The sequence below is a fragment of the Pinus tabuliformis genome, chromosome 7, assembly GCF_031772625.1.
Source record: "Pinus tabuliformis cultivar Carrire ecotype Pingquan chromosome 7, CPIR1, whole genome shotgun sequence".
NCBI lineage: Eukaryota > Viridiplantae > Streptophyta > Pinopsida > Pinales > Pinaceae > Pinus > Pinus tabuliformis.
This window is the reverse complement of record NC_142293.1, coordinates 58861803-59139635: the sequence shown is the minus strand read 5'-3', so window position 1 is coordinate 59139635 and position 277833 is coordinate 58861803. Positions and strand designations below refer to the sequence as shown.

The 277833-nt window shown below is 39.6% G+C and overlaps 1 protein-coding gene and 1 pseudogene across 1 annotated transcript; one reads left to right on the top strand and one right to left on the bottom strand.

Moving 5' to 3' along the window:
• The first annotated feature begins 52032 nt into the window (after positions 1-52032).
• Positions 52033-158577, top strand: LOC149245181 (exocyst complex component EXO84C-like). The gene is made up of 8 exons (XM_089457697.1): positions 52033-52334; positions 84427-84524; positions 91833-92916; positions 156081-156605; positions 156726-156914; positions 157112-157248; positions 157361-157750; positions 157845-158577. The coding sequence occupies exons 1-7, from the start codon at positions 52236-52238 to the stop codon at positions 157707-157709; spliced, it is 2481 nt and encodes an 826-aa protein (XP_089313823.1). The 5' UTR covers positions 52033-52235; the 3' UTR covers positions 157710-157750; positions 157845-158577.
• Positions 57015-59081, bottom strand: LOC149245182 (F-box protein SKIP31-like; annotated as a pseudogene).
• Positions 158578-277833: the final 119256 nt, after the last annotated feature.

Below are 277833 nucleotides of genomic sequence, written 5' to 3'. Positions count from 1 at the left end.
TGTCGAAATTTATTGATGGCATGAACAACAACTAAAAACTCTTTTTATGTTACCATGTAATTAAACTTTGCAGAAAACAACTCTTGAAGTTGTATCAGAAGCATCAATTGAAATGTGAAAAGGAAGAGACCAATTAGGTCCCATTAAGATTAGTGCTCCAATAACTCAAATGCTTTCTGATCGTTAGAATTCTAGAACAATATTTTGTAAGAAGTTTAAATAGTGGAGAAGCTATTTTTGTGAAGTTTTCTATGAATCTTCTATAATATCCTCTAAAATTGAGAAAACTTCTAACATCTCTTTGACAAGTAGGAACTAAAATTTTAGAAATTACCTCCACTTTAGATGCATCCACCTTAATCTTGTCACCTGAAATGTGGTGGCCTAAAACAATCCACTAATTAAACATCATAAACATTTCTCATGACTTAATAAAATATTTGCTTCTTTGCATCTAATGAGTACTTTTTCTAATTTTTCAAGAGCTTCTTCAAAAGTGTTTCCATAAACAATGAAATCACCCATATAAACTTCTACACAATCATGAATCAAGTCAGAGAATATACCTAGAACCGCTCTTTGAAATGTTGAAGGTGCATAACATAATCCAAAAGGAAGTACCCTATAAGCATATGTACCCCATGGACATGTAAAAGTTGTTTTGTCTTGATCTTTTGGTTCTAATTGGATTTGGTTATACCCATTGAAACCATCTAAAAATGAAAAATATTTCTTCCCTGCTAAAGTATCTAGGACTTGATCAATGAAAGGTAGAGGAAAGTGATATTTTAAAGTAACCTTATTTAGTTCCCTATAATCAATGCACAATCTCCACTTTCCATTCATCTTAGGAACAATCAATAAAGGTGAAACCCACTCACTATTTGATATCAGATAAATAAAATTCACATTAAACAATTTTTGTAATTCCTCCTTGACAATTTCTCTGAGATTGAGATTCATCATTCTCTGAGGAGTCTAATTGGTTTGGCATTTTCTTAGATGTAAATATGATGCATACATGTGTTAGGATCGATTCCCTTCATATCCATCTATTCCCATGCATATGTAGAAGAATGTTTTTGTATCATCTTTATCGATTTCCTCTTTTGGAATTCTTCCAGGTTACTATTAATGTTTAATGTTTTACCTAGAAAAATTTATACTAAAGAATTAACAAACATTTCCACATAATGTAAAGGTACTTTAGATTGACGAGTTGATAAATATTCAATATTGAAATATTCTTGAAACTTTGATCTTGTTCACAATATGAAGAAGAATCATTATTATTCATTCAATTTATTAATTGGTCCTCTTCATCAATTTGTGAAAGAGTAAATACAAACTGGATATATTCAAAGTCTTCATTATCATCATCAATCCAAACTTCACTTTCTACTTGGGTTATTGTTTTTGAAAGTGGATACGATGTGAATTTCTTAGTAGAGCTACCATTAGAAATGTTCATATCACTAGATCTACAACTTATGAATGCATCAACTATAGCTAGCCAAGGTTTACCAAGGATCAATGGATGGCCTCCTAAATTATTCTTGGAAGTTAAAATCATAAAATCGACAGGATACTCCCATGAATCTAAAGACATAGATACATATTCTAATATACCATCAGGTTTGATAACAGATATATCCGCTAAGTGTAACAAAGTTGGAGTATATTGAAGACTTTGAAGCTTTGATTGATCCATAGTTTGTTTACTCGTGATATTAATGGCTGCTCCTAAATCAATCAAAGTGTTTGGAATTTCAATACCATTGATGTTGATTTTTACAATGGGGCTACCTAGATCTAAATATTTTTTAACTATTAGTTTCCCCTTCATAATATCTACAATCTTTCCTACCAATTGAATATTTTTAACATCTTTCCTTTTTCTCCCTGGTTTTTCAATGCACAACTCCTTTATTGTCTTTGCAAATATAGGTATTTCCTTTATAGCTTTAAATAAAGAAATTCTGATGCAAATGTTCTTCAATTCATCTAGCATACCATAATCATGTAAAATGATTTTCCTTTATGTTCCCTTATCAATTTGGAGCCTTTCTGGAAAAGGGGGATTCTGTAAGGAGATAGAAGGTTGTTCTATTAGAGCAATTGTGGGAGTTGATTTTATTTTGTTGTCACCTATTTGAGTAGGAACATCTTCCTTTGGAGGAGTATTTTCTTGATCAAGAGGTGTCTCTTTTTTAGGAACCTTGTCCTCTTTAAATTCTTGGATGACAACTGGTGGTGACTTTTCCAGCAAAACCCTACCAAATCTAAGTTGGACATCATTCATACTTAAGGAGCTATCATGCTAGCTTGAAAATTTTGACCCTCAACATTGTAATTAGGTTGTTGAGGAGTTTTATTGTTTGGATTCTAAACTGGTTGAGCAAGTAGTTGATTAGACTTTTGAGGAAATGGAGCAGATGGAAGAGCAAGTGGTTGATTGGACAATTAGGGTCTAAATTGTGGTTAAGAAGGTTGTGAAGGATGAGGGGGATAATATTGGGGTTGGTATTGAGGATATGATTGTTGGAATTGAGGATACTAAGGATTCCTACCATAATATTTTTGCCAACCTTATGCCCAAGATGGATTTTGGGGTTGATTTGGATAGGTTTGCCAAGGCATGGGTGCATTCCAATTTCTTTGTGGTTGGGAATATGATTGATATTGAGCATTGGGACATTGTGTCATACTTGCTTGTTAAGGTTGCCAAGCACTCTTAGCAATAAAGCAAAGTGATTAAACTTAACTTGTTCCAGCTTCATCTTAGAAGATAGCCTTAAGCCCAAGTATTGAAGGATGTTCTTTTGTATCATGGTTTTCAACACATATGACACATATCTCAACACTATCAAGATGAAATTTTCGTAGAGGATGTTTTTTCCTACACCTGGGACAAAATATAGATAATGTAGCATTATTGAATTTTTGCTTGTTTTGTATATTTAAAGTATCTAATTGTTCACTAATATTTCCAAGGATATCTATTTTGAAATTGTCAAGCGAATTTCCTAATTATGCTCTACTCATTGTTCCAAATGCAAATTTGCTTACTCTTGACATGACTGGATCTCTTGAATTTTACCACATCTTGGCCTCCCTCTTGAAATGTGTTTGCACAATTCACAGATTTCATCAAATGACAATTGGGAGACATCTTCTTTTCCCATTAAATTAAGAGTATCAATCCACTCATCCCTTATAGTTTTTAGCAAAAGATTTCTTAGTCTCTTCATCTAAGTTGTGCATATTAGCCCTTTTGATATTGTAAGCAAATCTCTCCACCAAATCTTCAAGGTTTTCATCCTCCCTTTGAACCATCTTAAAGACCTCATCCTTAAGGTAACGATGCATATAATAGTCCTTGTATTTTTCTAGGAATATCCTTTTCATTTCATCCCATGTTCTAATAGGATGTGTTTATAGGCCCATAAACAATTTAAGAGTTGCATCTTTTAGAGTGGCTGGAAACAATTTCAATTTTTGAGTATCAACTAAATAAAGATATGATCTATATTGTACCTCAAACTCAAAAAGAAATGTTTTGGAATCCTTAGTTCATAAGCCATGGAAATTATGAAGGATAGAAGATGAGATAATTTTCATGGTGGTTGTGGTATCCTCATATAAGATGGGGAATCCATAAGGATATTCATCAACACCTTTGTCACCTTGACCTCCTCTATCACCTCTTCCCATACCAGTCCTAGGTTCACCATCTCCATTATGTACTTCTCCTCCCCCTTCTCCTACCATTATAGATTCTTCAAAGCTAATGTGAGGTTCAACAATAGGATTGTCTACTTTTTCCTTTGGCTCTTCTACTAGGGGTATGCCAGAAAAAAATTGTCTGCTCCTCTTCATTAGGCACTTCCAACTCCTATCCTATGATTTGTTCACATTTTGAAGAGAGAAATATGACTCCTTCAGTAGGGTATGTAGTTTCTTCGACTACAACTCCTGTAGATGAGGTTGGTGAATCCCTAGGCTAAATTTCAAATCTATGTACTTTAGGAAGTCTATGTCTACCTAATATGGATGGAATGCAAGTGTCAGTGGATGGTGTAGCGCTACGTCATATAGCGGGGGTGGTTGGTGATGTTGGTATTGAACTGCGTCCTCTACCGCTACTTACAAATCTACCCCTAGAATCTTGTTCTCTATACATGCATTCTAAATTATTTTAACTATGCATCTAGAAAATGAATGCATCTAATATGATATGCAAATCAAAATAAAACCCTATATGCACTTTCCTATTATATTGTTGTGCTAAGATCCTCCTCAGATTATAAACAAAATGCTTTCATTGTGCTTAAGGATTCATGAATTTTTGCGAGTGAAAAATGAGTTTTTATGTTAATTTATGAGAAATTAAACATAAATAAAAGACTGAACAACAACATAAACATGTACATAACATCATAAAAAATACATTTGCAACAGGAACATGATAAAGAAGTTCACCCCTCCTAAGCTACGTCTCCTTGGTCCAGCTTCCAATGGCTTGGGCCTCTCTATTATGCTCAAAAGTGTAAAAAGATGTGTTCACAATGCTCAAATGCTTCTGAAACCTGCTCCAATGAGTCTAGAATACTCAAAAAAGTCTACATATCCTCTTTTTGCATTCAATTTGGTCCAAAACTGAAGAAGTTATGACCTCTCCTAGTTAGGCCACTATTAGCTCAACAAATTGCACCAAATCCAGCATGATCCTACAATTTCGCCCTAAAAAGCGCTAAATGGGCGAAAATTTCGCCGCGTGGCAAGCGAATTTCTAGGATGGTTAATTTAGCCTCCTAGGCCTTAGAACCAAAACTTGGTTCATATGGGGACCATGCGCCCAAGGGCTAGCCCCCGATGCTAACCCCCCTCCCTCCGACGGTCACGGTGAATGCCACGGTTTAAGTGCAAGGTGGTCACATGGGCCGCTTGGGTCACAGTTGGTGCTGGAGAATTCCATAACTATTGCAGCTATGAACGAGGTGGTCACATGGAAGGGCGTCTGACGGTTACGTTGGCGGTCTCCCCCCACCCCAACCTGGTGGTTAATGAAATTTAAATACAACCCGCCGCCTATGATAGTTAAGTCACAAGCTGCGGGCTCAACGGTAAACCTTGCCATTATTAGATGGGAGGTCATGGGATCGATTCAAACCTTCGACCTGCCTTTCTAACCAATATTTAACATGCCTTTTGGAGGACTCGTGGCGGCCTTCAGCTTAGCCATGTGTCACCTCCTGATTGGCCCAAAAATGACACGCGAACCAATTAAAAACCCCAACACTTGTCACCTTCCGATTCGCCAGCTGCAAGGAATATTCTAAGGATATTCCATAGAATATTCCAAGGAATATTCTTTTTGTTGATTGGGTTGTACGAATGCCTAGTCAACATTTTTTGTCAGCTCCTGCACCAAATTTACCTATTTGAGAAAATGAAAAGATCATGTTTCTGGGAGCATACGGTGTCCATTTCATGCGAAACGAGTTGCAATGGATTCAAGATGACGAGCACTACACAGTCATTTAGGTTCCACATCATTCTGACAACTTTGATTTTTGAGCATAATTTTGAGCACCTGATCACTCCTCTCCACTGAAAGCCTTTTAGACCTCAAAATATTACTTTCAATTGTCCAACAAGTGAGGGTACAATTCCCTCACCTTTCACCCCTCTATCCATTTGGCACTGACTTGGTGCTTGTGATCTACACGATGTTTGTCGTGCCTTTCTTTGTACTTTCCTTTTCCCTTTTCAATCTGATCTTGCATTGTTTGATGTACCATTTGGAGTCGTTTAATGAACTCTTTGGCTTTGTCCATGTTACTATTAGTAGCAACATCCTTCTTACCAAGATGATACAACACATTATGATGCAAATGGTAAACAAATTCCTCTACTTGATTCCTTTGACTCAAGCTTGAATATACATCTTGAAAGTATGTATTTTGTTGAACATAACTTTCATGTAAAACAAAATGATGCTTGAGGAAAGTAATTATACAAACTATATGCCTAGAAAGTACATCAACAAATTTATCGCTTATGCCTTTCTCATACCTTTTGACCAAGTGGAATAGTAGAAGAAAACCCATCCAATGAAAGTGCCTTTGTCGCTGCAATTTAAACACTGCACCATTGAAAATTTCTGAATGAAATGAAATGGGCTTACCATATTGCATAAAGATTGTGCCCATGGCATAGTCGCATACATCAACCTGAACCTCAGATGACATTTTCAAGTTTAGAAGAGCAAGTATAGAGGCTGAACTGATCTTCTGTTTTAAAGCATCAAATGCCTCTTGTTGTTTTCCTCCCTATTGGAAGACCTTTTGCACAAGTGCCAAAGAATGCAAATGAGCTACAATAGAAGAAAATTTAACAAAATCTTTCCTCCAACATTGGGCTACTCCCAAAAAACCTCTTATCCAAATGACTATCTTGAGCATTGACCAATCCATAATGGCATCAATCTTAGAGAGGTCTAACTTCAACTCACCTTCTCCGATCTCATGGCCCAAGTACATCAAAGAAGTTTTATCCAACATATACTTTGACATCTTCAATAACAAATGTTCTTGACATAAGACATCAAGTATTTCTTTCTCATACATGACATGTTCATAATGAAATTTCCTGAAAATGAAAATGTCATCCAAGTAGACTATCATGTCTAGAAATGGCTTCAAAACATCTTGCTTCATATGCATGAAAGTAGTGGGAGCATGGAAAAGACCAAAAAACATAACAAGCCATTCAAACAAACCATGCTTGGTTTTGAATGTCATCTTCCATATGTCTCCTTCAACAACTCTACTTTGATTAAAACCATTTCTTGAATCCCATTCAATGAAATGCTTACCATTCTTCTTGGGCGCTAAAACAAGAGGTGCACCACATGGTAAAGGAGAAGGTCGAATGATCCTTTTGTTCAACAATCCGTGGATTTGTTTTGTTATTTCTGCAGTTTCCCTTCTTAACAACATGTGCATGTCAATGTTAGGGAGAAGACACTTTTGTTGCAATGGTATTTCATGTTAGATTCTCCACTTGGAAGGAAATCCTTTTGCTTTTTGAAACACCTCATCATCATGGTTAACTACATGAACCAAATCAGTTTTCAATTTTGAATTACAGCCATCATGATCCAGGTGGATATTGGTGGCCACCTGCCAAGTCCACCTGGACCCCCACCATTGTCTTTCTCAGCATTTTCAGTTTCCTTAATTGTAGCACAACTTACTATTTTTAGCAGTTTTTCGGGTCCTGAACTTCCGGAGCCATTTTGAGGCCCTAAACGACGTTTTTTGGGAAATCTGGGGGCAACATGGGTCCATGGACCGATGTTGCCCTTCCCAAAGTGGTAGTGCTCGGATAGATCTTTCTAACGAGCTATTGTACGCGTCAAACGGAGATCGTATGCCAAAGTTACGACCCCGGGAAGTTGATGTACCAATTTACCCAAACGGGGCCCACAGTTTGGCGTTTCATCTCCTAGGGTTAGGTTTTGGAATGTTAAGGGTTGTCCATTGTTTCTCAACAATAAATAGGCCTTCGAGCCTCATTGTAACACAGTTCAGAGGCATGTAGCCATCACATCTCTTCTCAGAGATAAGCTACCATCGCCCTAGATAGTTTATTGCCATTTCTGTTTGTAAGCATATTTCAGTATTTTCCATTAATGAAATGAAGTATTATTTCCGCTGCATCTTTGTGTATATGGTTATCTCTGTAATTTGTTGCGTTCCTGTTTAAATCCGGATCAGTGGTATCAGAGCGGTCTGCTTTTTCTCTGTTTTTCTTTGCATGTCCCCAACAAGGTCAGGATATAAGGAGTTAGGGCTTGAACTGGTTGAACCTTTGCAAGACCAGCCTCGCAAATCCCGACGGCCTCCCATGGCGGACGAGAAGAAAGACGAGGGGGCAGGAGATCCCATAAAAATCTTGCTCGAAGAAGCGCTTGAGCGACAACGGAACGCGATGATGGACAGCTTTGCGCAGATCCTTCAGCGGCTACCCCGAAGCGGCGCATCGGCTTCCAGTAGCTCCTCTGGAAATGCCACACCCTTTAAGGTACAAGTTAATTTTGAAATCCCCATATTCGAGGGTCAGATAGACGCTGATGCCGTAGATAAATGGTTAAATCTGCTAGAGGGTTATTTTTCTGTTCATGAATTTTCGAGTCGGGAAAAGATTGTTTTTGCTCTTCTCAAAGCAGCCCCCCACGTCAAGGACTGGTGGGAAACCTACTGCGAGCAGAAGGATGAAAGTACTGGCTCACTATTTTTAGCCGCACCCACCTGGGATTCGTTCCGGGATGCCATCAAGGAGCAGTACTACCCTGTCGGAAGCTATGAGGATGAATACATAAAGTGGACCACGCTGCGGCAGGGAAGGGACCAAGACGTGCCAGAGTTCACCAATCTTTTCCATACCCTTCGCACAAAGTTGGGTATCAAGGATTCAGAGCAACATTTGATACTCAAATACCGTGGTTGCCTGCACAAGTACATCCAGGAAGAAATACAGTTCTTAAACATCCCCTCGCTCGGCGCAACATACCGGTATGCCGTCAAGGTCGAGCAGAAGTTTAAACAAAAGAAGCGAGACTTTGGATCTGCGAATCCAAAGCAGGGGAAAGGTGCCCCTAAACCACAGAACAAAGGACAAAGCCAAGGTGGGACAGCCCAAGACAACCAACCGAAGCTGCAAGCAAAGAGCAACGCCGCGAAGCCGAGAAAGGACACGGGAAAATGGTGCGAGTTCCATAAGAGCTCTACTCACAACACAAGTGAGTGTCGGGCCAAGCAGTCACTGGTGGCTGAGCTAAAGGTTTCAGAATCAGATGCATGTTCCGACTCTGAGTCAGAACCCGATAAGGGGTATGAAAAAGGGAAGCAGATCATTGATGCGGATCCCAGCGCCACTGTTGCTACCGCAAAGATCCAGAAAAATGAACCCGAAGATCCAGAGGAGGAGGAGCGTCTCTTCCACTCCCAGATGTGGGTAAAGGGCTCCCCGATACAGTTCATTGTTGATAGCGGGAGTCAAAAGAACCTCATTTCGGCAGAGGTCGTGAAGCCGTTGGGCTTACCGACCACAGCACATCCACAACCATACACCATTGGGTGGCTTCACCAAGGGCGAGATCTTCGCGTGAGCCAGCAATGTCGCCTTCCATACAACATCAAGCCCTTCACGGATGAGGTATTGTGTGACATTGCTCCCCTTGAAGTTTGTGATGTATTACTAGGACAACCATACTTGTGGAAGCGACATGCTGTGTATGAATCAAGGCCCCGTGCTGTTATTATTACATTGGGAAATAAGTTGTTCAGGATACCAGAGGTAGCACCACCTGCCGCCATCTCTTTGATTACTGCAAAACAATGCAGTAAGATCATTTCCAAAACCAGGAAATTTGTTTTCCTGATGATACGCCCTCAAGGGAAGAAGAAGACAGTGGCCGCGGCCTCCAAACGGGGTTCCTCTGCACGGCAGCTACAGATGGACAAGATTGTGGAGGAGTACAAAGACATCTTCACCTCCCCGGCAGGGGTTCCTCTGCACTGTCAAGTCAAGCACTCCATCGATCTGACCCCAGGTACGCCGCTACCCAATGGACCAATTTATCGGCGCTCCGTTCTGGAGAACAATGAAATCAAGAGACAGATTCAGGAGCTCCTGCAGAAAGGTCACATCCGTCCGAGTTCTTCGCCCTGTGGGAGCCCGATAGTGTTGGTACAGAAGAAGGATGGGACGTGGAGACTCTGTATTGACTATCGGGCGCTGAACAAGATCACTGTCCGTAATAGGTACCCGATCCCGTGGATTGATGACCTCCTAGACCAACTAAAGGGGGCGAAATATTTCAGCAAGATCGATCTGAAGTTAGGATATCACCAAGTACCAATTGAACCCTCAGATGTGTGGAAGACTGCCTTCAAATCCAAGGAGGGCCTCTTCGAATGGTTGGTCATGCCTTTCGGATTGACGAATGCTCCTGCAACCTTTATGAGGCTAATGGATGACATCTTGCGGCCATTCACCAACTCCTTTGTAGTAGTATACTTGCATGACATTCTGATCTTCAGCCAGAGTTGGGAAGAGCACCTCCACCACATCCGACAGGTTCTCCAAACACTGCGGCAACACAAGCTATGTGCCAATTTGGAGAAATGCACTTTTGGCATGACCAAGGTTCAGTATCTGGGATACATCATTGATGAACAGGGGGTGCATGTCGATCCAGCCAAGGTCCAAGTCATTCGGGATTGGCCCTCTCCAACCACTCTAACAGAGCTCCGCAGCTTTCTAGGTCTTGCCAACTTCTACCGCAGGTTTGTGTTGGGATTTTCTCATATTTCTTGGCCCTTGAGTCAAGTCACCAAGGGCGGGGCGAAAGCAAAATTCTTTTGGTCTGAATCTCAACAGAAGTCATTCAGGGAGTTGAAGGATCGCCTCTGCACGGCACCAGTGCTCGCGTTACCAGATTTACAACAACCATTTGAGGTCGAGACAGATGCCTCTGACTATGCTATTGGGGCAGTCCTTACTCAACATGGACATCCAGTGGCATATCACAGTGAAACACTTTCAGACACAGTCCGGAAGTACCCCACTTATGATAAAGAGATGTATTCCATTGTACAGGCCTGCCGACAATGGAAGCATTACATTTTGGGGAAGGAAACGGTCATCCACACAGACCACCGACCTCTGCAGTTCATACAGACCCAAGGGAAATTGCAGAATGATCGCCATCAGAAGTGGTCTACATACCTGCAACAGTTTCACTTGAATATCAAGTATAAAAAGGGCAGCACCAATAATGTTGCAGATTGCCTCAGTCGACCACCGATCATGGCGCTAACCACCGTGCTCAACTCTTGCGGGCACGAGACTTCTGATTGGCCACTTCTCTACAAAAGCGACCCAGAATTCGGCCACACATACCAGACACTCTTGGAGGGTCGGCAGGTTGCAGATTTTCACCTCTAGGATGCCCTATTATGCCACCTCGGTCACCTCTGTGTTCCTTCAAGCGAGCGTGCCAAGATGATTTGGGAAGCACACTACAGTCGGGCTGCTGGGCATTTCGGGGTCGAGAAAACAATGGCAGTACTGCAAAACTATTTCTATTGGCCGAATCTTCGACAGGATGTTGGGAAGTACATCCGATCATGTACTGCCTGTGCCATTGCCAAACCGACCATTAAGAAGCAAGGCCTCTATACCCCGTTGCCTACCCCTAGTCGACCTTGGGAATCCATCTCCATGGATTACATGTCAGGCCTTCCTTCCACTAAGCATGGAAATGACTGTGTTTTTGTGGTCGTCGACAGGTTCTCAAAGATGGCCATTATGATGGCCTGTAAGAAGAATATCACAGCAGAAGCCACTGCTAAACTCTTCTTTGAACGAGTGTGGGTGCACTTTGGGATCCCACAGTCTATCATCTCAGATCGGGACAGTCGGTTTCTCAGCACCTTTTGGTCCAGTCTCTGGTCAATGCTGGACACCAAACTCACGAAGTCCACAGCCTTCCATCCTCAAACTGATGGCCAGATGGAGGTTGTCAATAGGATGATTGTGCACATTCTGCGCATGTATAACTCAAAGCATCCACGCACATGGGACGAGAGCCTCCCCTACGTTCAGCACAGCTACAACTGAGCTCTTCACAGCTCCACTGGCCATAGCCCTTTTCAGGTGGGTTTGGGATTCCAGCCACTATGCCCCATTGATGTGGCCATGCCACTTGCAGCTACTCACATGAATTCAGCTCATGTCCAGTCCGAAACAGATAAGGCCACCAGCTTCATTGAGCGAATCCAACATATTCGCCAGCAGGTCCATGACATTCTTGAGAAGTCAAATGCCAAGTACAAGCAGCGACATGATCAACATCGGGTGCCACACAAGTTTCAGGTGGGCGACAAAGTCTGGTTGCATTTGCAAAAGGAACGCCTTACTGGAGCCTATCGGAAATTGAGACCACTCCGATATGGTCCTTACACCATTACTAAGGCTATGGGAGACAATGCATTTGAGCTCAGCATTCCCCCATTCCTTGGCCTGCACCCAGTATTTAATGTGGACCGCCTTCGGCCATACTTTCCACCATTGCTAGACACATCCGACATTGCAGAACAGCTCAAACCCACAGAATTAAATCCAGATTGCATGGAACAAGCTGCAACTGATCGGATCATGGACACACAGATCAAGAACACTCGCCAACAGAATATCCAACTGTATCGAGTTGTCAAAGCGGGCCAACTCCTTCAGCAGGGCAAGTGGCTCACCAGGGAACAAGTTCAGCAGAAGTTTCCTCATCTCATGGAGGAGCTCAACGCAATGGGGACCATTGCTTCCTAAGGGGGGAGGAATGATCCAGGTGGATATTGGTGGCCACCTGCCAAGTCCACCTGGACCCCCACCATTGTCTTTCTCAGCATTTTCAGTTTCCTTAATTGTAGCACAACTTATTATTTTTAGCAGTTTTTCGGGTCCTGAACTTCCGGAGCCGTTTTGAGGCCCTAAACGACGTTTTTTGGGAAATCTGGGGGCCCCTTCCCAAAGTGGTAGTGCTCGGATAGATCTTTCTAACGAGCTATTGTACGCGTCAAACGGAGATCGTATGCCAAAGTTACGACCCCGGGAAGTTGATGTACCAATTTACCCAAACGGGGCCCACAGTTTGGCGTTTCATCTCCTAGGGTTAGGTTTTGGAATGTTAAGGGTTGTCCATTGTTTCTCAACAATAAATAGGCCTTCGAGCCTCATTGTAACACAGTTCAGAGGCATGTAGCCATCACATCTCTTCTCAGAGATAAGCTACCATCGCCCTAGATAGTTTATTGCCATTTCTGTTTGTAAGCATATTTCAGTATTTTCCATTAATGAAATGAAGTATTATTTCCGCTGCATCTTTGTGTATATGGTTATCTCTGTAATTTGTTGCGTTCCTGTTTAAATCTGGATCACATCAAATGCTTCATAATTGATGACCCTGAACTCTGATCGCACTCTTCTTATTATTGCAAGCAATGGCTGTCAGTATACAAAACAAATAAATCATGTTGGCTTCTAAAATGCCAAAATGCCGAAATAGCAATCCTGTTACAAACTAAAACACAGGAACTGAACTCCTCTCTTTATTCGTACAGGGCACAACCATACAATTCTTTTAAAACCATATACAGAGACAAACCACTGTTTAAAAAAAAAACATTTGCGGCATACATATGTTGCATTCGCAACCATTGACAAATAACAACAAGTCCTTTTATGTCTACGTTAACACGCTCTTATACCATATATCAACGCCCAGAAATTTTGACGTGACAGTGAATCCAATTGCAACCTGTGGAATTTCTGTATATCATAAGAGATCTGCGTTTTTTCCTTTTTTTACTGATCTTGGACGCGATATCCCACTATCACCGCTCACCAATGCTTTTTCTGTCCATAACACCAATGCACGCACTATTTGGGATCGCAGATTCACTAGAGTGACATGTCATTCATCGCCGATGCGATAATTTTGGAATTGCGTTCATTTAAAACTGAATGTAATCTTACTTCCGGTTTTATTGCAATAGGATGGGACATGTTGTTACTTTCGCTCTGATGTCAATTACGCCGAACCATTACAACTAACACGATATATCTTCCCTTGATTGTTGTCGGTTTACACAACGCCAATACAGACTTTCTCGCTGATTCAATTCAGAACTGAACTTAACTCAACTCCGGGTTCATGTATTAACGTCTTTCGATCTCACCAAGTTCAACAGCGCTGAAAGTGAAATAAAACACAGAATCTACAACAGAAACACCATCCTTTATTCCCTCTGAGCTTTCGCTCTACAAATCACACACTAAAAAAATTCTCCCCACACAGAAAAATCTCTCTGTTTATTACCCACTTTTTTCCTTAACTCTACTAACAAATCGATACATAATCTTCTAATTTTAAAACTTCTAACAAATAAAACTCCTATCTATTAGCGCTCACACACACTTGTTATAACAAACCTTATCAATCAGATAGACACACTTATTACAATAATAACTAATTATTTGTGAAATCGACCTCCTTAGCAAACTGGATTTTAACACACAACAATGAATTTCACCCTATTAAGCCACAACATGTGGAAAATTTTCCACATTGCTGGCCAGTTCCGATGCTCCTGCATCAGACTCCCAGAGAAGAAAAGATTGGTTCTTTAAACTTTCAGGATTTATGTCGTATTTCTACAATTCAATTGTTGTCAACCAACTGGAATCTTCCATTGGCTGCTCTTTCCACTTGACAAGATACTGAAAATATGTCTGTCCTCGAGTTTTCTTGGATATCCTTTGATCTAAAATAGCTTCAACTTCTTTCTTGGATGTTTTTGGTACCTGTTCTTCCCAATCCACAGTTTGAACCTCATCACCTGTAGCTTCAGTCTGCAATTCTATTTCTGCCTCTTTAAATGGATATAAGTCTACAATATTAAAAATTGGGGATATTCCAATCCCTTCCGGCAACTCAATTTCATATGCATTGGCTGAAAATTTCCTTTTGATTTTACAGGGTCCTTCAGTTTCAGCTTATTATAAGTCTTTGTAGGAAATCTCTCTTTCCTCAAATATGCCATGACCAAATCTCCTACCTGAAAGTCTTTTTCTCTCCTTCTCAAATCTGCTCTCTGCTTGTATCTCTTGTTGCTTTCCTGTAGTTTACCTTTAACCTCTTCCTGTAGCTTCTGCATTTGTTCAACAAAATCTTCAGCACTTGCACTTCTGGCTTCTTGTTTCCCCAAGTCCCTTAGCTCATATACTCCTCTTGGATGCATTCCAAAGACGATCTGGAATGGACTCATTCCTGTGCTTCGATTTGGTGTGTCATTGTAAGCAAATTCAGCTTGAGCTAATGCCAAATCCCACTGTTTGGGATTCTGATGTACCAGACTTCTTAGTATATTTCCCAAGCTTCTGTTCACAACTTCAGTTTGTCCATCCGTCTGAGGATGGTAGGCTGAACTAAAACTGAGTTTAGTTCCCAGCTTCTTCCAAAGTGTCCTCCAGAAATGCCCTACAAATTTAGTATCTCGATCTGATACAATGCTCACAGGTAAACCATGCAATCTTACAATCTCAGAAAAGAATAAATTGGCTATGTGTGTGGCATCATTAGTCTTCTTACAAGCAATAAAATGGGCCATTTTTGAAAATCTGTCTACAAAAACATAAATAAAATCATTTCCTCTCTGAGTTTTTGGTAAACCCAGAACAAAGTCCATACTCACTGCATCCCATGGTCGATTTGGTATGGGCAATGGCTGATATAGACCTGTATTCTGAGTCCTTCCTTTTGCATACTGACATACCCTGCATTTCTCAACAAACTTTTTAATATCAGTTTGCATTTTAGGCCAATAATAAAAAGCATTCACCTGAGCGAAAGTTTTGTCTTGTCCAAAATGCCCAGACAATCCTCCACTGTGCTTCTCTTTAATGATGTTTTCTCTCATTGAACATTTAGGAATACATAATTTGTTGCTTTTAAATAACAGGCCTCCTTGAATAAGGTAATCCATCCATTGACTTCTGGCTCACCGGATTCTGCACTATAGTGTAGATGTCTTTAAAATCCTCATCATCCTTGTACATTTCTATCATTTCATCAAAACCTACAACACCCACTTCAAATTCTTGCAAAAGAAAACTTACCCTGCTTAATGCATCCGCCACTTTATTAGACTTACCACTTTTATGCTTTACAACAAAAGTGAAACTTTGCAGAAATTCCACCCACTTAGTGTGCTTCTGATTTAGCTTTGGCTAATTATTAATAAACTGCAAAGTGTGGTTGTCTGAATATAAGATGAACTCCTTCGGCAACAAGTAATGCCTCCACTTTTTCAATGCCTGCACAATAGCGTAAAATTCTTTGTCATAGGAAGAGTATTTTTTCTTTGCATCATTTAACTTCTCGCTGAAATATGCTATCGGCCTTTGCTCTTGGCTTAGCACTGCACCAACTGCTTCTCCACTTGCATCAGTTTCCACTTGAAAGACTTTCTCAAAATTTGGCAATGCTAGAATAGGCTTTTCCGTTATCTTCTTTTTTAGCAAATTAAAATTCCTATCAGCTGCTTCTGCCCATTGAAATGGTTGATTGGCCTCCTTGATTGTCTCAAGGATTGGTGCACAAGCTTGACTAAATCCCTTTATAAATTTTCGGTAGAAACTAGCAAGTCCATGGAAACTTCTTACCTTGAATACACTCCTGGGAGTAGGCCAGTTTGTGATTGCTTGTACCTTCTCCGGATCCATTTTCAAACCATCTCTGGAAATCACAAATCCCAAATATACCAGCTCCTCTTTCATGAAACTACATTTCTTCAGATTGATTAGTAGTTTTTCTTTTTGTAGAGTTTTCAAAACTACCTTCAAGTGTTCCAAATGCTCCTCTTTACTTTTGCTGAAAACTAGAATATCATCAAGGTAAACAACAACAAATTTACCTGTATATTCTTTCAGAACCTCGTTCATTAGTCTCATGAATGTGTTGGGCGCATTAGTGAGCCCAAAAGGCATCACTAACCACTCATACAGTCCACTGTTGGTTTTGAAAGTTGTTTTCCACTCATCGCCTTCCCGAATTTTGATCTGATGATACCCGCTTTTTAGATCTATCTTAGTAAAGTACCTGGATCCACTTAAACAATCAATTAAATCATCCATCCTTGGCAAAGGAAATCTATACCTGATTGTTATCTTGTTGATAGCTCTGGAATCGGTGCACATGCGCCATTCTCCTCCCTTTTTCGGACTAAGCACCGTTGGCACAGCACACGGACTCAGACTTTCTCGAATCAGTCCCTTGTCCATCAACTCTTGAACCTGTCTTGCAACTTCTGCGTTTTCCTGAGGAGTTAATCTATATGCAGCTTTATTAGGTAGACTTGCTCCTGGTATTAAGTCGATATTGTGACTTATACTTCTAACCGGTGGTAATTCATTCGGCAATTCATCCACAATGATATCCATGTAACTATTTAACACAGATTGAATTTCTTTAGGCAAATCATTTAAATTTGTGGAGGTTAAAATTACCTTTGGCCTTCCCACGATAGCGAAATGCACCTCTTCGCTTTTATCAACCTCCTGTAGCAGTTCCTTACCACTCACCAACATAATACTATTTTCAGGCAGCTCTTTATCAGCATCATTCTTCACTGGCAGCAACGTATGCTTAACTCCATCCTTTTCTATGGTGTATGTATTTCTTCTTCCATCATGAATCGCCTTTCAGTCAAATTGCCATGGTCTCCCCAATAACAGGTGACATACATCCATGGGCATTATGTCACATAAAATCACATCTCTGTATGTGCCAATCTGCATTTCCACATTACACTGTTCTGTCACGATAACTTGATGACCCTTCTGAAGCCAAGATAATTTGTAAGGTGCACGATGTGCTTTCCTTGTTAAACCAAGCTTTTCCACCATCTCTGTAGACACAAGATTGTCAGTACTCCCGCTATCAATTATAACCTTACAGCACTTACCCTTTGATTTGCATGTAGTCCTGAACAAGTTCTTTCTTTGCGCAGGTTCTCCAATCTCCTTTTCTGATCTCAGCAAAATTCTTCTGAACAACAATGATTCACCTTCTTCCGGTGGTTCTTCCTTCTCTACAAGTCGAGGTGGTTCCAGCTCCGCCTCAGCCACATTTGCACCCCTCTGGCTTGCTGATTTGTTATGAGGACAGTCCCGCGACATATGTCCCCATTCTCCACAAGTATAACACCTAACATCTCTTCCTCGCCCTCTTCCTCTGGGCGCGAATCTCCCTCTACTAGATTCACCCATCTGTGGTGATCTGATGCTTGAACTTCCTGCTTCAAACTGATGCTGTGTTCCTCTAGATCTGGCTGATCCTCTACCTCTTGCTGAGCTCTTTCCTCTATTTCTTTGACTCTGTTTCCGCAGTATTTTCTCCTCTGCTTTCAAACTTGCTTGATAGGCATCCTCTCTTCCTCGCCCTCTTCCTCTGGGCGTGAATCTCCCTCTACTAGATTCACCCATCTGTGGTGATCTGCTGCTTGAACTTCCTGCTTCAAACTGATGTTGTGTTCCTCTGGATCTGGCTGATCCTCTACCTCTTGCTGAGCTCTTTCCTCTATTTCTTTGACTCTGTTTCCGCAATATTTTCTCCTCTGCTTTCAAACTTGCTTGGTAGGCATCCTCAACAGTTTTCAAACTTAACAGACCAATCTCGTCTTGGATCTCATACCTTAGCCCATTAACATATCTGGCTACTTTCTCCAAATCATCTTCTACATGCCCTGTTCTGATGCTTAACCTGTAAAATTCTTCAGTATATTCTTTAACAGACATTCCTTTCTGCTTCAAATTTTGCATCTGCTTAAAGAGATTCAAATGATAGTCTTTAGTCAAAAACTTGGCTTTCAGTTTGCTTACCATTTTATCCCACTGCTTGATCTTAGATTTCCCCTTTCTCGTTCTTGATGTCTGTAACTCGTCCCACCAGATGGTTGCATGACCTCTCAATCTAGTGACTGCAAATTTTACCCTTTTATTTTCTTCAATCTCTTCATAATCAAAGTACTGATCTATGGATATGATCCAATCCATGAGCTCCTCGGCATTCAGACTCCCTTCATACATAGGAATCTCCATTTTGGGTTTGCTTCCAACCTTTGCCAACATCTTGATGATTTTGACATTGTCATTCTCTGAGAGATTGAATTCGAATAATCCACAGTGTTCATCTTCTTTTTTGTCGACGTTTCGAGCCTAGAGCAAGACTCATCATCAGGACTTGATATACTGAGAAGAGAAAAAGGATTTTGAGATAAATACGGTGAATGATGCTAGCTTAGGACGCTGAGCCGACTGTTTGATTAATACTTTGCCTAACTGTTATTTTATTATTTTGATCTATTTAATAATGTGAATGCCTTAACCTAGTCTAAACTTAACGCTGCACCAATGTTATGATAGTTTCAGTTTGGTTTTATTAAATCTCACTGACTTGATAACTTACGTCTCACCTTATTATTTTTACTGTGCTAAATGGCTAAGGTATATAATATTAAGATATTATGTATAGCTTAATTAACCTAGTTTAATATTGATTTGAACTAGGTTAATTAAGCTATACATAATATCTTAATATTATATACCTTAGCCATTTAGCACAGTAAAAATAATAAGGTGAGACGTAAGTTATCAAGTCAGTGAGATTTAATAAAACCAAACTGAAACTATCATAACATTGGTGCAGCGTTAAGTTTAGACTAGGTTAAAGCATTCACATTATTAAATAGATCAAAATAATAAAATAACAGTTAGGCAAAGTATTAATCAAACAGTCGGCTCAGTGTCCTAAGCTAGCATCATTCACCGTATTTATCTCAAAATCCTTTTTCTCTTCTCAGTATATCAAGTCCTGATGATGAGTCTTGCTCTAGGCTCGAAACGTCGACAAAAAAGAAGATGAACACTGTGGATTATCCGAATTCAATCTCTCAAAAACCACTCCACAGAAACCTGCAATCCAAAATTGTCATTCTCTTCTTCTGCTTCCACATCTGCATCGGATTCTTCTGAAGAACTCTCAACTCCCTTGTCAGGCACTCTTCTTTGGGTTGTCTCTATTGTCTCCATTCGTTCACGCAATCTCCGCACTTCTTCTATCAAAACTGCATTTGGTTCTGGTCTCCCTCGACCAATTCCTCTCCTTGGCGGCATCTTTGCTGCAACCACCTGTCTAACTTGGCTCTGATACCAAAATGATGACCCTGAACTCCGTTCGCACTCTTCTTATTATTATAAGCAATGGCTGTCAGTATACAAAACAAATAAATCGTGTTGGCTTCTAAAATGCCAGAATGCCGAAATAGCAATCCTGTTACAAACTAAAACACAGGAACTGAACTCCTCTCTTTATTCATATAGGGCGCAGCCATACAATTCTTTTAAAACCATATACAGAGACAAACCATTGTTTTAAAAAAAATCATTTGCGGCATACATATGTTGCATTCGTAGCCATTGACAAATAACAACAAGTCCTTTTATGTCTGCGTTAACACCTTCTTATACCATATATCAACGCCCAAAAATTTTGACGTGACATTGAATCCAATTGCAACCTGTGGAATTTCTGTATATCATAAGAGATCTGCGTTTTTTCCTTTTTTTTTACTGATCTTAGACGCGATATCCCGTTATCACCACTCACCAATGCCTTTTCTGTCCATAACACCAATGCACGCACTATTTGGGATCGCAGATTCACTAGAGTGACATGTCATTCATCGCCGATGCGATAATTTTGGAATTGCATTCATTTAAAACTGAATGTAATCTTACTTCCAGTTTTATTGCAATAGGATGGAACATGTTGTTACTTCCGCTCTGATGTCAATTACGCCGAACCATTACAACTAACATGATATATCTTCCCTTGATTGCTGCCGGTTTACACAACGCCAATATAGACTTTCTCGCCGATTCAATTCAAAACTGAACTTAACTCAACTCCAGGTTCCTGTATTAACGTCTTTCGATCTCACCAAGTTCAACAGCGCTGAAAGTGAAATAAAACACAGAATCTACAACAGAAACACCATCCTTTATTCCCTCTGAGCTTTCGCTCTACAAATCACACACTAAAAAAATTCTCCCCACACAGAAAAATCTCTCTGTTTATTACCACTTTTTTTTCCTTAACTCTACTAACAAATCGATACATAATCTTCTAATTTTAAAAATTCTAACAAATAAAACTCCTATCTATTAGTGCTCACACACACCTGTTATAACAAACCTTATCAATAAGATAGACACACTTATTACAATAATAACTAATTATTTGTGAAATCGACCTCCTTAGCAAACTGGATTTTAACACACAGCAATGAATTTCACCCTGTCAAGCCACAACATGTGGACAATTTTCCACATTGCTGGCCAATTCCGATGCTCCTGCATCAATAATCAATATCAACATTGGGTTTGATCATAAGAAGCACTAAATTCTTGCTTGAATTCACTAGTCTTTTTATTTTACTTGCATTAACTAATGAAATATTTATTTTCTTGCAATGAGCTCTCATAATATACTCCACACCATCCTTAAACAAGTGGTACTTGTTTTCATGACAATAGAAGATTTCTTTTCTATCATAGAGGTAAGGACTACCCAAAACAATTCCTGATATATCAAGCAGTACACCATTTAATTCAACTTCGTCAATGAAGTTTGTTGTGATTGCAAACCGAAGAATACATTGCTTGTAACCTGTAAGTTTGTTTCCTTGCATATCCAACCCAATGGATATGGCTTGAGATGTAAAATGGTTTCAAGATTAAGTTGTTTGACGAAGTCATCATATATCAAGTTGGCTTGAGACCCACTGTCAAAAAGTGTGTCAATTTTTGTATGTTTTGAGATTACCCTCACATGAAATAATTCAATCCTTGTTTCTTCATTTGGAGCACTAGTGTGACAATTTGATATACTAGTTCTAGCAATGGATTCTTTTCCTTTTATACCCATGGTTGTAATTTTAGTTTCATCTCTCGTATTGGATCCCAAATCCTCTTGAATGACAACAACTATCTTTTCTTTTCCTTTGTTGTTGGATTTCTTTGGTTTCATTTTGGGATGAAGCTTCTAACAATGAGCTTCATCGTGACCTTCCCTTGAACAATGTTTACATATTGTTTTCTCTCCTTCCTTTTTAATGGATGCATTTTTCTTTCCCTTGAAACCCTTTTCTTTCTCTTTACCCTTAAATGGCTTTTTACTACCTTCTTTTGGGGTGTTTTTCCCTCTTGCAACTGCTTATATCCTTTCATTAATTGATCCCCTTTGCATCATGCCTAACCATGGATTGAGCTATGGATAATTCAATCAGTGACAAAAATGTTACAATTAAGTGGCCAAAGAGACATTTCAGTCAACTTCATAAAGAAAATCTATATTATGGGAAATAAATGATTTGGTACCTTTTGTTATATCTGAAATGGCATTAATGACCTTATGACCTATAAAGATATACCAAAATATATATGGGATGGATGGAAAAGAAGGAAAAATGATGTCAAAGTTGAGGATAATTTGAGAGTCCAACACCAATTGAGCCTTTTCACAATGAATTTATTACCCTTTTTGAAATTTATCCATGTGGGAACTTATCTGACTAGTTCTACTTCTACCGGCTTATAAGACCCCAAAATATGTCTAACGAAATCCTCCAACTCATCATTTCTAAGCTAAAAGCATCACACTTCCCTTAAGGATAACATGAAATTTAAATCCTAGCCAATTATAATATCATTGCCTTCCAAGACCTAAGACTCCATGAAAGAATCCCAATAGGGCATTTGATCACTATACGTCCCATAAATGTTGTAAACCTTTCAATTACTATATAACTCCCTAACTTTGAAAACCACTAACAAAGTACAGGGAAGAATTCCAAATGAAACTACCTCCAAAAATGGGTCACATGCAATGAGCAATCTTGTCGATAAGCCTTCAGTATCTAGTGGAAAAAAAAAAACAACCCTTAAGATAAGCTTCAACTATTGCTCTCACCTTTGTACATGAACTTAATTTATTGAATCATAATTATGTCTTGACAAGTTTCATTGGCCAACATTTTGAGAGCTAAAACTTTATGGCCCCCCAAACCCTGTTATACAACCGACTCAAAAATAGATAGAACAATGACTTAAAAATTACCCTCTTCGAGGGGGAAACCTCCTTTACATTACATAAATGAACAATTCTTGGATGATACAAATGACAAGGCCTCCTTTGTATATATAGGAGTTTAAGGGGTCACAATACAATCAAAGCCTACATAACAATAATAATGTAAGGGCACAACTGTTGGCATTATGATACAAGTGTTGTCCTTGATGGCAACTCACTCAAAGGTATGATACAGGTGATGGTAACTCAATCAAAGGACATATCTCAGTACAACAGGTCAAGAGAAAGATATACGTAGGTTCATCATGACCAAGCTGCGTATACACACGGGTTAGACGTTCCAAAGACGTGTATGCGTATACACGCACTTTCACCCAAGGAAAAGCGCGTACATGTGGGAAAGCTTATTTTTGGGCCCGTGGTATTTAGACCTATGGTTTTGGTCCTTGGTATTGCGTCCAAAGTGTTGAACCCAGGTATTGGGTCCCTAGTATTGTTTCTACATGGTTTTGGACCATGGTATTGAGAGAAGCCTAAACCTATATAAGGAGAAGATCATTAGGCAAAGGGGAAGGTGCAAGGAATGGATGTCTGACAAAGTGTGAAGATCTAGTATACTGGTTATGGGTTTGTGATTTGGAAATGGCATCAAAGGTATAAGTAATTATCTTTAGATCTGTACGCGGGTTGTCTCTGGTGAAAGCACGTATACATGCGGTTTTGATATAGTCAAGTAGCTTATACATTATGAGATTTGGTGTTTCAGGTTGCTGTTTGTTCTAGTGGTTGTTGCAGAGTTCTGGGCTCTGGTCTGTGTTCTGGTAACTATGTTTTGATGATAGTGTTTCAGTGATTCAATATTGGGTGATTTAGAGATTTATGATGCAGGTATAAGTTGATGATTGTATTGCAACAGTGATTGTTTTGTGTTTATGGATCCAGTCTGAAAATTGATGAAACATGATCCCTGGAAGAAAAAGAAGGTTGTAGCCTTATGTAGGTCAGCACCTACGTATTAGTATTTCAGCTAGTACAAGAGCTAAGGGGGTTGTAGCTCCCTTCCAGAAGAAGCTGGAGAACGAGAGAGGGTTGTAGCCCTCTGCAGGTTGTAGACTGCGTGCTGGTAAAGGACTGCACTGTAAAAGAAGTTTCTTATTAAAGGAAGATAGAAACAAATTGCAGCAGGTGGTTTTCACCCACATTGGGTTTCCACCTTATATCATGGTGTTCATGTGTGCTCTTTATGTGTGATGATCTGTTCTGTTTACTGTTCATATGGTTAATAACGTTCGGATGCATTCACTGAAGATGAACTAACTAAATCATAAAGTTATTGGATGTACGCTAGTTGCATTTAACACAGTTGCGTATATATGTGAGTATCCTTAACTGAAGTAGCGTATATGAATCTGAGTATGAAAATGAAAAAGTATCTGATTTGCTAATACTGATTCACCCCCCCCCCCTCTCAGTATTATTTCCAACAATTGGTATCAGAGCAGGTCCTTTAGAAGAAGCTTGATTGCTTGAAGGAAAGATCCATCAGAATGGCTAATCAAGAAAGAGAGGCATCCATCAAGCCACCAATCTTTGACGGGAGCAACTTTACCCACTGGAAGATAAGAACCACGGCATATCTACAATCGCTTGGAACGGATGTTTGGGGAATCGTGGAAGGAGGATACACATACCCATCAACAATTCCTACAGATCCAGCAGAGAGAAAGCAATATGAACTCAATGCCAAAGCTGTTACTGTCTTATTGGGAAGTTTGTCACAATCAGAATTTATGAAGGTCATGCATTTCAAATCAGCCAAGGAAATATGGGACAAAATCATTCTAAGCTACGAAGGAGATGAATAGGTAAAAAGAGCAAAGCTTCAAACTCTCAGAATCCGGTATGAAAATCTTAAGATGCATAGTAATGAAAGCATAGCTAATTACTTCCTGCGTATAGATGAGATTGTAAATTGTATGAGGAATCTGGGTGAAGAATTTAAGGAAGTTGTCTTAGTTGAAAAGGTTTTGAGATCCCTGTCTGCTAAATTTGATTCCAAAGTGTCTACCATAGAAGAAAAGGAGGATCTGCAGAAAATCACCATGACACAGCTTCACAGAATCTTAACTGCTTTTGAGATGAGAAAAGAGGGACCATCAGAAGCCGCATTCGAAGCATCAGGATACATGTCAGAAGAAGAAGATGAGGTAAATTTTGTCAAGAATCTTGAACGGGGAACTGGACGGTTCAAAGGTAAGCTACCTTTCAAATGCTTTTCATGTGGTAGAGTTGGTCACTACGCTGCTAGATGCCCTCATAACAAAGGAAAGATGTCTGAAGAAGGTAATAGAAGCTATTATACCCATGTTAAAAGTAATGACTCATTCAATGGTAGTGAAGACATTAGAAGTCTCATGGCATATGAAAAGAAGGATGTAGAAACAGAAGAAGTTACCAGATTAAATGAACAATTGGAGTCAGTAACCAGAGTAAGGGAGCAATTGCAGGATATAGTAAAAGATCAGAGCATAACAATTCAGAGACTTGAATCGAAGATCCTCTCTCTAAAAGAAGATCTTGAAAAATCAAAGAAGCAGAATAGAGAAGCTCTTGAAGAACAAGAACATGAAGTGATCAAATTAAAGCAGCAAGTGGAAGAAGGAAGAAAAGCTGAAGAAAACATAAGGAAACAACATCAGGTTGAGGTAAATATCTTAAAAAGTAAATTAGAAGAATAGGAAAGAAGGAGTTACAGTTTAAACAAAATTCCTCCTTGATCCTGCCTTTTGGGCTTTTAAAAACCAAAGACCAAAGGTAAATCCTAACAAACTGCAGTAATAGATAACAACATTTACAAAGCATAATCAATCTATATTAATGTGGCTGATGTGCCGAGCAGTGGACTCTTCAGGTTTGTCGTCGGCGCCGACTTGCTTCAAGCTTGACGAACTTGTTGGAGCTGTGTTTTTCTTTTCCATCATGTATTTCAAAATGTCGATAGATTCTTCCGCATGACTACACCTGTTGGAGAGCTGGTTGAATTGTTCATGCAGAGAAGAGATTCTATGGTAGAGCAAGTTGATGTCGGCTACGTATTTCTCATTAACAATACGATGTTGACTGTCGGTCTTATCTTCCAAAGCCTTTAGATGGGCTCGGACCTGCTCCAGCTCCGCTTGGAGATCTGAACAGTGAAGACAATCCTCGTTGCGCGCCATGAGATGAGATGAAGCTATTGAGAAGGGATCCAGGAACCAAGGCAGATGCGCTGCGCCTGTGAGTGGACAGAGTAAAGGGAGGCCGAGTCGACTGAGATCGACAGAAGAATAAAACAGCGGGAGGAAGGCTCTGGAACCAGAGAAAAAGACCTCAAACCTGAGAACAGAATGAGAAAGGGAAGGGAGGAAAGCAAATAAAAAGGAAGGGAGGCACGGGAGGGAGACAACAAATGTGGTACTGGAGTCATGAAGTGAGATAATCCGGCGGGTCTCATGATTGCAAAAAAGGGAGATGGATTTTCTGTAAGAAGGCGGATCTCGAAGCAGATAGAGTCTTGGACATGGATCATGAGAATCTTGAACCAGTTCCATGTGTTAGGGATTTCTGATTTGAGGACTTGGAAAGGACAGAGGTGGTTCGGTGTCATGGCAGATATTGATGAGATTCCTCATTATTGCAACGTAGGCTGCCCATTGCTCTGTTACATGCCTTGTTGGTGAGAAGGTCAGCATCCTTGTTGAATGTGTGAAGGATGTGGTGGAAGGTCAGAGTGATGAAGGACTGGCTCAAAATTTTGCACCTGTTGATGCACTGTTGAAGAAGGACATTGGGCGAATCTCTGTTTTGGGCCATATGGCCGATGACCACTGCTGAATCTCCAAAGATGAAAGCTATGTCTATACCGAATTTACTAAGCTGAATGAGGCCTTGATACAGGGCTAAAGCCTCAGCCTATTATTGGAAAGATGCCCAAGCCCCCTGTTACACTAAAAAATGTCACCATGGCTATTTACAGTCAGTATGGCTCAATCAACAGTCATACTACCCTTTTTGAGCAAGTCTTATGCCTCTGCTATTCATGTCAAAATCCAAGAAAGAGAGAAAGTCCTTATAAAATATGTTTATCTCTGGGTACGCAGGTTCTCTCAAGCCTTGCCTCCGTGTACGCACCTTTTGTTCACAAGGTCTGCGTCCAAGGACGCTCTGTATCTAAAGGGGCAGGTGCGTCCCTCTGAAAAGGTTAAAATGCGCGAGTTTCATCTTCAAAAACTTACTTGTTGTCACTTCTAGAGCTTTCTAGAAGGTTCTTGGATGAATATTGAGCGCCTCCAGATGGTTCATGCACTCCTATCAAAGAGGAACTTATCCCATCAATAAGGGAGTGATCCCATCCAAAGAGGGGACTATCCCATTGATGGTGGACCTAATTAACTTCCTCTTGAGCACTATAAAAAGAGGCATTGAGCCAGAAGGAAGAAGGTTGAAAGCTATAGATTTCTAAGGGTAAATGCTGCAGGAATTAGGACTCCCATTTAGAAGTTTGTGAGGAGAGATTGTCACCCTTACTTGTTCTATTTGGAAGTGGGTGAGCTTTGTCAAAGTAGAGGAAGACTCTTGTGGACCCTGGAAGGAGCTTGCACAACACCAAGGCTCAGGTTGTAATGGTTCCTTTTGATTACCTTTAATGCAAATTGGTCCATTCTTCTCAATAGCTTGTTGTTAATGGGTTATTTCATGTACTCCTTGGTCTATATGTTGAATATGCTTTGTTTTATGTTATAATCAGGTGTTATTTAATTGTTTGACTGTTGGTGATTGCAGGTTTTGGAGAACGGGAGGAGCTCATCCGGATCAACAAAGCTTGGACTTCTACAACAGCGTTTGGACAGAGGTAAGAACGAAACACTTGATTTCTCATATCATAATGTATGTTTAGAGAAGGATAGCTCCAGTTTGTTTTGTTTGTCATTAGAATGTCTTAGACTTCTAGGAAGGTCAGCTGTGTCCGCACCCTTGACTGATTCCGTGTGACAAATTGGCGACTCCACTGGGGATAGTTTCCATTAATGAAAAGAGTCCTTTCTTTTGTTTGAACTTTGCTTTGAGAAAATTGATTTCTTTTTCTGGTTTTGGCTCTGTGATCTTGTCTCTGGGTGGGTTAGCTTAGGATTAGTTTTATTTTTTGTTCTCTTGAGTTTTTCAGTAGGACGCACCCTCTGAGTGCTGCAAAGTGCGTCCCTGGACGCACTTTTGCTGTGTGCACAGAGCGGGCCCGCACCTGTGCTAACGGGTTGCCTGCGTCCCCTGCCAAAATTTAAGAAAATTCCATTTTTTGCCTTTTTTGCTCTTAGTTTTTGTTTTTTCTTAGTTTTTTCTGCCCAGATTCATCAGTCCCTTGTCCAGAATCTTCACCTGAACTGGTTTCATTAGCATTAAGTGTTTTAGTGGATTTCATCGAAGTGTAAGCCCTAGGGTTTGATTTTGAGTAGGTCTTGTAGTGACTTTAGCGGTAGGAATTGTCAAGCCTTAGATATCTCTGGTTTTGTCAACTTTCTAAGAAGTCAGACCTGTTCTAAAAGTCTACCTATAGAAGTAACTTACCATCAAGTTGTCTTTTGGGCCATTTTCGAAGTGCTTGTTATTTAAGTCTTGAATTCCATTTTACGAAAAGAACAAAAAGATTTGAGTTTTGTTTTGGTTGGTCTTTTGATTCTGCATTAGCTAGCCCTTGATTTGTTTTTGATCAAGTAAAACATCCTAGAATCGCCTTTATGAGCTTTTGCCTTGTTAGGTTTACTTAGAGTAATCTCTCTTTTGGTTTGCTTGTGAGTCAAAATTTCATAGTTTTATAGCTTTTGAGATTGTTTTTGTTAAAAGTAGGTTTACATGCTTTATTGAAAAAGAAAATACAAAAATATCTCCTTTGAAAAGTTTTGTTTCAAGTAGTTTTAAAAGTTTTTGAAAGAAAAAGAGCTTTTCGTGCAAGTAAAGAGTGGTTATGTTTGTGTGCTCAAAAAGAAAAAGAGAATTGTTTCTTTGATTGTCTTTTCTAAAGAAGTTGTTTTCTCTAAAAATTGCATTCTCTCAACTCTTTTAGTTAAAGATTTTCATTGAAAAAGCAAAAGTAGTCTAGATCATCTTAGGTGCATCTTTATAGTGGTTGGAGTCGAGTCTATACACCATTGGTTTCACTTCCATCACCTTGTGACTTTAAAGAACAACCTTAAAAGTAACGCTTAAAGTAAAATTGAACTAGTAACTTTTATTTTCTAGGGCTCTAAAGCACCAACTTAGCTTAGGCTAGTGTCTTGGAGTAGGTGAGTACTTAACTCTCCAAGGCAGTAAAACAAACAAGTAGTCGATCTTGTGATAGAATCAAATCCAATTGTTATATTTACACTCTGGGAAAGCTCCTCTTAAAGGAGAAGCACGAGCTCGTGTCCGAACCAGTGAGGGGATCATTCCCCCCTCGTTGGGAACGACGCCAGGCAGTACGTATTACAAACGGTAAACCTCGGATTAACCATTGTCGAGGAGCCAGGGGTCACTTATCGGTAAACCTTGGATTACTGTCAAGGAGCCGGTAAGGGGATTGAGCTTGCTACTCTGCCCTTGCGTGCTATCAGAGTTTAGACTGTTCCCCCAGGTGTACTTGTGGCCGTTGGTAACCTTAGTGACCATAATCTCTAGGATTCTACCCAAGGTGACGGTGGAGGGAAGGTCCCACTGTACCTGGAGGAGACGTCGGCTATACTCACTTGGATTTTCTGGGGGGTTCACTTCACTTCGAGACGGTTAAAGTGGAGGAACTTGGTCCAGTCTATTCATTAAGCAGGTTGTCGGCGTAACTGTTCCACCCGCCATTTCTGTACTGAATCCTGCGAGGTTGGACCTAATCACCAACTAGCGCTTTTGGTCCGGAAGATACTGTTTGTGTTTGGTTTGACGCCCTAGATTCTTTAGGCGTGTGATTCAAATTTGTTTGGCTCTTTAGAGACTTTAGGTGGTTTGATTTGAAATTTTATTTTGTTTTCGTGTGTAGTAGTTAAAAGTTTTTAGCTGTGGCGGAATTACCGAGACAGTCCCGTAGAATTCGGGGCCAGTCTCCTGAAGTTGTTTCTGTGGCCGAATTGTTGAGAAGATCCCGTAGACTTAGGGGTGAACCTCCTCGAGACGACCCCAGTAATTTAGAAGGTTTAAAGGTCCTTGTAACTCCTCCTAGTGGCAGTAGAGTAGGTTCACCTGAAGAAGGAGAATCTTCCTTGGTAGTCCATCCAGATTACCAAAGTTTAGAGACAGGTTATAATCCCGAAGCTGTTACAGTTTCTGAACTTGTTGGTAGTTTTTCGTCTGCTAGCGATACAGGCGAAGAACCAGAAATATCCGAACCTGTTACTCCGACTCCTAGTGTTCCTGATTCACCGAGAATAGAAAGAATTATCACCGAAAATCTTCCTGTTGGTTTGATTGCTATAGAAGAACTTGTTCCAGAGGAAGAAATAGGCGTCTCTGATCCTGAAGATCAAATTACCCTTGATCTAAGGGAGCGTGAATCCATCTTTTACAGTCCTCCTAGAAGTACCACTTGGTACCTTTCGTTAACCAATTATTTAGACAACTTTGGGCTAGGTTTTTCTACACCTCGTACTCCTTTTCCACCTGGAGGAATTCATACTCCTGTAAATATGTCTGGTCAGTCATCTGTGTTTACACAAAGTCCTGAATCTTTTTTACATGGCGGTCCTTCTGTTCCTACTGGGTATCAATCTCTTTCTGGTACCTTTGCGAGAGCATCTCCTCAACCCATTGATCATGGGTTATTAGTTGGAAACAGTGGTAATGTACCATTGAGTGTAGGAGACATTTACATGATGTCAGGTTCAGTTCCCGTTACCCAACCTCAAGGTGGCCAATTACCGCCTGGGGGGCAGCCTTCGTTAATGCCTGGGGGGCAACCTCAAGGTACTTCATTCGTGTCTGGGGGGCAACCTCAAGGTCAGTACGCTCCTATGGGGCAATACATACCTCAAGGTCAACCCCAGCCTCAATATGTACCCCAAAGTCAACCTCAGTATCAATATCAACCTCAAGGATGGCAACCTCAAGGATGGCAACCCCAAGGGTATCAACCCCAAGGGTATCAACCTCAAGGATACCAACCTCAAGGTCAAGGTCAACCCCAGTACCCGTATTTACCTCAAGGTTATCAACCTCAGGGTCAATACTCAGGTCAAAGTTATCAACCACCTCAAGGGCAATCATATGGGACTGCACCTTACAATTATCAACCCTATCCTCAATCCGGCTATGGATCTCAGTACCCTCAACCTGTTATGGGTCAATACCCTGGAATGTTAGTGTGGGATCCGTCACAGGGTCAACAGATGTTGCAACCAAGTATACAGTCGGTACCTCAAGCAGGACAACCTGTAGTTCCTGGTCCACCCCAGCAACCGCAACCTGTCCAGTCAAGTGTTCAAACCCCTGTAACTTCGGTAGTTACTCAGCCGCCAATTGCACCTAGTACTCCATCTCAAACGGCTGCAGCAACTACCGCCACATCTACCATACTTACTTCTGGAGTATCGACGGCTCCGGTTTCTACTGTCCCTGTAACCACTCCTCAGACATCTGTACCGTTGTCTGGATCTACGATTCAAACCACAGTCCAGATGCCTGTAGGCCAACCTGGTATAAGTACGGTTGTTACTACTCAACCTCAATTTGTTCAACCTCCGTACCAGGGACAGTATCAACCTGGGCAAGCTGTCCAACAACCGGTTTACCAGTATCAACCGTATCCTGGGTACACTTATCAACAACCTCAGCAACCCCAGTACGGTCCGGTTAATCCTGGTTTTCCAGGAGGATATAATATCCCAAATGCGACTCCTGTTCCTAGTTATCCTGGATATCCTCCTCCTGGGGCCGGTATTGTGACCCAGAGTTTTAGAGATCCTAACCGGCAGTTACCGTTTATCGCAACTTTGGATTTACCAGACTTGACGCGCCTAACGAACGATCCAATTCAATATCTTCCGTTCTGGCCGTCAATGCCAAATAAGTTGCCCAGCGATATACCCAAGTTCGAAGGTAAGTCTGGAGAGGATCCGTCCAATCACGTGATGACTTACCACCTCTGGTGTGCTTCAAATTCCATCTCGGATGATTCGATCCGTTTACGTCTTTTTCAGCGTACACTCATTGGTCTCGCGGCCAAGTGGTACATTGAGTTACCACGGGCCTCTTTTTACAATTTTAGCCAGTTAGCTACTTCGTTCTTAACTCATTTTCAGTTACCAGTCAGATACGATAACGGTACAAAGTTATTAACTTCACTAAAACAATCAACCTCCACGTATATTTCAGATCACATTCATGAGTGGAGACGTCGAAGAAGGCTAGTGAAAGTTTTTATCCCGGACCAAATCTTAGCTGAATGGTTTGTTAAATCATTATTACCAAGAATTACTGAAGATGTAGCTAAGGCCGGAGTAGTTACTGAGGAGCAAGTCATTGCTCAGGCACAATACCTTGACTTAGTTTACACGCAGTCGGGTACATTACACGAGAAGATTCCGGATCTTCCAAAGTCGAACCAAATCGCTGCTGCTCCTTCGGGATCTCATGCCGCTGATGGTATGATTGGTATCGTGACTACAAAGAGCAAGAAGAAGTCTTCCAAGGCTTCAACTACTCCTATTATCACTTTGCCCGATTCCCCGACAGGAGAGTCTTCTCCTGAACTTACCGCCGATATTCACGCTGTAGAGTCATCTACGGCCAAATCAAAAAACGGTGGAAAGAAGAAAGGAAAGAAGAAGGCTAAAGCAGACAAGGCTCCAAAGGAGAAAACTGAAAAGTCGGAAACCAATGACGAAAAGCGCAAACCTCGATATCCTTGTCTTATTTGTGAAGAGGATCATTTTACGAGAGATTGCCCTCATCGGGCCGAGGTAGTGAAAATAGTCAAAGGTTCTCCCACTCCTGCTGTGTTAAAAAATCCATTTCCGGAGCAGGAGAATAAGATGATAGGTTCTTCCTCGAATGCCAGTGAAGAACCCATTTTGATGATGTCTCATGTGAGGATTGCGACTCGATCGCAAGATTATGGTAGTAAGAATCCTGTTGATGGTAAGGAAGCAGAATCTTCTCACTCTAACCCATCAACCTCAGCTCCTGGTTCCGATCCACTACAGATCGAGAAACCTAACCCAGACTTAGTAATTAAACCGCCCGCCAAGGGTGTACTTCGAAGGTCTGCTTTCAATCCACATGCGAGAGCGGCCCAGAATTACAACATTGTTGAGGACTTAGCTGTTTCACCCTCAGCAATGTCGGCGTTAGAAGTGCTGCAATCATGTCCAGCACAACGAAAATTGCTTTTGTCGGCTATAGGAGCTGTTGACGTTCAGGATCCGAATCTAATGATCTTCGATCTAGAAAATAGTACACCACGACTCCCCCATCAAATGGCTTTCCAAATTCCAGTGATAGTAAAAAACAGGCCTATTCATCGCACTGTGATTGATGAGGGAGCTTCTACGTGTATTATGTCCATTCAATGTTGGAGATCCCTTGGTTCTCCTTCGTTGAACCAATCCCCCACCATCCTTAAGGCCTTTGATGGCCGTGGGTTCCGTCCGTTTGGTATTCTACAGGAATTGCCTATAGGGGTAGAAGGTAAAACCGTTAGTCTGGATGTGGAAGTGGTTGATGCCCCTCTAGACTACAACCTTCTTTTGGGTCGAAGTTGGTCATATGCTATGACAGCGGTCGTTTCATCGGTCTTCAGAGTAATTAAATTTCCACACAACGGTAAGATCGTGACAATTGATCAGCTGACATACTTTTCATCCGACCCAGCCTCTTCAGAGAGTATCCAGCATGTCGGTAAGACGACAATCCCTTATAGGGACGTTGGTGTAGGTTTAGTTAAGGATTTCGGTTTACTGGGAACTTTTCCTCTCCCTCCACTCAGCGTAGAACCTTCGTTTGCAACAATTCATATGATCACGTCAGAAAACATTATTTATGATGATCCTTGGTATGTTCCATCTGACTCTGAGTTAGACTCATTCGGTGATGTTATGCCGTTGAGTCCCTATGAAATTGCTTATGAAGCTCTTATGTCTTTTACCGACTTTCATTCAACCGAAGTCGACCAAATGAATGTGGTCAGTGAAGAATCACTTTTCACCCCAACCTTAGAACGGATAGCGTTTCCCGAAGTCGTGTCATCTGACGAACAACTTCGCGAAATCCTAAGTGTAGACAATCTACCATGGGAGGATCTCCATCACAGATCTTCGTTTTTACCTAAGGATGATGCATTTGAAAATGATTTTTCATCTATCTTTACCGCTGAATATGTCAAAGACGCTCAGGATCCAACGAAACATTCTGATTCAGAGTTGAATTTAGGGAATATTTCTCGTACTATTCCCATTGATATTTCAGTAACACCCGGAATTGAGGAGAACATTCATATAGGTGCCTCATGTACAGAAGAAGAAATCCAAACTTACAAGGCCCTATTCCAAGAATTCCCCGATGTGTTTGCATGGTCTTACGAGGAAATGCCAGGAATCGATCCTGCCATTGTTGTTCATGAAATCAAAACCTACCCGGATGCTAAACCCATTCGGCAACGGTTGCGTCAGATTCACCCTCGAAAAGCGGCTGCGATTAAAGCAGAAGTCGAAAAGCTGTTGAAAGCAGGTTTCATTTATCCGATCCCGTTAACGGATTGGGTATCGAATATTGTTCCCGTCAACAAGAAACAAGGAACAATAAGAATCTGTATCGACTATAGGGATATCAATCGAGCTTGTCCAAAAGACAACTATCCTACGCCTTATATCGATCAAATTATTGATGATTGTGCCGGAAGTGAAATGTTTTCCTTCATGGATGGTTTTTCGGGCTATAATCAAATCAATATTCTACCTGCCGACCAACCAAAAACGGCATTCATTTGTCCATGGGGAACATTTGCTTATTGCAAATTACCTTTTGGGCTTAAGAATGCCGGAGCCACTTTTCAACGGGCGATGTCTTACGCATTTCACGACATCAAGCACATTGTGCAACCGTATCTCGATGATTTGCCTGCTCATTCTTTACGACGAGCTGATCACCTTGACCACCTACGAGCAATCTTTATGAGGTGTAGGCATTATCGAATTCGGTTGAATCCCCACAAGTGTGTTTTCTGTATAGAAACAGGTCGATTGCTGGGATTTGTTGTTTCAAAAGCCGGCATTCGCGTCGATCCCTCGAAAGTCGAAGCAATCATCAAATTGCCTCCTCCTTCGAGTTTGCGCCAACTCCAAAGTTTGCAAGGGAAAGCGAACTTTTTACGTCGATTCATCCCAAACTACGCCGAGGTCACTAAAGGTTTTACACGGTTGTTGAAACAGAACGTTCAATTCTTTTGGGACGAGATTGCCCAACAATCTTTTGATGCACTTAAACACGCGTTGACCCATGCACCGTTATTGCATCCTCCCAACTACAACCAGGACTACTTCTTATACCTCGCAGCTTCACATTCCACCATTGGGATGGTGTTAGTTCAAGAAGATGAATTCGGAGCTGAACATGTGATATATTATCTTAGTCAAACCTTAAATCCCACTGAGTTAAAATATTCACATGTGGAGAAATTGGCCCTGGCAGCCGTTCAAGCTGTCCAGCGTTTTCGTCACTACATTCTTCTCCGTAAAACTACAGTCATTTCGGATTGCAACCCTATGATTTACATTTTGACAAAACAATTGCTAGGGGGCAAGTACTCTAAATGGATCGTTATCCTGCAAGAGTTCGACTTGGAGTTCGAGAAGTCCAAGTCTAAGAAATCTTTAGTTTTTGCGGAATTGATGTGTGATTTCCCGCGTACTGACACAGAGACTGTGGCAGAAGAGTCCATTGCGGACGAATCTTTGTTTCTTATCAGTACTTTAGATCCGTGGTTTGGGGATATAATCATCTATCTCCAAACCCAAACCTTTCGGCCTGAAGCTTCCAAAGAGGAACGGCGGAAAATTAGGTTTCAATCCCAGCAATACAAAATTATTGGAGATACACTTTATCGCCGGGGGGCAGACTTAGTTTTTCGACGTTGTCTAACTCACGAAGAGGCTGAGAGAGTTTTGAATGATTGTCACTCTGGAGCATGTGGCGGTCATATGTCTGGGTATGCCACAGCTCAGAAGGTGTTGCGCGCTGGTTACTTCTGGCCATCTATGTTTAAAGATTGTATCATTGCAGTCCGGAAGTGCCACAACTGCCAAGTGTTTGATCGAAAGATGCGCGCACCACCTGCTCCTCTCCACCCTATAATTGCCGTTGGTCCATTCGCCAAATGGGGTATCGACTTTATTACTTGTAACCCTCACTCGGCCGGGGGGCATGCGTATATCATCCTCGCGGTTGATTATTTCACTAAATGGGCCGAGGCGATGCCTACATTCGACGCAAGCGGCAAAACAGCTGCAGTTTTCATATTCAATCATATAATAACTAGGTTTGGTGTCCCACAAGCAATTATTACTGACCATGGAAGCCATTTTCGAAACACCATGATGACTGAACTTACAAGCCAGCTTGGTTTGCGCCATGACAGCTCTACTCCTTATTATCCGCAAGCCAACGGTTTAGTTGAGTCTATCAACAAAGTTCTGGTTATCATGATCCGACGAACCATTGGTATTCATCGGTCGAATTGGCACAACATGTTATTTTCGGCGCTATGGGCATACCGAACCTCAGTGAAAACCTCAACAGGGTTCACTCCTTTCCAGCTAGTTTATGGCTTAGAAGCAGTGTTACCCATTGAATGTGAAATCCCATCACTTCAAATGGCTGTCGAATTACTTCCAGCTACTTCCGAAGAGGAGAAACGTTTATTGTACTTAGCTAAATTAGATGAGACTCGACGTGACGCTACATTGGCAATCGAGACTCACGCGAAGCGAATGAAAGCTCAGTATGATAGAAATGTGACCCCTCGAAGTTTTTCGGAGGGAGACCTAGTGCTCTTATATGATCAAGCTAACGATAAGCTAGGTGCTGGAAAATTCGTTCCTATGTGGCATGGACCCTATATTGTAAAGCGAAAGCTAGCAAAAGGGGCTTATGAGATAGTAGATTTTGATGGGGACTCTTTGGATAAACCCAGAAATGGGCTTTACCTAAAGAGGTATTATGCTTAAATGGTGGGTATGGAGATTTTTTAGTTAGGTTAGGTTTTCTTTCTAGCTAGTTTGATTGTTAGTTAGTCAGTGTGCTTAGCTTAGTGAGTGTGTTTTTCGTCGGTATTCTAGCTTATCTTGGTTTTGCTCTTGATATTGTAGATGTCGACGCCCCTCCAAACATACATTGGATTCGCTGATGGTGCTTGTCGTAGTACACGGAATATCTCTTCCGCAGCTTGGGTTATCTATTCACCCTCTGACGAGTTAGTTTCTATGCATGGGGTAAGCCTCGGTCAAACAACGAATAACATTGCAGAATACAGTGCAGTGGTTGAATTATTATCCGAATCTATTTCATTTGGAATTCGACGTTTGATAGTGAGGTTAGATTCTGAACTTGTTGTATTACAGCTTAATAGAATTTATGCCATTAGAAATCCTGTGTTATTAAGGTTGTTTTTGAGAGTGCGTCTCTTGGAACGTGAATTTGATTACATTGAATATCAACATATTCCAAGGTCCTTGAATACATTAGCAGATGCAATTGCTTCTCGAGTGTTGGACAGACATTTACGATAATCATGCAAGTAAATTTAAAAAACATTTCACCATACATGTTAAACAAGATAAGCCGGTAATAGTGATATATATATAGGTAGAAGTGTGTCAAAAAATATACATCGTCTTCGATCATAGGTTGAAAAACACCTTATGATCGGCAAAATGATAAGTACAAAAAGTCAAAATGTCACATGTGTCCACAAGTGACTAGCTAATCACTGGTGGTGCTCCCTGTACGACACCACTGCACGAGCTACTTTGCGCAAAAATCTCCTCAACGGTCCAGGGACCGCGACTACGTAGCGCTGCAGTCTGATAGGAATATCATCCATAGATGTCTCTGGTATATCTGCCGTCAGACGCTGTAGATCATGCTCCAACTCAGTCAGTACCTCCGCAGCCGCCGCGTCCTGTGGGGCCGGTAGCGGTGCAACTGGATGTCGCCTCTCGAAAAGCCGGAGGTTGGCTGGACGCTGTGGACCAACATCTGCATTTTGAAAACTTTACTGTCAGTTTGAGACGATATATATAAAAAACAAAAAAAAATACATAATTTGAAAACTCGTGAAAAATAAAGTACCTCTGTCATCCCATTGTTCTCCCTGTGGAAGAACCATGTCCGGATCACCTCGAAAATCTATTTCGGCATACGGAAAATCCTGGATCGCAAACACCTGGTCCTCTAACCAGTGAAAATAACTGTCAGTGAATCGAACAACTGCCGCACCCTCGTCCGGATGCCGAGCCATCACAGCAACCCATCGTACCAGCTTTGGCTCCTGAGGACCCGAAATATCAACAGTGAGATGCTGAGGGATCAGCATTGGTATCCTCTCTAAGGCAAAGCTCACGACTATAGGCCCATATCCAAAGGTCTTTAGTCTGCCGGTCTTTGCCTTGGTCAGTTGGACTTTCAAGTTAGCCAACAGTGCATCACACCAGTTGAAAATGGTGCCTTGGAGACAATCAATTGCCATCCGAAATTGAGACCCAGTAGCAATATGTAAAGTGGCTGAGCCACAAATTCTGGTCACAGTGAAAGCCAAGACCATGAGTTCACGTTGAGAGACATATTTGATCTCTATGCCTTTCTTGTGCTCTCGATCAGGTAGGCACCAATCTGCTCAGAGACTATCAAGGGATTGGCCACCCGGCCTAGTCCCAGCCAGATTGAGTTGCTCACCTCTGTTCGGCAAGCCAGTAAGAAAGTAAATGTCAGCAGGCTCTATCTCGAGTTTTTGCCCGCCGATATAAAAGCATTGTTCTTGAACGTTCCACCTCTCGACCAGCCATTCCAAGAACCTTACCTGAGCTCTCATACCAGGAATGGACCAGTATTTGTATAAACCACATCCTCTTAGGGCATCGAGGGAGGGTTGATGATTGATTGCAGCTTCATCAACCTCCTCATGCTCTCTTTCTCTCCAATCCAGCATGATAAGTGCCCTACACATGATTACACAGGCATTAAAATTAGTTTTGAGAAATTTCATTGGTTGGTTTGGGAGTTTGGGGTTTCAAAACCCGCGTTTTGTGGAGGAGGCACCCCGCGTTTGGCACACAGTGCGCCGGGACGCAGGTGGCCTGAAGGCAACCTGCGTCCCCAGACCTTTTCCCTGTGTAGGAAAAAGTCGGGGGACGCAGGTCAGCCTTTAGGAAAGCTGCGTCCCCCGCAGGGCGGTTTCCAAAACCCAAAACCCCCTAAAAATCAAAAATGAAACTTAAAACAAAATTCTAAACGGATGAAATTGACAAGGAGGATGTTGTGAAATACCTGGAAGAGACGGCGTTCGATTCTAACGGTCGGATTTTCCGCAGCGACCACGGGAAGTTTCTTGTCAAAAGCTCCTTTTTCAACCTCAACAGTCAAACGGTAAAAATGACATGGTAAAAAGTCTTTTTATAGGTTTTTTGGATGAATTTGTTCATTTTTCACCATGAAAAGATGTTTTTCAATGAATTTTTGCCTATCTTAAACAGGTATGAGTAATGTGTCGCTTTTGTGCAGGACAAAGGGACTTAGGGGGAAAATTGTAATTTTTCACAAACAAAATATCAGAGTCATCTTTTAAGCCCTTTTCTGACTCCTAAAACATGAAAAGATTGCCGAGCGTTTCTTTTACACTCGTTAAAACGGAATTAAAAGACGGTCCCCTTATAGCTCTTTTCTGACCGTAAAATCAGGAAAAGATTGCCGTGTTTTTGTCGTTTCAAACTCGATACGGAAATAAAACGACGTGTCCTTGATCGCTTTTTACTTTTCAGGTCAATGACTCTAACTATGAAAGTACTCCTTGGTCGTAAGATCAAGCGGTTCCCCCAGGTATTATTTTATACTTTTTCGGGCTTGAGGGACACAAATTTACGAAAAAGTTCAACTTGGAGTTTCCTTAAGTTTTTCAGACTCTCTAAAATTGAAAAACGCCGAGTTTCTCCTATACTGGGCTCGTTAAACATTCCACAGTAAAGGACCTGTTCAATTACAAACAGGAACGAACCACTCCTTCCTAGGGTTCGAATCAAAACTAGGTTGGACTCGTCCGAAGGATGAGCTTATAATCAAGCATATGTTATCCTCCTCAAGCTTGTTAAAAATAAAGAGGTACTTGCCAGAAATGGCGGGGGAAAAGAGAGAAGAATGAGCCTATTTGTTACCTTTTGTCTCAAAAGAAACTTTATTACCACTCTTGGACACGACACTTTTCATTCACCTGGGTTGGGAAATCTTTTACCTCACAGTCAATCAAACCACTTTTGAAAGTCTTCAACCGGGTTCCGGGGATTAACTTTGAGTTATTTAGCACCAAACCATCTGTCGTGTCATTATGTGTTCAAGAGGTCTGCAAACAAAACTTTCATCTGCAAAATACTTGTCATCCATTTGACCATCCCTGAGTCAGTCCTTACAGCAATATTTCTTCAACTTGAACAATGATTTCGTGTTGTGGGCTTGCCTGCAACAAGTCTCTTTCTATCGACATCAGCACATTATCTAGAGAGATGACTTAGAAATCGTCAGTACCTTGAGGTCTGCATGCATCAATGGCAGGTTTCTCGCCTTTGACGTCAGTTTACATCATTGACTTTCGATCGAAGGATTCCGTGAAATGTTCGACACCAACTCATTCATTCACATCTCATGGATTGTACTGGGTACTTTGAGAACCATTGACATTATTGGTGGTCTCTCTCACGCTTGTTAACAGTTCACATCATCGACTGGTAATCAAGTGGTTTCTACCATGTTCGACATCAACTCATTTATTCGCATGGCTAGAATCGTACCAATTCGAGAAGTAGGAATGAAGACCCTGGATCAAATCTTTACCGTCCAGGCTGCGAGGAGTTTTGTATTCATTATCTAAGTAGACTAATCATAAACAGATGGTTGCGCCCATACTGTGTCTACAAAAGTCTATGATTATGATGTACTACACGATCATTTCTGTATCAGAGTAGTTTAGTCTGTTAGTTAAAGTTTTTATCTGAGTATGGGAATGCCTACCTCAGTGATAATATAATCTTATCCATGTATTTTGTGTTGAAAATTGCAGGTTCCAACCAGGTTCTCCACGAGATAATCCTCGAAATGATAAAGCGCTTCACCCTTCCTAGATAATACAAAACCCTAATCTATTCCAGGCTTCGCACTTTAGGGGGCAATCTGTTACACTAAAAAATGTCACCATGGCTATTTACAGTCAGTATGGCTCAATCAACAGTCATACTACCCTTTTTGAGCAAGTCTTATGCCTCTGCTATTCATGTCAAAATCCAAGAAAGAGAGAAAGTCCTTATAAAATATGTTTATCTCTGGGTACGCAGGTTCTCTCAAGCCTTGCCTGCGTGTACGCACCTTTTGTTCACAAGGTCTGCGTCCAAGGACGCTCTGTATCTAAAGGGGCAGGTGTGTCCCTCTGAAAAGGTTAAAATGCGCGAGTTTCATCTTCAAAAACTTACTTGTGGTCACTTCTAGAGCTTTCTAGAAGGTTCTTGGATGAATATTGAGCGCCTCCAGATGGTTCATGCACTCCTATCAAAGAGGAACTTATCCCATCAATAAGGGAGTGATCCCATCCAAAGAGGGGACTATCCCATTGATGGTGGACCTAATTAACTTCCTCTTGAGCACTATAAAAAGAGGCATTGAGCCAGAAGGAAGAAGGTTGAAAGCTATAGATTTCTAAGGGTAAATGCTGCAGGAATTAGGACTCCCATTTAGAAGTTTGTGAGGAGAGATTGTCACCCTTACTTGTTCTATTTGGAAGTGGGTGAGCTTTGTCAAAGTAGAGGAAGACTCTTGTGGACCCTGGAAGGAGCTTGCACAACACCAAGGCTCAGGTTGTAATGGTTCCTTTTGATTACCTTTAATGCAAATTGGTCCATTCTTCTCAATAGCTTGTTGTTAATGGGTTATTTCATGTACTCCTTGGTCTATATGTTGAATATGCTTTGTTTTATGTTATAATCAGGTGCTATTTAATTGTTTGACTGTTGGTGATTGCAGGTTTTGGAGAACGGGAGGAGCTCATCCGGATCAACAAAGCTTGGACTTCTACAACAGCGTTTGGACAGAGGTAAGAACGAAACACTTGATTTCTCATATCATAATGTATGTTTAGGGAAGGATAGCTCCAATTTGTTTTGTTTGTCATTAGAATGTCTTAGACTTCTAGGAAGGTCAGCTGTGTCCGCACCCTTGACTGATTCCGTGTGACACCCCCATTCATACGAGACCATACAATCTCCATTGGCATTGAAAATCACTCCACCTGCTCCAGCGATCTCGAGATTCGATTTCGAGGCACCGTCGAAAAAAAGATAATAAGTGTTGCAGTTTTTAAGCCATGTTGCAAATTCTTCCTCCTTGAGTCGGATTTTCCAATTGTAATACATTTTACTTTGCCTGCTGCTGGTGGTGGTATCAATCTGATTACTATTATTTCTGTCCAGTATATAGCCAATGAAAATTCGCTCTTCCACATTGAGATCAGTGATGTCTATGCTTCTGCAGTTTTTGACTGAAATAGTTTCCAAAGCAAGACTCCTTGCTTTGTTGCATAGATTTCTAGTGATTGAGTCCTTGTCCTTAAACACTTTACGGTTTCTGGCAAGCCAGATGGACCATAACATAGTGAGAGGTAGGGTGTCCCAGACCCTTTTTACTGTGTTGTGTTTTCTTTGTTTCCAAGGATAATTTTTCCTCCATTGATGAATAGCCTCTCCTACGGAGTCCTGATCACTCCAAGGAATGAGATTGTTATAGGATATACTTCTCCAGCAGGCCTTAGCAAAAGGACAGGCAATAAAAAGATGTTGTATAGATTCTTCGGTAGCTTGACAATTAGGACAACGTGAAGGACCAATAATACCCCGCTTCTGAAGGTTTTCAGCAGTAAGTATTTTCCCTTTCAGAAGGGTCCACAGGAAGAATTTAATTTTGGGCAAAGCTTCAGATTTCCAGACCATTTTCCAACGGTTCCAAATGGACATGGGGTGATGGCTGTTGCAAATGTACTGGTGAGCAAATTGGACAGTATAATTTGAGCCTGACGGGTCCCAACGAAATCCATCAGGTTCATTCTTTTTAATTGGAGCTATACTGTGAAGATGGGATTGAAGAGCTTGTAGACTGGCCATGAGATTAATGGGAATGGCTGGGAATGTCCATCCTAACCATAAATTGGAATGGATATCCCACAGAGAGATCTAGTCCAGGTGGTGAATTCCTATACTATTAAAATAGGTGAGAATGGGAATGACTCCAACTTGGCTGTTTAATGGCTGCCTGCCCATTATTTTATCTGATCCAATGTTGATATCAACACCTCCTTTGGGAACTTTGGAGATATTCTGGATCATGAGAGGAATTGCTCTTTTACATAGACGCCAAATTTTGGAAGAGTCTCTGATAGGGATATCTTGATCAAGGAGCCGCTGCCTTGGGAAATTTAGATATTTGACCTCCAACACTCATTTCCACCAAGTAGAGAGACCAGTGATAAGTCTCCAGACAATCTTGCCTCCAAAGGCAAGATTAAGAAATTTGGGGGATCTAATCCCAAGACCACCTCTGTCTTGAGATTGGATGACCTGCTTCCAGTTCACTAGATTGAATTTCTTTTTGTCATTTTTCCCTCCTTGCCAGAGGAATTGGTGGAGGATGACTTCCATTTTGTAATGGAAAGAGGCTGGAGCTTGAAGAAGAGAAAATTGATATAGAGGTAGGGAGGAAATACCTGATTTGAGGAGGATGAGGCGGCCAGCTGGGTTGAGCCAGATGGAACCCCAACACTACACCTTTCTCTTCATCTTGTCAATAATTGTGTCCCAAACTTCAGCCTTCAAGGGACCTACACTTATTGGCAGGCCCAGGTAAGTGAAATGAGACCATTCATAATTGCAAGAGACCCCAAGGATAGTGGCTATGCTGTGCAGAACTTGTGCTGAAGTGTTCCATCCATAAATACAACTTTTCTGCTGATTGACTTGACCACCCGAATACCTCATGTATTTTTCCAACAAAATCTTAAAGCGCCGAGCTATTATCGTGGAAGCTCCTCCAAGTAAAAGGGTGTCATCGGCGAATTGAGAGTGGTTAATGTTCTTTACACCATTCCCAAATTTTATTCCAGTAATGAGACCAACTCTCCGCTTGAAGTCTAGCGCTTTGCTGAAGGATTTAGCCATCAGAATGAAGAGGTAAGGTGAAAGAGGGCAACCTTGCCTAAGACCCCGTGATGATTGAAAAGCAGTTCTAGGTCGTCCATTAACAAGAGGAGAGATCCAGGGCCCGAAGATGCAAGCTTTGATGAGATTTAAAAAGGTTGCATCAAATCCCATCTTTTTTAAAATAGCTAAGAGGTAGGTGTGCCTTACTCTATCAAAGGCATTGGCTAAATCAAGTTTAAGGACAAATCCTTTCTCATTCCTAGTTTGGCTTGAATGAACAACTTCTTGGACAAGGAGGATAGAATCTGTAATTTGTCTATTAGCCAAAAAACCCCCTTGGTTTTCAGAAATGAGAGAAGGGAGAAAGGATTTGAGGCGAGAAGCAAGAATTTTGGTTAGAATCTTGTAGGACGAGTTGCAAAGGGAGATGGGTTGGAATCGACTAAAAGATGATGGTCGATTTTCTTTGGGAATGAGGGCTAAATGTGTGGCATTGGTGTAACCACCGATTTTGGCTTTCCTCTGGACCCATTTGAGCATTTTAATCAGATCTCTTTTTATAATTCCCCAAAAGGCGCGATAAAAGCAAATGGGGAAGCCATCAGGTCCTGGTGCTTTGTCCGGCTGGAGAGCCCAAATGGTTCTTCTAACCTCCTCCTCATCAATTTCCTTATTCAAGGTATCATTCATTTCCTTGTTGATGCTGTTGGGAAGGAATTGAAGCAGGTCAGCATAATCCTCTTCATCTGTTGTTTCAGTTAGAAGGTCCCGGTAGTGGTTTGTAGCAGCCTGTCTGATGGCTTCTTGGGTGATTTGAAGGTTACCTTCAGCGTCCAAGATTGAGCTTACAGTATTGCTTATTCTCCGCACTGTAGTCTGTTTGTGAAAAAATGTTGTATTCTGGTCCCCTCCTTGCAACCAGAGTTGCCTCGATTTAATCCTCCATTTAGATTCCTCCTCTATGTTTACACGGCAAAGTTGAGAATATAGGTCACTTTCTTGCTCTTTGTTCTCTTGGGTGAGGCCCTGCTCTTATATTTCCTTTTGGACGCTATTTAGTGTAATTTTGATCTCCTTTTTGATCCTTTCAGGCTCCTTATAACTGATTTTCGCCCATTCTTTTATCGCCTGTTTGGTGTTTCTCAGCTTGGATTCCCAAATGAATCCGGGAGATCCTTCAACACGCCGCCTCCACGATTTTTCCACAATGTCTTTAGCCGCTGTAATACAATTCCAAAGGGGGTTGTACTTAAACGGGATGGGTCCGAGAGGGCAATGCTTTTCCAGATTAAGAGAAATTGGATAATGGTCGGATGCTGAACAAGGAATAATATTAGCGTACCCAGCAGTGAAGGAAGAAAGAAGCATGACGTTGATTAGAATTATGTCTAATCTCTCCATAATGTTGCTTGTACCTAGCCTGCGGTTGCTCCAAGTATATCTCCTGTTTTTTGGAATGATATCGACTAGATCGTGGTCATGCATAATGTCTTCCAGCTGAGTTCTGAAGGGATTCGGGGAGAAAATACCTCCTCTTTTCTCATTAGCATGGAGAACAAGATTTAGATCTCCTCCTAATATGATATTGGTGTTCTCCTCTGCGTCCATGCTGACTTTGATTTCCTCCCAACAACGCTCCTTATCCCTGAAGTGATTAGGCGCATAAATGTTGTATATTACTATAATCTGCTGATTTATAGTTCCATATGTTTTGATTCCAGATTGTAGCGATTCCTTCGGAAGCTCCCCTGGATTCACTAATACTTCCATTGTACTGCTTGTTCTGTTCAACGATTTTAGTCATTTCCTGTAGGCTTTGCTTTGTTTCTTGTAACAAAAAGATCCCTGGTTTTTCATAATAAATAAGATCTTTCAGGGCTGCAACTTTGGAGGGGTGCCCTATACCCCTGTAATTCCAAGATAAGATTTTCATCATTGGGAATGTGGGGTGTGGAGAGGTGCTCGCCCCCCTTGATCCTTGTGTGTTTTGTCTTTATCATGCTATCCTAGGATGTAAGATTCAATTGGGCTTTGAGTGCCCATTGCTATGTCCTTTTGGGCATTCTCATCTCTATGTTGCTTTGCAGATTTTCTACCTGGGCCGGGTTTCTTAAGAGAGTTGCTAGAGGCTCCATGATCTTTGGATGAGCTCCTGGTGAGTCTGGAGAGGGGAGGTTTGAGGGAAGTCTGGGAAGGGATAACCAGAGGAGGGGAAGGATCAGAGGCAGCTGAAGGAATCAAGGGAAGGAGCGAGGGCTCCAAGGGAGGAGCATCAGAGGGGGATAAAACTGAAGGGATTGGAGGTAGAAGGGGGCAAGGGAGGGGAGAGAGAAGGAAGGGAAGATGAGGGAGGGGAGGATGAGGAGGGGCGGGCAATCTTTGAGGCAGGGGGTTCAAATTCTGGAGGGGCTTTAGATGAGGGAGCCGACTTCTTTTTTTTGACTGTTTCCCACTGTTCTTCTTGTGGGTCATTTTCAACATTAACAAGAGAGGGACAACGATTGGCAAAGTGGCCGTATTTGTGACATACCTTACATTTGAATGGTATTTGCTCGTAATCAAGCTGCTGAATATGGCTCCAATCATCCACTTTGAGCTTGATGGCTTCCGGTAGGCCTTTGCCAAGATCCACTTCCACACAAATATGCGCGCATGCTTGCATATTATCCTTTGGCTCGCTGCGATCTATGTACTTGCCAACAACGTTTCCAATTGCACGAACCGAATCATCTCCCCAACAGTGAAGAGGGAGATGAGGGAGTCTGACCCAGACAGGGACAACGTTGGGGACATCCAGTTCCGAATCAAAATCCGGGGTCCATTTGTTTAAGTACAGGCCTCTGGAGTCCATGAAATAAGGCCCATTCCTGAAGATTAAATCCTTATCTTCTTTAGATTCAAAGTGGAAGGTAAAGAACCCCTTTCCACAGAATCTAATGGAGATTTTACCTTGTATTTTGTTGGACCAATTCCTTTCAACCCATCGTTGCACAGTTCTTGGAGATGGCCAGAGGCCCGTGAACTGTCCAATGAGACCTTTTTCTGCAAGAGAGAGGGCTGCCATGCGAGGAATGGCTGGAGGTAGATTTACTTCTTGGAGAATGTGACTTTGATATTGCTGGGCGAGGCCGTTGTGGTGGGAGAGATTTGACGAGTGCAGAGAACGCATGCTGGGGATCGCCCCCCTTCGGTGAGCAGTCCGGAGGGGCCATGAGAGTCGAGGAAAGCCGAGAGAGCGCGCAACAGGGTTAGGGCGCGTAGCAGCAGGAGCGCGCAACCGTCCTATGCCAAAAGTCTGGAACCAATTAATAAATTCTTTAGGAGCTAGATATTGAAGCTGTTGTATTTCTGTAATTTCGAATCTTCAAGATCTAAAAATCCATCCTATAGTATCCCTATGAGTATTCTTTCCAACCAAATAATCCAGACCAATATTGGATTCTTCAAGAATGAGTTAAGCCCAATCTCCCACAATGACCTGATTATAGACTAGTTCAATAAAGCGAACTTGTACGAAATGCCACGTGTCACTGTTTTCAACCTTTGGCCTTGAAAATGATACCCCAAAAAACTACAGTCTGTCCTATTTCCGTCACTTTTTATGAAATTCAAATTTGATGCTTAGAGAGAAAGTTATGACAATTTTCCTTAGGTCGCCTGTTTGAGATGGAATTCTGGAGCCTGCAAAAACCCTGTCTTCCTTAGATCATATCTCCGAAAATATAGCGAGACAAGAACTGAAATTCGTACATGAATTTCATCACGATTTCGGCTCCATGTGGTTTCAATTTCAACTTCTGAAGCTTCGTAGAAAAAAGTTATAGCGAAAATGCCACGATGACCTGTTTGAAGCAGCGAAACCCTAGAATCCAAAGCTCCGATACCTAATGTTATGCAACCAACTCACAAATAGATATATCAACGACTTAAAAAGTATCCTCTTCGAGGGGGAAACCTCCTTTACATTACATAAATGAAAAATCCTTGGATGATACAAATGACAAGACCTCCTTTGTAAATATAAGAGTCTAATGGGTCACAATATAATCAGAGCCTACATAACAATAATAATGTAAGAGCACAACAATAATAATAGTGGGCTTCTATGGGGCACAACAATAACAATATGGGGGCTACATGGGAAAAACAATGACAATAACGGGGATACACTAGCATTATAGGGACCCAACAAACCCTCTTGCGTTGAAAGACAAACACATTGCGAGAGATCAACACATCATATTGACCTTGCTCTAAGGGCCCTGAGAATTGTATATTGCTTCACATTTTGAATATCCTCCACCATTTTCTGTTAGGCCTTAGACAAGAGAGATTTCCTTCCAACTAAAGGAGCCGGGACACATTATTTTTCCAAGCCTAGTTTCAAGGAGTCACCTCTTCCCCTCCTTGAATTGGACCATAGTTTGTAAAACTTCTTATAGACACAATTCACACTAAGAGCTAGAGAGGAAGAGGGAGGGACTTCTTTAAAATTTTACCCTCCTCGAAAACATAACAAACACATAGTTATTCTTGACTAAGCATCCTAGACTCGACCCTCACATCTAGAGAGGGAGTGCAAATCACAACACCCCCCCTAACAAAAAGAAAGGGCTAAGGGACCCCCCTGAGGAGGGGCAACACTTCGATTCTTTTTAGTCGTAGAGTTAATAACCTCTAGGGTGACAACATGCAAAACATGAACATCTAGAGAAATAAAAACAAGGGAAGAGGGAGGGAGATCATTCTCACTAGAAGAAGACACACTTTGGCGGCCTGAATCTGAACCATTGGCACTTCCTTTAATAGGTCAATTCAAGACTTTCGCATAATCGAACAACGCATCTTCAACCCCTTTTTCTGCAACTGGAGATGAAGAAGGGGGTTGAGACTCTTCTTTAGAAATATTGGACGACTTCTTTACCCAAACCTTTTTAGCACTATCCACATTCAAGATCTTACTACATGAACTTATAAAATGACCAATCTCATGGCACCCATGGCATTGAAAAGGAACCTTCCAATAATCAATTTTTTGAACCCAGGAGTGATCCCCATCTTTAATTTCAAATTCAACGAGTAATTCTTCCCTGAAATGTACTTCAACATGGATCTCTGCCCATCTTTTGTTTGCCTTTGTGGCCCAATTTTCTTCCAAATGTAAGAATCTCCCAATTTTACCACCTCTAACACATTTTCTTTCCAAAACAATAGAGCGAAGCCAAACATAATTGTCCACACCTTCTCCTTTGAGATAGGGTTTTTGATGGGGTTAAAATTGACCATCCATCATTGCAGGATGAGCCCGGAGGGACCCCAACACCAATCACTACTTAGAATTTTAACCACGTTTTTATTATATTAACTATTTGATATAATTTCTCTGGGTGCAACCCCACATTTGACTACCACGTCAAGGTGTCCCTATGGCTTCAAGTTAGGCTCTCATGAGAATTAAACCTTACCTAATTGTGAAACACTCCTTGCTTTTCACAATTAGATCCAACCCCTTTAGGCTTTTAAAAGTTGTTGTTGTTGTTTTAATATGCTAGAGGAATCGACAACTAGGCTGAGCTCATTCTCATGTGACACGAGGTCAATTCCAATCGCTACCACTTTAACCTCTAGTTATACTACTCAACCCTTGAGGATGACATGTAGCTTTGGTAATCAAGAGATTTAAACAAAGGACCTCATCACTCGCATAACTTTATATAACACAAACTTGCCAATTGAATTACTCGAGGAGGCTTTTGGGCATTTTAAACTTACATTGAAAAATAGCCGTTAGTCTTTTTAGCCGTTGGAGTCTCTGCTTGGACTATTTAACTCGCTATACTGGATCTGTATCTTCAACTTGTCCTGACGATGAACCACACTAGTTGGTTCGAAACACGTCGACAAATGATCAATTATGTGATTTCGCCAAAGATTTTTCTAAACAAACGTTATGGATCACAGAAGTCTAAATTCCTTGAAAACATATTCTTATTAATTTGTGATTTTAATATTGCAATTTATAACTTCTCTATTAATAATATGTTTTAAGTAGACAATGAATCACCCTAACTAACTATATAGATAAATAGTCTAATTTAATTAATTATATATTTTTTGTTTAATTTAATTAATTATATATATATTTCATGGTAACTAGTGAATTGATAAGAAGTACTGTATTAGGCGAGACCTAGGATCAAATTACAACAATTTTCATTATTCACCGATCAAATTATAACAATTTTCATTATTCACCTCAATATCAAGATATTCAATTTTTCTGGCCCCTTAGAGCTTATAGGAATTATAGGTCAATATTTTCAACTTGTTCAAATTTTTGCAATACAAACTAACATATCTCGAAAAATTAAACCATATAACTACCACTTGAACTATTGTCTTTTAACATTTAAATAATTAATTAATTATACTAATCTATATTACTAAATTTACTTAAAAAAATATTAAATACAATTAAAAAAATACACTTATAATAAATATATATATATTAATATATCAAACTAAATCATCACCATTATTATATTGAACTAATTTCTTTTATTATTATCGTTATATTTGATCAGAAAATCAAATATCACTTAATTATACATATTTTCCAAAAATTAGACATTATGTTTATTTAACTAGCTAAATCCACCATCATTGTATTTAATATTATAGGTTTATCTATCAAACTAAATCATCATATGTTATATTTACCTTATCTATTTATTTATTTAACTAAATCTTTTGTAGTTATCATTATATTTTATTAATAAATAAACATCATCATTATATTTTATTAATAAATCAAATATCATTTACTTAAATAAATACATATTTAAAAAATTAATCATTATTCTTATTTAACTAATTAAATTTATCATCATTATATTTATTGAGAAAGGTTTATTTTACAACCCAAGATGAAGGTGATGTGTAAGTATGTGCGTGTTCAATTTGGAGTTGACTAGTGTAATACAATTAAAATATTCTCTAAATAGAAAAGTAATGTTGGCTATAATAAATAAAATAGAATTACCATGCATATTTAATTAGTTGTCCTTATGGCCTAGTATAATTTCATGTAAAGTAATTAGAAGTAAAAAAAATATGTGAGTGAGATGTTTAAACCTTATACCTTTCAAATATATTTTAACACATTATTTAAATATTTATGTTAACTAACTTATGTTAACTTTATTTTGCACATGAAGAAATTTGATCTCTCCCCTCATGTGAGATCCACACTTAAGATGAATCTATGTTGGTTTAACTAAATTTTCGTCATTTTATTTATTTTAAGTATTTATCTATTAAATCCTCCATCATCATTGTCTATATTTACATTTTACGTTACATGCCCTTTTTTTTTAATCTAATTTATTTTAAAATGAAGCATGAATCCATTAAAATGACATGTTTGAGAGTTTTAAGTTTTTGATCTAATTTTTTTAAAATACAACATTCATTGAAATGACATATTTGATGAATAAACTTTTCACAATCTAAATGTCTTAAAGATATTTTTTAAAAACAACATAAATTCATTAAAATAACATATTTAACGAGTGAACTCTTCACAATCTAAATACCTAATTTATTTTTGGAACATATTTAAATCCAAACATTTTAAACACACTAACCAATACTAATGATTTTGCCGCAAAATTCATATCAGAAATCCCAAAAGACTCAGATTCCGATTAGAAATCCAAATCCGCCCGGAAAGACTAAACAACTCCTTTTATCGTTGCCTCGATAAACGTATAATTTACAAGGATTAAGCAGATTGTGTATTTGAATATCTCAATAGTCATAGCAGATAAAGGCCCTGGAATCTACCATTGCCAGCTCAGCTCAGATATACGCACCGTTGCCATCGAAACGTGCTGCTTAATCCTTCATAAAACATGACCGTGTGTACTTTTTGTCTCCTATGAAATCAAAATCCAGTTATCTGTCAATAAGAGGAATTAAGAAGTAAGGAACCCGAGCACAGCGCCAGGAAGACCGAGACACAGATGGGGCCTGCTCCTGCTGACGAAGATGACGACGATAGTATTCACTGGATCACTCCCCGGATCAATGTCGACTCTAACTATCAATCATTGACTGAGAAGGTACTCTCTCCTCTCTTCCATTCACAGGATTACTGCCACACAAACAACTGACCCTGTAATGCACACCAACTATTCCTTTTTCGCCGAGAAACCCTAACTACAGGAGAAATGCAGTGTTGTGTGAAATTTCTGTAAAGTAGAACTGCTATTCTTATTGATGCTGTTAACTTTGATCATAGAAGAGATGTTTCAGTGATCTCCAAATGTCCTTTTTACTGTCTGTGTTAGACACTATTTGTGCAGCATTTCGTGCAGCATCCTACACAACTTAAAGGTGTTCTGCAGGTTGTGTAGTTTGGTCATGTTATGAAATGGGCATAATCTATGCGGTATCAAATATTCCCAAAAAAAGAAAACAAACAAAAACCCTTTTCTGGTCGTCTAGAGATTGTATAGCGTTCCATTGGACTGAAAATACCAAGATTGAACTCCGCCTTATCCACAAGCAATTTTTTTCTTCTTTAAATCACTGAAATTGCGGCTGCTGTTACACAACCAGCACGATTACATTAATTTATGCCAACATTGTTCACAAGGGTACTAATGAGTATACAAACCAACATAGTTGGCCATTTGAAGCCACAGTTTGCAACATACCACCGAGGGAGGGAGCAAGCCGAACAGGACTTGAACCTAGATCTACGTCATCGTTACGCAACCATTCCATATATATGTGAGTATGTGGGGTTGGCTAAACCCCTTTCGACTGGAGAGGGTACATAACTCCTCTAATATCAGCTTTACAATTATAAGGGCTTTGGCTATGGCACCACAACAAAAGGGCATCTATTTTTACGTTGACGAGGGATTTTCTATATGAGAGCTATCTCTGTGATTAGATTTATGGTGTGCTCATAGCTGATAGCTGTACATATATGGTAAACGACGGTCGGTGTACCCATAGACGTCCATTCCGTCCTTCTATAAGGGAAACTGCTACTATCTGGACACGATGGTTTTTGCTTCCTTGCTTAATTGAACTTCATTTTCTTTGGGGATTTGAACTCCTGACCTCCTCTTGTTGTTGCTGCTGTTGGGGCTCAGCAGGAGAGATTGCAGGAGAGATTGAATAGAGCTAGGGATGTTGATGGTGGCCATGTCGTTTTTAATGTCGGACCTTAGCAGTGGGCGGGTTTAATCTGGCTGGCTAAATGTAGTGGCTTGCCAGCAGAATGTATTGTGTGGCCTGCATAGTGAGTCGTGACAATTGAATCAAATTTATGTTACTTTTAAACTTATAAATGGAAAGAAAATATATGCTGTTGATGCATTCAATATAGTGACAAAACAACACCTAATGGTTGTAGTAATGGCTACAATGTCAGCTGGATACAAGTGGTGGATAGTGGTCATCGATTTAATTGCCATGTAGGTTAACCTGACCTTTTCCATGGTGTTTTGGCATTGCCATGTGGGTAAAGTTTGAAAAAATATGGTCAGGAAAAATGAGCGAGCAAACATTGCCCCAGAACTCAGGTTTGATTCCAAGTGTTTAAAAATTCACAGCCCTCTTAAAAATATGAAGGTAATCGTGACTTGAAAGCTGATTTTCGGCTTTGAACCAGTTTTTCTGGTGCTTTTTATTTGTCTGTTATGATGTTTTAGGTTATTTTATACAATTAAGCACTATAATCTGCTGTTTTTTGAGACTTACATTCTGCTTCGTTGCAGTTTGCTCACCAATACAGTGATAATGTCAGGTTCTGCTACTGAAAACTGTGATCTCATGACATTCCTTGGGTTGTGACATCAAATTTTTATGTTTTCACCCTGAAATTTCTGTCATTGTTAAAGATTTGTGCTTCCAACGTTAAATTTGAAATTTTTGCTTCAAATTTGTCTTTCTTGTCTTTGATAAGGTAAAACTACTTTTAGTCTTAAATTCAGATTCATCTGTCTCAAATCCTTTATTTGTTCTCAATTTGGGCTACTTCTTGGCATGTTATACTATTGAATCTTCTGAACCTTGTTTATCCGTGCTAAAAATCAGTCTCCTTCTCATATGTTGAGTCTATTTATCGCTATACCCTGTTCGGTCCCTTTTTTTCTTTAGGGGTAAGCACTTTTTTATTTTTTCACATTGGAAAGGTGCACACTTGCCTCAGTGGGAGATGAAAAGCATTTGTTCAACTAGCTTCTCTTCATTTAATATGCTCTCCTATTGGGAAGGTACATGCTTCTAGCATGGACGTTGCTGGGTTGAGTTGAGTCAAGGGCACCCTCCTCATTCTTCTGGCTGTTCTCGATGTGTACATGAACATTGCCATGTTGTCTCTGATATTGTCATGGATATCACAAATGCTCATGGCCTTGATGTCTGAGCCGAGCCCAAGATTGAACCTTGTTGATTTTGACACAAACTCAACACTCTCATTGCTGTTGGACAAAGACTAAACTGACATTTGAGGATAGGGAATTCAACCTTTGAACAACCAGTTTCGTGGCTGTGTTCCAGTTTAGAAACAACAAAATATCTGACTTAAATTCGACTAGATAGAATTCAAATTCCTTGGTGGCATACTCTATGTAGAGAGGAGTTAGGACACCTCTAGCTTGGATGATGACCATGAACAAAACAATGAACTACAAGTAACCATGATCGGTCAAACCTTAGAGAAGCAATTTGAGTTGAGATCGCCATTAGTGACTAAGGACATGATCAATGGTTTGATGACAAGCTCTTATTCCAGTTGCAACTCTACATTCCTCCTTCCTATGGCACTGACGACAGCAGAAGCTCTTCTTGCCTTGTCTTATGTGCCCATTCCCTGACTCTCTTTGATGCTCTCCTTCTCCCATTTTGGGGGCATGCAGGTTTTGTGGAGCTCAAATTTGTCCGATAGTGATCCCTCAGATCCTCGAAAATCGACTCAATAGAGACAAGGCCAAATAATATTCAAAAGTTGTTGGAAAACTGAATTAACATTACAAGTTTTTCAAGGTTCTAATTAGTGCGATAGTGATCCTTCAGAGCCCTGGAAATCGATTCAACCAAGACAAAAACAAATATCATTCAAGAGAGATGCTGCTTTAAACTTGGAACTTACTTCCAATTCAGCTTCTATTGCTCAGTTGTAAGGCTACATTTCTGGTTTGAAGTTGTAGAAATGCCACAATTCAGCTTTCAGGAAATTATACATTCCTTTTCAAATTCACGGAAGGTTCAAGATCCTAAACAAATACAATCACACTCTTGTCAAACTGCTTGATTAAATATTCCAGCTACACTTGTATATCCAAAACACAACTTAGGCTACAACATTTTAATACTACACATTCCGTTGGAGTGCCATTGCAGCACTATGGGCAATTGTTAGTATTGAAGCCAACCAAGACTTATGCCTGGACTCCCCTCCAAAATTCACATTAGCATAAGGACTACAATGAACAGCACCTCCACTTCAGCATGAAACTTTTGTTTTGTCACATTGACATGACTTTACATCTCAAAAAGATTCTGTGAATGGCATTACTACAGGAAGCATGGCTGAAGGGTATTGAACTTTTGTCATCATCATGACAAGCACATCAACTTGCCACACTGCTTGACAGACTGAAGATAAATATATATTAGTTCAGTCATGTGCTGAGTCATCCAAAAAGAAACCTTTTTATGCTTCATTCCAATGGCTCTAATTCTAACTAAATAATTAAGTCTATTCTATATTCTAGCTGTAGTTTTGATGGCAAATCATGAAAATGTCGTTCTGCTCTTCTACAACTTCCTCCATCTCCTTTTCTTCAATATCAATGGTTTTGTTTGGATGGTGAATAACACTTTCTAGTTTATTCATCCATTCTTTTGGATGACATAAATTTTGTTAATAACAATTGAAATCACTGAAGGACTGCTTTCAAGGAGTCTTGGTTCAACTTAATACATAATGGTTGTGTTTATATCACTCAAAATCTTCAAAGGATTACTTTCATGCATGTGTAGTTGAGTTTGATACATTGCTGGTTTCAAATGTAATTTCTTTTTTTATTATATATGTACAAGGAGATATTGGTATCTAGAACACACTATCATCCGTGCCACCAGAGATTGTATTGTACTGCTGCCACTATAACCCCTTGGCCTGATATAATAGCCTGCAAATCATACTGGGCAGTTTAGCTAGGATTCGAACTGAGGTGGGTGGCATTAACACCATTAGTCCCAACTACTCGGGCTACCCCTGACGTGCAGTTTCAAATGTAAATTATTCTTAGCAAAGATTGGTATTTTATTGGGACACTAAGACACTGTCTACTTGATAGCGAGCTAAACCCGCCAAACCCAGAATCACACAAACCGATGCGTATAGAAAGCATCTCAGTATTTTCCCAAATCAAAATCTTAATACCTGGCAAAGTCACACTCAATATATGCCCTTTAAACGCAATCGAGATCGACATTCACAATTGCCACCAGCGCATATGGGATTATTAACCTTCAAGGTTTATTCAACATACAGTCTCTCTATTCAAAAGTCGACTTTTCCTTTTTTTTTTTTTTAATAAAGACCATATAAGCTGAAACCCATACCTGGCCTTTTCTTACTTCTGTGCTTCGGATTGAATAATCAATTACAATGTAATCGGTCTCAATTTCAACAGATCGCCTTCAATTATTGAGGCACCTCTACAGTTGCATTCGATTTTAAGAATCCTAAACAAACCAGAAATTAAAACTGTCAATTACTTACCTTCTCCATTATCACAGTTATATCCCAGCAAATATGCACGTGCAAAGCGATCTGACCCCATGAAGGGCTTTGCTTCATCTACTCCATTGCTAGCATCATCTTGTTGATCTCTTCCTCTTCTGAAGGTGAAAGCCATCTATCAAAACATCGCCCAGAGACTGTACAAACTAGAAGTCCACTGGATGTATCTAAAACAATTTCTCGGCATGTATCATCACATACACGCACTCATCGTGTCTTTTCACATAGGAAGGCATCACCAATTTGTGAGTAAGGGCATGTCCTTCCAGAGCATACATGCTCTGCTGTGAATTCATCAGGCAATCCTCGACTATGCTTCAAATGGGTTATTCGATCAGCAACTGTTGTATCAAGAAGGAGCATATCATCATTCACCTGTGAAGGAAGAGGAGTTTGACTTCGTTTGGAAGCCCGCATTTGAATGTAATACTCCCGAAACTCAGAAGGTGCAGTTCGAATCCATTACATTCATATCATCTTCATCCTGCTAGATATATAGTCATTTCCATGTAGAACAACGGGGCTTTCCCTCCAATTTTAATACAGCCGATGTGATACGAATCGACGATCGCTATTTGGAAATACTTTTATTATCACAATTGTCGACAACTCCCACGATGCTATGATACATATATCGTTTAACAACTGCTCCGATGCGATCTCAATCGGAAATCGCCGTTTCCCAGGATGAATGTCGTTCAATTATCGCCAGTTCCACAGCGCCGATGCGAAATCTCCGGACCTGATGCACTTCAAACCTGAGATGTATTTAATTCACTCCGCTCCGAGAGATCTGTAAAGTCTTTTAGACTGTTTCACTGAGTTAAAAACTTTCCCAATTCACTACTTTCGACAACGCCCAATTTGCAATAAACATCGAATTCTTATCATTTTAATAAAAACACAGATTGATGTCTCTGCGTTTTCCACAGATCGGACCATTCATCCACGTTCTGCCTCTGTGGTAAATACTTCTCGGTTTCTTCACAGTAGCGCCTTTTGCCTTTAGCTGTATAATGCATTCGATTTAATAATCGAACCACAGACCAATGCATTTACAACATCGATACTCATACCCAATTCAGCGTAATTGATATCGATTATTTAAAATGTGCCAAAGCAATGCTACAGCTCTTCAACCCATTACAACTGAATACCAGTATTAACAACATCAAACTTATGTGCAGAGTTCTGTTACAAAACTTATTCAACGTTTCCCTGCCAAACTCAAACATGGTAATGCCATATATATAATTGAAAATTCACATTCATTCACTCATACTCATAAAATCGATCTATACATATAACTTTGGAAAACGCTTTTATATAACCACACCAAAATCATTTACAGACTTTTGTCTTGGCCAGATATTCCAGATCGATGGCCTTTTTACAATCGCTCAAAGGCTCCCAAGAGGAAACCCTCACACTATATTCCCCCCTTCTTCACTCTCAATCTCACTAATCTATACCAATTGAATTGAACCAATTTTGGTTCATATCCCTTTAGTCACTCCACAAAATCCCCAAGTATCTCAACACCCCTATAATCTAGATTTTATCCCTAAAATTTTGAAACTAAATCTAACTTAGGCTCATAATTAATTCTTAAATATCCCAAGTCTAATTTCTCTCATGTTTTCCAATTATTTGGAAACATTACAAATCCTCTCAAAATCTCATAAATATTTACATAATATTAATAATTTCTCAAAAACATGAAACCCCTAGATTTAAATAAAATACAAAGTATTTTCCCGAGTCTATGCTCCTGCATCAGACTCCCAAGGTAGAAAATGATCATGATCTCCAGATCATGCATTTTAAATCTTTGTCTGCCTGGATCCCACATTTTGTTTTGCAAGTTATCATCAATTTTTGCTGTCGTATGCTGCTTTTCTCCAGGTCTCCATATCTTATGTTGTCTTGCTCCACTAGCTGCACTTTCACAACCTGTCTCCGTCTTCATTTTGCTGCTGCTGCTGCTGCTGCTTCTCCTCGTTCCTGCTGATGTCTTCTTCTGAGACACTTTCGACATGATTCTTCTGATTAATTCAATTTCCTTGTCCAATAAATCTTCAGGGTGCTGATTTTTTGCTGCCTGCTGAGCTAAGACGGCTTGCTCAGTTTTTACTCTCTCTATCTGTACTGTCAGTTGCTGACTTCTTGCTTCTATGCTTGTTTCTGTTCTGACTGCCACCCGATCATCCATGCCCTCTTGTCTTCTGGAACAGAAAACTTCTTCTTCCTTCATTTGACTGCTCAACTGAGTCAAATGTTCTGCAACAATACCTGCATTCACAAAACACTTATTAGAATAAAAATCAGAAGGCATCAGTGCCTTGTCCTCCTTTGCCAGCACTTCAGTATGCTGTTTCGAATTCTCCTCCATTATCAGCACATCAGTATGCTGATTCTCTTTGCCCAAAGAATCCTCTGAAGAATTCTCAAGACTGTCAACCAGTCTTTCTCTCACATCATCTGCTTCCATGATATCTTTCTGCACTCGTTCACTGTACTGAACTCTTTCTTCTGCCATCTCCCTGTCATACTCGGAATTTACCAACAAATATTCCAACAATGCAATTTCCCTATAGCATTGTTGAAGCATTTCACTATCACTTACAGTCCCTGCACTCACACACAAATCTTCAGTTTGAAAATCATAAAGTTCAACAGTCTCAACTGTTGGTTTATATACCAGCTCTTCACGCTGATCCTCTTCTTCATTCACAAGAACTCCCTCTTGTACTGCAACAGCTTCAAGTACAAACACATCGCTGCTTTCTTCTTCTGAGTATTTATCTCCTGAAAGAGTCTTTTCCATACTTGTGACAACTTCACAAGATTGCGCATCCTCCTCAGTAAAACCTGTAATCACATCACAATTGTCAGCTGTAAAAACACAAGAGTTCACATTATCCAGCTGATCTGGATCTACCCAATAGTTTAAGAAATCATCAATGATCTCCTCCTCTGTTTCATCAATGGAAATCTCCTCTTCCAACTCAGCTGCTCTGAGTTGCATACATCTCAATTGTACATCTATCATCTGCTCAAACTTCCTCTAGCAATACTTCACACAATTTTCCATACCTTCACCAGCTCTTGACCAATCATCAGCTGGTCCTTCTCTTTCTTCACCAATATTTCGATTAGACTCCTCTGTCTTCATTTCCTCCTGAGATCTTGCTATCTCAGCATTGATCTGAACAGTGTTCAGATTCAAATCTTCTTGAACAAACTCTAAAGCTTGTTCATCTCCCTGTACTGTACCTGCAAACGTACACAACTCATTAGTTTTAGAACTACAAGACTTTCCAGTCTTGACTGCTCCCTCCAGCACTTCCCTTTGAAAAAATCTGCGTGTGGAATTTTCAAATTCCAACTTTGGCTCAAGAACTCTAAGTCCTTTCTTTAATAAGGCAATCACACTTTGCCTCAACTTCACCTGCAATTGTCGCCAAATCACTCTCTTTCCCTTCAGTGGAAAGATCCATTTTCTATTCTGGTTTTCCTGCTCTTGCAGCCATTCTTCCAGTGCCTGCAATTGTACCTTTATTATTGCAATCTCTCTTTCTCGGACCTCATCAGTCATCTCACCTCTGTGGCATTCCTCTGAACCTCTTCTCTGATCCTCCATGATCTTCTTCTCCATGAGTTTCTCACTCACCATGAGTTGCACTAGCCTCTACGACAGCAATCTCCCTTGCTGCCCCTTACCTCACCAAGCTCTCCCCACTTAGTCTTTTGGTAAGTACTGGGCTGCTGCCTCTGGAACCTCTTGAGCACTCCTCTGCTCTCTCTAGGCTATCTCTTCAACTCGCTTCCTCTTCAGGACATTGCAACTGTCCTCCTTATCCAGCCTTTAACTGAATCTCAGGTTCACTGCCATCATCTTGTCTGCAACCATAAACTTCAATCATAAATTTCAAATCAAAAAATCATCTCACCTTTAAGATCTTGCACGATTTTGTCTCCATTCACTTCTGCCATCCTGTTCACTGCATTTGTGTGACTTGCATATCAAATTTAAAACTCTGATCTTCCTTTCAATCATTCGTCATACATTCAAAGAAACACACTTTAGTTTTCAGCAAAACCTTCTGTCTTCATTCAGAAAACAAACACCTTTTCAATTTCAACAGAGCCAGGCTCTGATACCAAAAATGATAGCGAGCTAAACCCGCCAAACCCAGAATCACACAAACCGATGCGTATAGAAAGCATCTCAGTATTTTCCCCAAATCAAAATCTTAATACCTGGCAAAGTCACACTCAATATATGCCCTTTAAACGTAATCGAGATTGACATTCACAATTGCCACCAGCGCATATGGGATTATTAACCTTCAAGGTTTATTCAACATACAGTTTCTCTATTCAAAAGTCGACTTTTCCTTTTTTTAAAAATAAAGACCATATAAGCTGAAACCCATACCTGGCCTTTTCTTACTTCTGTGCTTCGGATCGAATAATCAATTACAATGTAATCGGTCTCAATTTCAACAGATCGCCTTCAATTATTGTGGCACCTCTACGGTTTCATTCGATTTTAAGAATCCTCAACAAACCAGATATTAAAACTGTCAATTACTTACCTTCTCCATTATCACAGTTATATCCCAGCAAATACGCACGTGCAAAGCGACCTGACCCCATGAAGGGCTTTGCTTCATCTACTCCATTGCTAGCATCATCTTGTTGATCTCCCGATACAGTTCCTCTTCTGAAGGTGAAAGCCATCTATCAAAACATCGCCCAGAGACTGTACAAACTAGAAGTCCACTGGATGTATCTAAAACAATTTCTCGGCATGTATCATCACATACACGCACTCATCCTGTCTTTTCACATAGGAAGGCATCACCAATTTGTGAGTAAGTGCATGTCCTTCCAGAGCATACATGCTCTGCTGTGAATTCATCAGCAATCCTCGACTATGCTTCAAATGGGTTATTCGATCAGCAACTGTTGTATCAAGAAGGAGCATATCATCATTCACCTGTGAAGGAAGAGGAGTTTGACTTCGTTTGGAAGCCTGCATTTGAATGTAATACTCCCGAAACTCAGAAGGTGCAGTTCGAACCCATTCAATCATATCATCTTCATCCCGCTAGATATATAGTCGTTTCCATGCAGAACAACGGGGCTTTCCCTCCAATTTTAATACAGCCGATGTGATACCAATCGGCGATCGCTATTTGGAAATACTTTTATTATCACAATTGTCGACAACTCCCACGATGCTATGATATATATATCGTTTAACAACCGCTCCGATGCGATCTCAATCGGAAATCGCCGTTTCCCAGGATGAATGTCATTCAATTATCGCCAGTTCCACAGCGCCGATGCGAAATCTCCGGACCCGATGCACTTCAAACCTGAGATGTATTTAATTCACTCCGCTCCGAGAGATCTGTAAAGTCTTTTAGACTGTTTCACTGAGTTAAAAACTTTCCCAATTCACTACTTTCGACAACGCCCAATTTGCAATAAACATCGAATTCTTATCATTTTAATAAAAACACAGATTGATGTCTCTGCGTTTTCCATAGATCGGACCATTCATCCACGTTCTGTCTCTGTGGTAACTACTTCTCGGTTTCTTCACAGTAGCGCCTTTTGCCTTTAGCTGTATAATGCATTCGATTTAATAATCGAACCACAGACCAATGCATTTACAGCATCGATACTCATACCCAATTCAGCGTAATTGATATCGATTATTTAATCTGCGCCAAAGCAATGCTACAGCTCTTCAACCCATTACAACTGAATACCAGTATTAACAACATCAAACTTATGTGCAAAGTTCTGTTACAAAACTTATTCAACGTTTCCCTGCCAAACTCAGACATGGTAATGCCATATATATAATTGAAAATTCACATTCATTCACTCATACTCATAAAATCGATCTATACATATAACTTTGGAAAACGCTTTCATATAACCACACCAAAATCATTTACAGACTTTTGTCTTGGCCAGATATTCCAGATCGATGGCCTTTTTACAATCGCCCAAAGGCTCCCAAGAGGAAACCCTCACACTATATTCCCCCCTTCTTCACTCTCAATCTCACTAATCTATACCAATTGAATTGAACCAATTTTGGTTCATATCCCTTTAGTCACTCCACAAAATCCCCAAGTATCTCAACACCCCTATAATCTAGATTTTATCCCTAAAATTTTGAAACTAAATCTAACTTAGGCTCATAATTAATTCTTAAATATCCCAAGTCTAATTTCTCTCATGGTTTCCAATTATTTGGAAACATTACAAATCCTCTCAAAATCTCATAAATATTTACATAATATTAATAATTTCTCAAAAACATGAAACCCCTAGATTTAAATAAAATACAAAGTATTTTCCCGAGTCTATGCTCCTGCATCACTACTCAATTGTTACTGTATGAAGTTTGATCAAAAGTAGACATTCTCAAAAATATTGCACATTCCTTCAGAAACTCTTAACTTTCCATCTTCCACCAATTCTTAGAATTTGAAGGTTTCCTTTATACGGGGGTTTAAGCTTTTTCCAATTAACATACAACACAGTTGCATATGCTTCTTTTATTATTTTGATGGTAAATTGCTCTCTCTTCCTCTGGCCTGTTAGTTTAATAGTTCTGAAGCATGTAATTCCTGTAAGAGTAGACAACGATAGCCTTGTAACAACTTTTTCTACTTGTGCATTTATCTATTCACATCCGATCATTGTCTTCAACATTGTCTGATTCTTCATTGTTATCATGCAGTAGCAATGTTAAGTTTTTTTGGTTTTTTGAACATGTCTAATTGGTTTCCCATCTTTTTAGGCACCAATAACAGTATATATTTTGGGCTATAGTTATCTTAAGAATTATTCTGATCTTGTGATTTGTTTGGTGAGAGGTTATATTCTTCTAATTTCTATAATGGTCCTCATCAATCATATGTTTTTTTTAGCAGCTTTCCTTCTCCAAGGTGGTTGATACTTCCTTGTTGTAGGTGTTTTCTTTGTCTTATTTTGTAATTTTTTTCTTTTTGTGTGCATGCTGCTCTTATGGCCATGTGAAGATAAAAAACATGATGGATATTTACTTTTGATAGAATTAATTGTTCCAAACCATTTATATATAATGGAACATGGATAAGTTAGATTAACGGAATATTTATAATAAAGTAAAGATGAACATTAAAGATTATGCTAGTCCTCTATAGACCTAGACTTCCTAAAGTATAATGTTATAAGTTGAACCTTTTCATACTCTTCATAAAGATGAACATGTAAATATTATGCTGTAGTCCTCTATGGACTTGTTATCCCTCCTTTTGGAAGAGGGTAACCCTAGTGAATTTCTTCACTAGAACCTGTATGTTTGAGCATTGGACAACACATAGTTGTTTTCTTGGATATTGATGAGCAAGAGGGTTTGTGACATGTGGATGGACCGTATGATGTGGCATGATACTTCTTGGACATTTGACTTCACTCAGATTTTTAGGCATCTTGATGGTTCCCATGGAAATTCACATGTCTCAAGGCAGTTCATGTTTCCCAAAGCAGTGGTGAAAACCACTTTTGAGCTATTTTCTTGTACCAGGGCTTTTCATGCCATGCTGCTTCTAGAATTTGGAGTTCTCGCCTTGTTTGTTCATTTTGAGACATATGCCACATCACTTGGGTGGATGGCCACATTGGAGATATCACGGCGTTGATGTTTATAGCTTGTATAGGTGCGTCTACATAGGCTAGGTGTCAAGAATGCAGAAGATGTTCAAAATCCTCCTTAGGTGCTTGCTTATGAGGAGGAGCAAGTGATTAATATGATTTTTCCCATAAGTTTAACTTAGGAAAATCACATTGATTAATGTTGTCTATTGCGCTAAGTTTCTAAGAATAAATAATTTAATTATTTAAGTGAATTAGATCAAATCTCTACCATTGGTCTAAGTGGTTTAGGAATTATCTCAAGATGAAATTATAAACTAAGCCTACGGGAGAGGATGAAGACACATTGAATCATTTGAGAGAGTTATTTTTTCAAGAGAGTGAGAGACTCAAGACTGAAGAGAACAAAAAGGTGTCCAACCAGGTAATTTCGGGAGAAGGAAGAGGAGGCCGAGTTTGTGGAGAGAGAGAGAGGGCCAATATTTGGAGGAGGCTGAAATCTGTGAGGGGCTGAGATTTTACAGCTAGGCTTGTGTAGGGGTAAAAGAGAGATTTGCTCCAGTGTGCAAGGGGTCATACAAAGCAAGTTATTTGTGAAGTTAAAATACTAGTGTATTTATCTTAGGTAATTTCAGAAAAAGATTTTACTGGGTGAAATAATTTCTAGGTATAAAATAATTGTTGAGAAAAATAAATCAGACCTGTTGTTAAAACTTAACATGGAGGGCTCTAGTTTGCACATGTGGACTTACTAGCCCCCTCTCATGACTTGGCAGATGATTCACTTGATTTGAGTAAACTCTCCCTTGGAGGCATCTACATTGCTTCTGAAGTTGGTGTTGAGAGGTAATCCTCTATTTCATTGCTTGTTGATGCCTTGTCACCTTGGAGAATCATGCGCCCACATTGGAGGATCCTAATAGCCTTGCATGACACACTTGAAGAAAATTGTTATACTTTGTAACCCTCATGCATTACTTTGTAGCTGATTTGGAGGGCCATCCCTCTTGAAGGGCTTCACTCAAGATTTAGAGGAATGTTTCATCCTAGAGGCCCGTACATCCATAGTTGAAGGAGACCTAGGGTGGTCTACTTGCACGTTTGAGGATTTTGTGGATGGTCACGACTTTGAAGTCTTTTGAGTCTAGAAGTTGTACCTTGGAGCCACATTCCTCCTTTAGAAGAGACATTACTCTCTTTTGGGATTATTTCATATTGATCATTGTACGTGTGGTTTGGCCACTTTATTTTATTGTTGTTTTACACTAGTTAGTTGGAGTAGATTGTGTTTTACACCTCCATAGTCTAGATTTTATAATCTCTCATGAGATAATATTATTTTATTGTAAAGATGTACATCAATCTATAAATAGAGGTGCCCTTCCTCTATATGATTCATGGTTGGAATTTTGAAGCTTCCATTCCTTGGATCAAAATTGACATATCTTTCTTGGAGCATGTGGTTGTGTAAAGGGTTCTTTCTTTGTGGAAGGTTGTTATCAATTGTTGAAGCTTCTCTATCTTGGTTATAATGGTGGAATGCTCAAGTCTTCTACAAGCCTTCAAGATTGATCCATTTGAGGGCTAGGTCTATCACTTGGAAGGAAGATGTGCTAGGATTTTTCATTCCTTCTTCCTTTGTTAGTTTGGTGATTATTTGGTGTTGGAATATTCAACAATATTGAGAGGGGGGATGAATCAATATTAACAATTTTTAACTTCAAAAACTTGTAAATGCATTCATAGGTGTAAATCAAAGCACATAAAATCTACAAAACACAAATATTTTTACGTGAAAACCACATAGTGCTTTTCTTAATATATATAAAGAGTACATTCAAATTTATTAACACCAACTAAAAGGAAGCACCGACTCCATGGTTTATTAATGCCAGCTGAAGGGAAGCACCAACTCCTTGATTTATCAACACCAAAGCTTGTACAAGAGTCAATATTTGTTAAAAGAAAGTTTTCCCTTCTGACAGCTGCTCCTCTATCCTTCACATAGACACTTAGCTTCCTAAACATGACCTTCTTAGTAGTAGAAATTCCCTCAACAAATGATCCTTGAACTCGACCTCCTTATCAACAAAACTCGACTCTAGAACTCCGCCTCCTCCACAGGGTTTGGTCTCCTCAACAAAGAACAATGTTAGATCTTCAAAATAGACCTGAAACTCACCTTCAAACACACTAGGATTTAGCCCTCAAAATTGGCCTAACTTCAACCTTCTTTGTACTAGAACTTCGGTGCTAAAATTCAATATCAACAGGGATAGGTCTTTGCTCTTAGGATAGGTCGAAATTTAGCCTTACACATTGGAATTCGACCCTGTACACAAATTTGAAATTCAGCCTCCAAAGGGGACAAAATTTAGTTAGCAAGAACAAGTTTGCAATCAACATTCTAACCACGGCCAAAAACCTTCAGAAGGTGTGCCAAAAATCCTTCCAAAATATATCAAAAACCTTTCAAAAGTATGCCAAAAATCCTTCACAAAAATTCTCTCCAAATTAGCTCCCCTTCACTTCTGGTTCATGAGGTATGAACCTTAAAACTCCTTTTCTTTGCTTGTTTGAATAGATCCGAACTTGCTTGAGCGAATGACTTGAAATGCTCCTTCTCACACCTATTTATAACATATTTAGGGTCTAGACTGAGCTGACTTGTCCACTGGCTACATTGGTTTGTGCAACTGACAAAATGTATAGTGAATATTTGAAAAATCATTTCTCCTCAACCGTGAGGAGTTAGAGGGAGTGCCATATACCGTTGGAAAGGTCTCGGAATAAGCTTTCCAACCATATATGTTATGCTTCCATTTGAGCTAGGTAAATGGAGTAAAAATGCATTCAAGTATAGGGTATCCAAATGGGGCATGAAAACCAAAAAACAATATTTAGAAATATGCTGTTTGAATATATAACTTTTTCTTTCATTTGTATAGCCTTTGACGTCAATGACAACTTCTTTTAACATTTGGTGCTTTGCCTTTTTCTTCCTTTGTCGGTTTGTTGTTACTTGGAGAACATTTCTTCATGGACACAACTAAAGGAAATCAAAATATAAAGTACCTTCCAACCACCCCTCTAGCAAAGCCTTCCAAGTGTTGAGAAAAAAGGGTACCAAGGAAATGTTTCCTAGAGCTTTTGTCTTTTTGCCTAGGAAAACACATAAAAATACCTTTTTGGTAAATTACTTTGAGTTATTAAAGTCACATTATGAGGTACTTTAATACAATGTATTTTACATTATTAAAGTCACTTTATGTTTTTAAAGTGACTTTATGAGAAAAGGTACATGGTAACTTATATTATTAAAGTCACTTTGTGTTTTTAAAGTGACTTTATGTGAAAAAGGCACAAGGTACAAATTAAAGTTACAAAGTGACTAGGGAGACTCATTAATGAGGGTGGACACTTGAAAAAAGGGGTAAAGTGAGGAAAAGATCTCCATCATTCATCTAGAAGGCTGAGATCTAATCTCAACCCTTGATCAAAAGGGTTAGGGTTCTCTCATCTTAATGAGAACTAAAAAGGGAAAAAGACAAGAGAGAGGCTCATTCTTCAAGTGTAGAGTTGGAGAAGAGAAGAGGAGGCTGTAAGGGCTTCAAGAGGAAGCTGTGAGAGCTTCAAGAGGACGTTGAGATAGCGTCAAGAGAAGGCTGTGATAATTGAGGAGAAAGTGGGAGGCTGAGATAAGCTCCACTGGAGGAGAGATTGTACAAAAAGAGGAGGAGAGTTTGTTGAGAGGAGAGACCATTGCGCAGCAGGAGTAGAGACCTTACAACAAGATGATTTCCTAGCCCCAATGTGGCACGTAGATCAAGGAGAGACCGCAATTATCCCAACTCAAATTTCAAGGAAGTATAGGCTCAATTTTTGAGGAAATCAACAACACAAAAATTGAGGAGGCTGCATTATTTGCAAGTTGCTATAACAAATTTAAGCTGTTCTAGCGTCATTTTCAAGTAGGGACAACAACTCGAAATTTAAGTAACAACAACCCGAATTTCGAGGAAGAAGTTATAGGCAGAGGGTGTTGATTTCAAAGGTTAAATTGTTGAAATTCTGATGTTCTATGCTGTAACATTCACTTATTACAAAACTTCTTTATGACCGGTTATTAGTTTTCCTTATCACTCCATGCATTTAGTTTTAAATCCAAGCATGATAAAAAATTCTAAAATCTAGAAATGACAATATTTTTTGAAAACACAAATTTAGAGATTTCACAACTGCTGAAATTGTAGAAATAAAACACAACAAAATTATGATAGCCCCACACAGAAAATAACACGGTGATCTGGAAAAACCCCCTACAACTCTTGGGGAAAACCAGCTTGAGAGCTCTTAATTTTTGAAAATGCTTTTACAGAGAAACTGAAATACAGTAAAAATTCCAGCAACCGCAAATTACAACTTATCTCGATTTTTGTGCTTGAACTCCGCCTCGAAAATCGTGGCAACCAGCAAACAACCAAAACATAAATTTTCCAGCAATAAAACAACATTAAATGATGTACGACCTGCCTCGAAAAATGTGCCCTGAACTTGCTGTACGAACTGTACAGATTTTAGTAGTATGATTGCCTTGAAATTCGTTACCAAATTTGCCTCAAAATTCGTGCCCTTGCCACTGTCTCTCTTCCTTGATTTCTGTGTTGCCCCTCTTCCTCGATTTCTGTGCCTTTCTCCTGCGGTACAGTTTTGCCTTGGGATGCGTGCCAATAAATGCGGCTGTCCAGATTTACTGAAATGTATTCTTGTTGCTCTCCTTCACTTCCTCACAGCTAAGAAATTTTCTCCTTGCTCTCTCTTCTCTTTCTCTCAAATGCTCATGAAAGAATAAATTGATCTCTTCCTCTTCTCTTCTCCTTTTAACTCTCTAAATGACCTTTTGGGTTACCCTAAGATCTAATGGTTGAGATTCATTTAGATCTAGGGATGAGAATAAATGTGCATTTAATTCTCACTTTCTATTTTTTAACTGACCCACTTCAATAAAGACCCACTTAGCCTTTTATTTCCATAGTCACTTTTCCACTTTCTATTTCTTCATTGACTTTAATAAAGTCACCTTTAAATTAGAATGTAACTTTACCACTTATAAAGTCACTTTAGGAGAAAAGTAAAAATAAATTTGGACACTTTTCCCTTGGCCAAAGATCAAAGACTTAGGAAACCACTTGCCCTCTAGTATCCGAATTTTAACACTCCCTCTTACCGAGGAAAGTGTTCCTCACCACTCCCGTCTTTTCTAAAGTAGACATGCTTGCCCCGTGGTAAGGCTTTGGTGAAAATGTCCGCTACTTGCTCATTTGTGGAAATGTACTCAAGCTTGACAACTCCCTTTTGGACATAGTCTTTGATGAAGTGATACTTGATCTCAATAAGCTTTGACCTATCATGAAAAACTGGATTCTCCGTGAGTTTTATGCAACTCTGATTATCACATTAAATTACTGAAGGTCTCAATGCTTGACCAAATAGACCAAACAACATCTTGCGAAGCCATATGGCCTCACAACTAGTCAAACTAGCAGCCATATACTTTGCCTCAGCTGAGCTCAATGCAACTGACTGTTGTTTCTGGCTGATCCACGACACAACTGCCGAACCCAACCCAAAACAACACCCAGAAGTACTCTTCCTATCTGAAGCACAACCTGCCCAATCTGAATCTGTGTACCCTGCCAGTCTCACTCCATCACCCTGTCTATAATCTAGACCAAAATCCACAGTCCCCTGCAAGTAACGAAGAATGTGTTTTGTAGCCACCCAGTGCACTCTCCTGGGCTCACACATGAACTGACTCATAGTGTTAACTGCAAAACATATATCTGGTCGAGTGTTGATCAAATACATCAAACAACCTATCAACTGTCTGTATAGAGTAGCATCTGCCAACTCGGAATCAGAAGCGTGAAGCTTCTTCCATTTAGTGATCATAGGTGTAGACATGGGTTTGTAGTCCTCCATGTGAAATTTGATAAGAATATCCACAATGTACTTCCCTTGACCCAGGAAGAAATGCCCCTCCTTCTGCCACACCTCCAATCCCAGAAAATAATGCATCAAGACGATATCCTTCATTTCAAACTCTGAAGCATCTCTTGCAGTCCTCAATGAGTTTCTCTGCGTCAGTGATGATCAAGTCATCAACATACAACACCAGAATGAGAGGCTCCTCACCCACCACAATGAAGTATAGGTTCGGATCAGCCTCACTCTTTGTGAAACCCAACTGCTGCAAGTATGTATCAGTCCTAGAGTACCAAGCTCTAGGAGCTTGCTTCAGGCCATAGAGTGACTTTTTCAATCTGCATACATGGGACTCCTTCCCATACACCTCAAAGCCTTGTGGCTGCTCAATATAAACCTCCTCCTGAATGAAGCCATTGAGAAATGCGGTCTTCACATCCATCTGGTGGATCTTCCAATCCATCTCTGTTGCAATCGACATAATGGAGCGAATAGATGTATACCGAGCTACGGGAGCGAAGGTCTCCTCATAGTCAACTCCCTCTACCTGTGAGAACCCTCTTGCCACAAATCGAGCCTTGAACTTCTCGATGTTGCCATCTGTGACATGCTTTATCCTGTAGAGCCATCTGGAAGTAAAAGCTGATTTACCTTCAGGCCTCGGCACCACCTCCCAAACATCGTTCTTCATAATAGAAGAATACTCCTCCATCATGGCCTCTCTCCAGACCTGTTCGTTGGCTGCCTCCTCATAACTAGAAGGCTTAGAGTCAACAATGCTTGTTACCAATGTCATGTAACTACAAAATCGCTCAGGTGGTTTACTCTCTCTAACCTGTCTCTTTTGGCCAAGCAACTGATGTGGCCTTGTGCAATGTATCTTGAAGCCACTTGGGATTCCTCTTTCTTGAGCATACTTCTCCCACCGGAGTGAAAGAATCCTCGTCATCATCAGAAGCCTGAACTCCTGAAGGCCTGCCAACTAACCTCATGCCTGAAACTGTGCCTGTAGATGCTAAAGTACGGCATGAACTGTCCATTAGTGGACTACCTTGTGAATTGCACTGTGGACTGCCCTGCATGCTGCCCGAAGAACCACCCACCTGACTTTGAGAGCCACTACTCATTGATGGACTTGACGCTGTAATCGATGTACCTCCTAATCCTTGACCACTGACTGACTCAGCTACTCCTGAGGGTCTGGTGACTTTGGATACTCTAACTCCCGTGACCTCCTGAAAGCTCTCTCCTCGAACTTCACATCCAGCTTGACAACCACTTTCCTCTGTGTAGGAATATAAATCTGATAAGCTTTCGAGGTCTCGTTATAACCCACAAAGATGCCCTTGTTTGCAGTGGGCTCTAGTTTGGTCCTGTTCTCCTTGGGGACATAGGAATATGTAAGGTACAAAAGTGCCCAACATCAGGCTTCTTCCCAAAAAAAGCCTCCTCCAGAGTCACATTCCCCAAGGCACAATGTGGACTCTTGTTTTGCAAGTATACAACAATATTGCAGGCCTCTGCCTACAAAAATAAAGGTAACCCCTGATCATGAAGCATGGCTTTGGCAACAGCCCCTGCAATGGATTTGTTCTTCCTCTCTGCAACCCTATTCTGTTGGGGGTAGTAAGGAACTGTGAACTCCCTCCTAATGCCTGCCTCAACACAAAAATCAACAAACTCACCAAGGCTATACTCCCCTCCATTGTTCGACCTGAGGACCTTGATTTTCCTACCAGTCTGGGTCTCCACAAGAGCTTTGAACTCTTGAAACAGCTTGAAGACCTGACTCTTGGTCTTCAAGAAATAAATCCAGGTCTTCCTGGAGTGGTCATCAATGAACAAAACATGGTACTCATAGCCACTCAAGGATACATGAGACATCTGACCACTCACATTCGTATGAATCAAGTTAAGGATCCCGGTTGCTTCGCTGTCACTGCTGGGAAAAGGGGATCTGGCAAACTTCCCCGTAGCACATCCTCTGCATACATTAAGGTGATCAGAACTGAAATCTGGCACACCAGTGGTTATCTCCCGCAATGTACTCAAGGCCCCATGATACATGTGCCCCATCTTGCAGTGCCAAATCTCACACAACTCTGAACTACTAGATCTATTGTCGGTCCTGTCTTGGGCGCTGCTACTCAATGCCATCAGGGGCTGGAATGAGAACTTGTACACCTTGGCATGGCGCACACCAATCTCTCTAGCTAAAGAAGCTGGAGTTCCCCTAGGATATTTAAGCCCCTGCCCTCTCCTGAACAACACATCATACCCTCTGTCCTCAAGTGTTGAGACGGATATCAGGTTCTTCTTCATTCTAGGCACATATAGAACATCTAACACTTTCAAGGGAGGTTTGGGTCCCCTATCAAATGTCAATGTCTCCACACTGACTGCTCTAACAATGCTGTCATCACCAAGTACTACTTCCATATCAGTGTCACCCTCTGAAAGCTCTGAGAAGTACTCTCTGACTCTTGTCATGTGGCGGGAAGTGCCACTGTCAACATACCAAATGCTAGAAGATGCTCTGCTAGTAGCGGGGAATACACACTCCCTCTGAACCTGTATGGCAGGTGATCCTGCAGTAGTGGCCTCACAAGTTATGAACCCAAACTCCCGATCAAAGCTCTCTATCTCCGCAGAAGCTGCCATGGGTTTGTCTTTGTCTTTCTTGTTCTTCTTCTCTAGACACACAACAACATAGTGTCCCAACTTTTGACAATTCCAACATTTGACTTTGGAATAATCCTTCTCCTTGTTCTGCTGCTTGCCTTTACCTTTTCCTTTGCCTCCACTGTTGGAAGCTTGCTTCTTTGCTTTGACCTTCTTGCCTCTTGCTAACAATGCCACATTGTCATCCTCCTCCACATGTTCGGCTGCCCCAAGATGGTTCTTTTTGATCTCATTCTAAATGCAATCATCCCATAACCTCTCCCAATCTGGAAGGTTTTCTCGTGCAACAATGCCGTCCACAAAATTCTCCCAAGTCTTGGGAAGACCATTCAAAGCAATCCTCACCAACTCAGTGGGTGCAATGATCTCACCTACGACTGCCAACCCATCTCTCACTGAAGTGCTCTTTGTGAGGTATGCTGTAGCACTGTCAGTCTTAACCATTTTAATGGCCTTCAGTTTCTCCTTTATGACCATTTTTCTGTTTTCATTTGAGCTCTGGTAAACACTGGTCAAGGTTGTCCACATCTCATGTGCATAAGTCTTTCGTCTCACATGAGGAATGACATGGTCTTTGATTCCTTCTAGAACCAATTTTCTTGCCTTAGCATTATTTTTGTTAAACCCTGCCAATTGTACAGGGTCAGCAGGTACTACTACTAGGTTCTGTGTGGTATTTACCATAATGCCCCAAACTTCTGCTTCCTCAAAGATGCTCTGGATTCTCTCATTCCATGCACTGTAGTTGTTCTGCCCATCCAACCTATCTTCAACTCTCAAACCCAAAGACATGTTTCACTATCTTACCAAACTGAAATTTTCAAATCTGTGGTAAAGGTTTCTGTTTTCTGTGTAAAAATCAGCGTGCTGTAATTTTCACTTTGCTGTCCCAAACTGCACTTTTTAGCTAACCAAGCTCTGATACCATGAAGAAATTTCAACCCCCACTCCGATTATCAGTTTTCCTTATCACTCCATGCATTTAGTTTTAAATCCAAGCATGATAAAAAATTCTAAAATCTGGAAATGACAATATTTTTTGAAAACACAAATTTAGAAATTTTTCAATCGCTGAAATTGCAGAAATAAAACACAACCAAATTATGACAGCCACACACAGAAAATAACACAGTGAGCCACACACAGAAAATAACACAGTGATTTTTGGTCAATGTGACCCTGGAAAAACCCCTACAACTCTTGGGGAAAACCAATTTGAAAGCTCTTCTTTATTTCTGAAAATCCTTTTACAGAGAAACTGAAATACACTGTAAAAATTCCAGCGACCACAAATTACAACTTATCTCGACTTTCGTGCTTGAACTCCACCTCGAAAATTGTGCCAATCAGCAAATAGCCAAAACATAAATTTTTCCAGCAATAAAACAACATTAAATGCTGTATGACCTGCCTCAAAAAATGTGCCCAAAACTTGCTATACGGACTGTACAGATTTCAACAGTACAATTGCCTCGAAATTTGTGCCCAAATCTGCCTCAAAATTTGTGCCCTTGCTGTTGTTCCTCTTCCTTGATTTTTGTGTTGTCCCTCTTCCTCGATTTTTGTGTTGTCCCTCTTCCTTGATTTCTGTGCTGTCCCTCTTCCTCGATTTCTGTGCCTTTCTCTTGATGTACGACTTTGCCTTGGGATGCGTGCCAATAAATGCTGCTGTCCAGATTTGTTGAAATGTATTCTTGCTGCTCTCCTTCACTTCCTCACTGCTAAGAAATTTTCTCCTTGCTCTTTCTTCTCTTTCTCTCAAATGCTCATGAAAGAATGAATTGATCTCTTCCTCTTCTCTTCTCCTTTTAAATCTCTAAATGACCTCTTGGGTTACCCTAAAATCTAATGGTTGAGATTCATTTCGATCTAGGGATGAGAATAAATGTGCATTTAATTCTCAATTTCTATTTTTTAACTCACCCACTTAAATAAAGACCCACTTAGCCTTTTATTTCCATAGTCACTTTTCCACTTTCTAATTCTTCATTGACTTTAATAAAGTCACATTTAAATTAGAATGTAACTTTACCACTTATAAAGCCACTTTTAAATTAGAATGTAACTTTACCACTTATAAAGTCATTTTTAAATTAAATTGGCTTTACCACTTATAAAGTCACTTTAGGAGAAAAGTAAAAATAAACTTGGACACTTTTCCCTAGGGCAAAGATCAAAGCCTTAGGGAACCACTTGGTACCCAAATTTTAACAGATTTCCTAGCCCCAGTGTGGCACGTAGATCAAGGAGAGACTTCAATTATCCCAACTCAAATTTCAAGGAAGTATAGGCTCAATTTTTGAGGAAATTAACAACACAAAAATTGAGGAGGCTGCATTATTTGCAGGTCTGCTATAACACATTTAAGCTGTTTTAGCGTCATTTTCAAGTAGGGACAACAAATCGAAATTTAAGTAACAACAACCCAAATTTCGAGGAAGAAGTTCTAGGTAGAGGGTGTTGATTTCAAAAGTTAAATTGTTGAAATTTTGATGTTCTATGCTGTAACATTCACTTATTACAAAACTTCTTTATGCTGCAATATTAGTTAAGCAATTGTAGATATAACATAAACCATATAACCATATGCACAATAGAAGATAACCAAGAACACAATAAAACAAAGAATTTAGGTCCAATCACTAGGGAAAAGCTCACAAGGGGAAAACCCAACCAAATTCTTCTTCTATTAGATATCAGTAGTTCAACAAAGATACAAAGTACAATGAGAGATCAAGAGAATGAGAAAGTTCACCCAGATCTGAACAAGCTGTAGCATGAAGATCATTGGTAGTGGTAATTGAAGCAAACACATAATCAACCTTGGCTCACCAAGCTCTGATCTTACTCTCCAAGTCTCTCTCTCTCACAATCTCCTTCAAGTCTCTACAACTCTCTTTCAAGTTCGAATTCGCAATGCATAAGTAAAATGAGGTGAGATGATATGAGACACATATATATAGTGTTGAAGAATTTAGGGCAGTTAGCATTAGTAAGATTCTTCTAGACTTGATAACAATTTGTGAAGTGCTTTTACAATTTATCTTAGCTTGATATTCTTCTTATTATTAGTGTATGTTGAAAATAGCAACAAGAAATGCTAAATATAGAAATGCTAAAAATGGCATTGTTATAAATATCATTTTAGGATATATTCCAATTTTAGTTAGTCCCTGAATTGAAATTGAGAATTAAAATTTGAATTTGATCTTAGTAGCTGTTTGAAAAATAATTAATTAATTCATCTTGAGTTAATTAGTTGGAGAAAATCAAACATGAAGTCTATGTGAAGACATGCAACAGTTATCCCTTTGATTGAGGAAGTTATCCCTTAATTAAGGAGATCATGATGAATTGTACTTTGAGTTGTAATTAGTTAGCTCAGTTAACTGAGTTAAGTCCAGTTAGATTAGTTCCAACAGTTTGTGGAACTGATTGTGAGTTCAGTTAGTTAATGCATGCATGCATGTAATTAGTGTATTTCAGATAACTGAATATTCTCTCATAAATAATTCATGCATGTCAGTTCAGTCAGAGACCCAGTTGAGATCAGAGGAAGGGACAATTGACTATCAGTTGCAGGAATATTTCCATGAGGATATCTCTTGCATGCAAAAGGAATTCATTCCTTGAGGATTGCGCAATTTAGTCCGAGGACAGTGTTGTGTGTGAGAGGAGAATTCACACAGGTGGCAGCCAAAGGACCCAAGAGAAACTGCGCAAGGAAATAGGAGGCTTGGAGGACTGAAGGAAGGCATATGTGTTGTCTATTCTGTCTATGAGCAACAGTGAGGGATTGTACTGAGAGCTGGATAGTTTGTGAGCTAAAGCTTTGTGTAATCTTGAGATATTTCCAGTTGTATGATAATACAGATAGCGGGGTTTTTAGCTGAGGCTTTCCCCAGAGTATTCTTCTGTGTTCATGTGTGATTGTTTCTTTTTCATCTATTATATGTGTTTTATTTTATCTTGCTCAAAATCGATTAAGCTTCCGCAAGTTTGTTTGTAGAAGTAGATCAAGTATTTTGCTTTAGTATATTGCATTATTAGATGATGTACAATCACAATTTCTATAGTGTATGTGTTTACTTCATCAAACTGCTACTAAAAACAAAGAGACAAGAACTCAAGAAGTTGGCATTCTGCCAGGGCCAAAACCTCTCCCTTTTGGAGAGGAAAACCTGCACGTAATTCTTCTTATAGAAATTCCAATTGACAAACACCAAGATCATGACCCTTGACCTACTAGGCCACTCCAAGACCAAGACACCAATCCTCTTCTTTGTCACTGCTGCTTCACTGAGGTCATCATTACTGTACCTTCACTGAGATATTCATCATAACAATGAGATCATTGCTGCTGCACCATTGCCACACCTTGATTGAGATCTTTGCCTTGTAATTCTGTCTCCATCAAGATCATGAGTATACCGAGATCATAATTGTGTTCAGGATGAATGCCGAGACAGAGTGTGATGTCGTGGGATCACCGAGATCCTTGTCATCACTGCTACCCATCCGAATTTGCAGTCCTGTACCCATCTAAAATTCATTCCTGCACCCATCCGAAATTACAATCTTGCACCATGCGAAATTACAGTCCTGCACCATATGATATTACAGTCCTGCACCATACGAAATTACAGTGCTGCACCTCATATAAAATTTTAGAGATGTTCGAAATTCTGTTCTTCTGTGGTGACTTCAACTGCGTATATATAGTAAATAAGTCAACCTGTCACCATGAACTGTTGTGTCTCTGCATATGGGCCGACTTGTCATTTAAAAATATTTTGAGGCCGACATTGTTGCCTTTTTCATCGTTTAGTAGGTAGACTTCTTCAAGAGGATTGTGCTTGTCTTGGAGGGTTGTTCTAGACACTAGGTTGACTCATATATATTACATATATCCTCAATAAGAGCTCTTTACACATGATTTTGACTCTTTGACTTTACTAGACCTATGGAATGAATAAGAAACTCATTCATATAATTTATAAAAATAATATTTCTTTTTCTTGACAAGTACAAAGATCAAAATTACATTGACGAATACTGAACCTAGTTACACTTTTCTTCAACACTCCCTCTTAACTAGGGAGGTATTTACAATGGTACTTGGTTATTCTCAATCTGAAGAATTTCTCATAAGAAGAATCGGATTGGTAATCCCATCTGTATAGCATCATATCAACCATCATTGTCACAGTGCAAGGCCCTGACTAACAACTCCATCTCTCTATGAGACCTTGAGCTACAATGCTGGTGAGATGAATGATTTATAGACACCTTCATCATTGACTCTCAAGGTACATACCCACCCGGGTGTTCACTGAGTATGACCTTATAGGACTATTCTTATCTTGGGTTCCCAACTCTCAAAGAATATTAATCCTCTTGCTTACTCTTATCTTGGATCCCCTACACATCCTCAAAGAGTATCAGATGCCAGATGATTACCCAATCCTCCCATTCTTTCTTCCCAAGTGAAGACAAGAATGTTGTGTCTATCATGTGTTTACATTTCCATTCATGGCCTTCATCTAGACTTACGACTGTTAGTCCTGGTCTAGTGCATGACACATGAAATGGAAAAACACAATTGTCACTCCTTTGTAATTAGGGGTGATCTAATTCAAACTCCCTCTTGATTAGGGACTTGTCAGAGCTCCCTCTTAGCTAGGGACTCTTTTATACATCAACAACTTCTTCTTCATGGGTTCTTCAGCTGCTTGATCAACTTCTCTCCTTGATGTCATGAAATTTAGTTGAGCTTCTTCCTTGTAGGGCAACAACCATCGATCACTTTCCTTCTTATTCTGTCATGTCATTCCTTTCTTCATGGAAAGTGGCCTTCTTGGCATACATCTGGAACTTTCTTCATATGGCTACTTCTTTTCTCTCCATGCTTCTTTCAGGAGTTTCCATCCATCGCATGAATGTTGGTTGTACTTGTACTTACAAGTCTTGTTCTAGTAGCCCTACATGAACTCATCCAGATATTATTCAAGAAATCAAAACATCATATTAAATTAAATCATACCTTACGAGATGGCTCTTCATCATGACATCTTCTTGTAGGTATCATCATCTTGCATACATGTTGACACATCTCCCAAAGATATCTATTGTCAAGGGTCTTCATCTTTTTCAGACTTTCATCAGGGTCTTCATATTTTTCTAGGAGATTTCCTAGTCAAATTTTATTGGTCTTTTGGATGTTGATTGCCTTCATCATGGTTGCATATCTCACGATCTTTTCCTTCCTCACACATTCCATTTCCAGGAGCTTTCAATCAGAGTTTCTTAGTCAACTACCTCATACTTCATATGAGGACATTTTATGTTGATTTCATCTAGTGTGACTTATGCCTTCTCACATTCTTTCAGAGGAGAAGATCTCTTGATCATGCTTCTCAAGATAGAAGTAATGATTCATGTTACCTGCAACCATATGACATGACATTATAATATACAAGCATACATACCTCATTTTACCTTTAGGTCATCTAGGCTTCTTCCAGCAGCTCCCTTGATTGAAAAGATCTTCAATCCCTTGATCTGCTTCATGTCATCACACCATTATCCCATGAATTCCATAAGTTGGAGTTCTTGATGAAACACTTGCTCCCTCTCTAGATTAGTGAACCCTCCGATGAGGATTCCTTCAGAGAATCTTGAGGATCTTGCATATCCCTATTTGGCAGATGTTTCCTTTTTGCCTTAATGTATGATGAGCCTTGTCCTGGATGACATCTTTCTTTCCTTCAATGTTCAATGAGATTCCCAAGAGCTATATCCTTCATGTTTGACTGCCATGGATTTTGTTCCTTTTGTCCTTCATGATATCCATGGTGATGTCATGAGCTCTTGCTTCTAATGCTTTCATGATGCCATGATGCATCTTATTATCATTGTCATATCTTATAACACAAGATATAGGAGCTTATGATAGGATCCTTTTGTGAGGGATACTATCTTACTCATAGGAGAGATTTGATACTCCCTCTTTCCTTGGCCCTTTTCTTTAGCTTCCTCCATCTTTCAGTGATATGAACTTCCAAAATCTTTCTATAGCATTGAATCTTAACTATACTTATTTTTGTCTTTGCTTGAGGACCAACCTTGCCTTTCCTTTCTGCACATGGTTGAATTCTTTTATCCTTTAATACTATAGACTGCAACTTGTCTTTCTCTATCTAGCATAGAGACCACAAATTGTCGGGTGAGGTAACCTTCTTTGTTCATTGATATTTGTTATCTTGCTCATCAATGATGACTACCTTCTTATCATCTTTCCTAGATATTCATGAAGTTATTCCTTCATTCTTTGATACCTTTACTATTGTGTAGGTCTAAGTGACCTTCATTACTTTAATTTCTGAGAGTATATCTAGCATTTCATATATCTCTCTTTATGTTTCCTCTTTTGCTATTTAGGTATGACTGTATGAGAGTACTTTTGAGTGATATCATATGAATCCTATGAATCTCTCGATGGATTCAAATATTGCTTGACCTTCATAGACCTTTTCATAGATATCAATGATTTTTCTTTTCTATGAGGATTATGACAATCCTCCTTATTTTGTGCAAGGACTTTCAATTATCTAACCGATTTATAAATCCCCTTGCAATCATGAAATCATTTAACCAAATCTGATTATAAAATTGAAAGATACTTACTTGGTGTGTGAAAAGGAGATCTTCACCTTGATGTTTCTTTTGCTTGAGCTGCCCATCATTAGTATCCTTTTATCACGACTTCCTTGGAGACCTTTTAGCACCATGACAATAGTGGTCTTGACATCACTAAAACTGCTTCATGACCTTCCCAATTCATCTTTAAGGTATTTTTGACTTCAACATATTTTTGACATGCTAGTGAGACTATGTTCTGAACCGAGCATCATGCTATTGAGATCATATTCATAGACATAATTTGAATAATGACAAGTATATTGATATGGTACTGCACTGAGACAATGATGTCTATGTGCATAGAGTTGTGTAGAGATGCAATGTATAGAGAGCCCAAACTTGTCACTGAATAACATAACTAAATTGTGGGTGGCACTGTATAGAGAGTCTGTGTCATCACCAAAACTGTCTTGATGTAATAACTACACTGAGACAGTGATGTAATCATGGATTGTGAGAGGTATTCCTTGGATTACTTCTGCAATATATATATATATATATATATATATATATATATATACACCTGAGACTATCTTTTATGGTATGGAGAAAGTTTAGTGATCAAGAAGTGAGGATCATTGATATACTCCATCAAATTGAGCATGAGTTGAGTGCATGATTGTAATTACTGAAGTTGATACTCCATGATTGTTGTAGACCTGCTTGTTGTATACTTGCTCCTTTAATCCTTTCAACCTACTTTGATGTCCTTGAAGATAGATCATTGTATGTCTCTTTTGCTGCCCTTCATTTGACTTCAACACCTTAGCTCTGATACCATGTTGAAGAATCTAGGGCAGTTAGCATTAGTAAGATTCTTCTAGACTTGATAACAATTTGTGAAGTGCTTTTACAATTTATCTTAGCTTGATCTTCTTCTTATTATTAGTGTATGTGTTTACTTCATCAAACTGCTACCAAAAACAAAGAGACAAGAACTCAAGAAGTTGGCATTCTGCCAGGGCCAAAACCTCTCCCTCTTGGAGAGGAAAACCCGCACGTAATTCTTCTTATAGAGATTCCAATTGACGAACACCAAGACCATGACCCTTGACCTACTAGGCCACTCCAAGACCAAGACACCAATCCTCTTCTTTGTCACTGCTGAGATCATCATCATTGCTGCTTCAATGAGGTCATCATTACTGTACCTTCACTGAGATATTCATCATAACAACGAGATCATTGTTGTTGCACCATTGCCACACCTTTATTGAGATCTTCACCTTGTAATTCTGTCTCCATCAGGATCATGACTATACCAAGATCATAATTGTGTTCAGGATGAATGTCGAGATAGAGTGTGATACTGTGGGATCACCGAGATCCTTGTCATCACTGCTACCCATCCGAATTTACAGTCCTGTACCTATCCGAAATTCAGTCCTGCACCATACGAAATTATAGTCCTGCACCATACGAAATAGCAGTCCTGCACCTCATACGAAATTTCACAGATGTTCGAAATTCTGTTCTTCAACACCTTAGCTCTGATACCATGTTGAAGAATCTAGGGCAGTTAGCATTATTAAGATTCTTCTAGACTTGATAACAGTTTGTGAAGTGCTTTTACAATTTATCTTAGCTTGATCTTCTTCTTATTATTAATGTATGTGTTTACTTTATCAAACTGCTACCAAAAACAAAGAGACAAGAACTCAAGAAGTTGGCATTCTGCCAGGGCCAAAACCTCTCCCTCTTGGAGAGGAAAACCCGCACGTAATTCTTCTTATAGAGATTCCAATTGACGAACACCAAGATCATGACCCTTGACCTACTAGGCCACTCCAAGACCAAGACACCAATCCTCTTCTTTGTCACTGCTGAGATCATCATCATTGCTGCTTCAATGAGGTCATCATTACTGTACCTTCACTGAGATATTCATCATAACAACTAGATCATTGTTGTTGCACCATTGCCACACCTTAATTATCTTCACCTTGTAATTCTGTCTCCATCAGGATCATGACTATACCAAGATCATAATTGTGTTCAGGATGAATGTCGAGATAGAGTGTGATACTGTGGGATCACCGTGATCCTTGTCATCACTGCTACCCATCCGAATTTACAGTCCCGCACCCATCCGAAATTCAGTCCTGCACCATACGAAATTATAGTCCTGCACCATACGAAATAGCAGTCCTGCACCTCATACGAAATTTCACAGATGTTTGAAATTCTGTTCTTCTGTGGTGACTTCAGCTGCGTATATATAGTAGTTCTACCTCCATAAATAAGTCGACCTGTCACCATGAATTGTTGTGTCTCCACATATGAGCCGACTTGTCATTTAAATATATTTTGAGGCCAATATTGCTACCTTCTTCATCGTTTAGCAGGCAGACTTCTTCAAGAGGATTGTGCTTGTCTTGGAGGGTTGTTCTAGACACTAGGTTGACTCATATATATTACATATATCCTCAAGTAGAGCTCTTTACACAAGCTTTTGACTCTTTGACTTTCCTAGACCTATGGAATGAGCAACAAACTCATTCATATAATTTATAAAAATAATATTTCTTTTTCTTGACAAGTACAAAGATCAAAATTACAGTGACGAATACCGAACCTAGTAACACTTTTCTTCAACATATAGGAGGAGCAATGAAATTGGTACCTTCCCTAGGCGATTCTGGTAACTCCGAGGAGGAATTGTGATCCGGGCTTGTAACATTATTAGTTTATCCAAAGTGAGGAACTGTGTATGGATTTTGATCCTGTCTATCCTGGAAGCATGTTCTTGGAAGGTTCTGCTAATTTGCATTTTCCATCAACAAACCAGTTTTATAGCTTTCTAAATTTTTGGGGGTTGGTGTATGGTGCGAAGATTCGTCAGACCACACATGTAATGAGGCGCGCCCTCAAGTGTGTTTCAATATTGACAATTTTTAGTTTGCCACTGAATATTCCAGTATATTGTGATCTGTGCGAGATGTTCACCATGTCTTCTCCTATCAATTACTCACAGGCATTTTAAATGTTTATATATTGGATTTTGTAACTATTTACTATTTAAATGAATATCAAGAGTATGTTCTGACAAGCAGTAAAGAATTGGTGTGGAGATTGGTCATTCCCCTCATATCATGAGGCATGCCCTACAGTTCTATCCAATGTTAACAGTTTTTAGTTACTGGATGTTTCAGTGTATTGTGATCTGTTTGAGTATGCATCATGCCCTTCTCCTCTCAATGACTCACAAAAGTTTTAAATTCTATATTGATTTTTGTAACTATTTACTGTTTAAATGAATATCCAGAGTATCTTTCTGACAAACATTAAATAAATGCTGCCACCTTCATTATTTCTGTATTAATATTATAGGCATATTTTTTATGCAGGGAATAAGGCGACTTTGCTCACAGCTATTGGACATGAAAGCAGCATCTGATAATGAACTGCATTGTAATATGCGTTCTAATTACTCTGCATTTGTCAAGTTAGTTGCTTCAGCTATTCTACCCCCCTATTCTTTTTTATTGCAAAAATCTACTAATGGGATATACAGATAACATAAATTAATTTTTATTAATGTCCACAAATGACCAGGAAAGGTGCATTGGAACTGGAGATTACAATCAGTGGTCAATAGACCATGGGAGTGCGTAGAACACTCCTAGACCCTAAAATGTTAACAAAAGGAAGAGATATAAGTGACAATAAAAGAGAGTAGCAGGATCTAGGTAAACCAGAGGAGGGAAGCCCTATGAGGTGTTGGGCCCTAGCTGAACATCTATGTTATAGCTGTGAATGAAAGTAGAGGAAGGAGAGCGAGAAGATACATCCCTGTCTCTGTTTATCACCGAGGAGCCAAAGCAAAACCATGACGTTATCTGAAGAGTAACTGGGACTGATGGGGCTTGGTTGTACAATCCTGGTATGAACTCTGGGGCAAAGTGAACTGTCCCTCCTAACATCAGAGGCCAAGGGGAAAACCTCCTGATACAAGTATGGCTGCTGACCTGGGCCTGGCGTGAAGTACTCTGTATGGAGCAGGTCTGGGTCTGAGGTCTACTGGTGGTAGGAATCAGGTTGTCTGTTGGTCAGGTGGGAGGAAGGCCGCTGTCTCACTGATCTGCCACCAACAAGCTCCGGGAGTGAGGAGTTTGACCGGTGCTTATTCCCTCTGGCGGTTGAGATAGGCTGAATGAAAGAAGTAAGTGCCTGCAGCACTAGTTCTGGAGAGGCCATCCTAATCTTTTGTAAAGGGAGTTGCAATTCAAAAAATAGGTGCCTTGTAATAGTTTTGTCAGTGTTGGCCAGTTGGTTCAACTAAATGGTAGCATCCAACATGAAATATTCATGTCTCAAAAATTCAACACAATGCAAGGTTCTAGGTTGATCTAACTGGTTCATTAGACTACCTGTTTTGGAGTGTTTTGAGACTACCATCTTTTAATGGTTAACATACATTCTGTTTGTTAAGGAATTATCTGCTATTTGGTATATCTGTAGTAGCATTCAAGTTTGTATTGTATTCTGGGTGTGTACAACAGCTTGGGGAAAGACACTATAAATTGATTTAGAATTATGAAATCCTTTCACACACAAGCTTTATATTATTTGATTTCACACAAGATAAAGTAAATAAGTGAATAAACTTATAGAAAATATTCCACACAGTAAGCAAGGAATACACAAGATGATGAGATAAAGCTCATAAATGTGAATAGAAAATTGCTCATTTTCAAACTTATCTTCCAACAAATACAACTATTTTAGACTCTTTTCTCTACCAGCTTGTCTGTTTGGACGTATTTGGCACAGCTTACTATGACCACACTCTTATTTGATCCCATGTAGATGGCATTCCTGCTTTGGGTGTGAAACTTAATGCTTTGTTGGTTAACCTATCCCACCATGACCTTTTCCAAATGATTTATTTGTTTGAGTGAGAATTCATTGCTTGATACTTTAGGATGAAGGTACACAGTGTTTTAAAACCTGGTCTGAGTCAACTCGGACTCGCTGAGTTGACTGCTGACTGAATTAACTTGGCCATCTGCTTGGTTCAGAGGGCTGGTTTGGCACTGAACCAGCCAAGTCAAAACATGATTTCCCTACTTGGCTGAGTAGGTACTGGACCCCACCATGGCAGACTCAGCCTGCAAAATTCAATTAAAAAAAACTAAAAAACCTAACTTCTAGACCCTATCAAAATGCTATAAAGAGACCCAACTCTGCTATTTTCCTCGCACCTCTGTCATTGAGCATTGGTGAGCATTTGGAGCAGCTTTGAAGAGCAGTGATCTAGGTATGCCATATGTTGACAGTTTATTCATAAATGATAAATCTGTTCCTATGTTTTTCTCTTATTAAATTGTAGATCTGAATTCTGTCTTTGAAGTTTTGTACTTTCATCTTTCTACTAGTTTGAACTTTGAAGTATGAACTTTGCATATTAGGAATTAAGATGGGGTTTGCAATGTAGCATACATGAATTTGCAGGTTGGAATTTTACCATGGCTCCACGAGTTGGAGACCCTGCAAGGATACATGCTGATCTTATGAATTTTATGTTGGTTGGGGGGGAGGGGACGGTGGAATGTGTGGTGATTTGTAGGTTGAATGAACAGTTGGCTGGTATAAGAGGCCAAGTTGCCCCATGCAAGGCCCCATTACAGGAGATTGGACAAATTAGATTGGAGTTTCAAAATCAGCTTATGAAATTTGAAGAAGATAAGGCTAGGGCTAGGCAAAAAGAGATGGTTGTAGCATTTTTTTCAGAATTTAGAGTCTAGTGGCCATTTAGAGCCTCATTGATTATGTATTGCACTCAGTGCCATTTTGGATAGTTTTGATATATTTAGTCTTACATTTTATATGCATGAGAAGATTTTGCATTTTTTGTCTCCAATGGTTTGGAATTTTCAAAATATATTCTTTTATTAAAATGTAAATTATTTTATGTGTTTTTTAGTAAACCCAGTCTGAAATTACATCAGTCATCCTGAGTCTATGTTGAAGTCCAAGTTGACAACTTGAGCCTCAACTGATTCTGAGCTCAAGCCCGAGTTTTAAAACATGGGGTCCACAGAATGTCAGTTATTAGGAGTTGGACATGTGTATGATGCTTTCGTCATCAAAGTTCTGGAGGACAACTTTCTTAGAGTTAACATCAGGAGACATAGCATCTTACTGCTATGGTCCTTCAACCAAAATTAGTAATTATCAATCTTTGTTAATGATGTTTTCCCTGGATAGTTGTTAGGAGGGTTATCATTGGTGTTATCCTACAACCACTTTTTCAAATTGCATGATACTTACAAAGAGGATGGTCCATGCAATGTCATCAATTGAGATTCGTCAATGTGCATGATGAATTTGACATTAACATTTTGGAGAACAACTTTCTTAGAATTGACATTGGGGTCATAGGATCTTGGGACTGTTTTGGTCCTTTTATCAAAATTACAAATCTTTCTCAGTGGTCTTTTCGCTTGATGTTTGTTAGGAGATTGGGCAAATTAGTTTGGAATTTTAAAATCAGCTTGCAAAATTTGAAGAATACAAGGCTAGGCAAAAGGAGATGGTTGTAGCATTTTTTCAGACTCTAGAGTCTAGCAGCCATTTAGAGACTCATTGATTATTTATTTTGTTGCTGATATGTATTGCACTCGGTGCCATTGTGAACATTTTTGATATAGTCACCCTTACATGGTATATGCATGAGCAGATTTTGCATATTTTGTTTCTAATGGTTTGGAATCTTCAAAATATTTTTTTTATTAAATTCTAAATTATTTTATGTATTTTTTAGTAAACTTAGTCATTGAAATCACATCAGTGTGAGTCATCCCGAGTCTAAGTTGAAGTCCAAGTTGACACTCGACTGATTCTGAGCTCGAGTCTGAGTTTTTAAAACATGGGGTCCACACAATGTTAGTTATTAAGAGTGGGACATGTGCATGGTGCTTTTGTCATTGGGGTATTGGAGGGAAACTTTTTTAGATTGAACATCAGGAGACATCACATCTAACTGCTATGGTCCTTTAACCAAAATTAGTAATTATCAATCTTTGTCAATGGTGTTTTCCCTAGATAGTTGTTAGGAGGGTTGTCAATGGTGTTATCCTACCACCACTTTTTCCAAGTGTCTTATTTGTTTAAGAATACATTGCTTGATATTTACAAAGAGGATGATCCATGCAGTGTCATCAATTGAGATTTTTCAATGAGCATGATGAATTTGACATGGAAATTTTGGAGAACTTTCTTAGAATTGACATGAGGGGGGCACAGGATCTTGGGACTGTTACGGTCCTTTTATCAAAATTACCAATCTTTGTCAGTGGTCTTTGCCCTAGATGTTTGTTAGGAGGGTTTGTTGATCACATATTTGGGCTTTCTCTCAGTAATTTAATCCAAACTGGCAAGTTTCCTTGATAAATGTTGTATGGGTGGTTGGATTATGAAGGTGTGTGGGTTCATCGAGGAGAGGTATTAGATGATTAGAAATAGAAACCATGGAGAATTTCTTTGATCAGGATTCAGTATATACATGATGCAAACAAACAGAAATCCATAGTCCATGTCTTTCAGATGGTGATGGGTTATTCATGTTGGCCCGTGGTTTTTGTATACATGGCTTACTTACAATACAGCCTAAAATACCCCATACATGCGTTTGAATTGAATCTGTGCAATCTCAAAAATAAAATAGAACATCGATATACATGAAAGACATCTGTAACAAATTAACCTTCACCTATATCAGAGTTTTTTTTCACAGGTACAATGTCGTATATTCCATATGAGGAATATACATATACTTTCAATACTGTCAACATTTATTATGTCACTTGCGGGAATTGAACTTGGGTGAGGAGGATTCCATTCCTTCCTCCCAAACACCCGAGATAACCCCAATTGACTACACCTATATCAAAGTTAATACCACATCTTCAGTAAATATATAAATAATAATATAGGGATGTTTATAAGCGATTTCTTGGTAGCAAAGGTCTCAATCTTTACCTGAACATCTAAAACTATCAACTTTGAACAAATTTGTTCAGAGGGTAATCTTGAGTTTGAGGTAACTCAAAAATACCAACTTGCCTGGTTTTGGGGAAGCTTAAGACACTAAAGGATGTAAAGGTGAAGCACAATTGGCTACATGTTTCTAAATGGGAAAGTGCTCATATTTCAAAGGATGTTGTAACTCATTGCTTGGAATTGTGGCTAGGATTCTATTTATGAACTTGTGTAAATTAGTAGGTTTTTCATATGAAGAATTATTCCTAGGAGAGCCACTTATTTCTTGTTAGCTAGAGAAGTCAAGCAATCACACATATTGACTGAGGTTATCTTTGAAGCTTATAAAAAATGAGCAACTTTTAGATCATATTTTTGTAAATCTTCATCGTCACTAAATATTGATAACTCACAAATTATGCAATTTAATCCCTGTGAGTTTGTCTTCAAGAGCGTGGCACACTTCGGTTCTATTTCTCTGTGATGTTTTTGTATTGTATTCTTGGCCTTTATACTTCTCTTGTTGTAACTTTATATGGTCACACTTAGGGTGATAAGAATAGGATAACAAATATGATCATTGGTGATGATATAATGTTAAAATTTAGAACAGAAACAGCACAAGAAAGCAGTCTCCACACTTTTAGCTTTCGCAAATCATCACAGAAAGATCGGCACTGGAATTATTGTGGAGGAATGCTCACTGGTTAGAAAACTTCACTCTCAAACATTGCTTTATTCTTGTGTCAAATTGAGTTTTATGATGTGTAACACCTTGTGATTGCAATGAGGGTCAAGACCCCTTTAAATAGTTATTAACTCTAGGTCAACTGATGCATTAATTCAGGACACTAGGCCACCTTCTAACCACCACAACAATAAGGGGCCTCTAAGACCACCTAATTACCACATTAATATCTTACATCATTGGCACTTAATGTTGACCAAGTCAAGATTGCTTACACCTTAATTTCAACTAAGTCAAGATGGACCTACATATGTCCAATGCCCCCCACCTTAAGATTGATTTGGGGACAAAATTAAGGAAAGTTGGCATAAAGGATATCCGACCAATTAAAAATTACATCCCTATAAACCCCCCTAATTTTCACTCAAGAAAAATGTACAATAGAATTTGGCCAAATAAATATTACAAAACCCCACCTTAATATTTAGTTGAGCAGGGATACAAAAGTGACAAATGCTGGCAATAACAACTTTACCATGGTGATGTGAAAACAAGCTCGCAGTAGAAAGTCCTTTAGAATTGCAGCCGCTCAGAAACAAAAAAATTCTTCATATGGACCTCATTGAAACTGGTGATGCAGACAAAGGTTTCCATAAGGGAGCATGGGCAGAAGTGGTCAAGAGCTAGGAATCAAATCCCAGGGCATTGTCAAGGAACAGTTTCCAGAGATGACATATAAGATAACAAACCGCATGCTTAAGTTGAAAGGGATCTGATACAGTTTTATACAAGCATTGACAATCAACAAGAGTGCTCCAATCATGCAAATGAACAACAAGAGAGCTGTCCACACTTTTTTAGCTAGAGGGTCAAAAAACTCTGTAAATGCTCAACATAACACATGCTACAGTATGGTCTTCCCATTTAAAATTATCTTCCACCCGTACATGTGCAAAACAGGAAGAACAAGAAATTGCTGTGATCATGAAACTGTTGGTAGGGAACTTCTACCACTGTCTATCAATCAAAGAGAGCTGTGAGCACTGTACGACTATGCAATGGATGACACAAGTTGATAAGATGTGCTCAAACAAGAGCTCAAATGACAACATGACCAATTGTCAAGCCAACTACAATAGGCTTTAGTAATTGGTTCTGATCCAAGATTTTGCCTTTTATATCAGTCTCTAAAGATTTGTAAGCATTGTTAGCATACCAATAGGAAGTTCGATACCTGAATGGAGAGAGAGAATACCTTCAATCACAATGATTAGGGTGTTAATATAGCTGAAATGTGGATTGGGAAGACTCTGGTGCTCGCCGAATAGGTGGAAGAGTTGGCTCTTGGACATCGGTAGCAAATTCAAGTTTCAGGAGAGACAACTCATCAGATGATGCAACAGATGGTGCAAATTCTAGTTCCTGCAAAGTAGTTGTAGAAGAATTAGCACAACTTGCATCTGGTGATGAAGTCTCAAAATGTCTAAGACTGCTCTGTTTAGTCTGCTGGACATAAAACCTTAAAACAAATCATATCAAATTAAAGTTTTTTCTTTGATAAATGGCTTTGAATATTACCTGCAAATCATATCAAATTAAAGTTTCTTTTTTTGATAAATGGCTTTGAATATTACTTGCACAAATGCATGAATTTCAGATTTTAAGAAGTTATGCAGCCTATACTTTCAATTTTCAGGTGTGTTTATATTATGCACTCTTATATTTCATCTACTAGGACTTTTTCTTTTGGATCAACTACTCTGTTTTGTGATTCCCTTTTAAAACTTAAAGACCATATGTTCTACTTCGTAACTTATCTTACATGTTTATTTCTTTGCACATCATGTTTCAAATAATTGAATTCCGGTGTAACGATCGTAGTTCTAAAGTTTGAACCTTAACTTAGATTCAGAATACAATCAAGCACTTAGAATATGTATCAACTTTTATTGTTATTTAGTCTAAAATCATTTATACCATAACCTATCATAGAGGTTCAACGTTTACAATTATAAAAAATTGCAAAGATCGAAGGATTGGTGTAATTATAAATCTAAAGCTCTGAAGCTTCTGTCCATGCAGAATATCTGAAGAAATTTTAAAATTGGAGCACGAGGTGATACAATTGAAAAGGCATATTTCTACTCAAGGAGATCTTGTCCAAGAGCTAAAAGTGGGAGTTTATCTTGAGGCTTTATTAAATGAGACATGTACTGCTGTTTATCCTGAACCTGGAAACCTTGAAGCTGGTTCTTTGGCTAGTTATTCAAATTCTACCGAAGATCCTTCACTTAGCGAGTTAGAAAATCATGCAAATAATCTTTGTGAGGTTTTAGATGTTCTTCTGGCAGAGCGTAAAGTGGATGAAGCTTTGGCTATTATAGATGCAGAGGATGGAGCTCTCATTAAATACCAGAAAGAAGGAGACTCTTCATCATCAGAATTCTTGTTATATCAATCTGTTGTTAGTGAGCGTAAAGCCAGACTTGCTAAACAGTTTGCTGAAATTGCTGAACAGCCTGTAGTGCATGGCTCTGAGCTGCGGAAAGCATTGTCTGGTCTGCTCAGACTTGGTGATGGTCCTACGGCACTCACATTATTCTTACATTCTTATCATTCACGACTTGAGAGCGATATACAAAGTTTCTTGCCTTCCATTACATTCTACCCTGAAACTTATGCTACAAACCTAGCACAACTGGTTTTTTCAGTCATTTCACAAGCAGCAAAGAATTTTGCAGCAATTTTTGTCACTGCACCAGAATATTCTGCAGAATGTTTAAATTGGGCTCAGAAAGAAATCAAACGTTTTGTGAAGCTGGTGAAAAAATATACATCCTCCTCAAATCCAGAAGTAGGTTTTCGTGCTGCCACGATGTGTGTGCAGGCTTCTTTCTCGCTTTGCTCATTGTTGGAGAAGGAATGCTTGATATTATCTCCATATCTCTTAGAGCGCATTGAGCCGTATTGGGAATGGGCTTTAGAGGCAAACTTAAAGCAGGTTGAGGAAGATATCTGTGCTGTTACAGAAAGTGATGATTGGGTCCTCACTTCACCAGTTAATGATATCCTTATGAACCACACATCACAGATACAAAATGCTGCTGGCTTTGTTGGTCAAATTAAGCTGACTAATAGTGCATTCAAATTTATTTCAGTGGTACAGGTACTGTGTGATTTTCTGGTGATCTTCTGAATTTAGATGGTGACTTAGCAATGGAAAGAGTACTAACCTTACTGGTTGTACAATAGAGTATTCTTCTAATTACAAAGAGCAAGTTAGCACCAGTCTTTTGCTTCTAATTTTCTGGTTCCACATTTCACTTAAAGATCCTTTAGTTTCACCCTTAATACTTGTAATTTTATGTAGCCCACTCTGATCTTTGGTCTCGTTCAGCTGTAAGTTGAGTGCGTGAGAATTTCCTTGTTTATTATTTCTTGGTTTTGTCTTCATATCCTAAAGGTCACATATTTGTAGGCCTTTGTTTTCAAAACATGCCTCATAGATTACATTATAAATCATGATAGATGTGCATCGAGATTGTTACATCCTGAAGTGAAAGGGCATATAGAAAGATAGAAAGAAATTATATTAATGGCCACAAATGACTAAAATCAGTAAATGGGACTAGAAAGTACCATGTCATAGTGGCAATGAGCAATTCCTGAAGAGTCCCCTGCCTACATAAGCAAGGAGGGAAACCATACCTGCTTTGGTCCTGACCTGAATACCGTCTGTTTTTTTTCTAGAAAGGATAATCCTGGCCAATAACTGGATGGTCAGATTTGATTGAAAAGCCATCATTTTTACAAGCTGAACAAGTTATGCCAACTCGTGAAAAGTTGCTTAGCAACATTGTTTCGATAAAAAGGAGACAGGAAAATCGTTTTTTACATTTTCCTACTGGCCTACTAAATCATCCATATATGCTCAAATACTTGTAGATTCTAAAGATAGTACTGTCAAGATCTCATTATGAATTTAGCTTGCTGATCGTAATTGTCGTGAATAGATAACTCACAGTAATTCAGCAAGATATTAACATTACTTTGTTGCCACGCTTAAATTTCATTGCAGATGTATATTGTATTACTCTATGCTTCAATATTTAACCATTGAGAATTAGCACATAAGCTGTAATAGAATAGCTGTCACAAGGAACTGTACACACTCTCCTTTTTCTTAACTTGAGAAAACGCTTTAGGGGAAAAATTCCAGAATTATTATTCCTATAAAATACATGTGATTGCATACAACAATCGGTAATTGCTCTAGCTTTCTTAGTGCAGAATGGCTGATTCACTCTTTAGCTACTACTCTGCCACGGCTTGGGTAAATTAATCCAGATCCGATTATCATAAAATTTGTCATATATCTTGGTACTTTTTGGGTGGATAAATTGGAGGAATTGGCTTGCAAGGCCCATTTTAGTGGTAGGTTCCAATTTGGAGTACCAGGGTCTAGAACCTTTTAAAGTCATTTTGAGGCAGCAAGCATCATTTTTTGGGGTTACAATGTTTGGAGTCTGCATGTAGCCTCTCTACAATGATCTACACACTGAGACCTTTTCAATAGTGCGAAAGTCACCTCAATTGGAGTTTGTATGCAAAAGTTATACCTCCAACAAGTTGACCTGGCTTGTTGACTACGATGGTACGAGTGGAAGCCATGTCAGCCCCCATTATTCACACATGTGGGGCTAGCCACATGTAGACTTTCAAGAAGATTCTTGAAGGACCAAAACCTTATCACTAATTGAGGGTTGAGGAAGTCAAAACCCTAACCCTAGGTGGCTATTGGGTATTGTTAAATATCTGGCCACAAGGAGGACCCCTACATGTAGACTTCCAAGAAGATTCTTGAAGGACCAAAACCTTATCACTAATTGAGGGTTGATGAAGTCAAAACCCTAACCCTAGGTGGCTATTGGGTATTGTTAAATATCTGGCCACAAGGAGGAGAAACGGTTCTATTCTTTAGCATTGTACTTGTTCCATAGCTAAGCAAAAACATCTAGGCGTAGTATTTTGGAAGCATAATTAGAGGAGGGGGAGGATTATGTAGTAGATGTTTAGGCTATAATGTCAAAAGGTAACTCCATGGTGAGTTCCCATTCCTTTGTATGTACATTTTTATAGTTGAAGCAAAGAGAGAAGAGGATAGGCCTCACCTTCTATTTGGGTTTTCTCCTGTATTGGGTTTCTTAGGATAAATCTTGTGTACATTTATGTGGATGGTGTGTCCATGTGCCTATTCTTTCCATTTCTTATATCATTTATTTCTTAAATTCAAGAAAAGCTAGTAATTAATTGACTTGGGATCTAAGAAAAAATAGTTTGCATAGTCTAAGATTTCAGAATATTATAAGATCTGTTGTGACAAACTATTCTAGTGGAATATCCATGGCAATTTATAGATCATATACAAATGACACCATGGCCATCCTCGATTCTTATGCTCACTTTGCTAGCTTTCTAGATCTCACATCCAAACCAGAAAATTGTTCCCCTAAATCTGCTTATATCCATGTCTTTTAAGATTGTTGTGCATGGGCCAAGAAGCTATTAAACTAGGGATTCGTTGTGGGGTTGACTTTGTTAGATTTTGTAGCTTGGACAGGTGTTCTAGTCTCAGGAGGTGTCATTGAGGCTAGGAGCACAAGAGGATAAAATATCTCCAAGCCCAAGAAATTTTTCCAAGGAAAAATGTCTTAATTAGATTATTAACCAGTTGTTAAATATTTTCCTAAGTCTTAGTAAAACAAGTTACTTAACCGATATTAATTGAGACAAGTCTATTTCTCTCTAGTGACTTCTAGAAAGTATACTTGATAGGGTCAAGATGATCTTAGCCATCAATTGAGATTAGATCTTGGCCGTTGAATTCTCAACGAGAGATTATAAGAGGAAATCGATGGGCATCTTGGAGACAATTTGAGTTGAGGTGCAGTGATAGCGTGGGGTTTGACACCAATGAGGGTTTCAACAATGATTGAGCGAGAATAAATTTTCTAGAGCATATTCTTCATCTGAGATACTTCCAGCTTCTGAGTTTTGGAGGGAGGTTTTGCAAGGCTCAACTATTTTGCAGAGGGTCGAGTTTTCTCCAGTGGTGCGAATTGCCTGAGAGAGGTCGATTTTGTTAGGATATTCCGACACATAGGAAATAGTTAAGTACAACTTGGTCAAGTATAGAGTTAGGTAAAGTGTGTTTCTTTACTATGTACATTTTGTAACTTACAATCCCACGGTCACGATATGTAGTGATTCGACGGTTCATTCTCTCCTCGGTATTACCGACACTTGATCCGTGGCTTAACACCCGATTGGTCCATGATCTCTATTTAAAGAGCATGGAGGGTCATTTGTAGGGTAATCCGTCTATGAGAGAAGCATATGTAAATTTTCATTCTTTTATTAATAAATTGCCTGAAGTGGCCGCGTTGGCTCAGGCCGTGGACTGTTTCCCTCTTTGAGGGTTTTAACCACGTCAAAATACTGGTGTATTGATCTGTGATCTGTTTGTGAGCGGTGTCCTTTGGTGTTCTGTCTGAGGAACTTACCCTGTAAATTCCTACATGGTATCAGAGCTATTTGAGGGCCGCGTCCGTTGGTGATCCAAATCTGAAGCCGGTAGAACTGCATCCGACTACCGTTTCCTAGATCTACTGTTTCTGACTGCTTTCGGGCCGAGAGGACTGCTCTGTTGTGTTGGGAGCATCTGTTCCAGTGAGGAACCCCTTTCGTTTCACGCGAAAAGGTTTCCGATAGCCCTAGCTGCGTCATTTTTAAGATCTGGAGGTATACAATGTTTATTTGCAGTTTACAGTTATTTTCTCTCTGTTTATTTCGGTTTTCGGTTTATTTAGCTTTTTTTATTACTGGATCTATACCTTTCATTTCTGCGTATGCTCTTTGCCCTGCGACTCTGTGCGATCTGGGCAAATCAGAAACAAAAAGGAAGGATTTTTCTCATGCGTATGCTCTTTTCCGCTGCGCCTTAGTGTGATCTCGGAAAATCAGAAACATTGAGGAAAATATTTAGTTTCCGGCTAAAGCTAACTTCGAGCCGCAAGGTTCATTTTTGAAAATTTTTAGTTTTCGGCTAAAGCTAACTTCGAGCCGTAAGGTTCATTTTTTTTTTATATGTCCGTGTTGGGTTTTGTGTTTTTTGTTTTGTAGGGAAAAAGAGCTTTCTCAAAGCAAGCACGCAACCCAAAGCATCAACCCCCCCTCTCTCTCTCAAACTTTTTGTATAGCTCACTTGGTGCAAAGCTAATTTATGAGAGTAGAGGTCTTGGGTTCAAGTCTCCATTTTGTGGGGGCGGATTTTTCGTTTCCGCACATTCCCGCACTTCATCGGCGATTTCATCAAATTTTCTTCAAAAAGCCATATCTTCTTCATCCGGAAGCCGTTTTCAGAACCGTTTTTTTTGAAACAGCCTAATTTTTCGAGATCTTTCCATTGAAACACTTAGTTTCAACATCTATAGCTTCAGTTTTTTTTTAAAATGGAAAGTCCATGCCAAGTTATTCTTGATAGCACCAACTACTTCCAATGGTGGTCCTACATTGTGGATTTACTTAGAAGTAAAGGTCTTTACAGAATAGCCACAGGCCAAGAGACCAAACCGAAAAATGAAGACAAGGCAGCTAAATGGGAAAATAGGCAAGACCAAGCACGTGGGTTGATAGGGATGTCTATTTCTCCAGATCTTAGATTCCATATTGCAGAACTTGATACTCCTCATGAAGCAATGAAACAGATTACTAAAGTCTTTGGAATTAAAAATGAACTTAAAGCCCATCAACTTGAAAATGAATTGCTTACATTGGACCCCAATAATTTTTCTTGCATTGAAGATTTTTTGTCCAAGTTCAAGACCCTTAGACTTCTCTTGGAAGGTGTTAAGGTTAAGAAAGAAGATAGTAGCCTTATCTACTCCATTCTTACTAAGTTGGGACCAACCTATTCTGTGTTTGTTTCCACCTTCCATTCTACAAGAAAAGCCTTCATTTCTCAAGGACAAACCTACAAGTCCCCTTCCTTTGATTCCTTTTGTGATTCTTTAATAAGAGAACAAGAAAAACTCTTACACCTTGGTCTTCTTCATCTTGGAAACTCTTCTAAGAAAGCGTTAGCCGCCCAACAACAACCAAATCCAAAGAATCCTAAGAAGTTGTATCCTAAAAAGAATGGTCATAAACCAAACAAGGGTCCTAAGCAATTTCAGCCTCAAAATGAAAAATCATTTCAACAAAATGATAAGACAAATAAAAACAAAGGGAAGAAGACTGATAGACATTGCAACTTTTGTAATCGAGATGGCCACTTAGAATCCAAATGCTTTAAGAAGATGGAAGCCTTGGAAGCAACAATGAAGAAGCATAACATCCATTTGGAGCACTCTTCAATTTCAACTTCATCTTCAGGAATGGCACTTTCTGCATGTGGTTGTCAAGCATCTCAGTCTGGCTATGCACTAAATGTATCTTCTTCTTCTCATTCTCATGAGTGGCTCATTGATTCTGGAGCTTCTTATCACATGGCCAAAAACAAAGCCATGTTTTCTTCTTTAAATGATTTATCACCAAAAATATATATGTTGGTGATGATAGATCTCTTAGTGTTGTAGGGACTGGAACTGTTATCTAGACAATGGTCAGTTTAATGATGTATTATGTGTTCCAACCTTATCCTGCAACCTTCTATCTGTATATCAGATAACTCATTCAGGTGAAGGTAAAATCGTTGAATTTTCACCTCACGATGTTGTAATTAAGGACCTAAGAGATCTTAGACAGATTTTAGCTACTGGCATTGCTGATGATTCTACAAGGTTGTATAAGTTTCACAACTTTGGGTCATCAAATCTTCCCTCAGTATTTGTTGCTCATAATGACGAAGTGAGCAAAATTTGGCATGAGCGATTTGGTCACTTAAACTATCGCTCTCTTCAGAATCTATGTAAAGAAAATATGGTGACAGGTCTTCCAATGGTATCTTGCAGAATGGTGTTTGTTCCGGATGTGTTCTCGGAAAACATCATCGGGACAGTTTTGAAAAACGTGCCTCTTGGCACGCCTCAGCCCTTTACAGCTCGTGCATAGTGATTTATGTGGTCCACTTCCAGTTGCTTCATTCTCTGGCTACAAGTATTTCTTAACTTTCATTGATGATTTCTCCAGACGCACTTGGGTATACTTCTTAAAACTCAAGAGTGAAGTATTTAACATGTTCTTGGCCTTTAAGGCCTTTGTTGAAAAACAATCTGGACATCAAATTTTTAAGCTAAGATCTGATAATGGCGGAGAATATGTTAAAAACACATTCATCAACTTTTGCATTGAGAATGGAATTCAAATGCAACATACTGTTCCATATACTCCACAACAAAATGGTGTAGCTGAAAGGAAGAATCGCACCTTAAAGGAAATGGCTAATTGTATGCTTCAATCTAAAGGACTTAGTCTTAATTATTGGGCAGAAGCAATTAACTGTGCAAATTACATAATAAATCACACTCCTACTAAGGTTTTAAAGAATATCACTCCAGAAGAAGCATGGAGCTCAATCAAACTAGATGTAAGTCACTTTCGTGTTTTTGGAAGTGAAGCATGGGCCCATATTCCAGATGAGAAACATAAAGCTTTAGAACCTAAGAGTGAAAAATGTATTTTTATTGGATATTCTGAAGATGTCAAAGGATATAGACTTATTCCACTTAAGTCCAAAAATGTTATCATTAGAAGAGATGTAAAGTTTGCTGAAAATATATCGGCTTGCGAGCCTAGTTCGGCGGATGTGCCACCTCTCCCTATCTCTTCTACTTTTGAAAATATTTTTTCTTCAGATGATGAAAGTGAGGATGAAAATCCTCCCCCACCTTCTCAGGATCCTCCTTCAGCTCCTCAGCTTCCAAAATGGGTCCGTGCTACTCGGGATGCAGCAGGTGATCTTGCCGGTGATCCTAAAGATCAGCGACGTACACGTTCTCAGTTCGATAGAGCCTCTTCTTTACTGGCTCAAGCTTCAGTGAATTATGATCCTGAGGCCATCCAGATTGGGAAGCAGCTATGAATGAAGAATATCATTCATTATTGGCAAATGATACATGGGATCTTGTTCCTCTACCAAAGGGACGAAAACTTGTTAGATGCAAATGGGTTTACAGAACCAAGTATGGACCAGATGGGAAAGTTGATAAACATAAAGCTCGTCTTATTTCTAAGGGTTTTTCACAAGTTGAAGGCGTTGACTACACTGAAACCTTCTCCCCTGTTGCCAAAATGAACTCTATCCGCCTTGTTCTTTCCCTTGCTGATTCTTTCAAATGCGAAGTCCATCAGATGGATGTTAAATCCGCCTTCTTGCATGGGGACTTGCATGAAGAAATCTATATGGAACAACCTATTGGCTTTATACAAACAGACTCCAGCCTTGTATGTCGGCTTAAGAAATCCCTTTATGGTCTCAAGCAAGCTCCTCGAGCTTGGTATGCCAAAATGGATAACTTTCTTTTAGAATCTGGCTTCTCTAGGTGTCATTCTGACAATACTGTCTACACCAAGAAAGTGGGCAAGTCTTTTATCATTCTTGTTCTTTATGTTGATGATCTTATCTTGACTGGTAGTGATCCCAACCTTATAAACCATGTGAAGTCTAGCCTTAAAAGGAAGTTTGAAATGACAGACTTAGGACACTTACATTGTTTTCTCGGTCTTCAAGTCTTGCAATCCAAGGAAGGTATTTCCCTTTCTCAGTCCAAGTATGCCTGTGATATTCTACGCCATTTTCACATGGAAGACTGTAAGCCAGCCCCTTCTCCCTTTCAGTCTGGAGTCAAACTTTCAGTCACTTGTACTTCTCCTGAAGTTGATGCTACCTTATACCGTCAACTTGTAGGAAAACTTTTGTATCTAACCCATACTCGTCCTGACCTTTCGTTTGCCGTTGGCCTTGTTGCTCGGTTTATGTAAAACCCACATGAAAGTCATTGGAAAGCAGCTAAAAGAATACTTCGTTATGTTCGAGGTACAGTTCAGTTTGGGATTCATTACAGTGCTGAAGCAGCTCCTCTATTGGTTGGTTTCACTAATTCCGATTGGGCTGGTGACCCTGATGATCGGAAGTCTATTGCAGGTTATGTGTTCACTCTTTGTTCAAGACCTATTACATGGGCTTGCAAGAAACAAGGTGCCATTTCTCTTTCTTCACAGAAGTAGAGTATCGTGGTGCTGTAGAAGCTAGTAAGGAAGCCTTGTGGCTTCGTCAGATCCTGTCAGAGTTTGGCTTTCAGCAGCAGCATCCGACTACACTTTGGTGTGATAATCAAAGTGCCATTCAACTATGCAAAGATCCCATCCGACATCAGCGCAACAAACACATTGAACTGCACATGCACTTCATCAGAAAGCTCATTCATGACCATGTTCTTGAAGTGCAATATTGTTCAACAGATGATCAAGTTGCAGGCATCTTTACAAAGGCTCTCACCGAGGCGAAGTTCACTAAACTTCGATTTATGGTTGGAGTTCAGGAAGTTGTCACTAAGGGGGGATAGGCTCTAGTGCCTCCTTCCTTCTCCTATTGTGTCATATTTGTAAATCCTTCAATCCTATCCCAAGTTGTTCTTAAGGGGGGATGTTAGGATATTCCGACTCATAGGAAATAGTTAAATACAACTTGGTCTAGTATAGAGTTAGGTAAAGTGTGTTTCTTTACTATGTACATTTTGTAACTTACAATCCGACGACACGATATGTAGTGATCCGACGGTTCATTCTCTCCTCGGTATTACCGACACTTGATCTGTGGCTTAACACCCGATTGGTCCATGATCTCTATTTAAAGAGCATGGAGGGTCATTTGTAGGGTAATCCGTCTATGAGAGAAGCATATGTAAATTTTCATTCTTTTATTAATAAATTGCCTGAAGTGGCCGCGTTGGCTCAGGTCGTGGACTGTTTCCCTCTTTGAGGGTTTTAACCACGTCAAAATACTGGTGTATTGATCTGTGATCTGTTTGTGAGCGGTGTCCTTTGGTGTTCTGTCTGAGGAACTTACCCTGTAAATTCCTACAGATTTGCAGGGGGAAAGCCGAATGGCCAGAGGAGGTCGAGTTGTTTCTCCAGGAGTGTGAGTTGCTAGTGAAGGCTGAATTTCTCTAGGTTGCACGTGTAGGCCAAGTTTGTTCCGTACAGGAGGGCCGAATTGCTTCCAGAGGGCCGAGTTGCTTCCAGAGGGCCGAATTAACTTGCAAAAGTGAAGATCGATTTTGGCCGGAGTTTTTCCATTCTATGGCAAGCAACTGTCATATCTTTCAATTATAGATTCATTGAAGAAATAATAAAACCCTAATCTGCAGAATCGGTTTTCCCAACATTGGGGTTTTTCCAAGGACATTTGTCCAGAAACATCGGTGTCCATTTTTATGTGTGGGGTTTTCTCAATTCCTGTGAATTTTTAATTGGTGAATATTGCAGTAGTGTTTTTATTCAGTATTTGCAGTAAATATTTTTTGCCGAGACAAACAATCTTTAAAAGATAGGAGGATAATAACCAGATAATTGCAATAAGTCTAGATCAGTTTCAAATATGAAAATTTTTACATGGTATCAGAGTGGATTTGAAGCACAAAAGGTTTATTTGAGAAGCACAACGTTCGGTGCAAGAGAGGAAATCGAGGGTTTGTAAAACCCAAAATGATTTGTAAAACCTAAAATGATTTGTTCTATATTTACTTGGGGCTTACTTATTTTATTCCAAGGGTTTCAAACAAATGGCTTCAGTTGGTTTACGTGACCAGGACAAATTAGAGGGAGCATCTAACTTTGGCATATGGGAATTCATAATCCTATTGATCTTGGGGAATGGTCTAAAGGAGTATGCGACCAATGTTGTAGCCATACTGATAGATGCAACACAACTCCTCACCTACAAGAAGGAAGATGCCAAAACTAGGTGCATTATTCTGGATGAGGTCAAGGATCACATCGTGCCTCATATAACAGAAGAAGATACAAGGAAGAAGATGTGGGATGTAGTTTGTAAACTTTATCAATATTCCAATGTAAACATGAAATTGATCCTGAGGGAGAAACTTTGAAGCACGAAACAAAGCAAGGGTGAAAACGTTGTGTCTTACCTTACCGAGTGAAATGTGTCAAGGAAGTGGCAGGTGTTGGTGAGAAGATTGAGGATGATGAGCTTGTCAGGAGTCAGGACATCCCTTAGTGGATTTGTAAGCAGTGGGATGTCTTCGTACATGTTATTACAGGAAGGCAAGATCTTCCATCTTGGGAAAGACTATGGATAAATTTTACCCAGGAAGAGTTTAGGAGGAGTCTTGTTAGCAACACGACCAATAGTAGCAAGAAGGGTGAGGGAGAACAGTAAAATGTGGCTCTTGTAGGGAAGATCAAAGCAAAGAAGGGATCGAACAAAGGGTCCAACTCCAAGGGGGAAAAGAAGAAGGACCTATCAAAGGTCAAGTGCTATGGCTGTCACAAATTTGGCCACTATGTCAACAATTGCCCGCAAAGGAAGAAAGGTGACAAGAAGGGAAAGAAGCAGATGGCAGCTTCAAAAAATGCAAGGGAAATCTCTAACTTTACTTGTTGGAAACTTAGCGATTTGTCACTACTCACTTTTAGGTGCAGGACAAGTTTAAAATTGTGAATGGTAGATCAAACCACAAATTATGAACAAGCTTTAAATGAGTTATGTCATACGTGTACTTATTCATACTATGAAATTGTGCTTGGAAATTGAAACATGAAGTTTGTTCAATTGATCATGGAACATGAGATGCTAGCAAAGAGTGAAGTATGCATTCAATTGCACAAAACACTTCAAATTGGATCACAAAATCTGACCAATAGAGTAAACTGTTATGTCATTCATTCATCCTATCCACAAGCATTTAAGATTTAAGGGTCTTTGTTATTATCATCGAGATGCCCCTAGTTAAGAGATTATATCTAAGTGGCACAATATGGGGAAACAAGTACGAGTTTCCGAAACGGGTAAGGTTACGAAACGTGACCCCCCTAAATTTTCGAAACGGGGAAACACAATATATATAAGAAATACGTGCAATCATAAAGCATACATGATACATTCTAATTTATTAAATTATGATTAAATTGTCCAATGTCAATGCATAAACTATAAGTCTCTAAATTTACATCACATTTACTCATGAATGATCACATAATGAAAATAGAAATATCCAAAATCAGCCACAAGAAATTTCTAATTTCTTGTCTCGTGCTTGATTGGGAGTCTCCTCTTGCATAGTCGAACGACCTTAGTGCTCTTGATTAAATACAAGTTCCATACCCTAGTACCCTAGGTGCTCTTGATTATTGGGAGTCTCCCTTGCATAGAGGACTTGGTTCTCTTGATTAAATAAAAGTTACATACCCTAGTATATGACAAAATCCAATGGAAACATTGCAATCCCCCCAATCCTGAAATCTTGAAAAATAATAAAGTCTGCTGGATTTTGAGTGAGATCTAAAATTCTACTTTCTCCATATGAAATCCAATGAGAGCGAAACCACTCTCAAACATCCCGAGTCATTTCATGGTAATGTTAAAAATTTAAGTAAAATGATGAATTGCATATCAACACTAAGGCCATAGGCTTGAACATTAGGCTGCCCCACTCAAAAAAAATTGTTTCCAATCTTCAATAGCTCCCTCTATCACTCCTGAATTGGCAGGGAGCGAAAATAAAAAAATAAAAACGAAAAATCTAAAAAAAACTGAAAAAAGTCACTTTATCGCTGAAACGTGGCTGTACGACCTGGAAACACGTTTCAGGCCACACGTTGCCATGTTTCCCCACATGAAACGTGGCAGTACGGCTTGAAACACGTTTCAAGACCGTACCAAATGCGTTTCCGCGTTTCCGTTTCGTTTCAGCCCAGAAACGCCCTTAGGACCAGCTTTTCCTGCAACATAGGATTATATGCCAATAAAAATAACTCTTTTTAGGGACAGCAAAAGAATTATGACATGCATTTGATAAAAGTGCATTGACAAGCTGTGAAGTTACCAAGTCTCCCACTGTTATTAATGACAGAGAGGGCAGCAAACTTATGTAGTGGATGACACCTACTTATAGCATTCAAAGTACCATCCAACTGTCATTATTTAGAGCACGTGAATTAAAGAGTTTTTAACCAACAAGACAGTGATCCAAATGGTGTATATAAAACATTCCAAAGTTTGATATTATAACAAGTGAACAGTGAGCAATCCCATATATCCACAGTGCTTAGAAAGTCATGAAAGATTGACAACAATTAAGGAACAATAACCATGTACTCAGTGTTTACTTGGATACCTTACAAACATGAAAAGTTAGCTGTCCAAAGCATATGTCAGAGTATGCCAATATGGAAAACAGTGAAGAGTCCCAATGGTTAAAAGCAGAGTGTATACTTAGAAATTCGCACCAGCAATGAAGCTTCAACTCTTTGAATGCTTAAACGTCTGCCTTAGTGTGTGAGTTAACGATGTTTGCTATTTCAGATTAGGAAAAGGCCATACATATGCAGTAAACAAATATAAAAACCTCAACAGCAGTCTTACAAGCAGTGAGGCCTTTGCCTTAAAGGCTAGTTCATTCACCCAATTAATGCATCGATTTGCTTAAGGAGGGCACAAAGATCATAATTATTCTCAAACGTTGCTAGAAAGTGATATATTAAGATAATACATTGACCATTTATGTAACTTATGAACCCTTCTCACACGAGAGAGAGAGGTGAATTATCAAATTTGTTTTGCTTAGCATGCACTTGGGTGTTAGTGTAGGATGTTATTATGCCACATGGTTGCCAAATCCATCACAAGCAAGAAATGTAAGGTTGAAACCTTAGGTCTCTCACTTAAAGAGCAATTCCTTGCAATAAGTATGGCATCAATTTAATTATTTAGAGTGTATTGATCATGAAAAACACCAATGCTGCCATCTGAAACCATAAGCCCTTGTTTTTTTTAAAACAAGGATAAGTAGGCTTTTCATTAGGTCTGCACCCGGAACACAGCAAGAAAACCAGGAAATGTTTACATGCGGTACAGAGATGCTATCTGTTTTGAGTACATCTTTGATGGAGATTCAAAAATTTCTTCTACATGCCTACCTTGTTCATACATGAAACAAAAATTGCTGCAACTATAAATTCTACAAAATTGGCCACAGACCAGGACACATTTGCATTGCATAGATATGGATTAACTTGGCAGGTCGGTGGACATTTTTGTTGGAGGGCCCATCTGGCGCATTGCTGGCTGTGCTTCGTTCCTTCTCCACATTTCTCTGGGCTTGTAAATCTGTGAATTGGCAATGGAACCAATCCATTTCTTCTTCTAACTGAGTTAACTGTGCTTTCTGCTTCTGGAATTCTTTGTGGAGGAAGAGGATGTGCTCAGATTGCTGGCTCACCTGTGCTTGATTTCATTGATCTCTGCGTCACCATTAATTGGGGGATGAGGGCAAAGCGGGCATTGATATGGACCCCCAGAGGCTGAGGGAGGTGCTTCTCGATTCACCATCTCTTCCAAAAGAGCTGAAGACTGGTCCCATGATGCAGTAATCTCTGGTGGAAGAATTGGAGCAGAGAGAATATGCACAGAGGAGGACTGAAAGACTTGTTGCAGGGATGCGAGTATGTCACGCTTGAAGAGGCAGGCAGCTTGGCCAAAGAAGTCCCTTGATGTGTCGTTGTCTCTGTAAGAAGAAAACTGAAATAAATTGTATGCTGACGAGATTAAAGAGCCCGTCTTGTGCAGGCCTTTTTCAATCCAAGAGAGAGAGGGAATTATAGGCACGCCAAATTGGTTTTCTAAGCTGTTGACCACTTCTACTGCTACAAATGAGGACAACCCAATCGCCAATTTGAGAACCTGCTCACTCCATTCCTGGTTGTTGAAGAAGGTAGACACTGAACCATCAAACTGAGAGGGGTCGAGGTTGGCCCTCCTAGCTCAAACAAACCAACTTAGAGACTGAAAGAATTTAGGCTAAGGGAAACACTCAAACTCCAGTGCAACTATGATGACTTCTCTCCATTGTGATTGATTGATCTCAGTTTTTCTAGATTCTTGAAATTTCGATCTGACGGAGATCCATACCACCCATTCTTTCCGACCATGAATGCTTCATCCATGCAGGTCAAATCCCATGCTTTAGGATGTCTGTCATTCCTCGTTTTTATTTTCAATTTGTCTAGACACTTTCATAATAGAGGCCAAGGCATGGGAGGGGATCAAATTCTGGCCTAGATTTGTCCTTACCACTTGCATTACATTAGCTAGTGATATGTCAGGCTATTGACATTCATTCATCTTGCGTTGCGTTACGCAGTTTTGATGCCATCGACTGAAATTGATATTGATTAGGAGAGAGATGTAGGAATTTGATAGAGTTAGAGGAGGAGCAACAATGTTTATGTCAATTTGAACCTTATTCTTGTTTCCAAGTGACCCTTTAGGGAGGGTCTAGTGTGCATGCTTATGGTCTTCATGGAATAACTCACTATCCTATAGAGCTTAATATCTCCCATTGCCCTACTTCTAGTTGGCAAATCCATATTAGCTTGTGTGCATACCTCCTTATTTTGCCCTCTAAGGATGTGGAAATAAGATTTAGAAGAGAAGTCCTCCAACATGGTTCTAATTATGCAAAGGAGGGAGATTTGATTGTTTATCGGGTTAGAGATTTTGAGGAGGTGTTAGATGGTGATAAGAGAGTCACCAATAATTAATATAGAGGAAACAATCAATTTCTGAGCTATTTGTAGGCCGCAAAACAACCCATACATCTCTGCAAAACTGTTTGATTTATGGCCAACCCCCAAGCATACTTAATTTCCAGCTTTCCTTCAGGATTTAGAAGAATCCCTCCCCCTCCTGCCATTCGTGGGTTCCTTTTAGAGGCTCTGTAAAAAATAAGATCCACTTCTTTTGTTGAGAGATCCATTCTGCAAATTCCTCATCACGGAGTTTGAGTTTCCAATTCCTATTAACTATGTAGTATCTCTGAATTGACCAGGGAAGAGTGACTTGAGGGGTAGTGAGGAGATCTGTCCAATGCCTTTCTGTAGCATCTAAAGATGAGTCTCGATCCTTGAGCTTTGGATTATTGAATTTTAAACAGAACGAGAGGGCTTTCATGGAATTGGAATTGGAATTGGAAGAGATGTAGACATCTTTAAAATTACACTATTTCTAGATAGCTAGATTTGCCAGCAGATAAATTTCGAAAGAGAGGACTAGATCCATTTTAGACCAGAATTCCCTTCAAAGGACCCATAATAATGCTTTTTCTAGCTCTTAATGAAGGCTAAGAGTTTAGAAAGCTTTACTAGGCAGGAAGATAAGGGACCTGAGGCCAAACTCCACACTTGGGAAGAGTAAGGATTGGCTATCTAGCATCTGTAACACAAGTAGGGAAAACTTTTATGGAACTTGGTCTAGTTAGATATTTGAAGATGATCTCAGTTTGAAGTGTTATTATGCCCTTTCTAATTAAGTATGGTCCATTATGACACATCTATGGTCATTTTCCCTAATGATTTGTTCCTCTCACTTGATCTTGAGTTGGTTTCGCCAGTTGTTTTTTCGCATAGCAATAAAGGCCTTTGAGGGCACATTACGTCATTGCACTACACAATGTGCCTAGGCCATTTTGCATCTTCTAGAAAGGAGGGATGAGCTTGCAGATGCAATTTTGCCCCTTCAGAGTAGAGAGTTGGGAACTTTATGATTCTAGATGATGATTGACAGCTTAGAGCACCCCAGATGCTGAAATGTTGAGCTCCTCTTACTTGGTGTTGGATTTACTTGATATTGTACCTAGTGGACCTAGGATGCCCATTGGCTGGCTGATGGGCATTGCTTGGTTTGGAGTCCAGATGATGATGGTCATCCTCAAGATGACAAGGGAGGACTTGTACTCACTCTTGGAGCGCCAATGCTAAAGAGAGATAGTGCCACATCACCCATCTAGCCCTTGAGAGGGTGTCATAGGGCACCGAGAACATGGTTTTTGGTCATGGAGGCATATTGAGGTACTTTTGAGGTCTCCCCTCAAGATTTGGAGTTGATTATGATGATGGGGCATCTCCTTTGCCCATTGCACACTTTTTTGTGGAATTTAGTGCTAAAAAAGGAGATGATGTCATGCATTTGGAGGACATTGACCCACACTTGTGGGCATTGATGGAATTATTTTATAGTTTTGAGCTATGGGGTTGGCTTGTAACTTGTTGTCTTGTCAAACACTTAAAGTCAAATTTGTTTTAGGGCTTGCAGGGTTAATTTTTAGTACAATGGATAAATCTCATATAAATAGAGGATCCCTCCACTTCATCTAAACATCATCACACATGAATTCAGCCTCGTTGGAGAGTGGAAATTACCTTGTCTACTTTGCTACTTGGTAAAAATGTGATTTTTGTGGAGCATCTTGTTATTGGAGATTGATTTTTGCACTGGAAATATCATTTTGGGATTGAAAGAATGCTTTTCTTGGAAGAATTTGTAAGTTTATTACTGATTTTTCTATATTTTGCATGTGAATATATTTATGCTAGGGTTTCTAAATGTTCCATGACTAAATGCATATTGTTTATTGGAAATCTTGGTGAAATTTGCATGTTAAAATTGTTCTTCCTTGAAATTGATAGAAGAACTTCGATTGTGCAACTTCTATATTTAATTTCTCCCCTCACCAAAAAAAAGAGTTTGCGTTTTATAAGAGGAAAATAATATTTACCCCCTTACTCCAATTAATTTTCATCTTCCTTTAAGAATTTTCCCTAAAACTCCATTTGCCCAAGTAGGATTAGGCACTGGCCATGGTTGTGTTGATAAAAAAATATTTAAACTTGAACAATTTTATTTCTTTAATCTCTCACAAGCTTTTTAAGGCAAGCTGCTAAGGCTTTTCTAGAGCTAATTTGATTTTAGTGCTAGTTTGAGTAGATGCTTATGAATAAAATTCCATGATTTACCTCTATAAACCTTTTAAATGCAAAATTAACTTTAATTGTGGTAAGATCTCCCTAAGTAGGCCTGACGTCGTCCTTCCCAAACTCTTTTCTATCTTAATCCCTAATCCCTAATTCCTATTTGAAGGCTTTTCTTATTACTTTGTTGATTCAATCATTGAGGGAATACTTTCTTTGACTTCTACATGTCTAGATACTACCTTATTATATCAATAAGCCCTACCTTGTTGTAGTCCTTAGCTAGTCAGGGGTTAGATTACTTGCTCCTTTATAGAGAAGATTTGAGCTTTTTAGATCTTTAAGATATATTTCCATAACATAATTATATCACCTTGATCCCTGTAATTAGAATATCCTTATAGGTGAATAAAGGGAAGCCTTTGTTGAAAAATGTAACTAGTGTCGGTCTTCATAATTGTATTTGAGTCATAATGTAATGTATTTGTCAAAAGAAAGAAAAAAGAATTTTATTGTAAAAGAAATTGACTTATTAAAGCATGGGTTTCATGCTTGGGTCAATGATTTTTAGGTCAAAGCCTCCATTGTAGGCTTCTAGGGTTTGTGTCAAGAGTCCTTGTCCTTGTCATTATGTAAAAGACCCTTCTTGGGCTTCATCTATCAAGAAAGAAATTTATTTTGATGTAAATTAGGTCTTCTAGGTCTCCTCCACCAAGTCGGCCTCAAGAAGGACAAGTCGGCCTCATCAAGGGAATTCAACCTCACAGATTCACTATATAAAGGCAACAACTCGACCTCATTTGGAGCACACATAACACAAGTTTGATTTGTAGTTGCTGGAGGAAGAAAAGAGAGCGAAATATCTAAGGAGAAAAACCTAGCAGAGGAGAAGGAAGTCTTTGTCAAGCAAAAGAAGTCAAAATTTCTCTCTACTACCACACGTGTGAAGTTTCTCGGTCGCTGGAAGGGCCAAAATTGCAGAACTGAAGCTGGGTCAAAATTCTAAAGTAGTTGGGTTGAAGTTTTGTCTTTGATACAATATTGATGCAATATTTTTGCAGTTGATCTTTGGAGCTTGGAAGGATAGTTTGAGGGCTGACTTGGTGGAGTGAGAAGAGTCTTTTGGTCTAAGGTCTTGGTCTATCTCAATTTGATTTACTAGTGGAAGAGTTTGACTGGGTTTTCCCCTATAGAGGGGTTTTAGCCCTGGTTGAGTGCCTACATCTGGTGTTGTTGATCTTCATGTTTTGATTTGATGATTGCTTGATGAAAAGAAGATAAAAGAAGAACATAAAGAAAATTAATAAGACTACAAGAATATCACAAGTAATTATCAACATAAGAGAATCTTTCTGCCTTTCTGATTTTCTAACATGGTATCAGAGCTAAGGTGAAGGAGGAAAGAAAAAGGAAGCTAGAAGGTCTATTGAAAGAAGGGTTAAGAAGGAAGGAACAAATGAAGATCATTACAGAAAGGTTCATATAGGAAAAGAAAGGTCTACTACCTATATTAAGAAATGGGAGACATTATAAAGTTTATGGCAACCTCAATGAAGAAAAAAAAAAAAGCTAGAAGGAGCCTTCAACTACAGGGCATGGAAGAAGAGGACAAATCTTATTCTTGCTAAGCATAAAGTTTTGGATTTTGTTCAAGGAAAAGCTAAGAAACCTATAGATAATGTAGGAAAGGAAAAGTACAGGGACACTGACATCTTGGCCATGAATTTGATTGTAGATGGAGTAAAGGACAATCTAATCCCATACATATCCAATATAGATTCTGCACGAGAAATGTATGAAGCCCTCTCCAAGTTTACCATCAAGAACATTGGTCAGATAGCTAGTCTCAAGAATGAACTAAGAACAATAAAGATGCCAAAAGATGATATTGTGTCATCATATTTTGTAAGGATGATCTGGACTTATGTAGGAACGCAACAAAATATAGAAACACATATACATAGAGATGCAATAGAAATAAAACTTCATTTCATTAATATCAAAGAATTGAAATATGCTAACATATGAAAACAAAAATAAACTAGCTCGGGCGACGGTAGCTTATCTCTGAGAAGAGATGTGGCGGCTACATGCCTCTGAACTGTGTTACAATGAGGCTCAAAGGCCTATTTATTATTGAAAAACAATGGAAAATCTTAAACATCCAAAAACCTAACCCTAGGAGATGAAGTGCCAAAACTATGGGCCCCGTTTTGGTAAATTGGTACATCAACTTCTTGGGGTTGTAACTTTGGCATAAGATCTCCGTTTGACGCGCACAATGCCTCGTTAGAAAGATCTATTCAAGGACTACAACTTTTGATAGAATCATATTTGCGCGTTTTCCCCAAAAAACATCGTTTAGGGCCTCAAAACAGCTTCAGAAGTTCAGTACCCGAAAAACTGCCACAAATAGTAAATTGTGCTATAATTAAGGAAACTGAAAAACTGAAAGAAACAATGGTGGGGGTCCAAGTGGAATAGGCGGGTGGTCACCAATATCCACCTGGATCAGTCCTCCCACCTTAGGAAGCAATGGTCCCATTTGCTTTGAGTGCCTCCTTGAGATGGGGAAACTTCTGTTGAACTTGGTCCCTAGTGAGCGACTTGCCTTGGTGCAGGAGTTGGCCAACTTTGACAGCCCAATACAGTTGGATTTGCTATTGGCAAGTATTGTTGATCTGTGTGTCCATGATCCAATTAGTCGTGGCCTGTTCCATGCAGTTTGGGTTTAACTCTGTTGGTGTGAGTTGTTATGCAATGTCTGATGTGTCTAGTAATGGTTTAAAATATGGTCGAAGGCTGTCCACATTGAACATTGGGTGCAGGCCGAGGAATGGTGGAATGTTGAGATCGAAAGCATAGTCCCCTACAACGTTAGTGATGGTGTAAGGCCATATCGGAGCAGATGAAGCTTGAGCTCGAAAGCATTGTCGTCTACAATGTTAGTGATGGCGCAAGGCCCATACCAGAACGGGCAAAAGTTGCGGTGGGGCCCAGCAAGGCACTCCTACAAATGTAACGAAACTTTGTCACCCACCTGGAACTTGTGTGGCACCCGATGTTGATCATGACGCTGCTTGTACTTAGCATTGGCTCTGTCCAATATGTTGTGGACCTGCTGGCAGTGGTTTTGAATGCGCTCAATGAAGCTGTTAGCCCTGTCATCTTCAGAATGGACATGAGCTGAATCTTCTGGAGAAACTGCAAATGGTATGGCCACATCAATGGGACATAGTGGCTGGAATTCCAATCCCACCTGAAAAGGGATGTGGCCAGTTGAGCTATGGAGAGCTCTATTGTAGCTGTGCTAGGCATAGGGAAGGCTTTCATCCCTGGTGTGTGGATGCTTTGAGTTGTACATGCGCAAAATGTGTATGATCATCCTGTTGACGACCTTCGTTTGGCCTTCAGTTTGGTGGTGGAAAGCTGTGGACTTAGTTAGCTTTGTATCCAACATCGACCAGAGACTTGACCAAAATGTACTTAGAAACCTACTATCCCGATTTGAGATAATGGACAGTGGGATCCCAAAGTGTACCCACAACCGTTCAAAGAAGATCTTAGCCGTGGCTTCTGCTGTGATACTCTTCTTGCAAGCCGTCAGAATGGGCATCTTAGAGAATCTATCGACAACCACGAAAACGTAGTCGTTGTCATGCTTAGTAGAAGGAAGGCTCGACATGTAATCCATGGAGATGGATTCCCAAGATTGACTAGGAGTAGGCAGAGGAGTATATAGTCCTTGCTTCTTGATGGTCTGTTTGGCAATGACACAGGTAGTGCAGGGTTTGATGTACTTCCCAACATCCTGTCGAGGGTTCGACCAATAAAATTACTTCTGCAACACTGCCATTGTTTTCTCTACCCTGAAATGTCCAGCGACCCGACTGTAGTGCGCCTCCCAAATCATCCTGGCACGCTCGCGTGAAGGAACACAAAGGTGTCCCAGGTGGCATAACAATGGATCCTGGAGGTGAAAATTTGGAACTTGCCTAGCTTCCAGGAATGTCTGGTATGTGTTGTCGAATTCTATATCACTCTTGTAAAGATGCGGCCACTCCACTATATCACTCTTGTAAAGATGCAGCCACTCCACAATCTCGTGCCCACAAGTGTCGAGCACAGTGGTCAACGTCATGACCGACGGTCGGCTCAGGCAGTGTGCAACATTGTCGGTGCTGCCCTTCTTGTACTTAATGTTAAAATGGAACTATTGGAGGTATGTGGACCATTTCTGATGGTGATCGTTTTGCAACTTCCCTTGTGTCTGTATGAACTGCAGGGGTCGGTGGTTTGTGTGGATGACCGTTTCCTTCCCTAGAATGTAATGCTTCCATTGTCGGCGGGCCTGCACAATGGAATACATCTGTTTGTCATAGGTGGGATACTTTCGGACTATGTCTGAAAGTGTCTCACTGTGGTATGCCACTGGATGCCCATGCTGAGTAAGAACTACACCAATAGCATAGTTGGAGGCAACTGTCTTGATCTTGAATGGTTGCTGCAGGTCCAGTAATGTGAGCATTGGTGCAGAGCAGAGGTGATGCTTCCTGCACAATGGAATACATCTGTTTGTCATAGGTGGGATACTTTCGGACTATGTTTGAAAGTGTCTCACTGTGGTATGCCACTGGATGCCCCTGCTAAGTAAGAACTACACCAATAGCATAGTTGGAGGCAACTGTCTTGATCTCGAATGGTTGCTGCAGGTCCAGTAATGTGAGCATTGGTGCAGAGCAGAGGTGATGCTTCAACTCGACAAACGCCTTTTGTTGGAATTAAGACCAAAAGAACTTTGCTTTTGCTCCTCCCTTGGTGACTTGACTTAAAGGCCAAGTGATATGAGAGAAACCCAACAAAAACCTGTGATAGAAACTTGCAAGGACCAAAAAGTTGTGGAGCTCTGTTAGAGTGGTTGGGGTTGGCCAATCCCGAATGACTTGTATCTTGGCTGGGTCTACATGCACAACCTGCTCATTAATGATGTATCCAGATATTGAACCTGGGTCATACCAAAAGTGCATTTCTCCAAATTGGCACAGAACTTGTGTTGCTACGGGTTTTGGAGGGTCTGTTGAATATAGTGGAGGTGCTCTTCCCAACTTTGGTTGAAGATCAGAATGCCATCCAGATACACCACTACAAATGAGTTGGTGAAGGGTCGCAAGATGTCGTCCATTAGCGTCATGAAGGTTGCGGAGGCATTTGTCAATCCGAAAGTCATGACTAGCCATTCGAAAAGGCCTTCCTTGGATTTGAAGGCAGTCTTCCACACATCGGAGGGTTCGATTAGTACCTGGTGATAACCGGACTTAAAGTCAATCTTGTTGAAATATTTGGCCTCCTTAAGCCAATCCAGAAGGTCATCAATTCGTGGGATTGGATACTTGTTCCAGACAATGATATTGTTCAACGCCCAATAGTCAATACAAAGTCTCCAAGTCCCATCCTTCTACTGTACCAACATGATTGGGCTCCCATAGGGCGATGAACTTGGCTTGATGTGCCCTTTTTGCAACAACTCCTGAATCTGCATCTTGATTTCATTGTTCTCTAGAACAGAGCGTTGATAGATGGGTCCATTGGGTAGTGACGCGCCCAGGGTCAGATCGATGGAGTGCTTTACCTGACAGTGTAGAGGTACCCTTGTAGGTGAGGTGAAGATATCCCTTTTCTCCTCCACAACCTTGTCCATCTGTTGTTGTCGCTGTCGTGTGGAGGAGCCCTTGTCCATCTGTTGCTGTCGTGGCCACAATCTTTTTCTTGTCCTGAGGGCGAATCATAAGGAAAACAAATTTCTGGTCTGGGAAATGATCTTAATGCATTGCTTCATAGTGATCAAAGAAATGGCAGTTGGCAATGCTACCTCTGCTATCTTGTACAACTTATCACCCAAAGTAATAATAACAGTGAGGCCTAGACTCATACACAACATGCCTCTTCCACAAGCATAATTGGCCTAATAATACATCACAAACTTCAAGAGGAGAAAAATCACACAGTTGCTCATCCGTGAAAGGCTTGATGTTGTAGGGAAGGCGACACTGTTGGCCGACGTGGAGATCTTGCCCTTGGTGAAGCCACCTGATGGTGTACGACTGTAGGTGTGGTGTGGTCGTGTTAGGGTCCAACCCTAACCCCCTTATTTATGTAATAGGGTCGAGTCATAGTTATAGTTAAGTAAAGAGTCAATAAAGCCCATATTAATAATTGTAAGTGGTTGACCCGCATTTAATGAGGGGACCACAATTAGTTGCAAATGGGCCATGGTATTAGATAGGTGGTATTAATAAGAACCATGGTATTGACCCATGGTATTGCATGTATGAATCCTATATAAAGGATAGAGACTCTCCTTGAGGAGCATCGTGTATTATTTTGTAATTGAGCCCAGCTCTATTGGAGGTTGCCTCCTTGAAGAGGCAAGTGAACATTGCTTTCCTTTCTGAATAATAAAATACTTGCTGTTATTCCTTATTGTTCTGTGTTCTGGGTATATTTCTTCGCATATTTGGTATTCTGGTATCTTCTCATAGGTCAAGAGCATAATAAGTGGTATCAGAGCACTTTTCAGGGCCGGTGGGATCTCCATTTTTAGCAAATTTTTTTTTGGCTAGAGACGTGTTCCGGTGTCTTTAAACCATGGGATCTATCGTTGAGCGCATAAACCTGTGGATTTGGGGAGGCATGCACGCAGGAAATACAAGAGGTGGTCACGCTTGTTGGACTCCCTTGTAACCCCTGTGGGTACCCCTTCGAGTAGTAGCGCATTAGACAGAACCGCGCACAGACTGTCTTCCAAGTACCCTCTGGGTATATCGGAAGCCCCCTAGGCTCTCTTGAAACCTCGCCATAGATAAATCGTCGGCTGTCTTGCTGCTACAGTACACCGAGAACAGCACTTGGGGAGATTACTCGCGCGTACGATAGGGTAGTCGGGTTGTACGACTAAGGGTATGGTTGATCCTCCTTGGTTAGTGCCCTAAAAGATTGGGCCGAGTACTACTGTCAGACCCTTATGTATATTGCGATCTATAGCACCTGACACTCCTTGAGACCATAGTTCCCTTATCTCTCTCTAGATCACGCATCATCTTTGCCAGTTCAGATCTAGCAGCCGCAACAATCAGTTTCGCCATTCAGATCTATCAGATCCGCCAATCAAATCTATCAGATCCGCCATTCAGATCTAGCCGTTTGGGTTTTGTAGCAGTTGCCACAATCAGATCCGCCATTCAGATCTAGCAGCAGGGGTTCGATCATTGCCACATTCCTACTCATACTTTGCAGTTGAGGGTTAGCCGACAGATCTGACTATTTGTGTGGGCCCCTATACCTGGGTGTGATTCTCGCAGGACATTGGGCAGAATTTACTTTTCTGGGATTCGGCTACTGCAGTATTCCTAAGCGGGGAGTAAAACAACTTTAGGAGTAAAACAAAAAGTCTGAGATCCTCCTGAGACGCTTATAGGAGACTTAGCCCATAAGAATCAGGTCGACGAGCTAAGCAAGGTGGTACCATTCACTTGTTAGCATAAAAATTTCGGGTGGTCCCAAATTTTATTTTTCTCGCAGTACCGACAAGTGCACCGGATCGGTGCATGGTACAAACCAGAGCTCAAGCTATGGCCAATGAGAAGATTGACACCCTTGAACAAAAGTTGGACACATTACTGAAGACGATCCAGACCTTAGCTGACACAATGACAAAGGGCAAGTCGGGGGAACACTCGGAGGCATATGCTTTTAATGAAAACATTGAGGGTGAGTCTAGCCATTCTCTTCACCTCTTTGGAGACCACCAACAGTCCCAGCCGCGACCACCCAAGCTGGACATGTATAAATTTGATGGCTCTCATCCGGCCACATGGCTAGCACAAATGGAGCAATATTTCACATTGAATCACATTAGAGATGATGCGACTTAGCTAAGTGTGGGTAGCATGTACTTGGACCACGAAAGGTGGCAATGGTGGCAGTGGCATCAACGTTGCTATGGAAGGCCCGTGACTTGGCAGACATTCTCAAAAGCCCTGACGGATCACTTTGACCATGAATCTAACTTCTTGGGTCGTCTTACTAAGCTTCGACAGACAAGAATAGTGAACGAATATATTACAGCCTTTGAAGCCTTAGCCTTCCGCACAGGAGGTCTATACAATCAGTTTTACTTGGAATGTTTTGTCAGTGGTCTCAAAGAAGCCATACAAGCCCATGTCCGACTGCAACACCCAACCTCATGGCTGGATGCTTGCAAGATAGCTCGTGAAGTAGAACGTGTGTTAGCGGCCCAGTCCAATCGCCCAAATTTCATAGCCAAAGGTCGCCCCACCCAGGCTCAAAGCACTACCCAAACACTCAAGGTTCAAAAGGTATCACCTGCAGAAATGGCGGAAAGAAGAAAGCAAGGATTGTGTTACTACTGTGATGAGAAATACTCCCTGGGGCATCAATGCAAGGAGAGCCCAAATCCTTTCAAATTGATGCTACTGATCACAGTTCATCGAAGGAAGCCCCACCACTTGACGAACCAAAGGAGGAAGATGAGGACAACCAATCGGAAAATGTACCTAAAGAACCAGTTATCTCGCTTCATGCCTTGGTAGGGATTTCTTCTCCTCAAACTCTCAAAATCAGAGGTTTTATTAAGCATCGCCCTGTAGTAGTCTTGATTGATAGTGGCAGTACGCATAACTTTATCCATCAAAGAGTCGCGGAAGTAGTGCATTGTTTTGTCAGAGCAGTCTCTAACTTCTAGGTCCAAATTGTTGATGGGGGGACAATGAAATGTGAAGGTCGCGAAAATGTCAAACTTCAGATGGGGGATTATCAGCTAAAGACCCACATGTTTTCCATACACATGGGAGGGTGTGACATTGTCTTGGGTGCTGAATGGCTCCGCACACTCGGCCCAATCACAATGGATTTCCAGGAGTTATATATGAGCTTTAAGTAGAACAACCACACAATACCCTATGCGGACTCCAGGCGGGTGCTCCCTCTATCATCAGCTTGCATAGGATGGAAAAATTGTTAAGAAAGGGCCACCATGGAGTTATAGCCCAATTTTCGAACCCACTTCTCTTCATATTCATCTTGAGATGCAACGGATCTTAAGCAACCATCTACCGGTCTTTGACAAGCCCATGAGCTTCCACCCTCGAGAGGGGAACATGACCATAGCATTACTTTGGTCCCAGGGGCCCAACCACCAAATGTGCATCCATATAGATATCCGTTCGCCCAAAAGAATGAAATTAAAAAAATCATCAAGGAACTCCTGGAAGCAGGCGTCATTCGTCCTAGCATTAGTCCTTATTCATTGCCTGTGGTCATGGTGCTCAAGAAAGATGGGGAATGGCGTATGTGTCCAGACTTCAGGGCCCTCAACAAGCTGACGGTCAAAGATAAATTTCCCATCCCGGTTGTCAATGATTTGCTAGATGAACTAAATGGGGCTCAATTCTTTACTAAGCTCGACCTTCGCTCGGGCTATCACCAAATTTGCATGAAAGAAGTAGACATTCCAAAGACTGCTTTCCGAACTCATGAAGGCCATTATGAATTCCTGGTCATGCCATTTGGTCTTTGTAATGCCCCATCCACTTTTCAGAGCCTCATGAACCACCTGCTCAAACCATATCTCAGAAAATTTGTCCTTGTTTTCTTTGATGACATCCTCATCTACAGCCGCACCTGGGCCACACATCTTCAGCATGTAGATCTGCTCTTGCAACTGCTCCGGAAGCATAAATTGTTTGTCAAGATGTCCAAGTGCTCTTTTGGCATGGAAGAAGTTGAATATTTGGGCCACATTGTGGGGCGTGAAGGTTTTAGGATGGACCCTAAAAAGATCCAGGCAATGCAAGATTGGCCTCAACCAAAGACCTTGAAGAGCTTGAGAGGATTTTTGGGTCTCACAGGCTACTATCGCTAATTTGTCCGCAATTATGGTTGCATTGCTAGACCCCTCACTCACATTCTCAAGAAAAATTCATTTCTCTAGAATGATGAAACACAACAGGCATTAATAGCTCTCAAACAAGCCATGTGTTCCACTCTCGTATTAGTACTACCCGACTTCATCAAATCTTTTGTGATTGAATGTGATGCTTCAGGTACGGGCATTGGGGCGGTCTTAATGCAGGAAGGTTGACCCTTGGCCTTCACTAGCCAACAACTAAGTGGGACAAATCTGGGACAATCTACCTATGAGAAGGAGATGATGGCCATCTTACATGCAGTAGATACCTGGCGACCATACTTATTAGGGCGGTGTTTCCAAATCCGCACAGACCATCAAAGCCTTAAATATTTTTTGGAGCAATGCCTATCCTCCCTACAACAAAATAAATGGCTCGCCAAAATGTTGGGATATGATTATGAGATAATTTACAAGAAAGGGCGCGAAAATGTCGTAGTAGATGCTTTATCACGCCAATTTGAGGAGGAAAGCATATTGCTCGCAATCTCCCTTCCCATTCCAGAATGGATTGAAGAGGCTCGCAAGGAATGGTTTTCACATCCTTTGATCTCCCAACTCAGTAATAAATTGCAAGCAGATCCAAATTCCACAACAGGCTACTCTTGGCAGGATGAGATTCTTCGCTACAAGGACAAAGTCGTGATATCACCAACATCCATCCTCAAAAGTCGCATTTTGGCGGAGTTGCACTCATCTCCCACTGCAGGCCATTCAGGCTTTCAGAAGACTTATGCTCGCACTTGACGTTCATTCTTTTGGACAGGCATGAGAAAGGACATTCTTATGTTTGTAGCTGAGTGTGACATATGTCAGTGCCACAAAGGAGAAACAGTCAAATCCCCAGGCACATTACAACCATTGCCCATCTCGGCCTCAATCTGGACGGAGGTTTCTATGGACTTCATTACGGGTCTTCCGAAGTCAGGCAACAAGTCAGTCATCATGGTGGTTGTGGACAGACTTTCTAAGTATGCTCATTTTTGCGCCCTACCCCACCCTTTTACACCGGCTTTGGTGGCTCAATCTTTCATGGACCAGATCTTCAAATTGCATGGCATGCCCACTTCCATTGTGTCTGATCGTGACCCGATCTTCATGAGTAACTTTTGGCAGGAACTCTTCAGGCTACAAGGTACCCAACTACAACTCAGTACTTCCTATCATCCCCAAACTAATGGTCAAACTGAATCAGTCAATAAATGTCTAGAGACCTACCTTAGGTGTTTCACTTTAGAAAGGCAACATCTATGGGTACAGTGGTTACCTCTAGCAGAATGGTGGTATAACACTAACTATCATGCCACCACCAAAATGACTCCATATGAAGCAGTTTATGGTCAACTCCCTCCTTCACCTACTTATATCCAGGGATGCTCGAAGGTACAAGCAGTGGATCACCTCGTACAAAACTGCACAACCATGCTGGCCCACCTCAGAGAGAATCTCCATCAAGCTCAAAACCGCATGAAGCAACAGGCAGATCAACATCGTTCAGAATGCAAATTTCAAGAAGGGGATCAGGTATTTTTGAGGCTGCAACCATATAAGCAAACATCACTCAAAGACAATGGTTGTCAGAAATTATCTCCAAAATTCTACGGACTGTATCAAGTACTTCAGTGCATCGGAGAAGTAGCATACAATCTAGCTTTGCCACCCATGGCAAAAATCCATCCAGTCTTCCATGTCTCATGCCTCAGGAAAGTGATTGGGAACCATTGCCGAATTCAAACCAGTCTACCGGAATTGGATGAAGAAGTTTCAATCTGGCTCCAACCTGCACAGGTTCTGGACACACGAGAACAACACCTACGTGACCGCAAGATCAAGGAAGTCCTCGTCAAGTGGAAAGACACCTCTCTAGAAGATGCGACCTAGGAACCAGCCACTGTCCTTCAGCAGTTTCCGCAACTTTAGCCTTGAGGACAAGGCTATTTTTATGGGGGGGGGGGCATGTTAGGGTCCCAACCTAAACCCCTTATTTATGTAATAGGGTCGAGTCATAGTTATAGTTAAGTAAAGAGTCAATAAAGCCCATATTAATAATTGTAAGTGGTTGACCCGCATTTAATGAAGGGACCACAGTTAGTTGCAAATGGGCCATGGTATTAGATAGGTGGTATTAATAAGAACCATGGTATTGACCCATGGTATTGCATGTATGAATCCTATATAAAGGATAGAGACTCCCCTCGAGGAGCATCGTGTCTTATTTTGTAATTGAGCCCAGCTCTATTGGAGGTTGCTCCCTTGAAGAGGCAAGTGAACATTGCTTTCCTTTCTGAATAATAAAATACTTGCTGTTATTCCTTATTGTTCTGTGTTCTGGGTATATTTCTTTGCATATTTGGTATTTTGGTATCTTCTCGTAGATTAAGAGCATAACAAGTCGATAGGCGCATTCGTTTCATGACCTCTGCTAAAATGAGGTTCTTTTGGCACCCGCTGTCGACAATGAATTGCAGTGGGGAACCCTTCACCCACATTTGTGAGTGGAAGAGCCGCTCCCCTTCCTTTGGATCTTCGGGCTCATCCTTCTGGATCTTGGTGGTGGCAACAGTGGCATTGGGCTCTGCATCGGTAATCTGCTTCCATTTGTCATTCCCTTTGTCGGTTTCTGACTCAGAGTTAGAACATGCATCTGATTCAGAAGCCTTCAGCTCGGCCACCAGTGACTGCTTGGCTCGGTACTCACTTGTGTTGTGAGTGGGGCTCTTATGGAACTCACACCATTTCCCTGTGTCCTTCTTTGTCTTCGTGGTGTTGTTCTTCGCTTGCGGCTTCAGCGGGTTGTCCTGGGTCACCTTGCCTTGGCTTTGTCCTTTGTTCTTCAGCTTTGGGGCGCCTTTCCTGTGCTTCGGATTTGTAGATCCAAAGTTTCGCTTCTTCTGTTTAAATTTCTACTCTATCTTGACAGTGTGTCAATAGGCAGCACCAAGCGAGGAGATGTCCAGTAACTCCATCTCATCCTAGATGTACTAGTGTAGACAGCCGCGATACTTGAGTACCAAATGCCACTAAGAATCCTCCATACCCAACTTTGTGCGAAGGGTATGGAAAACATTTGTGAACTCCGACACATCTTGGTCTCTTCCTTGCCGCAGCGTGGTCCACTTCATGTATTTATCTTCATATCTCCTGACAGGGTAATATTGTTCCTTGATGGCGTCTCAGAAAGAATTCCAAGTGGGTGCAACTGAAAACAGTGAGGATTCCCTCTTGTCCTTTTGTTCATAGTAGGTTTCCCATTAGTTGTTGATGTGTGGGGTGACTTTGAGAAGTGCAAAAATATTTTTTTTCTCGATTGGAAAAGTCATGAACTGAAAAATATCCTTCCAACAAATTTAACCATCTATCTATGGTGTTTGCATCTATCAAGCCTTCAAGTTTGGGAATATCAAAGTTAACTTGTACCTTAAAAGGAGTGGCGCCTCTAGAGTAGCTGCTAGATGAAGATGCGTCGCCTATGAGTAGTTGCCGAAGGATCTGGGAAAATTTATCCATCATCGTGTTCCTCTGTCGCTCGAGGTCTTCCTTGAGCAATATTTTGAAAGGATCTCCTGTCCCCTCGTCTTTCTTTTCTTTCACCATGGGAGGCCGTTGGGGTTTGCGAGGCTAGTATTGCAAAGGTTCAACCAATTCGATCCCTAACTCCTTATACCATGACCTCGTTGGGGACATGCAAAGAAAAACAGAGAGAGCAGACCCCTTTGATACCGCTAATCCAGACTTATGTCAGAACACAACAAAATACAAAAATACACATACACAGAGATGCAACAGAAATATAACTTTATTTCATTAATATCAAAGAACTGAAATATGCTTATATTACGGAAATGGAAATAAACTAGCTCGGGCGATGGTAGCTTATCTTTGAGAAGAGATGATTCGACTACATGCCCATGAACTGTGTTACAATGAGGCTCGAAGGCCTATTTATTATTGAGAAACAATGGAAACTCCTAAACATCCAAAAACCTATCCCTAGGAGATGAAGCGCCAAAACTATGGGCCCTGTTTGGGTAAATTGTTATATCAACTTCTAGGGGTCGTAACTTTGGTAGATGATCTCTGTTTGACGTGCACAATACCTCCTTACAAAGATCTATTCGAGGACTACAAATTTCGATTGGAAACATAAGTTAAAGAAACATGTTACTCTTTTTCCCAAAAAACGTCATTTAGGGCCTCAAAACGGCTTTGGAAAGACCCGAAAAACTGCCAAAAATAGTAAACTATGCTACAATTAAAGAAACTGAAAAATTGAAAGAAATAGTGGTGGGGGTCCAAGTGGAATAGGTGGGTGGCCACCAATATTCATTTGGACCAAAGGATCTCTAGAATAAGAGATGAACTCCAAACTATTGATGAAATTGTACTAGAGAAAGAACTTGTGATTGTTGCACTATTAGGTCTACCAAAATGTTGGAGCTCTTTTGCATCAGGAATCAACAGTTGGAAAGGCACTCCAACCTTTGAACAAATGTGGAAAGCATGCAGTCAGGAAGAAACCTGTATCTCATTAGTAAGTGATAAAAAGGAGGATGAATAAAACAACACTTCTAATGCCTATCTAGCTCATCATAAGAAGAAGGGAGTATACAAGAAATTCAAAGGTCCAAATAAGAAGGTTGATCTATCAAAGATTGAATGCTACAATTGTCATAAGATGGGACACTACAAAAGTCAATGTCTTGAAAATCCAAGGAATATGAAGAAATTGTGTTACAATGAGGCTCGAAGACCTATTTATTATTGAGAAACAATGGAAAACCCTAAACATCCAAAAACCTAACCCTAGGAGATGAAGTGCCAAAACTATGGACCTCGTTTGGGTAAATTGGTACATCAACTTCCAGGGGTCGTAACTTTGGTAGATGATCTCCGTTTGACGTGCACAATACCTCGTTAGAAAGATCTATTTGAGGACTACAACTTTTGATTGGAAACATAAGTCAAAGAAATATGTTTACCTGTTTTCCCAAAAAATGTCGTTTAGGGCCTCAAAACAACTCTGGAAGTTCAGGACCCAAAAAATTGCCAAAAATAGTAAATTGTGCTACAATTGAAGAAATTGAAAAATTGAAAGAAACAGTGGTGGGGGTCCAAGTGGAATAGGTGGGTGGCCACCAATATTCATTTGGTCAAAGGATCTCTAGAATAAGAGATGAACTCCAAACTATTGATGAAATTGTACCAGAGAAAGAACTCATGATTGCTGCACTATTAGGTCTACCAAAATGTTGGAGCTCTTTTGCACCAGGGATCAACAGTTGGAAAGACACTCCAACCTTTGAACAAATGTGGAAAGCATGCAGTCAAGAAGAAGCCCGCATTTCATTAGTAAGTGATAAAAAGGAGGATGAAGAAAACAACACTTCTAATGCCTATCTAGCTCATCATAAGAAGAAGGGAGTATACAAGAAATTCAAAGGTCCAAAGAAGAAGGTTGATCTATCAAAGATTGAACGCTACAATTGTCATAAGATGGGACGCTACAAAAGAGAATATGAAGAGAGAAAGAGAACATGCAACTGCCGCAGATGAAGCTCCATCTAAGAAGAACAAGATTGAAGAATCTAAAGTCAAAGACTTATACTATTAATTCTTTCCTTACAAATCCTTCTAGATTATTGTTTTATGTTTTTTCTAAAGTTTGTCTTTTATATTTTGATCTAATATATCTTTTTAGAAGTTTTTGAATTGTTTTGATAAGTTGTAGATATCTCTCAAGAAGATTGGATTAAGAAGGAGCCTTCACCATTTTACCAAAAGATAAGTATATTGTTCTTTGTTTCGTTTTTCATGTTTGGTTTCCTCCTCACATCGAGATTTGTTTGTATTGTATACTAATAACCTTTTCTTTATATTTTCCTTGGTAGGAAAGCTTGCAGAATACACAAAGGTTATGGAGGAAACTTCAAAGGAAAGATTTGAATCATGAAAGAAGTTCTGTTGCAAAGGAAGCCCTTCAAGAATTGATGTCCTACAAGGTTTGTTAAAGAACAATTGAAGGTATGTCTTAGACTACAAGTTTTGTTACAAGGTTCTCATCATAAAAAAGGGTATGATCATTCTCTTTTTAAATTTGCTTTATATTACTGACATCTTTATGTCTAAGGTGTTGAATCTACCCTCGTTATATTGTCTCTTGTCATTTGATCATTCTTGTGAAACCCTAACCCTTAGGGTTCACTGTAAAACCCTAGCCTCTTGTTGCTAAGGGTATGTCAATGTTAATAATGAAACCCTATTCTACTCGGGGGTTGTTGATAAAGTCTAGAACATATAATGAAATCCTTTTCTTTTGAAGTTTAGGGAATTGATAATGTCATGGTAAAACCCTTAACCCTTTAGGGTTTGTTGTTAATGTCCAGGTTATATAATGAACCCCCAGATTTTAGGGTTTGGTGAATTAGGGTTTATGAACAAAACCCTTGTAATAACTAAAGTGAGATCTTAGGAATGAAACCCTAGGTATATATTCGTCTGTATGATCGAAACCCTAGCTTGGTCAAAATTGTTATCTAATTTTGGAATTTGATGTTTGCATCTAGGGTTTACAACATAAAAATAAATTGATATAAGGAATGAAACCCTAGAGATGAAATGTTGGCATTCATGTTTTAGAAATCTAAGGTTTGTAACAAAACCCTAGTAGAGATTGATATTCTAGGGCATGATAATGAAACCCTAGAAGTATATTGTTTTTGATTATTGATATGATTTAGTTTTGATGATAAAATCTAGGGTTTGCAACAAACCCTAGTAGAGTATGACATGTAATCTTGAAAGCACATTGTTGAAACTTTGATTGAGTTACTAATATCTAAAGCTTTATGTCTCAAAGATGGAGTCTAGGGTTTAATGCTAAACCGTAGCAATTTGTTGAAGTCTAGTATATATAAGATGTGACCCTTGCTAATGATGAACCTAACTAGGTTTAGGTATTTGATGTCTAAAGCTTGAATGTCTTGATGCTTCCATTGTAATAACATGATTTTGATATAATTGACTTCATGCTTCTGAATCTGTATATTTGTATTTGGTTGTACTTGGTACTAAAGTTTTGCAAATACATAATCTTTAAGATGTTGAAGATGTTCATAATTAAAGATGATAATAATGATGAGCATGATGAAGGAAGCTACAAGAATGATGATGGTCAAGATGACCTTGATGCCATGAGAAAGAATGAAGCCTTCAAAGGTTGAAGTTTTCTCTGATGTTATAAAAGAAGGTAGTTGTTGATCTCCCTAAGTTGAGAGGGAGCTTGAAGAAAGGGTATATCTTCCTAGTTAAGAGGGATGTCGTATTATGATAGTCATAAGTAAATACCTTGAAGAAAAGATGAAACCGAAGAATGAATGAAAGTACTACAATTGGATTTGCAAACAAAATTCTTGAGAAGTACTGAGGTTGTATATGGTGCTATTGAAGAAACGGAAGAAGAAGAAAGCTTCTGACAAGTTGTATTTGGATAACTTGATGATATAAGTAGCATTAGAATGATTGAGGACCCCAAATGTTTGTGTTTACTTGTATATATATTTGAAGGTTTATCACTGATTGGGGTTGTGATTGTGTAGGATCTCTCTTTAAAAAGGTTGAACGTTTGAAGCATGCTTGGATTGGTGGATATATATATATATATATATATATATATATATATATATATATATATGTATGATTAGGAGAGATAAAGCATCTTGTGGCAATTAGATGCTTGGGAGGACATCTGGAGAACCTATGTGTGATGTCTAAATCTCGAAGTAGGGAAGGTGGCGTTGGTCATGGAGCTCTGACCTTGGATACACACCCATATCCTTGGGTTGGTGTTCGAGCTTAAAAGCTTGGTGGTACCTAGAGTGGCTAAAGCTTGAGTACACCTTAGTCCCACTCGATTAGAGTACCCTGGTCAAGTATCTAATCTGTAGCACTGTGTGTGCTGTGACTCTTCATACATCATATCATTTTGAGATCTTCCATGTAGCTCTATATATATGTAATTATAAGTACCTCCCTAGTTAAGAGGGAGCATTGAAAAATGTAACTAGTGTCGGTCTTCATACTTGTATTTGAGTCATAATGTAATGTACTTGTCAAAAGAAAGAAGGAATTTTATTGTAAAATAAATTGACTTATTAATGCATGGGTTTCATGCTTGGGTCAATGATTTTTAGGTCAAAGCCTCCATTGTAGGCTTCTAGGGTTTGTGTCAACAGTCCTTGTCCTTGTCATTATGTAAAAGACCCTTCTCGGGCTTCATCTATCAAGAAAGAAATTTATTTTGATGAAAATAAGGTATTTTAGGTCTCCTCCACCAATTCGGCCTCAAGAAGGACAAGTTGGCCTAATCAAGGGAATTCAACCTCACAAATTAACTATATAAAGGCAACAACTCAACCTCATTTGGAGCACACATCACACAAGTTCGATATGCAGTAGATGGAGGAAGGAAAGAGAGCGAAATATCTAAGAAGAAAGAGGAAAACCTAGCAAAGGAGAAGGGAGTCTTTGTCAAGCAAAAGAAGTCGAAATTTCTCTCTATACTACCACATGTGTGAAGTTTCTGGGTTGTTGGAAGGGCCGAAATTGTAGAACTGACGCTGGGCTGAAATTTTGTTTTTGATGCAGTTGATCTTTGGAGTCTGGGAGGATAGTTTGAGGGCTGACTTGGTGGAGTGAGAAGAGTCTTTTGGTCTAAGGTCTTGGTCCATCTCAATTTGATTTACTGGTGGAAGAGTTTGACTGGGTTTTCCCCTATAGAGGTTTTAGCCCTAACTGAATGCCTACATCTAGTGTCGTTGATCTTCATGTTTTGATTTGATGATTGCTTGATGAAAAGAAGATAAAAGAACACAAAGAAAATTAATAAGACTACAAGAATATCACTCGTAATTATCAACATAAGAGAATATTTTTGCCTTTCTAATTTTCTAACAGCCTTCCTTGTGGTGAAATTCCAGTAAATTGTAGGAAGAAGATTGTTGAGGTGACAATGGCAATCCTTCCTCACTGTTGCCCGAAGGTTTGGCCCTCACCTTGTGAGTCCCCTCATAAGGCCTGCTAGATTTTGTGGCAACAATGCCATTTGATGATTTTCCTCAAGTATTGTAAATATTTTTTTAGTCTTCTCTATTGCTTGTACTTTAAAGTCTGGATTCATGTTACAAAAAGTATGAGATACTAAGAGCCAAATATTCAAGTGCCTTAAATGAGGAAATTTTAGTAGATGTGTGATAGGTGGTATTATATTGCCATTCTGCTAGAGGAAGCCACTTCATCCATTGAGATTGCCCACTTCATCCATTGGGATTGCTTGTTTAAAGAATAATACCGTAGATAACCCTCTAAACATTTGTTAAGTATTTCTATTTGACCATCTATTTGTGGATGATATGTTTAGCTCATAGCTAATGTTGTTCCATAATTGTTTCCAAAAATTTCTTATGAATTTTGGATCTCTGTCCCCAACTGTTACTTTAGGAAATCCATGAAGTTTATGAATTTCCTTTGTGAACACTTTTGGCACCTGTCTCACCAACTGTTACTTAAGGAAATCCATGAAGTTAATGAATTTGTAGAAATTTCTGTTTTCCCACCCCGGTTTTCAGTTTCACCTTATTTTTCCCATGTAGTTAAATGCCCTTTCCCATAACCATACATTTAACAAGCTGAAAAAAATAAATATTGCTGAAAACACAAATTCTAGAAATTTTACAAAATGCTGGAAATTGCAGAAATAAAAATCAGCAGTAATAAACAACCATTAAAACACATTTAAACACTGAGATTTTTGGTCAACTTGACCCTGGAAAAACCCCCTACAACTCTTGGGGAAAACCAATTTGAGAGCTCTTCTTTATTTATGAAAATTGCCTTTTTACAGTGAGAATTATTCAGCAAAAAAATCAGCAAGCAAATTTACAACTTATCTCTTTTCTCATGCCTCACAACAAACTAGAAATTACAACAAACATGACAGCAATAAACGCTGTACGGCCTCCTCGATTTTCGTGCCCACTTTCAGCATTAAATGCTGTTGCACGACCAACATTAAATGCACTGTACGGACTGCAATAAATGCGCTGTAGACCCTCGTTTTGCGTGCAGAAAAATCAGCAAACTGCTCCTCGATTTTTGTGCAAACCACTCGAAAATCGTGCCAAAATCTGCCTTTCACTGTGTGCTGAATCAGCTATACAAATCTGCTCAACTGCTGCCTTGGAATGTGTGCGAAGCTGCTGTCTCCTTCTCCTCCCTGCTCAGAAATCTCTCTTGCTCTTTTTCTCTCCTTCTCCCAATCTGCTCATGAAAGAATGAATGACCTTTTCCTCCTTTAATCTAACCCCAAGTGACTTTTGGGTGATCCAAGTGACTTTTCGGTGATCCCTAAATCCAATGGTTGAAATAGATTGAGATCTAAGGCTGAGATTAAATGCTCATTTAAATCTCACTTTTTATTTTTTAATTCACCCTATTTTAATAAAGACCCACTTAGTCATTTATTTCCAAAGTCACTTTTCCTTTCTAATTTTTCATTGACTTTATAAAAGTCATTTTAAAATTAGATTTAGTATCTTTATCATTTAAAGTCACTTTTAAATTAGATTTAACTTTATAAAAAAAATTACAAAGTCACTTTAGGAGAAAAATTAAATTCTTTTGGACACTTTTCCCTAGGCCAAAGATCAAAGCCTAAGGGAACCACTTGTCCTCCAGTACTAAATTTCAACACTCCCTCTTATCGAGGAAGGTGTTCCTCACCACACCCATCTTGTCTCTGAAGTAGACATGCTTGCCCCGTGGTAAGGCTTTGGTAAGAATATCTGCAACCTGCTCATCAGTGGAAATATACTCAAGCTTCACAGCTCCCTTCTGAACATAGTCTCTGATGAAATGATATCTGATCCCAATATGCTTTGACCTGTCATGAAATACTGGATTCTCCGTGAGTTTAATGCAACTCTGATTATCAAAGTAAATCACTGAAGGTCTCAACGGCTGACCAAATAAGCCAAACAACATCTTGTGAAGCCAGATGGCCTCACAACTAGCTAGACTGGCTGCCATATACTCTGCTTCCGCTGAACTCAGTGCTACTGACTACTGCTTCCGGCTGAACCATGACACTACTGCTGAACCCAACCCAAAACAGCACCCTGAAGTGCTCTTCCTATCAGAAGCACAACCTGCCCAATCAGAATCAGTGTATCCTGCCAATCTCACTCCATCTCCCTGCCTGTAGTCCAGACCATAATCCACTGTCCCCTGCAAGTACCGCAAAATGTGTTTTGCAGCCACCCAGTGAACTTTCCTAGGCTCGCACATAAACTGACTCATCGTGTTGACTGCAAAACAAATATCTGGTCTAGTGTTGACCAAATACATCAAGGAACCAATCAGCTGCCTATACAATGTGGGATCCACCAACTCGGAATCCGAAGCATGAAGCTTCTTCCAGTTGGTGATCATCGGTGTCGACATGGGTCTACAATCCTCCATGTGGAATCTGCTAAGGATGTCCACAATATACTTCCCATGCTCCAGGAAGAAATGCCCCTCCTCCTGCCACACCTCCAAACCCAAAAAGTAATGCATCAAGCCGATGTCCTTCATCTCAAACTCCGTCGCAAGATCTCTCTTGCAGTGCTCTATGAGTCTCTTTGCACCTGTAATGACCAAGTCATCCACATACAACACCAGAATGAGAGGCTCCAACCTATCACAATAAAGTAAAGGTTCGGATCTGCCTCACTCTTTGTGAAACCCATCCCCTGCAAGTATGTATCTATCCTGGAGTACCAAGCTCTGGGAGCTTGCTTCAGGCCATAAAGGGCCTTCTTCAGTCTGCACACATGGGACTCCTTCCCATGCACCTCAAAGCCTTGTGGCTGCTCAATGTACACCTCCTCTTGTATGAAGCCATTGAGAAATGCGGTCTTCACATCCATCTGGTGGATCTTCCAACCCATCTCTGCTGCTATCGATATAATGGAGCGGATCGAAGTATATCGAGCCACGGGAGCGAAGGTCTCCTCATAATCAACTCCCTCTACCTGGGAGAACCCTCTAGCCACAAACCTTGCTTTGAATTTCTCAATGCTACCATCTGCAACATGCTTTACCTTGTAAAGCCATTTGGAAGTAACCACGGATTTGCCCTCAGGCCTCGGCACCACCTCCCAAACAATCATTCTTCATGATAGAAGAATACTCCTCCTGCATGGCCTCTCTCCAGACCTGCTGGCTAGCTGCCTCCTCATAGCTAGAAGGCTCAGAGTCAAGGATGCTGGTAACCATCGCCATATAGCTACAAAACCTCTCAGGTGGTCTACTCTGTCTGACCGGCCTCTTCGGCTCAACAACGGATGAGGCATCTCTCAAGGTGTCCTGAAGCCACTTGGGCTTCCTCTTCCCTGAGCGCACTTCTCCCACCGGAGAATGAAACTCCTCCTCATCATCATCAGGAGCCTGAACTCCTGACTGTCTGTCTGCTGTCCTCCTGCCTGCACTTGAACCTGTAGAAGCTGAGGTACCGTGTGAACTGTCCATCAGTGGACTCCCTGGTGAACTGCTCTGTGAACTGCTCTGCATGCTGCCCGGAGCCCCACCACTCTGGCTCGGTGAGCCACTGCTCACTGACGGACCTGACATCCTCATAGATGTACCTCCTGATCCTCCTGATCCCTGCCCACTGGATCCCTGCGACTGACTCGACTACTGCTGAGGGTCTGGCTGATCCAGATACTCTTAACTCCTGTGACCTCCTAAAGGCCCTGTCCTCCTCGAACTTCACATCCCGTTTGACAACAACTCTCCTCTGTGCAGGAATGTAAAATCCGAAAGGCCTTTGAGGTCTCACTGTAGCCCACAAAGATACCCTTGTCTGCGGTGGGCTCTAGTTTGGTCCTCTTCTCCTTGGGTATATAGGAGTATGTAATGCATCCAAAGATATGAAGATGACCAATATCGGGCTTCTTCCCAGAGAAAGCCTCCTCCGGAGTCATGTGCCCCAAGGCACGATGCGGACTCCTGTTCTGCAAGTAAACAGCTGTGTTGTAGGCCTCTGCCCACAAGAACAATGGCAACCCCTGATCATGTAACATGGCTTTGGCAGCCCCTATGATGGATCTGTTCTTCCTCTCTGCAACCCCGTTCTGCTGGGGGTTGTAAGGAACAGTGAACTCAATCCTAATGCCTGCCTTCGCACAATAGTCAACAAACTCTCCAAGGGTGTACTCTCCTCCATTGTCCGACCTCAGGGACTTGATCTTTCGACCTGTCTGTGTCTCCATAAGAGCTCTGAACTCCTGAAACCGCTTGAAGACCTCACTCTTGGTCTTCAAAAAATAAATCCAGGTCCTCCTGGAGTGATCATCAATGAATAAAACATAGTACTCATATCCACTCAAGGAAACATGAGACATCCGACCGCTCACATTGGAATGAATCAAATCAAGTATCCCAGTCGCTCTGCTGTCACTGCTGGGAAAAGGGGATTTGGCAAACTTGTCCATCGCACAACCTCTGCAAGTATCAAAGTGATCAGTACTGAAATCTGGCACACCTGTAGTGATCTCCCGCAATGTCCTCAAGGCTCCATGATACATATGTCCCATCCTGCGATGCCAAATCTCACACAGCTCAGAACTGCTAGCTCTGCTGTCGGTACTACTGCTCAATGCCAAAAGGGGCTGAAATGCAAACTTGTACACCTTTGCATGGCATACACCTATCACTCTAGCTGAATCAGCTGGAGTGCCCCTGGGATACATCAACACCTGTCCTCCCCTGAACAATACCTCATATCCTCTGTCCTCCAAAGCTGAGACGGCTATGAGGTTCTTCCTCATCCCTGGCACATAAAGAACATCTGACACTTTCAAGGGAGGTTTGGACTCCCTCTGAAATGTCAGTGTCTCCACCTCGGCTGCTCTAACAACTCTGTCATCACCGAGTACTACCTCTATATCAGTGCCACTCTCTAAAAGCTCTGAGAAGTACTCACGGACTCCTGTCATGTGACGTGAAGCCCCACTGTCCACATACCAGATACCTGAAAATGCTCCGCTAATCGAGGGAAAAACATGCTCTCTCTGAACCTTTGTGGCAGGTGATCCTGCACTAGAGGACTCACACGTAGTGAACGCAAACTCCTGGTCAAAACGACCTGCAAAGTCCTCAATCTCTGCTGAAGCTGCCACGTCCTAGTCCTTCCCATTCTTCTTCTTCTTCTCCGGACACACAACTGCATAGTGTCCCATCTTTTGACAATTCCAACACTTCACCTTGGAATAGTCCTTCTGTGTGTTACCCTGTTTACCTTTACCTTTGCCTTTGCCCCCACCACTGCTTGTGGAAGCCTGCTTCTTCTCTTTGCTTTTCTTGCCTCTTGCCACCAGTGCTACATCCTCATCCTGCTCAACTGACTTGGCTGCCCCAAGCTGACCTTTCTTGATCTCTGTATGAATGCAATCACCCCAAAACCTCTTCCATGTGGGAAGGGTCTCACATGCACAAACCCCATCAGCAAAGTTCAACCATGAACGGGGGAGGCCATTCACTACAATCCGCACCAACTCAATGGGTGGAATGGCCTCTCCAATCGTTGCCAACTTCTCACATTAGTAATCTTTGTGAGATATCCAGCTGCACTATCATTACCCATCTTAATGTTCTTCAACTTCTCCTTCAGGACCATCTTCCGGTTCTCATTAGTACTCTGGTAGAGATTGGACAATGCTGTCCACATCTCATGGGCATTGCTCTTTCCTCTCACATGAAGAATGCAATGGTCTTTGATTCCGTCTAGAATCAACCTCTTATCCTTGTTGTTCTTTTTATTATAAGCTGTCAACTGAGTAGCATCAGTAGGCACAACAACAGGGTTCTGTGTGGTATGCACCATGATATCCCAGACTTCTGCCTCCCCAAAGATACTCTGCATTCTCTCCTTCCAAATGCTGTAATTTGTATGCCCATCCAATCTATCCTCCACCCTCAATCCCAATGACATCCTGCTGTCCTAAAACTGAAAATAGCACTGCTGTAGTAAAGATAAAATTGTTGTTTATGAAAAAATCAGCTTGTTGGAATTTTCTGAGTGAAAAATCAACAGCTGTAATTTTTCCTTTTGCTGTCCCAAACTGTCCTTCAGCACTCAAGCTCTGATACTATGTAGAAATTTCTGTTTTCCCACCCCGGTTTTCAGTTTCACCTTATTTCTCCCATGTAGTTAAATGCCCTTTCCCATAACCATACATTTAACAAGCTGAAAAAAATAAATATTGCTGGAAACACAAATTCTGGAAATTTTACAGAATGCTGGAAATTGCAGAAATAAAAATCAGCAGTAATAAACAACCATTAAAACACATTTAAACACTGAGATTTTTGGTCAACTTGACCCTAGAAAAACCCCCTACAACTCTTGGGGAAAACTAGTTTGAGAGCTCTTCTTTATTTATGAAAATTGCCTTTTTACAATGAGAATTATTCAGCAAAAAAATCAGCAAGCAAATTTACAACTTATCTCTTTTCCCATGCCTCACAGCAAACTGGAAATTACAACAAACAAGACAGCAATAAATGCTGTATGGCCTCCTCGATTTTTGTGCCCACTTTCAGCATTAAATGTTGCTGCACGACCAACATTAAATGCGTTGTACGGACTGCAATAAATGCGCTGTACGACCCTCGTTTTGCGTGCAGAAAAATCAACAAACTGCTCATTTTTTGTGCAAACCACTCCTTGAAAATCGTGCCAAAATTTGCCTTTCACTGTGTGCTGAATCAGCTGTACAAATCTGCTCAACTGCTGCTTTGGAATGTGTGCCAAGCTGCTGTCTCCTTCTCCTACTTGCTCAGAAATCTCTTTTTCTCTCTTTCTCCCAATCTGCTCATGAAAGAATGAATGACCTTTTCCTCCTGTACTCTAACCCCAAGTGACTTTTGGGTGATCCAAGTGACTTTTGGGTGATCCCTAAATCCAATGGCTGAAATAGATTGAGATCTAAGGCTGAGATTAAATGTTCATTTAAATCTCACTTTTTATTTTTTAATTCACCCCACTTTAATAAAGACCCACTTAGTCATTTATTTCCAAAGTCACTTTTCCTTTCTAATTTTTCATTGACTTTATAAAAGTCACTTTAAAATTAGACTTAGTAACTTTATCACTTAAAGTCACTTTTAAATTAGATTTAACTTTATAAAAAAAATTACAAAGTCACTTTAGGAGAAAAATTAAATTCTTTTGGACCCTTTTCCCTAGGCCAAAGATCAAAGCCTAAGGGAACCACCTGTCCTCTGGTACCAAATTTCAACAGAATTTCCTTCATGAATGCTTTTGGCACATGTCTTGCTGTATATGTACTTTGAATTCCACAAAAATGTGCATATTTCGAGTTGATTAATGACTATGAAAATGGTATCCTTATCTTCAGATTTTGATAAACTTGTAATGAGGTCCATTGATATATTTGCCGATATTTGATTAGGTATGTGTAATGGCTGAAGTGACCCTAAAGATTTTTCCGTCTCTCCTTGATTTCTTTGGAAAAACTGAAATTCTCTTACAAATTTCTGAATATATTTCATCATTTCTTATTGAAAAGAATATTTTTTTGATCTTTTGATATGTTTTAAGGAACTTTGAATGACCTACCGCCGGAGAGTCATGAGACTTCCTCAATATTTGAGGCTTCAACTTAGACTGAGGGCATAAAAATATTATACCCTCTTGCCAAAGTATATCTCTTTTCCATTTCCCAATGTTCCATAGAGTTCATCCGTTCCTTTTTACCTATGTTACCAAGATATGGATACAGATACGAATCCGGATCTGCCAGTTTTTTGAGAATCCAAAATCCAGATACGACAAGGATATGTCACGCATAATAATAGTAATAATAATAATATTTTTTAAATTTTAAAAAACACTTTAGAGCTATTAATTAAATAGTAGACAGTGGACACTCTATAATTATTGATTATATAACATATATCTATATACATGCTAGAGATGACAAATATCATAATATGAAATATAATTATTAATTATATAAGTTTATAACTTTATAAAAAATCATTATTAAAGATATATAATATATATTATATCTTTATATTATATAAGAGGGAACAATAAAATATATATTAATATTAAATAAAGAGAATACTAATATACTATTATTATAAATCTACTATTTGTTGTTATATAATATAATAATTATAATACTATTTGGCATTTGAATTTTGTAGGCCTTTCAAAACAAAATAAAAAAATCGACTATTTGGCATTTGCCTTTAAAAACAAAAACAAAAAAATTAAAATCGACCATTTAGCATGTAGGAATTTACAGGGTAAGTTCCTCAGACAGAACACCAAAGGACACCGCTTACAACCAGATCGCAGATCAATACACCAGTATTTTTGACGTGGTTAAAACCCTCAAAGAGGGAAACAGTCCACGGCCTGAGCCAACGTGGCCACTTCAGGCAATTTATTAATAAAAGAATGAAAATTTACATAAGCTTCTCTCATAGACAGATTACCCTACAAATGACCCTCTATGCGCTTTAAATAGAAATCATGGACCAATCGGGTGTCAAGCCACGGATCAAGTGTCGGTAATACCGAGGAGAGAATGAACCGTCGGATCACTACATATCGTGACTGTCGGATTGTAAGTTACAAAATGTACAAGGTAAAGAAACACACTTTACCTAACTCTATACCTAACTCTATAGTAGACCAAGTTGTACTTAACTATTTCCTATGTGTCGGAATATCCTAACATCCCCCCTTAAGAACAACTTGGGATAGGATTGAAGGATTTACAAATATGACACAATAGGAAAAGGAAGGAGGCACTAGAGCCTATCCCCCCTTAGTGACAACTTCCTGAACTCCAACCATAAATCGAAGTTTAGTGAACTTCGCCTCTGTGAGAGCCTTTGTGAAGATGTCTGCAACTTGATCATCTGTTGAATAATATTGCACTTCAAGAACATGGTCGTGAATGAGCTTTCTGATGAAGTGCATGTGCAGTTCAATGTGTTTGCTGCGCTGATGTTGGATTGGATCTTTGCATAGTTGAATGACACTTTGATTATCACACCAAAATGTAGTCGGCTGCTGCTGCTGAAAGCCAAACTTTGACAGGATCTGACGAAGCCACAAGGCTTCCTTACTAGCTTCTACGGCACCACAATACTCTGCTTCTGCTGATGAAAGATAAATGGCACCTTGTTTCTTGCAAGCCCATGTAATAGGTCCTGAACCAAGAGTGAACACATAACCGGCAGTAGACTTCCGATCATCAGGGTCACCAGCCCAATTGGAATCAGTGAAACCAACCAATAGAGGAGATGCTTCGGCACTGTAATGAATTCCAAACTGAACTGTACCTCAAACATAACGAAGTATTCTTTTAACTGCTTTCCAATGACTTTCACATGGGTTTTGCATAAACCGAGCAACAAGGCCAACGACAAAGGAAAGGTCAGGTCGAGTATGGGTTAGATACAGAAGTTTTCCTACAAGTTGACGGCATAAGGTAGCATCAACTTCAGGAAAAGTACAAGTGACTGAAAGTTTGACTCCAGACTGAAAGGGAGAAGGGGCTGGCTTGCAGTCTTCCATGTGAAAATGGCGTAGAATATCATAGGCATACTTGGATTGGGAAGGGAAATACCTTCCTTGGATTGCAAGACTTGAAGATCGAGAAAATAATGTAAGTGTCTTAAGTCTGTCATTTCAAACTTCCTTTTGAGGCTAGACTTCACATGGTTTATAAGGTTGGGATCACTACCGGTAAGGATAAGATCATCAACATAAAGAACAAGAATGATAAGAGACTTGCCCACTTTCTTGGTGTAGACAGTATTGTCAGAATGACACCTAGGAAAGCCAGATTCTAAAAGAAAGCTATCCATTTTGGCATACCAAGCTCGAGGAGCTTGCTTGAGACCATAAAGGGATTTCTTAAGCCGACATACAAGGCTGGAGTCTGTTTTTATGAAGCCAATAGGTTGTTCCATGTAGATTTCTTCATGCAAGTCCCCATGCAAGAAGGCAGATTTAACATCCATCTGATGGACTTCCCATTTGAACGAGGCAGCAAGGGAAAGAACAAGGCGGATAGAGTTCATTTTGGCAATAGGGGAGAAGGTTTCAGTGTAGTCAATGCCTTCAACCTATGAAAAACCTTTAGCAACAAGACGAGCTTTATGTTTATCAACTTTCCCATCTGGTCCATACCTGGTTTTGTAAACCCATTTGCATCTATCAAGTTTTCGTCCCTTTGGTAGAGGAACAAGATCCCATGTATCATTTGCCAATAATGAATGATATTCTTCATTCATAGCTGCTTCCCAATCTGGATGGCCTGAAGCTTCTGCAAAAGTGTCAGGATCATAATTTACTGGAGCTTGAGCCAGTAGAGAAGAGGCTTTGTCAAACTGAGAACGTGTGCGTCGCTGATCTGTAGGGTCACCGGCAAGATCACCTGCTGCATCTCGAGTAGCACGAACCCATTTTGGAAGCTGAGGAGCTGAAGGAGGATCCTGAGATGGAGGGGGAGGATTGTCATCCTCACTTTCATCATCTGAAGAAGAAATGTTTTCAAAAGTAGAAGAGATAGGGAGAGGTGGCACATCCGCCGAATTAGGCTCGCAGGCCGATATATTTTCATCAAATTTTACATCTCTTCTAATGATAACATTTTTGGACTTAAATGGAATAAGTCTATAGCCTTTGACATCTTCAGAATATCCAACAAAAGTACATTTTTCACTTTTAGGTTCTAAAGCTTTATGCTTTTCATCTGGAATATGTGCCCACGCTTCACTTCCAAAAACACGAAAGTGACTTACATCTGGTTTGATTGAGCTCCATGCTTCTTCTGGAGTGATATTCTTTAAAGCCTTAGTAGGAGTTGTTATTTATTATGTAATTTGCACAGTTAATTGCTTCTGCCCAAAAACTAAGACCAAGTCCTTTAGATTGTAGCATACAATTAGCCATTTCCTTTAAGGTGCGATTCTTCCTTTCAGCTACACCATTTTGTTGTGGAGTATATGGAACAATATGTTGCATTTGAATTCCATTCCCAGTGCAAAAGTTGATGAATGTGTTTTTAACATATTCTCCGCCATTATCAGATCTTAGCTTAAGAATTTGATGTCCAGATTGTTTTTCAACAAAGGCCTTGAAGGCCAAAAATGTGTCGAATACTTCACTCTTGAGTTTTAAGAAGTATACCCAAGTGCGTCTGGAGAAATCATCAATGAAAGTTAAGAAATACTTGCAGCCAAAGAAGGAAACAACTGGAAGTGGACCACATAAATCACTATGCACAAGCTGTAAAGGGGCTGAGGCGTGCCAAGAGGCACGTTTTTCAAAACTGTCCCGATGATGTTTTCCGAGTAGACATCCGGAACAAACACCATCTCTGCAAGATACCATAGGAAGACCAGTCACCATATCTTCTTTACATATATGCTGAAGGGAGCGATAGTTTAAGTGACCAAATCGCTCATGCCAAAGTTTGCTCACTTCATCGTTATGAGCAACAAATACTGAGGGAAGATTTGATGACCCAAAGTTGTGAAACTTATACAACCTTGTAGAATCATCAACAATGCCAGTAGCTAAAATCTGTTTAGGATCTCTTAGGTCCTTGATTACAACATCATGAGGTGAAAATTCAACGATTTTACCTTCACTTGAATGAGTTATCTGATATACAGATAGAAGGTTGCAGGATAAGGTTGGAACACATAATACATCATTAAACTGACCATTGTCTAGATGAACAGTTCCAGTCCCTACAACACTAAGAGGATCTATCATCACCAACATATATATTTTTGGTGTTACAATCATTTAAAGAAGAAAACATGGCTTTGTTTTTGGCCATGTGATAAGAAACTCCAGAATCAATGAGCCACTCATGAGAATGAGAAGAAGAAGATACATTTAGTGCATAGCCAGACCGAGATTGACAACCACATTCAGAAAGTGCCATTTCTGAAGATGAAGTTGAAGTTGAAGATTGCTCCAAATGGATGTTATGTTTCTTCATTGCTGCTTCCAAGGCTTCCATTTTCTTAAAGCATTTGGATTCTAAGTGGCCATCTCGGTTACAAAAGTTGCAATGTCTATCAGTCTTCTTCCATTTGTTTTTATTTGTCTTATCATTTTGTTGAAATGATTTTTCATTTTGAGGCTGAGATTGCTTAGGACCCTTGTTTGGTTTAGGACCATTCTTTTTAGGATATGACTTCTTAGGATTCTTTGAATTTGGTTGCTGCTGGCGGCTAACGCTTTCTTGGAAGAGTTTCCAAGATTAAGAAGACCAAGGTGTAAGAGTTTTTCTTGTTCTCTTATTAAAGAATCACAAAAAGAGTCAAAGGAAGGGGACTTGTAGTCTGTTCCTTGAGAAATGAAGGCTTCTCTTGTAGAATGGAAGGTGGAAACAAACATAGAGTAGGCTGGTCCCAACTTAGTAAGAATAGAATAGATAAGGTTACTATCTTCTTTCTTAACCTTAACACCTTCGAAGAGATATCTAAGGGTCTTGAACTTGGACAAGAAATCTTCAATGCAAGAAAAATTATTAGGGTCCAATGTAAGCAACTCATTTTCAAGTTGATGGGCTCTAAGTTCATTTTTAATCCCAAAAACTTTATTGATTTGTTTCATTGCTTCATCAGGAGTATCAAGTTATGCAATATGGAATCTAAGATATGGAGAATTAAACATCCCTATCAATCCACGTGCTTGATCTTGCCTATTTTCCCATTTAGCAGCCTTATCTTCATCCTTCGGTTTCTTTTCTTGGCCTGAGGCTATTCTGTAGAGACCTTTACTTCTAAGTAAATCCTCAATGTAGGACAACCATTGGAAGTAGTTGGTGCTGTCAAGGGTAACTTGGTATTGACTTTCCATTTCAATTGAAACTGAAGCTAAAGATGCTGAAGCTAAGTGTTCCAATGGATAGATCTCGAAAAATTAGGCCGGTTTAAAAAAAACGGCGCTGAAAACGGCTTCCGGATGAAGAAGTTATGGCTTTTTGAGAAAAAGTTGTTGAAGATGCCGATGAAGTGCGGGAATGTGCGGAAATGAAAAATCCGCCCTCACAAAAAGGAGATTTGAACCCAAAACCTCTACTCTCTTAGAATAGCTTTGAACCAATTGAGCTATACAAAAAATTTGAGAGAGAGAGAGAGAGAGAGAGAGAGAGGGGTTGATGCTTTGGGTTGCGTGCTTGCTTTGAGAAGGCTCTTTTTCCCTACAAAACAAAAAACACAAAACCCAACACGGACATGCAAAGAAAACGAACCTTACGGCTCGAAGTTAGCTTTAGCCGAAAAACTAAATATTTAAAAAAATGAACCTTGCGGCTCAAAGTTAGCTTTAGCCGGAAACTAAATATTTTCCTCAATGTTTTTGATTTTCCGAGATCACACTAAGGCGTAGGGAAAAGATCATACGCATGAGAAAAATCATTCCTTTCTGTTTCTGATTTGCCCAGATCGCACAGAGTCGCAGGGCAAAGAGCATACGCAGAAATGAAAGGTATAGATCCAGTAATAAAAAAAGGTAAATAAACCGAAACCGAAATAAACAGAGAGAAAATAACTGTAAACTGCAAATAAACACTGTATACCTCCAGATCTTAAAAATGACACAGCTAGGGCTACCGAAAACCTTTTCGCGTGAAACGAAAGGGGTTCCTCACTGGAACAGATGCTCCCAACACAACAGAGCAGTCCTCTCGGCCCGAAAGCAGTCAGAAACAGTAGATCTAGGAAACGGCAGTCGGATGCAGTTCTATCGGCGTCAGATTTGGATCACCAACGGACGCGGCCCTCAAATAGCTCCGATACCATGTAGGAATTTACAGGGTAAGTTTATCAGACAGAACACCAAAGGACACCGCTCACAACCAGATCGCAGATCAATACACCAGTATTTTTGACGTGGTTAAAACCCTCAAAGAGGGAAACAGTCCACGGCCTGAGCCAACGCGACCACTTCAGGCAATTTATTAATAAAAGAATGAAAATTTACATAAGCTTCTATCATAGACGGATTACCCTACAAATGACCCTCCATGCGCTTTAAATAGAAATCATGGACCAATCGGGTGTCAAGCCACGGATCAAGTGTCAGTAATACCGAGGAGAGAATGAACCGTCAGATCACTACATATCGTGACCGTCGGATTGTAAGTTACAAAATGTACAAGGTAAAAAAACACACTTTACCTAACTCTATACCTAACTCTATACTAGACCAAGTTGTACTTAACTATTGCCTATGTGTCGGAATATCCTAACATAGCATTTGCGACTATACAATCCACCATTTGGCATTTGCAGTGCTTTAAAAAAACAAAAAAACATACAATCGACCTTCCAAAAAAAATAAAAAATAAAAAGTGGACCATTTGTTGTGTATTTTATATGACATTTAAAATATAAAATTTTAACCTATCAGTTGAGCAACAACGGGCAGCAACAAGGCGGTGGCTGAGCACAGTGGCTAAGCGTTCCTGGCGGGGGCAACGACTGATTGACGGTAGTGTGGCGACAACGGTTGACTGACAACAGCATTCTTGGCTGGCGGCGACGGCTGACTGACGACGACTTCCTCGATGGCTTTGTCCCGACTAGCGACGGCTTGTTCGATGGCTATGTCGCTATGCTCACTGTTGCTGTATGGAGCAGGGCCCAGTTCAATATTCAACAATTGCTGGGTGGGATATTCAGTGTGAGTGCGGACAAAGGGGAGGGACCACGTTTATAAAACTAAAAGTAAAACCTAAAACCAAAAAACCGTAAACCAAAAGCGACAAACAGTCAGCCCAAAAGGTAAACTTAAAGCGACAAACAGTCACCCGTTTGGGCGGTTCCAACAACTTGACAAATTTGGCTCGGGATCCGTTTCCTCCGTCAATGAAACGTTTCTTAAATAACAAAATCTGCACCATACGTATTTTAGCCGTATTTTGGCAGATTTGAATCCGGATTCGTTTCAAATCCGTGGAACCGCCATTCTTCACCCTCTCGATGCCAGATCCGGTAACTTAGCTTTTTACATTGGATTTTCTATCTATTATTGTAGTTATTTTACCATTCATGGTGAGCTTCTTCCAACCACATAGAAATAGAAGATGTAATAGAATATAAACTCGAGGATTCTTCTATTATAAAAGAGCATTTGCTACCACATTGTCCTTTTCATTTTTTGTAGATTATGTCAAAACCAACTTGCTTTTTTGCTACCCATTTTTGTTGCACTTCTAAAGATAATCTTTGCACCAGAAATTACTTTAGGCTACCTTGGTCCGTGACAACCAATCTAACTCACCCATTGGATATCCAAAGCATTGAAATATTAAGAAATCCATTTCAGGATAAAATAGTATATATTGAATAAATATATGAGAAAATGATATTATTGGATTACAACTGAGGGTCCCTTATAAATACTTAAGTGAGAGTACCCTTTGATTAAGAGTCGTGTCCTTTAGTTGAGATATGTCTTTTCCTTAGGCCATGTCTCTTCACTAATCAATATATATATATATATATATATATCACATTTCCTTTAGAAAATCACATTTATGGAAGGGTTTGATGTCTTTTTCCTTGGTTTGTAATGTCTTTGCATCATAGTTGATGATACAATACCATGTGAACCTCTGAGTGCTGAGCAAAATTCTGGAATAAAATAATATTTTCTAAGCTAAAATCCCCTATTTTAGGCTAAGGAGGGGCAAAAGGCCCCTCTTGAGCAACTAATTAGACTAAATTGCATAATTTGAGGGGCACTCGTGCCACATGTACAAAAATTAAGCGGCATAAGCCCACAAAAGTGACCCTTATCCACAAATAAGGAGAAAGAAAGTGATGTTGGTTCCGCACCCGGCCTCCAAAGGCCCTTCAAAGCATGCAATCTTCAATCAACCTTGAAAACGGCCATCAAAACCTTCCAAAGTGGGCACACAAGCTCATACTCTCACAGCACCATCCAAGAGGGGCTTTTCCAAGTGACACTCAACCTCCAAAAGCTCCCAAAAGGGCTGGCTTCCTTCACACAATGTGGATATACGAACCCTGTAAGTACCATTGTCCAAATGTAACTCAAAACCATCTCACATTCCTCAATTGGGCTTCCGGCGGCACGAATGCTCTTAAATCTGTTGATTTTTAAGGTGCAATTAAGACAAGCATAATTTTCTGCCAGATAATTACTTCAGAAAATTTAAACCATAAATGCAGTAGGGCAGTAGAGATCACAGTAAAAATAAAGATGTACAAGAGACTCAAAAATTTATCTTGGGGAGATCCAAACCAGGGAAAAACCCAACAATCTTTTCTTAGGTGAAATTATCCAATTCAATCAAATGTACATCTGAATTTTCCGGTCAAATATAGTCAAGTTATCAAACCTGGTCAAAGGAGAGAGAAAAGTCAGACTTTTGTTCAGCTAGTCAAATCTGGTCAACAGGCCAAAATTTGACCTCTGTTGCTTCTTGTCAACTGTGGTCAAAGAGGCCAAATTTCGGCCCTGCAACTCCCTCAGATAATTTAGTCAAACTGCCACAGTTGACCTGTAGTCAACGATGGTCAAACAGGTTCAGTCAATGCCCTGCTTTCTGCCCAGAGATTTGGTTAACATCCAGTAAAAGATGCCCAGAATATTTGGTCCAATAACCAGTTAAACATTCCAGGTAAAAGCAGCCCAGAAATGCCAAAGTCAATGCTGGTCAATGAGTCAAACTTCAGTCCAGAATTCGATGGTCAGCTCAGACTTCTTCTGCTCCTTCACACATGTGAACATTCAACAGATGACTAATTGCTCTTTTGTCAGATCCGAATCAATGCCAAGTGAATTGTTAAAGACTCAAAATGTCAATATATATGTGTGTCCAATCATGTGGGTTTTGAACTTTTGATTCTTGACCAAGGATCAAACCCCTTCAACTGGTGGGGCTGACCTGACAGTTTTGGAGCTTACATGAACAGTAAAATAATATTGGTTTTACTTTGACTTTGTTGACTTAAATACCAACCGTAGCTACAAAATTTCAACAAAATTGTAGAAATTTAATGATATGCACCCCAACCCCAGTTTACAATTTTGCAAGTGTTTATTTGACCCAACCCACATGTTTTGTCATGCTGATATAATTTTCAGTATGCATTCATTATAAACATTTAATGAATGCTTCTACTATTGTTCACATTCCCTAACAGCTGTAATTAAATTAAAATTTATGCAAGCATTCAAGCATGAAAGACACTTATTTTTGGTCAAGGTGACCCTGGAGAAAACCCCACAGCCTTTTCGGGAAAACTGGTCTTCAAAGGAGGATTTTATTGCTTGAGAAATTAGTCAAGTACATAAAATTAATCACAGTACTTATCTCCCTTTTGCTGGAGATTTAAATGCAAATCTGGAAATATTGTGGCCACTGATATTTTTCAGATTTTCACAATTTCAAGTGCCCAGAATTTTCTGCATTTTTACACAGCTCAGCTCCTTGATTTCTGTGCCCAGAAATCAGCCTCGAAATCTGTGCCAAATCAGCCTTGAATTCTGTGCCAAGTCAGCCTCGAAATCTGTGCTGTGGATGCCTCAAATTCTGTGCCTGAAACAGCATGCAGTGCCTTGAAATCTGTGCTGTGAATGCCTCAAATTCTGTGCCTGAAACAGCATGCAGTGCCTTGAAATATGTGCTGTGGATGCCTCAAATTCTGTGCCTGAAACAGCATGCAGTGCCTTGAAATCTGTGCTGGTCTGAACCTCGATTTCTGTGCTGCCACTGATCCGCTGCCTCAAAACTCGTGCCTGGAATTTCGGGCAAAACAGCAGCTGAATGCCCTCAGATTTCGTGCTGCTGTTTTCCTCAGAAACCATGCAGCCTTTTACCTCGTAACTCGTGCCTCTCTTTGCCTCTAATTTCATGCTGGTATATGGCTGCCCTTCTTCTCGATTCCTGCACTGGTGTAGTTGCCTCCTTTGCCTAGGAATTCGAGCTCTCGTCCTCAAGCTCCAAACTCTCCTTGCATCTCTCCTCTCCTCTTCTTCTCTACTCCTCTCAAGTGTGAAGTGAGGAATGAGCCTCCCTTTTCTCCTTTTGTCTTTTGGAAAAGATTGAATCCCTAACCCTAGGATTCAATGGTTGAGATTTAATCTCCAAATCTCAAGATGTGTGGTTGAGATCACTTTTCCCAGGTGACCCCCCTCATACTTTGCCCTCTTTACTTAAAGCCTCCTAGTACCTTTTTCAAGTTGTATACCTTTTTCTAATTTTCTCATAAAGTGATTTTCTCAACTCACTTTAATATTAGAAAAATGAACTTAGTAATTTACACATAAAGTCACTTTATAAAGAGAAAGTGATTTTAATATTATAAATATACATGGTACACCACTTTTAAGTATCTCTTCCATCCATGACATTAATATAATTCATAAATGTCACCAAGTCAAAAGTCATTAATGTGTCTACTAGGTTAAAAGAGATAAATGCTTAGTAACACTTTTCCTTGGTATTATTTTCAACACTCCCTCTTACTGAGGAAGGTGTTGCTCACCACTCCCATCCTGTCTCTGAAAAAGACATGCTTGCCTCTTGGCAAAGACTTGGTGAGAATGTCTGCTACTTGCTCATCAGTAGATATATACTCAAGCTTCACAGCCCCTCGTTGAACCCAGTCTTTGATGAAGTGGTATTTGATCTCTATATGCTTTGACCGATCGTGAAATACTGGATTCTCAGAGAGTTTAATACAACTTTGATTGTCACAGTAAATTGTAGTTGGTCTCAACATCTGACCAAATAGTCCATGAAGCATCTTGTGAAGCCATAATGCCTCGCATCCTGCCTGACTAGCTGCCATGTACTCTGCCTTTGTGCTGCTCAACGCCACTGACTTTTGTTTCCTACTGACCATGACACAACTGCTGAGCTCAATGAGAAACAATATCCAGAAGTGCTCTTCCGGTCACTGACACTGTGAGCCCAATCTGAGTCTATGCAACCAGTCAATCTGACCCCATCACATCTGTCATAGTCCAACCCATAATCCATTGTATCCTGCAAGTATCTCAACACATGTTTTGCAACCACCCAGTGTACTCCCCTAGGCCCCATCATATACTGACTCAATGTATTGACTGCAAAACAAATATCTGGTCTAGTGTTGACCAGATATATCAATGAACTGATCAGCTGATGATACAAAGTGGGATCCACCAACTCAGGATCAACATCATGTATTTTCTTCCAGTTGGTGATCATAGGAGTAGCCATAGGCTTGCAACCATCCATATGGAACCTCCTCAAGATATCTCCTGCATACTTGCCCTGGCCCACAAAGATGTGCCCATCCTCTTGCGAAACCTCCATCCCCAAGTAATAATGCATCAACCCCATATCAGTGATATCAAACTCTGAAGCAAGATCTCTCTTGCGATGCTAGATGAGACTTTCTTCTCTCGTAATAAACAAGTCATCCACATACAGTACCAGAGTGAGTGGATCGTCACCTACCAAAACAAAGTATAAGTTTGGAGCTGGATCACTCTTCTGGAAACCTAGCTACTGCAAGTAGGCATCTATCCTCTCGTACCATGCCCTCGGTGCCTGCTTCAGTCCATACAAGGCTTTCTTCAACCTACATACATGAGAATCACTCCCATGCAACTCAAAGCCCTCAGGCTGCTCAATGTACACCTCCTCTTGTATAACACCATTGAGAAAGGTGGTCTTCACATCCATCTGGTGAATCCGCCATCCCATCTTAGCTGCTATAGATATAACTGCTCTAATGGAAGTATAACGAGCAACAGGTGCAAAGGTCTCCTCATAGTCAACTCCCTCTACCTGTGAGAACCCCGACACCACAAACCGAGCTTTGAACTTCTCAATGCTGCCATCTGCAGCATGCTTGATCTTGTAGAGCCACCTGGAAATCACAACTGACTTCCCATCAAGACGTGGCACTACCTCCCAGACATCATTCTTCATGATAGAAGAATATTCCTCCATCATGGCATCCCTCCAGATCTACTATCTAGCGGCCTCCTTAAAACAAGCTAGCTTTGTATCTACAACGTTTGCCAAGAAGCCACCCAACCTCTTTGGCAGACTGCTCTCCCTCACTGACCACTTGGGTCTCCCCATTGCCTTCTGAGCCTCCTTCAAGGTCTCCCGAAGCCATCTTGGCTTCCTCTTCCCTGCAGTAGTCTCATGTGGAGGTATGTGAAAATCCTCATTTGGTGCTTCTCCTCTTGGCAAGGAAGGCTCTGTACCAACCAAAGGAGATCCTGAAAAATGAGGTACTGTGTTCGATGAACTTGCATTAGGTGATTCGGTACCAGGAAAAGCTGTGCTTTGTGAACCTGTCACCCCTGAAGAAGGTGAACCTTTTGATTCTGGTGTACCACCTGATGCTTCTGAAACCTCTGGTGTGGCCCCTCGTTGAGGATTCTGCTGCTCTACCTGATCAATCTCCCGAGAATTCCTCAAAGCCCTCTCCTCCTCAAATCTCACATCTCGCCTCAAGAAAATCTTCCTTTGTGCAGGAAGGTATATGTGATAGGCTCTGCTGGTCTTGCTGTAACCAATGTTTTAAAACTTCGACTCCGACTCCGACTCGGCCGAGGGTCGACTCCGACTCCGATTCTGACTCGGTATCGACTCGGCCGGCTCGATTTCAATGACTCGGTCGTTGTAAAAAACACATTAAATATTTATTTTTTATAAAAACACATAATTTTAAAGATTTTCATTCATGTTTCCAAACACACAGCATTAGAATATAAATAGAAGACAACATATGATCAAAGTAGGCTCATGAATATATCCATTATATCAAAATGGCACCCAGTGCATTGTCCAATACATACACGATGATGATATAAAGATCAAAACAAAAATACATAACCAAGGAGGCTATAAATGGCCTCTACAACAAAAGTTTGTGACTAGTACTACTGGGCCCTGGCTACTGCTAGAGTTGCCAACATCATCTGGCTCAGTGTTACTTGGGAGCAGGAGCGAAAGTGGGGAGCGAGAGCGAAAACGGGAGCGAGAGCGACATTTTCAGAAGCTCCTGGTTTGGGAGCGAATCCTAGAGGAGTTCGACAACCAATGTCACTAACATCAAGGTACATAGAGGGATTGGTGCTCTTGATTAAATACGAGTTCCATACCCTAATACATGACCAAATTCTATGGAAACATTGCAATCCTCCAATCCTGAAATCCTGAAAAACTGATAAGTCTGCTGGATTTTGAATGAAATCTAAAATTCTACTTTCTCCATATGAAATCCAATGAGGCCGAAACCACTCTCAAACATCCTGAGTCATTTCATGGTAATGTTAAAAATTTAAGTAAAAGGATGAAAATGAAGATTAAAGAGAATGTCACTTTCACTTTAAGAATTTAACATTACCATGAAATTTGAATAGCATATCAATAGTAGAGAGCATTTGAGTGTGTTAAATAGGGTTTGGGAGGGGGAAATGGACTCCAAATAACATTTAACTAATTCATAAAACACATTGGAGTCCAAACCAATCAGCAAACACTTCAAAATTTCATTAAAAAAATGTCAAATCGCTGTTTTGATGGGATTACAGGCCACTGGTTATGACTCGGCCGAGTCAATGCGGAAACGGCCGAGTTGGCCGAGTCAGCCATGACTCGGCCTACTGAACCGTTTCCTCCACCGAGTCACATTTCTGGGCAATGAAACGGATCAACTCGGCCGTTTCCGTTTCGAATCGGCCAAATTTTAATACTATGGCTGTAACCCATCAATATACCTCCTTCAAGGTCTCCTGAAGCCATCTTGGCTTCCTCTTCCCTACAGTAGTCTCATGTGGAGGTATGGGAAAATCCTCACCTGTTGCCTCTCCTCCTGGCGAGGAAGGCTCTGTAATAACCAAAGGAGATCCTGGAATTTGAGATATCGTGCCCGATGAACTTGCATTAGGTGATCCGGTACCAAGCAATGCTGTGCTCTGTGAACCTGTCACCCCTGAAGAAGGTGAACCTCCTGATCCTAGTGTACCCCCTGATGCTCCTGAAACTTGTGGTGGGGCCCCACGTTGAGGAGACTACTGCTCTACCTGATCAATCTCCTTAGACCTCCTCAAATCTCACATCTCGCCTCAAGACAATCTTCCTCTGTGTAGGAAGGTATATGCGGTAGGCTTTGCTGGTCTCGCTGTAACCCATCAGTATACCTCTCTCTGCTGTGGGTTCCAGCTTCGTCCTCTTCTCCTCAGGGACATGTGAATATGTAAGGCACCCAAAAATCCTGATGTGCCCAACTTTTGGCTTCTTGCCGGTATATATCTCCTCAGGAGTCTTGTTCCCCAAGACTCTGTGTGGGCTTCGGTTCTGCAAATAAACAACAGTGTTAACTGCCTTGACCCACAAGAAGAAAGGTAAACTTTGATCATGTAGCATCGCTCTAGCTGCACCCACAATGGTCTTGTTCTTCCTCTCTGCCACCCCATTTTGCTGAGGGTTATAAGGCACAATGAGCTCCCTCTTTATGCCGACACTCCCACAAAATTCTCTCATCTCTACTGAAGTGTACTCTCCCCCATTGTCTGATCTCAACACCCTGATCTTCCTCCTTGTCTGGTTCTCCACAAGAGCCTTAAACTCTTGGAATCGCCGGAAGACCTCATCCTTGGTCTTCAGAAAGTAAATCTAGGTCCTCCTCGAGTGGTCATCAATGAATGTCACATAGTACTCATATCCACTCAATGAGACATGGGACCACATACATCATAATGAATCAAATCAAGGACACCTGCAACTCTACTGTCACTGCTCTGGAAAGGTGTCTTGGTGTACTTTCCCAAAGCACACCCCCTGCACACATCATGATGATCAGTGCTGAAGTCTGGCAACCTGGTAACCATCTCCCTCAACATCCTGAAAGCTCCATGGTGCAAGTGGGCCATCCTCCTGTGCCACAACTCACATAAACCACTACTATTGGTCTGAGCCACCATAGCTCGAAGAGGCTGAAACATGAGTCTGTATAGTCTCCCGCTGCGAGCTCCAATCACACGAGCAGACTCGATATTGGATCCTCTAGGATACAATAACACTTGTCCCTTTCGGAACAATACCTCATACCCCTTGTCCTCCAAGATGGAAATTGATATCAAACTCTTCTTCAACCCTGGAACATAAAGAACATTAGTCACCTTCAAAGGGGGTAATGACTCCCTCTGAAATGAAATTGTCCCCATACATGTTGCCTTGACTTTGGAGTTGTTGCCAACCACAACCTCCAAGTCAATGTCATCCTCCAAAAGACTCGTGAAGTGCTCTCTAACTCCGGTCATATGGCAAGATGCTCCATTGTCTATGAACCATGCACATGAAGATGTGACATGAGTGGATAAACTCACTACCAAAGCACACTCTGTGTCAAACATAGCTGCAAACTCATCCACATCTGATGTAGCTGCAAATCCTTGTTTCTTCTTACCCTTCTTGTTGGAACACTGTACGACATAATGACCCATCTTCCCACAAGCAAAGCATTTCACTTTGCTCATGTCCTTCTCCTTAGCCTTCTGCTTCCCCTTATCTTGCTTTGCTCCACTAGAAGACCCCTTCCTAATCTTCTTTGTCCTCTTGCCCTTCGCTGCAAGAGCAACATTCTCCTCTTGACCTCCCCCACCACTCTTGCTGCCATTGTGCATGCTTCTCCTGATCTCCTCTTGAATGAAATCATCCCACATCCTCCTCCATCCAGGAAAATGCTCTCTCGCCACCAAGCTATGGATAAAACTATCCCACTTCTCAGTGAACCTCTCTAAAGCAAAGCGAACCAACTGTTCCTCTGAAATAGTCTCTCCAACAACAACCAATTCTTCTTTCACTTGTGAGACTTTGGTGAGTAAAGATGTAAACTGTTAGTCTTGGTCATCTCGGTGTTGCGTAATTTTTGTCTCAACACCATCTTCCTGTTCTCATTAGAACTCTAGTGCAAAGAGACTAAGGACTCCCACATCTGATATGCATATGTCATTCTTGAAACATGAGGGAACAGATGATCCTTGATGGCATCTAGAAGGATCCTCTTTGCTTTCACATTTTTCTTAGTAAACTCTACCAATAGAGCTGGATCAGTGGGCGGTTGTACAACTGCTCGTACAATATCCCACACTTCCACATCCTCCAGTAAAAGCATGATCCTCTCCTTCCATGGGCCAAAATTTTCAGGCCCCACCAATCTGTCCTCTACTCTCAACCCAGTAGCCATGACCCCACAACCAACCAAATGAAGCAAAACTGAATCCAAAATCACTCTCCCTCTGAACTGCTGAAATCTTTGGGTTTCTGGCAAAGTTTCAAACATATGGTTCACTGTTTGAAGCTTGTTGCCCCCTTTATCAGCTGATTAAAAATGTAGATTTGAGCCTCAACTTGGCTCAACTAAGCTCTGATACCATGTAGAAATTTAATGATCTGCACCCCAACCCCAGTTTACAATTTTGCAAGTGTTTATTTGACCCAACCCACATGTTTTGTCATGCTGATATAATTTTCAGTATGCATTCATTGTAAACATTTAATGAGTGCTTCTACTATTTTTCACATTTCCTAACAGCTGTAATTAAATTAAAATTTATGCAAGCATTCAAGCATGAGAGACACTTATTTTTGGTCAAGGTGACCCCGGAAAAAACCCCACAGCCTTTTGGGGAAAACCGGTCTTCAAAGGAGGATTTTATTGCTTGAGAAATTAGTCTAAGTACATAAAATTAATCACAATACTTATCTCCCTTTTGCTGAAGCTTTAAATGCAAATCTGGAAAAATTGTGCCCACTGATATTTTTCAGATTTTCACAATTTCAAGTGCCCAGAATTTTCTGCATTTTTACACAGCTCAGCTCCTTGATTTCTGTGCCCATAAATCAGCCTCAATATCTGTGCCAAATCAACATTGAATTCTGTGCCAAGTCAGCCTCGAAATCTGTGCTGTGGATGCCTCAAATTCTGTGCCTGAAACAGCATGCAGTGCCTCAAAATCTGCGCTGGTCTGAGCCTCGATTTATGTGCTGCCACTTATCAGCTTCCTCAAAACTCGTGCCTGGAATTTCGGGTCAAACAGGAGCTGAATGCCCTCAGATTGCGTGCCCAGAAATCTTGGAATTCGTGCTGCTGTTTGCCTCAGAAACCGTGCAGCTTTTACCTCAAAACTCTTGGCTCTCTTTGCCTCGAATTTTGTGCTGGTATATGGCTTCCCTTCTCCTTGATTTCTGCGCTGGTGTAGCTGCCTCCTTTGCTTAGGAATTCGAGTTCTCCTCCTCAAGCTCCAAACTCTCCTCGCATTTCTCCTCTCTTCTTCTCTCCTCTCAAGTGTGTAGTGAGGAATGAGCCTCCCTTTTCTCCTTTTGTCTTTTGGAAAAGATTGAATCCCTAACCCTAGGATTCAATGGTTGAGATTTAATCTCCAAATCTCAAGATGTGTGGTTGAGATCTCTTTTCCCAAGTGACTACCTTCATATTTTGGCCCCTTTACTTAAAAGCCTCCTAGTACTTTTTTCAAGTTGTATACTTCTTTCTAGTTTTCTCATAAATAGAATTTCCCAGCTCACTTTAATATTAGAAAGTGAACTTAGTACTTTACACATAAAGTCACTTTATAAAGAGCAAGTGACTTTAATATTAGAAAAGTACATGTTACACCACTTTTAAGTATCTCTTCCATCCATGACATTAATATAACTCATAAATGTCACCAAGTCAAAAGTCATTAATGTGTCTACTAGGCTAAAAGGAATAAATGCCTAGTAGCACCTCTCCTTGGTATTATTTTCAACAAAAATCATGGCCCAAAGTTCCTTTAAAAGGGCTGCTCAGAGTCTACTAGGGCAAGGGCTTCCAAAATGGGTGAAGTCGGTGCTTCAAACAACATTAATTTGGGTGACAAAAAGGGGTTGGTCCTGCCACTTGATTATTGAACTTCAAAAAGTTGGCCCTACCCTATTATACATCACAGGTTGGCTCAGATTTCAAAATAATGATTGATAGGTTGGCCTAGGCCTCATTTATTCTTGGGTTCCTATTCCTGCGCTTGCTTGGAAACACAGCTGACATGAATTGAACTAAGCTCAAAGATATTCGACCCAGTTTAGACCTGTAGTATCTTGCAGACCTGCGGCGCAAAAATCAGAGCAAGTGCTCTCAAGAGTAGTTCATATTGCAGTTCATATGAAGTAGACTCATGAGAGCATTTGCTCTGATTTTTGGGCTGCAGGTCTGCAAGAGGCTACAGGCCTAAACTGGGGGGGAATTTTTTTGAGCATAATTCAATCCATGTCAGCTGTGTTTCCAAGCAAGCCAGTCTAAGTTTTGAGATAGGAAAGACATTTAATGCAGCTGGATTACTAATCCGAACACCATGCAAACTTGTTCAAAAAACGAAGGAGGAGAATAAGACATCAGAATAGTGAGCTGCTCAGCTGATGACACCCATTTTCCCTCTGCTTCACTTCCTGAACACTGTTGCTATGAAACATTCCCAGGTCTTGTGACCATGGTAGAATTGAACACAGCACTATATATCTGGAAATCCTCTATCCTCTCTGTCTTTCATAATTTAAAGATCCATAGAACACCTTCTGCAGTGGGATACTGTAAGTCGGTGTCCTTCCAGGGTGCCCATAACATTGGACAGGAAACAGAGTTGCTCTTTTCAGCTGAAGAACACTGCTACTTTCTAATCTGTAGTCCTCTCCTCGATTCTTGCAAATCTCAGGTAACATTTAAGGGGTCCTAATTTGTTGATCAGACTGAAAGATATTGCACATTGTTCCCCAGCGGAGAGTATTATTTGATGCTGGTGGTGGTTCAAACTCCCATTAACTTCCATCTGCTGCAATAAATGGTAGTTTGACATCAGACTTGTGAAGTAGAATGGCCATCCTACTTTACCCCTTTTTTTAGATAGCCCACATTTTGTCTTAGTCAAAATTTGTGGGTAAAAGGAAGCAAGCAATGTTGCTACTGGTTATTAAATGGTTGCAGGAAGAGGAATCAGTTGGATTTCGTGTCCGGAACTATTTAGTATTGACATTTAAATTTTCCAATGTCATAGAACAGTATATAAGAATTAAATTAGGTGAAGCAAATATAAGAACCCTGGAATGTTCAGTGGTGGGCACATTGGCAGTAGTGTGTTATTACTTGTAATTTACTAATTGTCCACAGAAAAGTCATTAGAATGGATATTTAATACCTAGATAATTGGTTTATAGAAATTTCTCTCTTTGCAGGACATCATAGAATGCTTGACCCCATTCACAATTGTGCACTTTGGAGGAAGTATTCTGAATGGGCTTGCTTGCCTTTTCGATAGCTATATAAACACTTGTATGGGAGCTATACCCTGTACCTCGGAAGATGAAAATAGCACAGAGTTCAGAGATAACTCTAATTTGATTTGTGCGGAAACAGAGGCTCAACAGCTTGCCCTTTTGGGAAATGCATCAGCCCTTGCTGATGAACTGGTACCACTTGCTATCTCAAAAGTTTTGGGACAACAAACTGAAAACCAAGAAGGCACATGCAAAACAGCAGCAACAGAGCAGCTTGCATCACTCCCTGTAGAACTGAAGGATTGGAGACGCCATTTTCAACGTATAGCAGACAGACTGAGAGATCATTTTTGTCGGCAATATGCCCTTGGCCTTATATATTCTAGAGAAGGCACTGTGCAATTGACTGGAACTACATATCTAAATGGGAAGAATGAGGATTTATTTTGGGATGCAGATGCAATGCCCTCTTTGCCTTTCCAGGTTGGCCAGCTTTATTTATCTTTCTTCATCTAGATAAAAAAATAAAAGACTTTATTCATGAAAGCTTTTGAAAGTTATAGACATGAGTATTTTTCTAAAATATAGATGGTGCATGTACAGGCATTATTCATGAAATTGAATGAGCTTGCACAGCTTGCTGCAATTGTGTTGGTTGGAAGAGACAAGGTGGTGAAGCAATTGCTTACAAGGCTGACAGAGACAGTCATACTTTGGTTATCGAATGATCAGGACTTCTGGGAAGTGATTGAGGACGATTCAGCATCCCTAAGTCCATTTGGATTACAGCAGGTATGGTTTGGATGTAACCCGTCCTTATCTGCCATCCATTCATATAAGAATTCTGAAGTGTTGATATTGTACAAATTAGTCATGAAATATTCCTATGTCTTATTTACATGCAGAGACTAGAGTTATGATTCACAGTTTTCATTTGATATTTCTTAGTGCGTCTTCTGATGACTATTGATTTGTTGTTAATGGATCAGTTTATATTGGATATGCGCTTTGTAAGTCAAATTGCAAAGTCTGGTTGTTATTCCTCTAGACATATCATTCAAAGTGTGTCATCCATAATAACTCGTGCTATCAGTGCATTTACTGCAAGAGGAATAGACCTAAACAGGTAATTGCTTTGTAGGATTAGAGTGGCTATCCCTCTTTCTTTGTGATTGTTAATTAGATTGATTACTTTGGATGAATCATTGAAGAGATAACACTACTTTTGCTGATTCTAGTGCCCTGCCAGAGGATGAATGGTTTATTGATACTGCTGAGGCAGCTATTGGCAAGCTTCGTAGGGAGGGATCATATAACAATCTGGAAGGGGAAGCTGCAAGTATCCTGGACATAGAAATTGATAGAGAGCATGATGGACAACTTATGCCTGAGAGGGTATCTGATGGAGAAGTTTATTCACAGCCTGATGGAGAACTTGTTCAAAAAACCAATGAAACTGGGAAACCTGACACAAATCCCATTAAATTATTTTACAAAGAACCTGATCAAATTCCTGGCAGTCCATCAAGTTCGGTATCTGTAGATTCTTTTGTTTCAGCGAAAATGGAAGGAGATGAGAGCCCTTAATATCATAAAGACCCTGAATCTTGATAAGATAGTGGTCCCAGGTAAAAACTATCCATCTCGCAGAGAAGCTTTTTTCTTGTTTATTTTCATCTTAAGTAACTTAGAACTCATTTACATTTTGGGTTGTTTCCGTAGGCCAACTTCAGGAGAGTTCATGCCAAACCTTATGGAATTTAATGGATAAGAACTTTCATAAGTTCAGAGGCTTTCATGACATAAATTGGAAGCGCTCTAATTTTTGACTGGCAGACTTCCTGCAAAGAGCTGATTCGCATGCTAAAAGCTGGTGCAATGATGCAATCAAATGTTAAGAGTGGCCTTTTCCAACTGCCACTATTTATGGATATGGATAGTGCAAGTTTTGTGCAGAGGGAAATCATAGCTGGAGATTGAACTGCTAGAAAGTTGAATGATGTGGAGAGGAATTATCCACAAAACACTATTTATAGCTATGGATAGTGTAAATATCATGTTTAGGATATGGAAGCTGGAGATTAAACTGCCAAAAAGCTGAATAAAATAGGACAATTGCAAGGGTGAAGTCAAAATCCACGTTTAATTGCATGGACATGGATTTGAGAGGCTACCTCTATCATGATTTGAAGGTACCGTTTGTCAAATACCAATAGGTCTTTTAACATTGTGGAACGTTCATGCTATGGCTTCTTCGAGGTCTTATCATATTTATTCTTCTTATGTTGGCTTGGAATTATACCTGAAAATGGGATTACAAATATTGGAAGATTGCTCACTGGGACGACACTGGTGGCCCATTAGAATTTCAAGAATACATACACGCACAGGCTACATTTTGGCAGTTTAACTGCTTCTTCAACGGGTTCCAGTTACAAGATATCAGCGACATAGAGATGGGTTTTCATGGGATTTTATGCTGATACCATTCAAACATTTGTATCTCAATAGTCTTCAAAGCTTGTATGTTAATGGTTGCTATATAGCATAAAAATGGTCAAATTTTGATTGAAAAATTTACAATAAATCCTTTCATATAAATATAATATCCGGAAGAATATTTAATTGAGAAATAAAGGATAATTGTCCCCTTTATAAATTTTCTGCTTCATCCCAACTAGACTATGATTCAGCAATTCTTATTGTTTGTGTTAAAGGTTATATAATTCCTTTCAGCAATATCATTGTTGTTGCCTACAATTTCTTTTCCATCCTTCTACAAAGCAATGCTATAGAGCATTCGTTGTTGTTGGCTTTGCATTTGTTGTATGCTGCGCTCTTTCCAATGCTACATATATGGACATAATACTATTGACATAATTCTAAGTTGAACATGCCAAAAGAGTGATTGATTCACAAACAAGGTTGATTGGAGTGAAAATTGTGTACTCTCAGGGAAAATTTTAGCACAAGTTGAGTCTTTAAACTATGATGAGAGGAAGGTTTGACATAATTCTAAGTTGAACATGCCAAAAGGGTGATTGATTCACTAACAAGGTTGATTGAGTGAAAATTGTGTACTCTCAGGGAAAATTTTAGCACAAGTTGAGTCTTTAAACTACGATGAGAGGAAGGTTTGGGCAAGAAAACATTGCCTAAAAGCTTTTGCAGTGTTACATGGGAACGTCTTCCCACCCTTGGGGGACATGTATTTTGTGTTTCCTTAACTGCAGTGTCTGGGGACTATCTGGGGAATTCTGTTTGGAAGGGTACATCCCCTAGATTTTTCATACTAAAAAATGAGGTATTCGTCGCACACGTGGGATGTTGATGTTCCAACTTAACCTCCTAGCTGTCCAGACTCCAAACATCTTGCCACATAACTCATCATATTGTTTTTAATTTTAGGCCAAAAGCATTGGTTTTTCAACGCCACCATAAGTCCCGTGATACCCTGGATGGCCTAAATAGGTGCTTTATTCACCTCAAACAAAGCAACCCACTTTGCAGTTTTTGGAATGCACACTTGTATCTCTCTTTTTGTTTTATTGTTTTATTTTAAACGATTCAGGGTTCAAACTTCCAATATAGACAAGGTCTCAGACCTGTTATTTAAGAAATGCCACTTCTATTGAATTTTATCAGATTCCTATTTTCTATAGTTTCTATTTTTTTTGGCTATCTTTTGTTTGTACATTTTCCATACCCTAGATGACTGCTGTCCTATACCTTATTAAATAAATCATATCTTGAATTTATTCAATATCAGAAATAAAAAATACGAGCATGCATTAATCACATGTTACCCTTCCTCTTAATAGGGCTACCTAGGTGAATTTTAAAAGTTTCACGGGCATTTTCGTCAGCAGAACATTCTGGCGGCCGCATTTTGGTCTGTCGGTCATATGGTTACAGCATCAGGCCAGGCCTTTTTTTGCATTTGTGGTCCATTGTTAAACAACATACTCCAGATTATTTATACCATGGTAAAGCTGATTTATGCAGTCCCTGCAGTTGCTGATATCAAGGATTCCAGGATAGTGATTGAGCAAGGAGCTATGTTTTTAAGGAAGCTGCAGAGAAGTTTTAGAACGAGTTTGAATTGGACAAAGTTTACAGGTTGCTGGTCAGTCAAAAGAAACAGCATGATCATCGTTCAGGATGATATTTTTGCAGAGCCTGTCGTCTTGATTAGTGCACTTATTGTATTCTAATATGTGATGACTGTGATGGAGCATATCATACATTCACCTTCAATTGAAGAATTTCCAAGTGGATGCTGGATCTGTTCTCTTTTTTCTTTCAGCTGGAAAGGAATCACCAGACTTGGCTTCAGGGGATAAGACGTACAGGGACATACCACTTAGCAGCCTGTTCATCTATGTCTAGTATGATTTGGCTGTTGGAAAGGGACTGCCCATTAGATAGCCTCGGAATATGTTCAATAATAGACAGTATGTAACTGCACTTCAACAAATATATTTAAGGAACACGATGGACGAGATTCAAGAACAGTCCCTGCCCCAATCCAGCAAGAAGCAGGAGATTACTCACGAATTTTATACAGGCAATGATAAAACAATTAATTCTAAAATCGCATCCGAGAATGCCGAAGGGGAAGTTCATCATGACAAAGTTACAGAACAAATCATCGAGGCTGGGAATGGTCACAGAATTCGACACGCTTCTTGCACTGCAGGGAAGCACCGCTATTCCTTTTATTCGGAATTGGCTCTACCCGTTTAATGGGCCAGCCTTGATCTAAGTCTGAGGAACATGTATAAATCCACAATCAAATGCAAAGAAAAGCTCATTAGTGATGCGCCCAGGTGGAGATTTAGGGGCACCCTAGGGCTGTAATTTTGAGGCGGGCTACAGCAGATAACTAATCTCATTGTTATACAGACGTCCATCATCGATGGAGAAGTTGCAGCAACTAATAGCAATAAAACATTGTAGCTACAGGAAGTCGACGCAGCCCAGCGACCCATAGGGACCACGTATTTGAAGGAATCTATGCTTTGAGCTGTGTCGTGGTTAGTCGCTGAAGTTTGGAGTCGTGTTGATTAATGGTGGCTTTTTGCGGCACACATTGGTTCTATTTGGAAATGATTTTCACCCCTATATTAGAGACGCCATCCACAAAGACTTTACCAAATGTGAACTCTAATCGATGATCATTGCAGGTTTGCCCACGGCAGACTATCTAGGAGGAATCCCTCGTGGTGCTAGTTGGCGTTTTGCCATTCTGTCAACCATTTTCAGCGGCAGTTTCTATAGGAATCGGGGGCTGCGTGACTATTGTGGCAGCCTCGGTGGTGGTGGATCTCGATGCAAAACGGAGCAAGCCGGAAGCTCGGGTGGTAAGGCTACGACTGTAGCAGATACATTCAGATACTCCGTGTTTTAGCCTTTCTGGAGTGGGCAGGGGTTGGTGGTTTAAAAACGGGGCACCAAGAAAATCTCCATCACCATTTCCATTGTACAATTTGAGTAGTAACAACAAAAATGGTTGGACAACACAACGGAAGCATAGAAGTTAATATCACCTAGATACGTAATTACTTCAAATCAATTTTTATTTCCATTGAAAAAAACTTAGAAGGAAACCTCCATATGCTGCTAAAAAAACAACATGCACATGCACCAAAAACCACCTTGAATTGAGCTCGTACAGGCTACTGAAAAACCCATAAATAATAGCAAACTATTGTATGACCTACAAGATAGCTTGTATGCTTTGTCTGTACGACCATTCGAACAATTGTATTATATGCTTGTATGGACCATTGTCTAGTACTTTGTGTTGGCTGAGACCACGTTTTCCTTGACTGTCTTTGCGCTCTCTCTCTTTGTCTCTCTTGCTCAATTGCTTAAGTGTGTGTGATAGTCTATGCCTTGTCTTGTCTATATAGTTTTAGCAAAAAAATGCAAAAAAATGATCTTTAAGATTCCTCCTAAGTACAATTTTAGACTCAACCTCTAAAAATAACACTTTCAATTCTTTTAATTAAAGTGAATTACCAAATATAATTAGTTTTTTCAAAATTATAATTACCTTTCGAAAATAACTTTTTCAAAAATATCTCAAATTACGTCTCACATGTTCACATTTTTCTATCCTATATATAATTCTCAACACTCCCTCTTAGGAAGGAAGGAACTCTACACCAATCCAAGTTTTTATTTAACTACCTCGAACATCCCTTTTGTAAAGGGCTTGGTTAAAATATCAACAATTTGCTGATTTATGGGTACATACTCGAGCTTCATTGTTTACTTCCAAATTTTGCCTTGAATTAAGTGATAATTGATCTCTATGTACTTTGATTTCACATGGAACACTGGATTATCAAAGAGTTTGATATAGCTTTCATTGCCATAGTAGATCACTGTGGGATTACTGATCAAATAAACCTGCAAGTAACTTGTGAAGCCAAATGGCGTCAACTCACTATACTAGTTACCATATACTTTACCTTTGCTAATCTAAGTGCCACATAAATTTGCTTCTTGCTGAACTAGGATATCATCCATGAGCCTAACTTAAAACAATACTCTGAGGTGCTCTTCCTGTTTGATGCAATGCCTGCCCAATCTGAGTCTATATACCCCTGCAAATTCACCTCGCAATCTCCAAGATATCTCATACCATAGTCCAATGTGCCCCTCAAATGCCTAAGCACATGTTTTGTTGCTATGCAATGCTCCTTCCTTGGCTCAACCATTGAATTGAATCAAATTTTTCAATACAAAACATATATTTGGTTTAGTATTGACCAGTAACATCAAAGAGTCTATTAGCTGCCCATACAATGTGGGATCCACCAACTTTGAATATGAAGTTGTCACCTTCCTTAAATTGGTGACCATGGGAGTGGCCATAGGTTTGCAGTTCTCTATCCAAAATCTATTTGGGAATATCTCCCTTGGTTTTGGCCAAACCTCCAAACCCAAAAAGTAATTCATCATGTCAATCTTTGTCATCTTGAACTCGACTGCCATGTTTGTGTTGCAAACTGTAATGAGGTTCTTTTCCCTTGTAAGAAACAAGTCATATACATACAACACTAAAATAAGTAGATCAATTCCAACAATATAAAGTATAGGTTTGGATTTACTTCACTTTTAGTGAAGCCCATACTAAGCAAGTATCCATCGATCTTGGAATGTCATGTTCTCGGTGCCCTGCTTGAGTTTATATAAGGCCTTAAGCACACAAACATGGGGCTCCTTCCCATGTACTTCAAAGCCCCGAGGTTGCTCTATGTACACTTCTTCTTCATTTGTTATCTTCACATTCATTTGATGTATCCTCCATCCCATGATTGAGACAACATACATAACAACTCTAATGGAACTGTACTTGGTCATTGGAGCAAATTCTCTTCATAGTCAACTCCCTCTTTATGGGAGAACCCTCTCACCACAAACCTCATCTTGAACTTTAAAATGTTTTCATTTGCAACTTGTGTGATCTTGTAGAGCCACCCTTGAACTAACAATTGATATCCCCTCTATTCTTGGCACAATGTCTCAATCATCATTCTTCATGAAGGAGGTGTACTCTTTAACCATGGCATCCTTACATACCTTCTGGTCTATTACCTCCTAAAAACTGGAGGATTCAAAATCAATGATGCTACTCATCAATGACATATAGTTGGGAAAATTATTTAGAGGCATACTCTCCTTGAATGTGCTCTTAGGAGCCTACTCTCGAGCCTCATCATTCTCTCGAGCATCCCTAAATGCCTATGTGAACAATCAAAGTCTCTTGACAAAACTAGAAGGGGCTAATGTCTCCTCCTTACCTGAAGGTTGACTCCTTGAACTAGAAACTTCTTGTGTCTTGGGTGACCTTGGCTCAACCTTCAAAATTGCCTACTTCTCATCTTTTGTCATTGGAATGGGCTCATGTAACTTCTTGGATGTAAAGTCCTCAAAGTTTACATCCTTATTGATTACTATTTTTCTTTGTGCTGGAGTATATATCTTGTAGGATTTTAAAGTCTCACTGTAACCCACAAATAAACCCTTCTTGTTGGAAGGCGCCAACTTGGTCCTTTTCGCTATGGGTACATGAATATAAACTGAACAACCAAAGATGTGAAAATGACTTACCTCTAGCTTCACACCAGTGAATGCCTCCTTTGATGTCTTGTCCTCCAAGATCCTATTCAAACACTTGCTAGGATGTAGATTGTTGAGTTGCATGCCTCTGCCCAAAGAAACATGGGCAAGTCTTGGTTATTGATCATGGCCCTAATAGTCTCTATAATGGATTGGCTCATTCAATTTGCAACCCTATTTTGTTGTATGTTGTACGAACCTATTGACGACTCCTTGATTCCTCCCTGCTTGCAAAAATTCTTTAAATCATTGGAGGTATCTGATCTGAAAACCTTGTTCATCTTTCCAGTATAATTCTCAATAACAGCTTTGAACTCTTGAAATCTACTAAAGACCTCATTTCTTTGTCGTCGAGAAATAAATCCATGTTTTGCGAGAGGAATCATCAATAAAAGGAAACGTAATACATACATTCCAAAATTGATGCTATTGACATCAGTCCACAAACATCCAAATGAATTAGGTCTAGAATCTCCTTAAACATGTGCTTGTTGCTTCAGAAAGCTACCTTGTCTTGCTTTCTAAGAGCACACCCTCTGCATGCTCATTGCTCATTGTTGAAATTTGGAAGCCTTATAATTGTCTCCTTCAGAATAGGTAACACTCTATAATGTACATGTGCCATCTTCTTGTGCCATAACTCACACATGCTATTATTATTATGGACCAGGTGTTGACGTTGTGATCAACACCCTCCAAATGTTTTCATACACTTGAATTTTGGAGCCTACTTAGGATCTTACGGTCTACCACCCTATGGTTACTCCATGGTCGTTTGATGTTTTGTAAAGGGTTTAAGTCTTCTTCCTTGTTTTAAACCGTCGAGTCACTTGCTCACACACATGCTTAATCTTCGATGAGTCCATGAGCACACTTCCTTTATGCAAGCTTGAACAAGCATAGTACCATCCATCAAGACAGTCCCTGTGCGATGCTCAACTCATGTTGACAATCAGTGTGCACTTTCGTTGACAATTTCCGTCACTTTGGTTGTGTTTGTATTTCTATTTTGGTGAGTTTTCTCAACTGTTGATTTTGCGTACCATTACTTTCAAAAGTGTCATTTTTACGTTCACGGTTGTCGCTTTTGCTCACTTTCACTTTAATAAGTGTCATTTTCAGGTTATCTTTGTGCTGACATGTGTCGCTTTCAAGGTCATTCGTGTTTTGCAAGTGTCGTCTTCATGTTTTCCGCCTATTGCAAGTTTTGCTTTTAGTGTTTTCACTTTTGCATGTGTCACAATTTTGCACATCACCAAAGTTAGTTCTGACACACTCTTTGCATGAGATGGTCTTACATATCATTAGAATATGTGCCAAACACATTCCTACAACTTAGCACACCTTTTGGTCTCAATCGACACTTTTGTCGTAACTTGTGTTCTAAGTGTTGTAATGTGTCGTTTCAACTGTTGCACTTAGAAATAGGTGTTGCTTTGCTGTTGTTTTAAGGTGTGACTATTGTTCATGAGTCCTGTGCATTTTGTTGGCTTGTATTGATGGCATTTATGTGTGTGGTCCATGTTTGAGTCGTGTTAGGATGCATTTCTTTCTCCTACTTTGTTGGTCCCACACTTAGCCATTTTGGGAGCTCTTCTTGGTCCTTCTGCTCAGTGTAAGTTGTAAAGGCATTAGCCCTCTTACTAGGTGATGAGCGCAACTTATTCATGACCCTCATTGACGTATCTTTTTCTCCCATACTTGTGCACTACGTCTTTTCTTAGGTATCCTCCCTCTCACAATGCATTAGTACTTCCTAGGATAAGTGATCTAGGCTTTTGCTGCCTCCCTTGGTGAAAAGCGCATTCCAGATGAACAAGCAACAATTGTTGAGAGAACTAGGCCCTCCTAGGCTTGAGTGCACTTCAAACACCCAGTGAAAAAACACACTTCATAAGAATAAGGACCATTTGAGCGCACTTCAGAAGGACAAGGATCTTCTCTCCCTTCAAAAACACACTTCGGAACAACGGAGCACACTTCAAAACAACGAAGTGCACTTCAGAACAATGAAGCACACTTGAGAACAATGAAGTGCACTTCGGAACAACGAAGTGCACTTCCGAACAACGAAGTGCACTTCGGAACAACAAAGCACACTTCAGAAACAACAAGGCACACTTAAGAAAAGTAGGGACCCTCTGTCTCTTAAAAAGCACATGGTGCAGTTCTGAAGCATGAGCGCATGGCACAATCTTGAAGCATGAAGCCGTCATCCTTCCCTCTTGCCTTAAAGCGCATGGCACAATCTTGAAGTACAAGTGCATGGCTCAATCACAAATCTCGAAGCCTTCATCTTTCCCTCTTCCCTTAGAGCGCATGGCGCAATCACGAAGCCTGAAGCCTTCATCCATTCCTTCTTCCCTTAGAGCGCAAGGCGCAGTAATGAACCCTGGAGCCTTTATTTTAGTGCACTCCTTTGACTCGAAGAACTACGCCCCCCTTGAGTGTATAAGCGCACCCTAAACCAACAAACTATTTCTCCTTCGTGCTTCGACTATGCACCTTGCACCCTCCTAGTTCCTCTTGAGTGCACTAGCGTAATGGGAAGGCTCGAATCTTGACCCCTTTGTTCCTTTGTTGTGCGCCCTTGCACCCTCCTTAGCCCCTTTGAGCACATGAGTGAACCCCAAACCCACAAATGAATTCCCTTGGGCTTCAGACCTCTGCCCTGCGCCCTTGAGCTCTCTCTCTCTCTTACTTGAGTGCATAAGTGCACCTTGAAACCTTAAGCTTGGACCAAGATAGAAAGAAGACATTGCATGATGACTCAAAGGACTCCAAAGCTCATCCAAGACCCTTTGGAGGGTGAAGATAAGCAACAAAGTGGATCTTTCATGAAGATGAAGCATAGATTAGATCTACCATCAAGAATGCAAGATGAAGCAGCATGGAAGACAACTTGGCATTGCCACCTCATTGTGAAGTCCATGTCATCATTGTGAAGTTGTAACATGTAGACGTGTCATCATAATAGTCAATGTGTGTTTGTGTCATGCCACATCATCATGTGGCATGTAATGATGTATTCTCAAGAAAAAGGCAAAATGTAATGTGTTGAAGTCCAAGAACATATGTGGAACATGAAGAGTCACATAGTCATATATGGACAAAAGAGTTGTTTAGAAGTCCAAAGAACATATTAGAAGTCTAAGAGTCACGAGGGTAGTCCAAGAGTCAAGGGGAGAGGAAAGGTCACTCCTCTTGTTATAAAAGCAACCTCATAACTCAAGCAAAAGGTTTTTGGAGGCTTAAGCTTTGGAGAACTAGTTTTGGCTTCTCTACTTGGCATAGGAGAGAAAACTATTCTTTAGAAAAGCAAGAAGTGACTTAACGTTTCACTACTGGAACTAATGTCTCATCATTGTAATTGTGTACTTGGATATTTCATCTAATTGAAATTCAACGAGCCAACACATCTTCATGCATGTATTGATCTAGGTGAATATTGGTGGCCACTCTCCTATTCCACTTGGACCCCCATTGTTGTTTCTTTTCAGTTTCCTTAATTGTGGCACAACTTACTATTTTTGGCAATTTTTTGGATCCTAAACTTCCGGAGCCCTTTTGAAGGACTAAAAGATGTTTTTAGAGAAAACAAAGAGGCCTAAAACATCCCACACTAATTTTTTGGTTTGTTTTTGATCTCCTCTTTGAGATCTTCAAAACGAGGTATTATGAAAGCCAAACGAAGATCGTATGCCAAAGTTACAACCCCGGGAAGTTGATGTACCAATTTACCCAAACGGGGCCCACAATTTTGGTGCTTTATCTCCTAGGGTTAAGTTTTTGGATGTTTAGGGTTTTTCATTGTTTCGCGATAATAAATAGACCTTTGAGTCTCATTGTAACACAGTTCAGAGGCATGTAGTGGCCACATCTCTTCTTAGAGATAAGCTACCATCACTCGATCTAGTTTATTTCCATTCTATTTGTAAACATATTTCAGTATTTGATATTAATGAAATGAAGTGTTATTTATGCTGCATGTCTGTATTTATGGTTATATCTTTAATTTGTTGTGTTCCTGTTTAAGTTCAAATTAGTGGTATTAGAGCGATCTGCTCTTTCTCTGTTTTTCTTTGCATATCCCCAACGAGGTCAGAATACAAGGAGTTAGGGATCGAACTGGGCAAACCTTTGCAAGACCAACCTCACAAATCCTGACGACCTTCCATGGCAGAAGAGAAGAAAGACGAGGGGGCCAGAGATCCTTTCAAAATCTTTCGCAAAGAAGGATTCTGAGCGACATTTGGTACTCAAGTACCGCGATTTTCTACACAGATACATCTAGGATGAGATGGAGTTCCTAGACATCTCCTCACCCGACACATCATACCGATACACTTTCAAGATTGAGCAGACATTTAAATAGAAGAAGTGAGACTTTGGATCTACGAATCCAAAGCAAGGGAAAGGCGCCTCCAAAACACAGAACAAAGGAAAAAGCCAAGGCGAAGTGACACAAGATAACTCGCTGAACCTGCAAGCAAAGAACAACACCATGAAGACAAAAAAGGACACGGGAAAATGGTGTGAGTTCCATAAGAGCTCCACTCACAACAAAAGTGAGTGTCGGGCCAAAGAGTAACTGGTGGCCGAGATGAAGGCTTTCGAATCAGACGCATGTTCTGACTTTGAGTCATAAACCGACAAGGGGAATGACATAGGGAAGCAGATCATTAACGCGGAACTCAGTGCCACTGTGGACAACAACAAGATCAGAAAATGAGCTTGAAGATCCAGAGGAAGGGGAATGCCTCTTCCACTCACAGATGTGGGTAAAGGGTTCTCTGCTATAGTTCATTGTCGACAGCGGGAGCCAAAAGAACCTCATTTCAGCAGAGATCGTGAATTGGTTGGGCCTACCAACTTCAGCACATTCACAACCGTACACCATCGGGTGGCTTCAAGGACGAGATCTCTACGTCAACCAACAATGTTGCCTTCCTTACAACATCAAGCCCTTTACGGATGAGGTACTGTGTGATGTTGCTCCTCTTGAAGTTTGTGATGTATTATTAGGACAACCATACTTGTGGAAGCGAAATGCTGTATATGAGTCTAGACCTCGCTCTATGATTATTACTTCGGGAAATAAGTTGTACAAGATACTAGAGGTAGGCCCACTTACCACCATTTCTTTGATTTTCAAAGCAATGCAGTAAGATCATTTCACAGACCAAGAAATTTGTTTTCCTTATGATTCGCCCTAAGGGCAAGAATAATATTGTGGCCACAACTTCCAAACAGGGATCCTCCGCATGGCAGCAACAAATGGACAAGGTTGTAGAGTAGTACAGGGACATCTTCACCTCACCTGCAGGGGTACCTCTACACTGTCAGGTCAAGCACTCCATGGATCTGACCCGGGCCTACCGCTACCCAATGGACCGATATATTGACGCTTTGTTCTGGAGAACGATGAAATCAAGAGGCAAATTTAAGATCCGTTGCAGAAAGGGCACATCAGGCCAAGTTCATTACCTTGTGGGAGCCCGATCGTGTTGGTACCGAAGAAGGACATGACCTGGAGACTCTGTATTGACTATCGAAAAGATCACTGTCCGGAATAGGTACCTAATCCCACAGATTGATGACCTTCTGGACCAGCTCAAGGAGGCCAAATATTTCAACAAGATTGACTTGAAGTCCGGTTATCACCAAGTTCCTATCGAACCCTCTGATGTGTGGAAGACAGCCTTCAAATTCAAGGAGGGCATTTTCGAATGGTTGGTCATGCCTTTTGGGTTGATGAATGTTCTCGCAACCTTCATGAGATTGATGAACGGCATCTTGCGATTCTTCACCAATGAATTCATGGTGGTGTATTTAGATGACATCTTAATCTTCAACCAGAGTTGGGAAGAGCACCTCCACCATATTCGACAAGTCTGCCAAACCCTGCAACAACACAAGCTATGTGCCAATTTGGAGAAATTTACTTTTGGCATGACCCAGGTTCAATATCTGGGGTACATCATTGACGAGCAAGGTGTACATGTGGACCCAACCAAGATACAAGTCATTCAGGATTAGCCAGCCCTAACCACACTAACAAAGCTCTGCAACTTTCTGGGTCTTGTCAATTTTTACCGCAGATTCGTGTTGGGGTTCTTTTATATCACTTGGCCTTTGAGCCAAGTCACCAAGGGAGGAGCGAAAGCAAATTTCTCTTGGTCTGAATCCCAACATAAGGCGTTTTGCGAGTTGAAGCATCGCCTCTGCTCTGCACTAGTGCTCACATTACTAGACCTGCAACAACCATTTGAGATCGAGACAGATGCCTCCGACTATGCTATTGGTGCAATTCTTACCCAAAAGGTGTATCTAGTGGCATATCATAGTGAGACACTTTTAGACACAGTGTAAAAGTATCCCACATATGAAAAAGATATGTATTCCATTATGTAGGCCTGTCGACAATGGAAGCATTACATTATGGGGAAGAAAACAGTCATCCACACAGACCACCGACCCCTGCAGTTCATACAGACACAAGGGAAGTTGCAAAATGATCACCATCAGAAATTGCCCACATACCTACAACAGTTCCATTTGAACATTTAAGTACAAGAAGTGTAGCACCAACAATGTTGCAGATTGCTTCAGCCGACCACCGGTCATGGCACTGACTAGTGTGCTTGACTCTTGTGGGTAGGAGACTACAGGGTGGCTGCATCTTTACAAGAGCGATCCAGAATTCGACAACACATACCAGACGCTCCTGGAAGGAAAGCAAGTTCCAAATTTTCACCTTCAAGATGCATTGTTATGCCACATGGGACACCTTTGTGTTCCTTCAAGCGAGTGTATCAAGATGATTTGGGAGGCGCACTACAGTTGGGTCACTGGACATTTCGGGGTAGAGAAAACAATGGTAGTGTCGTAGAAGTATTTTTATTGGCCGAACCTTCGACAGAATGTTGGAAAGTACATCAGATCCTGCATTGCCTGCGCCATTTCCAAATCGACCATTAAGAAGTAAGGCCTATATACCCCTCGACCTACTCCTAGTCAACCTTGGGAATCCATCTCCATGGATTACATGTCAGGCCTTCCTTCTACTAAGCATGGCAACAACTGTGTTTTCGTGGTCGTCGACAAATTCTCTAAGATGGCCATTCTGACAGCCTACAAGAAGAGTATTATAGCATAATCCACTGCTAAGCTCTTCTTTGAACGAGCGTGGGTACCTTTTGGGATCCCACAGTCCATTATCTCATATCGGGACAATAGGTTCCTAAGTACATTTTGGTCAAATCTTTGGTCGATGTTGGATACCAAGCTCATTAAGTTCACAACTTTCCACCCCCAAACTGTTAGCCAAACAAAGGTCGTCAACATGATGATCGTACACATTTTGCATATGTACAATTCGAAGCATCCATGCATATGGGATGAAAGTCTCCCCTATGTTCAGCACAACTACAACAGAGCTCTCCATAGCTCAACCAAGCATAATCCCTTTTAGGTGGGGTTGGGATTCCAGCCACTATGTCCTATTAATTTGGCCATACCATTTGCAGCGACTCACGTAGATTCGGCTCATGTACAGTTCGAAGTTGACAGGGATAACAACTTCATCGAGCGCATTCAACACACCCGCCAACAGGTCCATGACATATTGGACAAATCCAATGCTAAATACAAGTAGTGTCCTAATCAACATTGGTTGCCACACAAGTTTCTAGGTGGGCGACAAAGTTTGGTTACATCTGTAGAAGAAGCACCTTGCTGGGCCCCACTGCAAGCTTCATCCACTCTGATATGGGCCTTACACCATCACTAATGCTGTAGGGGACTATGCTTTCGATCTCAACATTCCACCGTTCCTCGGCCTGCACCCAATGTTCAATGTGGACCGCCTTCGACCATACTTTCTACCATTAATGGACACATCAAACATTGCAGAACAACTCACACCAACATAGTTAAGCCCAGACTGCATGGAATAGACCACAACTGATCGGATCATGGACATGGAGATCAAGAACACTCGCCAACAGAAGATCCAACTGTATCGGGTTGTCAAAGCTGACCAACTCCTACACCAAGGCAAGTGGCTCACCAAGGACCAAGTGGTAGATGTAATCTAATCTTATTTTATTATTTTCACTATTATTTCATAATTAGCTTAGGAGGCCCATTTTAGACTTCAAAACTCCCCTAATGCACTATTACACCTGGAAAAACCCATGCCACAACAACAAAAGAACCACATGCAATGCAATGCATGCCAAATCTAGCAAGGAAAATACACATGCAAGTCAATACCTGCAATGAAGCCTACTGTAACCGCTTGATGTTGCCTTTCCCTGCTCTATCTTTGCTTCCTCTTGCCGTCTTTGCCTTTGTTTCTCCAATGCCAAAACGCTCCAAGAAAACTCTAAGTGTCCAAGGGTGAGAGAGAGAGAGAGAGAATAATGGGAGAGCTCCAAAACTCAACTGAAAAAAGGTTACCAACTGATCGTTAGAAGCCTTTTTATGAATGATGCCTCTATTTTCTTCATTTTCCATTATTTTCCTTCAATCTCCTCTTCACATGCAACCTGTGACCTCTCACCTCATTTTTCTCCTAATTTCCATAATTTTCATAAATAAATGTGCCAAAAATGCCATTTTTACTTTCCAAAGCCTTATCTATTGCCTTTGCTAATTTTCTTAGCCATAATAAACTAAATGAACACCCCCTAGGATGTCTTGCCCAACATTCAACTTGGAATAAGTGTCCCATCAACTGTGGTTATTATTTTTGCCTCTATTAACTTTTATTACATGGAATTTTCACCAGGTCTGTTACAGACAAGTTTACATGAATGTCCAAAGGTTAGGATAACACAAGATTGCACGCAAGTACCTAATTTTTCCATGTGCAGACATTGTCAGCTTGATACTGTCACATATGGATAAAAAGACCATGACTCTTAGCAGTGCCAGTGGACAAAGGCTTGCCTCTTTCCTGGCACATGAATACCAACTTATGTACTATTTTTCAATGTCAGAATCACTCGTGGATTCCAAATTTTATGTGGTCACTAGCTACCTGAGCACAAAGGATGTCATCAAAGGTTGGGTGAAAGAGTCTTTCAAATTCCGCAAAACACCCATCAACACTTACAAGACCAAATCTCCGGGGAAGGCTTATCAGTACTTTATAGTCTTATCTTATTGGATATATGGCAAAAGTAGTACTGAGACCTTTCCAGAAGGCTGGACATTCTTGCTTAATCAGGTTGTGAATGAAGGAAAACCATTCAACTGGTCAGATTTGTTGGCTCAACAGTTGAGAATTCATGTGACTAATGCTAAGAACCCTCCCAAGGGTAAGAAAGCCAGATTCTACATGTCTGCTTACTTGCTGGATGCAATATGTGCTCATAATTCATTTCCTAACATGAATTGGACCTGGTCACCAAGAGAAATTGTCGTGCACATTTACTGCAAGCTTCTCTCAGAGTGTAGTTACAAAGGAGTAATTGAAAAGCTGATTGATCACTTCCTCATTCCATTGTACAAGTTAATCTTTGAGGAAGAGCCACCTTGCATGTCTTGTGAGGCAATGGAAGCAGTGTTAGAATTAACAGATTGGTTTGCCTCACTAGATGGCACTTTCCTCAGAGTGTTTGGTGGTCATAAGTCTCCACATATTTTGCCGAGGTATGCCACCGACAAGTTGTTCATGCAAGAAGTTGCTTATCATCTTTTCACAAGGTTATCAGTAGTTTTGCATAGGAAGAAGGCACCTTGGCCCATTCTTCCTTTGCAAATTGGATTGTACGAGATCAAGAATTTGAAGGTTGCAGACATCGAAGTCAAGGAGATAGAGAAATTTAAATTTAGACATTTGGACTTCAATTCGTATGATCCTAGGAATTTTACAAATAATACTATGCGAGGATTCATTTCCAATGATCAAGCATGACATTTTAGAAGCTCGAGGAGGAAAAGATGAAGAATTGTTACAATGCTTGCAAGTCCTGCGAACTAGTAATCTTCACAGGAACATCACATGTCACTCCTCAGAAAGACGTCACTTCATAGGAAAAACTAACAAAAAGGTGCAACCCAGTGTGCAAAAAGGGCAAGAGGAAAATTGCACATGGTCTAGTGGAAGAGCAGAGTCGCAAGATGAAATCAGATCCAATCATCTTGAAAGAAGCCATAACAACAAAAAAGAGGAGGAAACAAAGGAAGCAGGAAGAAGAGATGAAGTAGAGGGAAGAACAAGAGCATAAAATATTGGAATAAGAAAGGAAATAAGTAAAACAAGAAGATGAAAGGCGGAGAATAGAGGAAGAAGAAGCAGCACAGAAACAGGCTGAAGAACAAGAGCAAAACCAACTACTAGAAGAGGAGAGAAAACAGTTGCAGGAGAAGGAACTTGCTCAAGAAATCGAAGAACTGATTGTGATTCAAGACATGGAGGTGTAACTGAAGCCGCTAAACCAAGATGTTGATATTATGTTGAGCACTCAACGGGTCACCATTCACTCTCCCTCTCCTTCGACAGCAAAGCAAGCTGCTAGCGAAGACGTGGAAATTGTTCCTCTTGATGATGGTTTGGTCATGGATACGTACAATCTAACTTACGATGAGCTTCAGAAGAAGATTGTACAAGTGAGAAATAAACATTTTCTAGATGATCTTACATCTCCTGCATTCGTTATAGAAAGGGTGATTGTAACAAATACGAGGACAAATACAGAAGCCATTGGTGCATGTAACTTGGCCTTCGCAGGTGCTACCAAGTCAAATATGGAGTATCTCATGGTCGAGAATAGGCAAATGGAAAATAACTTGCAGGCTGCAAGGAAACAAATTGAGCAACTCCAAGCAGAGGTCCAAAAAGCAGCTCCTACAAAGGTATGCCTGGAAGAACTGAAGGAAGCCATACTATTAATTTTTCATAGGGCTACATTGTTCTTTGCTTTTATAATTGCATTTATTTATTAACGCATTAAGTTCAACCCATATCATCATTACATTATTTAGGTCTACAACATTATTCATCGTCATTTGCAATTATATAGAAAGAACAACATCATCATCATCATCATTAATGCATCAGAACATAAAGGAGCAATAGAAGAGAAGCATGCACACATATAGACAATAGGATTGGTCGTAGACCAGGGAAAAACTTACTACGGAGAAAACCCTTGGAAATTCTTCTTCTTCTTGGATCATCATCAAATGATTCAACAAAAGATCCATATCTTTATCTATGCAACAAAATAACTAGAACATCCATAATATGACCTTAAACATGCTTATACTCAAAGACCCTGATTCTGAGGACTATAATGCATTGTCGATGACTGTAGTCAACTGATGAATATGGCTGACACTGCAGAGATCTTCAGAACACTGATACTTCATCTTTTGGATCCAGACACATGTAGAGATACTGTGTGCGAGCATCTAAGGCAGATCTGGACGCTCTCTGGAGAACTGGATGAGTGTATCTAGGACAGATCTAGATGCTCCCAGGAGAATTGTATGTAGGCGTCCAGGGTCCAACTGCACTATAGAAACCCTAGCCTTCAGGATGCTTCCTTAGCCACCTTGTGTGAGCGTCTTAGACTGATCAGGGCGCTCTCTGGATAACCAGATACGAGTGTCTAAGACAGATCCGGACTGTAGAATCCCTAGCCTCTCGGATGCTCCCTTAGACACTCTGTGTGAGCGTCCAAGACTTCCTTGACGCTTTCAGGACCATACTAGGCCAGTGTCCATGGCTGAAAAACTTTAGTTATGTGTAAGCGTCCGAGACTCAGAAACCCTAGACACGTGCGAGCTTCAACCCTGTAGTTTTGGACCCTTTGCATGAGATTTTCTTCGTCAGACCTGTGCGAACCAAAAAATAGAAGAGAGAAGAGAGTGCTTGATTATTGTGTCCAAATGAGCTTGAGGTATCTTGTATATATAGGCTTTCATGAGGGTTCACTTGATGTTGAGGCCAACCTGTCCAATTGTACATCTACTTAGGGGCCGACCTAAACCAATATACATGAGTAAGTAAATAAATTTAAAAACCAACTTCTGCTTGTCCAAATAAGGTGATATTTAGGTCTATTTTGGTCCTCGGACGAAAAACTTCAGTTATGTGTGAACGTCCGAGACTCAGAAACCCTAGAAACATGCGAACTTCGACCCTGTAGTTTTAGACCCTTTGCATGAGCTTTCCTCCGTTAGACCTGTGTGAACCAAACAATAGAAGAGAGAAGAGAGTGATTGATTATTGTGTCCAAATGAGCTTGAGGTATCTTGTATATATAGGCTTTCATGAGGGTCCACTTTATGTTGAGGCCGACCTGTCCAATTGTACATGTGCGTAGGGCCGACCTAAACCAATATACATGAGTAAATGAATAAATTCAAAAACCAACTTCTACTTGTCCAAATAAGGTGATATTTTGGTCTATTTTGGTCCTCTAGAAAAGAGGAATCTATTGAAATTATTATCTTCATCATATGAGTGTCCAAAGTAGAATTTGATCGTACTTGCAAAATTTAACACTCCCTCTTAACTAGGGAGAATTCCACCTGCCAATATCTGTCCATGTCATTCTAGTATCTTAAAGTGTCACCATGTATCATAATTGATCATCTTTGTCATGTAGTCGTCATGCCATGACCATCTCAATTGCCTGATCATTGTAGATCATCAATGTATATCTCGATCTATCCCTTTCTTGTTCCTGCTTATCTCTTGATTGTTTCTTCTTGTATGCTGAACATTCTCGAATCTAAAAGAAGAAGAATTTGATACCGGAGGGGAGCTTAAGCTACCACCCTCTATCCATTAGGCTACTACCCAGAATCTCTGCCAATGGGATGCTACCTAGAATATCATCATCAATCATCATCGGAGAACATATCATCAAGGAGCACATCTTAACTTGTAACTGCATTGGGGAACACATCTTTACCCATAATATCATGGGGGAGCTATACATCTACAACCCCATATCGAGCAATAGGATATCCAAACACATAGGGGAGCATGTCTTGACCCTGGGATCTCGTCAGGGAGCTCAATCTTAACCTGAAACTGCATAGGTTTATCTCAACCCGTCCTATTTCCTACTGATCTTCCCATCGATGACCCTGAATAGTCATGTGGTAGGAGACCTGCATCATAATAGACTTGGGTTGTACACCCCAAGTACACTCTCAACTCGTTTGCCAAACGAGGAGCAATATTCCCGACAAGCCCTGCTTGTGGGTATGATGCCAACTAGGGTATACTCCGCAAAGACCAGACATGGGAGCTGCATTCTCCAACCCTATGAATATAGGGGAGAAAAATCTCCAACCTTATTGGTAACAGATAGGGGTCATACCCTATCTTCAAAATTTCCCTCAACCCCAGGAGCCCTCTATCGCAATTCCTCACCCAGGGAGCTCAGATAGGGAGGAAGAGTTGGCTCAATGTCCTCGATCAACGATACTCTCATCATACTCAAATATGGTATCTTCTTATCTCAATAGAAGTTGTTTTCCTGTTCATACAGCATATAAAATCATGTTAGATCATAAATAATCATATAAATCACAAAATGATACCATAATCATCCTCCCTCTCAAGGAGGTGACAATTAAAAGCCTAAGCTTGTCTCGAACATGGAAGTATCTCATTCCAAACTATATATATGGGATTCTCTGTTATCACTATGTATCCATGTCATATTCAGATCTTGATCAGACAAATCTCTAAGGAGATTCAACATCTCGCCTCGCAGCTAGCCATGCTAGCAACATCATACTCAATCTCGATTGAGTGTAAAGTAATGGACCCGACATCAATAATATCATGGCATATCTCATATTAAGGTAGCACTCATATGTGCCCATCAACAATAATCTTTATTAACAACAATATATCCATGCAGTCACATATAGGAGAAATATCTCAGCTTCAAAAATAGAACATATCATGCAAACATTTCAGAGGATGTTCGGTGGCAACTCTATGTGAATGAAGTAGCTCAATCATGAATTTATTCAGGTTCTATGCACATCAAGTATATATATATGTTCAAAAACAGAACACCAATGGCCCAATCAATTGTCAAATGCCATGTCAAGTTCAACAACATTTTGAACTTCAAATCGAAGTGTCCAAGGATTTGCATTTCCATTGTTCAAAAACTTTTTTCAATAGTTTTGCAATATGGAGCTTCTTTCCTGAAATCGATTCATCATGCCATGATACATCTTTTCAAGCTTCAGAAGCCAATCCCTCTTACTTAGTTCATTAGAGGCTCATCATTTGTCAAGAATAGACCATCAGTATGTAAAACCAAAACCATAATCAAAATCAAAGCCATACCTTGGAACTCATCACGCTGACTTCATCAGATAATTTTTAAACATGGACATATCTGGATCAGGGAGCTTGTTTTATGCAATGTTCTCTATGATCATAATGCCTTACATAAATCAATTTTGTATCAACAAAGTCAGCTCATCAGAGTTTATAAGTCATATCAAAACTATTATCAAAGTCATCCATATCACATTATCAATTCTTTCAACCAGGTGAAAGGTAGAGCTCATATCAAGTCTTGAATTCATTTATTGTCATGCCAACAAGTCTGTCATCTATCATGCAATATCAATCCAAAATTTCATCAAGTCATCCTCATAATCATAATACAAGTCATTTCTGTTACTATATGCAAGTGCATAGACCAAGGATAAGTCATGCAGGTTCCATCTTCATATTGAATCACAACTTATCAATACTTCAACCATTGCGCTAGAACAAGGAGGTCAATACAAAACCATTTTTCTGAATACTCACATACGTCATTGAAGGTTATTATTCCCACATAGCATTGATATCAAGGAAAATCAACAATTGTCAGATCAAATCATTAGCCATCAGGTCAAGTCCAAATTTGTTATCGTAGAGAGATCTATAGTCCAAAACATATCTCAATTATCAATTCAAAGTTCTATGTCATTTTCAAGCATCATGTCAAAACTCCAAACATTGCTCATCTATATCAATTAGCTAAATCATGCCAAACCCCTATAACACAAACCTCGAACATAATGACATATCTATATGTATGTCCCGGTCACCTGCAAACACAAGTTCAATTTTCATGTTCATATTATTGAAAACATTCAAGGTTTTCATGCTTTTAGATCTTACTGTTATCTGCAACACATCTGTAGTACTGACATCTTCTAGGTGAACATCTAATTTTATGCACATTATTATTATTATTATTATTTGTTGTTGTTGTGATCAACAATTTAACCCAACAACTTTTAGAAAATAGTTTACAATGGTAGAATATGTCAAAGACACCTTGATTCAGAATTCAAACATCTTTTGAAAACTTCAGATGATGGTCAACAATAGTCAAACCCCTAGACGCTCCCTTCAGGTTAGCATGGGAGTGTCTTTAGCTTCTTGGACACTGCCTTGGCCATGGCATGCATGCGTCCAGGGACGAAATTTCCTAGTTCTGTGCTTGCGTCTGGAACAAAAACCCTAATTTTTGTATGAGCTTTAGATGTGAGACTTTGTTGCAGATCAATACTATCAGATGCACATAAATCATAATTCAATAATACAAAATACAAATAGTAATATGAGTAAGAATCTTGAATCTACTTCATTCATCTTCATTCATCTTCATTCATGTCACCAACCTGTCTCTATTAGTGTCTTGCAACAATGAATTTGTTAGATCATAAGAATATATCTATCATGGCTATCAACATTATGACATCAATCTTTCATCAAAGGTTAGACTTGAAAAATTAGGGCAACAGACAAATGTGACATCATATCTCAAAGATTATGAACACAATAACACTTCTATCAAGTCACTTCATCAAGTTAGGGCATTACCATATGCCATCAAGACATGGCCACGTGAAGTAAGAGATCTAGAACATCAATCTCATTGTTCTACCTCTAAAATGAAGGTTACCATGCTTATCATGATCAATAGGATCAAGTTAGGTCATTCAACAAAACTTTACCAAAAACAACAAGAGTGTCAATCTCTCTTTCCATCATGCTTATCACAAGCATTATCAATAAGAATTAATGAGCTAACCTTCTTTGTGAAATCCATCACGTCTTATGCACAACAAGTATCAAGAGTATCATCTACTAGAGTCAAGGTGCTAGCCTTCATTATAGGATCAAGATATCCAACAAATAGATGTTAGTCAAACATCAAGTATATCAATGTATCAACATTAGATAGCTTCATAGAATTCAAGATCATCGAAAAGTTCAACACCAGATGCATCATTTCATCATAGAAAACATAGATTCAAGTCACTTTCATATGCATGTATGAGCCATTAAAGAAAGAGACATTCTCATCATTCGTTAGGGTTTACCTGGCCATCAATGTTACTACTGAAATACAACATACCATGCATACCTTGTGGTATTACCTGTGCAAGTTTTCATTATACATAGGTGGCTTGAAGCACTTTGTCATCCTTTCATATAATGCCTCTTAACCTTTTCCAACTCTAGCCATCTTTCCTGCATTTCAGATGATCCTTAAGAAGGATCCACTCATCACATCTCAACTAGGAGGTTAGAAACATCCATATACTCAAATACATATGCAGGAAGTATAAACAATAAACATAATAATCAGATCCATAAGTCTAAACAAAAGTAAGAGGCATCATAAGTCAAGAAATACTTATCTTTAATGAGAGGTGATCCTCTCCCTCTTGAACCAACCATCACCATCCATAGTCCACATAACACTGTTACCTTTAATCAACCAACCATGCCTACTAGGGATTATCCCATCTAGGGCTTCATCAAATCTTTCACAAGTTCTTGAGCCTCCTCATATTGACCATGCTATTCCATAAACCAAGGTTTTCTTTACAACTCTAACCTCATTGAATCTATCAAACCCTAATAGTAAAGTTTCCTAGGGTTTTCTTCAAACCCTAGAATTATTTTAGATCTCCACCATCCTCTTTTTACTTCTATCAATGGTGTCATCATTGAGGTGATCTCCATGGATTTTCTTCATCCCACTTCTGACACCATGTTAACTTTTCATAGGGCTACATTGTTCTTTGCTTTGATAATTGCATTTCTTTATTAACACATTAAGTTAACCCCATATCAGCATTACATTATTTAGATCTACAACATTATTCATCAACATATGAAATTATGCAAAAAGAACAACATCATCATCATCAATGCAACAGAACATAAAGGAACCACAAAAGAGAAGCATGTAGACATAGAGACACTAGGATTGGTAGTAGACCAAGGAAAAACCCACTATGGGGAAAACCCTTGGAATTTCTTCTTCTTCTTAGATCGTCATCAAATGATTCAGGAAAAGATCCATATCTTTATCTATGCAACAAAGTAACTAGAACATCCATAATATGACCTTAAACATGCTTATACTCAAAGACCCTAATTGTAAGGGTTGTAATGCATTGTCACTGATTGTAGTCAATTGTTGAATATGGCTGACATTGAGCAAAATCTTCGGAACACTAATACTTCATATTTTGGATCCAAACACATGCGGAGACACTGTGTGCGAGCGTTTAAGGGAGATCTGGATTCTCTTCGGAGAACTGGATGAGTGCGTCTAGGACATATCTTGATGCTCCCTGGAGAAATGTATGCGGGTGTCCAAGGTCTAACTGCACTGCAGAAACCCTGGCCTCCCGAACGCTCCCTTAGACACCATGTGCGAGCATCTGAGACTGATCAAGATGCTCTTTGGATAACCGGATGCGAGTGTCTAAGACAAATCTGGACTTCGGAAGCCCTAGCTTCCCAAATGCTCCCTTAGACACTCTCAAGACCATACTGTGCCAGCGTTCAGGGACGAAAAACTTTAGTTATGTGCGAGCGTCCAAGACTAAGAAACCCTAGACACATGCGAGCTTCGACCTTGTAGTTTTGGACTGTTTCCGCGAGCTTTCCTCCGTTAGTCATGTGCGAACCAAACAATAGAAGGGAGAAGAGAGTGCTTGATGATTGTGTCCAAATGAGCTTGAGGTCTCTTCTATATATAGGCTTTCATGAGGGTCCACTTTATGTTGAGGCCGACCTGTCCAATTGTACATGTGCGTAGGGCCGACCTAAACCAATATACATGAGTAAATAAATAAGTTCAAAAACCAACTTCTACTTGTCCAAATAAGGTTATCAATAGGTCGATTTTGGTCCTCTCAAAAAGAGGAATCTATTGCAATTTTTATGTTCACAATATGAGCTTTCCAAAGTGCAATTTGACCGCAGTTGCAAAATTTAACATTGGTGAAGTATTGACATTGGGAAACCATGTGGAGCCTTTATGAGGAGATTTTCACCATGCATAAAGCAGTTTTCTGCTTGCACAACATGCAACAAAAGTGAAAAGATAATGCTAAAGCCCTCAAGGTTTTCCATATATCCATCGTTGTCATGCATGAGTGGTCAATGCAACACAAAGGGGCACTATCTGAATTGGCAAAGAAAACAAGGCAACAGGCAGAGTTGGAGAAAGCACAAGTTTGGATGATCATCTAGAGTAACAAACAACTTGCCTCATTCATTGCCAACATTCAGGCCTCATATGCACGATTATACAATAGTGTGGATTTCATGGTGAAATCACACAAGATCCCTTCAGTTGGCTCACTCATTGAAGCCAAGCGCAAGAATCAAGTCAGGCAGGAGGTTGAAGAATACTTGGACTAGCTCAGGCAGATCGCCACCAAGGAAGATCTGGAGGTGAACATGAACAATATGTAGAAGTACATTGGTGGCCCTGTCCAGATCAACACCATGTTGCTCTTGCTGAAGAAGGAAATTCAAACCAGTTCCAAATCAGTCTACCCAGATGCAATGGAGGCTAGAGTCTGCTTCCAGCCTGATCCCATCGCACAATTTGGGGAAGTCATCACACAGTACAAGGCTTGGCACCACTATGTGACTGAGAAACTACAAGTTGAAGTGGCTGAGTTGGAGTTTCCCCAAACTCAAGCTTAACTTGTTTTGTCTTATTAGGTTGTCTAGTTGACTCTACCTAATTTTGTCTTATATGGGTATGATCATATTGTAATATTATTTTGTAAGAAATTATAAGTGAAATTCCAAGTGTCAATTGTGGAATGTGAAGAGTAATTTTCTAATGAAGTCCAAAAGTCATGGTTGGAGGAAGTCAAACAGTTATAAGGGAAGTTGAAGAATCACAAAGGGAGATGAATAGTCACCCCTTTCGTTATAAATATACCCTCATTAGTCATCTAAATTATTTCAGACGGGATATTGGGTTAGGATCAGAAGCTTGGGAGTTTTTTTAGAGCCTTAGCTTCTCCATAGCATAGAGGGAGTATCTTTACTTGGAGGAGTAGGTGTTGGGTTCATGTTCGACTATTGGGACTAGTGGTTTGTCAATTGCATATGTATGCTCGGGACTTTCACTTTAATAAAGCTTAGAGCTGACACATTTTCATGCATATGTTGCAAATATAGTAGGACTATACTTATTATGTTTGCAATATATGTTATTCCATTTACACTAACACTTATGAACTATTTCATTTGCATTAATATGAAACATGTGGAATGTGTGTTGTTGTAGATTTCCATCATGGTTAACTTGTGAACTTTTTTGTAGGCTAACATGTAATGCATTTTATGCTCATGTGTTCCTTTCAAGTTGTGTACTATCACAGGCTTCTAAGGGGCACATTCACTTTTCCCCTCGCTGTGTTATGACCTTTCATGTATTTCGCTTGAGACTTCACAGAGTTATACAATTGTTTCACCAAAGTCACGAATACATCATTCTATGTGTTATCGTAGCCAAGGCATAACACTAAAACCCATTTCGGCAACTAGGCCATATTACAGATGGGGCTCGTATTCCAAACAATGTGAGGTCTAATTGGGACTTCATATTGGAGAGACGCCCTAACTGTTGGCGGGTCTAGCACCGTCAACACTACCTCATCTAATTGGAGGAAATATGCAGTAATATCCTCTTCATCATTCATCTTGAGACTTTCAAACTTCCTTTTATAGGTTTGACTCTTTTCCTTTTTGGCATTGTAATCTGCTTCATAAAATTGAATGAGCTTGTGCCACATCTTAGGCTACTTTATTAACCATAATTTTGGTAAATTTTGAATCTGACAAACCACTTTCTATAGAGTTCAAAGCCTTTACAGTTTCCACATATGCTTTCTTCCCGTATGGATATGTTGGAAGAGGAGATGGGATATTTTATCCATCTATGAAAGATTGCAAAAATCCGACTCCAAGAGACATTAAGTAGTACTCCATCCTGACCTTCTAGAAGGAAAAATTTGTTCCATCAAATTAGGGTACCTTACCATCTTAACTGGCCATTGTTATTAAAAAATTCTTCTTCCTGCTATTAGGCCGATTTGGAAGAAGCTAGCTTTGATACCAATTGTTGGAAATACTAAGAGGGGGGGTGAATTTGTCTTCATTCAATTATTATATTTTTTCAGTTAATATTTTTATCACAAATTAAATAAAAACATAAGAAATAGAACAAAAATAATTTTATTGATGAAGATAGTGAGGACTTCAATCCTATGACAACAAACCACTCGCCAACTTGTACAAAAAAAATTCTTACTCCTTCAAGGCTCTAACCTTGAATAAATTCAAGAACCAACTTGGTCAAAGTGAGGACTTCAATCCTCCTAGGCTCCAACCTTTCCAAATAGACTTCAATACCAACTTATGTAAGATGTCTCCAACAAAGTCTTCAAATTCGCTTCAACAAGTCTTCTAAATGCTTCTCCAGTAATGGCTTTAAGTTTGCACAAGAAGTCTTCTAAAAGACTACTCCAATAATGGATTTAAGTCTGCACAACAAGTCTTCTAAAGTTTTATCCAACAATGGCTTTAAGTTTTCACCACAAGTATTCTAAAGGTTGCTAGTATAAATTTCTCAAGTACGTATTCAATTCCATTCAAGAATGCTTCGAAAGGGTGCTTCAAAGGTCTTCAAAGGTGCTCCAAATATTTTTCTACAAAAAATATTCAAAGTTTTCTCAAACAATATCAAGTTTGTTCACAAGAGAGAGGCTTCAAATCTCTTTTATAAATTGCTTCAAGTTTTCTCTTATCTTGGTCTAAGATTCACTCCAACTTTAGCTCAAAACATGTTCAACTGACCCAATTATGCTCTACAAAGATTAAAAGACTCAGTTTTGACTAGAAGACACCCACAGTGCAAACTTTATTTCAACCACAGTCCAAGTAGTGTAGGAGGGTGAGAATTGTAGGCGATTGCGGTTTTTCCTACCTTAGGGGCTAAGGTCTACCTCAGGGCCAAAATTACAATCTACAATCACCTCAATTCTGTCACTTATCACAAGGTTGAAGTTTTATTCCAAGAGGGTTGAAAGTCTTGCTCTAGATGAAGATTGAATTTGGTGTCACAAAAGGGCCAAAGTAATTCTCCAAAATAGTTCCCGCAAGATGCCACAAGTAAAACAAATCCCAATAGAAAAATATTCCAAGAACCCTGAACCAAAACAAATATGAAATTCATGTCTTATTCCTGGAAATAGCTACTAGGTTCATGAGTTATGAACCCTTACACTTTGTCTCCATAGATAAAATTTCTTCTTGTTTCCTTGGCCAAATTGGATGAGTAGAATGGGGGAGTCAAATTGTCTATTTATGCTAATTCGACCATGCTTGAAATGATCATGTCTATAAGAGGGCCGATTTGAAGAGAGGCAAAAATGGATTTTTTAACTTGTAAATTCAAATTCTCTTCAACGAGGAGGAGTTAGGAGGCAAGAAAATATTTGTTGGAAAGGGATTGAAGTCCTCTACAAGTCCTTGTTGTCCTCATTTTCATCAAGTCATCCTTTGACATCAATAACAAATTATTCTTCCAACATGGCCGACATGGTAAGGTATTTGGTCGAATGACACCTTGATCCATAAACCGTTGCAAGTAATTCTTCACCTCATTTGATTCTATTACAGAGTAATTGCATAGCCCAATGTTCGGAAACAAAGAGTCCAACAATAGTTGGATCTCATGCTCCACTTCCCTCTTGGGTGGTATCCATTTAGGCTCCTAGAACACTCCCTTGTATGCCTACAACAACTCACCCAACTACCATCTTTATTCTTTAGTGCACCCCTCCATGGATTCTCTCTCCCACTGAATCTTCTATAGAATGAGCTTCTCTACAGACAATAAAACATACTTATTTCTAGAATTGATTAGTTTCTTGGATTGTTTCGCACTTATCAATGCACCTTCAAACTTACATCTATGCATGTTGATGGTGAAGGATTTTATATCCTTGATGATGCGATACTAGTTATCCCTACTAATGAATATTGCATCCTACATATATGTATAGGGACTCTCAAACAAAACTCTACATACATCAAGTGGAACTATATCCAATTATACATCAGTAATGAAATCATTACTAATAAAAAATATGATTTTGCACTATTTGGTTACCTTTGTTTTTGCATCCCTATTTACCCATCCTAATGGATATAGGTTAGGATGATTATGAACCTCCAATCCCAATTTGTTGACCAACTCTACTGCGCTGGGATTCACCCATGATCTTGAGTCAAAACGAGCATAAATTTTCAGCTTCTTGACCCATGTCTTTATATGGAAGAGTTTGGTCATCTCCTTCTCTTACTGTTGCGAAAAGGCTACTCAGATTCATCTCCTTTTGCATTGTTGTACATAAAATCTTCTCATTTTTAATTTATTATTATTATTATTATTTTTTATTATATATATATATATATATATTTATTTGTTTTCGGGTTGAGTTCTAAATGTAATTTCAAACATTTCTCCTTTTTGTACCATTTTATTTCCCTTTCTTCTAGTTTATGCTTTCTAGGTGTTGTTCCTATACATAAGCCTCATCCACCACTTTGGGTTTGAACAACATTGGTTGCTTTTGAAAATTGATATATAGAACCCATAGATACTTGAAGAGGATTTTTGGCTTCTTGAGAGAGATACCCAACATTATTTCCATATTTTTGAATTTTGTGGTGTACCAGTGTACACTGTGCCCCTGTGTCTACTTGAAGTAATGCAACTGGATCCAATAGTCTTATACAAACCTAATAACGTAGAATTGGAACTTCATGGAAGTTGTGAAATACTCTCACTTCCCCTCTAGCTTTAGGTTTTCACTAGAGGGTTAAGCCATGACCCTCTAGTTTCAAACTGGGAAACAAAATTTTCTATTTCTCCTCTATGTGATTGACATTAAAATAAACGTTTAACTATTACAATAATTGATTTCGTTTCAAAGCATTAATATCACCTTAATATGGCTTGATGTTGACCTTCACTTCCATGAATGTTTCATGGAAGGTGTTATGAAACCAGCTCAAGAAAAGATAGAAAAGATAGATTAACACCTTAGAATTCAGCCTCTTCGAGGGGGAAACCTCCTTTACATTACATAAATGAACAATTATTGGATGATACAAATGAAAAGACCTCCTTTCTATATATAGGAGTCTAAGGGGTCATAACATAATCAGAGCCGACATAACAATAATAATGTGAGGGCACAATAATAACAATAGTGGGCTTCTATGGGGCACAATAGTAACAATATGGGCACTACATGGGTACATCAATATAATAAGTTGGTTGTACTAATAACAATAAGGGGTTGCACTAGTAGTATAGGGGCCTAACATGCCCATCTCATTCAAAAAGCGTTGTCCTCAATGCTTGAGTAGTTCTTGACGCTTCTGTATAAAATTCTTGTCCTCCCATGTGGAATCTTCAGCGGGCAAGTTCTTCCACTTGATGAGATACTCTGAAATTGATCGATTTTGTAGCTGTCGGGTTCTTGTTTCTATGAATGCTCCAGGTTCCAATATGATTTTTCCTTCCTCTTTAATTTCTAGCAATATTGTTTGAATTGGGATCTTTTGCAACTTTTGGATAAGTGGCCATACTTCTTCATCCTTCTTCCATTCATCCCTTGCTTTGTTTATCCAATATGGTTGGATAACAGAAATAGCACAAAACAATTCTTCCACATCCTCATCCTTGAAGAGTCTTCTCATTCGGTAAGGTCGCCATTTTTTAAGTGCATGTAGTATTGCCAACATTTCCTTCTCATAAATAGCCTGCTTGAGATGTAGCCATAAAAATACCCAATCACCTACATCAAAACATTTTCCACTACGATGTTGATCTACCTATTGTTTCGTTTGATTTTGCACCGAAGTGACATTATATTTTAAAAGTTGGAGAACTTGTTGTTGATGCTCGATGTGATCTTTCTCTGCTTGAACCTTTTTCTTCTTGATATGTCCTTCTATATCTAGAGTTTGAGGAGTGTAATTTCTTCCCATCCTTTACAAGATATGGCCGGATTCATTTCTTGATGCTCGATGTGATCTTTCACTTCTTGAATGTTTTTCTTCTTGATATGTCCTTCTATATTAATAGTTTGAGGAGTGGTAATTTCGACCAATGAATTACAAGATATGGTTGGATTCATTTCTTCTTTCTCGATGTGATCTTTCACTTCTCGCACCTTTTTCTTCTTGATATGTTCTTCTATCTTGAGAGTTTGAGGAGTGGTAATTCTTGCCAATGCTTTACAAGATATAGTCTGATTCATTTCTTCTTTCTCTGGGGTAGGGTCTTGGCATATATCCTCTTCTTTTGATGTTTCTTGATCCTTTTCTTCCTCTTCATATTCTATGTAAAATAATTTTTTCTCAGAACACTTATGACCTTTAATGCATTTGCTATCACAATTGTAACAAAGCCCTTTTTCTCTTTTTTCTTCCAATTGTTGTGGTGTAACCCTTGTAGGTTGTGGAAGGCTGGGAGAAACAACACTTCCATCTTTATAGTTGTGAGGCGTATGCTTTTTGGTTTCCATAATTTTACTTTCCTCTATGTCACATAGCCCTTTTACTCTTTCCAATTGTTGTGGTATTGCTCTTATATCCTCATAATGTGCTATCATTTCCTCCATGAAAATTGACCACGTAACAAGTTGTTTACGAGAAAAAAACCCTTCATACCATAAAAATTGATCCAGTTCTAAATATGAAGATGCAATACATACCTTGTGTAACAGGTGTACACCATGTAGATCAAAATATTGCTCCATCTGAAGTATCCAATTTACCGGATCCTTGCCATCAAACTTCCTCATCTTGCTTTTTCTTGATTTTAGGAGCTTCATCTTGAAACGATTGTAACTTTGTACTTTCGGCTCTTTAAGTTTTGAAATTGTGACCTGAAGTAGCCCTATATCTCCTCTTTCCAATTCCACAAGTCTGACCCAAATTAGATTCTCCAAGGAAGTGTTATGCGAAATCTCCCACAGTGACTTGATTATAGACTAGTTAAGTAGAGCGAACTTGTACGACGTGCCACGAGTCACTGTTTCCACCTTTGGATCTAAAAAAAAGCCTATAAGAAACTACAATCTGTCCTCTTTCTGTACCTTCTTACGAAATTTCAATCCGATCGCCAGAGAGAAAGTTATGATGATTTTCCTCACGTCACTTGTTTGGAATGTAATTTAGGAGTCTGCAAAAAGACCAACTTCCTCAGATCATATCTCCATAAATATAGAGCGAAAACCTCTGAAATTCGGACCCGAGGTTCAACACTATTTATTCTCAAATGGGTTTTTTTTAAGCTTCTGAAACGTCGCAGAAAAAAAGTTATAGTGAAAATGCCACGATGACCTGTATGGAGCAACAAAACCCTAGAATCCAAAGCTCTGATACCAAATGTTATGAAACCAGCTCAAGAAAAGATACAAAAGATAGATTAACGCCTTAGAATTCAGCCTCTTCGAGGGGGAAACCTCCTTTACATTACATAAATGAACAATTCTTGGATGATACAAATGAAAAGACCTCCTTTCTATATATAGGAGTCTAAAGGGTCATAACATAATCAGAGCCGACATAACAATAATAATGTGAGGGCACAATAATAACAATAGTGGGCTTCTATGGGGCACAATAGTAACAATATGGGCACTACATGGGTACATCAATATAATAAGTTGGTTGTACTAATAACAATAAGGGGTTGCACTAGTAGTATAGGGGCCTAACAGAAGGACTATGAATGTTTCATGGAACTCGAACTGGGCTTTTCTTTTTCGAGTTCTCTCTTAGATTCCTTCTATGGTTCTTCTCAATCCCTCAGTTTTCACTCTAACCTAATCTCTGAGTTGAAAACTTTGTCTCTCTTGGAAAATCTAGAGACTTGTAGATTATAACTTATTTTCCTTATATTGATAATTACTTGTGATATTAGTTGGTCCTTAACCAGCCTAGATCCATCTTAACTTCAGATCTATCAAGCGTTGAGAGGGATCAAATCTCTCCAAACCTTATTTTTGAGTGCAAAAATTGGGGCAAGGTTTGCACCTCGAGAGATTTGATCCCTCTCAGCGCTTGATAGATCCATAGTTAAGATGGATCTAGGCTAGTTTTAGTCATGTGTGGGAAAATAAAATCTAACGAACATATGATTAATTTTATCAATAATATGTAATTTCATCTAATATTAATATAATCATTTTAAATATTCTAAATATGTTTGATATTAATCTGGTCATTTTAATTTTAAATTTTCTTAGTTACCTCAGTTTGTTGAGATGATACATATTGTTAATAACTTTAATGATGAAATGTGATGAAATATAAATTTTGAATGTAAAGTGACAATGTAATAGTGTCGAATGATAGAAAATGCAAATATTAAGAATATAGTCAATTACAAATAATCTTCATTGTGATTAATCTCAAATTATTTTCTTCTACTATTCTGATTGTCACCCTTGTTACTTTTGTCATATTTTCATATCAATTTTATGAAAAGTACAGGTTAAATCATAAACCATTTAAATATTTAGCTCGATCTATTGTACTAAACATCATACATTGTCTCTCTTTGTCTCCAATATAAACATCATACCTTGTCTCTCTTTGTCTCCAATATTAATAGGTTGAATTACTATAACACAAAAATCAATGTACAATGTCAATTATTTTTTGTGTTTACATTGAAATCAATGCACAATGTTAATCCAATCACTTTAAAATTAATGTACCATGATACATCCAATTACTTCAAATCAGAAATCAACATCTACACTGAAATCAATGCATCTAATGCAAGCAATCAAATAAGATTAGAAAACAAGATTTACACTTAAATCAATGCATCTAATACAAACAATCAAATAGGATTAGAAATCAACTTTTACAATCAAATCAATATATCTAGTGCAAGTAAGCAAATAGGATTATAAACCAACATCTACACTAGAATCAATGCATATAGTGCAAATAAGCAAATAGGATTATAAACCAACATCTACACTGAAATCAATACATCTAGTGCAAGCAATCAAATAGGATTAGAAATCACCATTTACACTGAAATCAATGCATCTAGTGCAAGCAATCAAATATTATTAGGAACCAACGTCTACATTGAAATCAATGCATCTAGTGAAACCAATCAAATAGGATTAGAAAGCACCATCTACACTGAAATCAATGCATTTAGTGCAAGTAATCAAATAGGATTAGAAATCACCATCTACACTGAAATCAATGCATTTAGTGCAAGTAATCAAATAGGATTAGAAATCATCTACATTTAAATCAATGCATCTAGTACAAGCAATCAAATATCATAGAAATCAATATCTACACTAAAATCAATGCATCTAGTGAAACCAATCAAATAGAGTTAGAAATCACCATCTACACTGAAATCAATGCATCTTGTGCAAAAAATATTCTTCCCTCTCTCCCCCTCCATCTATATCTATATCTCCCTCCATATCTCCTTATTTGTCTCTCTATCTCAACCCCCCAAACACACGCGCTCTCACTCCATATCTATCAATGTCTCTGTCCCTCCATCCCTCTCTCCATCTCTATCTTTTTCCTTCTCTTCACTTTCCATCTATACCTCTATCTCCCTTTGTCTCTCTATATCACTCAGAAAAAATACACTCTCTTTCTCCAATCTATCTATCTATCCCTCCCTCCTCTCCCTCTCCCTCTCTCTCTCTCTCTTCCCCTTCTCTCCCTCCCCCGCTTCTATCTATCTTCCCTCTTGTTATTCTCTCTCCCTCTCTCTCCATCTTCCTTATCACTCCCCCTCTCTCTCCACCTTTCTCTCTCTATTTCTTTCTTCTAGCCTCCCTCCTTCTCCCCGCCCAAATCCATCTAGCTTTCCCTCCCTCCATCCACTCTCTCACATCCTCTCTCTCTTCCTTCATCTCTTTCCCTTTCTCTCCCACCTCTCTCTCTCTCTTTCTTCACCCTTCAACTCTATTACTATATCCCTCCCTCTCTCCTTCTCTCTCCCATTCTCTCCATTTCTCCTTCTTTGTCTCTTTATCTCACCCCCAAACATACACACTCTCTCTCCATATCTCCCTTGTCACTCCCTCTCTCTCTCCACTTATCACTCTCTATGTATTTCTTCCTCCCTCCCTCTCTCCCCCTCCAAATCCATCTCCTTATCCCTCCCTCTCCTCTCTCCCCCTCCAACTCCATCTCCCTATCCCTCCCTCTCCTCTTTCCCTCCCTCTCTCCTCCTCTCTCTCAAGTCCGCTCTTGCGTACTTCCTCTCCTCAAGTCCACTCTCGCGTACTTCCTCTCTCTCAAGTCCACTCTCGCGTACTTCCTCTCTCTCCCTTTGTTTCCTACCCCCCTCTCTTCCCCATCTCTCTCTTTCTCTCTTTTCCCTCCAATCCTCTCTCTTCCCCCATCACTCTCATCCTCTCTCTCAAGTCCCGTCTCTCGTTCTCTGTCTCTCTCTCTCTCTTTTCCCTCCAATCCTCTCTCTTCCCTCCAATCCTCTCTCTTCCCCTATCACTCTCTCTCTCTCCAACTATGTTACTATATCCCTCCCTCTCTCCTTCTCTCCCCACTTCTCTGTATCTCTCCTTCTTCGTATCTTTATCTCACCCCTAAACATACACCCTCTCTCTCCATCTCTGCCTTGTCACTCCCTCTCTCTTTCCACTTCTCACTTTCTATGTCTTTCTTCTTCCCTCCCTCTCTTCCCCTCCAACTCCATCTCTCTATCCCTCTCTCTCTCCTACCTTCCTCTCTATTCCCCCATCTCTCTCTCTCTCTCTCTCTGCCCTCCAATCCTGTCACTATCTCCCTCCCTCTCTCCTTCTCTCTCCCGCCCTCCATATTTGTGTCTCCCTCTCCCTCTCTTGCCCTTCTCTACCTCTCTCACTCCTCTCCCTCTCTCTCTCTTCATTTCTCCTCTCCCCTCTCCTTTAGTTTATCTCCATCTCTTCCATGTCACTCCCTCTATCTCTCCACCTCTATCACTCTATGTCTTTGTTCTTCCCTCCCATATATATCTAGAGCTAATATATATCATGATATATTAATATATATATTAAAATATATTAATATATATTAAAATATAACAAATTTGATATTGTATTAATCCAAAGTAATTAAATCTAATAATATTAATATTAGAATATATTAATATGAATATTATATTTCATGATAATAATCTTTTAATATTAATATTAAGGTTAATAATTTTTTTTTTTTTTTTTGCATGGTATTAATAATAATTTGGCCCGTAGGCTTCACCTAAATAAAAACTCCTTTTTGAGTATTAGTAAGTATAAAGACGTTTATGGAGTAAATATAAAAATAACTTTTGTTTATTTACCATACCTCTGGTTTATTTATATTTTTATTTATTTATCATATCTCTTTTATTTACCATGATATAATCAGATGTTGAATTCTAATCCTATTTGACATATTTTTATTTATTTACCATATCTCTTTATAGCTCTTTTATCTTTATTTGTTTATTTACCATACATCTTTTATAAATATGGTATTTGGCCCACGGTATTAATAATTATTTGTCCCATGTTATTTGGCCCATAGGCTTCACCTAAATAAAACCTCTTTTCTGAGTTTTCGTAAATATAAAGAGGTTTATGGAGTAAATAGGAGAAAAAATTATTTACCATACCTACTAAATATAAAAAAAATGTTTTATTTATTTACCATACCTCTGTTTTATTTATATTTTTATTTATTTAGCATACCTCTTTTTATACATAATAATAATTAGATTGGTTTTTAAATAGGGCCGACATTAGATCAAAAATGTTAAATGTTAAACATTAGGTTTACATGTTTATGTGTTGATGTGTTTACGATTTTCGTGAGATCTATACTGGGATGTAGAGAACCGCTCGACGCAATTACTTCTTTAGTTTTGTTCATCAAGAAATTATAAAAACAATGAAGATCACAAAGAGACAAAGTACACAAGATATAGACTCCAAGCCAAGGAAAACCCCTCCAAGGGGAAAAACTAGAAAAATGCTTCTCTTCTTCTATAGAATTTGCTTACAAAGAGACTTCCAAGACCCAAAGCCCAATGCCAACAAATCCTCCAAGCCCCAAGTCAACCCCCAACAAGATCTCCTTTATTTCAGCTTGTAGAACTTCGAGACTGCAACTTCGCTACTGCAACTTTGAGCCCTACAACTGCTTCATAGAAATTTGACCTTGCAACTTCAACCTCCTGCAACTGGAAGCTTCACAAATCCTAGAAACAAGATAAAGAAACATTATCTTCAAATTTTGACTTTTTCTCCCCTTCTTTGTCTTCCCAGCAACTATTCTTCACCTTTGTTATTGTAGATCAAACTTGTGCTTGATGTGTGTCCAATAACTCAAGCTTCTCTCCTTTATATAGCCTTTCTGGAGTGTTACAAACCATTTTTTTCACATTTAACCAAATGACCTTGAACTGAATCAATCATCATACATTCGCAACTTGAAGTCATCCCATGCAAAGGAAAAAACATCCCCTTTCTAGAAGTTCCAAGAATTTTGCATTTTGTTAGCTGAAAACTCTAATCTAGTCCCCCATCGCACTTCCTTAGTTCAGACAATGTAATGACGTAGGTTTCATCAAAGGGAAAAGTGTTGTTCAACACAGGTTGCTCTTACTGCAACTGTGATGACCCTTGAATCAAGGAAAAAATTAAAAATAATTTCAAAGCTTCCGCTTTTAGAGGCTTCTATTGTGGAAGTTTCGATCCTCTCTTAAGGATGTCCTTGAATTCCTATAAATGGGGTCTTATCTCTTATCCCATGGATCTCATCCCATTCTAAAGTGGATTTTACCATAATTTGATGGATCTACAACCTCCTCCTTCTTCCTATAAATGCATTGCCTGCTATTGGGATTGGGTTGGTTTTTGGAGACTCTTAGTTATGCCCTCATGCTGCCCATTTGTGTCTAGAGGTCCATAATCCATCCATGTACTTGAGGAATGATTGAAGGCTTGATTTTTTACAGAGGAAAGAAAAGATATCTGGGAGAGTTCTAGAAGCTCAAGGATTCAAAGGGTTTTAATATTCTCCTACTTTCATTAATACAAATATGCCTGGTTCTCCTATAAACTATGTCTCTTTTATTCATGTGTAAAACAATGACTCGACTTATTGTTTATAGATGTTTGTATATACTATTAGTCTATTTTGGTTCTCTTGCTTTTTTAGACATTTTGCAGGTTCCACTTATAACCTTTTGAGTTGGAGCTAAATATTGCAAGCGGGGAGAAGAAGAGAGACTACATTGGTTTCCAAGTAAGACTTTCTTCCATGTTACAAATTTCTTTAAGGAAAACATCGCAAATTTGTCTCAATTGTTTCTAGATCAGGCCACTAGGTCTAGGGAGTTTGCTTCTATATGCAAAAGGAAATAATCCATAAAACAACTTGGCGATACTTGGAAAGTGCTACTCTCTCTAGGAATAGGTAGTGCAGATTTCACTGATCCATCACACCTCCCAATATAGGAAGAGTGAGATGGGCCAAGGGTGATTTCTAAGTTCTAAAAAATAAAAAAAAATTCTCAAAATACTGCATGAAATTGAAAATAAAAACTGCGAGAATGATGAGAAGGGACAAATCTCTTACCTGGAACTGACAAAAATGAAAATATCCCACCAGATTGGCCATAATCCTCTCCTGAAGAATCAGGGTTAAAACAACTCAGAGCTCTCTCAAGATGGTAAAATGGTAAAAATGAAATTTCTTTTACCTCTTTTATGGTCAAAATAAATCATTATTTTAATATTTTTAATGTTTTTTACCTAATTTTACCATATATTATGTATTTTTGATATTTTTATGGTGTTATGAGCAAGTTAAATGATGATTGAAGAACATAATGCATGTTATATATATTGAAATTGTAAATGTGGTTCATTTTGATAAATGAGTACACTTTTATCGTTTTTTCAGGCTCATAAAACCTGTTATCTCAAAATCAGGCCCTGGAAGGCTGCTGACCAGGAAGACTTCAAGTAACTATTTCAGACCAATCTTTTGACTAAGGCTTAGCCTCCTTAGCCTGAGAGGGCTCTCTCAAAGGGTTATTGATTTTGACTATTAATAAGATGGCTAACTCTCTTGAAATAACATTAACAAATATGAAGGCTGGACAAACATTACATAAGTTTCCATTGGGCTTATGGAGTCAGTCAAACCTCAGAAAAATAATGATATTGCTTTAACATAGAAGTCAGGGCATGTGACATTTAAATGTTCAAAATACAACTCTTATAAAACCACAGTTCATAGATGAGTACACGAAGTCAGAGCAACATAAGTGAATTCTGACTGATTACTCATCTAAGCAACTGAAAAAAGACATGAAGGACAAAGTAAAATAACACATCTTGAACATGGAAATGCTGTATGAATCCTGAGAAGAAAGGCATATATCTTATATTACTGAACTCTGTTCTTTACACAAGCCAAAACAACACTCTGTTTTTATAAAATATCCAACCCCTTGTACATCAGCTCTTCTGCTATATATAGAGCTCTTTACACAACTTAGATTCCTCTTCTAGGATGAGGAAAATTCGAATTCTACCTGACCTGACACCTAATGACACTCAAAACTAACTATTAAATGCAAATGACACCTAACTAGCAGTCCTAGAGACCTAATACAACTAGGAGTGTAACTCCTTATCATGATTACAACAACCTTATCTAAAAATTTAAAGCATTATTTGACACCTAACACTCCATGAAGTCGAATTTGATGAAGCCTCCCACGTGGTCACCCAACTGCTGATGACAAACCCTAGAAATTAGGGAACATGTTTCCCTGTTTTTAGGTTTAGATCCTTGAAAATTGCAGAGCCTTTATCTCTTCATCCATGACACATTTTACGAAACTGAAGGAGGTTTTTGTAGCCCATGATGTCTAGAACAAAAAAATCTCCTGGTTTTTGAAAACATTTCTCCAGCTGTTCAGAATCTGTCCTTGAAAAACACGTGTCAAACAGGTAACTGTCCCTTGCTCTGTTCTGGCTGAAAAATAGGTCTTGGGACAGAGGTCATAACTTCTCGTCCAAAATGTATTTGGAAAAACGGAAGGAGGTTTTTGTGAACCAATCTGTTCTTAACAAAAACCTCTCTTGGTTTTTTGAAACACTACTCCAGCTGCCCAGAATCGATCCTTGAAGAACAGTTGTCAAACAGGAGATGAAAAACTGCACCTACAGCAGTTTCGTAGCGCAACTTTGGTCACCCTTTTCTCCCAGCTCATAATCATTTTGAAGAAAGTGGAAGAGGTTTTTTTAATTCAACATGTTAGGAAGAAAAGCCGCTTTTAGTTTGCAAAATTGAGTTCTCATCTGCTCTGGAGAGCTTCTGGAAGTTACCTAGTAAAACAGTTTTTTCTGCTGAAACAGGCTGCTACAGGGGTTTCGCAGCGCGCTGCGAAAACACTGATTTCGTAGCGCAAGGTTTAGCATGCGTATGTATCTTCATTTCTTGAATTTTCCTTTTGATTAGGGCTCAAACCTTCTCAAGTGATCTTATTACACCTCTGCAGCAACATCCCTTTCAAAATAATCTTCTTTTTCTTTCAAGGTAGATCCTCAAAAAACAAAACTGTCACCTTCAGCAGTTTCGTAGCGCGCTACGAAACTGCTGAGTTGTTTCAAAAATCATAGTTTCAACCCAAAACTTTGCTATTTGAGAACTTTTCTATTAAAACATTCTTTCAAATGTTTCAAGACCCTCCAAAACTGAATGGAAATGTTTGAAAAGATTATACCAAGCATAACTACCAAAACTTTGAAGCATATCCTTACTTGAAGTGAGATTTCTTTATGGAGATCCTTTTTTTTCTTTGAAATTTTGTCAGTGATAACAGTGGCTCCACTTGGGATAGTGTTCCCTTGTGGTACACTAAGAACCTGTAGTTCCAGTGCCTTATCCTCTTATCATGAACAAAAATTTATTTGACAAACATCTTCTTTAAGTTCCTTGGGCCTTCACCTCAGGCTTAAGCTTGATGATCACTGTAGGAGAAAGAAGTCTATATCTACTGAAAAATAAAAATGCTCAGTCACCTTGATCTTATTTGCACTTTCCTACCTACCTACCCTATCAGCTGCAAGCTCCACTTGTAGCTCAAGCAACATGATATTTCCAATAAAGCCAATCAATTGTCTTCTCTGATATTGGAGGCTCTTGACTGCATTCAACCTCAAAATAACCATGGTAGTGAGATGACCACATCAACTCATAATATACTTGATCTTCATAATGCAAATGAAAATGAAAGACCGGAGTACAAATCTTGTCCATATATTCACTTATAGGGTCAAAGAATACATGGTTATGTTGATGATCATCATAACATTCTACATCTCTCGACAACTGATTCTCAACCACACCAGATTCTTTAGATATGCTATCCAACTGCCTTTCTAAATGATGCCCACAAACAATGTAATTTTCTTCATTATAAAGATCATTCTTTGATGCAAGCTGCTGCAAGGAATCAAAAAAATGAACAACCTTTTCCTCTGCCTGAGGGTCATAGAAAATTTCCTCCAATATTTCTTCTTGGTGTTTGCAATCAATTTCATATTCTTTATGATCAAAAGACTGACAAATCTGCTGCATCTCTACATCAATCTCAGAGGATGTAATATGATTTTCATAAGTAAACCCCTGCTGATCTTCATGTTGCGTTTCATGAGATATTATACCTTCTTCTTGGTGCTGGAATGCATTGTTATGAAGAGCCTCTAAAATTTCTTCATCCATAAATTCATCATCATCATAACAATCCTCCAAGTATTGAATAATACTTAAAGAATGTCTACAACAATCTTTGAGCAACAATAAGGAAGGATGACATTCTTTATACATGTCATAGAACACATCATGGAAATCAACAAGAGAATATAATGAACCATTTTCCAAACTTTTATACCAAGACCATGCTTTTCCTTCTAAAGTGGTCATAAACATCCTCATGAGACAATCCTCAGGAAAGTGAACCTTAAGACTGCGTACATGCATATGAAACCTAACCAAATGAAGAGCAGCATTGTCTTTCTTTTCATCTTTGAATATCGGAAGATCCTCTAACCAATCAACCTTTGGCATAGGATTTGGAAAACCAGGGATATGAGACCGATTCATAGGAGCATACCTGGCATTCATTCTTGTAGTGGAATTCATCTTGAAACTTCATTAAGCTACTGATCTTCTAGCAGTGGAGTCACCTTCCAATTTCTTATTTGATGTGTGGAGTCGCCAAGGTAGTTTTGCAGCCTCAAATAGATGTCTGAGTTCCTGCTACCTTCAGAAGTTCAGCTTCATGATTTCAGGAATGAATAATCTCCAGTCTCCCGACAGACGCACCAAAATGTTATCTCAAAATCAGGCCCTGGAAGGCTGCTGACCAGGAAGACTTCAAGTAACTATTTCAGACCAATCTTTTGACTAAGGCTTAGCCTCCTTAGCCTGAGAGGGCTCTCTCAAAGGGTTATTGATTTTGACTATTAATAAGATGGCTAACTCTCTTGAAATAACATTAACAAATATGAAGGCTGGACAAACATTACATAAGTTTCCATTGGGCTTATGGAGTCAGTCAAACCTAAGTAAATAATGATATTGCTTTAACATAGAAGTCAGGGCATGTGACATTTAAATGTTCAAAATACAACTCTTATAAAACCACAGTGCATAGATGAGTACACGAAGTCAGAGCAGCATAAGTGAATTCTGAGTGATTACTCATTAAGCAACTGAAAAAATACATGAAGGAAAAAGTAAAATAACACATCTTGAACATGGAAATGCTGTATGAATCCTGAGAAGAAAGGCATATATCTTATATTACTGAACTCTGTTCTTTACACAAGCCAAAACAGCACTCAGTTTTTATAAAATATCCAACCCCTTGTACATCAGCTCTTCTGCTATATATAGAGCTCTTTACACAACTTAGATTCCTCTTCTAGGATGAGGAAAATTCGAATTCTACCTGACCTGACACCTAATGACACTCAAAACTAACTCTTAAATGCAAATGACACCTAACTAGCAGTCCTAGAGACCTAATACAACTAGGAGTGTAACTCCTTATCATGATTACAACAACCTTATCTAAACATTTAAAGCATTATTTGACACCTAACACTCCATGAAGTCGAATTTGATGAAGCCTCCCACGTGGTCACCCAACTGCTGATGACAAACCCTAGAAATTAGGGAACATGTTTCCCTGTTTTTAGGTTTAGATCCTTGAAAATTGCAGAGCCTTTATCTCTTCATCCATGACACATTTTACAAAACTGAAGGAGGTTTTTGTAGCCCAGGATGTATAGAACAAAAACCTCTCCTGGTTTTTGAAAAAATTTCTCCTTGAAAAACACGTGTCAAACAGGTAACTGTCCCTTGCTCTGTTCTGGCTGAAAAATAGGTCTTGGGACAGAGGTCATAACTTCTCGTACAAAATGTATTTGGAAAAACTGAAGGAGGTTTTTGTGAACCAATCCGTGCTTAACAAAAACCTCTCTTGGGTTTTTGAAACACTACTCCAGCTGCCCAGAATCGATCCTTGAAGAACAGTTGTCAAACAGGAGATGAAAAACTGCACCTACAGCAGTTTCGTAGCGCAACTTTGGTCACCCTTTTCTCCCAGCTCATAATCAATTTGAAGAAAGTGGAAGAGGTTTTTGTAATTCAACATGTTAGGAAGAAAAGCCTCTTTCAGTTTGCAAAATTGAGTTCTCAGCTGCTCTGGAAAGCTTCTGGAAGTTACCTAGTAAAACAGTTTTTTCTGCTGAAACAGGCTGCTACAGGGGTTTCGCAGCGCGCTGCGAAAACACTGATTTCGTAGCGCAAGGTTTAGCATGCGTATGTATCTTCATTTCTTGAATTTTCCTTTTGATTAGGGCTCAAACCTTCTCAAGTGATCTTATTACACCTCTGCAACAACATCCCTTTCAAAATAATCTTCTTTTTCTTTCAAGGTAGATCCTCAAAAAACAAAACTGTCACCTTCAGCAGTTTCGTAGCGCGCTACGAAACTGCTGATTTGTTTCAAAAATCATAGTTTCAACCCAAAACTTTGCTATTTGAGAACTTTTCTATTAAAACATTCTTTCAAATGTTTCAAGACCCTCCAAAACTGAATGAAAATGTTTGAAAAGATTATACCAAGCATAACTACCAAAACTTTGAAGCATATCCTTACTTGAAGTGAGATTTCTTTATGGAGATCCTTTTTTTTCTTTGAAATTTTGTCAGTGATAACAAAACCTACGAAAAAGGAACCCACTAGAGTCATATTTAAGCTCTTTTCAAACTCCCAAAACATGAAAAGATTGTTGAGAACTTGTCTTTTCGAACTCATTAAAGTAAATGAAAGGATGTTTTCCCTATATAAGTTAAACCCTTTTCCAGACTGGATGGATTAATTACAAAAAATGAATACTTTATTTCAAGCATGGCTAAAAGGTTCTCCTGGGTATTTTTTTATGCCTTTTCGGACGCAAGAGACTAAATTTACGAAAAGGAACCTCTCAGAGTTTTCTTTTTCGCCTCTTTCAAATTCTCTAAACATGAAAAGGAAGTTGAGTTATACCTTTGTTGGACTCGTAAAACCATTAACAACATAGGACTCATTGAGAATGATGAGGCCAAACCACTCCTTTTTAATGTTCGTTAAAAATAATCATAACGATTCATCTGAAGGATGAACTTATACAATAGGCATATGTTATCCTTCTCAAGCTTGTTAAAATTAAATAGGTACTGGTCAGAAATGGTTGGGAAATTGGGAAAACAAGGCATAATACCTATTTATGGTAGCAATTTGCTCTTGAACATGAAACTCACTCACATCTGTGACTATTTTGGGTTGGGTAATTTGTTTGCCTCTCTGTTAATCACACCTTAATGAAAGCCTTGATGATGGGTTTTTGAGTCAATGATGCCAACTCCATATAATTGTTGTCGATATGTTCGAGAGAAATTCCACCCTTAGTTTACATCTACTGCAATACCTTAAGCCTTCTTTCATGTCTGTCACCCCTGAACCAACTCTTAATCATTAAATTTCTGTCCCAGTCCTTGATACCTGTTTCGTGTTGTTGATGGGGGATTCATCAAGGCCCTCCTACAACGGGTTGCTTCTATTTGACATCAACACATTATACAGGAAGTTAAATTAGAAACTCCCTTTAGTGCCTTGGAGCTTGTAAAGATCAATGGCAAGTTTCCTCACTTTCGGCTACAAGTTTTCATCATTGGCATCTGTCCAAAAGATTTTGTGTGGTGTTCAAATTCAACACATTTATTCACACCATATGGATTGTACTGTAGTACCTTGAGGGCCATTATCATTATCGATGGTTCTCTCATATTTATTAACGACTTTCAGCATTAGCCAGTAATCATATGGTGTCTACCATGTTTGACTCCAACACATCTATTTACATGGTTAGACTCATACTATTGAGTGACAAAGTAGAAGACCCTAGATCTAGTTTCATCCATCTAGGTTGCAATTTCAAGATTCATACGAGATTACAAAGTATGATGGCTATAATAATGCAAATTTATCCAAGCATGGGTCCACAATATGTCGTCAGTGGACATGAATTTGGTTATTGTACGTGTAAAATGGTTTATACGTCGAGTATGGGTATGCCTACCTCAACAATGATACCATAATGATGTATTTTAACATACAATTGATGATCTCAACCAGTTTATTCTTCATCTGAACTTTTCACATGGTAAAGCACTTTAGTCCGAAGCCACTGTTTCTGATTTTGTACTTTAGGGGGTAATATGTTACAGGAAATTTTGTCGCATTCAACCAAATTACCTTGAAAGTGGATCAATCATCATACATTCACAACTTGAAATCATCCCCTACAAAGGAAAAATAATCACCTTTCTAGAAGTTCCAAGAATTCCACATTCTATTGAATAAAAACCCTAATTTAAGACCTCATCACACTTACTTAGTTCATATAGTGTGATGACTATTGAGAATGCAACAAGATGATGGAGCTTAGTGGAAAGGAGTCGCCTTCACTAAGTGGGCCCGTAGGCAAATTATGGCGCAAAGTATATTTTTAGACTATGTCTATTTTTAGACATATGGATCATGGTCTATGAGTTGCAGGATGCTGTTTATGGATGATTGGTCATGTTGGGAAAAATAGATGGACTTCTATTTCTGGTTCACAGCAGGAGTGATCAAAGTCTATTTTTAGACTGCCAGGTCAAAAATAGAAAAGTCAAATATTATTGTCTCATAATAATATTTAGACTATAAACTTTACCTTATCCTCTTGGAGAACTTCAGTTTGAGCTACAGATGGGGTACATGCAGCTGTCAGAAGGAATTACGCTTTTCTTGTGAGTCAGTTGAGCTATTGCATGTAGGACTTCAGTTAGAACTCAAGCAGTTGAGTTTGGTAGAGTTGGATGTGGAGTTGATGGAGTTGTGTTCAGTTTGACTTTGTTAAACTAGTTGTAATAAGTCTAACTGCAAATAGACTAGTGATGAGTTGTGTAACTAATTATTAACTCATAAAGCAACTAAAGAATACATCATTTAACTCAGTTGCATGTTAGTGCATGTACAGTTCAGTGGAGACAAGTGTAAGAGGTTGAGATTGCTATTAGTTGTGACTATAGTTGTGCATGAGGTCTTGCACAAGCAATGTATTGAGTATGCCCATGAGAATTTCCTAGTATATGCCCAATGAAATAATCTGTGCTCATGTGATTTTCAGTGTGAGTGATTTTCACATGGTATTGTGCTATAGAGGCAGGCAAAGCAGCGGAGGAGATTTGAACCTGTGACTTGTTCAGATCTGAGCTAGTTTTGTGTGTAATAGGTGGAGATAGTGCTGGATACTTGAGAGGAGTATTGTACTATGTATTGTTACATGTTCTCAATCATTAATATACAGATAGTGTGGGGTTTTCAACTTTAAGCTTTCCTCGGGATACATATTGTGTTAATGTGTGCATGCGATTGATGTTTCATTGTTTTTGATGCTGCTAAATTGATGATCAACATAGAGGAGCTTATGTATTATGCATGTATTCCGCAATAGTGCATGATCAAGATAATCTCTGTTGAATATGTGTTTATTATTCAAAATTTCTACATGGTATTAGAGCTGTTGATCATCAGATCTATTATTCAAAAAGTGTTTACATCTTATTTCTTCAGGCAGAGTCTGTAATCGGGCCAGGTAGCCTCTGGATTCATCCTTCCTTTGGAAGGTGAGATATCCAGTAAAAGCCCATACAATCAATCTCTGTACGAGAAATACCTTGTTCTCACGAATCTTAGATCGAAGGTGGTTGAGTTTGGAGCTGGTGGAATTTGAATTTGCAGCAGTGTTTTCTTGGTATCAATGTGGCAATGTCTTTCAACAGATTGCTATTGGAGTATGCTCTTGAGGGAAACTCGAACTATATTGCATGGAAGGACAGGATGGAGGCAGTGTTGGATGATAATGGGTTGAAGGATTTCATAGAGGTTGATGTCCCAAAGCCTACTGATGCTGCGCAGGTTGATGCTTGGCAAAAGAAGACAGCAAAGTGTCGAAGGATTCTGTTGGAGGGCGTGAAGGATCACATTGTGTCCAACCTGCATGGAAAGGCTTCTCCATACTTGATGTGGAAAGCGTTGACAGATCTATTCCAAAGCAAGAGCGATCAGAGGAATCTGGAGCTCAAAGATAAACTCAGAAACATCAAATGTGAGAAGGGAGATAGTATGCCCAAGTATCTCACGAAGTTCACTCAGTGCAAAGATGAGCTGGGAAGTGTGGGGGTGACTGTCGATGAGAGGACTTGGTGAGCTTGGTTCTCCTTGGTCTTCCGAAGAGTTGGCATTCCTATCAGGACTCTGTCAATGGTCGGGAGAAATTGCCAGGATGGGAAAGACTTTGGTCAGATCTTGTGCAAGAGGAGATCAGGCGGAATACCAGGGACAGATCTTCATCAAAGGGAACTGATGAAGAAAATTGCGCTTTGGATGCCAAAGCAAAGAAGGGGAAGAGCAAGAAAGCTTCTCAGTCTGGTGCGAAAGGCAAGAAGCAGGACATGTCCAAGGTGAAGTGTTTTCATTGTCACTAGCATGGACACTATGCCACTAATTGTCCGCAGAATAAGAAGAACAAGCAAGTTGCTGGATCTGCAGCAGGAGAGGCTCTAGCCTCACAATCTGAGCTTGATTTTTCATTGATCGCATGCTTGGTTTCAAGTGTGATGGGACAGGTGTGGTTCTTGGACAGTGGTGCATCTTTTCACATGACAGGAGATCAAGATTTGTTTTCTGATCTGGAGGACAAAGATCTTGGAGTGCACATCGAGATGGGTGATGATGGTAGATACAGTGCGACCGGTATCGGTACCATTTCCTTTGAGAGGGAGTCTGGTAAACCCTTCGTATTGAAGGAAGTGATGCATGTTCAAGGATTGAAGAAGAATCTTATCTCTGTGGTGATGTTAGAAGACAAGGGATATGATGTTGTTTTCAGTGAGGGAAAGGCTTTCCTGCGCAGTAAGACAACCGGAGAAACCCGGAAGATAGGGGTTCGAGTGAGGAACCTTTATCAGTTGCATTTAGATGGATGCGCAGCAATGGCATGCAAGGTAGAAGGATTGGTGAGCCGGGAGGATGGCGAGTTGTGGCACAGGAGATTGGGTCACCTTCACCATGGAGCCTTGAAGATACTGTAGCGGATCACTACAGGGCTTCCTAAAGGCACTCTTGGGCAGTCAGATCAGTGCAAGGGATATACTTTGGGAAAGTTTGTGAAAGCTACCTTTCACGAGAAGGATAGTCGCGCCACGACGATCCTTGAGAGAATTCACGCAGAAATGTGTGGACCTTTCTCAGTAGCTTCGACAGCAAAGCACATGTATTATGTGATTTTTGTTGATGATTTCTCTCGTAAGTGTTGGATCTTCTTCATGCAGAAGAAGAGTGAGACATACTCAAAGTTCTGTGAGTTCAAAGCACTGGTCGAGAAGGAGTTGGGGAAGAAGGTGAAGGCTCTTAGGAGTGATAATGGTGGTGAATACATCTCTGGCGAGTTCAAGGATTTCTGCAAGGCAGAAGGGATTTGAAGAGAGCTCATAGCTCCCCATAACCCACAACAGAATGGGGTTGCTGAGCGGAAGAACAGAACGATCGTGGGTGCTGCACAAGCAATGTTGCATGATCAGGGCCTACCCCTTCACTTGTGGGCGAAAGCATGCAATACAACAGTTTATGTGCAGAACCGTTTTCCTCATAGGATACTTGGCATGAGTAAACCCGAGGAGGCTTATTCTAGTAAGAATCCTGATCTTTCTCATTTGAGGATTTTTGGTGCTAACGTTTACATGCATGTGATGAAGGATGCCAGGAAGAAGTTGGAGCCGACCGCAGAGGTTGGGATATTTGTGGGGTACACTGATACGCCCCACAGCTATCGTGTGTATTTGCCAGACAGTGGTAAGGACTGTTGTGTGACGGGATATAAAATTTCAGGAGGAGAAAGCCATGAAGTGTTCGCTTGAGAGGGAGCCACACTTGCATGCAGATGAGGAGCTATTAGTTCCTAAAGATGAGCTTCAGGACGTGGATCAGCCACAGGACGAGGTTCATGGAGTGGAAGAGACCACTCATGCAGCGCCAACCATCAGAGGGCGAAAGCGCTTGAAAGAAGCTGAGCGACTGGCTCAAGATGCAGAGAAAGTTGTAGGACCACCTACAGCCCAACGCAGGCAGAGACAGTCACCTGATCAGTAAACTGGATACATGGCTCTTATGAGAAAATGTGTTGTGACTGAGCCATCCTCTTTCGAGGAAGCTGTGGAGGATCCTGCATGGGTAGACGCCATGGTGGAAGAGTATGATTCGATTGTCAGAAATAGTGCATGGGAGATTGTTTCTAGACCGAAAGGGAAATTAGTGGTGGGTTCAAGATGGATCTACAAAGTTAAGCATGCAGCTGACGGGAGTGTGGAGAAGTACAAGGCAAGATTTGTTTCCCGAGGCTTTTCACAGATAGAGGGGATCGATTATGAGGAGACCTTTGCACCTGTCGCAAGGTATTCTTCCATACGGACGATTCTTGCTCTCTCAACGCAAATGGGATGGCACATTCATCAGATGGATGTGAAGACTGCGTTCCTCAACGGAGTCATTGAGGAGGAGGTGTACATTGAGTAGCCCGAAGGTTTTGAGATCTTCAGCAGCGAGTCGCATATGTGCAGGTTCAAGAAAGCGTTGTATGGGTTGAAACAAGCACCACGTGCTTGGTACACACGGATAGACATTTATTTCACCGGACTTGGATTCTCCAAGAGTGAGGCGGATCCTAACCTATACTAGATTTTGGTGGAGGGTAAGTTTCTTATCATTGTACTTTATGTAGATGATTTGATTCTAATGAGTAATGAGCTGTTGATACTTTCATGCAAGGATGATCTTGCTAAGGAGTTTGAGATGAAGGACTTGGGCCTCCTTCATTATTTCCTGGGATTGGGAATTTGGCAGCGCAGTGATGGACTATTTGTTTCTCAGGGTAAGTATGCTCGAGAGATACTGGAGAAGTTCAACATGCATGGCTGCAAGCCTGTTGATACTCCTCTTCTTGGAGGTTGGAGGAAGGAGGATGCCACTTCGACAGAAGAAGTGGATGCCACTATTTATTGAAAGTTGGTGGGGTTGCTTATGTATCTGGTCAATACACGACCCGATATATGCTATGCTGTTAACCAGCTTTCACAAGCTATGGTTAAGCCAACCAAGCTCTTCTGGAAGGCAGGCAATCATGTATTGCGTTATTTGAGAGGCACATCGGGATATGGTTTGTGGTACAGACAGGAGGATGAGGTGAAGCTATGTGGCTTCACGGATGCAGATTGGGTAGGGAGCCCAACGGACAGAAAGAGCACATAAAGAGGGGTCTTCAGTATCGGGTCGACAGAAGTTTCTTGGTACAACAGGAAGCAGAGATCCGTGGCACTCAGTTTAGCAGAGGCCGAGTATATGGCAACAAGTTTGGCTGCATGCGAGGCTATATGGATGAGGAAAATCCTGGTCGGTTTGTTCGGTTCTCACTTGGAGCGTACTGTGATTTACTGTGATAACCAGAGTTGCATTAAAATCTCAGCTAATCCTGTATTTCATGATAGATCTAAGCACATTGACATCAGGTACCATCATATCAGAGATTGTGTGCAGCGGAGAAGCATATTACTTTCATACATTCCAACGAAGGATCAGGATGCTGATGTTGGATACCTATAGTAATAGGTTTCATATTTCATGATTGGCAAGAGAAAAGCCAAATATGCTCTGCTCTGGTATCCCAAAGATCCCATATTTCCTAGAAAGCAAGAGCTGGGTAAAGTGTTTCAAGTATTGAGGACCTTATTTCAAATTTTGTGGATGATTCAACAGTCTAATCTGGATCATGCCATGTTTCAATTTTGAGTTGTAGAATAGAGAAAGAGGTCTGTCCAAACAGCTTAATCTTGGCAGACAAGTAGTTCAGGTAGAGAAGCAAAGGTTCCCAAAAGTTTAATCTGGGACCTTGGAAGACATAAGGGTAGAAGTAGATAGAGAGAAAAGGAAAAAGCCAAAGAAAAGAAAAGGCAATTGAGGGTTGCAAGTCCAAGTGCCCCTCCAAGAAGAAACAAAAAATGCTAGGCAAATAGTTGGGTAGGCAGTTGTGGTTGCAGAAAGAATATGATCACCATTACACAGGCATCAATAGGTCTCTTGCCAAGGCAATAAATCTATCAGCAAACAAAGTGGTGAATTCCATGAACTCACAGCAAAGAGCATCACTAACTTCTTTTCTTTCCCTCTCTAGTCTATCACTAACACCCCCTTTCTAATTCCCCTCCTTCATTCATATTAACTCCTAATTCTACTATATAACCTCCCTTATCTTACCCCCACCCCTAATATTATTAACACTAAGGTGTATAAAACCCCAAATCTTATGTATATTCCCTCCCCTAGGCATAATAGCCGTGTATTGTTCAAAAGGGACCAAAATGGCATCTGGCCACTTTGGTGAACCTATTCCACCCTATTTCCCCTTTGCTGCAAGTCAATTTGCCCTCAAATCACCTCTGCACTGATAAAACCCCTCTCCAAACCCCTTTGGCATATAAAACCTTTGCAAAGGCTAATACCCGCCTCTGGCACGTTTCCCAATCCTACCGCATGGTTGGTTAATCAAAACATTTGAAAAAACCCATAAAACCCACAAAGTTTGATTTTTCCGCCCGCACTATCAAACGCGCCTTTTTCTCCTCCGCCAGCCGTCGGATCAAGCCCATCAGATCCGACGGTCCACATCAATATCGGAGCGCTTCCTGTGGCGGCACGTTAACCTCCGGGAAAGTGACGTTGCGCCTTGTCACGCCTCCTCCACGCGTCAACCGATGGACCATCTCGGAGCCCGCTCTGACAGCCTCTGCGCCGTACCTAAACCGCCCCGAGAAACCGCGGCGGTTAAGGCCTTAACCGTGACCGCTGCAGTTTGACCGCCACCTACCCGCCGCTGACTCGCCGCCACGTCATTGCCTGCTCGTACCTGCCTCTCGTATGGGTCCACCTCACTGCTGACTGGACTGCCACCTCGCCACCCCTTGACCAGTCACCCACTGCCACGTCGCCCGATGACGTCAACTGACGTCACCTCACCATGACCCACCAATGACGTCAGCAGAAAAAAGCGCCAAATTGGTAAAATAACCCATATTTACCAATTTTCCCGTGTTTTTACCATTTTCACTGTGATTTCTGCTGAATGCTCTGCATGACCGTTTGAACTCAAATTTTCACCAACCAGTCAATTAGCCCGGGCGACCTCCTCAAACAGCAACTGTGCACCTGTGTTTCAACCTCTGCTCGTCGAATTACAGGTGCCCCTCTCCTACAGAAAGCAAATTGGAACAGCTGCTAGATCTTCAGCAGCACAGCAGCAAACTACTGACAAGACATCCCAGGCAGCAGGCAAAGACAAAGGTAAACAGGTGGAACAGCCACCTGTATTGACAGAGGAACAAGTTGACACCTTGCTACAGCAGCAAGAAGAAATGGAACAGCAAGAACTGGGGCAGCAACAAGAAAAAGCACAGTCCAGTGAACAGCAGCCCTTGCAGCAGGAAAAGGGGACAGATCAACCTAGTAGCACTGAGCAGCAGTCCCAAACAAAGGTGCCTCCCAGCACAGACACCAATGTAGACACCTCAGTCCTCCAAACACCACAGAAGGAGGATGTGACTAGGAAAAGGGAGAGAGAGACCCCCCACACCTCATCCTTCATCAGAGGAGAGAAGAGACAAAGACTGAATGACTCCCAAGAGGAGGACATAGCAGTAAGGCAAGCCGTGGGCATGGGCCCACCCAGTGGAGAACTTTCGGCCAGCTCATCTCAGCGTGGACATGACATGACTATGGGAGGAGAGGTCAGCTCCTCCGGTCAACATAGAAAAGGGCAGTCAAGTATAAAACAGCAATTCATTGACATCAAAAGGAGGAGTGATCCCATAAAAGTGCAGCTGTATGATCACTTGTTAAACCTAGCTCCTAGCAACCAGCAGAGACTCATGTCTGCTTTCGATGTGAGTGAAGGCAAAATGATAATGAGCCACTTCATGCCCACAACTTTGCAGCCTCAGTCCACCTCGGACTATCTAAGAACCAACATGGAGGTTCTTGCCAAAGACATACACCCTATGGACAAGATTGAATTACATAAACAAACTGGTGAAATGGTGTATGCCTCCCTGGCAGATGAGACATTGGAGAATTATAAACTAAAGAGCAGCCTGGATAACACAGCTTCTCAGCTGGAGTTAGAAAGAGCATCATCACAAGCCAAGGACAATAGGATCAAGTCCTTGGAAGAGGTAATTATAGAGATAGGGCATGATCCTAAAGATGTCAAAGGCATCCAAGAACTTCTGAAGATAAGGGATGCAGACATGGCAGCCCTAAGAAAGAAAATCAAACTCCCGGCCACCATCCATCCACAAACAGATGAAGTTGCCCAGCAAAGGCAAGAGAAGGATGCTACAGATCTGCTGGTATCCCTATACAAAGAGCTGGTTAGGACTCAAGACCAGCTAGGACAAACTGAAGCTGCAAAGGCAGCACTACAAGAAACACTGAAGCAAAGAGAAGGGGGCCAACCCTCCCAGCCTCCTCCTGTGATAATAAATCTTGAGGAAATCCCTCCAAAGACCACTCCTCCTCCTCAGCAAACAGAAGCTACAGCACCAACTACAGCGCCATCCACAGCAACAACATCTACAACATCAGAACAGGCTACTAGTTTAGACATGCAAAAGCTGCAAGCTGAGATCCAAGCTATGGAATCTCAAATGAAAGAGCTGGATGAACTTAAGAAAACCTTGACCAAGGTAAATGAAAAGTTTGACAAGAGCAAACAGAATGAAGCAGCCAAGGAGAGAGAGGTAAAAGCTCTTAAGAGGAGAATTGCTAAACTAGAGAAAGAGCTTGCACTAGAAAAAGTGACAGCTGAAATGAAAGCAGTGCTATGGAGCAACATTGGGCGGTCCATCGCCAACCAGTGGCAATATATTGAGACCATGGATGAGCAAATGGTGCTCATCACTAAAGCAAACAGAGAAATACAGAGGGCCAGGGCAAGCCTTGGACACATGCCAGAAGCTGCTACTAGGATAATCAATACTCTGAACTATAAAACTAGCTCTCAATTAGCTGTCATGGGAATCACCAACAGGACAGAAACAATTGCTGTAGCCAAGAGAGTCATAACATTGAGGAACCTGGTTGGAACACTGGAGAGGAGGACACAGGATATGCAAACTGAAATCAACAGATTCCTGGAAAAGTTCGTGGCACTACAAAACAGAGGCCTCCCCAGCATTTTAAGCAGTGTAGGAAGACTGCTCACCCTGGACAATTACAATAAGAGAATTGATGCCCAGGCAGTAGCAGAGATTGCACAACCGCCCAACACTTCAGCAGAACCAGGGCCAGCCACCGGGCAGAGTATGTATGACAGAGTGGAGAACCTGTTTTTCCTCATGAATGAAGTTGACCATCTGTTTGATACACCACCTAACTTCTTCAAATTCACAGAAGCAGATGAAACTCTAGGGGCAATCTTAGCACACCAACTGCCCACACAGGATGCCTGGAGAAATTTGACACAGACAGTTTTGTCAGGCCAGAATCAGTAGCGCCAATTCTCCAGGCAAATGAGCATACATGCGCAGGCACAATTTTGAAGAAAGATATCTACAGAGAAGAGGCAGAGGCTGAGCCAACTCAGCAGGACCATTGACTCACCACAAGCAACAGTCACAATCACAGGTGACAAGTCCAGGATACAGCGTACAAAGCCTTAAAGACAGATCTTCCAGCATTTATTCAGAATATCTCGACCGACTTAGCTATCTCCAAAGGCTAAAATATCTTCTGACAGAGCATTAAAATGCCTGTACTCTGTAATCAATGCTGCATTAAATTTTGATCATAATATCTTAAGTAGTTGGTAAGAATGTAAAATCTGAGATAACTCAGAACTCAGATATTTTGTAAATCACCGCAAGTATATATTCACCCTTCACAACAGTTGAAGGGGTTGTTGCAATTTTCTTTTGAAGAGCTCTCGCTCGTTGTAATATTTTCAGAGAAGTAATACAAAGGAATAATGGAATTTCCAAGGCTTGGTGTTCTTTGATGTATTGTGGTGAAAGATGAATGTTACAGGATTCCAGGGTGTTGCATAAAACAATAAGTATTCTCAAATCTCTTTGTTATATGTTTTCGAGTCTTTTGTTCTCTTTTGTTGTTCAAATGTTTTACACTTGATAGCAAGGTGAAAGGATAGTTCCAGGATTTAACCATGTTTACCCTGGACTCAAACTGAGCTATTATACATGTTTTCCTCAGATACAGTGACAGAATTGTAATTCTTAATTGCTGCATTTCAAAACTGTGTCTTTTACTGTGACAGGCATTCTCAGGGATTCAATTTTTGCCCCTGAGACCTCCGTCTTTCTCCTCTTAAAGTTGTCTGTTGGAAATATATAGACAATAAGTGAAAATTCTTAAATGCTTTCACTGTTTGTGTTACCTGTTTCCAGTCATTTAATCAAAAATCTGTTCTATTAAACACTCAAATGGCCCTGTAAGTTCCATCTTTCATCTCAAAATTTCAAACACATATAGCCACAGACTCCATTGCCCAATGGTACTCAACCTCTCTGAAAACTACATCACTAGAATCTAAAAGGAGTTTCATCAACCAAAACATAAACAAAACCAGTGCATAATAGCTAGCCTAAAACCCTATCATAAACAGTTACAAATCATAAAGAGAGAGCCCTCTCTGATCACAGTTTGGCTAGAAACAGTGATCCAAAGATTGGTTAGTGGTTACCCCGGCCGTATTCCCTTGGGAGTCATAGGGAACAACCTGGGTGTTAACATAATTGGCGACTCCACTGGGGACTTAAGATTTTTTCAATTACTATCTATTTTCAAAAGCTACCATCAAGCCTGAAACTAGCCAAGAGACCTTAGGACTGTTTCTGTAAACACAGGGACAGCTTTAGGGAAGAGCTAACTAGGGAATCTTCATCTTAGCTTTGAAAAATATATAGTCATTCCAGAATTCTTACCTAGTCCTTGTACATACAAAACCTTCTGTATAAAGTTCTAAAAGAATACTTAGAAGCTGGCTCCCAAAAGAAACCCAAGGCACACTAGGGCAAACCCTGACCCTAATCAACCCATCATTGTCGATAACCCAAATATCATACCAAAGAACATAAGGAGACAGCAAAAGCAGGAAAAGCTTGCTGATTCAGATATCAGTTTAGACCAACCTATCCTCATTCCAACTCCTTGCAAAGTTCTTTTCCGTTCCACACCCAATTCCCCCAGTTCACCATCAGCCTCTCAAAGTCCTCTCCTTCCATCTTCACCATCTGCACACACTCCCTCAACCAGTTCCCCACTTATTACCCATCCTCTTAACCCGGTTACACCTGTAATCCCTGTTGTCCCATTTGTTCCTATTAACCCTATAAACCCCATAAATATGGCTAACAGATATGCACCTCTGCAGATACCAGCCAATGCTCCAGCTCTACCCCAAGACTACCAAACTAGACTCTCATTTTTTGACTCCCATGGCCCTTTGACAGCCATCCAGCATGCTAAAAAGATGCAAGATCACTTTGAGACCTATGAAATAGATGATGACAGTGTCAGGATGAGAATTTTTGTTCAAAGCTTAACTGGGGATGTCAGAACTTGGTTTAGATCCTTAAATGCAAATTCCATTGCAACCCCTGAAGTTCTATACCAGGAATTTACCAACAGATGGGAGAAAAAGAGAGATCCACACCATATACTTGGTGAATATAACACTATTAAAAGAGGTCCCCAAGAAACGGTTTTGGAGTATTGTGCTAGGTTTAACAACATATACAATGCTATCCCCCAGAACTTAAGGCCCCCTCCTGATTTGGCCCTTTATAACTTCCCTGATGGTTTTGATTCTGATATGGCCTATCAGTTGAGAGAAAGAGACCCTCCAACCCTCGCAGAAGCCCAAAGAGTTGCAGTCACTGTAGAGGCCAACCTAATTGCCAAAAGAAACAGGGCAAAGCTTGAAAAGAAGGTTGGTTTCAAAGAAGAGCCCTCAGGCTTTGATCAAAAGTTGGATGCAATACTAAACAGCATGAAAAGACTAGGTGAAAGAGTGGAATCAGTTGAAAGAAAGTCATCATGGGAGGCACCACAAAACAATCCTCCTAGAAACCCAAATTTTAGGAGAACACAGAACCCCAATATAGGAAAGACAGGTGCTGACCAAGATATCAGACCCCCTTTTCAAGAAAATTATGCAGAAACTTCCTCAGCTAATCAGCTCAATGAAGATCCTGACATCAACTTAATAGGTCTGGATGGTAAAAGCCATGTTTTCTTAACTCAGGAGGACCATGAGGAGGATGAAAGCAAAACATTCCAAACTCAATCAGGAGAATCCTTTGACTTTAAACAAGGATATGATACTGCTGTCTATGAAGTCCATAAGCAATACAAACTAAGGAGTAGGACTGTGAACGTGAACCAGCCCGAAAAGATAAAGGAGAAACAACAATCTAAAGAAACCTTAGTCACTGAACCTAATGACAAAACAAACTTGCCTGCAAAGGAAGTAGTGGTTGAGGAGGTCACTGAACTACTGTCCACACCACAACAGCCCACGGCAACCTCATCCTCCCACCCAAATCCGAACATTACCCCTCAAGTCATGGGCATGAGGGGCAGGTTCCAAAATCAAGATGAAATCCAACAAGAAGATTCAATGAACAGAGAAAGGACTGCTATCCGTGACTCTAAAATTCAGGTGGATAAACCCTTTGACCTAGGAACAGAGATTGGCAAGTTAAAGATAGCAATTCCCCTGTCAGAGCTAGCCAAGCATGACATATATAAGCAACAGATCAAAAAATCCCTTCAGCTCACCAACAGCAAAGATGATGTAAATGTGTTAGATGACACTCCAGAATTACTGTTTGGTCCAGAGGTAGATGGAAAAACAGTAGTCACAGGGGTTTTACCTTTTTATGTCAGCTTGCATATTCATGATAAAATACTGCATAATGCAATGTTTGACTCAGGTGCCTCTCACAACCTTATGCCAAAAGCGGTCATGGAAAGGTTAAACTTAGACATCACAAGACCATACAAAGACCTGTTTTCTTTTGATTCTAGTCAAGTCAAATGCTTGGGCCTAATTAAGGATTTATGTGTGTCCTTGGTTCAATTTCCCAACAAAACCATTTTAATGGATGTTGTTGTTGCTGATATCCCACCCAAATATGGGATGCTCTTATCAAGATCATGGGGAGCCAAACTCCAAGGCTCCCTGCAATTGGACATGTCATATGCAACCATTTCTGTATTTGGGCAACCAAAAAGACTTTATAGGGAAACACTCATGAAATATATGGTCAGCAGTGAAGAAAAGCCTCAAAATTTCCCAATATACGCTGTCCATTCAGACATAGACTCCTTCATCCTCTTCAATGACAGCGCAAGCTTCTCAAACAATGACATTAAAACCAAAACACCCATACAAGAACAAAACATTGATCAAACAAGTGGCACCTGCCAAATTTCAATCAGCCCAACAATACCCATTAACCCTCCTCTAGTTGTCAAAGATTGTCAAACAAATGATGAAATTATCCTAGGAGACAAATGGGAAAAGAAACCTCAACTCATGCTCACATTGCCATCCCATGAAAAGAATTTAAAATCTCCTGACCAGCAAGATAGTCTGTGGGTCCTAGAGTTTGATGGCTCAGTTAACAAGTTAGGGGCAGGAGCTGGAGTATGGATACATAACAAAGAGAAAGGCTGTGCAGAAGGCCGGGCTTATAGATTGAACTTTAAATGCACTAACAACATGGCAGAATATGAAGCTCTGCTACTAGGTCTCAAGATTGCAAAATCATTACAAGCACATAGCCTCTCAATCATGGGGGACTCTGATCTAGTAATTCAACAAGTAAAAGGGGATTTTGTCACCAATGACAAAAGATTAAGGTCCTATAGGTCTGCTGTAATTGAACTACTAGAAACTTTCTCCGAGTTTGTTCTCACAAAGATTCCAAGGGGCCACAATCTCCATGCTCACAGCTTGGCAACATTTGCCAGCACCTTCAAATTCCCACTACAACCCAACAATTGTTTCACAGCAGAGGTCAAATATAGGCCTTCTATTCCAAACAATGTCAAAGAGTGGCAAGTATTTGAGAATGACATGCAAATAAACAACTTTTTAACCTTGCAACAAGAGTTTACAGGATTAAATATTGACCTTGAGACAGCAAGTCAATCTCAAATAGTTGATGGAGCAAGTCAATCACAATTACAGTTTCAACAATCTGCTCACCCAATGTCACCTAGGACAGCAAAACAATTACTCAGTCCAACCATTTTCAACAAAGAAAACATTCAGCAAATTCACCAAATTGACTGTGAAGAGCTGAGCAACGCTGAAGATGAAATCATACAACTCAAAGACAATCTTCTTCCAGCAGGTCTTACCCCACTAGAGGATATTTTTGACTCAAATGATGTCCCCAGGAAACCAAAGATGCAGCCATTAGATGCAACAATTGAAGAATGTAACATTGGTACCACTGACAAGCCTAAAATAATAAAGCTATCTGCTGCTTTGCCCCCTGACCAAAAACCCAAATACATTGATCTCTTTAAAGAGTTCCAAGATGTCTTTGCCTGGGGTTATGAGGACTTGAAGTCTTATGATACCTCTGTTATCCAGCACACCATTCCCCTCAAGCCTAATCAAAAACCATTCAAACAGAAATTGAGAAGAATCAATCCTGTGCTTCTTCCTTCCATTGAAAAGGAATTACAAAAAATGTTCAAAGCTGGTATCATAGCACCAATCAGGTTTTCTGAATGGATTTCAAATTTGGTCCCTACAAGAAAGAAAACTGGTGAGATTAGACTTTGTGTAGACTTAAGGAATTTGAACCTAGTGTCACTCAAAGACAACTACCCCTTGCCCAAAATGGACCACATCCTTCAAAGAGTAGTAGGAGCCTCAAGGATATCATTGTTGGATGGTTTCTCAGGTTTCAATCAAATCCTGGTGCACCCTGATGATCAAGACAAGACTGCATTTACTACCCCATGGGGCACTTTCAAGTATGTGAAGATGCCCTTTGGATTGAAAAATGCAGGGGCAACGTTTCAAAGAGCAATGGACATTGCTTTTGCAAAGCAAATTCATGATTTCTTGGTCATTTACTTAGATGATCTTACACCCTTTTCAAAATCTGACCAAGAACACTTGAAACATTTAAGACAAATCTTCATAACATGCAGGAAATATGGTATTTCCTTAAACCCCAAGAAGTCATTATTTGGCTTGGAAGAAGGGAAACTTTTAGGACACATCATTTCGAAAGATGGCATAAGAATTGATCCAGAGAGGATACAAGCTATCCTACAAATGCCTCACCCAAGGAATATCAAGGAGCTGCAAGGATTCTTAGGAAAAATCAACTTTTTGAGAAGGTTTATCCCAAATTTAGCAGAGTTAATCAGATTACTAAACAATATGCTAAAGAAAGATTCAAAGGTCAAATGGACTGTTGAAGCAAAACAAGCTTTTGAAAGTATAAAATTGGCCTTGACTCAAACCCCAGTGTTAACTAACCCTCAGTTTGACAGAGACTTCATCATTTTCTCCTTTGCCTCCCAACATACTATTGCTGCTGTTTTATTACAGAAAGATGACCAAGGGAATGAAAAGCCCATTGCTTTTTTCAGCAGAGCTCTTAGAGATGCCCCCCTAAAGTACCAAATAATGGAGAAACAAGCCTATGCCTTAATCAAAGCTATCAAAGACTTTAGGATTTACATCCTTTACTCCCATGTTGTGGCTTATGTACCAAGTCCTATTGTCAAAGACATCCTCACACAAGAAAACTTAGAGGGAAGAAGAGGAAAATGGATTGCGAATATACTTGAATTTGACATTGAAATAAAGCCTACAAAGCTGATAAAAGGGCAAGGTTTGGCCAAGTTAATGACAGAAGCAAATTTCCAAGCCTTAGACATTAACCAACTGGACAGTGAAACAGAGCTGGCGACTCCAAAGATCAATGTAGCCTTTGAACAATCTCCTTGGTATTCTGATATCTGTTATGTGTTACAAAACCTGTGTGCTCCCCCAGGACTGTCCAGAACTAAGTCTAGGTTCCTAAAAATGAAAACATCTAAATTTTGTGTGATAGATGAGAATCTACTCTGGAAAAACCATGAAGGTATTTTGCTGCACTATCTTCTTGAGAGTGAAACTGACAATATCATGCAAGAATTCCATGCTGGAGACTGTGGTGGACATTTGTACTGGAAGTCCACTGTAGACAAGATATTAAGGGCTGGTTATTACTGGCCCACTATGTTCTCTGATGTGAAGAAATTCACAACATCATGCCACAAGTGCCAACTGTTTGAAGGCAAAAGACAGTTGCTGCCACTTCCTTTGAGGCCCATTGCAACAGAGAGACCTTTTCAACAATGGGGCTTGGATTTCATTGGAGAAATTCATCCCTCATCTTCAGGACAACACAGATGGATCTTGACAGCAACAGACTACTTCACCAAGTGGATTGAAGCTGTCCCATGCAGACAAGCAAATGATTCAGTAATCATTCAATTTTTAGAGAACAATATACTGGCTAGATTTGGCTGCCCAGACAAGATAATAACAGACAATGCTGCTGCCTTCAGATCCAAGAAGATGGTGAACTTCTGCCATAAATTTCACATTACCCTGGGCCATTCTACAGCTTACTATCCTCAAGGAAATGGTCTTGCTGAATCATCAAACAAAAGCCTGATAAACATCATAAAGAAAGTGCTGGAAGAGAACAAAAGGAACTGGCATAAGAAACTAGTAAATGCTTTATGGGCAGACAGATTAACCACTAAAAGATCAATTGGGACCAGCCCATATGAGTTAGTCTATGGATTAGAGGCCAGATTTCCTTCATCACTAGGAGTGCCGGTTATGAAACTTCTACAAGAAAGCCAAGCAGAGCCCAATGACATGCAAAGAAGGATTAACCAGATAATTTGTCTACAGCAGACCAGAGAACAAGTTTTCAGCAGAGTGCAGATACTACAAGAGAAACTGAAAAAGGCCTTTGATAGAAGAACTAAAGCAGAAGATTTCAATGTAGGGGACAAAGTTTTAAAGTGGGATGCAAGAAGAGAAGAGAAAGGAAAACATGGGAAGTTTGATTCTTTATGGAAAGGACCATTTGCTGTCCAAGCAGTACAAGGTAATAACACCTACTTCCTAAAAAGTTTGACTGTAACTGAACTGGATGAAGGCCCTGTCAATGGCAGGATGCTGAAGCACTATTTTGACTGTTCACTATGATAGAAATTCAGAGGTTCATTGTATATATGCAGTTGTACATATTCCTTTCTGATTTAAATTGTATAAAGAGGTTTTCCCAAATGCTGCACCTAGCAGCAACAGGCAGATAGAATCAGAGGTTCTCCAAGAAAGGCACACTATTTTGACACATTCATGCAGCAGATTTCAAAGACAAAGATGGGCAATCAAGGAATAAGGCAATCTGACCTGCTGTTCTTGGTCTTTCAAAAGAAAAACCATCCCCATGTGGAGCCACTGTTGGATACCTATAGTAATAGGTTTCATATTTCATGATTGGCAAGAGAAAAGCCAAATATGCTCTGCTCTGGTATCCCAAAGATCCCATATTTCCTAGAAAGCAAGAGCTGGGTAAAGTGTTTCAAGTATTGAGGACCTTATTTCAAATTTTGTGGATGATTCAACAGTCTAATCTGGATCATGCCATGTTTCAATTTTGAGTTGTAGAATAGAGAAAGAGGTCTGTCCAAACAGCTTAATCTTGGCAGACAAGTAGTTCAGGTAGAGAAGCAAAGGTTCCCAAAAGTTTAATCTGGGACCTTGGAAGACATAAGGGTAGAAGTAGATAGAGAGAAAAGGAAAAAGCCAAAGAAAAGAAAAGGCAATTGAGGGTTGCAAGTCCAAGTGCCCCTCCAAGAAGAAACAAAAAATGCTAGGCAAATAGTTGGGTAGGCAGTTGTGGTTGCAGAAAGAATATGATCACCATTACACAGGCATCAATAGGTCTCTTGCCAAGGCAATAAATCTATCAGCAAACAAAGTGGTGAATTCCATGAACTCACAGCAAAGAGCATCACTAACTTCTTTTCTTTCCCTCTCTAGTCTATCACTAACACCCCCTTTCTAATTCCCCTCCTTCATTCATATTAACTCCTAATTCTACTATATAACCTCCCTTATCTTACCCCCACCCCTAATATTATTAACACTAAGGTGTATAAAACCCCAAATCTTATGTATATTCCCTCCCCTAGGCATAATAGCCGTGTATTGTTCAAAAGGGACCAAAATGGCATCTGGCCACTTTGGTGAACCTATTCCACCCTATTTCCCCTTTGCTGCAAGTCAATTTGCCCTCAAATCACCTCTGCACTGATAAAACCCCTCTCCAAACCCCTTTGGCATATAAAACCTTTGCAAAGGCTAATACCCGCCTCTGGCACGTTTCCCAATCCTACCGCATGGTTGGTTAATCAAAACATTTGAAAAAACCCATAAAACCCACAAAGTTTGATTTTTCCGCCCGCACTATCAAACGCGCCTTTTTCTCCTCCGCCAGCCGTCGGATCAAGCCCATCAGATCCGACGGTCCACATCAATATCGGAGCACTTCCTGTGGCGGCACGTTAACCTCCGGGAAAGTGACGTTGCGCCTTGTCACGCCTCCTCCACGCGTCAACCGATGGACCATCTCGGAGCCCGCTCTGACAGCCTCTGCGCCGTACCTAAACCGCCCCGAGAAACCGCGGCGGTTAAGGCCTTAACCGTGACCGCTGCAGTTTGACCGCCACCTACCCGCCGCTGACTCGCCGCCACGTCATTGCCTGCTCGTACCTGCCTCTCGTATGGGTCCACCTCACTGCTGACTGGACTGCCACCTCGCCACCCCTTGACCAGTCACCCACTGCCACGTCGCCCGATGACGTCAACTGACGTCACCTCACCATGACCCACCAATGACGTCAGCAGAAAAAAGCGCCAAATTGGTAAAATAACCCATATTTACCAATTTTCCCGTGTTTTTACCATTTTCACTGTGATTTCTGCTGAATGCTCTGCATGACCGTTTGAACTCAAATTTTCGCCAACCAGTCAATTAGCCCGGGCGACCTCCTCAAACAGCAACTGTGCACCTGTGTTTCAACCTCTGCTCGTCGAATTACAGGTGCCCCTCTCCTACAGAAAGCAAATTGGAACAGCTGCTAGATCTTCAGCAGCACAGCAGCAAACTACTGACAAGACATCCCAGGCAGCAGGCAAAGACAAAGGTAAACAGGTGGAACAGCCACCTGTATTGACAGAGGAACAAGTTGACACCTTGCTACAGCAGCAAGAAGAAATGGAACAGCAAGAACTGGGGCAGCAACAAGAAAAAGCACAGTCCAGTGAACAGCAGCCCTTGCAGCAGGAAAAGGGGACAGATCAACCTAGTAACACTGAGCAGCAGTCCCAAACAAAGGTGCCTCCCAGCACAGACACCAATGTAGACACCTCAGTCCTCCAAACACCACAGAAGGAGGATGTGACTAGGAAAAGGGAGAGAGAGACCCCCCACACCTCATCCTTCATCAGAGGAGAGAAGAGACAAAGACTGAATGACTCCCAAGAGGAGGACATAGCAGTAAGGCAAGCCATGGGCATGGGCCCACCCAGTGGAGAACTTTCGGCCAGCTCATCTCAGCGTGGACATGACATGACTATGGGAGGAGAGGTCAGCTCCTCCGGTCAACACAGAAAAGGGCAGTCAAGTATAAAACAGCAATTCATTGACATCAAAAGGAGGAGTGATCCCATAAAAGTGCAGCTGTATGATCACTTGTTAAACCTAGCTCCTAGCAACCAGCAGAGACTCATGTCTGCTTTCGATGTGAGTGAAGGCAAAATGATAATGAGCCACTTCATGCCCACAACTTTGCAGCCTCAGTCCACCTCGGACTATCTAAGAACCAACATGGAGGTTCTTGCCAAAGACATACACCCTATGGACAAGATTGAATTACATAAACAAACTGGTGAAATGGTGTATGCCTCCCTGGCAGATGAGACATTGGAGAATTATAAACTAAAGAGCAGCCTGGATAACACAGCTTCTCAGCTGGAGTTAGAAAGAGCATCATCACAAGCCAAGGACAATAGGATCAAGTCCTTGGAAGAGGTAATTATAGAGATAGGGCATGATCCTAAAGATGTCAAAGGCATCCAAGAACTTCTGAAGATAAGGGATGCAGACATGGCAGCCCTAAGAAAGAAAATCAAACTCCCGGCCACCATCCATCCACAAACAGATGAAGTTGCCCAGCAAAGGCAAGAGAAGGATGCTACAGATCTGCTGGTATCCCTATACAAAGAGCTGGTTAGGACTCAAGACCAGCTAGGACAAACTGAAGCTGCAAAGGCAGCACTACAAGAAACACTGAAGCAAAGAGAAGGGGGCCAACCCTCCCAGCCTCCTCCTGTGATAATAAATCTTGAGGAAATCCCTCCAAAGACCACTCCTCCTCCTCAGCAAACAGAAGCTACAGCACCAACTACAGCGCCATCCACAGCAACAACATCTACAACATCAGAACAGGCTACTAGTTTAGACATGCAAAAGCTGCAAGCTGAGATCCAAGCTATGGAATCTCAAATGAAAGAGCTGGATGAACTTAAGAAAACCTTGACCAAGGTAAATGAAAAGTTTGACAAGAGCAAACAGAATGAAGCAGCCAAGGAGAGAGAGGTAAAAGCTCTTAAGAGGAGAATTGCTAAACTAGAGAAAGAGCTTGCACTAGAAAAAGTGACAGCTGAAATGAAAGCAGTGCTATGGAGCAACATTGGGCGGTCCATCGCCAACCAGTGGCAATATATTGAGACCATGGATGAGCAAATGGTGCTCATCACTAAAGCAAACAGAGAAATACAGAGGGCCAGGGCAAGCCTTGGACACATGCCAGAAGCTGCTACTAGGATAATCAATACTCTGAACTATAAAACTAGCTCTCAATTAGCTGTCATGGGAATCACCAACAGGACAGAAACAATTGCTGTAGCCAAGAGAGTCATAACATTGAGGAACCTGGTTGGAACACTGGAGAGGAGGACACAGGATATGCAAACTGAAATCAACAGATTCCTGGAAAAGTTCGTGGCACTACAAAACAGAGGCCTCCCCAGCATTTTAAGCAGTGTAGGAAGACTGCTCACCCTGGACAATTACAATAAGAGAATTGATGCCCAGGCAGTAGCAGAGATTGCACAACCGCCCAGCACTTCAGCAGAACCAGGGCCAGCCACCGGGCAGAGTATGTATGACAGAGTGGAGAACCTGTTTTTCCTCATGAATGAAGTTGACCATCTGTTTGATACACCACCTAACTTCTTCAAATTCACAGAAGCAGATGAAACTCTAGGGGCAATCTTAGCACACCAACTGCCCACACAGGATGCCTGGAGAAATTTGACACAGACAGTTTTGTCAGGCCAGAATCAGTAGCGCCAATTCTCCAGGCAAATGAGCATACATGCGCAGGCACAATTTTGAAGAAAGATATCTACAGAGAAGAGGCAGAGGCTGAGCCAACTCAGCAGGACCATTGACTCACCACAAGCAACAGTCACAATCACAGGTGACAAGTCCAGGATACAGCGTACAAAGCCTTAAAGACAGATCTTCCAGCATTTATTCAGAATATCTCGACCGACTTAGCTATCTCCAAAGGCTAAAATATCTTTTGACAGAGCATTAAAATGCCTGTACTCTGTAATCAATGCTGCATTAAATTTTGATCATAATATCTTAAGTAGTTGGTAAGAATGTAAAATCTGAGATAACTCAGAACTCAGATATTTTGTAAATCACCGCAAGTATATATTCACCCTTCACAGCAGTTGAAGGGGTTGTTGCAATTTTCTTTTAAAGAGCTCTCGCTCGTTGTAATATTTTGAGAGAAGTAATACAAAGGAATAATGGAATTTCCAAAGCTTGGTGTTCTTTGATGCATTGTGGTGAAAGATGAATGTTACAGGATTCCAGGGTGTTGCATAAAACAATAAGTATTCTCAAATCTCTTTGTTATATGTTTTCGAGTCTTTTGTTCTCTTTTGTTGTTCAAATGTTTTACACTTGATAGCAAGGTGAAAGGATAGTTCCAGGATTTAACCATGTTTACCCTGGACTCAAACTGAGCTATTATACATGTTTTCCTCAGATACAGTGACAGAATTGTAATTCTTAATTGCTGCATTTCAAAACTGTGTCTTTTACTGTGACAGGCATTCTCAGGGATTCAATTTTTGCCCCTGAGACCTCCGTCTTTCTCCTCTTAAAGTTGTCTGTTGGAAATATATAGACAATAAGTGAAAATTCTTAAATGCTTTCACTGTTTGTGTTACCTGTTTCCAGTCATTTAATCAAAAATCTGTTCTATTAAACACTCAAATGGCCCTGTAAGTTCCATCTTTCATCTCAAAATTTCAAACACATATAGCCACAGACTCCATTGCCCAATGGTACTCAACCTCTCTGAAAACTACATCACTAGAATCTAAAAGGAGTTTCATCAACCAAAACATAAACAAAACCAGTGCATAATAGCTAGCCTAAAACCCTATCATAAACAGTTACAAATCATAAAGAGAGAGCCCTCTCTGATCACAGTTTGGCTAGAAACAGTGATCCAAAGATTGGTTAGTGGTTACCCCGGCCGTATTCCCTTGGGAGTCATAGGGAACAACCTGGGTGTTAACAGCTGATATCTTGACGAAGGCGCTCACCAGGAGCAAATTCGAATACCACCGAGGCAGGATAGGGGTTGCTGATAATCCATATCTTGTTGAGAGGGAGTGTTGAGAATGCAACAAGATGATGGAGCGTAGTGGAAAGGAGTCGCCTTCACTAAGTGGGCCCGTAGGCAAATTATGGCGCAAAGTCTATTTTTAGACATATGGATCATGGTCTATGAGTTGTAGGATGCTGTTTATGGATGATTGGTCATGTTGGGAAAAATAGATGGACTTCTATTTCCGGTTCATAGCAGGAGTGATCAAAGTCTATTTTTAGACTGCCAGGTCAAAAATAGAAAAGTCAAATATTATTGTCTCATAATAATATTTAGACTATAAACTTTATCTTATCCTCTTGGAGCACTTCAGTTTGAGCTACAGATGTGGCACATGCAGTTGTCAGAAGGAAATACGCTTTTCTTGTGAGTCAGTTGAGCTATTGCATGCAGGACTTCAGTTAGAACTCAAGCAGTTGAGTTTGGTAGAGTTGGATGTGGAGTTGATGGAGTTGTGTTCAGTTTGACTTTGTTAAACTAGTTGTAATTAGTCTAACTACAAATAGACTAGTGATGAGTTGTGTATCTAATTATTAACTCATAAAGCAACTAAAGAATACATCAGTTAACTCAGTTGGATGTCAGTGCATGTACAGTTTAGTGGAGACATGTGTAAGAGGTTGAGATTGCTATCAGTTGTGACTATAGTTGTGCATGAGGTCTTGCACAAGCAATGTATTGAGTATGCCCATGAGAATTTCCCAGTATATGCCCAGTGAAATAGCTTGTGCTCACGTGATTTTCAGTGTGAGTGATTTTCACATGGTATTGTGCAATAGAGGCAGGAAAAGCAGCGAAGGAGATTTGAACCTGTGACTTGTTCGGATCTGAGCTAGTTTTGTGTGTAACAGGTGGAGATAGTGCTGGATACTTGAGAGGAGTATTGTAATATGTATTGTTACATGTTCTCAATCATTAATATACAGATAGTGTGGGGTTTTCAGATGTAAGCTTTCCTCGGGATACATACTGTGTTAATGTGTGCATGCGATTGATGTTTCATTGTTTTTGATGCTACTAAATTGATGATCAACGTAGAGGAGCTTATGTATTGTGCATGTATTCCGCAATAGTGCATGATTAGGATAATCCTTGTTGTGTTTATTATTCAAAATTTCTACAATGACGTGGGTTGCATCAAAGGGAAAAGTGTTCGTCAACATAGGTTGCTCTTACTACAAGTGCAATGGCCCTTGAAACGAGGAAAATATTAAAAATAATTTCAAAGCTTATGCTTCTACAGGCTTCTATTGTGGAAGTTTCAATCCTTCGTTAAGGATGTCCTTGAATTCCTATAAATGGGGTCTTATCTCTTATCTGATGGAGCTTATCTCCTTCTAAAGTGGATCTTACCCTAATTTGGTGGATCTACAACCTCCTCCTTCTTCCTATAAATGCATTTCCTACTATTGGGACTGGGTTGGCTTTTGGAGACTCTTATTTATGCCTTGATGCTACCCATTTGTGTCTAGAGGACCATAATCCGCCCATGTACTTGAGGAATTATTTAACACTTGCTTTGTGATAAAGGAAGGAAAATATAGTTGTGAGAGATCTACAAGGTCAAGGATTTCAAAGGGTTGTAATATTTTCATACTTTCATTAATACAAATATGCCTTGTTTTCCTATACACTATGTCTCTTTTATTCATTTGTAGAACAATAATTCCTTGGCATATAGTTTAGAGATATTTGCATATGCTATTTGTCTATTTTAGTTCTCTTGCTTGTTTTAGACGTTTTTGCAGGTTCCACTTATAGAATTTGGTGTTGGAGCTAAAGCTTGCAAGTGGGGAGAAGAAGAGACACTAAATTGGTTTCCAAGTAAGTCTTTCTTCCATGTTACAAATTTCTCTAAGGATAACATATTAATTTTGTCTCATTTGTTTCTAGATCAGGCCACTAGGTCTAGGGAGTTTGCTTCCGTCCATAGAAGGAAATAATTAATAAAACATAGAGGGTAAAATTCCCCTCTTTTAGGCCGACTTGATTTGCTCCTTGGGCCGACTTGGTCTTGGTATTATAAATGGATTTTTCTCAATAAAATAAATATTTTCCTTTATTACAATGAGTCCAAATGGGACTATGACACATGACAAAACTTTTTATATATCCTTGAAAGACCTAGAAAACCTAAAAGCATGAAGAACATGCTTTTGACTCAAACTTGAGTATGAAACCCATACTCTAAAAATAAAATAAAATTTCTTTGTCTTTCTTTATAAAGAATATACAATGTCATGATTACAAGTTTTACTACATAAAGTAAGTAATCTCTTCTTCCCTTGCGTCTTTTAGATGAACTTGGGCTTGCATATGCAAGCTTTCTTAAACCACTCGAGATTTCCATCTCCCTTTAGGCACACAGTGTAATAGGAAAAAGAGTAAGTGGCCCATTATCCACATATCATTTCGTTTTGATGCAAGGAACAATTAACACTTAGTGTAATTAGAGGCTATTGTAAAGGATCATCAAATATCCACGTCTTATCATACTTTTTATTTTCACTTTTCCACTTGCACACACATCACACACTGAGCTTTTATAAGCTTTGTACAAAATGGCATCTAGTTTCTAGAGATTTTTTTACTTAGTTTATTTTTGCTTACATTCTCAAACCATAAGTGAAGCAAGACTCCTAAAAGAAACCATAACTTGAACCAACTAAATTTCCTCACCGGGGCCACCAAAGAATTTATAGTTCAAGTTAGCATCATTGGGGGTAGGCATCCCATAAGCCGCCATGGTCACATTATTTCTTTGAAACATAGAATTTAACTTTTAGGGTGCTTAAAATCCTTCATCATCCCATGGAAAAGACTACTCGAGCATGTGAGAATCTCGATTTAGAGGGGGTTCAGCTCAGGTCGAGTGCATGCGGTACTATTTGGGGCTACCCGACTTGTTTAGTGCTTGGCACTAGTAACTAACTACCAAGAAGCTAAAAACTCTACTGCTAGCATGGTATGAAGGTATCTCAGTGGAAAAAATTAGGGCATCCTTTCCTTATAGGTGGAGGTGCGGGCAACACTGAAACCTCATCTGTTACCTTGGTTTATTCTTCGACTATTGGAAAGTGTTGCCTGTTCTCTTGGGATGTTGCCCCAGTACCCATCAGAAGATATATCCACAAGGCCCAATTAATTTGAGAGTGGTAATGACGAATAGGTCTTCATAAAATATTTTATCATACACAAAAACAAATAAAAACCATTTTTTGTTTGATTGATCACATAACATAAGTTAAAGGGAAAGTAATCATTTTATTTTTCACTTTGTTTTATGTATGTATTTACTCACTTTGATACTTATCTCCTTCTCTCATCACATGAATTGACACACACTCTACTTGACACCATAGGGGACCCCATGACTCCCTGTCGATCTAGACATTTCCAAAACCTCCCCCCATTACCGCGAGGTGTGCCAAGTTTCTTGTCATTTAGGTGTAGAAGAAACCAAACAACCACCCTTATAGGATCATCCTTTATATGTGGAACTTTGATTGTGACCCCTCCTCATCAAAACACTCCTTTCACTACCCCTCAAGGGACTCCACACGCTACTCCTCAGGGGACCGCCCACACTACCCGTTAGGGAAGCCCACACACCACCCCTCCAAAGAATCCATGTGGTACCCACCAAGGTAACCCCTCTCACACTTCCCCATAGGGAAACCCTTTACATATAGATGATCAACATTGATTTTCAATGGAAAACAACGTCCAAGTCCTGTTTATAGCTTCCTTAAATATTTCCAATTTAAGTCAGTTAACCAATGACCCTATCGCACATGGACAGAATTGGCCACCCATGCCAACCAAGCTACCTTCAGATGTTCCAAAATTCAAAGGGAAATAAGGAGAAGATCCAAGGAACCATGTTATGACCTTTCACCTTTGGTGTTCATCCAATAGTATCACAGAAGACACTATTCTCCTGCGACTTTTTCAATGCACCCTCATAGGGCCCACAACAAAGTGCTATATAAGCCAACCCTCTGGGTCTAATGGGAACTTCGGTTCTCTAGCCACACCATTCCTTACATTCTTTTAGCTCCCGGTCCGCCAAGACTCGAGATTGGAACTCCCAACCCATTTCAAGCAAACATCTGCTACACACATATCGGACCACGTCCATAAATGGAAGAAACACCATAGCTTGTGCAAAGCTCATCTCGAAGAAAAATTTCTCCTTGACTTATTTTTTAGATCCGTCACATCGGAAAGCTCAAAATATGTGGAAAATGTATCCCCGCAAAATAAGGAATAGGCTATCAACTAATCTCAATAATTAGAGCTCATATACATGCAATCTAGATACCTCTACCATGTTCTTCCAGATGCACCTTACCTACAAAATTCTAAACCCAGGTTAACAAACACATCTAGTGCTGCCGACGGGTTGATCGGGACCATCTCCCAAAATCAATCAGGAAACACCTTCCAATACTCTGAAAATACATATAGTAGCCAACCATTTAGTGCCACACTCGCAGTACCACCATCATAAAACATATGATAATATCCCTATCAACCTATGCCTATGTAGAATCTTGCTATACAGGTTAACCAATACCATCCCATGCATGGTGGCCAATACCCTCTCACGTAGGGTGTCCCATACCCTCCCACATAGGGAAATATGTACCCCCCTAGGAATATAAAAGTGGTTTCCACTTCCTAGAACACATATGCTAACCAAGGACAAGGGAGCCAATATTTCCCTTTCCAACACCTCATTAGAATAACCCACGAGCACAAACTAATGCAGGGGTTAATTTTATGCAACCTTTTCTCCCCCAATAACAACAGTCATTTGAAAAAATAAACACGACTAACCCACCCAACGCTGCTAAGAAAAAAGGAAAGAACAAGCCAAAGGTAGAGCCTGGACGGGGGGGAAATAATCAACAAAAACCGCCGTGGGCACTGACTGGGGGCAACCCCAACCGAAATCCAAACCAGGGATAGACCAATAATAACCAATAAAGGAAAAACAATAAACCTAATCTACAGACTAATCAGGCTTGTTCCAGTTTCGTGGAATACGGTCATTACACTCGTCATTTCCCTCAACACCCCAAGTTGGAGAGGATGAACGATACTAGGGGGCAAGGGGGAAAACCAACAAGTTACAATAATGTAAAGTCCTTTGCCCCATCAAGGAGTGGTAAATACTTAGCAGGAACCCTCCTAGCAAGAATATTAGAATCTTCCTTGAGGAAGTTCCCAAAATACCTCAAGTCGTGACATTTACATGGAAGGGGAAGACATTCTCCTACAGACATGGGACCGGGATTACGAATCTCCACCAGAAACCTGTTAGCCCTGAGATGCAGTACTAATTTTTGGAAGGACAAAGAGGGGCTCGCTCTGGTCTGCTGTTCTCAAAGGGGCCCCACTTAGGTCATTTCTCCCTTTTCTCCTCTTACCTGCTCAATTGCTAGCCTTCCCGTTTCCTTCGTTCACCCTCTAACCCCGAAAAAATACTCCCTTTTGGCCTTATCCCCAAGCGTAAAGCCAAAGTACCCATATAACCCGACCATATGCCCTTGCGTGCAATAAAACACCTCACTGCATTCATGCCGTTGATCTTCTTTCGCTAATCCAACAGCCCATATTGTGCCCGATAAAGGCAACTTGCCCGATCAGCCTCTGCCAGATCTAACGGTCCTCGCACATATCGCGAGGACAACTAGCAGGGACAATACCCGCGTGATATGGGTGGTTTTTTTTTCTCTCATCCGCCACTACATGTCAATTGCTGAATGGAATCACGCGACTTCTGACACTTACCATTTACTGCCTGATGTCCGCGCGATGAAAACCATTATTGCCTAAGCTAAACCACCCCGCCCGTTATCGCTCGCACATCTCCGCCACCCGATAACCATCTGATTTACCCATTGAAGATCCAACAGCCCAGATAGGTCTCGCTCTCACCATGACTGATAGCCTCTGTAAATTTATCTCTGCCACACATCTCCTCGATCCGATGGCCACCAGCCACGACCACCCTCGCCGTTCATCTACCCATGCACTCCATCCACATGACCAGTCTAACCCCAACAACCAAATTAAATAGAGAGCATGGCTAAATGGAGAAAAGGACATGGCATGACTCAGAAATCGAATTAAATAGTTATGGCACTTCTATGCCATGATCAATCCAACTGCCTGAAGGACAGCACAATACCAGAACCGATCAGGTTTTCGTAGTGGAGAAAGAAACTACGTTCAAAGATGCTATCAGAAAGTTAATGGTAGTTGGTGGCCAATTAAGACCCCTCCATCCCTAAATGGCTAAGAGCCATTGTAATGATAGATTATAAATAGCCAGAAGAAATATGTAATCAAGGTTGGCATTTGATGTAAGGTTCAACTTCTGGAGACTATAGACACTCTGTAACTTGCAACGTCTCATCTTCATTTTCAGCAATGCAAGCTTCTTTTGCTGTTACATGCTCACTATCCATTTCTTCTCTGTTCTAAGCTTGTGCCTGTGGCGCTGTATTCATGATTGCTTCCATGTTTAATACTAGATAACTGTCATCTTATCTCTGTATTGAAATATTGAATGTATCAGTGAGTAGGCCACTCAAGTTTCTTCCATGTCTGATGCAAAACAAATGTCATCTTGTCTTTGCATTGATAGATTAGATCTACAAGTTTCTTTACTGGTTGCAGCCGGCCATCACATGGTTGTGTGTATCTACTGGTGTGGTTAGTATTCTCCATATTCACCTAATTCCCAAACTGTTGAGCATTGGTGGTTTAAAACCTTGTAGTCTGAGGGTGTTCATGCATGTCTGGAGTGAAAATAGAGTAGAAGTGGTTATCTAGCTTGAACCAAAGCATCATCCATTCCAATAAACGTCTGCAAAAATAGTTTAATTTATATGTTACTAGGCATCTCCGAGCTACAACCTAGGAGAGTTTCTTGGAGTACTAACATAATTGGCGTCGTTGCTGGGGAGAGGAGATTGAAGCTCAACTTCCATGGGAGAACAACACAGATCTAGCTTTGATGATAGACATAGTCTGGACACATTTTTTGGTTGTAATCATCTATCTGGCGACTCTACTAGAGGCCGAAACTTTTGGTGACTCTACATCATAGTTTTGGCTCAGTTTGTGAGGCATACTCGAATAAATCCTCAGAAGTCACCATCTGACTCAGTACCTGACCCTGAGAATATTATCAAGGAAATAAAGACATCACAAAAGGGAGCATCAGGATCAGGTAAGCCTAAACAATCTTATGCATCTCTGCAAGAAAGGCTTGTAACAGAGCACATACATATTGAGAATATAGCCTATATCACTAGCAGTGAGGAAAATTTTTCAGAGATTCATAAAGCTCCTTATTCTTTAGGTCCTCCTTTAGATTTCAGCACAAAGGAAACCTCCCCTCCAGTCCACCATATTCCTTTAGCCCTGTCAGTCACCCCTCAACTTTCTACCATTCAGACTGCCAACATTCTTTCATCTACCCCAGTCATGGCAGGCCCACAAGCACCCACCAAAATGGAAAGAATCATAGCTGCTAGGTATGGGCCCTTGGTACTACCCACTCCTTTGAATGCAATGCCTGCTGGAGAATATCAGAAATACATGCCTAAGTTCACTGGGACAGAAGGAGTCACAACAGAAGAACATCTTGAGTCTTTTTATAGCTATGCTGATAATCTAGACATTAGTGAAGATGATGTGTGGATGAGGGTATTTGTCCAAAGCCTAGATGGAGAGGCTAGAAAATGGTTCAGAGAATTAACCCCCAGGTCTATAACAAACATTGAGGCCTTAGATGATGTGTTCCTAAAGCATTGGGGGGATAAGAAAGATCTGCTCTACTATCATACCGAGTTTGGCAACCTAAAAAGGGAGAATGGGGATTCATTGTTTTATTTCAATAAAAGGTTTAACCACATGTACAGCAAGATACCACCTGAAGTGAAACCTACCCCCACCTCTGCCAAGCTCACTTATGGCAATGCCTTTGATTCCAACTTATGCCTATTATTGAGAGAAAGAAGATGTGCTTCTCTGGCCGAGATGCATGATGCAACTTTGGAGGTAGAGTCTAACATCATGGCTGCAGAGAAACTCAAGGGGCATATTGACTGAAGGAGACAGAGGGGTGAATCTTCTTCATCTTCAGACCCCAAGATAGACAAAATGACCAAGATGATAGAGTCATTGGCCTCTGAAATCTCCAAGTTGAAGGTTGAGCAACATTTAGGGAAAGGAAGGGTCCCTAATGCATTTTCTCCTAGAAATCCGAATCCATATAGGAGAGAAAATGAATAATTACAGATCCTGCAAAGGGGAAAAGAGGCTAGTGAAGAACAGAAGGTGAAGACTCCTTTCTAGAACGTAGTCATGGAGGAGGAGCAGTTTGATGAAGAGGATGAGATTCACTGCATGGAAGACAAAGGTAGTGCTACTTTTTTGACACTTGCTGCCTATGAAGAGTCATTACTCAAGGACCATACCAACCAAGAGTGGGATAGAGAAGCTATTCTATAGACTAAAGATCAGTAGAGATATAACCTGAGGTCAAGGACGAGTAATGTCAAAGAAAGCCCTATCCAAAGAGCTGTTGTCCCCACAGAGCAACAGATTAGCAAGCAGAAGCAACCAGCAGCTGATCCCATCAGCCTCAAAGCACCATCTCAAGAGGTAAGAGGTCTTGACAACTCCCCTTCCCCTTTTAGTTTTGAATCCGAATTCTAGAAGTTGAAAATATCTGTACCTTTGATCGAACTAGTAAAGAATGAAGGCTTTAAGAGACCCATCCTTGAAGCCCTTGAGCTTAAAGCCACACAAGCATCAAATGACTATGTCAATTTGTAAGATGACAAACCTACAGTTGTGCTTAGCCCGATGACTGAACCTGCTGATGACAATCCCCCATCGTTCTATGTCTCCTTGACTATTTATGACAAAACCCCTCACAATTGTTTGCTGGACACAGGTGCTAGCCATAATCTAATGCCAAAGGCTGTCATGGATGAGTTAGGCCTTGACATCACTAGACCCTATCATGACTTGTTCTATTTTGACTCAAGAAAGGTGAAATGTTTGGGGTTAATCAAAGATCCAACCATCACCTTATCTTAGCTGCCCATGAAGAGCATGATGATGGATATTGTGGTAGCAAATGTCCCTCCTAAGTTTGGCATGTTACTTTCCAGAGGATGGATTAAGAGATTAGGTGGGACATTGCAGAATGATTTGTCTTATGCCATTGTCCCGATTTTTGGGGGAGAAAGAAGAAGATTGTACAAGGAAGCCCAGCTATCATATATCATCAGTGATGAAAGGAATCCCACCAATCATACCATCTATGCTGTAGACACTGATTTTGGAGCATGTATTCTCCAAATTGAAGAATCCCAGTTGGCCTCAGTGCAACTCAAGAAACTAGTGTGCGACATCATGGAGGAAGAAGGGCCACAGATTTGGGATATGTTTTTTGATGGAGCTTGCTCTAGGGAAGCTGCAGGAGCAGGTGTAGTGTTGATATCCCCAACACAGGAATGCATACATCTGTCTTTCAAGCTGACTTTTCAGGTTAGCAACAATATAGCAGAGTATGAGGTTTTGATATTGGGCTTAAATGCTACTAAAGAAATGGGAATTAGAGACATAAAGGTGTTTGGAGATGCCGATCTCATCATTTAACAAGTGAACAAAACGATTCAAGAAAAACACCCAAGGCTGAAAGCATACAGAGATGAGGTATGGAGGCTCAAAGATTCTTTCAATAGCTTTTGTATCTCATATATTCCTAGAGTAAAAAATCAGCTTTCCAATTCACTTGCTGTGTTTGCTAGCATGTTCATCCCTCCCATGCCCCCTAGATTGGCTTATGAGGTTCAGGTAAAAGATAGACCATCTCTGCCTGATAATGTCAAATAATGGAAAGTTTTTGAGGATGCCGATGAAGTCAATAGGTTTCTGCAAGTCATTGATGAATTATCTGAAATGAAAATTGATCAAGAGAACGAAGTCATGGAGGAATGTCCTCAGTCCCAGCTAAGAAACAAAATTGGTCAAGACAACATTGTGCAATTACCTAGTAACTATATACCTAAAGGGTTGGTGCCTTTAGAGAAGCTGTTTGACCATAATGATGTGCCTTACCAGGTTGCCCAAAAAGAAAATGAGTCTGTAGTCCATAAACATAACATAAGGAGCCCAGATCATCCAAAGTTTGTAAACCTGTCCACCCATTTGTCTGCTACCCAAATTTCTGAATACTGCACCTTAATGAAGCAATTTGCTGATGTCTTCGCTGGGAGTACAGTGACTTCAAGACTTATGACAAAAGAATCATTCAGCATAAGATCCCACTGAAGAAAGACACCATTCCTTTCAAACAGAAACTGAGACCCATAAGTCCTCTGCTTCTCCCTTTGATTGAAAAGGAAATTAAGAAATTGTTGGCTGCCAAAATCATAGTTCCCCTAAGGTATTCAAAGTGGGTAGCCAACTTGGTAGTTGTGAGGTAGAAGAGTGGGGAAATCAGGTTATGTGTTGACTTTAGAAGCCTGAACAAATGCTCTAAGAAAGATAACTACCCCCTGCCCAAAATGGAACATCTGCTACAGAAGGTTTCAGGGGCTAAAGTTATGTCTTTCCTGGATGGATTTTTAGGGTATAATCAAGTGGATGCACATCCAGAGGACCAAGAAAAGACTGCTTTCACCACTCCTTGGGGCACTTTTATGTACTCCAAGATGCCCTTTGGACTGATGAATGCTAGGGCCACCTTTCAAAGGGCCATGGATATAGCTTTTGTAGGTGAGAAGGACAAGTTTGTCCTAGTTTACCTGGATGATATAATAGTTTACTCCAGTAGTCATCTAGTTCATTTGCAGCATCTGAAGAAAGTGTTTCTGAAGTGCAAAAGGTTTGGGATTTTGGTAAATCCTAAGAAGCCATAGTTGCTTTAGAAGAAGGCAAACTTTTAGGACACATTGTTTCTGCTACAAGTGTCAAGATTGACCCAGAAAGAGTTAAAGCAATACAGACATTATTTGTTCCAAGGTCAAAGAAGGACATTCAGTCCTTTTTGGGTAAGATAAACTTTGTGAGGAGGTTTATTCCCAATTTTGTAGAACTAGTGAAACATATCACCTCCATGCTGAAAAGGGGATCAAAGATTAAATGGACTGATGTAGCAAGAAAATCCTTTGAAGACATCAAAAGAGCTATTATGAAAGCTCCCACTCTGGTCAGCTTCCTTGCAGCAGTCTTGTTGCAGAAAGATGATGAAGGTACAGAGCACCCAGTGGCCTTTTTCAGCAAAATGCTAAGGGATGTTGAATTAAGGTATGACATTATTGAGAAACAGGCTTATGCTCTTATTAAGTCTTTGAAGGCATTCCGAATTTACATTCTGCACTCCAAGGTGATTGCCTATGTACCCTCTACCTTAGTAAAGGATGTCCTAACATAGCCAGATGTTGATGGAAGAAGGGCTAAATGGATTGCAAAGCTCATTGAGTTCAACATAGAATTGAAGCCTACCAAGCTTGTCAAAGGCCAGGGCATTGCTAAGTTGATGGCTAAGGAAAATTGCAGTTTGCTAGGCATAAATTGCATAGGTGCAGATTCAGAGGTTGAACAAGAAGAGGAGGCAACAATGGAATGAGGGTAGAACCAATATTTAGCTAAGAATTTGGCTTCTTGTGATTTGTATTCCAGTATAGCTCACTTCCTTTTGAAGCTAGAAGTTCCTCCAAGCCTTAGTTCAAGCCAAGCCAGGACCATTAAGATCAAAGCAGCTATGTTTTGCATCAATGAGGACCTACTTTATTGGAGAGATCCAGCTGGAATCCTCTTAAGGTGTTTAGACAAAAAGCAATCTGTGGAAGTCACACATTAGTTCCATTCTAGCATCTGTGGAGGACATCATTATTAGAAAACCATAGCCCACAAGATTCTGAGAGCTGGGTATTATTGGCCCACCCTATTCTCTGATGTGTTTTCATTTGTGAGATCTTGTGATAAGTGCCAGAGGTTTGCAGGAAGACAACAACTGAAATTGTTGCCCCTAAAGCCAATACATGCCAATGGCCCGTTCCAGCTGTGGGGTTTGGATTTCATAGGGGAGATTAATCCACATTCCAGTGGCTAGCATAGATGGATTTTAGTAGCCACTGATTATTTTACCAAATGGATTGAGGCCATCCCCACTAAGAAAGCTAATCACCAGGTTGTCATGAAATTCTTGAAAAAAAACATTTTCACCAGGTTTGGCTGCCCAAACAAATTGGTTACAGAAAATGCAACAGCTTTCAGGGTGAAAGAATTGGTGGACATGTGTGACTCAATGGGCATTAAATTAGTGCATTCCATGTCATATTATCCTCAGGGTAATGGCCTAGTGGAATCATCCAATAAGAGCCTGGTAAGGATAATCAAAAAGCTATTGGAAGACAATAAAAGGAGTTGGGATTCCAAACTGAAGTTTGCATTATGGGCTAACAGGGTTACCACCTAGAAATCCACAGGGAATTCTCCATTCAAGTTGGTATATGGCACTGAGGTTGTATTCCCAATCCAATTGACCCTCCCTGTGGCCAAGTTATTGCAAGAAGAGCAGAATGAGGAAAATGACACGGCAAGGAGGATTAGTGACTTGGCTGAAGTTCATCAGATCAGAGATCAATTGATTGAGAGGTCTGCAGTATATCAAAGGAAAATCAAGGAAGCTTTTGACAGAAAGGCAAAGATGGAAAATTTTCAGGTTGCGGACTGGGTTCTCAAATGGGATGCACTGAAGGAAAAGAAAGGCAACCATGGTAAATTTGATGCTCTATGGGCAGGACCTTTTATCATCTCTCAGGTCCAAGGGAACAACACTTTCGTGCTGCAGAGTTTGGAAGGAGAAGCAGTTTTCGATGACCTAATCAATGGGCGGTTTTTGAAAGTTTATTTTGTTTAAGGCTTTCAAGCCTAAATATTGTAAATATGTTATTTTTCAAAGTTTAGTGTAGTCTTATGTAGACTTTATGCCCAATGGAATACTAGACAATATTGTTGATCTTGTTTTTATGAAAAAGGCAATGGTCTATGGTTCTTGAAACCTCACAGGGAGGATTTCATCCCTAGAAGGAGCCAGTGTTAGCCCTGAGATGCAGTGCTGACTTTTGGAAGGACAAAGAGGGGCTCGGTCTAGTCTGCTATTCTCAAAGGGGCCCCACCTAGGTCATTTTTCCCTTTTCTCCTCTTACCCGCTCAATTGCTAGCCTTCCCGTTTCCTTCGTTCACCCTCTAACCTCGAAAAAATACTCCCTTTTGGCCTTAGCCCCAAGTGAAAAGCCAAAGTACCCATAAAACCCAACCATATACCCTTGCACGCGTATAAAACACCTCACCACATTCACGCCGTTGATCTTCTCTCGCCAATCCAATGGCCCATATTTCGCCCGATAAAGGAAACCTGCCCGATCGGCTTCCACTGTCAGATCACCTCCACCAAATCGAACGGTCCTCGCACATATCGCGAGGACAACTAGCATGGACAATACCTGCGCGATATGGGCGGTTTTTTTCTCTCTCATCCACCACTACGTGTCAGCCATTGAATGGAATCGCATGACTTCTGACACTTACCATTTACCGCTCGATGTCCATGCGATAAAAACCATTACCGCCCAAGCTAAACCACCTCGCCCGTTATCGCCCGCACATCTCCACCGCTCGATAACCGTCCAATTTACCCATTGAATATCTAACGGCCCGGATAGGTCCCGCTCTCACCATGACCGATAGCCTCTGTAAATTGATCTCTGCCACACATCTCCTCGATCCGATGGCCACCAGCCATGACCACCCTCACCGTTCATCTACCCATGCACTCCATCCCCATGACCAGTCTGACCCCAACAACCGAATTAAACAAAGATCATGGCCAAATGGAGAAAAGGACACGACACGACTCAACAACCGAATTAAATAGTTATGGCACTCCTCTGCCATGATCAATCCAACCGCCTGAAGGATAGCACAGTACCAGAGCCGATCATGTTTTTGTAGTGGAGAAAGCAACTACATTCAGAGACGCTATCAGACAGTTAATGGTAGTTGGTGGCCAATTAAGACCCCTCCATCCCTAAATAGCTAAGAGTCATTATAATGATAGATTATAAATAGCGAGAAGAAATATGTAATCAAGGTTGGCATTTGATGTAAGGTTCAACTTTTGGAGACTATAGACACTCTGTAACTTGCAACGTCTCATCTTCATTTTCAACAATGCAAGCTTCTTTTGCTATTACATGCTCACTGTCTATTTCTTCTCTGTTCTAAGCTTGTGCCTGTGGTGCTATATTCATGATTGCTTCCATGTTTAATACTAGATAACTGTCATCTTATCTCCGTATTGAAATATTGAATGTATCAGTGAGTAGGCAACTCAGGTTTCTTCCGTGTCTGATGCAGAACAATTGTCATCTTGTCTTTGCATTGATAGATTAGATCTACAAGTTTCTTTACTGGTTGCAGCCGGCCATCACATGGTTGTGTGTATCTGCTAGTGTGGTCAATATTCTCCGTATTCACCTAATTCCCAAACTGTTGAGCATTGGTGGTCTAAAGCCTTGTAGTCTGAGGGTGTTCATGCATGTATGGAGTGAAAACATAGTAGAAGTGGTTATCTGGCTTGAACCAAACCATCATCCCTTCCAATAAACTTCTGCAAAAATAGTTTAATTTATATGTTACCAGGCATCTTTGAGCTACAACCTAGGAGAGTTTCTTGGAGTACTAACAAAACCAACCCATCCACCTCGACCACTGCAACACCTACAACACCTTTGACAATCCCTCGCCATCCCATATAACCCATCTCAAATATGGTCAAAGGTATTTACAGTGAATGGGACATAAATCAAAGGTTTCTCACATCTACATCATAGTCGATGACTCAACCTAATATCCTTCACCTATGTTAGCTTTGGAAGCCTTGCAAACATGCCAAAACCCATGAAAAGTCTTACTTTCCGCATTAGGAGAAATCAACCCTGCCGATTCTCGTTTACTGGATTTCGACTTGGATAATGCTACCTTGTGTCTTGTATCGATAGTTGCCTTCCAAATCCTGGTCACAATCCAAAATATCACCATCCATCGTAGCATAGTTGATGAAGGAGCATCCACATGCATTATGTCCAAAACAGTTTGGAAAAAACTTGGATCTCCCGTACTCAAACCATCTAACATCACTCTCAAAGCATATGACAGGCACCCTTTCTCTCCTGTAGGACTAAACGAAGATGTTCTAGTACAACTCATTGGTAAAACGATGCTCATTGACATAGAAGTCTTGGACGCACAGTTGGATTACAATATCCTTCTTGGCCGAAGTTACATGTATGTAATGAAGGTAGTGGCATCTTCTGTATTCAAGATAATGATGTTTCCTCATAATGGGAACATTGATATGGTTGACCAACTCACATACTATGAGAAGAAGGTACCCACCGCCCTGGATGGTGTGCTACCTTTTGTAGGATATTTCCCTGAGTTGATCACGACCTACACTAAATTCATACCTGGACAATTTAAACCATCAACAATCCTTGGTACATGCCCTGGAGACCCCCATTTGTTGGAGGCCATTCCTCCAACAACTGGAGCTTCAGTGTGCATGATGAGTTCATCAAGCACCCCCAAAGTTAGGAGACATTTTCAGACACCACTAGTGTTGCGACTACTGATTCTATGTTCCTATCATTTGTTATCACCTAAGTTGCAGGAAACGTTAGAGAAGGGTCCATTTCTGGCCAAAAATGAAGCGGAAACGAGGAAACTTGTATCATACGGCCTGGAAACACGTTTATGGTCGTATTGACCTGTTTCTCAAGGAGGAAACGTGGCCAATACAGCTGGAAACGAGTTTCTAGGCCGTACGACGGAGTTTCCTCTTCTAACTTGACTTTTTCTTGTATTTATTTATTTTTTTAATTTTTTTAATTTTAATTTTAATTTTATTTATTTATTTATTTATTATTATTATTATTATTATTATGATTTTTTCTAGTATTTTATTGGGCAACTAAAATATCTTATGGATGCTTCTAGATGCCTCTCAAGTTATAAAAAACAAGATTTTTTGAGTGGGGCAGCCTAATGTTCAAGCCTATGGCCCTAGTGTTGATATGTAGTTCATGGTAATGTTAAAAGTGACATTCTCCTTTATTTTTCATTTTCATCCTTTTCATTGAATTTTTAACATTACCATGAAATGACTCAGGATGTTTGAGAGTGATTTCGCCCTCATTGGATTTCATATGGAGAAAGTAGAATCTTAGATCTCACTCAAAATCCTGCAAACTTATCTATTTTTCGGGATTTCAGGATTGTGGGGATTGTAATGTTTCCATTGGATTTTGTCATTTACTAGTGTATGGAACTTGTATTTAATCAAGAGAACCAAGCCCTCTATGCAGGGGATACTCTCAATAATCAAGAGCACGTAGGATACTAGGGTATGGAACATGTATTTAATCAAGAGCACTAAGGTCGTTCGATTATGTAGGAGGAGACTCCCAATCAAGCACGAGACAAGAAATTAGAAATTTCTTGTGGCTAATTTTGGATATTGCTATTTTCATTATGTGATCAGTCATGAGTAAATGTGATTTAAATTTAGAAACTTATAGTTTATGCATTGACAATTGACAATTTAATCATAATGTAATAAATTAGAATGTATCATATATGCTTTATGATTGCACTTATTTCTTAAATGTCGTAAAATATATATATATATATATATATATATATATATATATATATATATATATATATATATATATATATATATATATATATATATATATATATATATATATATATATTGCGTTTCCCCATTTCCTAAATTTTGGGGGGTCACGTTTCATACCCGTGCCCGTTTTGTAGATTCGTACCCGTTTCCCCATTTCGTGCAACTTAGGTTATCACCCAAACACCCTTCTTATACCCTCCACAAGGTTTTGTCTTGCACCAAGTCATGGCAACACTCACGCTGCAAAATATGGATATCATGATACCAGTATGGTATTTGGCCCCCAAGGCCATGTTAAAAAACTCAGATATCACCTGGACATGCATCATTCATGTAGCCCCTCTGCAAGAAACCACCCCAAATCGAGCAATGCTTGCATCGATACCAATCATTTCTAGAAAGAGGGATATGAAAAAAGGAAATAAGGTGGAAGCTTTAAACTCTTCCTCATCCAGGGTACCTCCACCTTGTGCTTTGTGTGAATTAGTTGGGCACCATACCAATATGTTCCCCGAGTTAGAGGAGTTAAAAGCTCTTCTACATGCCCCAAAAATGCAACTAACCCCACCTCCACCTACTAGAGAAAATGCCACACCAACACGTAATAAGGCATTGCACACCAACCATGCATGCAATATATGCGCGGAGTATGGGCATTACACTCATCATTGCCTCAAAATCCCTTGATATCGAGATGCATTAAGTGCACTCGCCCAAGGCAATACCGTGGCTCCATCACTTCCTGCCACACCAGTGGTGAATGATGGATCCAAAACCATCTTTTGTGTTTTCGAGGAAGAAGCTTCGTGCTCATATTCCCATAAAACCTATGGTCACATAATTTCCCACCATACAAGGAGACAACCAGAATCAGTGACACCTCAACCCACCTCCCTGTTCGCTTTATGTGATGAACCAGACGATCTTATTAACCAATGTCCCGAGTTGTGGGAATTTAAGAAATGGTACCCAACCCCTCAAGTTGTCCCTAGAAATAGACCCAAGCACAAACACCATAATTTCCACATGTGTACATGCAACCATCATACTTAGTTTTTCCCAACCCTTCCCCAATACTATGAAACATTGGATTTTTAGTGCTAATTCATCGTTGAGAACTCAACATATGTCCAAATAGATACAACATCTTAGGATAATGCCACACTAGTAAGGTATGTTGGATCTAGAGCCATTTTTTGCGTGTTTGAGGAAGAAACACTGCATGTGGTTCATCCAGGCACCCAACACCATGTTACCTCCTACTCTTGGTCACGATCAAGAAGGACGACAAAACAACCTCGTCCAATATTGTCAAAACCCCCTCCCACATGCACCCTATGTGAAAGACCCAACCATCTGGTCAATCAATCTTGAGAATTGCGCAAGATTAGAGACTTCTTTCACTTATTGGTCCATATTCCTATACCTACTCAAGCTAGATGCTCACTCAATAATTGTTGCATCTTCTACCAAGCACATCATACACAGAACTGCCCATACCTTCCACATTTTCGAGCAACATGAGCAACATTGAGGAAACTGACATTGGGGGCACACAACATGCCGATAATAAGATCTAGAGGTGGCTGACACCCACGAGTACCCCATCTCATGACACCAACCATACGTCATCATCTCGCACTTGTTGAAGTTTCTAAGTTTACTTATTTAGAAACCCTCCATGCACTTTATCTGATTTATTCCTACCTACTTGTTATCTTCCTTAACAAGTTATTCACAATGTAAATACTGAAAATAAACATTAGTGCATGCTCAACATATTACAGATTAGCAACTAAAAGAAACAAGAACAAACACACCACATGACACCATTATTTTTGGACTAATGTCCCTGTAAAAACCCAATGTGGGAAAACTGGTGCAACTATCTGAGGGTTTTCTTATTAAGCAATATCAGAGTACAATCTGGGTGTTGAAACTAGCCTACCCAATAGAGAATTTCCTTAGTAGTAATACCTCTGGGTTTCTGACAAATCTACTAGTTGAGTCCCAGATAATCCTTTCGGTAGCTACTCAACACCAATCCACCCGAGGAACCCCAACATCTACCCAGTCTAGACTGCGTCAGCCTCTCCTAGCCCAACGTTGGCACTACACCATTCTATCTCGGCCTGCGTCAGCCCCAGGAGGCCTTGCGTTAGCTCTTTCGGCCTCTGCGTCAGCTACGCTAGCCCCTCTGATGCTCTACGCAACACTTAGCTGCCTCTGTGTGGCCCTGCGTGAGCATTGGTTGCTCCTGTGTCTCTCTCTCTGGCTACTCTCCTGCTCTCCCGACACTATCTACGCCTCTCTATTTCTCTGTACTCAATACCCCTTAGCTGCAACTCCCGATCACTAATTCTATCTCTCTTAGCAAACCTCGCTCTAGAGAATAGAAAGACTGATCACTCTGGTGTCTTCTCCAAGTGATCCTCAAGCCTCCTCTTATACTTTTCTTGTTGACATCTCAACGATCAAGCTTAATTCCCTAATCAACGACTAATATTAGATCTGGCTTGATCAATGTCTTTTGGACCATTCTAATAAAGATTCATATTAATACACATTAATATTTTATTTTCCCTAAGTTTAGACTTAAGGACTCCATTAAAATACTAATTATTTTAATATCTCCTGATCTGTTTAGAATCTGCCCAAACCCTTTCTGGGTATTGGAGATCTCATGTGCCTCAACATCTCCACCAAATTTCGTGGCTAGAGCACATTCGATGCTACCCCAAATCAACACTCCCTCTTAACAAGGATTGTGCTCTAACAATACTCCTCACTGAGTATTACTCTGATCATCTGACATTGGTACCTGCGCTGATGCTAGGCCTTCCTGCCCAACATCCTCTGCACTACTGCATCCTGTACTGCTACCCATGGTTCTGCCACTACCACTTCTGCATCTATATTACAACTCCCTCTTCATCCATGCTGCTACTGGTCCTTTCTCCCAACATTGCATCCGCACTGTACCTCCTATCATCATGATGCATCATGCTGCCCACTACTACACTGCAACTCAGTTATTGAGAAGTAAGTAACTGATCTCCCAATATGACCTCCTTGTTGGGCTAGAGACACCCACTGATGCTAAAGCTCCCTCTATTGCTAACAAGTTCTCCCTCTCTGACCTCTGTGTTGCTGCAACAACTCCCTGTATCTTGCACTGTTGCATACCTCTCTGTGCCATCCTGCACTAGTGCAACACTCCTGTTCCTCTCGCACTGCTACAGCCTGATAGCCTCGCGTTGTTTCGGGACTTCTGCACTATAGCTCTCTCTGCTGCTCCATCCACATCTGTCTCTACCCAACTCAGCCAGTCCCTCTACTCCTCTTTGGGGCTCTCTTAGCAAGGTCTAATCCAAGAGGCTGGGTATCTCGAGGATCCTTCCCCTCATCGCCTATAGTCCACTTGACTATAGCTCGATGTCTCCCCACTTCTGCTCAAGTGGCGTGTGTGCACTCATGGCACAATCATCGTCTGTCAAAACTTCCTTCTCTGCCCGTGCTGGCAGTGCCTTAGTCTCGGAAGACTCTCCCTTACTCTTCTTCCTTGGACATTGGGTCACATAGTGACCTAGCTCCCCATAGTGGAAGCACTTGATCTTGGAGAGATCTTTCTTCTTCCACTTTTCTTGCTTTCCCTCAGATGCTAGGGCCACATCCTCCTCCTCCTGCTTGACCTTGATCCCTTTGCTGGTGCTACCTGTCTTCGACTGCCATTTGATCTCTTCCTGGCGAAGAGCTGCCCATATCTCGTCCCAAGGTGGGAGAGTCCCTCTGCCCAGGATACTCTGGAAAAATACTTCCCAATCTTCTGAGACAACATTCAGGGTTGTCCTCACCATAAGCTCCTGATTCGATGTCGCTCCTATAGCAGTCAACTGGTCTCGGATCTCATTCAGTCCTTCGAGGAAGGTGTCAACCGATTGACCCTTCTGCATATGATACGACCTCATATGGTTATTGAGCAACATTCTTCTCTGCACAAAAGTATGCTGGTATAGCTTCTTGAGAGCCTCCCACATCTCAAATGCAGTTTCCTTCTTGGCTATATGTGGTACCACATGATCCTTGACCCCGTCAAGGATAATGCAATTGGCCCTCTCCATTGCCTCTTCGTAACTGTCATTATCATTGGAGTCGACTGGGACAACTATTACCTTCAAGGCGAATTTCTTGACACGATTCCTGTGAAGCACTGATAAGATTCTGGCCTTCCAGACTGCGAAGTTCGATGCTTCGTCTAGTTTATCCTGGTCTCTTACCCTGTGTAGTGCCATGATGCTCCTCTACTTCCCACTTGGAAGTTCTCTGTTCGACTCCTCCGAGTCTCTACTTCCCGTCTGTAAGTTCTCTTCTAGACTCTCTCTAAGTCCTAATTTCCCTCTTGGAAATACTTTTGTCGCTTTTCGAGATGCCCCCTACTTTGATCGACTTGTGCAGCTGCACTTCTGGTCCGAGTTTCTCGGCTAGAAACCCTCGATAACAAATCCTCTTGCCCTGCTCTATTAGGTATTGTTCTGACTACAGTACCTCACCAACTCCACTCTGCAATATTCCTGCAGCCTTCTAGACCCTAGAAAATGCCTCTCTGTGAACTACGTCAGCCCCTCTCTGCCTTACGCTGGCTCTGCGTCACCCCAAATGGGTCTGCATCAGCCCTGGGATGCCTTGCGTCAGCCCTCTAGCCCTCTGCGTCAGCAACGCTGGGCTTTTTGGGGCTCTGTGCAGCTCTTGACTTCCTCTGCGTGGCCTTGGCTGGCTCTGCGTCACACTCCTTGGCTTCTGCGTTGCTAGAAACAACTTTTGTCACCTCGAGACAACTGTTTTCTGCTGCTATTGCTCCGCTCGCTTGATGTCTTTTAGTCCTCCTGTGATCTGCAATCACGCTCTGATACCATGTTGAAGTTTCTCAGTTTACTTAGTTATAAACCCTCCATGCACTTTATCTGATTTATTCCTACCTACTTGTTATCTTCCTTAACAAGTTATTTACAATGTAAATATTGAAAATAAAAACTAATGCATGCTCAACATATTACAGATCAACAACTAAAATAAACAAGAAAAAACACACCACATGAAGCCATTATTTTTGGACTAATGTCCCCAGAAAAACCTAATGTAGGAAAATCAATGCAACTATCTGAGGGTTTTCTTATTAAGCAATATCAGAGTACAATCTAGGTATCGAAACTGGCCTACCCAACAAAGAATTTCCTTAGCAGTAATACCTCTGGGTTTTTGACAAATCTACTAGCTAAAACCCTAGCTAATCCTTCCGGCAGCTACTCAGCACCAATCTACCCCAGAAACCCTATTGTCTGCCCAATCTGGGCTGCGTCGGCCTCTCCTAGCCCAGCGTTGGCACTGTGTCAGCCTATCTTGGCCTGCGTCAGCCTAGGATGCCATGCGTCAGCTCTGTGAGCCTCTGCGTTAGCTACACTGGCCCCTCTGGTGCTCTGCGCAGCACTTAGCTGCTTCTGCGTGGCCTTGCGTGAGCATTGGCTGCTCCTGCGTCTCTCTCTCTGGCTGCTTTGCTGCTATCCTGACACTATCTCTGCCTCTCTGTTTCTCTGTACTCAATGCCCCTCAGCTACAACTCCTGATCACTAATTCTATCTCTCTTAGAAAACCCTGCTCTAAAGAATAGAATGACTGATCACTCTGGTGTCTTCTCTAAGTGACCCTCAAGCCTCCTCTTATAATTTTCCTGTTGACATCTCAACGGATGAGATTAAGTCTCTAATCAACGGCTAAGATTAGATCTAGCTTGATCCATGTATTTTTTACCATTCTAATACAGATTCATATTAATACACATTAATATTTTATTTTCCCTAAGTTTAGACTTAGGGACTCCATTAAAAATATTAATTATTTTAATATCTCCTGATCTGTTTAGAATCTGCCCAAACCCTTTCTGGGTATTGGAGATCTCATGTGCCCCAACCTCTCCACCAAATTTTGTGGCTAAAGCACATCCAATGCTACCCCAAATCAACAACACTAAGGGAAAATATGACACCCACACCATTTATTAGGTTAGCACTAGTCCTGTGTGCAATGTATGTACAAGCACCTCTCATAGTTCAGAGACATGTTATTTGTTACGAACATTCAAACATCTTAGAATTTGGCATCCCAAAGTTCACCATATCTATGAACACCAACCTCTCATGGAATAAGATGCATTGGATCCTAGGATGCCAACATTATTGTGGGAACTTACTCCCACTCATCATCACTCCGCCATTACGAAGATTCTACCACGACCTAATGCTGATGACACACAACATCACATACGATTCATTTTCTCTTTCACCTAATGCTGATGACCTAATGCTGATGGTACCCTCTGTTCCATTTCGACCTCAGACTCATTTTTGGGCCCGCCTCACGCTCGGAGTACCTCTTTAGGTGCACCTTCCAATGTTCTTCGGTTCATCTTGTTTAGCATATTTGAGATTATATATGTTTTCACTTGAGGTATTGGTTGTCGAAATTGCAGGTACACTAGCAAATTCCCATCATGATTAGTCCCTCAGTGGCTGTCGATAGTGAAGGTATCATTATCCACCCAACATGATAGGGTTCCTACAAAGTTTTTCATATCTTAACATCATTTCTTTGAATGAACTATAGGGTACATCATCTCGACCACATTTACCACTACCTACCTTTTCACATGGTAAATGTCCATGCAAGTCGACAATACCTTCCCATCCATGGATCACCTCATTTTATAGACCGCCACACACTATTAGGATCCATGACCATCCACTCATGCTCAAGAGCCATTTCGTTTTCATGTCTTGAATATCAACCTCATTCTCCTCTTCTTTACCTATTTCTTACCAACCCTACTCTCGAACCGCCTCATTTATTTTTATCGAATCAAGTCAAATGCAGTCCCGCGTTCTACATTTGGCCTATCATCCCTCCATATGACATAGCTCATTTGCATCACTTCATCCACCTCATCAACCCCACACCAAGACCAACCAATGGGGCCCCCACCCTCCGCAAAAACACCTTACCTCCATCATCATGCAGGTCACCATTTTCATGGGGCACCTGTCTCTGTGTATGTACATCCCAAACCACCTTTAAATTCTTTTGGCAAGTGTACAAATATTTTTTAGGAAAAGGGTTCCCACCCATATTTTCATGTCTCATACTGGACGACAGTCCCTATTCACCTTTGATTGGAACTTGCTAATCACCAAACCTTTCATTAATCACTCATTCCACGAGTTAGAACATGCTTATACCTACCCTGGATGTCCTATTGAATCCAGGGGCATCCCCCCCAGAAGCATTTTTTTGACTACCGCCACTCGCGTTACAGCTCCAACCTCGGGCCATTGTTCGTATCCATTCATATTGTCAACTTTCATTATCATGCCTTACTAACCCACCACATTACATTCATTTTTATCCTTCATATTGATTCCCCGAATCAATATTTTGGGCGGGTGGCGCTTCTTCCTTGTTGACTTCAACACCATCTTCCAAGATTGAAGCAATATCTTAGGTGGGCCCACCCCCCCTTATGGGACATATTTGGGTGGCACAGTGGGAATCACTATCGCCCATTGATGTCATCAGTCTCCCTGACATTTGACACCAACATAGATTTTTCATGTCAAGGTAGTATCGTACGTTGTTCCCATTTCAATTCTCTTATATAGTCGAATACCCATACATCATTTAGCACCTCATTCAATAATGCTTACATTTCGATGCATGGGAGGTACCTAGAGTTGAAGACCCATGCATCCATGAGTACCTCACTCAGTAGTGCTTCACTTTTTGATGCATGGGGGCACCTAGTTTAGTCTATTTCCCAGAAGATCCCTTGAGGGCATCAGCAATTATCATCATTAGCCATCATCATGTCAGCCATCGCAGCACTGACTTGACATGAATATTTCCTGTATGATTGTAATAAATATTCACTAGTCATCATAAGGAGCATGGGACATGCTTGCCTCATATAGACACTTTTTATCAGCATTCCTTCAGAGCATGGTTATCTTTCATCCTTAGTCAAGGTGTTTTCCCTACTCATCTTAGCAACAAGTTATTTTCTCTCTAAAGAAGTTGACTAGACTCTCAGTTAGAAAAGAGAAACGTGATATGTTTTGGCTATATGTTTTCTCCTAACTTCATACATTAGGGGGCAACTGTTAACACGGAAAAATTGTACACACATTTGTACAATCCATATGACACCCAAAGTTGTCAAGCATAATGTATAGGTGAATATTTTCCAGCTAAAGACATCATGAAATACAAAAATCAAAATTTCTTCAAAGGTCTCAAGTATACAATTCACCTGCGCAACCTATCCAAAGGCTGAAATTAGCGATGGCACGACTTTTCCTTCGATAGTCGCGCGATCAAAGAAAAATCTGACTCATCATTCCAGGACCACTTCACACACTTGGAAGATGGGATTCCCTGACATGTTCCATTCAAGGAAAACTAATTTCAAGCTGCCCCATAGATATGCAGCCCCCAAGGGATCCTCTTGTCCTACTCATAAGTCATTTTCTCATTAATGGACCAAGAGAGGGAAGAGGGATTCAAAATTCTATATAAACAGACCATTGGAAGACCAAAAACAAGGCAATGTTATGTTGGAAAAATTTCTTTCAAGAAATCCTGCATTCTATTGTTGAGAAGAAGAAGTAGAGCATTGTTATGCTAGAAAAATTGTTTCTTAAGCAATCTAACATTCTAGTGGGAAGAGGATTTCACCATTGAGAGAGTCTTCATACTTCTTTGAGAGAGAGGAGAATCTTGCAAAGAGATTGAGGAAAGGAACCTCCTTGTTGGGGATTTTTGAGCACCACAACTCAAATAATTATCTCCAAGTGATTTAGTATTCATCAATTGTATCTCTTCTACATTCACTAGTGAATAAAGGGAGCTATTTTCCATTACTTTGTTGGCTTGTTTGCTTCATAAAGCATTGTATATGTGTTTATTTCTTAGTTTTTAGTTTTTGTCTATGTATGCATTGTCTTCACCATTTACACAGCTTTTTTTACTCATGTTTTTCCATTAACAACAACCAAATATGTATTTTTTTTTTTAGGGAACAACAAAATGCTAAAAAGGTGTCTTTTGGTACCCCACAACGACAAATACACCACCACAATAAGCCATCTTTGTCAAGAATCTATATCATAAGCAACACTGTCCTTGAAGGCCTTTACTAAACAAGCTCATCCTTATTCGAGACCATTATGCTAGGAGGTTTTACATGAGCTACCACACTACCTCTAAGGCACATACCCCATCTGGATGTCCACAAGATATGTCCTTTTAGGATTATTATTATCTTGGATTCCCAATCCTAAATTCTCAAAGAATATCGGCCCTCTACGACTACTCTTATCTTGGATGCCATCAAAGAGCATCAATCAATAATTTATTTTCTTGGATTCTACAATCCACAAGAAGTTGCAATCTAAGATTCTTCTCTAATCCTCTGAAATACATTCTTTCTTTATGACCTTTAGTAATACTTATGACTGTTAGTCCTAGTCTAGTTCCTGACCCATAAAGACAAGAACTATCCAACATCACTCCCTCTCAATTAGGGAAGAGATGTCTACCAAACCAAGCTTGTTTCTCAAATACTCTAGCTTCTTGTTTGGTAATCCTTTAGTTAGTATATATTCGAATTGATCATCAGTAGGCATATAGTGCAGCTCTATGACCCCATCTCGTACCAGGCTTTTGATGTAGTGGTACTTGTTGTTTATATGCTTCATCCTAGAATGAAATGTCGGGTCTTTTGTCAATCTGATACAACTTTCATTTTCACAGTGTATATGTGTAGGGCTAATCGATCCTTCAAACATATCTAATAATAACTTCTTGAGACAAACAAATTCTCAACAAACTTCACTCATAAAAGCATACTTAGCTTCAACACTACTTAAAACAACTATTTCCTACTTTTTTCTCATCCATGAGACCATGGAGGATCTAAGGCTGAAGCATCCACTTTTTGTGCTTCTTCCATCTATCTTATCGCCACCCCAATCAGAATCTGTATATCCTACGAGTTGGATTTCATTCCATATATACTAGAGGTAGTGATATATAGTTCCATTCAAATATCTTAGGATATCCCTCGCTTCTATCCAATGATCATGTTTTGGCTCTATTTGAAACTGACCAAGGACATTTACCACAAAAAAATGTCTGGTCTTGTATTTACCAGATACATGAAGGACCCAATCAATTGTCTGTAGCAAGTAGGATCCATCAGACTAGATTCTAAACTCCTCAACTTCTTTAAGTTTGTAATCATAGGATTCATCATAGGATTGTTGTCCATCATGCCAAACTTATAAAGAATATTGATCACATATCTGCCTTGACCAAGATATATCTCACTTGGCTTCTGTCAAACTTCTATTCCCAAGCAATAATGCATAATCCCAAGATCCTACATATCAAACTCAACTGCTAACTACTTCTTGCCTTGAATTCGATGCTCTACTCATGTAACAAGTAAATCATTCACATACAGTAGTATAATAATTGGTTTACCTTGGACCACCCTGATGTATAGGTTAGGATTTGCAGAACTCTTGGTAAAACCAAGTCTCAGCAGGTATGCATTCATTCTTGCATACCAAGCTCTAGGTGCTTGCTTTAAGCCATATAGAGCTCTCTTCAACTTGCAAATATGAGTCTCCTTCTAATTTATTTAAAATCCTTTAGGCTACTCAATTGAAACCTCTGCATCAATAACCCCATACAATTTTTTTTCTTCTTAAAATCCATTTGATGAATGTTCCATCCCATAGTAGCAACCAAAGAAACAAGTGATCTTATGGTTGTATATCTAGTTGCAAGAGAAACTGTTTCCTCACAATCAATCCCTTCTTTTTGTGACAAGCCTTTTGCTACAAACCTAGCTTTTTATTTATCAATCCTACCATATACAACATGCTTTATCTTGTAAATCCCTTTTGAGGTGACTATAGATTTATCACTTGGCCGAGGAAAAATTTCCCATACATGGTTCTTCATGATTGACTGGTATTCTTCTTGCATTGCATTCCTCTACTCTTGATGTTTAGTTGCATCTTCATAGGAGGAAGGTTATGCTTCAATAAGCTTTGTCATGTATGCAACATACCCTGAATACCTCTTAGGTATTTTACTTTCCCTAAAGGTCCCCAATGTTGTATGTCCTTTTGCTTATTGTAGAGTGGTTTTCAACCAAGTAGGCCTCTTCCAATTTTCTGGAATAATTACTTGTTGTATAGGATCGCTAGGACCTTCATCATTTTCTTGAGTAGATGTTTGAACTTGACCATCATTGTCACTTGAGATATCCTCGAAGATAAGTATCTCTTCTTCATCAGAGTCAACCAAAACATCCTTTGATTTCTTGAAACCTATGATGTCATCAAAGATGATGTCCCTGCTTCAATTCGAAGATCCTCCTTAATATGTATTCTATATTCTTTAATATATATTCTATATGATTTTGATGAAGCACTATACCCGACAAAGATTCCCTTTAGGATGGTATTGTCTAACTTATTTCTCCTTTCCTTGGGTATATGAATATACAAAAGACACCCAAATATTCGAAGATAATCCACACTTGGATTCCTTCCTATAAATGCTTCTCCTAGAGTCATGTTGTTGAGAATAATGTGAGGACTTCAATTTTGCAAGTAAACAAAAGTCATACATGCTTCTCCCCATAGAAATTGAGGGATATATTGATCATGCAACATGGGCCTACACATTTTTCAATAGTCTATTCTGCCTTTCAACCACGCCATTTTGTTTAGGATTATAATGAACAATAAGCTCCCTCTTAATCCATACTTCCTTGCAGAAAACTATTAGTTCTTTGGAGGTGTATTCTCCCCCATTATCTGACCTCAGAGTCTTGATCTTTCTCTTGATTATATTCTCCACTTCATTCTTGAACTTTTGAAACTTTTTGAATACCTCATCCTTATTCTTGAGGATGTATAACTAAGTTTTCCTTAAGAAATCATTAATGAAGGTTACATAATATTGATGCCCACCAAGATACTTAACTGCCATAGGTCCACATACATATGAATGTATGAGATCTAAAACTTCCTTAGATTTGGTATCACTTCTTGAAAATGGCTTCTTTACGGTCTTAACTAGAGCACATTCCTTACATGTGCCTTCATGTTCTTCCTTCAATTCTGGGATTTCCTTAACCATTTGACTTAGAGATGTCAAAATCTTATAATGGAGGTGTCCAATCCTTCTATGCCACAATTTAGAAGGACTCACATCCAAGTGGACTGGGGCTTGAGATAGAGATGCAAAGAGTATATATAACGTCCCCTCATGGATCTCAATCACATCCCTTACCCAAAATGAGACCTTTCCTATCAACAAAATCAATTGTATCACCCTTATCCTCTAGACAAGAAATGGAAAGTAAAATTTTATTCAAACCAGGAACATATAGAATATTGTTGAGGTGAATGCTTCCACCAAACTCGAGATCCAATGAAATAGATCTAATGCCTTCCACTAGATAGATTTTTTTGTCTCCAAGTTCAATTGAGTGAGAGGAGTTTCCTTTAGATAAGTTTTGCAGTTGACTACATTCTCCCGTCATGTGTCTGGAGGCACCACTATCAATAACCCATACATTCTCATCCTTGAAAGTGTCGAATAGAGCAGATAACAAACTTCCATCTATTACTTCCTTCACAATCTTGGAGATGATCTTCAACATGTAATCCTTGATAGATGTAGTGAGATTTCTAAGAAACTTGAAACCCTTCTTCAAAACTCTTGTCATAGTGCCAACTGTAATGTGATCTTAAGTCTCCTTGAACCTTAGCTCTGATACCATGTTGGAAAATAGGAGACTTGTAGATTATAACTTATTTTCCTTATCTTGATAATCACTTGTGATATTAGTTGGTATTTAATTACTTCTTTAGTTTTGTTCATCAAGCAATTATAAAAAATAATGAAGATCACAAAGAGACAAAGTACATAGGATATAGCCTCTAAGCCAGGGAAAAACCCCTCCAAGGGGAAACCCATAAAAATGCTTCTCTTCTTCTATAGAATCTACCTACAAAGAGACTTTCAAGACCCAATGAAAAAATCCAACAAATCCTCCAAGCCCCAAGTTAGCCCCCAAAAATATCTCCTTTAAGGTAGCTTCCAAAACTTAGAGACTGCAACTTCACTATTGCAACTGACAACTTCACAAACCCTAGAAATGAGACAAAGAAATATTATCTTCAAACTTCAGCTTATGCTCCTCTTCTTTTTCCTCTCAGCTACTCTTCTTCACCTTCGCTATAGCAGATCAAACTTGTGCTTGATGTGTGTCCAAATGGGACGAGATTATCTCCTATATATAACTTTTCTTGAGGGTCGCATTCCCCTCCTTTAGGACGACTTGATCTGCTCCTTGAGATGACTTGGTATTGGGCTTATAAGTGTATTTTTCTTGATAAAATAAATATTTTCCCTTATTACAATGAGTCCAAATGGGACTATGAAAAATGAAAAAACTTATTATTTATCCTATAAAGACCTAGAAAACCTAAAAGCACGAAGCACATGCTTTTGACTCAAACTTGAGTATGAAATCCATACTCCAAAATAAAATACAATTAAATTATTTCTTTATTGATAAAGAATTAACAATGTCACAATTACAATTAGGTCATTATGAAGACTAAACCTAGTTACAATTTTCAATAGTTGCCTCTGATTCCAATCTTGTTTTCTAGATCTACCATGAGGAATTTGATATTCTATCTGATATTTGCAACCTGCTCCTCTTGCCTTGTGAGTCTCTCCTCTATCAGATATTGAGGTTTATTAATAGATTCATTTCTTATGAATGGGGTCTTATGAATTTCTACTTAAACTGATTTGGATCCCTTACAACTCCCCACATTATACCCAAAGAAACTTACTTTGATACTAATGTGATTCAAAAACTACAAGTTTCTTTGGGTATATTGTGGGGATTTGTAGGGATATTCCATTAGATATTTCATCACCGTAGATATGATAAATATTTATTGAAATATGAAAATATATACTATGAGGGTTAATTTTCCTTAGACATTATGTATTTTAAAGTATTGTTTTCTCTTTTGCATGAAAAATATAAAATTTAAAAAGTAGAGAACAAGTAGAAACATAACATACAAAACCATGATAACACAAGAAAATACCTGGGAAACCCTTTCGGGAGAAAACCCAGTTGGAAGGTTAGGCTACTATGTTCTCTCTTTCTTTGAATGGAAATGGTGCAAAATACAAAGGAGTGGGACCAGTGGACCATGGGATTCTATAGAACACATTCCCTCTATATTCTTCTCTCTCTCTATCAACTATTATATTCTTTGACATATTATGGAACAAAACACACAAGAATAGAATCAAATCCTTTTTCTCCTACTGGCCTAGTTATAACACAATTCAATAACCTACTAGTGGTTAAGTTTAGCCCCTTCAATTCTTAGCTAGAATTATAATTTAAAATATTATAGAGTATTTTTAATCATGATCACATGGCTAACCTATTTTCCATGAATAATGGGGGTTGGGGTGGCATCCTCTCAAATCATGGTGATGAGAATAGGAAGGTCAACTTTTGGGTGGCATACCTTTTGCGCATGGACTTTGACTAAGGAAATTATTGCATAATTAGAAATTCATTTGTTTGTACAATCATTATATGTGTGTGATACCTAAGTGGAATACATTTACCCCCAGAAAAAGTATTTTATGCCTCAAACTACTTCCAGAAGGTTTCAAACCCTAATTTTCCAAAATGGGACCTGCTAGTAAAATGGTCCTGTGAGCTGATTCCTTCAATTTTTCCACTTTGAAAGCATGAAATGGATGAAAAATAATATAATGATGCAATATGGATCATTCATTTCCATTTTTTGAGGCTTTTGGTCCCAAAAAACTTCTACAAAATGAGTTGAGGATGTTTTTCTTGTACCTTTTCCCTGGAGTTCTAGTTAGCCTTGCTTGGAAGTTGTCCTTTCAACCCAAACTACCAAAGCTAATGCTACCCTTGTCTTGTAGTTATAGAACAATTATACAAAATTATATCCTCTTTTAAATATACCTAATCATTTGGGGTTAAATCCTCTACTAAAGGTAGTGCCTCTTCCTCTTCCTAATCCAACATGGAAGTCTCATAAAGTTTCTAGTTCTCTATAATCACTACTAAGTAAATGCGCATGTATGGGGGTAGAATGAGTTTATAGATATTATCTCCCACCTTTCTTGGTATGTAAAATGGACCATATGACAAAGCCTTGATTTTAGTACTAGGACCCTATAGAATCTTGTTACATGTCATTTTGTCGCATTAGGAAAATGATCATCGGTTTGGGTCTTTCGCTATCCATAAATTTCTTCCAAAGAATCCCCTTGCAAGGATAGAATCACAAAAAGAATGAAATTTCTGGATCCCATGGCTCAAAACCTTATTTTTGGCTTCTTGCGTAGTTCCTTAGTCAATCTCTTCACATACACAAAAAATTCCATTAGAAACTGTGCATAAATGTGTTATGTCTTACACTGTGACCTGTGCACATAACTTAACGAATATAAAAATAAAAAGTAAAGTCTAGAAGCATTGTTAGTAGAAATATTCCCAACTAAAAAGCTTCGAACGGATGCCTATTAAGCCCTGATCCATCCCATCATGGAGAAATATCCCTCTCTTTGTGGAACCCTTATCCCACCATTAGTGGATCTCATCCCTTGGGAAATGGATCCCAAACTTCCCCCTCTTGTCCTATAAAGCTAACACAAGCTTGAGGATTGGGGAGGACTGTTGGAAGTAGGCTTATGTTGTAGGAATAAGGTTAGGAGGCTATTCATTCAAGTAAAGGGTTGGATATTGTGAGAAGGGACTTGTAACATCAAGGCTCCAAGGTTGCAAGTCTATTCTCCATTTTATTAATATAAAAGCAATTGTTCTTTCTCAATTATGCCTTTGTTGATACAATTTGTAGGATTCCTTGATCACCCACATAGATTATGATTTCATATTGATCAATTTGTGATATATGATTGAGTTAATTAGTTCATTTATCATTTATGCTACATACTGGATGCTTTGATCTTGTGTATGTTTATGTCTATGTATATCTCCTTCAGGACAGCATGGGGAAGTTGTGGGAAGCACTGGAACAATTTCTAAAGCATCAAGGAGAAGCAAATGATCAAAATATCTGAAAGGGACTTCGTTAGACATTTCGATTAAATGATAAGTGGCCTCTATCATTTTGTTTGTTTCAGTCAATCATAGTCTAGGGAAAGGTAGTAGTTCCTTGTTGTTTGTTAAAAGATTTCTCTGGGGTCTAGGGAGATCGCTCTTGTCCGCAAGAGGGACTAGTCCACCTAACAAATTGGCGACTCTGCTGGGGAAGTATCACTCTCCATTATTTTCCTTGTTTTACCTTTTGAACCTTCTGTAGAAGCCCTCTCTGGGTGTTTGGAAATGTTGAAAATCTGGATTTTTTTATTTGATTTTATTTGATGACTTATTTTTTTTTAGTTTTTCTAAAATTTATCATTGTGCGCACTTTAGTTTTAGGCACTGAGCGCATATCTATGCACTTTTCACTTTACAACAATGAATATGCACATTGGTTTGTTCTATGACATGTGCACATACCTAAAATTTTTGAAAATTTGAGTTTTATCCTCATCAAGTCCAAGGATTTTGATTTTTCCTGTTTAGTTACACTTGTCAATACCTTCTTTGAGTATTTATTAGCCTGCTTGAGTGTTGTGAAAGGATTTGCTTATTTTCACAAATTAGGGTAAAGTCTCATCTAGTGAGTGGTCGGTCTATCAAAAGAGAGTTCAATTGGTCTTGCTTTGTTGTCTGTCTGTCTTTCTTCTTTACATCAGATTAGGTCTTGAGTTTATTTTTATCTTTTGTGAAAGATTGTTTTGTGAGTGAAAAACAATGATTTACGAGAATGGGTATTGTTTGTGAAAAGTACTTCTTACGCTAGTTTCGAAACGAAAATTCATTTACCTTCCATTGTTGAAGTATTTATGAAATGTACTCTTGACTGCAGGTGAATTCATAACATTTAATTAGAAAAAATCATTTTAGTGCTCATTGGTTTCTTCTTGCATTTTGCAAATTTTCAAGTGATTGTATGTTAAAGAGAAGTTTCTTGATTTTTTGTGTTATTTAGAGAAGTGAAATTTTGAAGTTAATTTCAGTATTTGGATAATTAGAAATTGGATATTTGCATTTAGGAAAAGGTATTTAGTGGGAATTTAAGAGTTTTTACATTTCCGTTGAGACATTGAAACACTCTTTCCTTAATTCAAATAGAAATTCATTGAAACAAAAATATTACAATTTCATTTTCGATTGCATTAGGATTTGCATAAAGTCATAATTCTATTGGTTTCACGTCCATTACCTTTGAGTAGATAACAACTCTTAAAATCAACGCTAATAAAATTGATCTAGAATTTTGTTTTTATTTTAGGGCTCTTTTCCACCTACAGTAGATCATGTTATAGGGCTTTGGAATAAGAAAGTGAGTTAACTTTCCAAAGATGAAAACAAACATTAGCATCTTGCGATAGGGAGAAAAATCCATTTACTACGATTTTTCTCTGGGAAGCTCCCCTTACAAAGGAGTCAAGGACGAGATCATATAAGACCTAATGGAGTGATCGACCCCAGTTCATTGGTTACAGTAGAGTGATTTACATGTATTAAAAATGGTGCCAAAAGGTACTTCAGAGTCGCTTGGAAGTAAACCTTAGAGTAACCATGTTGGGGAACTTTCAAGGGGATTGAGATTTTTACTTTTCCCTTGCATGTACATCTAATCTACGACTGTCCCCCAAGGTTAAATTGTTTTATGTGGTAACCTTAGATACCATATCCTTAAGGATTTTACCCGAGGTGACGACAGATGGGAAGTCTCTGTTGTACTTGGAACAAATGTTGACTAGACTCACTTAGACCTTTTTGGAGGGCAAGATGACATAAATGAAGCTTACTTGCTCTAAATCGTGTACATTAAGTAGGTTATCGGCATAACTGGTTCCACCCTCTCTATCTATATCCAATTTTCACTTTGATCTCTGTGACATTGGATTTCATCACCAACTAGTGATTTTGTTGTGAAAATATTGTTTGCATGGTTTGAATCCTTATATTTTTTAGCATATATTAATTGTTTGCTTTTACTTTCTTAGAGACCTTAGGATTGGATTATGAATATTGTTTGGTTTATTTATAAAAATTTCATCCTATCAAGTATTCATGAAGTCCTGATGATGGATCCTTGTTGGGATTTGAAACGTTGACAAAAAATGGTTTTTACTGTGGATTATCTGGTAACTAAGTCAGAAGATATAAACCACATGTCTTAAATCCAATTTCATCCTAGCTGATTCACCAAGGAAGTCACGTAGAATGCAGGGTAAACCCCCTTAATATACACCTAGTCAATTGGAAAAGATAAAACCTAAAAGGTCAAAATCAACAGGATCTGGAACCTCAGAACAACCTGAAACATCTATAGTTTTACAATCTGAGACAATATAAACTGATGTGAATCCAACATAAGAAGTAAAATCGGGCTTAGTTCATTCTGGCCCAAAAGTTACTGATGTAGTTCAAACTGAATATGATATTGATGAAGTTTCAGACACTAAATTAACTAAACTAGAAGTAGAAGAACATGAGTCTAATATTTCTCAACCTAAATCACCTTCAGATGTTATAGCTCTTACTCCTGCTCCACCTTCATCTTGAAGGAATTTGATAATTACGACTAGATTACATACTGGTTTAATTAGCATTGAATATATTACTGGGAATGAGGAGGAAGAATCACCTCATACTCCAGTTACCATTGATGAAAATTTTGATCCAAGACTTTTTCCAAGAGTTCCTTTCAATCCCTTCTGACCCGATCCTTGGTATTCTACCCCTTTGAAATTTTTAGGTCCTAGTTTTCCACCTTAACACATTCCTTTTTATTTACTGAGAAGAACCATGTCAGAAATTCCTTTTGGGATCCAACCTACTGATTCATCTATGTTTACCATCTCCTTGGAATCACTTTTGTATGGTGGTCCATCAGTTTCTCCTGGATACTGGTCACTTACTAGGAAATTTTCAGGAGCTTCTTCTGCTCCTCAACCTTCTACTTGGTCATCTGGTTTATCTTCATCTATTGTTCAAAGCTTGACATCCATGCCTAAAGCGCTTACGACATCAGACCAATATGTTCACATGGTATCTAGTAACTTAGGTAACCCTTAAGTAACCCCAACTGGTATTTATTACCTGCCTGGGATGCAACCATCTTGTCCTCCACCTGCAGGACAACGTGTTACCAGATCTTATCCTACGGTTGGAAGTCAACCTTTTACTGGAACTTATGGTAAGGTACCTCAGCATGGTCCAGGTCAACCTGATGTAGCTAAACCTTTGATTGGTACTCCTTACCCTAGGATGAACACTATTTGGAACCTTGCTTTTGCTCAACAATTTGCTTCAGTTGCTCCACAAGTGCCAGTTTATCAACCTGTTCAGTCTACTGGACAATTTATTCCTCAAATACCTATTCCAAGTATTGTTGTACATGTCCAAGGAATTCCTTAAACACCTGTTCAACAACCAACTCAACAACTTGTTCAACAACCAATTCAACAACCTGTTCAGAGTGTACCTCAAACACTTGTTCAAACACCTGTTTCGCAGCTAGTTCCAAGTTCACCTCAGACACCTATCCTAGGAGTATCACAAACGATCGTTCAAGTTACCCCTCAAATACATGTTCCACAAACTACACAGGAAATCCCTCAGGCTTCTACTTATCAAACTGGTCTTACTGTCCAGTCTACACCATATATTCCTATCAGACAACCTGGTACAGGAACAATGCAAACACATTTTCAAGGCCAAGCTTTCCAAAGCCCACCTTTTCAAGGTCAAGATTTTCAGGTTCCAATTTTTTTAGGACAAGTTTTTCAAAATCCACCTTTCCAAGGCAAAGCTTTCCAAAACCAGCCTTTTGAAGTTCAATTTATCCAAAGTCAACATGTTCAAAGTTAATTTGTTCAACATCAACCTTTACAAGCTCAACCTGTACAGGGGCAATATTACTTGGGTCAAATGGGTCAAAGTCAACCTTTCCAGAGTCAACCATACCTTAGTCATACTTATGAAGTCCTTCTTCAACCACAACTTGATATGGTTCACCCTGGCTACCCTGGTGGAATTCAAATCCCAACCGCAGAGACTATTGCAGGATATCCTGGGTATTCTCATCCAGGGGTTGGACTTAACCCACAAGATTATCAAACTCCAGCAAGACCCCAACCGACAGCTAACGTTCATTGCAACCCTAGATTTACTTGATTTATCCTGGCTAACAAATGATCTTATTTATTATTATCCTTTTTGGCCGACGATTCCCACCAAGTTACCGAGTGACATACCAAAATTTGAAGGAAAATCGGGAGAAGACCCATCCAATCACATGATGACATATCATCTTTGGTGTGCATCAAATTCCTTAATCGATGATTCTATCAGACTTCGCCTTTTCCAACGAACTTTAACCAGTTCGACAACCAAATGGTACATTGAGCTACCTCATGCTTCTTTCCATAACTTTAACTCAGTAGCAACACTGTTTTTTACCCATTTCCAGCTATTGATTCAATACGATATTGGTACTGAACTATTGACTTCCTTAAAACAATCAAAATCGACTCACATTTTTGATCATATACATGAATGGAGACGTAGGCGTTGGTTAGTCAAAGTTTTTATTCTAGATCAGATTTTAGCTAAATAGAAAGTCATTACTTCTCATTATTACTGAGGATGTTGCTGATGAAAGAGTAGGTAATTTCTTGTGACCAATACTTAGACTTAGTCTATACCCAATTCGACACCTTGTATGAGAAAATCTTGAATTTACCGTGCCCATCAATTTCGAATGATCATACATGATCTAATCTCGTTGATGGTATAATAGGTTTTGTGAGCCAACAGTCTAAGGGGAAAAATAAAAATTCTAAAAGTACTCAGACTTTGGCCATACAAGATTCACCCGCTGAAAGCCTTTCTTTGGAAGTTATTTCCGAAATTAATGTTGTAGAGTCATCTACTAGCAAGATTCAATTGTCTGACAATAAAAAGAAGGGGAAAGGTAAATAAAAAATAAATGCTTCTCTGAAAGAGAAACCCACTAAAATTGATCCTACTGATGAGAAAAGGAAACCTTGTTATCCTTGCCTTATATGTAATGAGGATTATTATACAAAGGAATGCCCACATCGAGGAGAGGTTCCCAAATTTATTAAAGGTTCTCCAACTCTCGTTGTTCTGAAGGATCCTTTTCCTTATAAATATAGAAAAATGGTTTCTCATAACACATCTTCCTCTTCCACATCGCAAGATATCATGATGATGTCTTCGCAGCAAATTATGGTAGTTACGAGATCAAGAGATTACAGATCTAAGGGTCCTGTGGTTAATGGAAACGAGACTAGTTCATCTGGTCAACCTTCAAGTTCAATTCCTCCTCCTTCTTCTGAACCATTAAAGATCGAGAAATCCTGACATGATAATTGGACCACCTCCCAAAGGTGTGCTTCGAAAATCAACTTTCAACCCACATGCTAGAGATGCATAGAATTACAACATTGTTGAAGACCTGGCTATGTCTCCTTCAACAATGTTAGCTCTTGAGGTGTTGCAAACATGTTCAACACAACAAAAGCTATTATTTTCAGCCATTGAAGCTATTGATCCACAAGATTCTAATCTAATTATCTTTGATATTGAGAGTCACATACCTAGACTCCCACATCAATTGGTGTTCCAGATTCTAGTTTTTGTCAAAACCAGATGGGTGTTCTCACAATTGTTGACGAAGGAGCTTCTACGTGTATCATGCTTATTTCTTGTTGGAAAGATTTAGGTTCTCCAACTATCAATCAGTCACCTACCACTCTAAAAGCCTTTGATGGAAGAGTTTTTCACCCTTATGGAATCCTAAATGATCTGCCCATAGAGTTAGAGGGTAAAACGGTCACGATCGAAGTTGAAGTTGTTGATTCTTAGCTCGATTACAACCTTTTGCTTGGTCGAAGTTGGACCTACACTATGTCAACAGTGGTCTCATCGCTTTTCTATATGATATAATTTCCTCACAAAGGGAAAATTTTCAAAGTAGATCATTTGTCTTACTACACTTCTAACCCTAACTCTACGGGTAGCATACCTTTTGTCAAAAAAACAAATACTCTTTATGAGGATATTGGTGTTGGTTTACTCAAAGACTCATCATTGATGGGAACCTTTGCACTCCCTCCACTAAATTTTCCTTCTAATTTTTTCAAGGTTAACATGATTACATCAAGCACTATGGAATCTTCTGATCCATGGATAGTGCCTTTAGAGTCTGAGTTGACCTCCTATGGAAATGAGATTCCTTTGATCCCATTTGAATTGGCTTACCAGGCAGTTCAATTGTTTTTCGACCCATCATCTTCTGAGATTGATCGAGTGAATGCGATCAATGATGATTATTCTCCTTTACCTTGGTTAGAACCAGTTTCACTTCATGATCCTTTCGACCATATGTTTCCGACTAAAGAAAGTGTTATGGAGGTCATGAATTCAGATGAAATGCCATGGAACGATTATCATCATCATTCATCTTTTCTCCCTAACCTTGATAAAATCAAGAATGATTTTTCAACTATGTTTTCGCCTGAGATTATAGATAGTTTGGAATGGCCCATGTCAGTTTTTCAAGATGAATCCGAAAGGAATTTTGGAAACATATTTACAACGATTGCCATTGATATCTCAGTCAAAACATGAATTATTGAAAATATTCACATAGGTGCTTCGTGCTCATTTGAAGAGATTCGAACATACAAAGCCCTATTCCAAGAATTCTGTGACATTTTTGCCTGGTCCTATGAGGAAATTCCAGGAATTTACCCAAGCATTTTTGTGCATGAGATTAAGACTTACCCAGATGCAAAACCTATCAGACAACAATTACGTCCAATGCATCCACAAAAGGTTTCTGCGATTAAAGTTGAGGTCGAGAAACTACTCAAAGCAGGTTTCATCTACCTAGTTCCCTTGACTAATTGGGTGTCCAATATTGTACCTGTTAACAAAAAGCATGGAACCATTAGAGTATGTGTCGATTATACGGATATCAATAAGGTTTGTCCGAAGGACAACTATCATATTCGCTATATCGATCAAATCGTTGACGATTGTGCCAGAAATGAAATGTTTTCATTTATGGATGGATTTTCTGGTTACAATCAAATCAACATACTCCTAGTAGATCAACATAAAACCACGTTCATCTGTCCATGGGGTAATTTTTCTTATTGAAAAATCTCGTTCAGATTAAAGAATGTTGGTGGAACTTTCCAATGGGCTATGTCTTAAGCATTTCACGATATCAAGCATATTGTACAACCTTATTTGGAAAACTTTCTAGCTCATTCGATGAGATGGGAATACCATCCAATGCATTTGATAGCTATCTTTATCAGATGTCGTTACTACAATATAAGCTTGAATCTCCACAAGTGTGTTTTTTGTGTGCAATTCGGTCGATTTCTAGGATTTTTCGTTTCAAAGGAAGGCATTCGTGTCGATCTTCTCAAGGTTGGGGCTATTATGAATTTGCCTCCTCCCATTCTTTGCTAAATCCAAAGTTTGCAAAGGAAAGCAAACTTTCTATGTCAATTCATCGAGAACTACGCCGAGTTAACTAAAGTTTTTATTCGACTGTTGAAAAAAGGCATCTCATTTACTTGGGACGAAGTGGCTCAAAAGGCCTTTGGTGCACTTAAACATGCGTTAACCCATACACCATTGTTGCATCCTCTTGATTATCCTTGAGAGTACTTTTTATACTTAACTGCATACAATGTCACTATTGGCATGGTTTTAGTCCAAGGAGATGAATTGAACAAAGAACATGTGACATATTACTTAAGAAAAAATTTGACCAAAACTGAAGCAAAATATGCACATGTCGAGAAATTGGCCTTGGTAGTCGTTCAAGTTGTCCAATGATTTCATCACCACATTCTATTAGGCAAAACTATTGTGATTTCCGATTGAAACCCCATGGTTTACATTCTTACGCGACAATTGTTAGGGGCAAGTATTCCAAAAGGATAGTTATCCTATAGGAATTTGATTTGGAATTCATAGAATCTAAATCTAAGAAATCACTAGTATTTGCTAAATTATTGTGTGATTTTCCCCATTTGGAGACAGAAACTGTGGCAGAGGATTCTCTTCTAGACGAATATCTCTTTCTTATTAGTACTTTAGACCCATCATGTGGAAATATCATAATTTATCTTCAGGCTTAGACATTTTGGCTAGAATTGAGTCGAACTGATCGTCGTCGTATCCGGTATCAATCCCAACAATACAATACTGTTGGCGATACACTTTATCGTTGTGGTGTTGATTCCATCTTCAGATGCTGTTTAACTCACGAGGTAGCCGAAAATGCATTAAATTACTGCCATTCTCGAGCTTGTGGCGATCATATGTCAGGGTTTCCACTACCCAAAAGATCCTGTGTGCAGGGTATTTCTAACCTTCTATGTTCAAAAATGGTATAACTACGATTCAAAAATGCCACAATTGTTAGATCTATGATCGAAAAATGCATGCACACCCAACTCCTCTTCACCCAAACATTACTGTCGGTCCTTTTGCTAAATTGGGTATCGATTTCCTTACATGTAGCCCTCACTCAGCGGGGGGGCATGGGTGCATTATCCTTGCGGTAGATTATTTTAAGAAATGGGCTGAGGTGATGCCTGCATATAAGGATGGTAGCAAAACAACAACCATTTTCATCTTCAAACAAAGTTACTAATCAAACGAGAACTATTACCTCAAAATGGAAACGCTAACAAAAAACCACAAAAAAGTGAAAAAAACAACCTAAAAATGAAAAGTGTTGATGCTGGAATAACGTCATTGTTGTTGTTGTTGTATTAATTTTTTTTTGGGTAAATTGTCAATATTTTTTAATAATGACATCAAAGATAAAATATCATGACTCTGAAAAGCCTTAAAGTTCCTACTATAGGCATGACATTAAAGATAAAATATCACGTCTCCTTAAAATTCCAATGATTTTTAAGCATGGTTTTAAAGATCAAATATCATGTCTCTAAAAAGCCTTAAAATTCCAAGGATGACATCAAAGATAAAATATCACCTCTATAAAAATTATCACATCAAATATCACATCAAAGATATCATCAGAAAAATTATGCTAGAAAAAATCACCACAGATCTACATGGTGGGAAGGAGCACAGAGAGAACACTACACTGTCATCAAAGAGGAATACTCTCGAGAGAACTCTGAATCACAAGAAATCGGGCAAGAGAGAAACATATTTCAAGACAAGCAGGGGGAAAGCCCCGCCCAACAACAAAAGAGTGAACTCGACAACCCCTCAAGCATCAACAGTTATGAGGACTCAAATACCGCACAAAATAAATCTTCATTTAACAGCGATGCAGATCTCCTAGCCCAAACTTCTTCTCCGACTATCTTCAAAAAGACGAACACAGTGGATCATTAAGCTAAGACACCAATGTCCCAAGAATCAGAAGAGATGAAAGAGATGCAAGATAAAGAAAGTTGGAAGACCGTAGAGAAAAAAAAGAAAGCTACAACACCAATCTCGCCAAGAAAGATGAGGAGCCAGAGAATTAGAAACTAAGAAAATTATAGGTCCGATAGACCAATTTGGTCTCAGTGGACGTTAACCATCATCATCATCATCATCAAAAAGCCTTAAAATCCAACAATTTTTAGCGATGGTGTTAATATTATTTAAAAAAATGATTACCATTTAATTTATATTAAGTTATTTTTGTTTTATGTTCGTCATATTGATAACAATTTATTAAATATAATGTATTTTTCATATAATGTATTGAATTCACTGGATAGGAAACACTTCAATTATGATGAATGAACAACTTTACAAAACAAATTAATTTTTATGTGATTTTGAAGTTTTTGATACTTTTTGCATTAAAACATTTGTTTTTTTTTAATTTGTTTAAATATTTTATTTTTAAATAATTTTAAGATTTTGAAATTTGCAATTTGTTTTTTAAAAACTATATTTTAATATTGAGGAATATATATATTTTAATTTTATTTTCATATATAATAAGAATAATAATAATTTACTATTAATATTATATTTCTTTTGAATTTAATAAATCGAAATATAAACATATTTAAGATTATGCAAAAAAATGTCATTTCCAGAATCCTATCGATTGTTAACGAAGTACACCATCAACAAAAAAATGTTTTCCTAGACTTATTACTTCTACATATTTTTTTTTATTTTGACATTATTATTATTATTTATTATCTAATTTTAAGGTCACAGTGAAGCCAGACACCAAATTGTTGTATGAGACCCCCTTGTTTGTGGGGTAAGGGACCCATGTCTGCACAACAATTTAACTGCTAAGTCTAAAAAGGCATACATACTCTACCCTCATCCGATTTTGAACCTGTGATATCTTATGACGAAACACATGCTCTTAACCATTAGGCCCACTCAAACTACAAATACATCCATTCAAATATATTGAGAATATGAAAAACACACACACACATAATAACAAGAAGTAAATAAGAATATATGTTAAAATATAAAAAAATAAAAAAAACACGACCCAAAAAAAATACAATATAAAAAATATATATATAAAAGACAAAAAAAACATATAAATGTAAAAAAAAAAAAAAAAAAAAAAAAAAAAAAAAAAAAAAAAAAAAAAAAAAAACATAATTTAAGAAAAGAATTTAAAATTTTGACCCAAAAAAAAATCTTGATGAGATAAATAAATAAATTAAAAAAATACACAATAAAAACTATTAGAAAAAAAATAAAATAAAAAAACATGACAAAACATTTTCAAATATAAAAAAGAAAAGAAAAACCATAAAAATGTAAAAAAAACAAAAACAAAATTAACTTGTAAAAAGATAAAATATGAATAAATAAATAAATAAATAATTTTTCATATAATTTAAAGGGAAAAAAATAACAAAAAAACACTTATTTTTTAAAGTTAAAAAACAAAAATTAAAAACCACATAGTAAAAAAAAATCAAAATATTTTTTTAAATAAAAATAAATAATAATAATAATAATAATAATAATTAAAATTAAAAAATTATATTTTGATTGGAAAACAATTATAAAATTAAATTTATTAAAAAAAATTAAAATTAAAATAAATAAAATATAAAAAAACAAATTATAAAATAATAAAATAAATAAAAAAATAAAAAAAAATTATAGATAAAAAATATGAAAAACGTGCCTCCTGCCCATGTGGGCTCGTCCTTGGGCAGGGGGAGGTCGATTCCCGGAATTGACCTTCCCTGCCTAGGTGGCTGCAGGGGCTTGGCGGGAGGGCGGCACTGAGCACATGGCTCCCAGCTCGCCCAAGGTCGAGCCCCTGTAGCCACCTGGTTTTCCTAGACTCATTACTTCTACATATTTTTTATTTTGAAGTTATTATTATTATTATTTATTATCCAATTTGAAGGTCACAGCCAAGTCTCACACCAAATTGTTGTATGAGACCCCCTTGTTTGTGGGCTAAGGGACCCACCTTCGCGCAACAATTTAACTGCTAAGTCTACGAAGACATACATACTCTACCCTCCTCCGGTTTTGAACCTGTGACCTCTTATGTGGAAACACATGCTCTTAACCATTAGGCCCACTCAAAGTGCATATACATCCATTCAAATATATTGAGAATATAAAAACATTGAAAAAAATAAATAATAATAATAATAATAAATAAATAAGAATATATGTTAAAACATAAAAAATAAAAAAAACATGACCAAAAAAATACAATATAAAAACTATATATAAAAAAGACAAAAAAAAATCAAACATAAAAAATGCAAAAAAAAATTAAGAAAAAAAAGGAAAATATTAAAAAAAATGTATAATTTAAGAAAATAATTTAAACATTTGACAAAAAAACAAAATAAATAAATAAATAATATTGATGAAATAAATAAACTAACTAACAAAAAAACATTAAAATACAATTAAAAAACACACAATAAAAACCATTAAAATAAAAAAACCTTTAAAATAAATACATAAGAATTAAAAAAAAATTAAACTTATAAAAAAAACATCAAAAAAAATATATTGAAAAATAAAACATGACCACAAACAAACAAATAAAAAAAAAACCATAAAAATGTAAAAAAGAAAAAATAAACTTGTAAAAATAAAAAATATGAAAAAATAAATAAATAAAGGATTAAAAAAAGCATATAATTTAAAGGTATATATATATATATATATATATTATTCTTTTTAGGTTAAAAAAATAAAAATAAAAAACGTAATAATAAAAAACAATAATTAAGATAATACAAAATTAAAATAATACAAATTAAAAAAAATATTCGTACCAATTCAGGATCCTATATCTACTATAGGATATGTATGAATGAACATGGATGAGAGGAGATCCATAGTAGAAATCTCTTCATTATCCTAGAAATCATTCATCGAACAACTAATGAGTAGCACCAGCAAACCCCTTCACAAATTGTCAAATGTAATCTTCTTATAGGGTGAATGAATTCTCAATCAGTACGATTGGATCACCTAGCATTATCTTTTTACCAGTAGCTATCGGTCCGGAGACTGGACCGGAAGAAAACTCTCCACAGACATAGCCAAAGTTTTGTGAATTTCACGTTTAGGTGTAAGAAAGAATATGAATATCCAGTTTGTCCTTTCATTTCTCGATCTTATTGATCCAATCATTTGACCCTCTAGACGGATTAGGTTTTTTCAATATTAATTATTAGAGCGAGTAGAGCCCGATATTACAGAAATTCCACCTATTGCAAAGAGTAACTTGTAATTTCACATACCTAAAATTGACTAGGTTCTATTGCACTATCCACTTGGTTTTATCTAATAAGTAACACCTACTCGTTAATACAAGGTACTATATAATAAGTCTGTGGCATAACTCCATCTGTGCCGGATACTATTGGAAAAGCAACATACATCTGCGTAGCACCAATGGTCCTCGTGCAATTTGAATTATTGGGTTCATCTACACGGGCATAATGTCATGTCGGAATGAAAAAGGAAGAATATAAAAGAATAATATTCTGGATGAGTTTTATTGATAGTGATTGATATCCTTTGCAAGCGACACTCTTCCTCTTTTTCGGTTCTAAAGCCACTCGTATGCAGAAGCTAATTCCAATCGAAAATTTCCACTATGCTATTGTTACAACATCAATTGAGGGAGTTGGGGTTCCTTACACCCGAACGGACCTCAGAACATGCAATATTCTCTTATTTTTGTTGGGATTTAGTTGACTAAACAAAGATAGAATAACTATTGGCAGGAACAGAATCATTCTATCCCGTTCCTTCTTGATACTCATCAAAATTGTATTGCTGTGTCAGAAGAAAGCTAGCTATACTGGTCCAGTAGACTTTAAAGATACCCTTGGTATAACATTGATAATCAAACAAGGATTGGAGAAGATATCAGTAGTTTTCCATTTCCTGATCTCTATCTTTCATGGGATCAATTCCCCCTTGACTAACTTTACAATAATATATGGAGCTGAGCATGTCTGGGAATACGGGAGAACGCTCCTTTGCTGACATTATTACTAGTATTAGATATTGGGTTATCCATAGCATTACCATACCTTCTCTATTCATTGCAGGTTGGTTATTTGTAAGCACGAGATTGACTTATGATGTGTTCGGGAGCCCCCGGCCAAATGAGTATTTCACAGAAAGTCAACAAGAGGTTCCATTAGTAACTGGTCTAATCATTAGTGAAAAGACTTTATACATGTAGGGTCTATTATCTAGAATATCACTATTCATTATGGTGATGAAACATCATTTTACTTTTCTATAAATAGGACCACAGCCCGGATCACATTATATATATATTCATCAGTTCCAAGTTTTCTCTAGGATTCAACATTACCAATTCAGGACCTAATGTTTGTTCGATTACTCTTTTACTTGCAAATGCAATGTACGCTTTAGGTTCAACAATAATAATATCTCCCAACATGCCAAAACTAGCAGTCACTCCACCAGTTGTCGGTGACATCAGAATCGATATATATAACAACTTCTTCTCCTTTTGATGAATATATAATGCGGAAGCTATTTTAGCCATTTGCATTAAACTAAAACTTCCTTCTTTCATACGTGCTCCTCCGGAAGCACACACCATAATTAATGGAAGAGATTCCGCGGTAGCGCGCTCGATCAGACGGGTTATTTTCTCACCTACTACAGAGCCCATACTACCTGTCATGAACTGAAAATCCATAACTCCGAGTGCGATAGTAAGACCATTTAATTGACCTATACCTGTTTGAATAGCATCAGTTAAACCTGTCTCTATTTGATAGAAAGTGATATGATCCTTATAAGATTCATCCTCAGAATTAAGATTATCAGAATGAGAAGGTTCATTCTCAGAATAAAAAAATTAAAAATAAAATAAATAAAAAATTAAAAAAAATGAATTTAAATAATTATAAATAAAAAAATTTAAATATATATATATATATATATATATATATATGAAAAATGTGCCTTCCACCCATGTGGGTGTGGGGCTCGTCCCTCGGCAAGGGGAGGTTGATTCCCACCCCCGCTTAGGTGACCGCAGAGGCTTGTAGGGAGGGCGTGGCACTAAGCACGCAACTCCTGTCCCTCCCAAGGTCGAGCCCTCGCAACCACTTGGGTGAGGGAAGGTTGCTCCCCTCCCACCTAGGGCCGAGCCCCCGCAGTCACTTTAGCGGGAGGCTCGTTTTTATTTATTCTTTATTTTTTATTTTATAATTATTTTAAGTTCATTTTCTCATATTCATATATATATATATATAGTTTTAATTATTTTCATTTTTTTAATAATCATAATAATAATAATAATAATAATAATTATTATTATTATTATAATTATAATTATTTTAATTTTTAAATTTTAATTATTTAAAAAGAAATATTTTAATTATTTTATTATATTATTTTTTTAATTATGCAGCTTTTTTATTTATTTATTTTAACTTAAAAGAAATGTTTTTTTGGTTTAAATCTTTTATTTTTACAAGGTAATTTTGTTTATATATATATACATACATATATTTGTCATTTTTTTTTAATGTTTTATTTCCAACATGAAAATCACCAACATTTAAAAAAAATTATCCACCCTTAATACCTTAGAAAATTTAAAGTGTAAAAAATAATCTCTCTAAACAAAAAGGGTTTACATCATGTACTTTTCAAAATTAGCATTAAAATCACTAACATTTTAAAACAAATGTTCATACTTGATAATAAAAAAAATTAAAATGTCAAAAATAAGCCCTCTAAAAAAAATGGGTTGATGTTGCATTAACACTTTTCAAAATCAACATGAAAATCAGTAACATTAAAAAAATGGTACATAAGAAAATTTAAAGTGCCAAAAATATGCTTAAAAAAAAAGGTTATTCTAAATAACCACTTTTCAAAATCGGGTGCTTTTTTTCTACCTCAAAAAACGGGTAATTGGTAATTTTCTCGTTTGATCGGTAACTATGTTTTCAATCATGTGATTGTTAGGTTCGAAGTTCCACAAGCCACGTCACGAATCGTGGTAGCCATTTTCGAAACTTTATGATGACCGATATTACTACAAAGTTAGGTCTGCGCCATGACAGTTCTACTCTATATTACCCACAGACGAATGACCAAGTAGAAGTTGTTAACAAATTTTTAACAACCATGACTAAACGAATTATCAGGATTCATAATTGAGAGTGGCATCTGATGCTTTTTCCAGCCTTGTGGGCATATCATACCACAACAAAAACTTCGACTCGTTTTACTCCTTTCTAGCTTGTTTACGGCATGGAAGAAATTTTACCTATTGAATGTGAAATAACATCTTTGAAACTGGCGATTGAATTATTACCAACCACTTCTGCCAAGGAAGAACATTTCCTATACTTAGCACAACTCCATGAGACTTGTTGTGACGCTGCATTAGCTAACGAGGCCCAAAAGAAACAAGTTAAGGCACAATATGATCAAAATGTAAAACCTCGTTCATATTCAGAAGGAGTTTTAGTTTTGGTCTATTATCAAGAGCATGATATGTTAGGCACTGGTAAATTCGAGCCCATGTGGCATGGCCCTTATGTTATAAAACGTGTATTGGCAAAAGGGGCCTATGAGCTAGTTGATTACGATGAAATTCCTTTAGGAAAGCCTAGAAATGGTCTTTACCTAAATAAATATTATGCTTAGATTGCTCAGTGAAGAATTTGTATATTGTTGTACCATATTTTATGTGCAACAATTTTTAGCATACTTTTATGTTTTTTGCTACTTCTCCTACTTATCTTATGCTACACTTGATTTGCAGATGCCGACGCTCCCTCAAACTTATGTTGGCTTTGCTAATGGCGCTAGTCATAATACTAAGAATTTAGCTTCCACAGCTTGGGTTATTTATTTGCTCACAGATGAGCTAGTTTCTATTCATGAGATATACCTTGGTCGAACAACGAATAACATTGCAGAGTATAACATAGTGATTGAGCTATTATCTGATGCCATTTCATATGGCATTAATTGACTGATTGTTAGGTGAGACTCCCAAATCATAGTATTACATTTGAATGATGTCTATTAAGATAGAAGTGCTTTAATGTTAAGAATGTTTTTACAGGTTTGTCTCTTGGAAAGAGATTTTGATTATATCAAGTATCAACACATTCCAAGAATTTTAAACACATTAACTGATGCATTACCTAATTATGTATTAAATTGGCATTTGTAAAAGATCTATAAAAAATCAAAAGAAATATTCATCCATATATTGTACAAAATAGACAGAAATAGAAGTAGTAGCTTTCATTAGTTAAATGTCTGTAAAAAGTGTGGTTTTTACAAAAATGTCATCCAAAGACATGAGGCCCCGTGGCCTTTATTATTCGGACATGCCGATATATCATCAAAAAAAAAAAAAAATCTAGCACGAAGATAAGCAGCTACGCATGATGATCATGGTAGCAAACAATAGCACAAGCTACTCATCATAGCAAGTGACTATTGTTTCGGGAATCCCCACAGTGTGCCTCTAATAGCAAAGAGGAAAGTCATCAATCCCAACATCTGGGATGTCCAGGGTCAACCTCTCAAGGTTATTCTCCAACTCAGTTAATGCCTTTGCTGTGTCCGGGTTCTGCACTATGGAGCTATTGGCTTCTCACCGTGTCTATCATATCTGCGTAACCCTGCCGGGCTCACCAGGCCCACATCTACATGATCATTCCAGACAATTAGTTTTGGATGCAAAAAAGCAACAAAAAATAAAATAAAATAAAATAAAATTCAAAAAACAACCAAAGTGTGAAGTTTTTACCTAGATCACCCCATTGCATCCTAGCTGGAAGTGGCATATCTGGATCACCTGTGTAATCCATGTATGTGTATGGAAAATCTTCAATCATGATGATTTTATTTTCCAGCCACCCAAAGAAATCGGGAGTATATTGGATCATTGGCCCTTCGCCACCTCCATGGCATTCCATCAATGTGACCCATTTCAACTTGCGAGGGTCTTGAGGTCCTCCTCTCTCTATAGCTACTTGTGTAGCGAGAAGCGAGATCCGCTCTAGATAAAATGAAATGAAAAAGGCACCATACCCAAAATTCTTGAGTTTGCCGGTTTTTTACTCTAGTTAGTTGTCATTTCAGATTGGCAACTACAGCCTCGCACCAATTGAATATTGTAGGTTGCAAATGCTCTATGATGGTTTGCATCTGAGCCTTTGTAAGAAAGTGAAGAGCTGCACTATCGCATAGTCGTGCAACAATGAAACCAATAGCTCTCAAAGGGATCCTCTCTATGGTTTTGATGTCAATTCTCCCATCCTTGAGAGCAACTCTTGGAGAGAAATGTTGCACTAGATAGTGACATGTGCTTTGCCACCTCGCCTATGTCCATACAAAGAAATTTCCACCCCACAGAATGTGAGCCAAGATAAGAAGTAAATGTCATTGGTATCAATAGGGAGCCTATGGTCTCCAATTATGAAGCATTCTTCTTGTACATTCCACTTTCCCACTATCCACTCCAGCAAGTCTAGTTGGGCCTTCATGCCCGGAATAGTAAAAAACTTATACATGCCACAGTTTTTTAATGCATCTATGGTCTCTTGATGGTTCAGAGCAACTATGTCTTGTTCTTCATGTTCACATTCTCTCCACTCCATTTTTGCGGCTCAAAACCCTGCAAACAAACATGGAAGATCATTAGAAAGGATTGTGGTAAAATTTTGCAAGTGATTTTGGAATTTTCAATTAAATCTTTTATGCCCTTAGTGTTGTGCGCAACCGCATGAGAAAAAAAAGTGTGTATGTGCACAGTTCTAGCCTTAGAAACTGCACACATCCCACTTATTAATATAAAAAACTTAGTCAATGTGCATAGGCCTGATAAGGCTGAACTGGACACATCGAGGGAGATTTTCTATTTGAAAACCATCCCCAAAAAACCAAAATATGCAGTCAAAATGAAAAATAAAA

Bases quoted from the DNA above. Each gene is read 5' to 3' on its own strand.
- LOC149245181 (XM_089457697.1), top strand. From the start codon at position 52,236: ATGGGGCCTGCTCCTGCTGACGAAGATGACGACGATAGTATTCACTGG. The intron at 52,335-84,426 runs GTACTCTCTCCT...TTTTTTATGCAG, and splicing joins ATCAATCATTGACTGAGAAG to GGAATAAGGCGACTTTGCTC. The intron at 84,525-91,832 runs GTTAGTTGCTTC...CTGTCCATGCAG, and splicing joins AATTACTCTGCATTTGTCAA to AATATCTGAAGAAATTTTAA.